This window comes from Corvus cornix, chromosome 1, assembly GCF_000738735.6.
Source record: "Corvus cornix cornix isolate S_Up_H32 chromosome 1, ASM73873v5, whole genome shotgun sequence".
NCBI classification, from domain to species: Eukaryota; Metazoa; Chordata; class Aves; order Passeriformes; family Corvidae; genus Corvus; species Corvus cornix.
In genome coordinates, this window is record NC_046332.1 from 103,686,691 (window position 1) to 103,942,121 (window position 255,431).

At 39.5% G+C, this 255,431-nt stretch overlaps 2 protein-coding genes and 1 long non-coding RNA gene across 12 annotated transcripts; 1 reads left to right on the forward strand and 2 right to left on the reverse strand.

Annotated features, from left to right (window-relative positions):
- Window positions 1-6,041: 6,041 nt before the first annotated feature.
- LOC104686188 lies at window positions 6,042-21,790 on the reverse strand. Its single transcript, XR_005601825.1, has 3 exons — window positions 15,874-21,790; window positions 8,912-12,991; window positions 6,042-6,944 (listed from the first exon to the last, which is right to left on the reverse strand). It is a non-coding gene; the product is annotated as an uncharacterized LOC104686188 (long non-coding RNA).
- A 267-nt stretch (window positions 21,791-22,057) lies between these two features.
- CNKSR2 (connector enhancer of kinase suppressor of Ras 2) lies at window positions 22,058-230,589 on the forward strand. 10 transcript variants are annotated; one of them, XM_039551421.1, is made up of 22 exons: window positions 22,058-22,454; window positions 58,360-58,523; window positions 70,514-70,716; window positions 81,927-82,014; window positions 96,942-96,983; window positions 106,068-106,187; window positions 112,664-112,723; window positions 117,416-117,484; window positions 134,919-135,065; window positions 144,682-144,815; window positions 148,543-148,754; window positions 152,629-152,718; window positions 154,317-154,531; window positions 172,470-172,518; window positions 173,383-173,555; window positions 175,671-175,744; window positions 178,210-178,281; window positions 184,054-184,121; window positions 188,708-188,808; window positions 190,011-190,548; window positions 225,281-225,477; window positions 228,548-230,589. In XM_039551421.1, the coding sequence occupies exons 1-22, from the start codon at window positions 22,391-22,393 to the stop codon at window positions 228,761-228,763; spliced, it is 3,096 nt and encodes a 1,031-aa protein (XP_039407355.1). In that variant the 5' UTR covers window positions 22,058-22,390; the 3' UTR covers window positions 228,764-230,589. The 10 variants fall into 10 exon arrangements, with proteins under 10 accessions (XP_039407355.1, XP_039407359.1, XP_039407357.1 ...); XM_039551425.1 differs by lacking the exon at window positions 152,629-152,718; XM_039551423.1 differs by lacking the exon at window positions 117,416-117,484.
- Window positions 230,590-232,051: 1,462 nt separating this feature from the next.
- KLHL34 (kelch like family member 34) lies at window positions 232,052-234,563 on the reverse strand. The gene has a single exon (XM_010394488.4). The coding sequence runs from the start codon at window positions 234,033-234,035 to the stop codon at window positions 232,248-232,250; it is 1,788 nt and encodes a 595-aa protein (XP_010392790.1). The 5' UTR covers window positions 234,036-234,563; the 3' UTR covers window positions 232,052-232,247.
- Window positions 234,564-255,431: the final 20,868 nt, after the last annotated feature.

Consider the following 255,431-nt stretch of genomic DNA (forward strand, 5'->3'; position numbering starts at 1 on the left):
CCTTCCTCTTCAACAATACTCACTTCAGTGTCCTCCTTAATCATTCAGTTAACCTGTAAAAGATGAAAAGGGCAAACACAGCCTATGTGGTTTGTCTGTATGTAACACGAATAATAACAATTATTTTTAAGAAACCAGGAAGAATAGTGCTCACCACAACAGGTTAGCAAATGCTCACCTAAAAGTTTTATGAGAGCTGATTTCTCTCAAAATACACCAAAGTAAAGTAAATAATGTATGTGGAAAATTAGGCAGTGCCACAAGCAAAAGAACATTAAAGAAAAAAACCCAGACTCTACTACAGACTATGTTTTCCTTCCATAAGCACATAACTAACACCGGTAACCACAAACTTCCAAGACCTGCCATGCATAGATCAGTTTATGTTTTGTCCACATGGGTAAACCTCACCATAAGGTGGATAGCAGGGTGCAGTGTGCCCTGTAGCAACCAGCAGCAACTGAACTTTCCCAGAAAGTATCTGTGAGAGTCTGAAACCTGATGGGTAGGGGCCAGGGGATGGTGGGAACAGAATGAAAAGGAGACAGGTAAAGAGAAAATATACAGCTGTGGGACATATGGCAAACCTCTAAACCTAGTGAAGCTTGATATATACACAAGTTTCCTCTTGTAATGTCAACCCAAGAAAATATTTCCCACATTTTAAAATTTAGGGCCATTCCTACAGTAACATTATTTATTTGCTAAAAGGGTGTTCTACTTTCTAACAGAACACAACAAAAATGTGTTATGTGCTTTGCCCTCATGAGATGTGCTCAGATAGTCACGCTCTTATTGAAATGCTTGCTCTCATGTTTAGTCAATATGACATTAAAAATACATTCAAATGTTGCTGGTGTTTAGTTTAAGATACTTTTCCAAAAGGTCAGTATTCAAAAAGTGGCAACAATATGCATTGTTTCATCTGGAAATACTGAAAAATGTGGGTACTCTAAAATCTGGCCATCTCTTGAAGAGTAAATTTTCTGACCTGAACACTTAAATACAAAAACTTTAAGAAGTTTGTTTTGCAGGAGTTATAACAACTGAAGAGTTCAAAGAAATAAAATATTTTAATTACTATATATCATACTTAAGCAAAATTTCAAAATTAACAAAAATGCACAGTCAGTGTTTCAGTCTACAAATCTCTTTCTTATTTTTTTCTTTTTCTCACACTTCTTGTTCTCTGCCTCACTGCAGTAAGTGAAAAGATCAAAATTAAAAGGAGGAGGAGGAAGACTTTTCCTTACTTCCCACTGGAAAGGAAGTTAACTCCTCACCCGAAAAGAAGTTAGCTGCTATTTTAGGTTTTTAGTATATTCTTTTTAGTGATAGAAAAATAATATATTTGAAGATTTAAAATGTTGTTTTTATTTATTCAAGGAGTTCTACTTTTCAGGCCAATTTTCATGTGGGGTGGGTGAGGTGGGGAGAATAAGGGAACATAAGGATTTGCCATTATTTCAACATAAAATGTCAAGCATTATAAAAATATCCTCCTGATTTTTTTAGAAGTAGTATTTCCCCACAGCACGCTGATACTGCAATCTTTTTGAAATATTCTTATTTAAGAGGTCAGACCTTTCAGCTTACACTTTAAACAGTTTTAGCTTTCCCACATACATAACACTCACTCAATTGCCACGCTTCATGATTGCATCCACCGAAGGCTCCGGGGCCCTGAGATGAGATGAAGACACAAGTTAAACACTTCAGAGCAGCACTGTGGTCCTGCAGCTCCTGGGCAGCCACTGCCCAGCCAGGGGGTTCCCACCCCTGGGCTTTTCCTGAGCAGCCCCTGGGGGAGGCGGGGGGATCGTGTCACCCTGTGTGCACCTGCAGAGCAGCTCCACAGCGAGGGCTCAGAGCTGGGGCACCCACCCAGACTCAGACCTGCTCAGATTCATCAAGCACACGGCTCCTGCCTGAAGGGAGATCCATGCCACCCTGTGCTTCTGGTCAAACCCAAAGCCCCGAAGTCAGACATACCTGGGGGGGGCCTGGGTCTGAAGTGATTTATGGTGGAGATTTAATCTGGCCCCTAGCAGGGTCTTGTCCCCAAGCGAATGCTGGAGCATTTATGCTGGAAAGCCCTTCCTCTTCTCCTGCTTCAGTTTCAGAGGAAGCAAAAGGCCCAAACCCAATCAATTAATATGTTGATTCATAACCCAATGAACTCTGCATGTCCTGGGTGAGCATTCTCAGCAGAGAAATAAATGGATTGTGCCCCCACTCCTTAAGTAAGATTTTTAATAATATAAAAGGCCTCTTTTAGACATACACTAAAAACCATGAAGAACTGCTTCCACCACAAACACGAATCAGTGTGAAGTATTTTATGAGCTCAGTCAATTTTAGATCAGTGTAAAAATAAAGCTTTATTCTTGGTGAACAAAACAGCATAAATAACCAAAGTAATTCTTCAGGGAGAAGTCGGAAGATGCAAGCAAAAGAACCCTGAGAAAAGAAAAACCACACGAAAACAGAGTTGGTCTTTTTAACATCACCTGTATCTGCACTATTTAGAATACAGAAATAAATACAGCTATGGTGCACCAGGCAAAAAGATACTTTGAAGAAGCTTTCTGCATGAGAATTTTCAAAGAGTAGTGAACAGGTATTGGAGGGGATAGTTCGGTCAACTCCTATCCTTAAAGAAATTGAATCTTTCCAACGAATATCCTCAACATTTTTATATAAATTTTATATAAATGTCACACCCCCCCTGAGATTTATGAAGGTATTGGAGAACTTTCTCCTTGCCTCTGTAGTGCTAAAACCTTTTCTTTCCAAGATGTGCTAGAAATTAATTTCTTCCATAGATTTTGTTTTCATGCACTTCATTCAATATAGGGAGTTAGCAACCTGCTTCCACAACAGGACTCAAACTCTGTGCCCACACAGACCTGCAACACAGCATCACTGTGGCCAGGGTCTGACCATGAGTTTTGTGTTGGTTTTGCCAAGCCTCAGCACTGAAGCCTGTCCAGCTTGCTCTGTCTGACCTGCCGTCAGCTTCATTTTAACTTGCTTTAGCTGTAACTGCAGTTTTCCTTCTGACCAGGTGCCTGTGGCTATTTTGGTTTGTTTTGCTTATTGCTGTATGGTACTGCTGTGGTTTTGTGACTGCACAGGAGTGATGCAGCGGGAGAAACTCCACCTTGGTGAGACAGCAGTGGCTCTGGGACGTGCAGATCCTGGGTGTGGTGTAGGGGAGTACCAGCACTGGGCGACAGGAGATTGGCTCTGGAGACCCTGGAGCTATAAACTACTTACCAGTGTCAGATAAAGACATGCAGACCTGAGGCTGGACAAAACTGGTTCTAGGGCAGCAAGTAGAATAAAGAAACAGTATCTAGCATATGTATAACACTCTGTCCTTAGCAAATTCAGATCTGATGTAGAGTTCAGACCATTTTAGAAAGGGCAAAGACGTAAAAGCATGTTAGCTGACATGAAAAATGCACCCAAATAGATCATAGAGTGAGGAAAAAGAAACTATCAGCATGAGCATCAAATTCCTCCTGATGAAGGACTACAGATGCCAACAACAATCCATAATCTTGCCAAGTCCAACACCTGAGCAAAAGCAGCTGCCCGCGGACTGGGAAGAGATGGAGAAGAGGGAGCATTTCACCAGGAGAAGGGGTAGAAACTAAGGAGCCGCAGTTTTAGCTGGATTATTATTACTACTACAGTTGCAACTTTTTCTGAATAGACATAGTCTTTTTTTCTGTAATAGTTGTATGTGGAGTAGTAATGACTTTTGGATTAGAGTCCTAAGGTTTCAATTATACTAACAATAAATTCCTGTCTTTATAAGTAAGTTGTTGCCACTTTGCTCATAAAACAAGATACTGAGCATAACAAGTAGCTTCACTAGATCGAAGTCATAAAAATACTACTTGTTAGCAGTACTGAAACAGAATCTCTTCTTCAGTGGTTTAATATGACAGACTCAAACACACTCAAAACTTTTGACTTAACACAGCATCAACTGAAGATTTACTGGCATTTGCCAAAATGAAAGGATATCAAGAGCTCAGATTTTCAGGTAGCATAAACTGGTTTTGTTTTTTGGTTGTGTGGGAAAAGCAGACCCCTCATTTCAGGCTCTGTTTCTGAGGCACATGTCTTCCTTGAAAACCTGAGGTCTGGCACCATAGTAACAGTTACTCTGAGGGTAAAATCTTGCTCCATCTGAAGTCAGTGGGAATTTTACGACTCACTCATTCATACTTGAGGTTTCACCCAAAGGAATTTCACCCAAAGGCAAATTCTTCACCCCAAGAAGTCCAGAAGGAAGGAGATCAGAATGGATCACAGCCATCTTCTTAAGCTTGAGTCCACTGCTGAGACATCACTACCTTGCCTTGTGCACTGCTAGAACTGCATGGACACATCCCATGAAAATATTATAGTAACACACAGTAATCTGGAGCTTTTGTCTGTGGGATTATCTAGCTGTGGTTCACAGACACATAAGGGTGCATTATATGATACTAGATCATTAGCTGATGCTAGTTATAAAAGAAAAAAACCCCAACCAAACAAAAACTTTTTGCAAACAACAAAACCCCCAACCAACAAAAACAAACAAACAAAAAACCAACAAGAGGAACATATCATCACATGCACCTGTTATTAAGAAAAATGCAACATTATTAGAGTTATGACTAACTGGAGTGCATGGAAGAGATTTACCACAACAGAAAAAAATCAATTAGGTATGGATGTATACCTATACACCTTATTAATTTCCTTTAGATTGCATGAGTAACTTTTAATTAAGCTTCAGGTTAAAATGTGTATATTGAGTACACATATATGAGGACACTTTATAATGTTGACCATAAACATAATATTTTAGTTCCCATATGAAATATATCAGGAAGGTTGCTGGCCTATTTCAATCAAGTTACATCATGTAAAGACGTAAGTCTGTAAACAAAGACTGAAGGGAGTATGGATGACCTCTTCAAACTGGGTACACTTCATACACCCAAGGAAAGTTCTCCTGTTGTCCTTGAGATAACCAGTGGTTTTAGATGCCCAAAGTATGTGGCTTCATGCAGTGCTCCTCTGACTTCTGCTCAAGCACACACATGCCCAGCACTGCTTTTGTTGCTTTCTCATATTAGCCCCTGGGTTTGTGCACATAGAGTATGGGCTTCATTTACTCAAGCTTAGATTTTCTGAGAAATTAAATGTCTGGGTCTGAATTATTCACTATTGGATCATTTTACAGTCTGTTGAGAGACACAGCTATTTCCAGAGGGCAATTTCACTTCCTCTAAGATAGATCTTTAAGACAAATCATCCTCTAGAAATGCCTGCTTCTCTTAACTGGGCTTTGAAGGTGATCAGCTCAGACTGAGATGCCTAAAGTTTGCTTACTTAAGGTTAAGCAAGATGCATCCCCCCAGAGTCTATAGTGGAGGCACACAGTGTTTATCAGTTCTGGCCTGTACCTAATTGGGGGGCCATAAAACAATATCATGTGCTATGTGTGACTCAAGATTGATAATTGCTGTCAATTGGAACATTCTGTATTTTGTATCTATTAAGTTTTAAATTTTATAGACCGATTGCTGAAGTCAGATAATGACCTCAGAATTTAAAATTTTTTTTTTTTTTTGCATAGGACCCATGGTCTGAATGATTTTTCATTACAAACTTCCAATTCTCTATGAAATTTTTAAATTTTTAAAAACATTTTCGTGTGATAATTTTAAGGAATTTAATTCTAAACAAGGTATATATTATGTTAGAACCATTTCACACATAATACAAAAAGCACTCAAGCATCTGAGCCATTCAATGGAAAACAGATCCCTATGACCAATTAGAATTTTAAAATACTAATTATTTTTTAAATTGCCTTTTTGTTTTTAAATGAACATAAGAATGCTCTAACAACCCCCTCCCCCCATTAACTGTACTAAAGTAAGCATAGAGGAGACTCAAACCTTCACAAAGAGTTGTTCTAATAACATTTTATTAGCAGAACATTAATTTTTGACAAATTTACTATGAAGTCTGTTACATCAGACACAGGATTATGTCCATCACTAAGCTAAATGCTACAAAATCATCTTTAAATGCAACAGTAAGCTTAATAGTGGGAAAACATGATCTCTGATTGGGAAGCTCATTTTATGAAGTAATTCAGGACAGGGGAGCCGAGCTCTGGAGGACTATTGCTTCCCTGCCAGATGGAAAATCTCAGGGATGACACATTTGTTCCTGAGGGGAAGGATGCTGGCCCCTTTGACAGCCTACCCACTCCACACCAACTGCCTCAGCCATGAAGAAGATTATGGCTCCCATCCTCCCTCCAGAGGAAAGGCTGGTGCAGCAGTCAATGGAGGGAAAAATCTCCAGGCTGTGTTTGTGCACAAGGGGCAGGCAGAAGACTGACAGGGGCTGGGCTGCTGCTCCCCAGGTGGAGCAGGTGATTCCAGCAGGCACATGCACACAGATATATCACAGAATTAGGGAATGGTTGGGTTGGAAAGGACCTTGAAGATCATCTCATTCCAATGAGAAATGTGACTGTAAATGTACCTTCAATCAGAAGAAATGAAACCAGAAGTTGGTCTCTAATTTTAAAAAGAAAAGAGCGAGAGAGAGTTATAGAGAGCATGGCATTTGGCATATAGGAGCACATTTAATGCATTCCTGATGTTAGATTTAGTCCAAAGAAAATACAAAAATGTGTATAGCGTGTTGGACCTACCCCCACCGACGCCCCACACTGCCTGCTGACAGATGCTGTATGGGGCAGAGGCAGCCAAATCTGTCCCTCAGTGCTGTCCAGCAGGATGCCCTGGATCCAAGCATCCTCAGAAGTATGCATGCTTATTGTTTTGGTGAACCGTAGAAAGTTCATGCCAAATGAGACTGGAACTGGACTAGTGTGGATGATTAGAGGACAGAACCTGGAAATGAAGTAGGGAATTGTTATTTGAGAGGATAGATGTACCTGATGGAGCCACTACTCTTTGGAAAAAAAAAGTTACTTATTCACTAACAAAAAAAAGCTCATTTCTGTTGGAGAGCTAGTCCTAGTACAGTGGGTCTTGGTTTTTTTTTTTACTTTTAAGGTAGAAGTACTTCATCTTGTGTATTTATTAAGCAACTATTACAGCAATTTTAGTGCAATTGCAGTTAGCAATGGGTTCCATATTAGTTCATAAACAAGGAATGGTATTTGTAAAGTAGCATAGTTTAGGCTTCCTGAACTAGCTGATAAATCGTAGACCAAGCCTATTATGAAGGCATGCAGGAAAGTTAATCAAATAAAGGTGGAATGTAAGTATGCCTAACCTGCAGGCTGATAAACGCCATATGGGTGCTCTTACAGAGGAATAAAATTGCTTTCATTTTCTGTAGCTTAATTCTGTTTAAATTGCTGCAAACTCCAGCCTCTTTATTCTGAGTGAAAACACATGTCCCAGGAGTTTAACATGCTTGAACTTATGCCTGTTAGCTTCACCACTTGATTATCCATAACTTTCCCAAGTGTCCACACCCAAACTTGCTGTTAAAACAAGTTATTGTTCCTACTCATATACAAAGTGTGTAAGCAGGCATAGCAAAATGCTCCACACCAGCTGCATGTCAGCCATGTGGGGCCCTTCTAATTGGCACTTTCCCCACGTTTGCAAGTGTTTTAAGAAGTTAAACTCCCAAAGAGAGACAGAAAGGAAACTAACTGAAAATCCTCAAAGAAATCTGGCCCCTTTCTATGTACTTTTTTTGGAATTTGTCCCAGGGGCACTGGACCTCCTTCTTTCTCTTATAAGAAAAAGATACAAGAATGGCAAGGCATATCCAAGAAGACCATGGCAGACTAAAGTTGCTGTCAAGCCTAAGTAAGAACACTTCTTTCCAGTCCTCACCTCTACCAAATTCCTCAGCAAGACAAGCTACAAGTTGATCTTTTGCACCTTACCTGCAAAATGTCCTTCACCATACAAAGGAGAAGTACTTCTTGATATACTGTTTCTGATTTAACTTTAATGTTTAGCATTGCATCATATTTCTTACCATTTAAAAATACGGGAAGTAGTAAAAAGAAAAAACAAAGAAAGAAAACCAGAACAGCAATAAACACAAACTGATTCATGGCTGAGGTACCAGCATATTGCCCAAACTGTCTGGCATGTGTTTGATGTATAGGATGATGAGAAATTTCTCATAACAATTTCATTTTTGCTTCTAAATAGGGCAAGAATATTCAGAGGATGTGCATGACCACTAAATAATTCACTCATTGCAGGTCTTATTCTATGGAGCATGAACACAATACTGCCTTGATCTATTTTGGTGCAGACTGACATCAGGTGTGGCTCCCCGCCTGTGGCAGGAGTGCCCCAGCATCACACAAACCACATCCAAGGCCACAGCCAGGCCACCTCCCTCTTCCTACATGGGTGCTAATTTGAATTGCCCAGAAACTGCCTGTTCACAGGCAATTACTAGCAGCTGTTTATGCAGGCATCCATCCTGTGGCTCAGCTCAGCCCATCACTGCCTGCCTGCCCTGACTGACCCTATTTGCAGAGACCTGGGCTTTGAGAGATGAAGGCAGTGGGAAAGGTGGGCTGTGAAGCTGTTGCCCCAGTGTGAGAGTATGTGGTTGGAGAAGAGGTGAACAGCAGTGGTAGGGACAATATTCAGTGTCACCACCAGAGATGCCAGTCTGTTTTGGATGTGAGCAGCCCAATCGTACAGCAATGATTTCAGCATGTCTATGAGTGACTGCTTAGAAAATAATTTAGAAGTGAGCAATAAAATCTATAGCTCTATATGACTCTGGTTGAAAGACAGCTCCTTACTTTCATGGTTTTTAAGGAAGTTTTACATTTTTTGTGTAAGATAGAGGGGAAAAAATCCAAACCTACCTCCTTAGGATGAAAAACTCTAAGCTCCATGGATACTGTTGCTATATACATCTTCATAACTCTGTAACTGGACTCTAGGTTCCCTATGAAAATAGATATTGGATGAGAAAATCTGATTTTTTTGGAAGCTCTAGAATTATATTGAGAAAATTTTAGAATATTAGAATTACATCAAGAATTATAGAATACAAGAGTTATGTCAACAAAATCCCAGAGTGACTTACCTTTTGCTAACTAATTCCCTAAATTTTAGTACTAAACCTTTCATCTCATAGTGAGTTTAGATTATTTAATATGAACATATAAAACATTTTAAACTAAGCCAAGATTTTGTGAGTGACCTCAAATTCAGCTTCTAAGGAGAAGTAAATATACAGGGAACTTATGCAAGAAAGCTAGCACACACTTTTGGAACACTCTATAACCAAGAGCCTATGAGAAAAGGTAAAAATGTAAAAAGGAGGAGGCAGCTGAGACAAAGCATCAAGAGTTAAAAATATTTAGCGTGATACTAAATATTTTGAAAAAGAGAGTTCAGAAGTGGTGTCTATCTTACTCTGGTATTTTTAGATTTCTTTACACTTCTGGTGGTCTGGAAAACCTAAAAAACTTAAGATTATTTGAAAACATACTTATTAGCTACTTCATGTATACTTGTTGCTTACTGTAACTGATATTTTGGGCATGCCAGAGGCAGCAGCCTCTTCCCCTCCCTCTCCATCCGCCACTGCGTCAGAGCATCCTCCTGTGGACGCCAGCATTTTGTTGAGTTTCTCACTGTACCAAACCTTAGAAGATAAAAATCTCAGGAGTGCTGTGGGACAGTGTTTTGGGAACATCTCTGGGAGTTATGGGCATTATTTCGGAAACATCCAAAAGGGGAGAAGAGACTTGAGGTTATAAGGCTGGGAGCTAGGACTCTTGAACTGCCAGCTGTGCAAACCCTATAGGTTGCTTAGCCTTTGTGTGCCATATTTTTGACCTCCACAAGAAAAGGAATGTAAATATTTCAGACAAATATTACACATTTCCTTGTTTTAATACTCATACTGCTTGAGACCCCTGAGTGAGAGATGCCATATAAATATGAAAGCAGTGACAAGTGGTTTTGTCAAGCACCAGGACAAATAGAGTGGAAAAGCTTTTTAAAGGCCAATCCCAAGTATGTGCATGTGAGTGTGTGCAGGAAAATAAAATCTCAGCTTGCTCAAAACATCCATGCACTTCCTGAGAACTGGTGTGAATAAATGGAATTGTCCATGTGAATACCATGAAGCAATATAGGCTGGAAACAGGTAAATGAGTCTGCCTACTCTATTCTGTGGCAGAAACATAAACTATATGGTGTTTGCATTCAAATGTCACGTTAAAAGATTAGGTGCATAAATTTGGGTATGTAGTTGTGGAAAAATGCTTCTGGAGTACAGGACTATTAATTTACTGGTCAATCCTTCCCCAACATAGCATTCTAAAAGATTAACTTTCCTTTAGTACCAAATTCCTATTGAATATATGATTGGCGAAAGCTAATTTTACGCAATTTTTAACTCTTGTGTACTATGAGTGAGTTGAATTGAGTGCAAAAGTACACAATCCTGTTTTACAGTCTGACATAGTTTTCTGTGATGCTTTGAGCTCCTCTAAGTAGTCACTTGATTACAAATTGTAACACACTTGACTTTTCATATTTAAAGGACAGCTTGAGATATTTTTAAGCTTTATTCAAACTGTGAGCAGTGCACACACTGGATTAATATCAGTGGAAAACTAACTTTCAAAAAATTCCACTGTTTTCTCACCATAAGTGTTCTCTTTCCTTTCTTTTCTCTGGTAACAAAATAAGAGAATAACATTCAGTCTTGTGGTTATATGACTGTGTTTCCACAGGTTTTGATATGTGTTTTTCAGTTACTTTAGAAAGAACTAATGTGACTGACAGAGTAGAACAATATATCCTAGAACAGTGTATCTTTTTGTGGGCAGAAAGGCCATGATGACAAAGTAACAAAATTGAAATATGATACAACTTTTCAAAACATGAAAAAAACCCATTGCTTTTCTCTTTGACAAGCTTGTCACAAAGGTGAGACTAAAACAAACCTCCAGATACTCGATATTAATAGGCAGTGATGAACAACAAGGTTCCTGCTCTCTCCTCACATGCCAGTGTTCAGGGGAAAGCAGTGCTACTGAATTCTCTTCCATTCACTTAATACTCACTTGCTTGGTGCTTTGAAGTTAATGGAGTTATTCTGGAGTTAATTGAGTTTAACTCAGAGGAAAATTGGACCCACTAGAATGAGCACTGATACAAAAGGCTTTGGAAGCCAGCCTGCATTGCTGGTCAGAGATTAACAGTGTAGCAGAAAAGGACCTCTCAGAAAACAAGAAAGCCAGGAGGGTGATGCAGAGGAAACTTGCCCACTCTTTTGAACTGGCAGCTGTATCACAAACAGTGTGGGGAGGCACTCAGCAGCACTCTCCACTGGTTCCAATCAATTTTCTCCTCGGTTCTTCACCACAAAAGTGATGTGTATGATGTAGGATGAATAAAAGAGAACTAAGTGGTTAGCACAGGACTCAGCAGATGTGGGATAACTGTTACAGAGATAATTAGTTAATCATATCCAATGCCTTGAAATTATACATGCAACCGTGTTGAAAAAAAAATAGATCCAGAAAATACATTTTATCGCCTGTTGTTTAAAACCTGTCCCCAAGTTGAAAGGCACCATCAGTTCTAGCTTCTCACAGTAACATCGGATCAGGTGGTCAAAATAGTTTCTATGATCTCAAACCAAGAGTGATGCCACCAGATATACCCTAAATTTCTTCCATGGTTACTGTGTGCATTTGCATAGTAATTGCATTTACAGTACAGGATGCAAGCCCACATAAAGTGCCCCAAATAAAATTCATTCCTAAGACTTTTATATCCTTCAAATAAATGCATATTAACCAGCAAGGTTTTATCTTTCTCATACTGACTCATTTCCTCCTTCAGTAAATGATCACTGTGTAACCCATTGACTTTCTCCATGACTATTGGCAGCTATAAGAAAGATTTCTTGCACTAACAATAAGACAGGTGCCATGGAAATTGGGATACATTCATGTTGCTTTATATATTTGTGAAGAATTTAATCTGTAATTACTGGAGATGGTGCTGGCAATTTTCCGTAGAGCGCAGGAGGATGTGTCAGATGTAAAACCTGCTCAGCATTTTCCCCTGTTGGGCTGCTACTTTCTCTCTCCTGGACCGAAAGGAAAAAATGGCCAGTTGGTATTTTTTCAAATACACCACCATGCGTTCATGTTAGATTCATTGCTGGCATTGCCAGCAGGGAGTACCTTTCCTTTTAATATGAACTATGAATAAAGGACCTACTTTTGGTTGTGCATGCTCTTGCTTGGCAAATAACTTATGCTGGCTGCCAAAATTCTGTCCTGAAAACAAAGACACATCATGGTCATTCAGGCCATAATGGCCGTTGGAGCTATCCTAAAATTATCTCTGAAGGCTGGAGAAGCAGTTGCACTTCCTTCTGTATAGACCTTGCCTGTGAAATCACACAAGCAGCTTTTCTCTTCTGTTTGACACCTGAGTGTAACTGCTACCCTGCTACAGCTGCAGGCTGGGTCCAAGTACCTGCAAATATAAACCAAGAGGGTTTAATGGGCAAGCAAGGACTACAAAGGCTTTTGTCCCTCCTAGAGTCACCAGCTGGCATAGCATGCCACCCATGCCAAATGATCCAATCTGGTCAGGTGGCCATGGAGGTAGACTGAACATGGTCCCAAAATGCTGACTTCACATAAGGTCTTCAGGGAGGGTTTTTAGCTGTGGAATCACTGTGAGCTTTTCTATTTCTGTTGGTTTTCCATTAGTCAAGGTTGATAGAATGATATTTTTCATCTGGTAGTGGCAGGAGACCCAGCCCACGGCTGCCATATGCTGACTTGGTTCTGAACATTGTTGACTTCCAGAGTGGACAGATGTAATCCACTTGACTGAGAAATAACCTCAGCTCTGGAGAGGAAAATGTAAAACTCAGGCCGGTTCAAGAGACAGCAGCTGACCTGCAAAGAGAATGAAAGAGGGCAAATAAATCATTGTGATGTCTTCAGACTCTGACCTGGCCTTCATCAGTCCCAACAGACTCATTCCAGATTATTTGCAAGATGACTTGTTTCTAAAAAGCCATATGGCCACATTTGCACAGTAGGAATTCACATCAGCACAATGCATTATGCAAACTTGGATAGGAACCCTGGGCACAGATGCAGGGCAGGTCTTAAACTGGATGCAGTTCCATTTTGGATACCCAACCATATATGCTGCAGCAGTGCAAATGTTAATATGCACCTCTGCTACGTATCTGCTTCTGAAAGGCTACTTGAACAAATCTGGATATGCTAGTGCAATGTTCTCTGTGTTGTTCAACATCACAAGAAGAGAGTTTTCTCTGGGACTCACTCCTTTGAGACACTGGAAGTCTCACAGATATCAATGCTCTCTGGCTAAAATGCAGAAATACTCTCTGTCATTGCTTTCCCACTGTTATAACTTTAATAATAGTAATTAAACTAGATGAATTATGTGCCTTTTCCTCCTGCCCATGTTGAACAAGAAGAGAATAAAAATCGATATTAATTAGGTAATATGGTAGGCTCATTTAATTCTCTAAAGCACTTAGACTACTATGGAGAGGAGCACAATGGAAATGCCTTGGAAGATGAGAATAGATAGGTGTGATACCTGGGTGTCACTGGGATTAATATAGTTTTTAAAATTGGGATGGTTAGAGGAATCTGAAATGAGACCATGGTGTGCATTCTCTCTGAGCAATTATTCAAACTGCAGTTAAGAGCTCTGACAAAGTTTTCCATCTGTGACTCCTATGTCCTGACTTCCCACTGCTCATCCTTTGACAGTTACAGAAACAAAAGCTTCAGGAGATCTCAGGACTGGGGCAGCACCATGATTAACATCAGACTGTCTAGGTAGGAGAATGGCCAACTTTCTGTTGGGACTTTGAGGCTGTGATGATAGAGGGAGCTAAGAAATGAGAGAAAATGGTTTCATTTGTAGTGTGCTATTGACTATTTCTCCTCATCCTACTGCTTTTTCAAGCACAGGTATGGAGGGGTTGGTTGTAGAAAGTAAGCTGTTGTGATTCTTCCAGTTGATTCTAAACTGTTTTGAGACAGATGTTAGACTACCTCCCAGGGTCACCTCCAGAGCACCCCAGGGTTCTCCTCTGGGATTTATGACACCTCCAGGACATCCTTGATCTTTGGTTGGCAAAGTACAGGGATTGGGAGACCAGCTGGAGACTGTTCAGCCCAGGCTTCTCCTACTGGATGCTGCTTTCAAGACAGAGTAGAGCAGAGCATGAACCTAGACATGGAAAGCAATGCCAGAGCCTGTGGTATGAATGTAGGCTCCATCCTTAATTCCCTAGGAGGAAACCTATCAAGGTCTTGGAATATTTCCAGGCATGAGAATGCTTGTGCTACCAACTTGCTCAAATGTTGCCCAGCACAGCTAACACCTCCCAGCCAAGTCCCAAGCTCTCTTGGGGTGTTAACATGGCCAGGAACCACTCAAAATATGCAGGCTACGTGCAGCCACTTGGCTTTGGAGGTAAAGGCTATTTAATGCTATGGACATAAGCCACTCTGTAGTAGCTGAGACCAGTGCTAGAGAATGAATCAGGCACTATTAATTCAGCAGAGCTCAATTCATTAGCTCTAGTACAACAAGGAACAAGAAAAATAACGACAAAAAGCTTTTGTTGAGCACTTAGGCATTTTTTGGGAGGAGCTTGCTTTCTTCTCTGAGTAATCAGTGTTATTTTAACTACTATCCTTGTCTGAATTCCTACTGAGTTACTTTAGGTATTTCAAATCCATCCTGTCCAATCTACCTGCCTTTTAAAAATACCTTTCTTCTAAAATCTGTCTATGTTTTGCACTTCTTAGCATTGATGACAATATATTCACATTTTCTCATTTATTTCCTCCCAGTTTTATACTCTGCCATATCTTCTGACTTCACTTTCTCACTCTTTTTAACCCTCTCTACCCTTAATTCCAACTGTACCTACAGATTGATCCATACTTATACATGCTTTCATTTCCTCTTATGCTTCTTGGTTTTCCCAATTTCTTGTAATATTTTCTTCTGATTATTGTACTGCTTCCTGTAGTGTGTTCCCTGTCACTCCTTTCATAACGCCACCTTCTCATCTTGACCCATCATTCCTTTCTATACTGATACTTTTCCTTCATTATTACAGCTCTTTAATACTAGAAAAGTTTGCAAAATATTCCATCATCCTTCCCATTGATAATAACAATAGTCCTTTACCTTATCATTGTTTCTTATGTTTTAATCAGGTCTGGCTGCAAACAGCAGTACAAAAAGAACAATAAGAAGATGATGGAAATAGAAAAGTCCAAACCATGGTAATGACATGATATATGAATACTTTGTGTATTTAAGTAAGTCTAACATGCACTCTGGTAAACATTGATCCGCAGGCATTCTCTTGATTTGGCCATTGGACTCCCAAAATTCCCTTTGATTTCAATGTGACACCATATGGACGAACCTTTAGGTCTATGTACAGTCCAAACACACCTCCAGGAAGAATATGGAGTCTGGGAAGGACAACTCACAGTAGACGACCTTAGGTCATAAATTTCTCTAGCTGTAAACATGAAGCTGCATATATTAAATCTCAAGTAACTTCTAATCATAGCCTTATCAACGCACATCAGGGCATACTTAATTGTAACATCAATAAGCTGCTGTACACCAGGAATATTTGAAAACATGTCTTTTTTCCTTTTCCTGTAAAATACTTTTGAAAGCAATAAATGCTTCTTGAAATTCAGGACTATTTCAATATAAATAGTTTTTAGAGAAACTTGTTAGGTATGAGAAAAAAGCAGACCTGTTGAGTATTCCTGGTCAGTAGGAGCCAAATTATTGCTGTCCAGTTCATCCATAAAAGCTGGCTGATACGAAGTCTTCTGGCACTGGAAGATTTATATTGTCTTTAACTTTTTCAGAATAAATACTGTCCAAGCAGGACGAAGCCCGCACAGCACGAACAAAGAACATGCTATATTTAAGAGGTCATGTCTGACTTTGAACATATGGTAACGATTCTTGAAGCCAGAAATAAAATGTAATACTTGTAATATGGCATGTAATACTGTCTGTACTCCACCAAATTACCAGGGAGACAGATTGTGCTTTTCTGAGTATACTGAAAAATGTCCCTCCTCATTATGATTTTGCCCTTTTTGTATTACCATATCATTATTCTTTTTCTTTTGTACTCCAGTGTGCAATTTAGATGACTGAATTCTTTGGCAACATTAAATATTTTCAGGATTGCTTAGAAAATTATCAGATATTTATTATTCTTCAGACAATATGAATTCATCAGTAGAAATATACACCTCAAAGGGAGCCACCCATTGCATTTAGCCAAACCAGCCGACCATTCCAAAGGCAATAAAATAGCATTTATCACCAGGAATAAACCGTGACATTTCCTTCTAATGAGATTTCCAAGCTGAATCTTGTTGGCAGCCATTTTACATTTGTGATACTAATAATGAGTGGAACCTGATGTTAATAATTAGTTGCTGTTTTCTTTTATAATATTTTCCTCTATAATTTTAGCACAGAAGCACAGTTCCCTTGGGTTTCTTATTGTTCGGGGCAGGGCATTTGTGTGGCAGTAGTAGAGGTGCAGCCTTAGCTGAGCTGATGAACGAACAGCCTCCATGAGCTCATGCCTGAAAAACACAAAATGAGAAGGCCCTCATAGCACAGCCTATGAGTATTTATTTTCAAAAAGGAACAGAAAACTGTTCTTTTGAGATGGCAGCTCCCCACACACCTACAACTCAGTGGCCAATGCTCCTGAAAAACCCTCTGGATCTGCAAGGACATATCCATTGCCCCTCTGCCACTGGCTTGAACTTTCCTCATACCCATCTTTCCCATTGTTGTGAAGCTGCACCAGCTGGGAGAAACCATGAGATGCAGAAAGACAAGAGCCTTCCACATTTCTAGGGATTCCCCTTTTCAGTGGCAAAAGGAGCCAGCAACTTGACTCCAAATAGAAGGAAATGAGAAATGGATACAGTTTAGGCCAGAGAAAACATGATCAGAGGAAAAATAATTCCCACCACCACAGGAAAGGTTGGGAGAATTTCTTTGGCAGGCATCAATGCAGGAGAACATGTCAGATGGTTGGGGTGGTCCCTCCTGGTAGCCAAAACCTGTTAAACCTTTGCACATCCCTCCAAACCTGGCAAAGGAGGAGGTCTCAGCAGGCAATTTCTTGAGTCCGCTGCTTGAGAGAGGAAGTGGGACTCAAATTGTGTGGTTTCTTTTTATTTTAAATGAAGAAACCTAATTAAAATGATAGGAATTTCCTGGGGAAATTCTCAGTCTTTTCATTTTTAAGGGTCTTTGTATTACAAAAGGTGTTTGAAGTCCTTGAATTTTTACCCTTTAGCCACCTTTGATCTAATTTCTAATCTCTTAATAGCCTTAATTGAGTTCTGAACACTTCAAATTATTAAACATCTTTAGGGGATTATGATTTATATTTCTGATTATACAAAATAATATTAATTGCACAACAACATTCCCCCCCTTTATGTCAAATTAAACTATCAGGGATGTAAGGCATATACTTTAAGGGCAGGATATTTGCATTTGAAACACTTTAAAAGACTTGCACTTTCAAGCAGGTGAAGATGAGTGGTAAGAAATGAGGGAACAGCAAGATCCCAATGTAGGCCCTAAGTCACTAGAGGCTCATTGTTTTTTGTCACCCTTGTTGTACAGGTAGAGGCTGCCCATGGCCATGGAGCAAGCAGTGGTCAGTTGCCAGGGGGGTGGTGGGCCATGCAGACCCCTGAGGCACAGGCAAGAGAGCCACCTGCTTTCCTCAGCTGCGATGGGCCTCCTTCCCATGCTCCACTGCCAGGGACAAGTGCTCAGATTTAGACCCCAGTCTAAATCAGCTTGGGTCTTCAACTGCATCTAAGCGCCTTTGGTCCTCTAAACTTTCTTTTCTGCCCCGCATCTATCCTTCTCAGAGGCTTACTGTCTTACTGTGCCTCTGATCATGAGCCTTCCTCTGCCTCCTTCACTTGTCCCTAGGCCCCTGGCACCAAGACTATTTGTTATTTCCCTCCCCCTAATCGTCTTTCCCCATTCCCCTTGGAAGATGCCAGCCCTCGCAGGGGCAGCAATCCTTGCCCTGCTGGGGAACCAGTTCAGGCACCACTCTGAAGGCAAAAAGGCTCTGGGGAACACAGGACAGGCAGCAGTCCTCCCCTTAAGGAGAGGAGCAACTTGCTTCACACATTGCTGCAAGCTGTGGAATAAAATACTCTCTAGTAGTATATCCAAAGCAGGTATTTGCAGCACGAGCTAATACAGTGGAAAAGCTTGATTCTTATAAAATAAAGCCTCCTTTGTAAAAATCAGGAATTTATTTGCTGTCAAAAGACAAACAAACTTTATTAATGTGAGAAGAGTATTAGCTTTTTTCACTTTGCTTGCTTTTGCTTTTTTTGTTGTTTTATTTTACTCCAACTGTTTTTATTAGACCTCAGCTTTAGTTACTGTTAATTTGCCTCCACTTGTTTTCATCTCCCGCCTAAGAAACAGCTTTCATATCCACCACCAGAAACATCTTTTGAGAGCTAAATTTGTTTCCCTAACTTCAGGGCAAGATTTCAAATTGTCATTTCTGAGAATCTTTCATGTTTTCTATACACCCTAGCAAAACGTCCATGAAGTTTCTGAGGAGCCCACAGTTGAGCTTGTAACTCATCACTGATACCCACTGTAGAGTCTGGCTTTATTTATATAAAACAAATGCCTATTCAGTGTACTATTGTTAGAACCAGGATCTAGCTGCCACCATTGTTCAGGATAAGCAGTGCTCTACTTCAGTTGTCCTATTGATTAAATATGCACAAAAAGTACATTATTAGACAGACTTGAACTATTTACTGGTATTATTTTCACTCTGTATTGCTGTAGCAGCTATGATTGCCAGTTCAGCTCTAGGGAGGTTTTTTTTTAATAATGTACCCTGACAAAAAAGCAGTATCTTCTGTGAGCTTGCAGTCTGAGATGCTGATCCAGGAGGTGTGTGTGCTCAAACTTATCTGCTGAATCTGTCCATCCATAACCATGGCTGCTCAGAGAATAGATACCTAAGCATATTTGTAGTCTTACACTTCTGAGTTCAGACTTGTAGTTCAATTTTAAACTTATTCCTGTTCTTTTGATTTTTCTTTCAATATTGAATTTTACTGTGCACTTACTTTCACATTTACTACCTAATATAGTTTTTCCTAATAAGAACATGTATATTTAGACATATTTTTAAACACAGTAATTTTTTATGCATTATATGGATCAGAGTAATTCTAAAAGATGAGTTAAGACATAATTCTGTAGTTCAGTGTCTCTGCAGGAGACTGTCCCATATGCTTTACATAAAAGACCTGACTCATACAAGTGTGATGGCAAGATGAAGGCCACTAAACTGAAAGATGAAAACAGCCAGAAGACATTGGTTAAGGCATTTTGGCTGAAACACTTTAGTTTTAGAAGGTCAGCATAAAAAGTCATTCAGCTCTCCTTCTTACCCTAGAAAGAGAGAACAATAATAAAATCAGGCAGCAATAAATTTAGAGCAAATTAAAAAAATACTTCTATGTAGCACATGTCCTGACTATAGAATTCATTGCTGTAATAGGTCACCAAGTTAAATACCATGGATGGGTAACTCTATCATCACTCCCGAGCCAAGTCCTCCCCATATTAGCCAAGCCAACAATCTTCAGTGAAACTGAAACAAGGTCTCAGTAAAACAGTGGGATTTACCCCAGTATTTACGATATGGCTATGCTCTGTGAGAAGAACAATAAAGGTAATTGGATTCCATGTTCAGCACTTTATCTATTTACTGAAGTGGAAGAGTAAACTCCCTTTTACCACTCCATAATTTGATAAAACCTCCATAAAGGTGCTTTAAAAGTAATAGATACTGACCATGGGGACAGTACTGGGTCACAGATGCTTTACTGAAAAACTTGCTTTAGCTACAAATTATGCTGGCAAGCTATAGGAATCCCAGGGCATGCATAATTATGAACTATAGAACTCCATACATATGTACTGAGAACCTACTTCCCCTGTCCTCACCTATGAAGAACTTTTCAGCCCAATGAGAATTACACACTGGTGTTATAAATTACATGCCAGACTTCAGTCTGATCTTGCATATTTATACTTCCAAACCTTTCAAACTACTGCTTTCTAATTAAAATTATGACATGCTCTTTCAACAACAGTAACTTAGTATATAAGGAACCTGCATACCTTTCAAACCTTTCACAAGGAAAAAAAGTCAGCCTTAGTTTGCAACTGTATTTATTGTTTCTGTGGCTTTAAGTAACACAACCTCTTTAGAAGCAGACGGCCTCGTCAGTGCGCTGGCAGGAATGTGACACAGGAGACACAAGTCCAGAGCCAAATTCAAGGAAAATTACAGTGTGCAAGCCCCAGTTTTCAGTAAAAAAGAAGATTCTTCTCAAAGATAAATAAGTACAACCTTTAAAGTGAGAGTCAAGTCTACCTAACACTGGTGGGGACACTCTTCCTGGGTCTCCAGGGAGAGGCGTTACCAACCTTATGGCTGCTTTACTGCCCCTCATCGCTACTACTTCAGCCTCACATATTGAAGTGGGAAAGCTTCTGGCACTGCCCATACCATGCAAAGGAATTGATTCCTTTGCTGTTACCACTTCAGGGCTGAGGGAATCCTCTTTTTTTCCTCACATACAGATCTTAAATGTCAGTATCAGCAGCTGGCATTCAGCAGCCAACACTGTCAAAAGGAACATCTCGATGGTCGTTGCCTCAGCCTTGGCAGGAGAAGCAGGGTGAATGCAAATGCAGGCAAAGCTGTATATTGGCCAACTTACCAGCAGGAAAATAACCTTTAGCACTATCGTCTGCCTGGAGCTCCAGAGGGAGGTGCCACCTCCCCAGAGCAGAGGCTTCTAGGAAGGGTGCCTGAAAAGGGTGCCACCGCCATCCTAGGAGGAATCGTTCTGCACTTGGGAGGAGTTCCTACCAAAAGACACTCTGGTACAGGGCCCATGGGAATTGCCTTTTTTGGGGTAACTTCCAGGATGACACAGCCTAGGGAGCCTAGGGAGAATGCGGAGAAAACGAACAGCTCCAGCAATGATGACCCGCTGCAGGGACGGTGGATTTTCACACCTGCAGCCTCCATACGCTCGTGGTGCAACCCTCGGGACAGGGAGGGCAGAGGAGCACCTGCGGTGCTCTCTCCATGCTGCGGTCGCCAAAGTCCTACCCCCATTCTGCTGGTTGACTTCGCTCTAGTTTGCCCCATTACCGCACCCTCGGCGTGAAGCAGGCAAACAAAAAGGTGCAGCTCCTCTCCTCTCCCTCCCCGGGCCACCCGCAGACCCCGGGCAAATGCTGCCACCCCATCGGTGGTGCTGGCACGGCTCCCTCGCGGTGCCCGGCGACACCGTCCATCACTGCCGTATTGCAGCCGCGCCTCACTCTCTCAAAAGAAAAAAAACCAAAAAAACCCCCAAAACAAAAACAAACAAACAAACAAAAAAAAAACCCAGAAAAAAAAAAAGAAAAGAAAAGAAAAAAGAAATTACTTTTCCCGCCCCCGCAGCGATGCTTAATTCAGGGAAAATCCAACAAACCCACACCCCAGCCGCTGCTTGCGCTCCCCCGCAGGCTCCCCCGCTGCCCGACCCGCCGGGAGCAGGTGCTCGGCGCTGCCGCCGCCCCAGACCCCCCTCCCGCCGGCGGCAGCACCTTGCGAGTCATCCCGGCTCCCCCCCTCTCCCCCCCGCTCCCCCCGCTCCGGGAGGCCGTCGGGTGTCGCTTCCCATTTCACTTGGAGATATTTTCGGGTGGCAGGAGCCGCCTCGTCATTTCCGCCAGGAGAAAAAGACACCGGCGCGGCAGCGGCGGAGAGCCGCGCGAGCCGCCGGGCACCGGAGCGGGCAGAGCCGAGCCCGTGCCCCGCTCGCCGCCGCCCGGCACCGACCTCTCGGCGGGGCCGGGAGCCGCCGCCGCTGCCCGCGGGTTCGCGGGGGCGGGAGGCGTCGGAGCGTGCCGCCCCCTTCTCCCCCTTCCTCCTCCTCCTCCTCCTCCCCCTCCGCGCCGAGCCGGCAACATGAACTGAAATCCCCAGAGAGGCACAGAGGCGGCGAGCGAGGGAGCGGAGCGGAGGCAAGCGGGGATATAGCGGCTCTCTCCTCCCGCCGCCGGGATTCCGGGCAGCGCGGTCCCTCCGCCCCGCACAGCCTCGCCCTTCGCCCGGAGAGCGGCGGCCACCCGAGCCCCGCGCCCCCGAGCCGCCCATGGCCCTCATCATGGAGCCCGTCAGTAAGTGGTCGCCGAGCCAGGTCGTCGACTGGATGAAAGGTGAGGAGCGGCTGCCGGGGCTGCGCGGTGCCCTCTCCCATCACCCCCACCCCCGCCCCGCAGGTGCGGGGAGCTCCGCGGCTTCCCCCGCGCCGGGATCCCGCCTACCGGCAGTGCCGGCTGCCCGCACGCTTTGGCTGGGTTGGGAAGGGAGGCGGGAGGCCGTTGGGGCCGCGTCGCTGGGGCCGGGGACCACGCTGCCCTCCTGCCCCGGGCTCAGAGCGGGGGCGGCGGCTGGGGATCCCCGGCTGCCCGTAGAGCCGGGGAGGGGGCCGGGGGCGGAGGTGAGGCTGTGCCCGCGGGAACCCGGGGTGCTCCCGGGCGGCGACCGCGGGGTGGCGAAGGAGCCGCCCCCAGCAGCGGAGGGGCGCGGGGAGCGTGTCCGGCTGCTCCCGGCGGATGCGGCGCCAAACGAGTCGCGAATAAAAGTTCAGCCGAACGTGCTACGCTCGCTGGGGGACGGGGGCACAGGGTTGCGACCTCCCCCGCGAGGAGGGGGCCAGGGGGGGCTTGGCGGGCGGCGAGGCCGGGGGTCGGTCCTCGCCCTCGGAGGTGCCGGGGCTCCCCCCCGCTGCTGGGAAGCCGCCGTGCCGGGCGAGGGGCTCCTCCGGCCGGGCCCCCTTCACCGGGGCTGACACTTGAAGATCCGTGATTGAAGGGAGCACGAACTCAGCTCTAGGCTGAGTGTGGTTGTTGCGCTGCTCCGCTCCTCTCGCTCCCTCACCTGTCTTCCCCTGAAATAAAACTCTGATGAGAATAAAATTTGGACTTTTTGGAAACGCTTTTCTTTTATTCTCTGTGCATACCATTCTGACATGGCTTTAATGCTGTAATGTGAAAAGGTATTTTGTGGTTTTTTTGTGTGGGGGGGTATTTTTCTTATTACCTTTAAGTCAGGCTGCAGCTGTGTTTTGAATAAATGACCATCTAGTATTATAAATCTTTTTATAAAGATAGAATGACCGGATGGGTACAAGTTTTGAACAACTGCTGCATTGTGGGAGTTCTCTATAACATGCTGTGTGCTACTAATGTGACAGTTTCATCATCCTTAAAATTTCAGGCATATAGCGTATGTTTTCAGTTATTCAATCGTGGCATTTATAGCTGGCGAGTTATAATTGTATTTAGTAACATACACAGGTTTGCAGTTTCGGAAGCATTCTCACTCTGTAGAATAATAATCAAAAAGAATGATGTAATACTTCCTATCCTGAGAAATTAGTAAATATTAATAAAAAACTTGAAGGAGCTACAGATGATCAGTATTAAAAGCAAGCCCTTTTCAACTTCAGAATGTTTTTTACAGCTATTTAGCTTCCAACATTTTTACCTCTAAAAAAAAAGATTGTGTAGGACTTTTTTCTAATCAATGCCTGAGATACCTTCACCATAATTTGGGGAATGCATAAAAAATAATGAATTTGCAGATAATGCATTTTTAAAACACTTAAACGTAATGCATCCAGTACTTTTCATAAATGACAGGTGAAGTGCATTGCATACTCTGCTTTTGTAATACATTATTATAAAATCAGTAATTTTAAAAGAACAGGCTAAATGGTAGCATTAAAAATTGTGCAGCTGGATAAGGATTTGTAGTTAGAAACCTGTGCCTGACACTCAGAGCTGTAGATCTTTTAAAAATAATGATGTAAACTTTACCAAAAAAAAGCAGATATTGCAGTTGTGCCTACTTTCTGGAATATGAAGCTTGCTTTTTAGTGTTTAATCTGGTTTTCTTTGGCATGAATGCTTGATTCTTTCTCTGGAGGACTTTCATTTTTACTGAGCAAACGCATGTGTGTTGCTTCATGCTTCCATTTCGTCATTTTGTATTCTGTGTAGCACATGAACTTTCACTTAGGTGGTGCAAGGAGATAAAGCACCTGCCTGTGACTAGCACTCTTGGCGGAAAACCACCTAGGTAGCCACGCTAGTTTCAGAAGTTGAGCCTGGAAACGAAAGTGACCAGTAGCTGTGGGCAGGTTTGCTCCTGCCTGATGGGTCACACCTTGCTGAGTTTGGAGGAAGGATGGTAGTGATGAGGGCAAGTAGTCTTTGCTGCAACAACTTTGTTTTCCTTATAATGTGTAGTGTTGCAAACATCGTTAGTGAAATCCATATGAAAAAATATTCTTCTACTGCTTTAAGTGCATTGTCTCCAGCAAATTACAGAGCTGGAGACAATGCACTTAAAGCAGTAGAAGCAGTAGAATTCCCCAGAATTGCTTATTTGTGTTTTAAGGGGTACTCAAGGCAGTTTGATGAGTAAAACATGAATGTGTCTGTCATGAGGAGTTTGGGAGGAGTGCAGTCGTGGTCTTTGCATTAGAGGCAGTCAAGTCTGGTTTGCGTAAATTACGATAAACTTCAAGATGTGAGAATATTTTGCTGACTTACTGGGGGTTATTTTATAGAATTATAAATGTTGAACTTGGTTTAAACCTCTTCCTTGAAGTAAGTGCCCTGCTATGTCATATGCCTGCTCAGAGCAGCTATGTAAAGAGCATTCTTCCAAATAGATTTTGATGTTCAAAGCAAAATCTTTCCTGAAAAAGGCAAATCCTACCATTCGACATTGTTTACAGTTATCTGAAAGTAAGGGGAAATGAAACACTTTAGATTTTATTGCTCTCAGTGTTTTTGTGATGGTCTTGTTGGTATGACCTGAACACTTGCAGTAAAAGGCCTCATCTGGAATTCTTTATTTAGGCAAAAGAACCATTACCTCAGTGGCATTTTGTTTAGGGTAGTGATAAAGCATTGGGCCTGAAATTATAAGATGTGAGAAATGAACATGGGGGAAGTATTTCCACTCAAAGGGGTTAGATAAAAGTACCACACTCTGGGCTGGATGTCTGTATAGGGAACAGGCTCAAGACTGGGTATTTGTGGAATAAATGCAGTTCCTCCAGTATATTGTCAGTTTTTAATTTCTTGCCATACACACTGTGGATCCTTTTAATGGCCTAATGCCAACGCTGATGAGCTACAGAGTTGTACCTGGAATTGGTTATACAGATAAGTAACTATCTACATTTTGACTGTGAAAGTGTGTACAATAAGAAGTTGTGGACCAAAGTACCAGTTAAAACTATGCAAATGAAAGAAACAAAGCGAGGGGAACCTATGTCAGCATATGAGTTTTCTATGGTGTAAAGTGAACCCACAGAGAGAAGATTAACTGTCATAGAGCTGGAAAAAGAGTAGATGGATTAGCTCATCTCTCCCACAGGATGGCATATTGTACATGGAAGATAAAATGAGTATTTAAATTGATTCAAACCATGTATTATTGTGCTTTTCATATATTTAGTACTAATTTTAAAGGTCCTGTATGGATCAGTGAGCTGAAAGTGTGTCAGTCACCTCCTCTGCCTCCCCTCTGGAGGACCTGTGTGGATTTCACTGCCATGTCTCAAGACGTTGACACGTCACATAGGCAAGCATCCTCGAATGTCATGGCTTTCACTCACTCAGGAGGAGAACATGCCAGATGTGTTTTAGATTTCTGAGGCTCTGAGAGCACTCAAAGACACTCAGTTACTTACCAAACAATAGGATGTTTTTAACTGAGTCTTCTAATTTAACTTCTTTGGTCTGAGGTTATTGATAATTGCTGTATTTTGATAAGGACTTGCTATTTTTAACAGTATTTTAATTCAGTACCATTCTCTCAATGGCAGAATCTATTCCAAAAGGCAGTCCACCTGAAAAAAAATATCAATATTACTTTATCTAACAAAGCTTAAATATTTATTTTTTGCTTTCTGAATGACAGCTTATAGGACTTATACAGAGTTCATACAGCTTAAACTGTTGTAATGGTAGTTGTACTCAAGAAGCTGGCGTGGGGTTGCCTTTAAAGGCTTCTAATGCTACGAACTGGGGGCTTTTTAGCTCTATAAAGTCTACTCTGCCAGGGTTTAGAAGGATGGAAATATTTAGAAGGTCTGGGGGGAGAGAAGCAGAAATATGGATGTGCTAGAAAAGTGGAAGCAGAGTGCAAAAGTTCCCCATCTGGATGATTGAATATTGCATGGCTTTGAGAACTGAGTTTCTGTCTGCTCTTTGTGTGCTGAAGTTCATGTCCCTTTTCAGTTGCATGTGTGTTTGCAGAGTCATCATGGGCTGCCAACAACTGTGCTCCACTTCGTGTAGTGGGAATTACGTGTTCTTCATCAAGAAAATGCGAGAGTTTGTGAGAATGCTCTGAAACTAAATATTCCAATACTTAATGATGATTTAAAAATAATATTGCCATGGGGATCCTCCTGTTCCTGTTAGTGCATGTGCAGAGCCCTAGGACTGCTGTGGCAGCACCCAGGTCCTGCTGCAGTTCCTGAACCATTAGTTAGCAACAGGGAAGCTCATCAGTGAAGTCACAAATTTTCTCACAGCGCCGGGATCTAGCAAATGGGTTTAGGCCTTAAAAACAGAAGTGTAAATCCTGTGTTCAGGGTCACTTCAGACCTACCTCATTTTTGGCCATGGCTTTCTCTGAAGACTGACGTGGACTGAGTTTAGGGGGGAGCTTTTTCTGGAGTGCAGGATGGACTACAGTGCTACAAAGGCATGTGAGCACCTACTTTGTGGTAAAGAGGTATGCTTCTACAAATGTACGTGCCTCATTTAGGGCTTTCAATTTCATCCAGATTTTTTAGTTTTTCTTCTAGTGGTCTATTAAGTTAAAGGTTCTTTCATATGCTACTTCCCTTCACATTGATTTTGGCAGGGCCCTTAAAAATTGTGACTATTAGAAATAATATGGAGAAGGCTGAGTTGTCTCAGGGAAACAAAATCTGGATGAGAGTATAAAAAACACTTGGATTCTGAAACTTCGATTCCTTGTCAAGTGTGTGTAGGTGACTGATGAGCTTCACAATAGTCATCTACTTAATAGTCATTGCTAAGTGCCATATGTGGAATAGATCAGGCATTTTGCAATTTGTCAGCATTAAACCACTATTTTCTTTCTCCAAAGGAAAGCAAACTGAAATTTTGCAGTATCGGAGGGTACATGTAGTACTCCATTAGCTTTGAAGTGATACTAGTAAATGGATTTATGACTTTTACTGTAATGCCTAGCAAAAAAGCTGTAGAAAAATATGAAATAGTGCTATAGCTGGTGTTTAATTTTGATGAACTCACAACTCTTTAATTTATTGATACTCTGTTTAAAAAAAAGTAACAACAATTTTTAGTCAAAGTGGGGGACTTTTTAGAGAGGGGAGTTTATACAGTTGTGGGTAGTTAGGAGTCAAACTGCACTATTCCAAACTTTAGTTTTAAGGACTCCAGCTTTAAAACCATATTGAAAGCAGTGCTGGAAGATCTCTCTCTCTAGTTTGTTTATTTTTCCTGTGGATCTCTCCCTTTTTGCTTGCCCTTCTGACATTAGGAGTTTTAGCAGTATCAATGGCTGCCACATCAATCACAGTGATGTGTTCTAGAGCATCTTTGTTTGTGATTAGAAAACCTCTCCTGCCATTGTTTATCAGCAGAAAATGAAACTGCAATTGCAACTGGGATGTGTCAAAGCCTAACAGCCGAGTGTTGCCATAGCAAAGGCAGTTACATAAGCAGCCACTCTGCAAATAATTCATGCAGCCAAATTTTAAGCATAACATGAGAATTTATTTCTAAATTTATTATCTTTTTAGGAGGGAGCTTTCCTAGATGAGGTCATCTCAGTCGCTACTGAAATTGATGTACTTAGTTGTGAAACTCTTCTAGCACTGCCCATTTACACCTTTATTTTGTTTGAACATATTGTTCTGTTTCTGAAACATCTGTTAGTTTAAATATGGCTTCACAATATGTTTTCTCAAGTGGTTTTTTGCAACAGTTTGGTAAAGCTCTGTATTTTGATCTTATTCAAATTTATTTGCATAATGCAGTATTAAACCAAGCAATTTAAAAATGCCTTTTCTGGTTAATGGTGTCAAGAATTTTGCAAACCAGATCACTTTTCAGATGAGAAGATTGAAATATACATACAGTATTTTTAGAATCTTTGCAAGTAGTTGCCTTTAAGCACTCCAGCAATAATAACCCAGGCAGTTTTATCTTCTAAACCCCAAATTGGCAAATGGTCGAGCCTTTCTGTCTGATCCACAGAAGTGTAGATAACCATTTAATCTCAGTTAAATTGCTGTAGCTTTTGATTGTACTGTATTTCCCAGAGTCAAATAGTAATATTTGTTACCATTTTCCAGAAGAATAAGGAGCAGCTTCTCTCTGTTTCCTGAGAAATTTCTCCCTGTATATGCTTGTATTCAGAGGTATGCAACAAGGAGAAAGAGCTCATTCTTCAAGGCTTCCATTCTGTGTAACTGCTGGTTTTTTCAAAGAAGTTACAAAATCCTCGTTAAATCATACCTGCACTGAGGATCACCTGTAGCAAGCACTTACCTTCAGCAGGAAAACAACTTTAGAATTTTAGCTCCAAATAAAACAAAAGAAAACTGTGCTGCAAAACTTTCACACTTATTGCTTAAATAATTTACTTAATGAATACTTTAAACCTTCAGTTTAGAAGCTGAATAGTTACCAAGACAAATGCTGAAGGATAAGAGTTTCCAAATACTTTGTTAAAAAAATCCAGTCTGGAAACACCGTGTTGGGAAATTCTGAAATGCCACATTTTCTTCATTGATGTCTTCCAGCTTTTCAAATGCATTTGCTTTCTCTAAAAAGATGAAGTAAGGAGATGAAGATGAGTTGTATTTTTTCAGAAGAAAAATTTTGGGAGCCCAATATTAGGCTCACATTATAAGAAATCTACTTCCACATGAACCTGCTCAGAGCACTGTCAATTTTTTGTTGTGAGACAGGCCTAGCAGGGCAGTTCCTCTTAAATTTAAAATAGCTGACTGTCCAAGAGCAAGCATCTGCTGCTTTTTGTAGTGTTCCTTTCCTGCAGTTGAAGGATGAAGGGCTGGAAGACACAGATCCATGGGTCTGGGGACCCCAAGAGCTGAAATGCTTAACACAAATCTACTCATGTGCACATTTTTGCCCTCCCTGTGTATGGGGTTTAGCAGGTACCTGGGTGACAAAATAAATTTTTCCTTGAGGTTTTCAATGCAGGCATTTTTCTTATGCAAAGGGAGTCCAGCACTGTCTATAGCAAGTCATTTTATAGTACTGGAGGCTTTAAAATCTACCCCATTTCGTGCTATTTATCTGCCAAATAATATTATCTTGAAGAAAGTAGCTGTGGATGTTATCTTGTAGGATGTTTGGCATTTCCAGTTTATCCTTTAAGTAGAAATTTAGGGCACTTGGTACCTCAGATGAAGTGGCTAGAACAGTAATTTCAAAGTGTTTGGCCTTACATGATTAACATCTGCTACAGTACCATATGGTGGGAATTTCCAAGTAAACTATTAATTAATATAGGAGTGCACCAGAGTAAGCCTTAATTAAGCTATATTCAGCTGAAGTGTATTATTTTAATATAGTCAGATGCAGAGTGCTGTACTTTTGTATTGATACCTTTTTCTTTTGTGTGAAGAAGAGGGAAAAATGTTGATGAGAATTAATTAAGCCTTTAAATTGAAGGTTCGAGTAGCTTTTGAAATAAATGGTTTAGGACTGACATCAGCATCAAGCATCCATTGATTTAAGTGGAACAGGGTGTATATTTGGTAGTGTTGAGTTGTGCTTTGTGAATGCTGTGGTGACTCCTCTGCTAGGATTTTACTGGTGTGGGATGTGGGTGGTCAGGCGGTGTCCAGCAGAGCTGCACCAGCCATTTTCACAGAGCTTCAGCTATTGCTGGTGGGGCCCTGACTGTGCCACTTGGGCTAGTACCACTGGTGGAATGGAACCTTCCTGTGTGAGCTGGCCAAAATAGTCTGGAGGAGTGTTGGGGTGGCAGCTAAGGTTGTCCTTGAGTGTGGGTAATGCTGGGACCTCTCCTTGGCCTCTCATATTTGGAAGGATGAGCATACCCATGTATAGAGCTGAGCAGCTGGCAGGTTCACCTCTAAAGGGCTCTTTCCTCCCACGGGGAATGATTGTCAGCTGTAAAGAAGTTGATAACATTACTGGTTTTGTTAAAGTGCAGAATTTATTTTTAGTTTGGCCAGATCCACCAGTTGCTAGTAGCTACAGCTATAAATGACCTATTTTGAAATAGGTATTTTTTTCCTTGGCTTCCCCTCCTTCTTTCTCTCCTGATAATCTTGACATCAATAAGAAGGTGAAGAAAGCTTTCCTCTGCATATTGAGGCTAGGTAAATATAGGTGGGACATGCCAGTGTTGTCTGAGTAATTCACTAGATGGCATTCTTACCTCTGAGTCAACACTGAAACCTTTCATGGGAATGACAAGAGAACTTAGTCATTTTAGTGACATGCCAACCTGAAATCTTGACCAGGTGTGGTTGCTGAAGGCTTGCTGGCATCCTTCATAGTAGTGGGAGAGTTAGCTCTAGCACGCTAATTAAATTCCATGTTAATAATTAAAATCTTTGTAACTGGATTCCCCTTGTCAATATCCATTACTGACATGCTCCTGTCTTAATTTCTTTAATTGCTTTGTAGTTTTGTTGGTTGCTTTCATATAGTGGATAGTTTGATTCACAAGCTGCAGTGCTGTTCTTGTCCTTGTTTTGTTTCAGATTTTTCTGTTTCAAGAAATATCAGTAGAGGGATTTGTTGAACACGAAGTAGAAGTTGCTCTCTAAAAAAAACAATTTACATTGTGTACAGTGAACTTCTGTGAACCTGCACTTGTCCTGCTTTGTGTACACTTTTTTAAAACTAAACAAGTAACAATTTTCTTCTTGCTTAGTCTTAGTGAAGTGTGACTGGAGACTTTTGTGAGATATCCAAAACATACCTTCTTGAGTGTTCAGCATTGGCTGTCTTGTTTATTGTTTCTTTATCATCATGAATTGAACCACGTGCCCTTTGTCTCCATTTCTCTTCATAGGTCAAGAATGGCTCTTTTTGGTAGACTTTATTTTATTAGTGCTAATAGGAAAAGAACCCAAGCCAAATGTCTTAGTGTGTTTTTATTTTCATAGTCCACTTCTATTTTTTTCCAAAATTTTCTGCAAATGCGGGATGACAAAGTGTTCCTTACTGCTTTTCAAGAGACGTTAATTATTTCAAATGTTGCAGTCTTCAAATATTTTCAAATAAAAGTATATGCTAGTTTAACCTAGAATGTGGAGGCTTAGTGTTTCTTAAATTTCTTCTAATGTTTTTTGATGTAGTGTTGAGTATTGTGCCCCACAAGTCCTCTTGAAAATACCAGCAGTCTGTAATTTCACTGCTGGATACTGGACTTCAAAAGCAGATGTAATTTTTTTTACTTCAGTCCTTATTTCATTGTATGTTTTAAACTGCGTGGATCTTAGCTGTTTAATGCAGTCTGGGGTCAAAAGCATATTCCTGGAGTCCTGATAACTGAGTCCAAGAGCACAGTGTAGTGCGAATAATTTGTCATGCTCTGCATGTGGATTTGACAGAGGTTCAGCCTGGAAAGGTAATCACTGCACATAAAAAAATTCCATGTAAGTGTCAGTCTGAATATTTGAAGGACATAGGACAGATTGTCATTAGAAAAATAAGACAGGTTTATAACAGGACTCCTCGAGAGCAAGTAAACTCATTTTTGAAGAGGACTGGATAGTTCATAGCCTTCAAATGACTGTTTTAATTATGAGTGCTTTAGCAAACTTCATTACTGAGAGAGCATTTGAATGCCTAATGAGTTATGATGAAGCTACTGTTTGCAACTATAGAAAGTATGATGATGTATATTTAATCATGAAGCTTCTGTATTTCCTATGATTACCATGTTTTCTTGTTGGTGTGTTAGGATTTTTTGGATGTGTTTTTAGTTGTTGTTTTTGTGTTGGTTTTTTTTTTTTTTTTAATAAATGGGTTTTGGTGTTCCTGATAACTACCTTGCTTGAATAAGAGAGCTGAAGAATTGTGGCAATGAAGTAGTGGTAGTCATAGAATTGTGGTGGAATCACAGAACTGTTGGGGTTGGAAGGGACCTCTGGAGATCATCCAGTCCAACCCCCCTGCCGAGGCAGGGTCACCTGGAGCAGGTGACACAGGAATGTGTCCAGGTGGGTTGTGAATGTCTCCAAAGAGGGAGATTCCACAGCCTCCCTGGACAGCCTGTTCTGCCACCCTCAATGTAAAGAAGCTCTTCCTCGTGTTAAGGTGGAACTTCCTGTGTTTTAGTTTATGGACGTTGCTTCTTGTCCTGTTGCTGGGCACCATTGAAAATGGTCTGGCACCATTTCGTTGGCCCCCATCTCCGTCACGGAAATGTCACTATTTGAAAGTGGTCTTAACAGTTTACCAATCCAAGGTCTTGGGAAAAACCAAAACAAGACAAAAATCACTTTTCTGTGAAAATACGCCCTATGTACTAGATAGTATTTGCTAGATGAACAACAGATTAAATTTGTTGCAGAGATCTAAAGGTAGTTTCTTTTCAGTTACTTAAATCTTTCAAAGTTAGTTTACAAGGAGCTCACCAATAGTTTGGTTGATCTGTTCTGGACAATAAAACCCTTTCCTGTTACTTATTTGGGTATCTAGTTTCTCTCTTGCATCCTATCTGTTGTTGCCCAGCTCACTGTAAGCTGTGGTGAACTATCCAATTACGAACTGGAGGTAACTAATGCTAATGAGCTATGCATGAGTAGACCTGAACAGACTGGGCAATTAATGCTTACCTCTGGTGGCTGCCTCTCTTACCAGATTGTAGGGTTCCATGGGTCTTCCTGACATGGTTGCCTTCCAAAGTGGGGTGCAGTGTGTGCTGTAGGTGGCTGCCTGAGTATCCAAGTGCTGTGACTGTGGGACAGAGGCTTCAGTCTGCAGAACAGCATGTCCTGAATGTTCATCACCTCTGCAGGTCTGAGCAAACTCCTCTTCAGAGAAATGAGTGCTCTGTGTAATAGAAAACTGAAAATACAACTTCAATATGTGACAGGTCCCTTCAAAAACCCAAAATTAATTAAATTTTGTTTTCTACTTCAAAAGAAGGTAAAGCTGAATACGAACTTTTGTCCCTGGTCCATTATTAAAAAAAACGTTGGCAATATATTGTAGGCTGTGGTGGGAATGGTGATATTTTAGATTCGAAGGGAAAATGACCACGCTCTTCATCTGTGCAAGTACAAAAGTCAGGCAGGATTAAATAAGATCTAGAAATTGTAATATTGTCATTTCATTAGATTTTCTCGCTTTGTGTTCAGTAATGTGGTGTAGGTAATTGACTTGTATTTATCGTAAGAGTTACAACTGTAAATCGTAAGCCTTTACTCTCTTGTTCATGCTCTCAAATACTATGAAGAGTTTCCTGCAGAATACTGTTTTGATAAATCTTACTAAATCAAACCTCAAGAAAGAATTACAGTGGGACCTCTGAAGGCAAAGATTGATGTATGTTGGGGTTTAGTCTCAATCAATGGTAAAATTTCTTACAAAATTATAAATGTATCTAATTTTCTTTTGATAGAATCTTTGAACGCATTATAGCAGGTCACAAAGTTGTAACACAAAGTTTTTTCGTTCAAAGTATCTCAGTAATGTCAAATATTAGGAGTGTACTCACTAGAAGGAAAGAGGCTTCCAGATAACAGTAATTCAGAAATGGGCAAATAGATAGAAGTAGCTTTTTGGTGGCCTGATTTGGTATTTAAATCTCAAGAGGTAATTTTGAAAATTTTTGTTTGTTTATTCTTGGGGTCCCTGTATTATGATTTTTTTGTCACTGTGGAACCACTCAAAATAATAAATAGTTTAATGTTAAAATTATGCCATCAGTGTTGAGAAGAATAAATCCTTGTAGCTTCTGTAGAACACACCCTTCTTGAGTGGAATCAAGCACATTAAGAACAATTGACTTGAACTTTTGATGCGTTCTTAAATGTGCTTCTTTTAAAGTTATTATCATATGACAGATGGGGAGTAAGCTAGCTAGGAGTTCAGAGAGGTCAGATATGGTCAGCTATAAAGAATTGTCTGCCTGATTGTTTTTTTGGGGTTTTTTTTACCCTTTTTTTCCCCTTCCCTTAATGACTTTTTGCTGTAACATATGTGACTTAATATTCAAGTTTGCTCTGTGCACTCTAATCCAATTGCTTTGTTTAGTCGAATGAATGTTTTTTGTTTTGTTCTGAATTTTAGCTATTGGTTTTTGCATTATATATGCATATTTAATTAGGATATGTTATTAAAGATTAGGTTCTCACAATGGGATGTGTGCCAGCTCATGAAATGAAGTCATGCTTGTCAGGAGATAGTAAATAATAAGCTTAGGAAGGTTTAAAAGATGTGTCTTGAAAAACATTAGCCCCTGTAATGAGTGCAAAGTGGCAACAGCACATAAATTGTTTTTCTCCAGTGGATCAGTTTGAATATGAGTTTTCTTAATTTGAATTAAATTTTCTTTTACCAGTTTAATGAAACAAACAAGAAGGGATGTTTGTCTTTCCAGAAACCAGTTTCCCATCCCTAGAACAATGGCTTGTTTTGAATTGAAGAGGAGCAATCCAGCATTCATGCAATATCTTGTAATCTCTGTTCACAAAACTACTTTAAGAAATAAGAAACTGCTATCCCCATTTAGCTGCAAGGAGGAGTCTTGGATTCCCAGCTTTGCTTCCAGGACTGTCTATATTTTGTTTTTCATTTTATCCAGAATCTTTTAATAATCTTGTGTGCAAGGGCTGGGAGCTTAAGGTTCCCAGTGCTCTTAAATGCCTTGAGCATCCTGGCTGGTGTGCCCAGGGTGGCATTGGCAACAACAGGATTTGGAGGCAAGGATGTGTCTGTCTCCATCCTAATTTGATCAGACAAAACTGCCTGCAATCATGCCCTGTGATCTTAAATTCAGGCATCTAATTTCTGTATTTAAATGCCTGAGTCTCTCTCCTTAGGCCTGGCCAGACCGAGTCTTCTGCTAATAATATGTGCAGTGGGCATTCTGCTGATGTTTTTGATGTTGCCTCTGGCTCTTTTGGGAAAAGGAGCAGCTGGCATAGCCCTTCTTTGGGGTGCACCTCCAGCCCAAAGCAGGGGGGAAAATGGGAACCGTATGTTGGAATGCAGTTGTATGATGTGGAAAGCAGAATCCCGTAAGTGGAGAGGAGAAAAAAGATGTGCTATGCATACATGCATGTTCTTAGTCACCTTTTTTTTTTACATTATAAAATAATGTATACCCAATATGCTGCAGGTACCATGCTACCATTTCTGGCTAACACACAAGACATTGGTACTCAATACTGGAGGGACTTAAATATCCTACATTTAATTTTGCAAGAAACTCTTATCCCAAGTGCCTGAACAAAGTTACAGAAAATGGTTCTTTTTACTGCTGCCTTTTTTTCCTCTGTGCTGCTGGACCCCCTTTATTGCTGGCATTTCTGGGCAGTTACCAGTATTGCAGGAGAAGGGGCTGCTCATCACCTGCTACTTGGATGATGCTACTCTGGCTCCTCCTTTTACTGGAGAGGGAGAAGCTTTAGTGTCTTATGTCATCTTTAGGTTCGGTGCACTGAACCATTTCTAACTGACTGTCTGCTTTTTTTAATGAAAGAAATTTGTCTTGTAACAGCTTTATATGCCCAGCTAATTAAAACTACTGCTATATTACTCGCCATGTATCCTGTTTGTTAGGCAGAAATTGTTTGCACTTTGACAGATTCATTTCTTCTTGATATTAGTTCTGTAGGATGCTGCTGTCTTAGACTTGTATAACTTAGAAATAATAAGGCATTTTAAATACTGGCAAATACAAAGTTTTGTTAATCATTAACACAGCAAACATTTTAAGTTTTGTTTCGCTTCATAAGATACAGTTTGTTCTGCCAGTGTGAATGCCTTTGCCTTATGTGGAGACTAAGTTGAGTGACCTTTAGTTTGATACATGAAGCTTGGGAATGTATTTTAAATAAAGAAATTGTTACAATGCCATAATCCTTTTCTAGTAACCCTTTTAAAAGGAAAAATGCTCTTTTTTAGTTAAGAGGCAGGATTGTCTATTCTTTGTTAGGTACTCAATGGTGGCTGACATCTTTCAAATTACTTGAGGCCTTGTATGTTTGTTCAGTGGTATCCTCTTTGCAGAGCTCTGATTTCTTCCACACAAATCTGAGCTTGCACAGGGGGACTCGAAGACTGCTGTACTACCTGTCACTCCTGATTTGAGACCAGGAGGTCTGAGGAGCTTCACCCACCTGGGAAGCTGCATCAGCTCTGAAGACCGAGCCACCTCCTAAACAAACCATGCTTTTCCTCCTATCTTCTGCCAAAAGCTGTGGGGTGGATTGAGGATTAACAACCTCGTTAACTTTTGTCCCTGCTGTCAAGCAGTCCCTTGATAAAGTCTTTGGTGGTCATGATGATGCAGATTCTGTAGCACACTGAAAAGTAAAAAAGTCATTATTAGTAGTTTAAAATTTCACAAATGAGTTTTGTATTCAGTATATTGTTGACGGAGTAAGTTGGATTCTTCTTGTAAGTACAGGAGTCTTAAAAATCAAGATCGACCGCCCCCACCTACCCAAAGTAAGGGATGGGGAAGGCTTAAGTAGGCACCTCTCTTCATCCCTGAGTAAAGAGGGTGTTGCAGCCTGAATGGCACCAGACAAGGTGAAGTAAATAATTGTGTAGATTATTTGGAGGAAGAGATCTGGTCACCCAGTGTAATTGCTCACACTTCTGGCTGAGCAGTAGAAGCCAAAACATTTTGCCATCTGTTTCACCATTATTCTGACTGAATGCAGGAAAGAAGAGACTATTTGTAATTCATAACCCAGTATGTTGGAAGAGGCCTGGTGCCAGAAACCAACTGAATGGGTGCCTCTTGTCTTAGACTCTGTAAAATGTAGGCCCTGTATAACTTAGTTTGTCATATGTAAAAAGAGAGAGGCAATGTATGAACAAACAGAAAAAAAGATACTGCAGATTTTTTGTTTTATATAGATTATCTGATTAAATTATTTTGAGCAACAGGAAACCCTTCAGTATAAAATTCCTGCCTGGCATAATTTATAGGTCTGCTTTGATCTTGCATAGCGCATTCTACTGTTACATTGATAAGCGCGACACTAGAGAACAGATTTGTATTGATGGAAAATAAACAAATACACCACCAAAACCTGTTTCAGAAGTTCCTTGAAGCTTTATGAGAAATATCAGAGCTGTGACAAAATACTGGTACATGGTGATGCAATGGCTGTGGGCTGAATCTGCATCCTGTTCATTCCAGGGGCAAGTGGGGCCCTGTAAGTCACCCATTATGAGTTGGGCCATAATAGGAATTTAAGGATTTTTAAAAGTGCTCTAAAGAGAATTGTACCACATCATCTGGTGAGTCTGTACAGTAAGTTCATGTGTTAAAAGAAGCTCAAAATATCAGTTTTGATATTCAGGTCCTCAAGAGTGCTCATTATTAATAATGTTAGTAAATGGTGATATTCTGGTAAGCTCTAGCTGTTTTTTGCACCAGTATTTGGGATGTTTTCTCAAGGAACATTTTAATGGGTATTTATGGACTTTCTCAAGAAAAATTTGAAATGACATTATCTTACAGTTTGAAACTAAACTGTTTCTGTTTCTGAGTTTGCGTAAAAGAAATTATGATATCAAGACTGGTAGGAAAAGCATCATGACATAGAAATTGCAGAAAACCAAAAGTAACTAATGCCTTGTATAAACTATACACCAATTTTCTTGTTTTATTTCCCAGTGGTAAAATATGATGACAAATGCTTTTGGCATTTACCGTAGGCCAAAGGTGGATTACTGGAAGAGCAGGTGGAGACGCTTTCATACTCTTGGTAGAGGGACTAAGAGAAGGTCCTTCTGGGTCTCTCTTTGGCATTATTGGTGTGGGCACCGAGCTGCTGATGTGGGAGCAAGGTGAGTGTAGCAGGGTCACTGTGGGAGGTGGATCTGGTGCTGAGTCACCAGTGGGACAAGGGGACATCTCTTGCCGTAGCCCTGAGCTTCCCTGCAGCGTTCCTGGATTATTGATGTGCTCACCAGGGGGCAAAGTGCCTGGCACGTGAAGCAGGCCTGCATCCAAAGAAAGGGAGTGATAAAGTCTCACAGGTAACAGAGAATTTTTTCAGGTTGGTTAATCTGTAGAAGGAAGGGGGAGGGTGGTGGTGGTAATATTTTGGTTTTAATTAGAGTTAGGTTCTGGAATTGGTGACTGCCCTTGGACTGTGCGGAGCAGGGGGAAGTGAGAGCCTTCTCAGTGGAGGCGTGAGCTGAGACACCTGGTAAGACAGGTGGAAGGCAGTCCTATAGTGAGTCCCTCTGTGTCACCAGTGCTTAAGCCATCAGGTCTGCAATGTTCTGAATCTGACTCAAGCAAAGCAAAAGAGTCAAGTTTATTCATCACTCCACTGTGTAGTGAGAAGCTCTGTAACAATTGACAGTTCTGTTTTGAACACTCATTAGCGCTTCAGATTAGCTATTAAAGGACATGAAACATTTAATCACCATGTCTTTTCTTGTTAACAGTAGTCACTAGTGGAATGCTTTAAAAAAATTGTAATTAAGTGAAAAAAATTGTACTTTAGCAATTTTACTTGGGATGCAGCAATTTCGATCATTGCAATTACTACCCTGAGGAAACTACAGTTTCTTCTCCCTTAAATAATGTTTTTAACTCCTGAAATAGTAGCATAATAATTCTACATGTCATGTAGAAGCCTGGAAGATCCCCTCTTACTGCCTCTGTATGTTTGGGCATTTCTAGTGTGTGGTGCAAAGGTGGAACTTTTAGTCATGACTGGAACTGCTGATTTCTCATCTTCTAAAGGTCTGCTATTTAATGAAATAAAAGTGTGATACGGCAGTTTTCTGTAGCGGTGACACATTCATTGAATTGCTTTTCTATTCCCTAGTACTAGTTAGCTCTTAAAAAAGCTATTTGGAATAGACTTCTGACTAAGTTTAAAATGGAGCTCTCTTAATTATAGATTAAAGGAACATTTATAAGCCTCAGAAATCCTCAAAATACTGAAGCACAGACTTTTATAAGGTTTTCAGCTTGATATTCAAAAGGTTCCAGTAAAATAAAACAGCTAATTCTTTCAGGGGTCCATAATTATAGGACCTGTTTCTTAAAATGAGATCTATTCCTTTGCACAAAATCAGCAGTTAATCAAAATACTTTTCATGTAACTACTTGTGTTCTAGAAGTACAGAATATGTGAAAGATAAAAACAAGCATCCATTTTTAATAGTATGTTCCAGGGATCTCTGAAGGGAATGCCGTGGAAAATACCAGTGAAACTTTACTAATCAACCCATCCTTCCCTTTATGCTTCTAAATAGCCAAGACCTGTCCCAAGCTGTGTCAGGAGATGTCTTCACAATGAATTCATGCTGCTGTGATGACTTCTGCCAGCTGTGCTTTCTAGGAGCATGCAGCTGGCTCTGTACCTAGCGGTGCGTGTCAAGACATCCCATGGCATCCCATCCCAAGGGCAGTGGAGGAGGCAGGCTGAAACGCTGAGTGAAAGTGAGAAGATGGGGCTGTGGCTTCCTACAGTTTCTCCTCTGCTTCTGAAGGGAGTGGGTGGCTGTTCAGCATAGGGGAGCTATGGGCAGAGGTCAGGCGGGGTTTGGGTAGGGACAGGCTGTGGTCACACCAAAGTCTTCCCCAGATGGAGTGGATGCAGTGGGAGACTCAAGGTATCCACACTGCAAGGCATGAACAAGGGAGGAAGAGCAGTGGCTTTGTGCAGGGAATTTGGAGATGAGAGAGACGTGACTCTCGTGGGTGTTCTGCTTGCACTGATGAGTTGGGACTGGGCTGAGACATTCTTTTTTCTCTTTTCCTTAGCCACCCATGGAGAAAGACAGTGGACTGCAGGTGACTGCTGCAGTCAGAGGTCTTGGGAAGAACTGAGATGCAGGAAAAACAGACACTTTTTCCTATAAATGCTGAATGGTAACGTTTCCTGTGAAACCTGACCATGAAAAATAACCCCTTGTTATGTTTTTCCTGCATGCCAATGGGGTATATTTTTCTGTTGGCATTTAGAGGATGCTGAGTCATGAGGACTGGTTTTGCAGAAGAAAATAATCTCCTTCTCTCTGGAGCTTAACTTCCTCGATACAGTGATAGGAAATACAACCTCTTTGCAGGTCTGGCTAAGGTGCAACCTTGGTGGTAAGAAGTGGGGATAGTGACATTGGAGAGTAAGATGCAAGCAAAAAAAGGCCAGTTATTAGTAGAACTAAATATACTTTTGTGGGCTTGACAATAGAGAAAACATTTCTTTGCAAAAGGGAAGAAGGATCATATATACTGCACAGCTTGTAGAATCCTAAAAATACATTTATCCTTGGCAAAGCATCTGAAGGTGTCAGAAACCATAAGATGTTACAAGCACCTCACAAGGAGACATCTGGGACCCTGATTCTTGAGATTTCAGTACAGCTTTGGGCAGGAGAGCTTCTTCCTGTAGACAGTATGGTAAGATTTGAGATTCTCTGAAGAGATTAAATCTTTGAAATTTGATTATCAGCTGCTAATGTTCAAAACACTTGCAGATTTTGTTTTCTAATACATACTATATGTATTCTATTCTAGCATCTATTCTAATGCATTCTATTTTTCCATTTTATAGCATGGAAAATTCTCGAAGACCAAATTCATTAAAAGTTAGAATTATTTTGCCAGTATTAAAGCTAAAATGAAGGAAGAAGTCAATAGGCCTTGTGGTTATATAAAAATGTATCAGAATTAATTTTGGAATGTATTCTAAAAATTAACACTGTCTAGTAATATGTATTTAATGGGAAACCTTTTAAAAAATATCTCCAAATGGAGACGCTTTTGATATTTTCAAAGTATTTCAAGGTAATGACATAATTTTCTGAGACTGTAAAGGACATACTTAGTCTGATATATATATTACTTCAGTAATATCAATTCAATTATTAGGACATGATTAGCTCCACAGCTTTCTGCTAGAATTAAAGCTGCACCACCTAAGAAGATATGCAAGCTCACACTTATGTAAAACGTTAGTGCGATCTGCTTTAGTTTCAGTAGGAGTATTCGCAGTCTTGAAGTTAAAATCATGGATGGTCTCAGAAATGAGGCCTATATTTGAGAACTGCAATGTAGCTGTGGTACATACACTTTGAAAAGCTTACTCTGGGGATTTTCTGATTTTGACTTTTTTATTTCTGCAGCTTTAATACTGTATTTGTGCTAGCATCTAGCATTCAATTTGCACTTAGTTGTTCCTTTACTTTAAAGTAGTTACCTTATTGAGGGTGGTATGTTTCTGGGTTGCCAGTAGCTGTGAAAATAATGTAATAATGAATAGTCCTGTAAAACTACTTGTGTACTGGCAGAGGACCTCTGTTTTATCTGGGATGAAAGGTTTACTTTCTGGGAAGCTAAAAAAGCATTTGTTGTTTTTTATGCTTGTACCTTTGTAAACTCTATTTGTTCTCATCCAAGGCATTTTAAAAACATTGCTTTTGTTTAATTGCTTTTAATTGTTTTAAAATGTTTAGGTATTCACAGAGTGTTTTTTTTCCTCAAGATGGAAATAGACTTTGAGACAATTTAGAAAGTACAATTGCTACCAGCTGTCTTAGATATATGTTTAAGCTTGCTAATTTACTTGGTAAAATTATTTCAAAACTGAAAAATTGTAGGATCTAATGATTTAAGTTGGGCTGTGAAAGCCTCTAATCCTCCGTGTCCAAACTAGCCTTCCTCATCCTGTGCACAGAAAGAAGAGGAGAGACATTTTGGGATGGAATCCAATAGCATCAGGCCAAACACTGAAATATTGTTTGCACAGCTGTGCCTAAGCGGTGACCAAACTGTTAAACAACCTAGTGGGGAGAAAATGAATAGAAACTCCTGTTGGCCAGAGGAATGAGTTTCCTGGACAGTGCTCAGGACGTTATGAAGTCATTGCACATGCTGGGTGAAGGCTTTTACCCGTATTTTCCTCTTGTGCTTGGGAATGCTTCATGCTTCGCTTGTTCATAATCATATAATTGGCTTAAAGCTTGTGAACAGAGTTCTATACTGACAAATGATGCACTATAGTGTACTTACCTTTAACTTCAATTAGGGAACCTTTCCCTGCCAGTAAACTGCTTCACTGATGTGAGAGGAGACAGTGCCTGCATATCTGTCTTACTTCCTTGCAAATTGTAGATTATGAAACTGGACTACTGAGCAATAATTTAATCAGTGGCATCAGAAGAGCATTAAGCTCCATTAAATGTTGGGTCACCATCAATGTCAGATGAGTATTAAATTATGGCTTGCAACTTAGTAATACTCATCCAAAAACACAGTGCTTAGGTTCTTGGCAAGCATATAACAGTTTATTATGGAACAGATGCTTCAGAGCTTAACATATGAGTGAAGTGTCAACTTGTGTCAGAGAAGATGGTCCCAGCAGTAATGTGATGCTCAGACTTTGTCAGACATGTTAGTGAATTGCCCCCTACCTGAACAATGTGGGTTAAAATTATTTCATTAACAGCATCTCCTGTTGAATGCTTGGAGGTCAAAGCACTGCTCTGCTTGCCAAAGACTGGCTTATATAATTCTGTCTGCAAATGGTGGAGGTGCAGTTCTCCTGACAAGGAGGGAGGGTCCCTACAGGCTGCTCGCAGTTTGAATTTTTATGTAGAACATACACCATTTTCTTTCTGGTTCTAGCGCACCACAGCATTGCCGTCTTGGAATTCAGAAGATGTCTTTGATACCTCTATTGCTAGTCACAGATTTTCCAAGTAACATCAGTGAGGTGAAATTGGTAACTGGCTCCTTCTGGGTGGCTTTGCTAGTGTCAGCAGCAGCTCTCATGCAGCAACTAAATCTTTGAGGCTCTTGTCAGTCTGGTGTACAGCTCCTGCCACTTAAGAAAGTTGCATGCTGCAGGAGATGCTGACCTTGGAGCTATGCAGGGAGAGAGAAGGAAGAAAAATGGATGCTTGGATAAAATGTTTTTCCCATTCCTATTTAGGTGCAGAGATTACAGGGAGGAGATAAAGAGGAGAGGTTGGGCTGGGAGAGTAACAGATGTGCTGAGAATTTTTGCTGGTGATGGTGCTGGGAAAGGAATAAATGAGAGTGATGCTGATATAGGTAGAGCTTACCTGGTCTTTATGCAGCCTCTAGCTTGGTGGTAAGATGGGTTCTCCAAACAAGAATCCTAACAGGATCTCTGTACCTATCTGCTGAAGATGGCGCCTAGGATTCTTGCAAAAATCTTGTGTGTGGTTAAGATTTTCTTCTCTGATGGCAACTGCGAGTGCGCCACAGTCTTATGGGCACAATATAGTGGCAGGATGTTTAAAGGAGTGTTATATTTTTTTATTTATTAAGGATTGCGTCACTGGTGCTCTGGTGTTGCCAACTAGTTTCTTGTTGCTGTGCAGAAGCCATAGTACTTGTTTTGTGGCAGTGGGCTGCAGATGAAAATGCTGTAGTTTCCGCTGAAAACAGGACAACTGGCTAGAAGGCAGGGGTGAGTCCTATTAAGCGGCCACAGGAGAGGCTGCCTGAGGTGATGGAGCAGTGCATTACAAAACCTCTCCAGTCAAAAGTCTCCAGAGTCTCCTTCTGCCCATAGTTTTCACCCTAAAATTAGGGGGTCATTTACTTGTTAAAAAGGACTGTCCCAAAAATCTGCATGTTTTTCTTTTCAGAGCTATATTTTCTTTTCAGAACTATACTAATGATTTGTTGAAAGTTTGATAGTAAGCTATTAATATAAAACTTCAGATATTCTTTCAATTTTCTACTTGTCTATCTATTACCGTTTTGAAACTGGCTGTTAGGCAGAGAACCAGCTCTGAAGGGAACTTCATCAGAGCAGAATCTCTCATGAGAATTGCACCATATCTATATAGGCATTAGAATTGTCATTTCCTCTCTGCCAGAGCTTAACTTCATGCATGCTGTATTATAAAGGCCCTGTTATTTCTGAAATAGTTCAGGTTAGGAAAGACATTCTAAAAGAACGAAAAGTTTTAAGGTATTACTGTTTCTTAATGGGGGGATGAAGTAAAACACAATCACTGGGATGCATTTGATGCAGTGCAAGATCAGAATACAGCTGATAGATACATGGTTGGGATTTGGAAATCGTGGTGAAATTTTGTGTCTCATACCTTAGAGAAACACAAACTATGTGCTTCATACTTGGAAATAAAGATACCCTCTGTTTTTTAAAAAAAACCCATTCTTAAGTCTTACTCAGAATGTTATTTTTTAGTGAGCCCAAAGGAATTTGTGGTAGGTAACAGGGACAGTCATTTCTTTCAGTCATTAGCAACAAGGAGGAAGGCATGCGAAGTCAGCCAGAACTAGTATCAGAATAGTAATTATTAATTCATTCAGGTTTTACAAGTACTTGAAATTATCCAATTATGTCTGTCCAACCTTTTGTTTCAGGTATGTTTTAAAGAATAAAAATGGAAAAAGGAATGTCTCATAGAGTAGAAAAATTAATACATATAACAAGTCCTGTTAAACTCAGCAGAGTGAAAATTAAGGTATTTTCTTTCACCTTTTTTGGTTTTGTCTTTTTTTTGATTTTTTTATTTTTGTGGCTTTTGATAAGGTATGGATGAGCTGCTAATGAAATACCCAGGATTTTTATTCTGATCTCTTCTTGCTTTTCAATACAAATAATGCTTAAATGTGTAGGAGATAATGGAGCAAGACTAGGAATTATACTACAGTTGGCTATATCCACCTAGCATGGGAAATGCTAAACAGCACTTAAAATAAATCTCCTGCTGATGTCTTGTGGAAATGGGCAGGAATATCCATAATCGGTGCACTTTATCCCATGCTGACTGATACAAGTATTTTGTTCTACCAGCCAGGGTTGTTGTAGAATAAAGGATGAAGATCACAGAAAGAAAGCCCAACCTCAAAATTATGTCAGTGGTAAAATTTCACCTTTTTTTTTTTTTTTCCCTTTTATCTGATAAGCTGTGGCATCAATAAACTAGAGCTGCAGTTGAACCCTAGCTTTGGTTGTTTGCCATGCCTTCCACATGCCTTGGGGCAAGGCTGTTTGTCAGTACAGCTAAGGGAAATGCAGGAGAACATCGCTGTACCTTGTGCTGCCTTCTGGAGGGCTCTGTACAAGTAGAGCTCTCAGTGGTAGAATGTTTCCTGTGATGTTCCTGACCTCTTTCTACATGAATTACTTGGGAGGCTGTGTGGCGTGCATCTTGCACCTCCCCACAGACTATTGTTGGTGTTGGCTGCAAGAGTGAAAAGTGTGGGGATTTCAGGTTATTCTTTGGATTTTCCAGCATTAGGCCTCTGAATTGGTGAAGTAAATGCCTGTGTATATATGTGCATTATGAAATGTTAGTAACACTAAATGGCAGCATTTTGCACAAGTGTATTTAGTGTGTAATATTAATATTCAATGAAGTACCTAATCTTGTCTTCGGGAAAGAAGTTTAGGGATGGGTTTCATACCATTCATTTAGTGCTATGCAGTTAATAGTTAAAAATAAATTGTTATTATTTTTGTGTGCACACACATTACTTTCTATGTGAATGTTCATTTCTCTTTCCTGGGGATATAACATTGACAAGACTTGAAAGAGACTCATATGTCGCTGTAAATTAATTCAGTCTTTGAAGGGTCTAATTCCTAGTTACTGCTTTTTGCTCATATGGATAAATTGTACAAGCAAGTGATTATGCAAAATGAGACTAACTAAAGTTTAGCTTGTCACTGCAACAGATTTTTTTTTTAAATTTATTTTTATGTATTTACAACTTAGGCAAAACATTATTTTGAAAAGTATATTGCTAAAGAAAATAAAAACCCAACAGATATATTTTGCCATGATCCAGTTGTTTGCACTTCCACTTTACAAGCTTGCAGACCATGTTGTAGATTTTACGTGATGGAATGTATTCTTCACTTTTAGTGAGTGAGAGGAAGAGTGGGGAAGAGCAGGCATGTAAAGTTATCCTTGCATGTTCTCTTATGTAAAGCTCTCTGCTTTGGATATTGTTTGAAGCAGATTGCGTTAGCCAAGAAGCTTAAACACAAAATGTTTTTACTTCTTAACATAGTCTGGATCTGTGCATATGAGAATGTAATAAAGCTGTATTTACAGGACTGTTTGTAAAGTAATTTGAATATATTCTGTCCAATTATGGTTGGTGTCATTAGGGTTCTCTCCTAGGTCTGAAATCCTTCCTTAGAGGAGGCAGATAGAGCCAAGAACGCTGGATAGTTTTGCTGGTTGTAGAAGGAAAATCAAATGTAAGGAGAGGAAGAGTAATTTGAAGCATGGATGAAGTCATTGTATAAGCACTCCCAACCAAGCCTAGCATCTTGGTCCCCTGTTGCTCCAGAGAGAGGTTCAATGTAAGTGTAGCAAAACTACAGAATTGCTCCCGTTGCAAAATGAATTGCCTTGCTTTTAACTATGCTGCTGGGCTTTATCAAAACCACAGACCCTCAGTGAGGACATCACCAATTAAATCTTGAAGCCTTATTTGAACCATTAGCAGATTTCTCCAGTGGGTGGGAGACAGTGTAAAGTACAGAGGTAAAGCAAAGCTTTAACAACCGTTGTATTATTTTTTCGGGGACACAGTGTTCCAGCTTGTGCCAAAAGGATGCCTTCTGGCATAATAAATTCTTGGCAGCAAAGCTGGTTTTCATCATGAAAAACTCTAATAAAGAGTGTGGAGGGGTTATTTGACAATTTTGCATAATAGCATATATTAGTCCATGTGAGGGAGGAAGAAGAGGAGGGCCCTTCGTGTAACAACAGTGTGTTTAATGTGGCTGCTCCAGAACATGCTGTAAAAATGCAAACATGGGAAGGCATTTGAAAGGACGACCAGTACTTATTTACTTACTTGGCTGGTGTCAGGGGTGTGCTTGGCTTACATAAACATCTTCTGACAGTCTAACATTATAGGGTTTTTTTCCCTTTAATATATGATTCATTTATATTTTGCAAAGGTGTGGGATGGTTACTTAGGCATCATATGTGAAGTGATGAATATTAGAAGTATAGTTTTCCCTTTCTTCTTCAAGACACTCCTACGCATATTGAAGTATTTGACCAGTGGTTTTAAGTTACAGATGTTTCTTTGTCATGTGCAGGGGGATGCACAGCTTTTTCTGCCCACAACTCTAAAACTATCCCAAGTCTCACACTGGGCTGAGTTGTGCGAACTCATTCTAAAGAGCTTCAAGCCTGGGAATTGCATGGGCGTTGCAAGAGGGAAAATGAATGGGAGGGAGTTCACTCAGAGTTTGAAGAAACTTCCCCTCCTGTCCTGCCTGCTGTGTGCTTGCACATGTGATGGCTTTGCACTTTCTGTAGTTTTATGGTGTGAAGCACAGCTGCAAGTCATCATGGGAGACACTGAAAAGCTATGGAAAATTAAGACTTTCATATCTTAAGTCCTGAGGGAATGTTTCAGACTTAGCCCCTTCTAAACTGTTGACAAAGCCAATACCACACCTATTTAGACAAAGCCTTCCATCCCTAGGGAATATGGTGGTTGCATTTCAATGCTTACAGTAATATTGGGGAATTTGATAGTTTGTTGTTACGTGGTGCAAAATTGTTTGGGGGCAGGTGCTGCACATTAGTGCAGTTGTGCTCAGAGATGTGCAGCTGTAGCCCAGGGCTGGGACAGATGGAGGGCTGGTTTGCTTTTGTCCTTTCCAGTTCTGACACTGTTATCATGGTGGTGTGCTTGAGCCTTAGTGGTACTCACTTCATTAATATCATTAGTGCTCAGTGCTTGCTAGAGAGATGTGTTGGAGAAGTGATAAAGCCACATGCTGTTTGTTACGAGATGGGCAGTTGTTTCTCCTGTGTAAACCAGTGGTGTAGCCTCTTTGTGTGCTGGTACCAGAATATTGTATGTTTGGGGATAAGCTGCGTTGTAATCTTGTAAAGTTGCCTTGGTCCAGTACAAAGGTAAACCTCCCGAAACTTTGAAGTCAGAAGGACACTGCTGAGAAAAGCTTTTTGTTGTGCTCATTCATATGTTGCTTTGTATTGTATGGGGATCCAATTAGTAATAAAGTTACTCCTTATAGTTCGATGCATAGTAGCAAATTTTTAGGAAGCATCACATCCCTACAGTGGTAGTGATACAGACAGCTCTTTTACAAAGAATCATTTTAGAGGAGAAAAATGGTAGCATTTGAAATTTTAACATTTAATGAAACACAAATCAAATAGATGTTCATTAATGGTATTTGGATCCCTAATTTTATAATGGTGGTTGAAAAATGCCTATATGCTAAGGTAGTTGCAATGTATTCTAGTTTACTTGTGATAATTGGAGCAGGAACATGGTACTTTGAGAAAGAAGTTAAACATTGTTTGGACCCAAGGAGATTTCCCTTTCCTGAGGTACTTTGCAAACTACAGTACATGTGAAGAATGAGGGGAATGATTGTGAGAGTATGAAAACTGCAAAGTGAAACAGAGTAGAAGTAAAAGTAGCTGTTGAGGGATTTGCCTTTATTAGCTAGCCTGCGTGAATTTCTTGGGAAAAGAGAAGTTTATTGAGCTTCTTGGGTCAGGGCCATGTCTCCTTGTGTGTTACTTTGTTCAGTCTCTAGTATTATGGGACCCTGAATGAGACTAGACTGGCTGGATTCTTAAAAATCATAAGCCTGGATCATAAAAATATATTATTACACATAAAGTGTCAATGTCACTTTTGCCTCTTGCTTTTTGCAAAGCTTTGGTTGTACATTCCTGTCGTCAAAGCTGTTTCAAAAATCATAAGGGAATAGACTTAAGTAGGAAAAAAATCAAGGCAATAATGGCATTTCCTCTTTGAAATTTTAGGGGAGTATTTAATTCAGTGTTTATAGTCTTACAATCTTTATAATGCTTGCACAACTTTTTGGAGAACTTCTGGGTTTGGTTCAGATATTTCCAGTTTGTCTCAAGATGCCTCTCCTATTGGGCTGAACTTCTAACCCTGAATTTAAAAATCTGTCATTTTATACATTTTACTATGAAAGTGAATGCAGACTTTCTCATCCCATCCCCACTGGGGCTGTCCTAGGCCCCTAAAGCTGGATGTTGTGTTTATCAGGAGTAAGTGAATGTGTTACTTTAATTTTGCTCCACTTGAGGGATTCCTGATATTTAATGATGCTGTGGATTGTTTGGCTCCTCTCCCTTCCACTGTCAAAGAGATTTCTGCTGCCATTATCAGCTGCACAAACTTTTCAGCACACTTCAGCATTTCTCATGTGCAGAGGCCACAGCTGTAGTTGAACAATGTGTTCGTTGTAATCCAATAATGAAAGTCCTAAATATAACAATAATTATAACCCCTTACATTGAGAACAATATTGATAATCAGGGATACTAATCCTTGAATTTCATAGAAATAAAGCTCAACACTGGCTGTTGCAGAGCACTGCATAACACTGTTATCCATGTTTTAAGATTTTAAATACTTTGCGAAACTAGTATGTGCTTGTGTAAAGATTTGGCTTTGCTATACAGATGGGCATAATGGAAGCAAAAAGTACGCAGAGAAATACGAATGATTACATTTATCAACAGCTAAACAGAACACTGGATATTATTCTTGTAATTAACATGTCTATCTTGTCATAATAAGCTCTGATTATAAGTAGTCTAACTTATTTTATTAAAATAAGCCCTATTGAACACAGCACCCAGTTTGTTCTTGTGTATTTTTAAGTCATGCTTGTAATTAGTCTACATGTATGTTTTTGGTTTCTCTGTCTCCTTCTTTAATTTTCTTTTTTCAATAAAACACTTTTAATACTTGGTCAGTGTGAAATTCTTTGTAAAGTAGAGCTCTTGATGAGCCATGTATGATCCACAGAGTCTTGATGTTTCTGCAATTTTCTGATGAACAGAATTGCCGTGTATTGCCAGCATGGCCATACAATTAATATATCCAGGTCTCATAAAAGTTTGCAATCTCAAAAAGACAGTGTATCTGTAGGTACAGAAATAGCAAATCCTTCAGAGTTGGATTCCTTGAGCAGGATTTAATTGCAGAATTCATAGTGACTTGAGGCAGTACGTCTTTGATCTCAGACTTCTGTTTTGATCCATTGCTATCACAAATACCACTCTTTGACTCCCAGGTTCTTGCCTAGTGCGATGCTATCTCCTTGTTTGCTTGTGGCTTTTCCTTTGACCAATCACAGGTCCTTCTCCTGGGAAGGACCTTAAAAAGAATAAGTCGAGGTCCAAAATATACTTCTATTTCAATTCCTTATTTTGTGTATCTCTTCATGAGCCTGGTGCTTCCTTATTTACCTCACGGCTGTACACAGGACCTCTGATCTCATTGCCAGGGTCTTGATATTTGTAGGACCTTTGAGAGAGGCTGAATTTGGATTATGTTGCTGCTTCTCATGTTCACATCTTCTCTCTTTTGAGTTTTTCATTTTACAAACTTAACACTTATGGATGTAGTAGTATATACCCAGTGGATATAAAGTGGGTTTTTTAATTGTGTTTCTCTTTCAGTATCTAAAATAATAGTTTTTAGTTAGCAGTAGCTTTCAGCTAATGTTTTGACTGAACATTTGAAGGTTCCTAGTAAAAAATACATCTAAACTAAACTGCACATAGAAAACATGTAATCTTCTACTATATTCTATGAATATGCATGTTATGCTTGAAGGAATAATTATTTGGATATTCTTGGTAATTTTTAATGTTTTTCTTTAATGCTTTTGGAATTTTCTTTTACTCTGCTATAGTCAGAGAGAGGGGGAGAAGGGAGTGAGAGACAGAATAATTCTATAGAGTAAAGGACAGATATGTTTTGCAGTTAGAGGGCTCTCACCTGAAATTAAGGTAAGCAGTGCACAGAGTGATTGTCCAGCTCTTTTGCAAATACTGCTGTAATCCAGACATTCTTTTTTTCATTAATCCAATACCTATTCCTTAATCTGCCTGCAATTAATGTGTTGGGGTTTTTTTTCCAGTTTCAAATATGTCATAATGTTTTTTCAATTTGCACTGAAAGCTGCTTCTGGTGGTTCATTGAACATTCTTCCTACTGTGCTCCTCTGGGATGGGGCATTACTTTTTTGCAGCCATCCTGTTCACAGTAGGCATTTGCCATCCACTGCACTTAAAACGTTCTGTTCTTTGCACCGTCTTCTGGCACTAATAACTGTGACATCTGTTTGTCACATATGAAGCCCAGGAGGTGCTGAAGTCCCTGAAGCAGTGAGCATCCCTTACGTGAGCATCACTTCCATGGGCAGAAGAAAATTGTCTTTGCCTCTCAGGTGGGGAAGCAGCTGGCTTGGCTAACCCCTGGTTTCTATGGTGACATTAAGATTGAGGGACATGGAGAGTTTCCAAATGCCCATCTCCCATGTGCAGATTGTGGGGGAAACTGGCCTTTCCTAGTCTTGCCTCTCATGCTGTGGTTCTGAGGAGAAAACGTGAGTGGGGATAATTGCCTGCTGTGACCTGCCAGCAGTGTCTGTGCCCAGGAGCAGCTCTCTGGTGGAGGTGGAAAAGAGGGGGTAGTTTACTGCTTGGTTGCCTTGCTCTTTGCCATAACTAAAGCTTGTATTTTTGTACAATTAAAATGAATAGACTAGTAGCCTATCAGCTCTGGATTAGTAAAGCCCAGGTGCAAATGCATATGTCATAGCAAAATGTTTTAACTTACCAGGAACTCAGCTGAATATTCACGTTTGAAACATATGTAGACTGATGAACAGTTTCAAAGGTGGTCAGTCCTTAGGAATAGTTGGCTTAAATTTAATGCATATTTAATGGTGAGCAGGGATAAAACAGCTGTAACTTTTGAGAGGTCATTTCCATCATGCTAGTTTAGGTAAAAATTTTGCAAATAGTATTTTGCAATATGAAAAGGCATTGGATAGTGCTGCATATATGCACACCCAGTTTATATTACATTCTAGCTTACTTTTCTTTTTCATGGCTTGGTAAATTCTGTGCTATAGTCCATTGCTTGAATTTGTATTTGTTAAGGTATAAAATCTGATGGAGTTCAGGTACTCTTTCTGTTCAGATTTAAAGATAAATTTGCTTGCCTTATATTTAAAGAAAAACCAAAAGCCTGTCATTTTGATTTTTTGTTGTTGTTGTTTTGTTTTGGTTTTTTTTTTTTAGTTAAGCTGTGTGCCTTTCCCTCCCATGCAAAACTATTCCGTGTATTGTTTGTATGTTACCACTTTTCAGTAAGTGCTGTGTTTACAGAACAAGGACTTGCTCAAGGAAGTTGTCAGTTTGCATCCTCACTCTGATATACCAGGGGAGTAGAAATATATACTTCATTGTCAAAGTTTCAGGTATGATAGTTAAACCTGTAATGTTCATCATCTTTTCCTTAACCCTAACTGAAAAGGTGGCTGATAAGGACTGAAAGTCTGTTATTTCCACTGTTGTTTTCCAACCTTGAAGAAAAGTTCTTTTACTGCTGATTTGGGGAAGAATATTCTATCTAGTTGCCTCTGTTTTTAGAACTGTATCTTTAGAACTGTGTCTGAGCAGCTGATTTTTAATTCAGATCTAGCCATAGAAAAAGCCTACTTAATGTTTTTTAGTCTCTTAGAGGTGGGAGAAGAGACTGAACTGCTTGCAGAGGAGGAGCAGACTGAGATCAGAACCTCCAAATATATTTAATGGAGAGGCTCATTTGAGTTTGAATTACCACAGATGTGCATAACGTGTTGTGGCACTGTATTACAGGGCAGTTTGTTAGTTAGCTTGTTTCAAAAGATGACCTGTTAACACACATCAAAATAAGACAATACTTCAGAATGATCATGAAGTTATTAGTTAGGAGACTGTGAGCATGGAAGATTTCTCTGGAGGGTCCTGCTTATTCCAGAAAATCTTGTGAATAAAAAAAGGAAATTAAACATTTCTTGATCAGTTTCTGTGATGCTCTTGTAATAAAAGGAATTTTGTAGAAATCTATCTGATTTGCATCTGTGAACCAGTAAAAATTGTTAATGATTTGATGAACTCTGAGTAGGCCCATACAAGGTAGAACTCAATGACAGAGTAAGGGAAAAAAACCCAGCTCCGGTATGTTCTACTTGCAAGATAAACTTTTCTAGAGAAGTTTTGGGGTTTTTTTAATGCTTAAAGCATTAAAACATGCACAGTTTGTTTCGGAGGAGCTTTTTTACTTTTTTGCTGGTTTTATGTGTTTAATCCCACAGGTGAGGTAGAGCTTGCTTTAGACTTAACAGAGTTGTTCCTTTTCTGTCAATGCACAGAATGGTCCTTTTGTGTACATAACGTCTCAGGTATACACACCAGCTAACAAAGATGGGCAGTGTATTAACATCTTAAATGCTCTTGTAGGTGAGAATCAAATGAGCCAGGTAATGAGTATATAGTAGGATCTGGACAGCATTGCCAGACTCCATGGTTGATAGCATGTGGGGCAGGGGAGTCCTTCTTGACTAGTTAGCATCATTGGAGGTCTGTGTTTTTTCTGGAACTCAAGACCAGCAATCTTTCAAGGGGAAAAAAAAAAGGTTATAGTATATAGTTTCCTTTAAAAAGTAGGTTTAAAAGGAAGAGGACTATCATCATACAGTTTAAGAGGACTAGTGTCATACTTAGCCTCTCTTACTACTAGAACACCTGTGCCTTTACATGTACGCAAAAAATCTTGCAGTTACTTTGGGTATGGAGCAGAGTAGTTGAATATAAGACTATTACTTGTGTACTGACATCACAGAACCTGATTTGGATATACTCTGGGGCCTTACGCATCCAGAACATAATCATGAACCTGGCTTTTGGACTGAGGCCAATTCTTAAAGCACCCAGGAGTGCTGGATACATGAGAACCTTAATCTCACCCATGGCCAGGAACAGGGAGTAGTGCATCAAGCCGAGTTATTTGCTGGAATTCCTGTGGTATGTGGGTTGGGTGACATCCTCTCATATGACGGCATCTGGGGGAAGAGGCAGAGCAGACCTTGACAGCTAGAAAAATTGCTAACTATGTTGAGGTTGGGTGGATGTTGGACTTGCAAGAAATTAGGAAAAGACAGTGCTCTTAAGAAGTTATTTTCGTTTAGCTTCCTCTCCAGGCACCTGATGTTTTTTGGTACATCTTGTCCTGTCCCAAGTTAATGGCATCATCAGCTGGGAACCCTTGTTCCCTGAAGCTCCCCTCCTGATGATTTGAAGGCAGCAGCAGCTGTCTGGCTGTGTTGTGGCTCTGGGGCTAAAAGGTGTGGGAGAGGAATGCTGGCCTGTTTTGTTGGCCTTATTATTATCATCATCATCATCATCTGTGCACAGTTTTGTTTCCAAAAAGAAGAGCTCTTCTTTAATTTAGAAATAAAATGACAGAAATAAATTACTTTAAAAGGATGTTTAGGGAATAAGGAGAAGTATTTGTGGCAAGCTATTCTGAAGATGTCATCCAGTATATGGTCAAATTATTTTGTTTTTTCCTGGCTGTAGTTTCTATGAAATTGGTGAGTCAAACAATTGTCAGTAATATTCTTGTTGTCTTAAACTTTTTTCTTACCCTGTAGGAACTAAATTCATCCATCTAGATTACATCTGAATGACAAAAATATTTAGGTAGCAGGAGGAGGAAGAGTAATGCCTTTATGTAGAATTATCTGTCAGTAACTGTTTGTTAAGTGCATCTGTCATGTCTTATTCTGGATTTGTGTTGATAGTGCCTTAACTGGTGATTCATTTTTTGATACCTGATGATGTTGATTATTTTAATGTTACTCTCATTCAGCAGTCTATGTAACCAATGTGGGTATTAAGTTTAGGTAAAGCACAAGTACACTGAGCCCCTCACCCAGATCATCAATAAAGATTTTAAAAAGGCCTCAACACTGAGCCGTGGGGAACATCACTTGTGACCAGCCACCAGCTGGATGAACTCCATTCACCACCGCTCCCAGTGCCCAGTCATCCAGCCAGTTTTATACCCAGCCAAGAGTACACCCATCCAAGCCATGAACAGCCAGTTTACCCAGGAAAATGCTGTTGGGAAGCAGTGTCAGAGGCTCTGCTGAAGTCTATGTAGACAATACCACAGCTTTTCCCTGATTAACTAAGGGGGTCACCCTGTCACAGAAGGATTGGTAAAGCAGAACCTGCCTTTTCTAAATCCATGAGGGCTGGGCCTGATCCCCTAGTTGTCCTGTATCTGCCATGTGATTGCACTCAAGAGGAGCTGCTTGATGAACTTTCCTGGCATCGAGTTCAGACTGACAGGTCTGTGGTTACCCAGCTCCTCTTTGCAGCACTTCTTGGAGATGGACATCACATTTGCTGACCTCCAGTCAGCTGGGATCTCTCCAGTTAGCCAGGGCTTCTGGTATATGATGGAAAGTGGCTCAGTGAGCACTTCCACCATCTCCCTCAGTACCCTTGGATGGATCCCATCCGGCCCCACAGACTCGTGTGTGTCTAGGTAGTGTAATAGGTCACTGACCATTTCCCCTTGGATTATGGACACTTCATTCTTCTCCCCATCCCTGTCTTCTAGCTCAGGGGGCTGGGTCCCTGGAGAACAACTGGTCTTGTTACTCAAGGCTGAGGCAAAGAAGTCATGAAGTACTTCAGTCGTTTCTTCATCCTTTGCCACTGTGTTTCCCTCCACATCCAATAAGGGCTGAAGATTCCCTATGGCTCTCCGTTGGTTGCTAATATATTTATAGAAACACTTTCTTTTTTCTTTTATGGCACTGGCCAAATTAATTTTTAGTTGGGCTTTGGCCTTTCCGATTTTCTCCCTGCATAACCTCATGACATCCTTGTAGTCCTCCTGAGTTTCCTGCCCCTTCTGCAAAAGGTCGTAAACTCTTTTTTCCTGAGTTCCAGTGAATGCTCTCTGTTCAGCCAGGCTGGTCTTCTTCCCCAACAGCTCAATTTTCACCCAATCACAGAATGACAAAATATTCTGAGTTGGAAGGGACCCACAAAGATCATTAAGTCCAACTTTTAAGAGAATGGTCTGTACAGGGATCAACCCCCCAACTTTGGTGTATATTAGCACTATGCTCTTACCAGCTGAGCTGATCTGAGCAGCTGCTCAGAAGGGAGAGGGCCTCTCCTGCCCTTTTAAGATTTCTTTCCTGAAGAATGGCTTGAGCAACTATCGGATTAGAAAGAGCAATGAAATGAAGGCATAGCTTCAAGTGCTTGATTAACCTAGACGTTTAAGTGGCTTTGTTTTGGAGGCAGAAAAACAGGCAACAGGCTCTGGAAGGACATGGTTGAAGTCTGCTGGAACTGGGGACTTTCTCCTGTATCTTGAGGCTGGAGTGTTTCTTTTACAGCATGTTTGTGTATGGTTTAGTTTCAGTGTGTGAGTTCTAGAGGTTAAAGCCCTATGAATATTGTGTTGGTGTAGCAGGGACAGAGTGTGGGTGACTCTTGTCCAAGGGCTGAACCAGGAACGACAGGCTGGCCTGGTACTGGGGCATCCCTGCCTGCAGCATGTTCCTCATGCGAGTCTCTTTTGACGTGTGGCTACACTCTAAAAGGCAAGAATGAGAACCAAAAATGCAACAAAACCAGTTTCAGAGAAGCTTTATGTTGTATACCAGGGCTCTTACGGGATAACTGGGGCTGAGCAGTCAGATCAGTCTTCTATCTTCCACTTATCTTCAGATTTTTCAGACATTTTGATTAGCAAGTAAGAATGTTCTTGCTTCCTTCCAGTCTAATGAGCAGATGTCTTTTCACTATTAGGGGTTTTTGAAGACATTTGTCAGAAAGGTTATATCTCTCAGGAATCAGCAAAATTAATGCATTCAGAGTTTTGTCAGTTCCTGTTGCTTGGTAGAAGTCATGTTGATCCATTGGAAAGTATTCAGACAGAAATGTTAAATGGACCACCAACTACCCGAGTCTTACTTATCCCTTTGGTACATGAGTGTACATGCTGCAGAGCTTCCCTGTACTGTCTGGCTCTCTTGGGCAAAGATTGATGGGCAAGAGATGTGTGATGGATTCTCTCACGTTCTGCAGTGCTCTTTGCTCCAGGTGAAAACATGTGGTCAGCTGCATGTCGTTGACTCATAATTGAACTGAAAAGGTAGAATATGGATGCCCCCCAAAGCAGGACCTCTACAGCCCTGCATTCAGCCGTGTCCTGAGCAAATGTGCTGCATGACCTTCTAGGATATTATTTGGTACAATGGGCCTGTGTCTGCTTCCTGATCACTTTGTTCTGAGAAGTGCGCCCAGGTCTTGAGTGGCTTTTCATGCTCGTTTGCATACTGTGACTCCTTACAGGCTCTCTTTGTGGTATGTTGAGCCGGATCTGCTGCTGCACTTGGGCCCCTGGTTTTGCATTTGTAGTGTTACTGCCTTTCCTATTCTTTAGTGCTCTTTACAGCTTGTTTTAGCGGCTGGCATGATCTGTGAACTTCCAGTTGACTCAGCAATATGTGAGTGACCTTGGAGTAGGAGAGACACTGTGGTGTGGTGCCACTTTCTGTTTGACTGCGTGTTCCATTGTTCTCCCCTCTCCCCTCACCCCTCTCCCCTCTCCTGTCTCCTTCCAGATGTGATGGAGGCATCCCTAACATACCTGTTATTAGGGGCTGCCAGATTGACATTCATAGCACAGTAAACTACAAGAATTCAGGGCTTTGGTCGGGGTTCAGGAGCAGTTGGTATCATCCACAAGTGAAAAAAACATGGCTGCCATAGCTCTCCAAATCTTAAGGTTTCTGGGTAACATAAGGTTTTTTTAATGTTAATATACTTCTCTTAAAGATAGGACAAGAATCCTCTGCTGGCTTAATTTTTGGCCAGTTTCAGTTCCTATGGCAGTACAATGTTGCTAACTTTTTTCTTCCCTTCTTCTGTCCTTTCGTTTCAGGTCTTGATGATTGCCTGCAGCAATATATAAAGAACTTTGAGAGAGAGAAGATTAGTGGTGACCAGCTACTGCGAATTACTCACCAGGAACTGGAAGATCTTGGGGTCACACGGATTGGCCATCAGGAGCTTATCTTGGAAGCAGTAGACTTGCTCTGTGCACTGGTAAGCTTCTTGGGGCAAAGTGGGGAGGGGTGAACAGTGTTTGCATATTCACACTTTCTGTGCTCAAATTGCTAGTCCTAAAGGCTATCTAAGCAGCTCAAGAAACTCCTGATTTATAATGTATGAACCGTTTAGCATTTTAAACCAGGGGCAAGATAAAGGGAAAAGTCTATTGATAGAATGATGCTTGTTAAATAAACTGGTATCAGAGATTTAGGGCTTGCATATCTGTCTTTATAGAATAAAAGTTTGTCTGAAATCACAATGAAGCTAGACTGGGTTTGGTATGGAATGTAAAATAGTTATATATGTGAATGGAGTGATGGAGTATTGGTTGCTCTTTATGAACAAAATGTTCTGATGTTAACCATGGCATTCTTCACTGATCCTTTCATGCAAATTATGTTTTAGATGATTTCTTGAGCCTGATGAACCATAGCTGCTCGTATTTCACAGTAGAAAGGATTAAATACTGAAATCATGATCTTATATGTAAATAATATATACATTTTTGATGGAGCATACGGAAGGATTTTGGTAATGGTCTTTTCAGTCAGGTCATGTCGTGCATAACTAGGATTATCTGCTCAGTGAGGGGTGTGGTGCTGACTTCACCCGTCTTAGGAACTTCTAGTGTAAAGATTAGTGATAGATTGGGCACACTGCATTCTCCACTGTAGAGAGGATTGTGAATAGCTCTGTTAAGATGTACTTCACTGCCTAAGGTGGTGTTTTGTGGGTTTTTAGTACATATTATTTTTCAAGCCTCAGAAGGAGCTTTTAAGAAAGCTGAATCCTGGGAGAGGCAATCAAAGATGGTAGGCTGAAAGGCTCTTCAGAAGGGCTTGTCAGTTCTCTATATGCAGCAGCTTTTCTGAATACCCTCTTGTTGCATTTTTGGGGTGATGTGAAGTGTAATGAAAATGAGAGAGTGAAAAAAATAAAACATACCCCCAAAAAAAGTTAAAAAAGGGAGAGAAGGGCTTTTTCATACAGGAAAACATTTGATTTTAAACACAGATTATCTTCTGTAGAATACTGTTTCTGATAACATTGCGATGTGACTCAGTGCAATAAGTTAACTCATCAATTAGTTTTTTAAATAAGGAAGTTGCAGGCTTAAAAGAATGCTACTGATATAGAAAGGAACATAAAGAGAGTTATTCACAAAGTACTTTTTTTATCAGACAGTGCAAAAGAAAACAAGAAAGTAAATACTTCAGTTAACTGGGAAAGATAAAGTATAAGTTAGGGTGAACACCAAATGACCATTTTTCCCAATCACACAGAGAAACAGATTGTGGCTCTTTGAAAAATAAAGTACTTTTACAGAAAAAAACCCCTTGTTTATTAGCTGAAATTTCTTTTTTCCTTGGTATGTAATTACAGATATTATCTTCAGACAAACAAACACAACTTGTCATTGTAGCTTCTTTATCTTAGGCAAAAGTATATGGAACTAAGTTAAATATAAAATAAGGAATTTGTAGCAAAGGCTAACACTGCATCTTGAATGCATGCAGTAAATCTCTCCCTTCCTGGTCTTTGTTGCACATACAGTGTTGTGTGCTTTTCTGAATTTGTCTTAAAGAAAATTGCTAAAACACATAGCTAAAACACAATAGCATGAGTTCAGATTGCAGCTTCTAATTTAAGATGAGGTTTTTGCAGTCTCACAATTGGCTCCTGATGGCTCCTCGGGGATATGAAATGTTATTGTTGTATTGATTTTAGTGGACTTAATTTGAATTTATTGTTCACCAATCAGATAAACCTCTTAGAAAATTTAATTCAGAGGCAATCCTTTTGGCTGTATTGGTCCTTTACTTACAGGCTTTTCTTTTTTTATTGCATCAGTGAATGTCTATCCTGGGTAGGGCTTGCCTTTTCTTCTGATTTGACTCTAATATTAGCTGTATTGTTTAGGAGAGCATTAGGCCTATGACTCTCCAATGTAGGATAACTGCTAATTCAGATAGTCACTATGCAAGGTTTTCTTTTTTTAATGATCTGATTTTTTTTTTTTCTGTTTCACTGGAGTTTGACGGAGGTTCCATGATAGAACTTAGCATGAGTTACAAAATATATGATCCAAATGAGTTAACATCTGTTTGGATGCTGGAGATGATGGGTAGCAAGATGAGCTATGAATAGTAAAGTTAATTATGCCTTGCAAGCTTAACCCCTGATTGATTTAAAAGTAATTATTAAAAAACCAAAAGGATTGTTGCTTCTGCTTCTCCCCCCTTTCTCTCTGAGTTAGCGAGTGACCACCTAAACAGTTTTTGGCATTGAGGAGAAATGAGGGGACAGAACCCTTTCCACTGTTCTTCTCTGTTCCTGCTCTACAGAGGAGAGTTTTCCAACACAAAGTTGCTGTCACTTAGGAAAGCTTCTGCAATATTGATTGCTGATATGCTTTATTCCTGCCCCTTTCCCCCTCTCTCCCCCTGTATTTTTTGGGGGTAAACTTCTCCTTGCAGTTTCTGCCCTGGCAGCTGTTGATATGGCAAATGGCAAACCAGCTGCTTATGTTGCATGCCTATAGTTCATGGGGCTACATTTTCGTACTGGGCGAAAGTGGAGAGCCTGAGCAAGGATATCTGGCGGGTGTGAAGAGAGCAAGGCACCCCAAGTGGGGGCTCTTTGAACTGTGCTAAACACCCAAACTGCCACAGTAATAGCTGGAAGCCAGTTATGATTGGTAACACTGTTTAAAGGATGTTCTTTATGGGTTTTTGACAGAAGGTGGGTGGGTGGCTGGCTATGGTCTCTCACATTATTCGCCTCCTGTCATAAGGGCTTGCAACAAATGGATCCTCCAGTGTTCGTGAGCTGATCAGAGGACGAATGGTGGCCTGTGCTATCCATCTTCAGTACAGTCTCTCTTGGCTGCCAGCCTGCCATCCTCTTGACAGCAAAGCAAGCATTCTGGTGGGAGATTCACAGGTTTTCTTTTCCTGTGGTGCTTCAGAGAAGGAGGAACAAAATTTTTGCCCAGCTGCTACTGCTGTTACAGGTCACAGTTGCTGATAGTGGTGGGGGTGTACATCCTGCATACCATCATTGGAGCTGAATGTGCTCTGGGAGAGGGCAGGCAACCTAACTTACATGGTTTGTCTCTTCCCTCTCTCCTTCAGACTGTGAAGGTGGGAGCATGTTCAATAGATTATCATGCCTCGGTGCAGCTTTGTGTTTTATAAAATCCATATGTCAGAAAGGGCAAGATAAATGAAATGTTCTCTGTGCTTAAAAGAAAGGAGTAGTGAGGTCTGTGGTGGTGTTTTGTTGCTGCTAAGAGTTTGTTGCATGTTTTTCAAGGTCAGAAACCTTGATGAAAAAACTATGATGGATATATGCTGGCAGACTTACTTTATTTCCAGCAAGACAAGTCTCTTGTTCTTCTCTTTCTGTTTAAATTGGGACATGCAATCACACTGGTGGTGTCAACAGGTAGATTTTTGCTTGATGTGGAAGGGCATTTTTATTTACACTAACAAAATCACCCAAAGTAATTGACATCTCAAAACTGGTTGAAAATGGTAAACTAAGGAACAACATGTCCAGCTCTAGAGATACAGAAGAAACTACTGAGTTTAGTGCCATATTTCTCCACTATTCCCAGGTAATAAAACATACAGTTGTTCATCAGTTCTAACTATCGCCATTCAGAGCTTAGCCTCAACATGATCCTTTTCAGTATGTGTGTGAGGGTGAAGCTAGTCTAACACTGCTTCACATTCAATCATTAAACAAACAACAGTGTAGCAGACCTTCATCCACACATGAAACGTGACAAGCCTTGTTTCTTTGGTGGTTGCTTTAAAAACTGAATGTGAATGAACAATGCCAACAGAAAGTAAAATGAGAAGAAAAGGAGATGATGCTTACAAGAAGAGAAATGCATAATAAAGAAAAAATTGCTTAGATAATGCCATCAGATCACTGTATCAGTCACCAGGTTTGGAGTGCATCTGGAGGTCTTGTAGCTCCTGCTATGCATAACTGGCGTGAAGAAAGCAAATAAATGCACATAGTTCTTTTTCCATCATCTGTTTGTCAGGGGATGGTATTTCATTTACCAAAACTGGGTATGACCATATTTTGCTGAATGTCCACAGACTGTAAATTTTATGTCTACTTGGTGTCATTTTTTTCCTAGAAAACACTATATACTGCCTGGAGAATACAAAGACTGAAGACTGCACAGCCAAACATGGCTTCTTCCATCTTTAAGAAAATAATCTAGTTTACCACAATGCCTTGATAAATGCAATGCCACATGGAGATTCTATTTTTTTTAGTTTTGCTTTACTTCTCCTAAGTATTATGTTCATTTTGTTTACATGAAGATTAAATTAGTTTAATTTGATCTTGCAAATATTTTTTACATAGAGATCTTAAAGTAGGAGATATGTTGTTATAAGAATATTTGAAAAGCTTCACAAATAATTTTTGAATGCTCTAAAGTTTTTCTTTAACAAAGAACTTTATAATGTCCCTGTGAATTTGCAAAATAATTTGTCAGGGAATCTTCATTTGTGTTGAATAGAATTTGGTTAAAAAAGAAAACAAAACAGTTTTTGCTTTATAGAGCATACTGTTCTCAGTACGAGTTTTCATGCTAGTTAGTTAAATCTGCTATGGCTGCACAGGAATTTATTGCACACTATATTTGAATTTGTAAAGATAGAAGATTGCAGCCAATGAAATAGCATTATTATTTGGCAGAGAAAACATTGGTGTGCACTAACAGCATGAAATTACTTATCATTTACCACTAACACAAAACATTTATATGCAAATGAATGTAAAAAATAGACCTACTTTACCCATGAATGATTTGATGCCTCTTAAGAATTATGCCTTTTATCTTAATTTCATCTTCCTGCCATTTCTCACACAGACATACTTTCCTTTGCACTTATCACTAGTCAGATCTTAAAACTGTTTTGTCAGTAACAGTGAATATTAGACTTAATCATCATAGTGCTAAATAAGGAAGGCTTCATTTCTGAATGGAGATTTGTATGTACTGAAGGTGGAATTTACTGTTAATATTCTGAATGCTCATAGCAGAAAAATTACTTACCCTTTTCACTGTTGCCCTTTGCAAGTTAAAGTTCTGCTTATATATCATACATCAAGTGTCTTCCTGTGCTCAGCCTGAGCTAACCTGACTGCAGTGTAGGAAATCCTGAAGTTCATCACCAGATCAATAAAGCTAAGGAGCTAAAGAGTTTCTGGTAGCTCATACAGATCACATTGAAAACGCGTTAGCAAATCTTTTACACAGAACTGCGGTAAACCCCGTGGTGTGCCAAAGGCAGTAAATATGTCTGTATGCAAAAGGTGAACATCCTTCTTCCCACCAGCCTCAAGAATCAGTTTTGGATCCCAGATACGTTTTTAATTCTGGGGTGGTTTTCTTTTTCTTTTCTTTCTTTTGTTGTTTTTTTTTTTTTTTTTTTTCCTTTGGACTACTTAGAGGTCTGGGCAAGTATGAAATACATACACTGGTTCATAGAGCCATAGCATGGTTCAGGTTGGGAGGGACATTTATAGAGATGTAAACCCCTAGTTAAAAGCAGACTGGATAAAAAGAGCTGTTACAGTTTAAAACGTTTTTAAAAGGTAGTGTGTTCACAACAATACTTCCTTCCTTTTTCAGAAAATTATTTTAAACTGCTAATTAGCTTTTTAAGACTTTCGGAAATGCATGTAACTGAATATGGAACTGGTAGTTTGAATTACAAAGAAATAAGAGCACTTGGCTGGCTGGGGATAAAATTACATGAGAAAGTAGAAAAAGAAAAAAGTAATGAGCACTTGGTCTTGCAGAGTCTGTTGGTTGAACAAGAATAGTTTATTGTTGATTGAAAGAAGAACAGTTTATATAATTGCTCTATTAGTGCTGCAAAGCATGGCCAGGGCTCAGCTTTTGCTTGATTGTGGTGTAGAAAAAGAAGGGCATTTTTCAAGAAAGGAGATAATGATGGTGACTATGAATCTTTCCTGGGTTCTGCAAGGCTATAAATATCATGCACCTGAGTTTTTTCTGACTGTAAACATTTAGGACAAATATTTATACTCTTTGAAACCATTTGCCTTTTAATCAGTGTTTGTTTAATAATTGCAGTAAATGTTAAGTGTCATTTGAGCTATCTGGGGTTTCTGTCCTTATCTGCTTATTCTGTGTTTATGAAACAGATGTGTTAGGATCATGTGTTGTGCACTTCTAAATTACCCCATATGTCAGTGCTATTTGAAGGAGAGATAACCTTAGTGCTGGCATTTTGAGATGCTGGAGGAAGGGCCGTTAGAAATATATGTTGTAGGCAGATCTGATGAGGTATAACGTTACATAAGGCACCTTCCGTATGACAAGCTGTGATATCAGTTGCTCGCAGCTTTGGGCTGGTAAGCTATCTGCCTCATACTTTGTGGGATGTGTTCAGCCAAATGTTTTGGAGAATGAGGTTCAGATGCATTTTGTTCATTTTCAAAATCAACTTCGCAAGCGAAGGTTAGAACTTTTCTTGGTGAATTTTTGTCCACCACAAATTTTCAGGTGTGGTTTTGAAATTGCTGCCATGTGCTGTGGTATTCATGTGATGCTGTTTGGATTATCCATTTAAAATCTTCCTCAAGCTTCTCAAGAAATGAGGACCCTGTGAACTTTACTGTTTCCAGGTTGCTTGTTTAAAAGCAAATAAATAACACATACAGAAAGGATACTCAAGAATTAAGTGTGGAAGATGAAAGCACTGAAAGATAGTGAAGAGAAGAATTAAACTCACTTGAGGTGATTTTAAGTCCATTTCTTAGCAGCCATATGCTATTCTTGCCTAAAACTCCTGTGTTCATCCTGTGAATAAGTGGAAAATGACTTTTTATTGCATTAGAGAGAGCTTACTATTTAATCCCTGTGATAGTTATCTTTATTACTGGAAGATACCAGATATAATCAAGCAGTTTCACTTCTTTACAGATAATTTATTACTCAGTACAGCTATCTAGACTATAAAATTTGTCGTTTTGAAAGGTTGCCATTTTCTTCTTTCTTTAAATTGCATTGCTTGTGTGTGTTACAAAAAATATTTACCAAATTAAAAAAAAACCTTTACCTTCTTCAGTTTATACAATCCTGGTTGCCTTCTGCAGAGGAGCAGCAGAAATTAATCGATGTAAGCACTGCTATCTGCTCTGCTGTCTGGTGAAAATACTGCTTTTATTTTCTTCTTGCCCTCAAGCACCAGTGTTACAGTAGCATCTTCATTTCCCATCTTGTGTCTCTTCAGTAGATGTTAGCACTGGTCACTGCATGCCTTTTGCTCCACATGGTTTCCAGCAGTATGGTTTTCATGCCTTTTGTTCCACAAGGTTTTCAGCTTTCTGGGCTGAAGAGAAGACACAGTGATTTAGAAAGGTGGGCAGAGAGGCCATATGCTCATTTCCCTGTTGTGGAGTGTTTGTAGGAGTCAAACAGTGTCACTGAACTTGATGTAGCATTTCTGCTTGGAGGCATAGAGGTATTTGTGGTTCCATAAAAGTTGTGATTGAGACAGCTGTTTTAAGGGATTTCTGGATTTGTTAATGGGACTGTGGTTATGTCTGTATTGCATGTTGCACTGTGTTTATATCTGAGCTTGGCTTATTTAGGTAGCTGAGATGTCCTTGCACTTGCAGTGGGCAGTATAAAAATACCCTAAACTGAGGTCCTGGCATCTTCTAGACTGTCTGAGCCAGCAGAGATAGTTAGCACTGTATGTGTTAGGAACCCTTTACTTTTCAACCTGTGCTAACAGTGTCAGATGCACTTCCCTGCCAGCAAGAGTCAAGTGAATTTAACACAGGAAAGAGGTGAAGTCTAATTTTTTTTTATCATTATTATTACCATTTTTTTTAATTGAGGGAATCAGGGAACACAACTACTGAACATTGATCAAGCTGTAATTTTGCTTTACTTCCACATTTGGTTAGTGAACTCTCTTCCTGCTCATGGGGTGCTGGTGAAGGGATAGGCTGGCAGAAGGACCAGGCTGGCTCTTCTCACAAAAATACCCAGCAAAACTCATCAGTGGTGATTAGAGCTGTTCCTTGTCAGCATATGAAGAAAAGAGCTACAATTCCTCACTCACACTGTCATGTGAAGCCACAGAAAAGTAATTAGCAGGTAAGATGTCTTTTAATAGCTCCCACCACCTTTAGTTCAAACACCTGCTGACAAGCTATTACTCTGTGTAGCTTAGCTTCATCAAGTTCTTGTTTTATGATTGCCAGAAGAGACTCCATTAGAGCCATTTCTGTTGGAGCGGGGTATCTCTGAAGTGGCCTCTTGTGGAGGAAGCGGATGCCCAGACTGTGTCACTTCTCGTAATCTCTACAAGCATGCAGAGATTTCTTTGTGCTTCTTTCAGTGACTGTGAATATATTTTGGCTAATGAAAGCACAACTCGTGTTAGTGCTGTCTAAATGCAGACTAGGGGAAAACAAAGAACTGTCTGCTTTGCCTGCAATTATCTTCTTACAGTGCTTGAAAATAAACGCAGTGCATTTCTAAGAAAACCATATTGTTAATAGTATATTATCAAATATAATGTATGATTAAACTTGGCAGTTTTTATTTAAGCAAGCTTTTTTCCAGTATTAGAACACACAGCTCTGGTCGCTTTTAGTGTGGGCCAGAAATATTAGTGATAAACAAAGTGGGGATTTTGTTAGCTTGGCTGCTGTTTTAGCATCCTTCTACTTAAATGCTTCGATAAACACAGCTGCCCAAAAATAGATTTTGCCTGAAATTTATCTCTGTATATTCCATCTCTGGCTTTATCTGTATCATATTGCAGGTGGAGGCTTTACCAAAGTCAGTGCCATCCTCATGTGAGACTGAATTTACATGTGGTTTAGGCTCAGTGTTTTATGTTAAAACACACACACACAGACACACATTTAATGAAAATGTGTGAAAATAGGCTTTGAATCTGTTAACACTGCCTCTTCCTTCTCTCATATCTGGTGGTGAAAAAAGGCATCTGAAAAAGAATGTGGCTGTAGGTGGCCATCACTTAGATATTAAGAGGAAGCCACTAAGCTTTTATAGCTGATTTTCTAAAGAAGCGTATACATAAATGCAGCCTTTTTTTTGAGTGTTGTTTTGCTTGGTCTGCAGTGTTAAATATTGCAGATTTTGTTTTCTTCTGATGCTTTACTTTCTGGTGCTACTTCAGGTTTGTATGCTGCCTGCCAGGGCTTCCTCTGGGGTGGGCATGGAATGCCTGCACAGGCTGGGGACCAGCGCCTGCCTGTCCAAGCAGGTGACAAGGTGACAAAGAGGAGACAGCAAAAGAGGGGGAGCTGAAAAGATGTGGGGTTGTTGAGGACTGTTGGGATCCAGCCTGGTCCTCAATGTGGTCTCCCCTGGCCGCGAGCCCTGTGTGGGGCATGGCTTGTGTGGCAAGAAGGTGCCTAGGCTTGTAGGGCACCTTGCCCACTGCCCCCCCTCCCCTGCCTTAGTTTTATATTTGGATAATCAGACTCGGCTCCTTAGGAACAGCTTGCTGAATTGTGAAATTCAGTGTTTCAGTGCATGGGAAAGAAGGCAGCCCTGTGAGAAGGCCGTTGGTCAGCCTGCGGTCACGCCCCCCACGTTTGGGGGTGTGAGTGCCATGCTGTTGTGCCTTGCTTGTGGTGGGGCTTTGCTTTGGCTGATCTTTAAGACCTTTTCAGTGATTTATCATTCATCCAGAATATCTTTCATTTGTTTCTTCCCCCATTAATTTTGCCAAAATGAGCTAGATGCTCAAGAAGCAGGATGAAGTAAGAACAAACCTGCTAATCTTTTTCAAACTTACTCCTACCTACTCCTCAATCCCCATCGTGCTCCCTCAGCCAGACCAACCACAGAAAACTGCAGGGAAAAACCAGATATATTTTTATCTGATGTTTATCTCTTTACTTTGGACTGATTTAATAACTTATTAGTTATGAGCCATTTAGCTGCATAATAAAGTACATTTTACTTTTCAATCCCAAGTAATTGTTTTCATCTTGTAATTTTTTATTTATAACCTAATACTATCTGTTGTGTAATTGCTCTTGAATATTTACATGATGGAAAAGTCACTGCCCAAACATACATTTTATCTAATTGGGGACTGAATGGGGTGGCAGAATACAGCATCTGTGTAGTTGAGAATCATGCCTGCAAAGCCTTCCTTGCCCAAGGTAGGGATGTTCACAGAAGTTCCAGTAATGGTTTGTAAAGCACAACCTTAGTGTATGGTTAGTGTCCCCTTAAGCTGAGCTCCAAAGTGCATTCTCTGCTGTGGAAGGATGGTTGTTGTCTTAGTGGCTCCCTCACAAAGTGTGCTCAGTTTACAAGCACACAGAGCTGGCTGGGAGATGGCAGACGAGCCGTGTGTTGTAGTTTCTCCTTTCCATCATGAGCCCCCATTGGCGTGGGAGTGGATGTTGTGGGAGGGCTGGGGGCTCACCGGGACTGGCTTCAGTATAATGTTCCTGCAGTCCCTGTGTAGTTAAAGAGGATTAAATTCATTAGGAGATGGTTTAGATTAGGAGCATGACAACTGCTGTAAATAATCACCACCTCACACCCTGCCCCCGCAATTCCTATAGAAAAACAGCTAAGGTAAATAAGCTTCAGCAGTCTTAGGTTAGCATTGGCAAGTGTATCTCTTCCCCCATCTCTCCTTGTGGACAAATCAGCATGGGAAGCAAACCAGGGGCATGGGAGGAAAGCTGGGGAGGACATGGAGTGTCATTAGGAATTAGATTTTTCTATGTGCATCTGGGGGGCTTTGTGTGTTCTACTTCATCGTTTTTGGTAGGAAATGGTTCACATTCTGTAATGAGTAGCCCCTTCCATTGTTGACTGAACAAGCTGTCAGCAGCCCATGCTATCACCCTTTGATGTGGCTGAAGTGAGAACTTCCAAAATTCCGTAATTCTCTTAGAGGAGTACTAAGCTCAAGTCTGCAATTGATCAGTCCTTTGGAAAGGCAAAATAAGTCCTTTTTGTATCTATCACTCTTTGTGTGTGTCAGGAAAACAAATCTATTATAGAAATAACAAATTGCTGATGGTACTATATTATATTGTAATTGAGAAATAAATCAGAACATTTTCTAGAGGTGTTTTGGTAACATTTTTACCTTTGAAGGATTTCCAAGTACTATTTGTTAATATTTCTGCATAATTATTTCTGTCTCTGCTGCACAGCTAAGGACCTTAATTTAAGAGATTGACTCTTAAATGGAAACAAAGTTTAAAACTTGACTTTAAATTAGCAACATAGAGGTTGAGCAGTGCAGCGCTGTGTTCTCTGGTCTGTGATTGTGGTGGTCCTTCACTGCTAAAAAGAATAGAAGTATGCTAATTAACTTACTTAGATCTCTGAAGCCAACAAAACCAATTTAGTATCACACCATGTCCGTGCTGCATACTTGCAAGCCCTCATGCTGGCAATGTGTCTTAGGAATTATTGTGAGTATGGCCATGGGGTACTGGTCACTAACCTTCAGGGTTACAGAGAGAACCCTCTGATCAAGGCCAGGTTGGATGGGGCTCTGAGCTCTGAAAGTGTCTCTGCACGTAGCAGGGCTGTTGGAATTAGAGAATCTTGAAGGTCCCTTCCAGTCCACACCGTTCTATGATTCTGGTGATTTGCTGATGGTTTGAAACACAGTTTTCCAGACTAGGTTTTTTCTTCATTTTGAGATGTTTTTTCTCAGTACACTTAGAACAAGCTAAAGGATCACTCATAATTTTGCTCTTTTTCTGTTCTGTTTCTATGTGCTTCAGAAACAGAACATGCTGTACATTTAAAAACTGAGTGGGTGTATTTCTACCTTAATTATTAGGAATGGTTAAGTTTTGAAGTAGAAGAGCAGTCTTGCTGTTCTTAGTTCTTCCTGTTCATCTGTAAAGCTAATTTTATTTTGTTTTCTTTTTTTTTTTTTTCAATGTAGAACTATGGTTTGGAAACAGAAAATCTAAAAACTCTTTCTCACAAACTGAATGCATCTGCCAAAAATCTGCAGAACTTCATTACTGGGAGGAGGAGGAGTGGTCACTATGATGGAAGGACCAGTCGCAAATTACCGAATGATTTTCTGACATCAGTAGTGGATCTGATTGGAGCAGCCAAAAGTCTTCTGGCTTGGTTGGACAGGTAAAATCTCCCAAATGTCTCACAGATAACCAGATCATGCACATGCACAAAGCCCCAGCTTGTTTACAAAATGTATTGTAGACACTGAATGGAAGCAGAATTCATTCACATGTTCTGAGGGGATGTTTGTACCAATTCTTCTTTTTTTATGTCAGCCTGCAATTCAGATTAGCTTTTCAGTACAATACCTCCAAATGCACTGTGACCCTGCACTATACAGTAAAGCAACAGGATGACATCATTAGGTTATATATGTATTTTTTATTAATGTATAGCAGCACTTTAACCTGCATAAATCAGGTTCATTGCTTTGATACTATCAAATTCACAAAACTGATCATACTTTTCATTACATGGGTAATGAAAATATAACTCCAATATAATTCCAGAGTGTGTGTGTATACAAACATGCATGTTGTGGTTCGGGTTTTTTAAATAGCAGTGAAATACTTCTGATACTCTAGAGGTAATAGGAACTGTTCTACACTCTGTTACCTAGGAAGTATGTGGGACCAGGACTGAAGTGCTCCCCTTTGCTACATTTGTAATGACTTTTTTTCTAATTATAACAAGATTAATGTGAACGTATTTAAGATGATCGTTGAAATTCCTAAAGTGGTTAAAATTAGTCTATCTGTATGTCTTTATATAATGCATCACAATGAATTTTCACCAGAGAAAATAAAATGCTTATCTTGATTTAAAGGTATATCTTATTTTGTGTCCAGCAGCTGAAGTTTTGTTCAGAGTATGATCTTCGTGTAACTTTTAAAATCCAGCAGAATTATTTGGTTTTACTGCTGTGTGCTTTGTGTTTCATTTTTCTGAGGAAAGCTGGCTTCTCTCCCATAAATGACTTCCATATGAATGGTTTAGGTGAGGCCTGAATCTTTTCTGTTTCTTAAGCTGGACTGCAAGCTCTTTGTTTTGTTCAGGAGATTGCAGCTACCATTGCTTCTTCTTTTCTACTCCCTTTCTAGCCTTTCCTCAAGTTTCAAACCCAGAGTACCTAAAGTTGACTCCTAAATTTCTCTTTAGATATTTAACATTAGTTGTGTAGAGAAGTAGTGCAATCTCATGGAAAGAGTTTAGTACTGAGACTTGAAAAATTTGAAGTTTATTTTTAGTTCTGTCTCTAGCCTGTTATTACTTGGAATACCTGTAGGCTTCACTTTTTCTCCCTGCAAAATCACTTTTGGCAGAGAGCAGCATATCATACTGTGCTTTAAAACTGAAAGAACAGTAGAAAAACATGTTCTTTTGCATAGGTGGATTAGTTTTTGCCACTTCTTTCTATTTAGAAATAATCTTGTTCGGTTTCTCATTGGAACTGTGGTCATGATTAAAGACTGTTAGTTACTAAGTCAAAGTTCTTTTTGGGTTTTGATTGTTCGTTTGATGGGTTTTTGAGTTTGCTTTTTTTTTTTTTTTAATAGTCTGATATTCAAAAGTAAATTTCATATATATACACACACATTTTTAACACACTGAAGAACAATGGGTGTTTTTCAACTTAATATGAATTTATTAATTGAAGTTCAGGAAGAAGGTAGTTTTTAATGCTAGAAAACATCTGCATTTGAGGACTGATGTGTCACCGTAGTACTGTGCACTGAATGTACTTTTGCGTTTAGCTGAAATGAAATGACACCTGATCAGACCCAGGAATTCCAAGAAGTTAAAAATGAGGGCAATTAGGGTGGTATCATGCTTTCAGCAGTGCTGTCTTGAGTGTCCAAAGAAGGCTTCAGATTTCTAGGAAAGTCCTTTTGAAGATCTAAACACCTGGTTCTAAGAAATCTTTTCTGAAACATTTTAAGACTTTTTTGATTTATGAGCTCTGGATATTTTGGTAAAGTTTGTTCTTCCTTGTTTGTGAAGACCCCAAATGAGGATGAAGGTAGGCCGATAACTGCATTTTTCTCAGGAAGTGGGAACATCTGGAGATCCCTATGATTCTGCTTATTGTGTACCTTCTAAGAAGGTATTGGGGCCACTAGGGAGAGATAGAAAGATTTTAAAAATTGATTACTAAAGGTAAGGAACTTGGATTTAATTTTATTCTGCACACCTGTTGCTATTAAATCTGGACTCCAAATCTTAGTTTTTTGGTTGTTTTCTAGTACCAGTTCTATCTCTGGGTTGTGAGAGGGGAGAGCAAACCATTAGGACAAATGAAGTGGCTATTAGGGTTGTCCTAATAACAATTAGGACATCCCCATTTTAACACCCCTGCTGGGCTGCCCCTGTGCAGTGGTTTTTGAGGTCATGTCTGGTAAAAGCAGCTAGCAGCAGCTCCAGCTTGCAGACATGCAGTGATGTGGGTTTTATACGTAGGGGATGGTGACGACTCCATACAGGTTGTGCTTCACTTGTTGCTGTAGTGAGTGCTCTGTTTATGATGTTTCTGTCGGACACTTAAAATCTTAAAGGACTTTGTTAGACCTGGCACAATTATCTAAAGGAGTGTGAGCGTTGTGATTTGCTGAGTTACTTTCACTGTAGCTGTTGCAGTGATCCAAGGACATTCTTTTTTCCAGATCTTTCCCTGGAGCAGTCCTACTTCCAGATGTATGTCAGAAATTGAATTTTACTGAAAATTAGGGTAGCTTTTATTACCAGGCTTTAAAAGTCTTTTGGTTTAGTTTCATTTACGAGCTAGAAGACTTAGTAGAGAATTCTATTTTCAAAAGAAGTTGGCTGGCGATTTTGAGGAGCATGAAATAACTCTCCAATAAAATCCTATAAGGAAACTGTCATCACACTGATACGTTCTAGTCTAATTTTAACTTCCTGTTACTTTCTTAGCCCACAAAATGTATCTTCTCTTTCAGAAGACTTCATAACTTAATAACCTTTTGTTTTATTCTGTCTCCATAATCTTAAAATTCTTCCAAGTGAATTTCCTTACAAGATTGGTACTTGAAAAACCATGAGTCTTTTGTGAAACGGTGATGTGTTTCTACTTGACACTTAACGTAGTTCAGACTGATGGAAAACCACACTTTAGGCTATAGCAACAAACTACTTACCTGATGTTCAAAGAAACTTGGCATTGAAATATGTTGTGTGATACTTCTCAGGAATTACAGTCAATCAGGTCTTCTAGACTTCCAGATAAATCACTGGTGTTCTGCTCAGTCTTTACTCCTGTAATTCATGACAGTTGTATTCTTTGGAATAGTAATATATGCCAGCTTTCCTTCTCCTCCTTCTTCTTTGATGTGTCAGGTTCCTGGAAATTCTTCTGCCTTTTATAGGGCTGATACACTCCATCCTGGTGAAGAATTATTAAAAATGTGAAATTAAATTAGAATTACTGTTTTAAATTCACTACTGTGGGTTTGCAATATGAATGTGTTGCAGTTTTGTGGCATAAAGCTATTCCTAACTTCATAAAAGTACTTTTTTTCTGTGCACTAGTATGTCCAGTAGTATCTGCACATTTAATTGGATTGAAATTAGACATATTTATTTCTGTTAATCCTGGGTAAGGTTTTGTTCTCGGACCACACATTTACAGTCCACCTTAAAAACACTTCGTAAAACGTTGCTTTGTGTGTGGATGTGTTGGTTTTCACTGCCTTTGCAATTTCTGAATTATGTATACATTATCTATCCATGGCTTTTTGATGTAAAAGAAACATGAACACTCCAAGGATTTTGAGAGTCAAGTTACATGTTTTCATTTTTAACAAAATTTTGTTAGGATTTTCCCAGGTTACTTGCATCTTCAGTGACACCAGTGAAAACTTCTCACTTGTTATCCAGAGGCAAGCATAAACTGAAAAGCAATGATATCATAGGGATCCCAGAAAATTCTTATGAGCCCCAAGTTGGGAGTATTTAGCAGTGCTTATAAGTAGCTTTCTCTCTGGTTAGGACACAGCCAGGTCTTGTACTGTACTCACAGCTCATTCCTTTTCTACTAATTTGCTGATACCTATTGGTTGCAGTACTGAAATTGAGATGAATGAAGGGTGCTCAGATTCATCCAATCCATTTTCTCCCAGATCTCAGCAGACCACCTGAAAGGCAGACAGTAGGCAGAAGCTTCTGATCATCTTCAGAAGGTGGCCCAACTTTGAGTGTTGGAGTTTGTCTCCTAATGAGTCAGAAGCTGCTGCAAAGTGAAGACAGCCTTGGGAGCAAAAGGATTTTCCAAATCCTTTGAGCACCCTATTGTTCCCCTTCAAGTCCCACTGTAGTCATATGTTTTTCTTTCATGGGACATCTGGATTTAACAGGTACAGCTCATTACTATTGTCTTGACTGGGAAGAACTGTAATGCTATTTGTGGAAGAGGAAGGATCCTGAGCAAACTTGAACTGAGGTGACTTTTGGTGGCAGCTTCATGAGCTCTGTCTCTTCCCATTTCTACTTCTCTCCTTGCTCTGCCAGCACAAACTTCTGGTGATGTCATCTTCCACATTGTTCCTGGTTTGATATGTTCTCTTCATTCACCTCCACCACACTTTGGTTGTCTTTGCCAACCAAAATCCCTGGAAATCTGTATTTCCAGCAGATTGCATTAATCAAGAAAAGAACTCTTAGTTGTGCTTCTGGGCTTCTTCTTGCTGTCTACTCTACTGTTTGGGCCATGTTATCTGAAGCAAGGACTCCTTATAGCATATATCTTATGCAGCATCAAGAGAATATTTTGGATCTTGGCAATAGGACTAATATCTGTATAAACTATAAACGCAGACTTAGAGAATAGGAGTGAGGAAAGATTGATTATTTTTAGGGCTTTACGTGAGTCCTCATTAAAGAGACATTAAGATAATGTGGTAGTTTCTTCTTCTCTTAAGAATTTAAGAAAATAGTCAACTTCCCGTGAGATAACGACTACAACATTGTGCGTCTGTTGTTGTGTCACAGATTTTAATGGTTGTGAATTAGGATTTGTCAAGCACCACTGGATTTTTTTGGTGTACTGTTTGACTCAGCCATCTGTGTGGGCAGAGATTCAATATGTCTTTCACAGCAACTCTTCTGTAGCTCTTGTTTTTCACACTAGCACTATCCCCTTTTTGGAAATAAAAAACTTAAACTGCTGCTGCAGATTACACTGCAGTCTAAGTAGGAGGAACAAAGAGATTTTGTGGAGATAGATTTCTGTATTCAAGACTTTCAGTGCTGTGGCCAGAGAAAAGCTAGCAGGCTGAAAAATGTGCACCAGTCTGATTAATTTACCACTGCTGTCTGGATACGTGAACAAAATGGAACAAGAAGGTGAACAAAAAGCCTAACTGTAAATAGAAATTGTTGGTTATATAAAATATATGGGTATGACAGAAGTAACAAAATGTAAAATTTCAGAGTAAAAGGCCTTTTTGGCAAGTCTAGGTCTGCTTCTAGGGTCATTCACAGCTTGGTGGGGTGTAATCCTGTACCTTCTAAACCCCAGGTGGGCAAATTATTTTGGTATGGGCATAAATTGATACAATTTTGCGAAGCACTTATATCTGTACATAAATCCTATTAAATAAGTGTAAAATCTGTGCCTGAAGTTAAGGGCATTTGAATGCTTCAGTGGTTGACAGCAGAACAGGATCTCCAAGCCTTACACCATGGGCTTTTTTTGGTGATGCTTTGATGTGTCAGAGAAGTGCAGCCTGCAATGGTGTGAATGCTCTTTGTTTATGACTGAACAATTCTAGGTGTTCAGATTTAGCACACCCTTTAAGTCTGCATTGTATGAAAGCACTGTAGTAGGAGAACATGTTCCCCACTCCAAAATGGATGGCCCTCTTTTCACCATGGTGACATACTCAATACATAGATTTTCTTCTGCTGTAGGTGGAATGTGTTCAGCTGGATTTCTTTGCCTCATTGTTTTTGGTGAATGAGCCCTGCTGGGAGTACTTTGGAGTTTTAAGTAAAGAAGTGCATTGTTTGTAAGCCCATAACTTCTTTCTTACCAAGTAAGTGTTACTGGTTTAGAGTCTCCTTAAGAGACTTCATGCAGTCCTGTTAGCTTGTCCTGACAGGGTAAATCTGCTTTACAAACAAGATGGTGGGAGTAAACAAATGAAAACCCAAGCAAAAAGAAACAAAAGACTTCAGCAATTCTTTACTCATCACACAAATATTGCACTATCTGTTAATTGGGTTTTAGTCTTAAACCTTTGAATCTTGTTCCCTTTATGCATTTCCTTTTTTGCTGGTTTGAATGGTATGCCAAACCTGTGAGTAAGTGCTGCCTCAGAATACTGTGGTACTTAACTGGATTGTGCTCCTGGAACAACTGTAAATGTTTAATAGAGCACTCATTTAAAGAATTCCTTTGTCCAGTGTGAATTTTGCTGCATTCCTCCCTGATTTTACATAAAACAGTTCCATTAGAAATACAAATGAAATGTTTGTTTCATGAAAGCCTAAACCCATGAACCTTAGATGGCTCAGGAGCAGTGTATATACAACAGTATTGTGCATTCAGATTTTTATTCAAGATTAATATGTTGCCTTTGAAGACTGAGTTATATTACTGCTTTGTTTGCCTCTCTCTTTGAAAGATTTTGGACTATTGCATTTAATCAAAAGGCTCTGAGGATGTTTTCCCTTGTTAGGATGCTCAAATAAGTATGATATTGGTTTTAAAGCCCTCACAATGTCTATTGTTATAAAATATCTCAGTATTACAACTAGTGGTGAAATATGATTCATTTTTATTTTGTGTGATGTTTTTACTAACAGCAGTCTGTATTTGTCCAAATTGCAACTTTTTAAAGTGAAATTGTTATTTCTATGCATCATTTTCCCTTAACTCAATGTTATGTGAAGAAGACGGATGAGGAGACTAAAGTGTATGAGGACAAAAAAGTTGATAATGTAGAAATACTGAGGGTATACACCTCCTTCACAAATTTGTAATTGTTTTTGAAGGATTTTTCTTCATGTGCAATCAGCAGTTGTGAGTATTAATAGCTATTGAATTTGTATTATTTCTTCATTCTGTGAGGGAATTAGCTGTGCTATATTAATGTGGCTGGTTTTTCTACCAGTCCTTCAGGGTGTTTTAATTAACGAATGGTTGATAATATAATTTTTTTTTCATTCTGAAAGATGGTGATACTACTAAAAATGCTTATTCAGGTCTCAATTCATTAAAGTGTACACACATGCACGAGTGTTGCAGCCTACATTACACAAACAAATTCACGTATCGGAGTTAGATTATTTATGTCAAACACTGGTTCATAAAAGTGTGAAAAGAACCAGTAGCTCTGTCATGCCTTGTCTTAGGAATACTTTGTCCTATAGATAAGGGTATTGAAGTTGATTGACTTTAATGTTTAAAAAAAAAAGTAAGCACCAATGTTTTTTTCCCTGTGGATGAGGTGTTTTGAAGCTCTTCATCTTGCCCTGGTGTCTCCTAAGGTAAAGGTTCACAATGTGGATTTGCACAGTGGAAAACTTTAGAGGTTCCCACTTTTCCAGCTGTAGTCATGATCACAGATATGTATGGACTTAATTATCCTTGAAACGTGTTACCCACTCATTTGTGAAAGTTTGAAAGTGACTAATGGCTTCAAGTGTTGGAAAGGAGAACCATGGGGAAAATGTGGGACTAAAGGCAAAACCACCCTGCATTTGCTCGTGGAAGCATTCATGTGATTGTGTAAGTTTATTTTCTTTAAGATATCAGGTGTAGAAGGGATAGACAGTGAAAAGAGGAAACCAGCAGAGGTTTGGAAGGGGAAATGAGTGGAAAGGGCATGTGGTCAGGTAGACATGCTGTGGAGCTACAAAGGTGTTTTCATGTGGGTGTTGCAAAGAAAATCACAATTTTGAAGGAAGAACAAATGAATTACAAGAGAAACAGTAAAAAAGGTTCCACAAAGAGGGAAATGTGTATTGGAAATATCTTGGAAATGACTGGGAGAGGTGAGACGATGAGACGCTGAGATCAATGTCACAGCAGGAAGTGGGGCAACATGTGGCCCCAGTCCAAGCCAGTTCTTTAGTTTTTGCTTAACTTCAAAAGCACCGAATTGGACAGTACACATGTTGAAAATTACAATTTTTTTCTCAGGGAATTTTCTTCTCTGGAGCTGTGTGAGGTACCTCAGACCTGAAGGTCCAAGGGACTGTGAAAAATGTGGCTTTGAAAGAAAAGTGTAGAAATTGAAAGGTGATAGAAATGGCTCTGCCAAGCCAAGGAAGTTTTTTTTTTTTTGAAGTAGAGGGAAGTGGTCTGATTAAACAGGGAGTTTCTTATACTTGGTGTGTGCCTTGAGGAGGAAAATATTTTAGCAGCCAACTGAAGTTATAGTATATGTAGGCTTTGTTTGCATTTATGCAAGTTGATTCGTCTATTCACAGTCAATAATATAGTGCTGTATTAAAATTATAAACAATTGGGTATATTACCAATGAAGAGATTTTTGTCATATTGGTATTTTACACTGTGTCTCATATGAAATCCAGTCAGTGATCCTACAGTGAAGTTTCTGTTGATATTTTGATTGAAACTGCTGTCATGTTGTTACACTAAGTCTTGCTGGACTTTGACTACTGAAGTTGAGGCTTGGGATGGAGTACCAAAATACGTTTCCTTTGGAGGCCCTTACCATTTCTCCAGCTGCTTATATGGTAGTGGCTGCGTAATTGTGTGTTCAGATTGCCTCCAGGGATGTGGTCTGAACTGGGAAGGGGGAGAAAAGGGAATTGCAATTTTGCTGGTCCAGTTTGCAGCAATACCCCAGAGATGCTGCTGCAGAAACTGATGCGAGGGAGTTGTTTTATAAGCTACAGAGACCTACAGAGGAGGCAATTGGAGGATCCCTTAGGTTTTCTGCAGGAGCAAAGTTTATATAAAACATGGACCTGTCTCCCTGTCTTTCTAAGTTGTCAAGCCCTTCTCAAAATCTTACATCTTAGTTGCTGAATTTTGGTAGTCTTCTCCCTCCTGCCGACACCCTTGCTGCCTGCTTGACATGCTGTTGCCAGTAAGTCTTCACTGTGATAACTTAAATGTAACTAAGATGAGTAATGTCTCAGTCCCTTTGCCTGTTCTTTAATGTCAACAAAGTTTATTTGGGGCATTTCTAATGATCTTCACTAAGAGTAATGATGATAAAAATAACATTATTTTCCTCATGAACCATGAAACCAAACTCAATTACAAAAGTATGAGGGAAGATGATGCTATATTAGAAGCCTAAGCCTACTGTGTGATTTTGTTTAGAGAAATGCTGGAGGCTTTGAAATGTCAAATAGATTGCAATTGTGTAATTTCAGGATCAAATTGTATTAACACCCATACTTAAAGTAAAATAATACCATTTGCTGGTTTGATTCCATTCATCTTCAATAAAAATAAGTTCCTAAATGAACATGACCTTTTTAAATCAAGGTTTCGGGTAGATTTCAGAACCCCAAGAGTTACAATTATGGAAGGAAAAATCACTGGTTTTGTACATCTTGACTAATGTACTTCTTTAAACACAATTATGATAGAATCACAAAATACGCTGAGTTGGAAGGGACCTATCAGGATCATTGAGTCCAACTTCCAGCCCTGCACAGGACAGCCCAGGAATGATGCCATGTGCCTGAAAGCATTGTCCATGTGCTTCTTGAATGCAGCTATGGTTCATAACCAAGCGGTTCAGTTACCTTTCATCCTTTAATATGCTCATATATCTCCTAAACTTCAGAAATAATCTGTGGGTGTGTCTGTGGGTTGGCCTGCTGTAGTGTGTACCTACTGTAGAGTTGTTGTATGCTGCAGAAAACTTGGGCTCTGAATTGTCAGTGTATATCTGTGTCCAGTAAGTCCAGTCCTTTCATAAGGCACCTTTTGGAACTTACCTTAGCTTCCAGTGTCTGTACTTCCATTTTAAAAGAATGTACTGGTTTTCTCTCTAGAAAATACAGGCAGAAAGTGTATGTCATTGTGTGATGTATTATATAAAATCAAAGCTGCTAGACTTGATTATGCACCTCAGAGTTAATTCTGTCTTATGAACCATCAGGGCTGGATTGCCTGGAGAAGAAAGAGAGCATGTGACGAAACCAGAAGAGATAGGGGAGTTCACATGGGGTTATTAGTGGACAATTCCAAATCTGCCTGCACTAAAATTTCAGTAATTCTGTGTTTAGAATTACTGTAATTTAGAAACCTGTTAGTACCAGTAGAACTGTATTTACAGCTATCTCTTGGACTTGCTTATAGCAAAGTTCTTTGTACTTGTCTTCAGGCTTAAATAAGTAAGGCATGGTACCAAGCAGTGCTGTAAAACTCTTCAAGGTATATACAATTACGTGTGAAGTGATGAAAGAAGGCAGTTGGGGAAGGGATTAGTCACCCATCCTAATTTAAGGACAACCACACTACCACTTTTTTGTTGTTGTTGTTGTTTTAAATGTTTGAAGCAGGCATACTAGGGACAAATGCCATCTTTGTGATGCTAATAATGCCCATAAAAACCTCATTTGCAATACTGATAAAGTCAAGCTCTTGACTCCTCTTAGAGAAAATACCAGCCCTGCCTAGTGTTTGACTACTTCTTGAATAAAGAATATAGGTCATATATATGAGTTTATAGATGAGAGGCTTGCAGTACAGAAATAAATCAGATGACTGCCAGCTTCACTAACCAAATACATTTTAGCAGTGCCTCTAGAAAGCAAGCAAGCTTCCACGTAGGCAAGCTTTTCAACATCCTAATGTGAAGTTTTAAGGTACAGGATACATGCAGATAAAGTCTGTAAATAAGTGTTGGATTACATTGTTCATTTCACTAAGCAGTTCTGACTGTAGCATAGTGTGTGGGCTGTGCTGCCAGTTTAGGCTTTGCAGATGCTTCTCAGCCTTGGTGCATCTCTGGTTTTAAATGCTGTTTCCCCCTCTAGATAAAGATTTTACTTATTCTGAATCCATCTGCTACTTCCACCAGATACTAGATCAAATCCCAAAAATCCCAGTGAATCAGCCAAAATCTTCTCTGATCTGATTCACATCTGGACACCATTCATATCACAGGAGGAAGCAGTACCTCTGGTTTCCTTCATAAGGGTATTCCCAAACCGATGCAGAAGGTCAGCTGGGCTGCTTCTGGGGGAGTAAAGGCAGTCCTGAAGTAAACAGTTAGAAATAAAGCTTTTGTAAGTGGAATTTCTTTAAGAGGAACTTAAAAACTGCAAGTGGATATATGCTAGTGCTATTCAACTTTTTACTTTTTTTTTCTTTTTTTTTTTAGATCACCTTTTGCTGCTGTCACAGATTACTCAGTAACAAGAAATAATGTCATACAGCTCTGTCTGGAACTAACAACAATAGTACAACAGGTATGAGAGAGTCTGCTTAGCAATTTATTTTTTCTTGAACTGTAAATGGCTATTACCTTCTTCCCACAATTTTGTTTTACACTGGCTATATCATTGTCCAACCAAAATAAGGGAATACTAGTACTTAGTAAATGCTTTTTTTAAATTCTGTTTTCTGGTTTTATAATACTAGTTTGTGTTGTGCTGTGTATATGGCTCTGCATATCTCAGCAGTAATATTCATCTTGTATAATATCATCACTATAAAATTGAGATATCTACTTGATAATTTGCACATTTAATTTCTTGTATTTTGTCTTTAACCTGTCTGGTTCAAAACATCTGTGTATATTGGACTTTAGTAATCTGTTGTTTCATACAGTTCATATCATCTAGACACCTGTTAAGATGACACATGTTCCCATGGGGGGATTAGAGTATTTTGAATACATTTTTGTACATCCTACCTTCAAGAAATCCAGAAGTAGTAACTGAGAAACACTTGCTTAATGAGCTTCATTTGGGAGTGCAAACCTGAGCACCTTCCCCACCCTTCCGTGTGTAGGTTAGGTCTGTCTCTGTGTTTGCCTGTTGTTCTCCTGAAATGTAAAGTCTCTTTGCTGCCAAGCAGAAGTTTGAGGGATTGTTTGCACTTGAGAAGGTAGAGTGGAGAAAAAGGGAGAGAGTGGGCTAGGTAGGAGCACTGAGGAGACTTTTTCTGGTTTTCACAAGCATCACTCCAAACTAAGAAAAACTAAACTTCTGACCCAGCTGTCCAGACTGGTAGTTTTCCACAATAGCTGTGCATCACTATCTTTAGATAGTTTTTAGATGAGGGAAAGAGCCACCTGGTCTATTTTCATGTGTCCCCTATTAGTGAGAAAGTGGGTAAAATAGCAACCACTGCAGTATTTCCCAGGAATTAGCTCAATATCAATTCATCTTACAAATTCATCCCTATCCATGATACTGCTAATTCACTATGGTGTAGGTTGATATTTCCCTATGTATATTTTTCAGTGTGAATGAGAGTAATTGCTACTATTTAATACCTTTGGAGCACATCATTTTTACCTTCTCCAAAAATGACATAATTCTGCAATCAGGAAGCAGTTCATGAATCTGTACTTTGAAGTCAAAAGGAGCATTTATGTGCCCAAATTTAAGCATGTACTGAAATTGAATTGGGCTGTAGTCAGAAGAATGATCAAGAAAAGTTCCATTGGTAGTCTTGAACGCATGTGGTTTGAGCTCTACTTAAATGTATTCCAATGTAGCATTTCAAAATGTCTTAGCTGATATTTTTTTATATGATCACTGAACACACTGAGAATCCTCATTGTGCTTTCTTAAGTATCTTTCAGTATCACCTCATCAGGTGTTTTTTCTGTCTCAGAATTTTGTTTTCTGTTGTATGCAAAGTATTTTATAGTACTTTACTAGCTTAATATTTTTGGTGAAAGATCTACAGAAGGCAATGTTGCAGTTTTTCTTTTTAACAGTAGTGAAAAACTTTATAATGCTTAAAGGTTTAGAAAAGGTATATAATCTGTACATTTTTTAATACCTTTGAATTTTTTAATACTTCTGTGAAATTTAAAAATAGAACTTCACTAGCTGAGTTCCATTAGGATTTTTTTGCATTGTTTAAATTACAGTCAATGTTCAGATTTTTTAACCAAAGCCAAAAAACCGATTCTTTGGTCAAGATGAAGAATAAAAAGCTCTAAACTTAAGATGGCTTGCTTGAATTATTTTGCACATTTTGGAGCTAACTGTAATATTGTGTTTCTTCATAGAATTAAATAATATTGGGTTGTGTTCCCCTCATTATCAGAGCTAAATGGATAATGAAGCAAAATGACAGTATTGCATCAGTCTTATAAGTATGAAGTCTTAAGAAAACCTATTGAGTGTCTATGTTTTAACCTATAAATAATTAGAAAAGTTGGAGTTAGAAACAGACTTTGGAATAAAATGTGGGAAGAAACATGCTTTGTTTTAACCATTAAATTTTCTATGTGTGTTGCACGCTGCCCAAGGCCTGACCAGGCCGGTGTGCAGTGGACATTTGCCAGTGAGAGCAGGTCCCTCAGAGCACTGCAAGTTATTACTGTAGCCTGCACTAATCATCTGCTTCTATGCAGCTGCTTTATTTTGGCCTAGGCATTTTTTTCTCCCCCTTAGGATTTTAGGATATTGTTTCACAGCCTCTTCCTGCAGGTTTTGACTCTTAATACTGTCCTTCTTGCTGATGCCTTCTTTAATCCAGGGCTTGCATTCTTGTTCATTTTTATAATAAACTCTTTCCTTGCAGCAGAACACTGGAGGGGAAAAAACCCAATTTAAATAACAAACAAATCCATGAGACTATTATGATTTTTTGCTACCATTTCCTTGCACACTCTCTCCTACACATACCTGCCTCTCTGTAGGAATCGAAGGCTGAGCATCGGAGGCTGTACTTTCTGTTTCCTCTGTAATGCATAAAAAAGGCCTGTTCTTTTTTGATGGTACAAGATAGATGTTAAAGGGCTATGGGTGAACAGGTTGGGGGTGTATTATTGTTTTGGGTTGTGCTTTGTTCTCATTTGGATAATTTATGAATTTAGATTTGTGTTGACTGAATTGTTCCAGTCACAAATGTGTATCAGGAAGAACATGAGAGACTGTCTTGATGGTGTTCATGAAAGTCTTGCTGTTGACTTAGTTGGGTTATTCAGCTTCAGAGGATGCCAGGAACTGGTCCTTTTAAATGTGCTCATTTTGGTTTAGAAAGGTAGCAGTAGCTACACGGAAAACTTTAAGGAACAGAAGATTTCTTGCTTTCTTAGGCAATCTGTAGGTAGCTTTTATTATCATTCTCAATGCTCTTATTCCTCAGGAATTCATTAAGGTTTCACTAAAGAAACTTTCTTCTTTAGAATTAAAACCCTAGAAATATCTGAAAAGTCTGATTTTATATTGACTTTGTAAGTTACCAAAGCGTTAAAGAAAACTTTGCTGCTGAGCTGCTGAACACATTATTTCTTTTACTGCTCTTTAATAGTGAGCATTAGTAGCCCTCATCACATGTTTTTTACTTTTCTTAATCAGCTTTCACAATGATTTGCGGTGTTTATTTAGTTTTAAAACCACTGGTGTTTATCTTGCAGCTTTAGTATCTTGTGGGATTTACTCAGGAATATGTTCCAGTAGAAGCATAGCTGTAGGCCTGTAAATAAGAAAAGCTTCACTGCATTTACTTCTCTGCCTAAACACCTCTTTGAAGAGCTGTGGTGGAAGCAATGCTGTGTAACCGGGCTGGAGATGGAGAGCAGTCACTTGGCTGACATGGATCTGTCTTGCACTGTTGTCACAGAGTACACTTCTGACATCAGTTGTCTCACAGCAACTTTTGGAGGTAACCTCGGATTTTGGATGACATGGGATGAGAACCTGAGTGATGCAATTTGTGAGGTGGCAGCCAGGATGGAAGATAGCAGAGAGAAACCAAGATAATCCTACACAAATGCACTGTCTGGACGTTATGGGCACCTGTGATTTTGAGCACAGAAGTGCTCCGTGCACTGCTTCAGCTGAGGGGTTTGGAACTTTTTTTCTATTTAAAGGCTTTTGAGATACAATGAAGAAAGCGTCTGTATATCCCTTGATCAATGGACGCACTTCCCATGCCAGGGGATATTTTTTTTTGGCTTTTAGCCATGGCTGTTTTTCAGATAAAAGATACTGAGAAGGATCACAAATTATTTCTTGAGCAATACACTATTTTTTATATCATTGTGGGTTTTGTAATTGCATGGATGTAACTCAAAAGGGGAATGTTTCAAATAGGAAGTTTCACTGAGAAATGTTAAGTTCAGACTTGTTTTCTAGTTAAAAGGATAAAATGGAAATTTACCTTCATAGCTCCCCTGCTCTGACTCAGAACCCAAATGCAGTAATATAAAATAGTTCTATTCATTTTTTAAGGACAATATCAAATACATGAATGAAGAATAATTAATATCCTGAGTACCATTCTTACAAGTTCTCTCAAATAATCTTCTCTATCACAATTCCTCACTTTTGTTTTTAAGTCCTAGTTATTAAGGACTTTAAGGACTCACTAAATATAGCTTAAAATTTTTAAATTTCAGGTCATACCAAGTTGCTAATTACCTCAGGAATCTTTAGCTAATAAAATGGTTTTAATAGTTTAGTGGTGTGAATCTTTGATTAGATCATCATTAAAGCTGCTTTGCGCCTCTAGATTGTAGAGCTTTTCAAGGCAACATGTGTTTGCTGGAAACAGTTGCATATTAAATTTTAAAGTTTTTAATTTAAATTTTTAGCATTATTCCTTTCACCCCAACTTTATGACCAAATGCTTGCAGAAAAAACTTTGTTAGCCTACAGAGGTAATAATCCCTTCCTTCCTCCCATTTTGAGATAAAAATACTTCATGACATGGAAGCCACATTCTTGAAGTTTTAAAAATATATTCATAGTACAGTGTTTATACAAAACACCCCATTTTTGATAAATGTTCAAGTAAGGGGTAAGTGTACAAGTAGGTAGCTTAGATAGATGTGGGGGTAAGTTAGAACCAAATAACTCCCCTTGAAAACAATTCCCAGGCAATATCTGCCTATATATATATATATATATATATACACACACACATATATACATAGAGAGAGATATGAAATCAAATGGGTCTTCCTATGAGAGCATTAGAACTCATTGTAAGTAATGCTGACAAGAATTCAGACTCACCTTGTATCCTTCAAGTGCTGCTCCTATGCAAGATTTTCTGTTGTATGGGTTTCAAAGCAGCTCTCAGTAGTGGTGTGTCAGGATCCATATTGTTCTGTGCAGTTGTTTTCTTCACTTTTAAAAGTCAATATGTGATGCAGATAATGTATATATAGTCAAAAATAGAAACTAAAGGATTGTGGGAAGCATGAAACTGTTGTTTGTTTACAAGAAGCTATATCAAAGTAGTTTCAGTTTATGCTCTTTAGCAATGTTTTTCCCTTTTTCATAGTAGAATAGCTTATTTCTCTTAAAGCACACTTTTAAGGAAAATTTCAGATGTAATTTAATGTAATGTAAAAAGTACCTAAGGTACATAGCATTGATGCCCTTTTCTGATTCTGGTAGTTTGTTTCTGCTATTTGATTATACCTTTTTTCCCCTTTGAAATAGCTTACTTGCATGTATATTCTCTTGATTTAAGTTTTGAAGTGCTTTTTGAAATGGAATTAGACATGGAATAGCTCAAAGATTAAAATGTCAGTAATAGTCAATTGGGAGGAACCAGTACTAGAACTAATTTGATGACTCATTAGTTGTCATTGAGATAGCTGCTGTAAAGAGGTATGGGGTTTTCTTCCTAAAGTTGTGTAGTGCTGTGTATGTCTTTGATGTGACATTTTCAAAGTAGCTACCACCCTGTAAAGCCTTGTGAATTTGTTTTCTTTTCCATTCTCAGAGAAAATAATTTCTTTTCCTAGTGGATGAAAGGAAAAAAAAAAACAAAACCAAAGAACCGCCAAAATACTCAAGGTTGCTTAGTACGTAAAATACTTAGTGACCAGAAAGCAAAAATGAGTCGATGTTGGCTTGTTTGTTTATTTTTAGGCTTTTTTTCGTTTGCTTGCTTTTCTTCCAGTTTAATGATTGACAGTCTCTGAACATGGGGGGAAAATGAAACACAAAGCAGAGTAATTTGTGAAAAAATTGTGAAATATGCTGGTAAACCAATGCAGCTGTTCAATTTTTCCAAGAAAAGGAGCCTGAGTGGGTCAAGGTGACAGTGAAGGAGTTCAGGGACTATTAATTCACCCACTCATGGAGCCACGTGCAGAAAGTGGCAGAAGGTTGTTAGAAACTGAGATAAAGTGTAGACAGGAGAGAAAATGTGGTTTTATATCTCACGTTTCCTTTAAACAAAAGCTTTTTTTATTAGATTGATGTGGGCACTGTGTCCATGCATGCTGAATGGCATCACAGTCTCCATCTTAACTGTGTAATTCTTTATAAATGGTAAATTTAATGATTAATGATTATGTATTAAGATTGCGTTGGTCATATCAGTAGATGGGAAGACCGAGACTCAGCATTTCTTTTACTTTCTGCTCCCCTTTCCCAGAGGCAGCCCAGTCTCTTTAACCAGGTACAGTGAAGCAAAATTCCAGTTCAGTACAGTGAGTTACAGAAACCATGTGTTGCTAATTAGCTAGTAAAAGCCTTAAGCATTAGTAAGTGTAGTGTCTATCTTTATTTCAGGGATTTGTGTATGTTTGTTTGCCTAAATCCATTACAAATACATACATCTCAGATGATCCAATATGAAACATTCAAGTTGTAGCTGAGCCTGGAATGCCATCTACCTAAACATTATTACTTTTTTTCAGTTCAATTAATTTCATTTCTTCTGTTGGCAAAATAACCACTGAGAAAAAGATAAAACATGAAATATTTTGCTGCAGTTATATTTTTTCAACCATAATTATTTCTCATGACAGTACTAGAGGAAAAGCAGAACTGAAAAATTAAGAAGTTATTTACCTCTAAATGGCCTTGGAAGTGACATTGAAAAGTTAAGAACGGCATAACACATTGTGCTACAAGCTCTATTTTGCATGCCAATAATAAAACACATAGTTTTGAATGCATGAGGCTTATTTAGAGGTGAGGGAGGAAAAAAGTGGTTTGACTTTGGTTTTTTTTCCTTGGATGGATGATTTTTTCCTCAATTCCAATCTCTCGTGTTGATAGTTTCAGTGGATTTTTTTTTTTTTACCTGCTGAGATGTCATCAAGTAGAGAAATCATCTGAGGAGCTGAAATTTGCCTTAGACCATGTAAGCACTTAGATTTTGCAGGATATATGAGCACGTATCAGCAATTTTAGTTGGTCCTGAAATACTGGCTGTGGTTTCTGACTGAAACTGGCTCATTTTAGAAACAAGGAAGAGGTGTAGCTCTTTACGTGCAAAGTAAGAATTAATATGTGACCAGATCCGTAGGGAAAGCAACATGATGTCTTCTACAGAAGGGAGAAATAATTGGAAATGGGAAATTACTTCGGAAAGATAGAATAAAGGAGCTTAGTGTACACATTGCATCGCTCTTAATCCAGCAAGCAATTTTTCCCAGTAGTTGCTTGATCTGTGGGTGATTTATGTAAGTTGTATTAAATTTCTACATGAAGTATTCTGTTACTATGGTGATAGGTGCCACTCCACACAGATTGTTTAAATAAAATTAAAGCAATTCTTTGTACTCAGTAAGCTGGGTAATTGCTATTAGTTTGTACATGAGGGTTATGAACTTAGAGTACTGAAGGTCTATTGCATTTTCAGGGAAAGGCTCTAGACTTTTAGAAGTATGTGTGTAGGTTGCATAAGAAATGTCCTTTTTTGTAGCATTTATTTAGTAGCTTGCATCGTATTTTCCCAATAGAGATTTTTTTCCTTCTCCTCTTACTGTAATGCCTCCTCACCATTCTGCTTTCTCCCATCTCTCTCAGTTCTTATGCATGTTTCCACTGGGGGAGGACAGAGGGGGTTCCGCAGGTTCAGATGAGTTCTGGCTTCAGTGTGGAGGGGAAGGGAATTATAATGGAATGAGGATGCCGTAGACCCAGTGGCAGGAAACTGCAGGGTAAGTGTAGCATAAGTGAGAAAGAAAGCAAATATTTCTGAACGGCAGTGGGAATAAAATCGACAGGATTTGTGTGGGAAGCGAAGAGGAGTTGAAAATGGCACCCAGGTTGTGAGCTTGTGGGACATAAGGTGGTGGAGCTGTTGACAGAGATAGGGAAAGAAAGGGGGAACAGGGAGCGTTTGGGAAGAAACGTGATTTCAGCTTTTCAGCATACTGCGTTAGGGCTGGTGGCAAATATCCAGAAGGAGTTTCTGAACTGCAAATGTGAACAGAAGGGATGAGAGATCTGTGACTCATCTGCACAGAGATGATAATTAAAGCAGCATGATTTTAGGAGGCTGCTGAGCAATAGGGAAGAGGTTGCAGAAAAGGGGAGAGTTGAGGATAGAGCTCCCTGGGACTGTCGCAGTTGAAACAGCTGTAATGGGAGACTTTTCTGAGCAGCCCAGTGGAAAGAAAGTCATGGGAAGAGCATATTTTGGGATGGCTGCTTAGAAGTACAGTGTAGATTTTAGCAACATCTATGTAATTTTAAAAATTAATTTTGTGTGGCAGCAGCCAGGGGTTGTGCAAGCACTGGGTGTTGTATAGCTTAGAGGAGCTTGCTATTTCATTTTAGGTAAGAGACAGAAGAAAGGTATTTCCTTTCCCCCTCTCTCTCTTCCAAACATTTGTAATTTTCAGTGTCTCCAGGGCCCACACCTTTTGTATTCAAAGACCTGCTAGACCTCTTAAAATACAAGATGTGATCAAGTACCTCAGGAAACCTCTGACTCTGTCATGCTCTTATTTCTTTGCATGTTGCCAGAGAAGAATGTTACCTGCTTACCAGCTTCTGTAGCTTTTGGGGCATTTAAGTTTTTTTGTTCCTTGTTTTTGTAAAGAGGGGTTGGAGGAGGGGGTTGAACAGAGCTGTGTATCTGCCAGTTTGTATTCTGTTATTCCAGTAAGTACCCAGACATTCCTGTAAATCACAGTCTAAGCAGGGTTCCATAATATCCATCAGTTTTCTAATCATCATGCTCTATAGAACACAGCATTTTGTCATAGCCAACCATATCCTGGGCTGCATCAAAAGCAGGTGGAGGGAGTTGATTTCCCCCCTCTACTGTGGTCTTGTGAGACCCCACCTGCAGTGCTGCATCCAGCTCTGAGGCCCGCATGTAAGAAGGATGTGGATCTGTTGGAAGGAGTCCAGAGGAGATCACAAAGATGATCAGAGGGCTGGAGCACCTCTGCTATGAAGACAGGCCAAGTGAGTTGGGGTTGTTCAACCTGGAGAAGAGAAGGCTTCAGGGAGACTTTATAAGCAGCCTTCCAGGGCCTAAAGGGGGCTACAAGAGAGCTGGAGAGGGACTTTTCACAAGAGCATGTGGTGATAGGTTAAGGGGGAATGGCTTTAAACTGAAAGAGGGCAGGTTTAGATTCGATATTGAGAAGAAATGTGAGGGTGGTGAGGCACTGGCACAGAGTGCCCAGAGAAGCTGTGGATGCCACATCCCTGGAAGTGTTCAAGGCCAGGCTGAATGGGGCCTTGAGCAACCTGGTCTAGTGAGTGTTGTTGTCATCCCTGCTCATGGCAGTGGTATAGGAACTACATGATCTTTAAGATCTCTTCCAACCCAAACCATTCTATCATTCAAGTCTACTGTTTCAAAGCTGTCATTGTTTATTCCTGCCATCAGCAGTATTAAATATCTTTTCCATATATTTTCTAATTAGTGAAAGGCTAAATGAGCTGAACCCGTCTTATCCTTGTACCTGTTTGGAAACTATGTACCAGTGTCTTTGTCCAAGAAAAATGATAAAGGATAATAATAAATGAAGGTTCACTAGAAATTATAAAACTTTTGCCACCTTCATGTGTTGGCAAAGCTTTAGACTTTGTTGTCATTGTTGTTGAGAACTTCTGTGAGAACCTTCAGTGACGACTCCAGCAAACCTCAGTCTTGTGGCTCTTTTGCTATAGCTGAATTGGGCAGAATTCAAACCAAATGAGCTCTTCTAGAGCCAATGGCGTAAATTCCCTAGAGCTAGTGACACTAGAACAGGCTCCTTGAAGCAAGAACAACTTATTTTGCAGTACTGAGACTGAAGGGCCTGGAAGTTATGATCTGGGCATTCACAAGTTAATTATTTTTTATTGTTGCTAAGTAGCAAGACCAACAGATCATCCATTTGACTTAGACTGCTATTAAAGGATTCAGTTACACTTCTAATCCATTTGAGATGCAAAGGGATTTAAAGGATGGCTTGGCTTAATTCCAACCAATGGCTACATTGCTCAAGAGAGTTTTATGCCAAAGGTTTGGCAATCCATGAGAGTCTGAACCCTATTTTAAGCAATCATGTAATTCATTACTTTTGTTACAAATAGAAAACTGGAGTTTCATAGCTTAGAATATTTTGCATGACTTTAAAAACAGTGGTGACAATTCTATCAGACATCTGTTTTTAAGCAATATGTAAAATCTAGCTGGTGCCCTCTTAAAACTAGACATGGAAGATGAGTGGGATTGCTCATGCATTTTCCAGGTAATTTTACTACCTCTTTTAAATGGTATTCCTAACACAATTATCTACATTTTTATCTGGAGCACATTGGAAAAAACAGCGCAGCATTCACAAACACACACATGTAGATTGCCTTCCTGTAAATTCAGTTGGACTGCAGAGAAAAATAAATGAAGAAATAAGTGAAGAAGCTCCACCAGAAACATCATAAAAGCTGCCTAGAGAATTAATGATTTCGTGGCAAGGTCTTGCTCTTCACATAGCCTGCTTTTAGGCAATATTATTATCATATGAATTTACAAAGGACATTTTTGTGCTAATATGTTACCTGAGAATTGGGACATTTGGGATTTGTTCCTGAAAATCATGTAGTCTGCTTCTCTATCAGTTCTGCCTAGGAATTTGCCTTGCCTTGTAGAAAAAATAAAATTAGGATGACTACATATACATGAGCAACTAAGGCATTCTGCTGAACAAGAAAATACAGTGAAAGGAGTCCATGCCATCTCTTGGGCACTCTGATCTAAGGATTACTAGAAATGCTGAAACATTGCTGAAAGATCTAATGCATATATTTCTGCATTTCTCCCTTTTTTGTATCCATTCATTATTTCTGTGTATATATTTCATTTTCTGAACTATCATAATTTTATTCTGAAGTAAAGTTATGGAGTTGACAGGAACTTAAGACTGCCATGAAGAGTGCAGTGCATCAGCTGCCTGGAATACATGGCAAAACCATGAATAATAGTAGTAGTAGAAGTAGTGGTAATAGTGATGGAAAGTTTTAAGATTATAGCCTGCAAGTATCCTGAGAGAAGTGTTTGACAAGTAATTGCAATAGGTAATTTGACAGGTTGCCAACTTGGACTTGTAAACCAGATCATACAGATGCAAAAATAGAAATGCTTTCTGCAGGATATTTATTCCACAGTTACAGTACTGGAGAACTGCGTGAACGTTTTTTTTTTTTTTTAACTGTGGGAGATGGGAGCAGTAGGGTGAGTTGGCAGGTAGTATCTCAGTAGTTTACATTTTGAGTTGATTTGAGATTCAATCAACGTGGGTCCAAAAAAACAAAGAATAAGAAAAGTGGTAATATAATTAGCTGACCCCATTCCCCACTTCTGTGAGATACTAAGACAAATGTTTAAAAAGAAGGTGGTAATAGATAGGAGAAAAAAAAAAGGAAAAATATAGCATCATAAACACTGCTTTTGAAAAAAAGTCTACAGATATTTGTATTTTATATATGTTGTCTCATGTCTGATTTGTTCCAGCAATGTCTCGGGTGGGATGAGTGAGATGTGTACATTTTGCAGCATTGTCACCAGTCAGTTCTGTCTAATTCAGAGGATCTAATTTAAATGTCCTTAGCAATTATTCCTTGTGACATTATGCTAGCATCTGTGCAGATACAATTTTTTCTGTAGAGACAATGCAAAATTGTGGTTATGAAGGTCAGAGCTTCTGGAAGAACTAAGTAATGCCTCTCAGTTACAGTGTCGTGTAGGTCTTGCTAGTCTTAAAATTAGGTTTTGAAATTATACTGGGATTGAAAACACAGAAGAACGCTCTCCTTGATTTGTGTGGTTTGTTCTTGCTGCTCTTATCTTCCTCCCTTACTGCTTTTTTTTTCCCTTACAGTTTTGGACCACTTGTTTCTCTTTTTTTAGGATTTTAGCCTGGTTCCAGCTAGGTGGCAAAGGTCACTTTTTCCATTTTTATGCCTGAGGCAGAGCTGGAAAGAGTGACCATGGAGGTCTGATAGTAGTCATAAAGTTGTTTCATCATATTTCCCTTTTATTTCTCTCTTTTCTCTTGTGGGTGATACTCTCCCATTTTCTTCCCTTAAATTACTAATGGCCAATATTCGACTATGTCTTCAGGAAAAGTAAATTAACACTGCTTCTTTTGTTGCTTTATTAACAACCTGTGTCATTAATGTTTTAGAAAATAATCCACAATTAGAAGATAACCTTATAGCATTTCAGCTGAAGTTTTGGTTGGTTGGTTAGAATATCACATAACCTAGCTTCAGGTATAGGATGGCAGTGAACATATGTGCAAAGTTCAGAGAATAAACAGGTAGAAGTAATATATCTCCTCCTCACTCTAGCTGTGTGTTTCAGTTCAGGGGTAATCACAGTATTGGTTTAACTAAGTGAATAGCAAATTTTTAGCTTGCGTAGGAGTAAAGCTTGGTTGCAGATTTTTGTGTGTGTTCTTGCTGTTCTAAAGTAGAAAAAAAGTTGATGTTAAACTTGCATATGATCTGTTTCTTGCCTTAATTGCAATGTTTTGAAACCCTAGTTAAACAGATACTAAAGAAAATCTTTCAGGAGTAAGATACAGGCTTGTATGGAAGAAAGAGACATTCTCCAGGTGTGGGTGGTATGCTGCTGAGAATAAAAATTTATTTCTAATTGCATAGTTAGAGACTTTTTATAGTTCTCAAGTGCTTTAAGCTCTTTTAGTTGAAATGAAATGGGTGTGAAAAAGCAGTAACTGTAAATGGTAAAGGCCCCCAGTAATAAGCAGTCAGCCTACCATTCCACCCAAGGGGTGTTTGTGCAGGGTGGGCACAGTTGTCTTCAGTCCCTGCTTAAAGATAAAGCACAAGGCAGCAAGAGGGGAATAAACTCTTGCCTATGACAGAAAGTGGCATGTGGCTGTTCCACCTGGGGTTGTTCAGAAGCAGTCTCAGCCCTCATCTCTAGGGATGGCTGCAGGAAGTGGAAACGAGCTGCAGGGATCAGCTCGGTGACCTTTTCCTAGGTTTCTTTGAATCCTAGACTTCAGGGCTGCTCTGGGCTATGCCAGCATGGTTCTTGACATTCCTGCACATTTCCCAGAGTTAATGCTTGAGATATGTTTAGTTGGATGTCATTCGTGTATGGAAAAAGTGTATTTTGGAATTGGTTTTTTTACCTAAGCATTGCATTTGCTGTCCTCCAGTCTTTCTGTCTTTTATGGTTTACTGAACTGTTAATATTTCTCTTGCCTGAATATGAAGATGTAGTATCAACAATCTTCTGTTGCTATGTGATGAACTCATTTAGCAATTCCTCTGCCCAGACCCTGGATTTGTAGGGAATTGTGTGTTGAGGAGGGAAGTTCAGGGTGAATCTATTCATAGACTGGATGCCTGAGAAGTTTTCCACTTGTTTTACTATCTTTTGTGGATTAAGAAATATTTTAATTTTTTTATATATATAGTCTTGGTTTGTCAGAAAGAAGCATATTTCTTTAGCTTCTTTCATGATCGTGGGGGAGTTTCAATTCAAGGATTTAGCAGTATTTCTCTGTTGTTCACTGCTTTCTTGTTTGTCATAAACCACTACAGCATTTGAGAACCCAGAATCCTTCTTCCCTTAATAGTGAGACTACTCAAACAGTACCTTCTTTAAACTGAGTGTTTAAACTTACAGTAAACTCTTCCTATTAGCAATGAAATTATTATGTCTGCTTGAAAACACATTTTTGCTTTAATATAAATGTTGCAATCTCTTCCTGCTATTTTTGCAAAATGATTCATAAGTAACCATGCAGAAAATAGATGTATCCAGATTGAAAATGTTACATGCCCTCCCACATATAACAATGAAATATGTGTTTTGCTACTAAGATTGCAAATACTTCATTGATGTCTGCATATAATTAAATGTGTTAGATTTTCTTTCCGGCCGTACTTACTGGCAAATGTTTCCTGAATGCCAACAGCTGTTATTAGGAAAATGCTCCCTGATCAACCTGCTACTTCTGCTTAGGTGGCTTTATGCAAAGCTTAAGAACACATTGGCTTTTCTTGCCTGAGTAACACTTGAAGTTTCATGGATTGAAAGTTCATTTTTTTTGGAAATGGTTGCATATAACAAAGTTGGTTTTCTAGCAGGATAAATTGATTTTAAAAAGAGACTGTAAACATGAAACTTAGTCACATTTTTCACGTGGTTTGTTAGATAGGATATAAAGCATCTGTTCTAAACAGAGCTTGCACTAATTAACATAAAGTTACAGTGTCTGAATGAACTTAAGAGTGGTTCTTTCACCAATATTGGTTGTATATCATGTGCTCCCTGCCTTGGTAATTCCATTTCCTTGTATCCACTGAGATTCTGGACTGTCAGAAAAACTTTTGCAGTCCCAGCCTCCCATCTGTTAGTCTTGCTTGTGGAAGCTGCCTCACATGCTGTGTGAGGTAGCAAGAATGTACACGCAGTCCCAGCAGGTTGTGTGTGCCTCAAGTTTCCTTTGTGCTTTGTGTGCGGTGTTTCTCCTCCCTCCTGTTGCACGTTGTGTTACAAACAATTAACTCTTCTTCCCCCTGCACCAAGGTTTTCCTTCCCTTCTTCAGCAGTGTGCAAAAATTCCTGTTCAGCTGAGCATGAATTGTTCATCTCAGTCCCGTAAGACTGTTGCTGGTGCCTTGTTTTCCAGTGTTATCAGTAGGAGCAGGTCATTTTTGTCCATGCTCAGGGATGGCTGGTGGAAGGCACTTGTCTGGTGTACACGTGACTAACTGGTATGTGCCAAAAGCACGTAAAGTGGAGAGAGTGTTGTCTGTCTCAGGGAAGGAAACAAGAAGAACTAGTGAATAGGTATAAACTTTTACCAGTATTTCCTTTCATTTCAGTGCTTTCTTTCCATTCTAAGTCTTTGAAATATTTTGTTTCATCCTAAAGACTTTGCAATTCGGTTCAATTCTTTTAAGGATAACTCAAGGGAGGGAGAATGATTGGACTGATTTAACCTGCTTTTTCTGCTTTACTTTTTCAGGATTGCACAGTATATGAAACAGAGAATAAAATTCTTCATGTGGTGAGTACTATTTGGATTTCTGATAACAAATTTTGTACAGACCACATAGAACTTTAGAGCTGTGTATTTTGTGCTTTTTGTATGCAGTGCCAGTGTGATAACCAACTAGACTGGGTATGACTGAGTGACTGTATGGAACTATTTGTCAGTAGGTCAGGAGCTATGAAAGGGTTTGTATTTGTCTGGCTCAGGCCCATCTGTTATTTGTAAACCATGATTAGAAGAGTGATTTTTAAAAAAGGCATTTTTTTGAAAGAGATGGTTGCTAGGCTTCTATGAAATCATTATATGTTTCTGTTAGTTATGTAGCTTTATTTATACAGCTTTATTCCCCATAGGAGCCTGGAAATAACATAACGGTAGGAAAATTAATGCAATGCTTCCTTTTAAATTCTCAGCATAAATACATGGTCTCTTCTCAGAATCTGTAGTGCTACTGATAGTAAATAAAGCAGATGGAAGTTATCAGGGCATCAGAAAACATGATGAGTTTGAAAGGCTGGTGCATAGAGAGTCAAAAGCTTGAGTAAACCTTGTCTGAGAGCTGCACCCACGTTTTAGGTATTAAATTGTGTTTCATATTGTGGCTGAGCTGTAGTGAGTATTAAGTTAACCCACAGCTTGTTTCTAAAAGTTAGAAGTGAAGATAAACTCTTTAAGGGTGAGTAATGAATTAGTTTAGCTTATTTCATATTCACGTAGGTTTTGATATCTTACTGTTCTTATTACCGGAGTTCAAGCAAGAAAATACTGCATTTCTTTAGGTAAATTTTTAAATACTTTTTTTTGTAATTTATTTTATTCATAGTGTACCCATATGAAATGGTTGGCAGGCTGAATTCTGTAAGATTTTGATGCTGTGGTTTCACAGTGATGTGGAATAAAAAATCTCCTTGTATTTTTAAGTTTTGCTGACATTTTTTCAGGTGTGAGACATAAACAATTAGCAAAATTAGTGAGGCTGACATGGTCATCTATGCTAGGTCAATGTCTGCAAGTATTTAAGTAATAAAGTCTTTTATTATGTAATCTTGGCAAAAGTTGAAGTGCTGTAAGTTTGAAGTCTGTATATATAGTCTGGTTTTCAAAGCATGCTTGTTGTCTGCTGTAAGAGCTGAGAGTTCTGACATGTTCTTTATACACTATATACCATGTACAAATTAGCAGAAAGGATTGTAAAGGGAGCTGCCAGGTTTAGAGCATATGAAGCATCACTTTGTGCAGTCATCAATAGACAATTTTGAAGAAACTGAGAGGGATTAATTTGAGATACATGAATGCACAGAATTGAGACAGGTTTCAAAAGTTATCTTACATTATTCAGACTCTTGTAGGTTTATTTCTTCAGCCTGCAGTAACTTCACTGTGGTCACAGGTGGACATAGGTGTAAGTGTACGCTCTGTGATTACTACTGAAGCTTGAAAGAAAACATGAACACAAACAGAGCGTTGAATGTTGCAGTGAAGCCATGGATTAAAAATGACCCTGCATGGATTAAACATGACTATATGAGGATTAAACATGAATATATGTATTACATGTAACTTGGATAATTTCTGACCATGTTGCATATCAGCTGATCAGTGGGATTTGATGGGGGAAAGACTGACCAAAAGCAAGTGGTGAAAGATGTAAATCTTTGACTAAATAATTAAACAAATGGCATTTGAGATCATATTTTTAGTTTGCAAGTTAATTTTTTACATGTGCAGGGGAAAAGGTTGATGATAGAATTGGAATTGAAAGCAGTCACAATTCCCTCTAAGCCTTCTCCTTGAAGAGAGAAAAAGGTGTTGTGGGTTTAGCCCATTAGACAATCTGGGGGGAGCAATCCAACAGTAAAAATAAGGTTCTCTGATACAAAAAGAATAGTAGTAAATTTTGGGAAAGATGTAGAAGGAAAGATTGAGAGGACACGTGCACAGATATTGTAGGACAGAAAATAAATTCTTTTTTAAATCCCAAGATCATGATATTCCAAGTCCATTTTCAGAGTGGATTTCCCATCTGAAGTGGTGTTTGACCAGCATCCCATCCAGCTGCCTTTAAATAATCAGATATAAAACATAGGGCTGTGTTTGCTGAGGTGACTTAGACAAGAAGTTGCATTCAAACCTGCTCATCCCGTGTCATTTCATGTACCACTTTCTCTTTATGACACAAGGAAAGAAGTTTTCAAAAAAGTGAAAGGAAATGACTTACAGTCAATTAGCATTTCATGCAATTACCTTGAGGAAATGATTATTGCAAGGTATTGTTCTTACTAAAGATTAAAGTCAAATTTTAAGAGTTCTTCTCACATAAGTAAAAAAGAACTAGAGCTACAGATCTGAAAAAAATATATAACTTAAAGAAAAGTTGTGTACTCTTACTTGTTAGGACACCAGGATATTTACTGCCTTAGGAGCACACTGTTGGATCAGAGTAGGAGATTTTTTGCAGTGCACATTGTTGGTGGTCCAGTGACTATGTTGAACACCTCCATTGTACACAGAGTGAACAGGGGGGTTTTTTGATTCCTGCTGTGGTTCAAGGGCTGGAGCTCTGTAAACACACATCTCTTGTGGGGATGCTGCCCTGTTTCCCCTGGAGTGAGCCTGCTTTGTGCCAAGTCAGGGAGCAAGAGGATGGATGGGCACAGTGGGGATGTGAGACCATCCTTCCACTCTCGAAGTGCAAACAAGGAAACCTCCAAAGGTAACCCATCACTGAGTCTTCATGTCTTCCTCGACAGCATGGTGAAGAAGGCAGGATCCTCAAATAAATGACTGATTGGTTTGATTTAAGTAGGTAGGGCCAAAAAATAGTTCATGTGCTTATATTCTAACAGCACAAATTTTTTTTGAAAAGCAAATGAATGCCCTCTTTTTTTCAGAAGTGATGGTGTGGGTGTGCATGTGGAGATTGCTGAATCACCTTGTCCACAGATAGTGTGTGTCAACGTGAATTAATGTATTCACATGCTAGCTTTTCAGGTATTTTCATTTTAAGACGTTATTTTGCGGAGACAGAACTCTGTAGCTTCAGCTTATATTCAAGACAGAAATAATTTTGTTTGCTCCAAGCAAGTTGAGTTTCAAATGCTTTAAAAAAGCATTTTGATTGTCACTTACGGTATTAGGTAGTAAACTAATCTGTGTTATTCGACTAAACACATAAAATGTATCTAAAAGGAAAAGGTCTGATTGAAAGATTATGAAGTTTTAAGAAGAAATTACCTACTTAAACTTGTTTATTTCTTCTAAATGGAGTTTCAAAGTGTATCTGGGGAAAAAATGTCTGTTGTATAATTTTTTGTCCTAGAATTGTAGGAGTGTTGAAAAAATTAATTTAAAGACAACTACATTTCTTGAAGTTTGGGGTTTTTTTCCTGTGACTTTGTTCACAGAAACACTTGGTTTCTGTGGAATAAGAAGCATAAACCCACACAGGAATAATGTGTTGGGTTTTGCTTATTAAAATGTTGATATTTCTGAAATATTCATGAATAATGAGAAATGCTTCATATTTCTGCTGCTTCATTTTTCAGTATGTTTTTTCCAGGGTGGCTTTTATTAAGTAAGCAATGTAATAAATAAATAGTTTAATAATAATAATAATTTCTTGATATAAACAAAAAATAAATAGCACTAGAAAATAATACCAACAGAAGTAGATGGCAATAGAAAATACTAATTTCAGAAGAATAGGTTTTAAAATACACTGGGCCTAAATAGGAAAGGATAAGCCATAGGTGTGGTGCTGGCTTCAAAATTGAAAATTAGTATGCTCTTGCTAGTTCATATTTAAAATCTTTATATTGATTTAACTTGAGATGATAAAATATTTGGAAAACTGCTCAATTTAAAAGGCTATCATTTTATATCTGCTTATTTGGGGGATTATAAGTTAATCGTTGCAAATGTCTGAGTGGAGCTTTAAAACATTTGAAGAATAATTCATTGATTCCATCCAGCTGTTCAAGGCTGTATGTGATGGAAATATCCAGTTCAGATTAATGCATGTGAAGCAGTAGAGTATTGAAGGGAGAGCAAAGCTAGAAGAACTAATTACAGAAAGTAGAAGCCAGGCTTCAGTCAGATTAATAATAAGTGTTAACTGGAAAATTTTGGTATTTTTTCTTTTAACTGTTTTGGTTTAATTCCATAAGAAAAAAGACTATTTTCTTAAGGAGTTTCACTTTTTAAAAATTAGGCTGCATTTCCTGCAAAAAAGAAAATACAATTTTATTGAGTTGGAAAACAGTAGAAAGTGAATCTGCAGAGAGAAGCTAATTGTCAAAAGTTTTTTGAAAAACAAATGAGCTATGTAAATTTAAAAAGAGTTACTAAGTTGAAAAAGAGAAGAACAAGCAATGGATCAGAATGTTCTCTTTTTCCAAAAGCCTTGTTGAAACCACAGTGATGATAATTTGCTTCTGCCCACTATATTCGAATATTTGTTATAGAAATATAATGGACTAAAAATACATTGTCAAAGGTATCACTTTTACAGTCTTAGAAAAAAAAGATAAAGTAACCACCTTCTGCCTTTCAGGAGTCTATACCTTGTAAGTTGAATTGAACAAGCTTCATTCTAATAGAAGCTTCTCTTTTTGCATCCAAAAGAAGATATAGTTCACTGTTTAAACTTCGTATATTTACCAGTGCATGTTCAGGCCTGCTTGGTTTTAAGACTGCTGGAGTTACTGATATGTTCTGTACAATATAACAGTTGTTTTGAACTAAAGTTAATTGGTTAATAATTATTTGGTTTGGCTTAAGTTAATTAAACTTCATTCATCTTGGACAGCTGTAACTAACTAAAACAACGGACTAAGCTTAACATTACCTGGACATTTTTTCTTACTTTTAGTCTTGAAAGTCCATATGTCTTACTGGTATCCTATCCCTCACTCAAATGCCATAGGTGAGGGTGCTGATGAGGGAGGCTGGTGCTTTTCTTGCCCTCAGTCCTGCCAACATGTTTAAGCCAGGATGCTTCAGTATTGCAAATACTTGGCAAGATAGATTTTAAACTTGGTCACTAGCCTGCGAGGGTAAAATGAAGGGCAAAATGAAGGACAGGGACAAACCTAAGTCTGTTTGCTTGACCAGAAATTCTTGGTGACCCTAGAGCTGCCCGAGTTGAACAGACTGCGGATGGACGGGTTGAGGGAAGGCCCCTGAAGCTGTGTCCATGGGCGCTTCACTCTGCTGCAGAACACAGACATTTTCCCAGCACAAATTGGAGTAGCTACAGAGTATTGGAACAGATGCAAATCTAATTTAGTCACCTTTGAGTCCCTATCCCCCTGGCTGAAAGAAGGAGCAATTGTGGAAAAGCTGTTAGAAATTGGTACCTTACAGTCCAAAAATTCAGGTAGAAACTAAGTATTATCTGTCATTCTTCATGCTCTGAGGCATAAAGTAGTTGCCTACTGAGGGAAACATAATGTTTCCCTTTGAATTTCTACCAAACAAGGTGCTGTGTGGTGATATTTTTTGTTCTCCTTTGAATCATTTAGCTTTGCACATAAAGACTGTGGTGTAGCTTCAATCTGCAATTATAAGTGTGTCACTTGAATAGAGAGGAGAATTTATTACTGAAGTGCAGTGAAGAGTTACTGCAAAAGAGAACTGAAATCATTGCTTCAAGGCTTATAGTGAGAACAGGGATGATGTGACAAAAGGAGAAAATGTAATTATCTGTTGGTTTCGCTCAGTTAATCTTTTGTAACTTGCTTTTTTTTTTTTTTTTTTTTTTTTTTTTTGCCTGGACAAATCCTTTCCCTGTGCACAGATACCTTGCACACTGGGAGCTGAGTGCAGCTTGAAAAAGGCTGGGAATTTTTAGTGCCTGCTGATGTTTGTGGGAGCAGTTGGATGCTCAGCTTCCTGCATATCTTACTGTAACTAATACTGCACTGCAGCAGGCAGTCAACACCTACAAAGGGTAAAGGATCCTGATCTCATTAACAATGTTTTCATAATCAGAAGTGTAGTTTTACAAAGCCTCCAAAGGTAACTACCATTTGAGGGAAAAGGTGACTACCGTCTTATTTTAGTGGAACTAAAATACATGCCTGCAATACAGATTGTCCTGAGTAATTATGCTGAGAAATAACGTGTTCATAAATTGCTAGGAACAAAATGAGTAGAAAAAGTGCAGTGTTTGAGTGCTTTGAGTGCCACATGGCAACATCTTTGCCTTGGAAGGCCCTGATCCACTGAATAGGTCCAAGGTCTTTTCCCATACAGTTGCCTAAGGGGGAGGAAGCATGCACCTGGTGAACTGACTGTCTTGTTTGTATGCCGATTTATGCTGATTAGCATATTATCAACATGAGCTGTGAATGAGATTTTCCTGAGAGTAAAGGCAAGGAAAAATGCATTAGTTTGGCTGTGTCAGCCTTTGGACATGTTTCCAGTGAGGGCCCACATACCCTGCCTTTGCAGTGGGGAGAGAATATCTGCTGTGTAAGTGTGTGCTCCTTGCTGTCCTGGCTCCCTCTGGACAAGCTCAGAGTACATGAAAATTTGCCTTTAACATAAGACAGAGAGGTACTTGATGCTACTTACAGTTCAACTCTTTAACCAAGGGATATTTAATGAAAATATTTAAATGTGTAATAGTTTATAGGGATGATGTGCTGTTGGACTGCAGTGGGAATATCTAAGAAAGCTGAGAGACCCGAAAGACAATAGTGTTTTAGAAATGCATTGAAGCATATGGCAGATTTTTTATCCTAGCAACTTTGTGATTTTGGAACCCAATACTCCCAGAGCTCCTCTTGGGGAATATTCATACCACCTTGTTTTAGGATTGCAACCAGTATAACTGTACTGGAATGCTGATCACCATAGGCATTACTGTATAGACTGTCTGTACCCCTGTCATGGGGAGGCAGAGGGAGAGCAGCTGCTCCAGGGAGCTATTTAATGCATCTCAGCTTAGGCTGCTGCTCCATGCCACATCCTGGACTTGCCCGACTCCTCTCCTTTCCTCATCATCTGTCAAGGCAGCTGAGAACGTGGTTTTTAATGAGGAGCCACATCTGTGAAATGTCATACCTTGTGTTAGGTGGTAGGAACACTCTTTTTCTGTGTGCTTTGGCATCTCTCTGCAATGCAACAGTTGAAAATTGGAGAGAAAAAAAAGTAATTCACTATAAACACAAGTTTCTCTGAAACTGCTGAGAGCCCCATAAATTTAGTGGGTTTAGAGGAGATTAATAGGAAGAATAGGTGGGTGAATATGACTAAAGAGATACGAAAAATTCCATTTTCATCTGCAGAGAATAATTTGTAATTCGGATCTCTTCACTTTGCACGAATAGCTGAGTGCTATGTAATTTTTTAAAGCAATTTTTCAATAATTGTCAGTGCAGTTACAAGATGGAAATAGAAATAACATGCCAAAACTGTATTTAAAACCCCAAATAAGCAGGAAACTAAGCTTTCGTTTTTATTATGTAATTTTATATAATTTTACCTTTTAAAAAATGTTATCTCAAAGCAGTTTTCATGGGCCAAAAGCCATCAAAGAAGCCCAAATTTCAATAAAGTTTTCTTTTTCACTTTTTTGTAGTTCAGGTAAAGCGCAAACAATTCTTAAGCTCATTTTATGTATTTCTTGACTTTCTGTGTTCAGTAATGATTCTGCATCATGAAAAAGTAGAAGGGTGGTGTGTTTGGCTGTGCCTGAAAGTAGTATTTTTTTCTGGAAGAAGGTCATGTCGGTAATATAAATTTTGTCTTCTTTACATTTGATTCTGATTTGCTTATTCATCCTGAAACATTATTGTTTAATAAAATAAGTGATCTGTATACAAACCTAAACTTTCAACTGTTTGTAAATACATTTAAGAGAAGAAAAATCTCAGTTACTGGTCTGTAACAGGATTAAGATGTCACTGTCACTGGATTTTTTTTTTTCTTTTATCACTTTTTAAAAATTTTCCTTTTTACATAAGATATTTGTAGTTTGCCATTTGGAATTAAAATGGTGATTTGGCAGGAGGTTATATCCAGTTTTACATTATTTTTCCATAGCATTGTTGCAGATAGTTTTTACTGTAAGAACTATACTTTGGAATCTTAGAAGATTAATTGGTGCAACAGTTGTGTGCAGTTGTGTTTCAGTCATTTGAGGAGACTGGTTAGCTTTCCTCTTTTGAATTTCAGAGCAGTTAATCTGATTCTTAATTGATTTTGGAGATGCCCACAGTTTTGGGACCAGAAGAATGTCCTAATCCCTGAATTTGCTGACAAAAGATGCGTTTGGAAACCTGAACAGAGAAATAGTTTAAAATTGCTGAAAGGGGACTTCCTGGAAAACATTGAAACTCTCAAGAATCACTGTCTTACAGAGAATGATAGGAAAACCTCACAGCTTTCCTGCTTCTGAGAAGAGGGTGCTCAGGGAGTGAGAGATCAGGAGATAAAACAGTACCAATTTCACAATCTCATCCTTTTTAGAAACTTTTTCTGTCTTGCTGCAGAGGCTGCCAACAATAACTGGTTTAAGAGTTATCCCCTTGTGAAATGGTGATTTATTATATATAATCTTCATGTCTGCAAGAGTAAATCAGGTTTGGCAGCTGTAGAACATGAGAAACGCAGTCCAAAGACAATTAGCGTGTTTTATTAGTATAGAATAAACTTCAGAGTTAATGGGAGTTACCTGTCATCATTAAGATCCTGGTTTTCATCTGTGCTGAACAGCTGCACATTCAGTGGAAGTTAGGGGGCTTTGAGGCACTTACTGTCTTTGCAAAAGGTGTGGGTAGGGTGGGGGTTGGAGGTCACCACACATTCCCTGTGTGCCTGAGCAGGGCACCTTTCCCTCAGAGTGCATGGGAATCCCTCTTTGTCACTGCTCAGATACAAAAGCATTTGCCTCCTGTTCTTCCCTGGTCTGGTGCTGTTAGTTCAGGGTCATCACAGATAATGTATTTTGTATTGTATTGCTGCCTGAGGCCTTTCCCCCTCTGCCTTGTATGTACTTGAAGTAAGTGATGGTTTAATCTGTATATTGACATTCAAATAATTAGCAATGGTATGCTTATTGTGACATTTTCTTTTTTCTTTTTTCTTTTCTAGTGTAAAACTCTCTCTGGTGTCTGTGATCACATTATCTCGCTCTCTTCTGATCCACTGGTTTCCCAGTCTGCCCATCTTGAAGTGATCCAGCTTACAAACATCAAGCCAAGTGAAGGGCTGGTAAGAAGTACGCAGTTAATCAAACCCATCATCTGGGATGAGAAAGTGATTTTTTAAAAATAAGCTGTATATATGAAAATGAATAGGACATGTTAGCCTTTTCTGTTTTAAAGTTTGAAAACAGTTTGATTGCTTATGCTAGTTTGGTTTCTCATGCAGCTGGGCCAGCAGGGAAGTATTCTGTAAAGCTGACTGAAGTATGCAGGGAGAAATTAGTAAGAAGTTCTTGCCATTTATACCAGCTTCTGAAAAATGGCTCAGATTGTTCTAGGATCTTGAAGTCTGAAGGGACTTAAATTGCTAAGATCAACTCAACCAAGAAGTTTGCGTGGGCTTATGCACAAAACCTGTCAGATTCTGGAAAATGTTTCATAGTATCTCTGGGTTATAAAGCTATTTTATAAGTTATTCCAACCTCTACAGCACTGCTGATAAGTAACTCATTGAATTTTATTGCAAGAATTCTGCATTCTTAATCAGGTGCTTGTAAAGGCTCTTAATGCAGCCATCCTGTGTTTGTTGTTCAAGAGCTGACCATTGATCTCTTGTTTACTCAAGTATCCAACACCGGCTGCATGGAAAAAACCAACACTGGTAACAATTCCAGATGTATGACTTTACATCATTAATAATATCTGTTCCCATAATTTTTGGAGGTGGAAAAGAAGGTAATCAGAATACAGTTAAACATTTTTTGTCTAAAGAAATAGCTTTTGCAACTTCTGCCCAATCTTATTCCATTTTCTTGGATATTCTTGGAGGAGGACTGCTGTACTCTTTGCAGCAGGTTTTTGAAGTTGTCTGGATGTTGTAGTTTTGGAGAATATTTTGGTTTGTGGGTTGGTTGTTACTGGGTTTTAGGTTGATTTGTTTTTCTTCGCTGAGTTGGTATGCCAAGTTATTTAGAGCACTTGTACACTAAATTCATTTTCCATTCTTTTGGAAAATCGCAATTAAAATACGAGAAAAACCCAGACACTTGGATGAGTAAATACGCCCCATCCTTTGTTTTAGTCTGCAATTTGTTTTCCCTTCCTCTACTGGCTTTCTTCTTTATCTCTGAATCCATTTTGAACTTGTCCTTCAGGATTTCAGCTTCTCATGGATTCTCTCCTCCCTCTCTTTCCCTCCCTTTCTCCTGTAGTTGTAACTCTTGCACCACCTAACTGCAGTCAACCTTTTGAAACCCTTTCTTCTACTGTAATGAGGAAATCTTCTTCCCCTTTCTCTTGATCACCTTTTATGAGTTCTGTCATTTTATCTGAACTTGAATTTTATTTTTCTTTCTGTCTTGTGGCTGGGTTTTTTTTGTTTCTTTCCCCCCTCATTTAAATTTTTGTGTATGTTGGTATGAACTCCCAGGGACTGAGAAATGTTGCACGGTATTTTTGTAAATAAGGATATGTTTCATGGGTCTGTGCCCCCTGCATAGCTGATGAAAGAATCTCTTTCCCTCTCTGTGTCTCTGTTTTACACCCTCTGTCTGTCTTGTCTGTTTAAACTGGAAACTCTTCAAGGCAGGGCTTTTTCTTTTTATGTATTTGTGAACCAATTTAGCAGGGTCTTGATGTCATTGTCATAAAAATAATTCTTATTCAAAAAAAAAAGAAAATAGCAACCATGCAGTATACAAGCCTTAGAAGGATACAATGCCATTTTGACACAGTAATGTTTTTTTCCCTGATCCTTGCCTGCGTGCCACTGTTGTGTTGCCTCGGCATTGTGCCGCCTCCTTTAGATTGTGAGCTCTCCAGAGCAGGCACCAAGGATGGTGGATTCGCGCCAGGAGAGTCAAAATCATCCCCTTCCCTTTGTAACAGCACCCATCTTGCCAACAGATCACCTTTGTCATGTGGTTCTTGGTGCTTTTTATGCTTTTGGGTTGTTGGGCCTTTGTTTGCTTTTTAATGTAATACCTTTGAATTAAGACACAGTGAATGTACATCAGTACTGCCCCACTGGGTGCTGAGAGTGTCGGTTTAAGAATTGATGGTGGAGCTTGGAGTTGTGAATATTCTTGGCACATCAGAAGCGCTGGGATAAATGTGAAGCTCAATAATTTCTGGACCTTCTTCCAGGATTTGTGCAATGATGGAGGTGGAAAAATGGTTTATTGTCAACTTTCCTGTAGATTTTTGACCCACATGACAGTTCTGTGCTGGCTTTACCAATCACTAAATAAAATGTTCTATAAAGATGGAAGGACTTCAGGCAGAAGAAAAAAGACAAGGATGGCCGCTAACTGGGAAGATTTTTTGTCACCTATCCTAAACAGAATTTCTGACATCTCAAATTGAATAGCTAAGAAGCTAAAGTAAATCTGGGAGAGAAAAAGGAAAGGAAAAGAGAAGTCAACTAAAAGTTTGGAAAATAATGCTATTTCCGTAAACTCGTGGTAAATATATGATGGAATTAAGAAAATGCTTGAAGATTTTACAACTCAGAAAAGATTGGAACATGATCAGGATGTTTTCATCAGCAGCAGTAGTTCCTTCACTGTGTTTGGTCTTTTCTTGTGGAAACGTAAGTATTTGTCAGAGGTAAATGTAAATTGTCAGACTAATACCTGAATGCAGAAGAAATGAGTAAATGTGTTACCATGTCTTATAGATATTAAAACTAGCTAACACCGATGACTAAATAACCTTTCAAGCAACTAAAGCAACCTGTCAAGCAGAAAATGTTGTTAGGGTGTAATGTGGAGAACCTCTTGTGTACTGGGTAAAGCTGTGTTTTGGGTGGGGTTTGGTATTGGTTTTGTTTGGTTTTTTCCCTTTTTTTTGTTCCCTCTATCCTTGTCTCTTGTGACTGGCTGCATTCATGTGTTCTTCAGTGAGTGCTGCTGGGGGAAGAGATATAGCCTGCAAGTGGCTGTGTGCAGTAAGGGTGAAAAGAATTGTCATGGTAGAAAGTTATTTTAAAAGCCTTAAAATGGATTAATGTGGTCAGCTTTGCAATCACCAACATGGTTCCATGTGTAATCCTTTCTTTTTTTCCTTTTTTTGAGGACTTGCAAGTTGTTTCATCTGTATCACTAAGCAGAATTTAATTTTGTATGTTTTTCCATTACTGATATACAAAGAGACAAAACTGACTAGCTTAGGTAGTATGTTTTACCATGAAACAAACTTAAAAATATTGCTACTTGACTGAAAACATTGAGTGTATTTAGACAAAAATCAGGAAACCAAGTTTTTCTTGGGTAGTTTTTCTGCGACAATCACTTTCTACTTTATTTTTAATGCAGAACAGAATATCAAAGAACTGTAGCAAAGGTTAATCTTGAATTTCAGTTGGTTTTTGTTCATATAATCATTTTAATCCCAGTCAGGTAAGTGACTGTGATATGATTTCAACCTTGCTGGGTTCAGAAATGCAAAGGTAAATTCATCAGAACATGAAAGTGATTGTTCCTTTTTGCCTGCGGAAGCAAACACAAAAGAAGCTTGTCATGTAAAAATCACTCATAAAATACAAGTCCTAGATACAGCAGGGTGTGGCAGCTGATTAAAGTGCACTGCTGATTCTCTTTCCAGGATTCCAGTGTACTACTATTCCTGATATTTCTGAATTTTTTTAGTTTGAAATACTGGAAGAGCTGGAAAAGGGTTATGAACAGCATTCTGAGAGCTGTTTGGGGTTAAAGAGGCACATGCAACTTCGGAGGGCTTCATGAAAATTGAGTGGAAAAAAAATTTAATTATATGTGTGATAAAATGGAATTAGTATCTTTTTTCCTTTTCCTTCTAGCATTGCATAAAATATGTTAGAAATAGATCACATTCTGTTTTCATTCTTAAAAAAAAAAAAAACAACAAAAATAAATAAAGGGGAAAAAAAAGCACAAAAGGTCTCTTTTCTAACCCTTAACTTAATCACCAAGATAAATTGTAATGATTGATTTGAAATTAGAGCTCTACCCATAACTGATAAGGACAATCTCTCATACAATTAAGCATGAGTTACTCGTATTTTAATCTAGGCATACGTTTATTCCTTATTACTAGGTTGGTTAGTTTATGGTTTTTTTATTCATATAAGCTGAATTAGCTTTCCTTTTTTCTGGTGTAACCGATTCTTATAATTTCTTAAGGACTTACCTTTGAATACCTAAGATTTGTATCTACCAATTTCTTTCAGTGCAAATGGACAGAGCACACACTGATCTCCCCTGTATTCTTAATTGCTAAAAGTACTATTGATATTGTGCAGCCACAAGGAGGCAGAGAGAGGAAAACTTGTAAATGTCTGTGATATTCTTATTTCCATTCCAGATCAAGCAATTGGAAGCCAGAAACACTCTCTTCTCTGTACCATTTCCCATATATTGCTCACTTAAAATGAGGAGTTGAGAAACATGGGTGAAAGGGGCTCATTTTTGTATTGTAAAATGTTGCCTGTCCTGATTTAAAAGCTGCTTTATAACAAGAATTATGTTGGCTCTTGCAAAATTAATGTGACATGGTACTAATGTAACATTTACTAATTTTGCACATGTGGAATAAATACAGTCTAGGGTGGATATTTTTCAGCTTCCTTCTTCTCTCTCTTAATGTATGCAAAACCTTGATCCTGGCCTTTAAAGAACATTTGCAAAAGTTCTTTCTCCTCTTTTGCATTTTCAAAGTCTTTTAAATTTGTCAAAAAGACTAGATTGGATGCAAATTGTACTCTGGAATGGTAGCACATGTGGATGAGTTTACTATCCTTTGGAATAATGCTTTGCACAAAACTAAACACCGTGTAACCATTAAGTGTGAGACTTTTTGGCTTTCACCCTGATGCTTAAGGTTGAAAGCAGTAGCTCATTGTCAGTAAAAGCAAAGATGTGGCTTTCTTCAGAAATTGCTCTGTGTGGGGACCTGACTCAAAGTTCCTGTCACCATGGTCACTGTGATTTTAGCTCTTGCCATATTGCAGGGGGTATGGCCCAGTCACTTAGATGGGGACCCTGAGAGGGACTGAAGCCCTGATTTGGTGGTGGTTTGAGGGTAGGTGTGTGTACCAAGGAACAGATACCAACATGTCTCAGCCTCTTGTGAGGCTCATTATGCTTCCTGTAAGATATCTGTGTATTAGTGTTAAGATGTATGGTATATTAGTGTTTCCCTACCTCACAGGGGTGTTGTGAGGATAAACGTGTGAAAAAGCCATTCTGTATTTGAGTTAAGCAAAAGCTGTGTGATGGAGCCAATCAATGGACAAATCACTGAAGGTACATAGAGGAGCTGGAAGTTGAAGGATGATGTCAGGGGTTTCTGACTGTGTAGTAATAAGTAGATTCTGGATTTGTTACCTTCTAGCTGTGGCAGCTGAGCATGACAACTGGGTTTGATGTGATTAACGCTATGTAATTATGCAGAACAAAATAGGAGTTCACTTTTGAGCCCCTGTCCTGAGAAATTCAGGAAGTCCCTGGTTTTTTTTACTGGGAATATTATCCACTTTGTTATTTGAGGTGTACTTCCTCATTTCTGCTACCAAAATGTCTGTCAGTTCTGGTCCCAGCGCAGATCAGTCCAACTCAATATGTCTTCTTTGCCTCTTTACCATACTTACTCACCAGTGAGTGCACTGGGCTCCTCAAATAAGAACAGATTTCTCATTGGCACTCTGATTAAAAAGAGAAAAGTAGGTTATGGAGAGGATATTTACTCAGGCTCTCAGTGTTTACCTGCTTTCTGTAAAGTGGTTGAGGGAAAGGAGATTCCTCAAAAATTGTCGAATGCTCAGTATATGCCAATTATCTCTGCTTTTTCCTTCTCTCGGTGTCATAATGGATGCTGTTTAAATGTTTGAATTAAGGCTTGGTGAAAAGGCATATTTAAGACACTGTCTTGGACTACGCATGCAGGAACTTCTGTCTGTTCATAAGCTATCCCTCCTTTTTCATATTTTTTGAAAGAAGTGACATAGCTAACAAAGTTGATGTTGAAGTTTTCATCACTGAGTTTTATAGCTGAAGTGTTCACTGGGATGAGTGGGGCTATGAGAAGGTCTTGCAGCCATTTAGCAGGCACAATTCCAAGCACTGGTTAGCAGTTTGAAAGTTGTGTTTGCAGCGTTGCCTCCTGAAGACTCCAGATCTTTTAAAACTCAATGTAGTTTTCAAAGCAAAATGGTCACACTGATCATACTAAGGCAGTTTGTAATTCTGGGGCTTTTTGTAAGGCATTGTTATATTTGTAGTTGAAGAATTGTATTAGAAAAAGTGGGGAGTATTTATGGACATAACTGTGGTAAATGTTTTAGTTTGCTATTGTTAGTTAGGGCCAAAATGATTTGGGCTGTTCTTGAAGTATATCAAAAAGCACTTTCTTATTCAGAGACAAATACCTCATGGCATGCATTAAAGTCCACAAATCTTAAAGAAAGCAAAAAGAAAAAGATTCTTTAAGAGATATGCAAGTTTTGTTTGGATGGTTATGGTTTGTGAAACACTTTAAAAATTCTTTCCCATGATGTCTTTTTCTTAGGGTATGTACATTAAGTCAACATATGATGGTCTTCATGTAATTACTGGAACAACAGAAAATGTAAGTATTGTTAATACTGTATGTTCAGGCCTGGAAGCCTTTCTGACCTTACCTGTGGTTAATGCTTTCCCTTTGCTGTAAACTACATTTTGCTTGCAAACTTGTGCTAGTTGGCTGTTAAGGACCAATGGCATGTTGGACAGCAGAGATGCTTGTGCTTGTTTACCTCAAACTGAAAGAGTTGTTCCCAGTTAAGAACCAAGAGAATCAGTCTTGATTTGTTCTTGCAAGACACCTAAAATACTCTGATCAAGACAGGAAGCAGCTGTCTTGGAGTTACTTTGCTCTGTGAATAAAAGATAAATGTCTATATTATGTTTAGGCTGTTACGCTGGAGTTTGCTGCAGTATTAGACAAACAGCTTTTATATTTTCCATCTATCAAGCTTCATTTTGTAATAAATGAGTGCATGGAAATGGACATCCCTTCACATTGACAAATAACCATGTATTTCTGCATGAACTTCTGAGTAATGCCTATGGAAAGGAACACTTATTACCAGTGTACTAATTCTCACTGAAGGCATTAAAAAACAAGTGAAACATAATAGACTACTTTTCAAAACCCTTTGAAATACAACCTCCTTTCCTTGTACACCATGTTTAGGGAACCGTCTGTCTGTTAGGAGTTGAGTGAAATTATAATTTTGGGGGAAAAGGCTTCTATCCATGATCTTCAATTAATGTGGAACAATCATTAAATGACATTGAACTGTTCCATAATGGTTTAGGCAATTCCTTTCAAAGATCTTAATGGCATTTTCTTAAAATGAAGCTGTCAGAAATATTTGTTTTGTCATGCTATTGTGTCATCCTGTGGGAAGTGCAAACTACCTACATGGCACTTAACAGCTGCTGCACCTGACCTGCAGTGAGGTTCTGTTAGCATTTCTATAAAATAGGAATACTATTTTCATCCTTTCATAGGAGCTGCAATCTGATAGCCTTTTTCCTTTCTGCTTTTCTGCTGTGGGCAGGATATCCATGGGTTATAACCAATAGATAATACCTGTTGTAGAATTTGTGTGAATGCCACCTGTCTTGGAATAAGAAAATGTAAGGAATTTCAAGGAAAATGAAAATTCTAGATAGTCAGGCCTACAGCTACAGACATCATTAGTGAAATTAGCAAAACTAAACAAACCAAACAGAACTACAGTTGAGCTTAATCTAGAAAATGTATGAAATAAAGAGAACAATTTTTACAGTTGAATCTCTCAAATTAAAGAAGGAACAATTTCTTTCCATAACTTACTAATGGATTTAATTTCCCAGGGGCAAAGATAAAAATAAAATCTTAATGCATTCCCTCAAAACTCTTATCTTTTGTGATTCATGAATATAATTTAAAGCTATGTCAGGAAGCTTCAGTCATGATGACTCTTCTGCTGTTATTACTGACTCTTTCACTCACTGTGACACCCTGGAGGTGCTCACAGCAGACCAAGAAACTGCACTCTGTTGTCAAGGGAAAAAGCTGTTTTGTGTTAAAGCATTTGTGAAAATGAGTAGTGCTTTAGAGAGAGAAGGGTGTGTCCTGCTTTTAAGAACATAATTTCTAGCTGCTTTCTTTAACACACACATACATGCACATGTGCATGCACAGACACACACACAGAGTTTTGATTTTGGTATGGGAAGAGAAACATCTAAGCAGCATAGCCAGAACAAGATCACAATGGTGCACATGTGATCTGACCTGCTGGTCTTGACGTGTTTACTCTTTGCCATACAGTTTTAACTTCTAGGAAAGAAGAATCCAAATTCTTTCATTTGAACGAAATTTTGTGTCCTTTCAATTTCCAAATCTGCTCTTCCAAGTGAGACAATTATAGACTTTTTTGTCTGAAAGATCCTGGAGAAGAACATGTGTCTGTATTAAACACAGTATCATGGTAGTGCTCTCCACATCAGTGTAAGAGAGTAGTTTTGTAAAGGCAGTTCTGCTTTTTCTGTCTGGCATTTGAGGTGTTTGATGTCCAGCTGCAAAGCCCGTTAGAGTTTGGATCTTGCTGTTTGGCGTTAGGAGTCATCTCCCCCAACACATCAGCCCTGCAGATCAAAGCAGCTGAGCTCTGAAGCTTGGACTGAGACAGAGCAGTGTTCCTCACAGGTCACTGCCCTGTAAGGGCTTCTCTCCAGTGGCCCTGTAGCATTAGAGCAAGCTGAGCTTTCCAGTTCCTGTCATCTGTCTTTCATTTGGCAGTAACAATCTAAATGGTGTATTGGTCCAGCAAAAGATTTTAGGTTTCTTGTTGAATAGCCCTTCTAGACCGTGTTGGAGAGATTCTTTTAATTCACAAACCAAATGTGTCCTTAAATAAGACAATTTTGTCCTTTGGTTTTCCAATAAAAAAGAGCATTTTTCTAAAGTAATAGCATGCAGCGCCTCTCCAGCAGGAATGTGGCTTTGAAGGGGGGGGTGCTCCCAGAGTCACCAGTTACTGCGATCTGGTTGGCTTTGCAGGGTCAGGGTACCCTTAGATCGCAGGGAAAAGAGACTTTTCAGAAGAAATAACACCAAAATCTCCACTGTGGGCATGCAGCAGTTGTCCTGCGGGGGCTCTTAACTGGACTTTCAGACAGTGTGGGTATACCAGGGGAAAAAGACAACAATTAGCCTAAAGGACAAAAATAAATTTTTTCTAAAGAATAAATCCTAAGCAGATTCTGAATAGCTTTTAATTATTGATGTGTGAGCTTCAGTGACAGGTGCTTGCATCTCTTCAACTCCCTGTTGAACCGAATTACCAGCTGATGAAGATACAGTTGTGGTGTGGCACACTTTGTTACTCCTAGTAGGACTTCATGAGTGGATTCTGTGCTTAATGATCAGCATATACATCTAAAAAAGGAAGACCTTATCAATTCTCCTCTGTTTTCCTTAAATAGGCATGATAAAAGGTACTATTTTACAGCAAGGTCTGTTTTTTACTGGAGAGGAAAAGACAATAAGGAACAGGAGTTATAACCCCTTCATAAGACCACAGCCTTGACATTTCTTTATAAAGGATTTTTACCTCACCTTGTGTTTGATTGCAGTGAGGCTTTTTTAATATAGGCTTTTCCAGTTTGAAGATTCTCAGACCCTATTTTAATAGCTTGGCAAACTGCTACACAGAATGCCTGTTTTGTCAAGACTTAAGCTATGAATGCTGAAGACACTGTAAAGCAAAGGGTGTATAATAATAAAATCCTAAAGAGTTCAAGGGTAATGACACAGGATTCACTTACATCTGAGCTAAAAGAGCTGTATTTCGTAGGAGGATTATAAAGATTTTAGAGGTATGAATGAGGAGTGAAATGGCAGACAGAAGACAGATTATTAGGACAATCACCAGTGTTAAAGTTTTTCCCCAAGTCACTCAACCAATACCTTTATTACTTAAATAGTCAAGGCTGCTGTTCTTTATTAAGTAAAATGAAATTCTTATTAGCCCAGTTTGATTTGGGATGTTCTGTGCAATGTCTGCTAGGACTGAGTCATGAGTGACCTTTCTTTCAGTCTCTCACGTCTCTTGGATATCTTTAATTTGAACACTATCCTTAACTAAGGCCAAGAATTATGTGAATTGAACTAGAAAGTCATGGCCTAGCTATGGGGGGATGTGTTTTGAATAGGGATGTAGTGCATAGGTTATTACAAAAGGTCCACATTTCAGGCCTGGAGCACTTTCTTTAGATGACCTGTTATCTCACCTGGAAATTGATTTCATTTCACTCCTTTACATAAAATTTGTAGCAGTTTTTTTTATGAAACCTGCTCCTGAGCAACATACTTCATTTGCGTTTTTTTTGAAACTGTCAGTCTCACCTTCTACTGTGGAGTCAATTAAGTGCCTCCTGGCAGCCACAGTATTGCGAGAAAAATTAAAGTGTGACTCTCTGAAAAACGGAAAGAATTTGTTTTCCTTTAAACTTACAGATACTCCCCTCAGCAAACAGTTGGTCTACTGTAAAGGGAGAAGAAGGGCAAATTTTGGGGGCTTTCACTTTATGGAAGAGGGTTTTTTTGTTGCGGGTTTTATTTTATTTGGTTTTTTTGTTGTTACTGAGGATTTTTTTTGAGGCAAAAGCAAAGTACCAAACTACTTTGCTTTTCTGAAAGTGTGATCACTGTAGGATTTTGATGATGGTTGCATTTCTTTCACCCTAATAATGTTCCAAAACAAAAGTTACCATTAAAGTACTCACTCTTCCTAGGTTGTACCTAACCTAATCTACTCTCCTTGTGTACTCTTTGCAGAACAGTAATTTATTGAAGCTCTCTGCAACATATTGAAATGTTGTAGAATAAAAAGACAATTTTACGAAGTTTGTTTATATGGAATTGCCAGTTAGATTTGGTAGGTTCAAAAGTCAGCCAAAGATTGACTTTTGAGGCTTAAGAGGTGTCAGGCAGATTAAAGCATCCTTCTGTCAGAATGAAATTCAAAAGAAATCCTTAGGACTCGGTTATCGTATAAATTCACACCTTTCTTAACATGTGATTTTATTGTGTAGAATAGTGCATATCATTTTTCTCCAACAAGAACAAACTGATTTATTAAATATTTCTTTAATTCTTTATTTCACAGTAGAATGTCATTATCAATCTAACCTGAATTACACAGCTTAGCAATCATACTGCTGAAAGAGAGATGATGACCGGTAAGACCTGTATTCTTGATCATCTCTTTTATTTTAAATTCAGTCACCTGCAGATCGGTGCAAGAAAATCCATGCTGGGGATGAAGTGATTCAAGTTAACCACCAAACTGTGGTATGTATAACTATGTTCTGTGTCAATTGGAGATAGAGGTGTCGTGGCACATTAGCATGTGTAGAGAAGAAATGTGTAGAAAAATGTGTATTTATAAATCATTATTTCTTCTAACATCTACATTTTCCTTTTCTCTTTTGATACCACACAGTTCTGAAGTTTTAAGCTAAACCCTGATCATCTGAGTATTACAGGAGATACCAAGTTAGGCTAAATAGCTGTGGCTTGGGAGATCTGTTAGGCTGTTTTCTACTTACCCATGCTCTGTTAATAAACAGTTGGTTTAAGTGTAATGGAAATTTTGGGTCGAAGGGATGCAGGAAGTTGATAATACTGTGCCCTGGTGGGTTTAAGATCAAGAATACTTCCTGGAATCTGGAAAACTTAGTACTTTCCAAACGTACCGGACAGTGTTAGAGTGTGTTTTTTAAGAAGACAAGCATGTGAAATTCCCATAGGGATACCTACGGTGATTGACTTAATTTAAAGACAGGTTTTTAAACTTGGAAACTTAAAATGTAACAAAACTTTCAGATAGTTTTCTTGACTATCATAACACCTTGCAAATTGCCCTTTGTGGGAACAGATACTTGTTAGTTTCTGGTGATTTTATTTAGGATTAGGGAACTGTTAAAATGAATTTACCTTTTCTAAGGTAGGGCTTTGTAAGACAAAAGAGCAGACTGTCAGTATAGAAAGCAACTATTCTTTTTCCAGAGTATGAAGTTTCTTGAGAGTAGTGAAAGTCAATATATGGTATTAGTTACATGTGTTCTTGCAAGCATTTTAACAGACAAGAAAATACCATGTTCCATTGTTATTAGTGTGGCAGTCGTTTGTAAAGGTTGTGTTTTGTCATTCCACACGGGGCTCCACTTCCAGCTTTAGGCCACTGTACATCATGTCAGCTCCTCTGCACAGATTAGGGTAATATTTCACTATTATTTCACTCCAGTTGAGTTTGAAATCAAATATACTGTACATATGTGGACCTTAATGGATGAGAAGCTATCATTTGAGCTATGCAATGTAATTTGGTAAATCTGAGCAGGTCAGGGTGAATTTCAATATTGTGTTGGCCATATAGCTTCTTTATCCCATGTTGTATTCCATGATTACTTTTCACATACAGTTGATGACTAATTTCTCTGTTTTTCTGCACTAAGAGAGCTTATGACATCAATTTAATTTGAAAAACATTTTAGAACATTATTATTTTGGCTATTAAAATATATACACATATGAAGAAGCACATCATTAAACATTCAGTACTTACACTAGCTAGTTTCTCCAACAATTTCTGATGGTGCTGTAAAGTTGCCTTGTCAACTTGAAAATTTCCAGTTGGCTAGGTATTTATTCTAGTTTTCTTAGCACATATGCACTGCTTTTATTTGGTGGAAAGTTCAGATTCTTACCCCTAACACTAACAGTAATGTTTTGACTAGCCTTAAGATGAGCTTTCTTACCTAGGTGGATGGAATTTTTAATGTAGGAGTTGAATGTCCTGGCTTTTGCATAAGTGAAGTATTTTCAGAGGCACAGAAAAAAGTACTGATTGTATTTCTAGGGAAAAGGACCATAGGGAGCTAAGACAAACTGAGTTTAATATGGTGCAGTGAATATGTATAGTAATAGACTAAATCACACATTTACCTATGCTTTACTTTGTTGTATCAACAATATAATTGAAATAGTTGTCATCATTGATACTGTATCCAATGTATACAAGTAATTTTCTTGTGTTCTAGTGTTGATTTTCCAAGTGAAAGTCAACTAGGATTTTCTTAGAAATGTGGCAGTACCTCCCATGTTACCTTTGCAAAAGTACATTTCATTCACTCTTCAATTTATAAAGCCCCAATATTTCATTTTTTGTATATATTCTGCAGAATTTGACAAGAGTCTAAGTAAATCCTTTTGTATTCCAGCCCCTATCATGAGGAATTTACTGTCCAGTTCTAGGAATTTGTTTTTCTGGGAAGACATATTATTCCTTACAGTGACTCTTGCTTAGGAGATAAATAATTCTGAAGATACTACATTTTGTTTATACTGTTTATTGGGGTTTTTTTCACACTTGATATACTACTCACCAGCTGCAAATACAGGACAGCTTGCTCCCTATTGCTTATCATACATATCATATGTAACTCATCAGACTTATATCACTAGTATTGACCATAGAAATAACTGACTAAATTTTTTAGATATCTAATTCTAAAGCTGTAGGGAAGTATTATTCACATGTAGCTGTTATTAAGGTGATGTCTTGTAAATGGAGACTCAAAATATAAAAAAATATAAAAATCTTTAATTTCTTTTAGAATTAAACCTCTTTTTAAAAATTTTCTTCAGTTATTTCTGTGTATTTTTTCTGTCAAATTGAAGTTAATGTCTGTCTTTTGTACTTTATATTTCAAAGAATAAATACGAATACAAGGAGGAGAAGTTCCATACAATTGGTTTAAAAATCCAACTTGTTAGATAATACTTTTTACATGAATCACATTTTAATAACTACGAAAAAGCTGCTTTTTCAGAAAGCCCACTGGCTTTCAAATAAGCAGCATGACAAGGTAGGAGAATAGTTAAGTGATTTATACTGATTTTCATTATGCGTGTCCTAATACTGGGTGTCGAATAGTTTTAAATTGTCTATTGACATCCTTTGCTTGTAGTGATGCTTAATCTTCATAGTATTTCATTTGGCAGTGAAATCAAAGAATTTCAAGTGATTATTTTGATTGTTTGCTATTTGATAGAAAACATGCATAACAGGATTATTCCACTTGTTGCTGGCAGGATGCTTGGAATGTAAATATCTTCTAAATTTTTTAAATAAAAAAATATTGATTAGGCCTAAAATCATGAAAAGTTAATGTTCAGAAAATGGTTCTTTAAATAGTGGTTCATTAAGGTTAAACAGCTATGTGAATCTTCTGTGTCAGTTTTGCCTTACAGGACAGATCTATTCTTAAATAACTTCGCTCTGTAAGTAAGGGTCATAACTCCCTCCATCATGAGTAGGTCATGGACCTGTTGGACCAAGTCCAGAGGAGATCACAAAGATGATCCTAGGGCTGGAACACCTCTCCTTAAGAAGAGGCTGAGAGAACTGGGGTTGTTCAGACTGGAGAAGAGGCTTTGAGGAGACTTTGTAGCACCTCCCAGTACCTAAAGGGGCTACAAGAGAGCTGGAGAGGGACTTTTTACAAGGGTCTTTATTGATAGACCAGCTTTAAACTGAAAGAGGGCAAGTTTAGATTAGATGTTAGAATAAATTCTTTGCTGGGAGGCTTGTAAGGGACTGGAAAAAGTTGCCCAGAGAAGCTGCAGATGCCCCATCCCTGGAAGTGTTCAAGGCCAGGTTGGAGAGGGCTTTGTGGGGATGTTGGACACTAGGTGATCTTTAAGGTCTCTTCCAACCCAAATGATTCTGTGACTCCTCTATTAAGATTCAAAGGATTTAGACAATGTCTTCTCCTAAACGTCCCTGAAAATTCCATTGTTAATCTTCTCTAAAAGCCTGTGTGTCTAAAATATTTCCAGTGTAAACGAACAGGTAAAAACACCTTCCTCACTTGGGTATTTCAGAATTTGCACTGTACCACAGCTCTCATGTTAGTGCCCATATATAATTCAGGAGCCTATTTTGGCTCAAGATAGTCCTTTTTTTAACCAACTGAAACAGCAGGAGACTATATTATTGCTTAAATGAATTAGTCCTCTCCACAGTACTCTTTCTGGTTGCATCAGTGATAAAACAGTAGAGAAAATAGTCCAAGCAGAAAACAGGGATGTACAGACTCAGGATGATACAGTATTCTTGATTAACAGTCGGTTCTTGTGTAATAGTTTCTTTATTTTGGAGGCATATTTGGCACATTCCATATACTTGGAATACAAGTATGATGACATACAGATTGAATACACATTTGATATGAGGTGAGAGACTTGTGGATTCCCAAAATTTGTGTTTGTTGGCTAAAATTCATCAGAGTTTTTGTAAATATTGATGATGGAAAAAAATAGTTGGTTGTGATCAACTATCAATCTGTTGCATGTAGAAGCTGGTAGGTTTAATGTATTTAACACCTATAAGTTGGAATGGTTTTTTTGGAATCTTGTAGTAGGTAACACTTAGCTTTTATACAGCAAGTTTCTTACTGTGGAGACTCCAGTGTGCCAAACCGAGTCCACATAATTGACTTGCAGGAACTCTTTTTATATTTACAGTACAAAAACTTAGAGGGGATTTTGCTAAAATTCCTCTGAAGCATGTTATACATTTACAAGATCATACCTTGCTTTGTTGGAAGGGTATACACTTAAGAGTGTGATGCCTTTCTAGATACTCATCCTAACTTAAGTCTTTGTTTAGAAAAATAAGAGAACAGATTTTTAAGTTTCACTGTACAATTAGTGAGGAGAGTTCAACTTCCACAGAATGTCTTAGGATTTGCTGGGAGATGGTAAATTCCAGCTCATGGGAAATACTGAACTTGGGGTGCATATGAATCTCTGGAGTGTATGTATCCAAAATGGAGTTTGCAGTAGATGGCCTCTTATTTTGAGGGAAAACCAAACAAAACAAAACACCTCTAAGTAGAAAAATGATGTTGCAAATATTTTTGTTTATTTGTTTTTTTCTGCACTGTTTCAGATCCAGCTAGGCTTTTGTGAGCACAGGTATTTGATTTAAGGCCTTGTTAACCTGGCTTTTAATGAGGCAGTATTTCTAAAAAGGCTTAGTGAGGAAGTGGGCTGGAATAGTATAAGGCAGAGGGCAGCAGGGTCAGTCCAAGCTTTAAATATTAGATGTTTGACACCTTACACAACTCCCATTAACAACATCCTTATTTAAAACAGTATTTTTATTTTTCTTATGATGCTTGACTTGAACAAAAAAACAGTGCAGCAAGCTCATAAAAGTTCAAGGGAAATAAGCTTTATGTTCAGTTTCTTTCTGTTGCTGTCATGCATGTGCTTTTATGGAAGAGGATATAGAGGAACAGCTCCCAAATCATGCTTTTAGTAATTTCCTAATCCTTGGGTTTTCTCTGTTTATAAAAGTTTGGTAAATGTTAACACAAATATTTTAATTTTAAATGTGGGTGGGATTTACATCTGAAAGCTTTTTAGGGCTATTCAGAAATGTTCATGGAAGTCTTTGCGGAAGTGACCCAGTTCTGTAGGGCTCTGTCCTAAACTCTTTGTAGTTTGCAAGGGGAAGGGGGTCCATACTTCTTGGCAATTGTAGTCTGTCCTCCAACCACACTCTCAAAATTCCAGTATAATTCCCTATCCTGTTTTTACAATCTCCGTAAGTATTGTGTAGTACTGAGAAAAGAACTGAGTTGTCATGATCCCTTTGAAAGAAAAAATATTTTTATAAATTTCCCTTTACCATGGAATTTGGGTTGAGATTATATGGTGTTATTTATGTTATCTTTTTTAAATAGATTTGCAGATACACACAGAAATATTTTGTATTGCGTATGTCAGGGAAGTGTCATATTGCAGAAATGAAATGTGTGAGGGAGCATGATCTTTCATTTCCCCATGGGAACAAGTGCTGGATGCTTTCGTCCATGGAATCGATTTTCTGTTGATCCCTGGGGCTTGATGTATGGAGCACACACCACTTTGATGAGCACAGGCTCATTCTTATGTAAATAGTGTGGTGTGTCAGTGTGGGCATTCAGTTGCACTTCTCTCTCTGGCAGGACAGAACAGCTAACAAACAAGTCATCACATCTGTGTTAAACCGGCGTAAGCTTTGGCCAACCCGTGCTGCTTCATGTTTCTGCCAAACTTTAAATAATTTTCCTTATTAAATGTTCACACTTAAGCACACCTGTGTCATGCTCCAGTGGAATTCCAGTTGTAGCAGAAAGCCACTGGTGTCTTTCAGCAGCTACCTGCCTCCTAGATGATAACAGAACTAAACTACGTCAGTTTTTCTACTTTAATTTAAAGTCAACCTGCTTGTCATGGCTGAAAGCATTAAATCTGGTTGACTGTGCCCAAGAATGGAAAGGGAACACTGTCAGTGTCACTTGTAAGTCACAAATGGTTGTGGAAACTACTCCTTACTGCCTCTGGTTTTGTGAATGGCACATTTTGTCCTGTGACCTGGGCACTGGCATCCCACATCCTGTGTGCTCTTGGATCTGTGTTCCAGAGCACCTGATCCCAACCCTCTGCTGCAGTTCGGTGCACTAGAATATGTGCTGGGCATGGTAAACCTATCTGTGGGATTGGTAGGGCAGGGATGGAGCTGTGAACAGTCAAGCACTGGAAGGTTGATGTTGCTGTATGAGTCCTTTCAGGAAGTCCTTTCAAGAAGAGGCTGGTGCAACAAGAGAGGCTCATTGTCTCGTATGACTGGGACATGGCTTCAGTAGCCATACACTGTATTTCTAGAAGTATTCCTTGCCAGCTGATTGTGGTCCTGGTCACCTAATGCCATTTACTGCATACTACAGCTCACTCAAAACCAGATTATTTTTTCTGTCCTGGTTGTACCCCAGAATGGACAACTCTACTGTTACTGAGCCCTGGTACTTTACTTGTGTGATTATATAAACAAACAGGAACAACATTCAGGAGACTGTTGAGCTCTTATATTCTTTTTCTTTGGGGAAAATAAGTTCTTTTGTAGTTGATGACACAGACTGCTTTGTACAAATACGGTTTGGGAATACACACCTGGGCTGACTTTAAGGCAGCAAAGTATCTTTTGAAAGCAGTGTAATTGTAGTTAGAAATCCTCTGCAGACACCAGTTGACTTTTTCTGAGTGTCACGGGTGGGCCTTCATAGTGTCACTGCTGGCAGTAGCCACATTTCTGAGTCCATATCCAAGTCTGGTATTTTTACACAAGCTATACTTAGGACTAAACTCCTGAGGATGGATTTGCTAAAAACTGCTGCAGTATTCTGTGGAGCATTTTTGTGACCTAATGGTTAAATTTGTCTTTCTGCACAGAAAACACTGGAAGATGATGCATTTTAATGGTTTGATTTTTTAGAGGGTTTTTTCTGTTTTGCTGTTTTTCCCCCACATGGTAGCATTTCCATAGAAAAAAAATCCTCTAATTGGTGCTGTAAATGGTATTAATATTTTCAACATAAATATTGAAAGACAATATGCTGCCAAAATGTTTTTGCATATATTCCTGATAAAAATTATTTTCATATTCTCAGTAGTTGCTACTGGCTGCAAATCTTGGTACAATTTGTATTTGCAGGCAGTTTAAATTAAAATTTTAACAGTATGCTCTCACTAGTGAGAATACTGTGAATTCTGCAGTTAAAATGATTATTCCAGAATATATAATGAGATTATATTTTTTATGCCAGGTAGCAGATATTAAGTAGAATTAGAGTTTTGTGTTGTTAAATTGTTTGATGCCTGTAGAACAGAATACAGATTATATTACTCTTTTTGTCTCATAAGAACAGGTTAAAAAGGCTTATTGTTAGTGTAAGTTCAGGTATGTGTATTTGGGAAGGAAGGCAGGTATTATTCTGCTGCTAATAATTTCCTTTTAACTGAGGTTGCTGAAAATTGAAGTACACTGTAGAAAAGATGATGAAAGCTTAAGGAGGGATGTCTTCAAAGTTGTGCATATTAACACAACTGACATTACTGCTGTGCACAGCCTGGACTACATATGAGTTAGGATGGAATAATTTTGAATACTTCTGTGCTTTATGCAGGTAGTAGCTGTGTACATGACACAGCTGATCTTCAGGTTCTAGCCCAATCTTCTGGTGCATAATCTGTTGTCTTATTCTGGTGAAATTATGAGGTAACTCGTGAGGAAGTATGGAACAGTGATAGCTGTTGTAAAAATAGATCAAAACAGTAAGAAAAGCAAATTAATGCTGTGTCACATGCGAGGAAAAATTAAAGCAAGGGAAATTCTATGGTTTGAATAGATGTACTCTGAATGTGTAAATTTTTATTTAAAACAACTCAATATATTGGATTAAAACAACTCAATGGCCTGAACAGAGTACATAGTGTATGGCTGATTATTTCAATAGCAGTAAAATGAAAAAAAAAAACCCCCAGCATCTCTCATGACTAAATAATTACTGCTTTTTTAATGACAGTTTCTTTTAATTCCATATCCCTGTCCTTCCTTTCCCTAAGTGATGCTGCATAAGTTTGTGGCTCACTTAAAGGCTTATTTTGGATTTAGATTTTTCTTTCAGTTTGCTTGGTCATTAGTAATCTTAAGGATTTTCTTTTTTTTACAATTTCTTTGTACACATGCTAATTTATTTTCACTATATGAATTCAGTCTCAAGAAACATCTGTTTCAAGGGTAGCAGCACTGTTTAGCTGCAGGACATCTGGGGATCTCAAGAAGTTTATTTATATGCTGAAAAGCTGGGGGGAGGTCAAAGACTGTTGGAATTACTGACTCACTGGAATCATTCTAAAATATTAAGTTGTGAGAATGTAAACCTAATCTGAAAAAAAATTATATATGTGTATGCATGTATGTGTACATGTATTGATTGTTTTAATTCCAGGACAAGCATTTGGGGAGTTTAAATACGAGACTGTGCAATGCACACAAACAGAGCTCAAATTCCCATTGTGAGATGAAGCATAGGGCCACAAAAATGAGTTCCTGTAAGGCAGTTGTGGCTGGGGGTTAATACTGCAGGGTCACTCCTGAGGAGCAAATTCCTTATGCCGTATGAAATGTGGAGAATTTGGCTATTCCTCTCCCCTGAGGAAGGGGGAAGCTGTCCACGTCCATACTGCTGCTTAATCTGTGAGAAACCAGGGTGTGACCCAGTCTGCCTATATCCTGCCTGAACCTCCAGCTTGTGCCACCACCTCTCTGTGCCTGCTTAGATTTTTATCAGCACTTGAGTTTTCTTAGCACTCACCTGAGGCCACCCAAGGATGCTGAAATGTCTCTTCTTAGGCGGGGGAGATAATGTCCTTCACCCGGAGCCCTGCTGAAATGGATAGACCCCTACGCTCTCCTTATATTCCCTGGAATGTCTTGAAAATGAGGCCAAGCAAGGACTCTGGTGGCAGCACCTTTGTTCATAAGAGGTTAATGTCTGTGCCCTTGCTGAAGAAGGGGTAGGGCCTGCTCATCACAATGTGGCTCTCAGACCCTATTCTCTGCAGTACGTGTTAGTTTGTATTGCATTTATATTACACAAAAGAAAAGTGGTCGCCGGGAATTGGGACCAGACCCCTCAGTTCCTGTATCCTGCTGCAAGGACCTAATGGTTTCTTGTCTGTTGTATGCTTGGGGTTTGTATTGGCATAGTCCCATCAGCACAGTGCTTTGCCCCCATGGAAGGCCTTTGACCTGAAATTATGCACATCTTGGTGCTTGAGGCACCTTCCTAGCATTTGGAAGATTGAGTTTAGTCCCTCTGAGGATAAATAACGCTGAGATCCATGTTTCTGAAAACCTTCCAAATTGCCATGACCTGTCTTTTCTGGTTATCTGTACTCCTGCTTGAAGAGACAGATACATTATAATTACCACACTGGAGACAGCCAGTCACTGCAGGTACCCAAGTGAAGGAAAATGCTTCGAATTTCAGAGGCACACCAAATCTGAGTGAACTGGAATCAGCCCTGTTTTTTCAGCGCCATACTCTGAAATGGGGAAATGAGACCCATTTTCCTCAGAAAATTGTACCTAGTAACTGACATTTATGTCTGTAAAATATATCATCAAACGCATGATGTTGGAGTCTTTGCTCTTCCAACAAATATGCTCATTTATTTGTTCTAGGATGTTGTGCTAGCAGTGACTCAAAAGCAAAACAATGGGGTAGCTCTGAGGTGAAGGTTGATTGTATCAGTACAAAATGAAAGGTAAGCATTGCTATTAAACAGTATCCAAGCTTCAATACAGAACTGATTCTGTGTTCCTGGATAAAGCAAATTTTAGTTCCCCCATGAAAAATACAAATAGTTGCCTCCTATACCAAGGTGCTCTGTGGTCGTATTACTAATACTGTCAAGTTTGTTGAATTATGGTGGTGCTTCGCTGTGCAAATACTTAAAAGGAGCAAGGTAGTAAAATCAGTCAGAAGTTAAGCTCTGGGTCAGATACATTTTCTGGCAAGGAAATATGTTTAGGGCAGCTTAATGAGAGGCAGTGATTTCTGCACTCAACTCTCAGTTTGGATCCTAACTTAGTTTATTCTTGGGAGAGTCTCTTAATTGTGATCTTTAGTGTACATAGCCAAAAATTAATGTAAAAATCACTTGTTTCATGATTTTCTGGTAGTAAGCAAAGGTTTTAGTGAAGTACCAGGAATTATTCAAGTAAAAGGTGTGATTTTCTTCAATGTACTTCAAATACAAACTGTGTTGTTGTGACTTTGGTCTATGGTACAGTGCAGTGTGATCAGTGACATTCTAAGTATGCACAGAACTGACTTTTAACATTGAATTAAAATTGCATTGATTTAAATAATACAGCCAAGATACTCTTTAATTAGAATTGCAGCCTATGCAATCACAATATTATTAACCTCTCCTCCTTGGGAGAAAACCATTATGCAAGTGTGGATGCTATTACCATGCTAGCTTAAGAACCTGGATAAATCCCTGAAGAGGTGTCTACTGTTCTCCTGACACTGCTTCACCTACCGCATACAGATACAGCTTTCATCTCTGTGGTAGTCCATGCTGTAAACATCCTTTTGTGGTTTCCTCACCAGTCATATTTTCTGGAGACAGAAGACCTATGTCTTTCCATTAATTTTTGGCCTTTTCAGGCATCTGCAGCTGGGGGAAGGGAAGAAGATACTCGCTACTAACATTTGTTTCATGGGGCTACCAGCTGACCATCCTCATTTCTGGCCAGTGTTCATGGAAATCAGTCTGTTAATTTAGCAGCATGATGCTGTTGATTTTCTTGTCAGATTCTGAGTTGCTTAACAGCATGCTATGTTTGATAGTTATTTGAAGTGCAACGTTGGTGTTTTTTTCTTACACACTTATGCACTATTCTTTTTTCATGATATGGAAGATGGTGTTCAATATGGAAGTTCTTATAAAAACACCCATTTCTTAAGGTGAACCCATTTTCCCTCCTAGAAATTGTTCAGGTTTTTTTAGCTGAAAAATGAGTAAAAGCTTGAAGCCTGAAATGTTGATAAGTCAAAGCACTCTGGGTGCATGCAACTAATTACAGGCAACATTGGAAGAAAAAGAATTTTGGTTATCTTCCTAGTCCACTAACTTTTTAAAATTAGACACTAGAGTGGATTTTACAAATTCGATTAGTTAGAAAATAGGAAATGGCTTAGCAGGTTATATTTAGCAGTGAGGTGTTATTTTTCCTTCAAAAGTGTAAAGATATTTGTAGTGGTTTGGTTCAAAATATCCATTATTTACTTATTTTCCGTCTGTGTGATAAGAATTAGAAAACAAAGCAGGCACAAAACTTAAAGGAATATAAAGAAGTTTATTAACAGACCTAAAAGAAAGAAAAAAAAGTCAGACTAAACCTGCAGAACACTTTTCCTCCCCCCACCTTCCTCCCTTCTCCCACTGACCATGTAAAAAGACAACCCTTGAGATTTTTTCCAGTCAGTTTACCACCTCTATAATAATCTTTTCCAGTTCACTTAGGGAGAGGAGTCTCTCTTGCTCATGCTACAGAGACATCTCCACAAGACACAGTTCTCTCATGGCTTCAGTGTCACAGCAAGACAGCCGGCTGGGTTGGTTCTCTGCTCGCATATGAAAGTCCCTTCCCTCGACTTACAGCTTTCCCCACAACTGCTTTCGAGGGTCCAATCTTGAGCTAATGGGGTACCATTTTAAGGTTGAGCTGTTCAGAAGCAAAGGTTCTCTTCACCTATCTCTGGAAGCATCTTCATCTCCAGGAATAGAGGCCCTCCTCCTCCCCTGGGAGCAAAGGTCTTCATCACTTTCATCTCTCTCTGTTCAAGCTTCTCATCAAATCACAGCTACTTCAACAGTTGCTTGTTTCAGCACAGGTACTTTTGCTCACAATTACAGTCATTTGCTTGTTTCAGCACAGGTACCTTTGCTCACAATCGCAGTTTGAATGCTCCACCCCCCATGCTTCATGAAATTACAACAGGTACTCTGATGTATCACAGTCCATCACCATAGCTTTACAACAGAATTTCAGCTTCTATGTTTGAAGCATCTCCTCTTTCTCCTCTCTCGGGGTTTCAGCTCTTCCTTCATCACTGACTTTGGTGTCTTTATGGTGTTTTCTTCACGTGCCTTCACCTTTCCCTTTCCTTTAACTCAGGCGAGGATTGATGTCTGCAGGTTTCATCTCTTCTGGAGAATCTTACAGCATTAAAAGGGTTAATCTCACCCAGACCCCACAGCTGAATTCGCCTCTCACTGTTGGTCACATGAGCTTTGCCAGTCGGCCGCCTCAGATGAATTTTGGCTGCACTGGAGGGGGGGAGCCTGGCCTGGCCATGCCACAGGCGGCCTGCATGGAGCAGGGCTGTGGGTGGAACAGGGCCGCACGGCTCCAGGATGGCTGTGTCCCGGCCGGCTCGGGCCGAGCAGGGCCCGGCCCAGTCCCACTGGGCCACCTACAGCCCCCCCCCCCCAAGATTCCTGTCCAAAAGCCAGAAGCAAGGGAGAGCTTTCCTGGGGTTTGTCCATTCTTAAATGTGGATCACAGAGGCGTGTCAAGCTTTCTAAGTGGCTTTAAAAAGTTGCCAGTATTCAAACTAGCCAGTTGATTGGTTCTATTGCGTCTAGACGAAGCTGTAAGCACCTCCTTGCAAAAAATCACTTCTGTGGCTGGAGCCCTCTTTAACTATGCTAAACCATGACAATGTTACTACTTTTACAAATCTGCGGGTCAGGAAATAATTAAAGTAATGCAAAAAAACCCCACATTTTTCTTTTCATGGATGCAGAAAGCTTTCATTAACTTTCAGGGGGCTCTGGTCACCCTTTGAATAGAATTAGGCCTGTAAAAATATGGACTCTGTTCTGTTTACCATTTGACTGTTATTCCATCCTCTTGATGATGTAGTGTCACTGTGTATTGGGTTTGCACACTGCTTTTAAATGATGTAGCTGTTCTCTGGGGATACAAGTCCTAGATTTTTCAGAGTGAAAGTTATTTCATAGCATCCTAAAAATAATTGGCGTAAGTCCATCCAATTGTATTTGTGCTGCCTGCATGTTAATACTTTACAGATCTCCTTTCTGGATCATAACATACAGCAGTACTCATGAATGAGCACAGGAGCATGGGAATACTGTCTTGAGTGCAGCTGTGTAAAAAAAGAGTCAGTGAATGGTCATGCTTACTTTAAGGAAAAAGGAAGATTATTGCCAATCTTCTAGCCTTGTCATAAGGGCAGCAGTAGATTCATCTGGGGAAAAAAGTAACTATATAAGAGCAACTTTTAAATATATGAAAGTTGAATTCTTGACAATTTAGAATAGGAATTCAAAATAAAAGTTTAATTTCAGGCTGTTGTAATATTGTCATCCAGATGCACTTGCTGAAAGCCAAGGAAACAGAGAGATCTTTTAAAATAGATCTCAGCTTGCTCGGAGGCATGTTCTTTTTCCAGGTGGTAGATGGGGACCTCTAACAGCATCCTTTGCTAAAGCTTCCTGCAATTTGGGCTAGTGGGTGCTTGGCAAGGAGAGGAGGAGGATGTGTTAGGGCTGTGCAGGGCTCCCGTGTGCCAGTCTTACCCTGCTGAAGCAACCTGGGTGTCCCTGAGTGACTCTGGAGCACTCCGGTGAGGCTTCCCAGCCTGGCCACAGTCTCTGGGCATGTAGTGGTGGAATGAATGAGAAACGTGGAGGTGGCCTGATGCTGATGCTGTAGGCACCTGTGTGCAGGCCTGTGTCTCTGCACACTGTTGCCCTCCCCTTTGGGAGCGTGGTGCCTCTGCCCATGCCACCCCAGCAGCAAGGTTGATCTGGCCTTGGGCCATCGCTCCTTAGATGTGGGTTACCCCTTCTGTACCTCCTTTACCTGGTAGACTCCTGCAGCAGAGGTGCTGTCATCTTGGCAAAACCAGCTTATCACAGCCCCTAAGGGCGCCAGTGGCTGCCCTGGTCCCTACCTGCATGTGGCCACGAGCTGCACAGGCAGCCAGCAGGGATTCAGGCATGGGCAGTGAAAGCCAGCACTGGGCTTAGGCTGCCATCAAAGACTCTTCTCCTGGCTGCTGTTTCTAGATGTCACTAGTTCAACAATGTAAATTTATTTTAAAGCAGGCAATAGTAACTTCCTTGGCTCTTAAAAATGGGCACCTGGTCAGCATGGTGCTCTGTTTTCAAAATAAATTGCTCAGGTTATTTTACTGTAAGTAAAGTTGTCTGCTAATACAGTTCTCTTACATATATATTGAATTTTCAAACCAGTGTCGAAACTTTCTTATTATTGTCCTTGTTTTGCAGTACATGGGCAGGATTAAGGATATGATAGGAATTTTGAAAATTTTGCCCAAAAAACTTGATGATTAGAAATTGCAAATTGCTAACTGTGGTAATGAAAAAGGAGATGTTAGAGAGAATAAAATCAAATCATATTTAAAGGGTAGGTTACATGTCACTGAAGTGGATTTCTGAAAAAGAGTTTCCAGTTCCAGATACAGTCACTGCTTTTTCCTCCTTCCAGCCTGACCTCCTCAAATAAATTTTTCTGTGCCACAGTGAATTTTGAGAGGATCTGAACTATGTTGGAACTGAAAAACAGGCCTCCTACGTGGACATCGATTTCCTTCAATTGGTTGTTGACTGCCTCTTATGTGACTTGTTCCTCTTAGGCCAGTTTAGTACTTCTTTTTCATATTATGAGAAGCCATCAAGGCCCGTCTCAACAGCCAGAAAACTTTTGTTAGGGAACTAGATAAAAGCAGAGGATGAACCTCATTTGAAATTTATAGTAAACTCAGAATTTCACTGTGAAAAATTAAGTTAAACTGTTTTTATTCATGAGCTTCTAAATTAAATACATCAGATTTTGTGCTTTGAAGTGATTTTTTTCTTTAATCCCCCTAACTCTCATAAAGAGACTAGATAATCTCCCATTTATTGCAATGTAAGGCATATTTCAAATACATGAGACAGTTTATCTCTGCAAAGTATGAAAGTGCATTCAAAATAATTTTTTAAATGCTAGCATAACCTAGAAGCCCCAGTTTTATTTATATTCCTCTGGCTATTTCAGTGAGAAACAGATGGCTTTAAAGCACATTTTTCACATGCAGCGTCCTACCAACTTAAATGGGAAGAACTTTACATCCTGACTCCATAACTGAGGTCAAATCATATTCTCATCAAGGTTCTCTGTGCTGCTTTATTCAGCAGAAGGATTCTGCTCCAGGAATCCCTCTTCAGTCATTGCATTAGGGAATTACAGTGTACAGTAGCTTAGGTACAGAGATAGCTTACATGAACTGTAGGCCATTAATTCCTTCTTTTGGACAGCAAATGAAACCTCGCATATGCCCACAGTGACACTATGTAACCATGGGGAACTTACTGCTCCTAAGCAGTGGTGGAAGGCTCTAAAAGTAAGAAAACGGTATTGTAAGTAGCAAGGTAGTTTTTTATAAAATCATAATGTCCTTACACACAAAGCTTGGACTTGAAGATCTTTTGTTTAAATGCTGTTGAAACGCAATGGAGACTTCAGTGGGATGTGGGAATTGGGCTGGAGTTGGTTGAGTTAATGTTTCATTTTATTCGAAGTATAGTAGCCATATGCCTAGTACATGGGGCTGAAAATAAGGATTTCAGCATGCTTGATAGTCTTCTGTGAAAGCTGAAAAATATTCTGTAAAGATGCATGTTATCAATACCCTTTTTCTTTGCATACAATAATCTTACTGTGGAATTGCATCCTGGATATAATGGGCTTTGCCGTGGTGGAAACAGGACGGGTGGGTTCACTGGAGCTGAAGAAAGGGTGATGAGATATGAGCCATGTTTGTGATTCAGGGTTGTTGGTAAGATTAGTGTTGGCTTAAGTGGCATGCTTGTATAGGAGAAGCAGTTCTTAAAATAAGTGATACTAAACAAAGTGAGGTTTGGTGTAATAGGGAATAAGGTACAAAGTAAGTAGCAACAACTTACATGTGATTATCTTGCTTCAGCATAGGTAAAAAATATGTTTGTGTCGTATTGCACTGTACCAATGATAAGGAACATCTGTGCTCTTTTTTCACACTGCCAATTTGATTTTTCAAATGTATTGATATGACATAAAGTAACCTTATCACTTCAGAGTTCTAGATTTTTATTTTTCCACTTCTCAGCTGGGTAATTTTCTTCTTGACAATGTTTTTGTAGAAGTTGTGGAAGAAGGAAAATATTCATAACTGTGATCCTTTGTACATCAGGAAAAATTTACTTGTTTGTTTTGTGGGGGGCAGGTGGAAGACAGAGTAAAAAGAGGTAGAAAAGCTGTGAAACTTACAGAAATAATCACTTTCTGAGTCTACAGGCCAAGATTTTGAAGGGATGTATGATTCTGTGTACTACCAGTCTAGGTGCCAAATTTGAAAAAGCATACTTTTAATATCCTGAAGCTTTTCACAATAGGTACCTTGTAATCAGGCATTATATATAAGTAATCAGGCCTTAAAACCATTGTCATGACTTACAATGTTTTCATATTTGAAGTACTTTTTCCAAAAATGCAAAATAAATTACTCGGAAAGTTTAATCTTGTATTTATTTAATTAATTTAATTAATTTATTTAATTGCTTTCCATTTTAATCAAGGTTTTAATTTTAGAATAGTTGAAAATGCTGTAATTAAATTAGGAAAATTTTATTTTGGGCTAAGACGTAGTGACTGGACTACATTTCTGTCATTGATTTACTGTATTTGTTTCTGAAATCATCATGAAAGAAGCACTATTTTAAAAAAGGCCTTGTGATTCTGACTTCATTTTTATAGCAATGTGAAGAGTAGAAGATTTTCCTGAACTGGTTTATGCTTGCATAAGCTGCTAGGAGTAGTAGTGTAATACTACATGTGGTTAGTGGACTTTAAATAGTAACCACAAAGTACAAAATGCTCAGTTTTGAAATGAACTGTGAATGCAGAAGCCAGGGCTTTTTAACTTTCTAGTCTCTAAAGTCTGTGTACCAGAGATAAGTTTGAAAACCCTTTGAGATTAAATTGTGCATTTGCAGTGAAGTAACAGTAGTTTATTAATTCTAAAACCTGAAATTATGCATATACATCTTAATGCATTACAAGAATTATTTTAGTTTATGTGATTTTTATGCAATAATTAAGTTTTGACATTTCTAGAGTTAATCTCCTTTATGATATATATATACACTCCTTTATGTTATTTACTAGTCTTATTTAAAAAGGGAACATTACATATTGAATACTGTACCTCAATTTTATTGTAATGATTTTACTGGTTACCAGGTGGGGTGGCAGTTGAAAAATTTGGTGAATGCACTACGAGAGGATCCGAGTGGTGTTATCTTAACTTTGAAAAAGCGACCTCAGAGCATGCTTACCTCAGCACCAGCTTTACTGAAAAATATGAGATGGAAGCCCCTTGCTCTGCAGGTAATGAAGCTTAATCATAAGTCATACACCATCATTTTAACTATAGATTATCTCAATGATGCTTTATTGTGCTTCATCCTCAGCAGCATATAGATTTACTCTTGTATACTTGGAAAAATTGTTTCTGAAATTATTTCTCTGCGATTTGTTCTCATAGGCTTAATTGAAATTAAACCTGTTAGAACTTTTCAAAGTTAAGAAGTAATCATCCCAGTGTTCTACAGTGCAGAAAAGTGACCTCAGATAATTTGTTCTAGCTAAGGAGAAACAAACATACTTCACAAACTGATAAATTTTAGTTTGATTTCTTGTGAAGATCTCAGTACAGTATAACCTCAAAAAAGAGGGGGCAAAAATGTTTGAGTTCTCAGTTTGATCACTCGTGGAGTTACTGGAAAATCTATAAGGTGATTGTATTCAATAAACCAGTTAACCATCAAAATTTCCTCATGTAAATAAAGTTGTACTTGTGTCACAGTTGTCCTTGAGACTGAAGGCTTGCACATAAGGAGCCATAGCACAAGATGTCTGGCTGGGCACTTAATTTTAGTAAGCCTGCAACGTGCTGAAAGCCGTGGAATGGTTTCATTAAAGCTTTCATGTTTAACTCTAGGATAAAATGTCACTGTGATGGATTACTGTAGGAAATAAAAGTTATGTTCAGACTGATGAAGGTATGTAACCAGCTGATGGAACCAACAAATAATCCATTTTTCCATTCAGTTCAGACATAATATTGTTTAGAAATTTATTTTGTTTGCATAAAGAGTGCATTCTTTGGGACATTTTTATTACCACACTAAAAATTCTAATTAGAAATTAAGTACATTTGAAAGAAAAAAGATGTCTGCAAAGTTTGGACAAAAGGAAAAAGGGATATGGAAATGCCGCTGCCTTTATCTGTGGTCTATGCCATTTGAAATGTTAAGAGATACATAAAAAGAACTAATGCCATGAAGAACTTCTTTCATATGTGTGTGTGTGTATATATATGTGTGTGTGTGTAAAAATATATATTATAATAGTGAAATGCATTATATCTTTGAAACTAAGTTTTTAAATGATGGAGATATTTTAGCCTTTCAGATATAAAGAACTGACTACACATGTGACCAAAACTTCCAACCAGAAATTAGTGTCTGAAGATAAAATTGCAAATCTGGATGCATGATATGAGTGTATGAATGTCTGTACTTGAAGGCTGCACTTTTTCCATAGCTTTAGTGAGAATATATATGCAAATGTAAAATACACATCATTGCTTTAAAAGGGGTCAAATGCTTTCAGTCTAAATCCTGAATTCGGGTGAGTTTGGTATTTCTTTGGGTGAATTGGGCCATGCTCCTAAATACTGGATTTTGCTTCACTTTATCATTTATTACCAGAATAATTGCACTGCAGACCCCACATCAAAAGTTTCTGACAAGTACTTGGGTCTTACTCAACTGATCTAACTTTAGATCTGCTGTGTAAATATCTACATGTCATTCAGGTTTCTCATTTAAACTCCTTTTGGGTGGCAGACATGGCATTAGCAGTTACTGGCTCATTCATCTTGGCCTGTTCTGACTGATCTACCTTAGGATATGGTGAATTTGCCCCTGCACATGCCTCTTTCTCAGCATTTGATGATAAAGGGAATCTGGACAGCTAGCTTGAATGTAGATTATCTGTACTGGGTGACATTGACCCTAGACAGTGATTTTCTGTAATCTTACTGATTTGGGGAATGGGGGGCAATGGGAGTATTGGGGGTAGGGGGGGTTGGTTCTTGCTGTTAGCATGAAAAATACGAATATTTTCAAGGCTAATATGAACACAAATAGAGATACTGTTAAACATTGCAGATACAATTCTGGTATCACAATGATATTATTCTGATTGTATCAAACATGACACCGGGTAAAGGCCAGAACCTCGTTCATTGCTTATGTGTGCAGTGGGCATATGTGTGTTTGTTGTAATTTATAATTCTTGTGTGAGAAACAACAGTTTTCTTAAGTAGGCAGAGTGTGGACAAAGCTCCAGGGTGAAGTGCAGACAAACTTCAGAAGATGCATAATGTGGAAATTTCTGTTGTTGATTTATACAGATCAGAGTTGAACAGATGTTACAGTCAGCTGATGTTAAAGTTTAAATGTAGCCTAAGTGTGAAATCAGTACTGTATATTTTATCAGTAACAAGCATCAAAAGAAGTCAGAGTGCAGTTTAATTTTGTAGCTGTAAAAATAGGAAGAAATTATGTTTATTTAAAAATTTTTCTGGAAAAAAAATCACTGTAAGCGTAGCAATTGCAATTTGATGCTACGGCTTTTATTTTTTAATAAATCTTGGTAGGTAATGTGAGAGGAGAGGGACGAAAGTGACTGCAAATACCAAAAAACCATAAGGTAACGTCACCTTTGCAAGCAGGGGAGGTTATGGTAACTTGTTTTCCCATATCAGGATGTCTTTAAATAATTGAGAACATTACAACTGTGCTGTCATCCCAGAGCTGAGTTAATTGAACTATATGTATTATTCAGCAGACACAGGCTGTAAGGAAATTATGATTCAGTAATAATTCTGTTAAAGTGCAAAATATTCAAAAGATGATAGAGTGAGATACGGGGATGAAATTCTAATAAAACAGAAAACAGGATCAGCAAAAAGACTGCTGTGGTCTTTTTGTGTCTGCAAATAAAGTGAACCCAGGAAAAGTGTGGTGTCACAACCTAATCATACTGTGATGAGTGAGGTAAGAAGGTGAAGGTCTGCCCTAATGTAAGCAGGATGACACAAAATCAGACTTGAGTTTTTTTGTATGCATCCCACCAATCAATATGTTTAACAGCTGATGCCATAGGTGTAGAAGGTAAATATTTCAGTGTATTAAATTAGGAGACTCATTTACATTAAAATTTACATTGTGACGTTTAAATTGAAAACCTTTGAAACTTAATTTTAAAGTGAATAATGTGGAGGCATTATTGGTAAATTACATTCTGCTTGTTCAGTCAGTAACTGTGTATAGGAACATGAGGTTTGCCATTTGCAGCTGCATGACAAACTAGGCTTAATGGAGAGATACTAAATATGCCTGTGAGCTGGGAAAGTGCTCGATGAGTCTTCCAGCTCAGGCAGTGTGCAGGTACTACCAGTATCGAGCTAGTTTGTGTGTGAGTGACAGGGCATCCCAGGAGTTAAATTATACCCTGATAGTGAAGTGCTTAAGAACTTTCTGTCCACTGTTAGTATCCAGATTAGCCATATGCCAGCCAAACATTCATGGTCTCAGAGTGTGGAAAATGCTTTTAGATCATTCAGATATTAACTGGTTTATAATTGGCATAAATGCTTCTTAGAATTTTCATCTGTTTATTTTGAACAGTTCTGCCTTTGCATTGCAGTCTTGCCATGAATTAGCAGTTAAATGCAGGCTACATAATTTTTAATTCTTTGTGAGTTGGGGTTTTTTTCTCTTTTAGCAGAATATTTATTCTTTTCATAAATATTTTTATCCTTAGAATAAATATGAAAGGTTAGGGGAGAGAAAGAAAGAAGAAGAATTATGCGTCTGGTGTAGCAGTCCTGAAACTGAAATTGAATGCTTGATGTACAGTAAAATAATACAATTAGCCTATGGCTATACTATGCACCATTACATAATGAGTTTGTATTTACAAGCACTTTAATTCCAGCTCTAAGGTCAATCAGTACAGAAACAAAAAACTCCTTTTTTTCCCCCTTGTGTCCTGATTAAAGAAAGTGCAGTTTGGATGGTTGTTTTGAGTTTGGTTTTTTTTCCAGTCAGTTGATTGTCTGTTTTAATACCCATCAGTATCCAAGTAATCAAGGTTCTCCCATGATGCACTTTAGAATCATGTCCAAATTTGTGAAGTCAAGGGATTTTTCAGCCTCTGTTATTTCTTTTATAACAGTTGAATTAGGCAGCTGTGGCCTTGGGGAATTTAGTGGTTGCCTTTTGCAATTGAAAGTATTCATTAATATGGTATTGTACCATAAATATTAAGATGTTATGCCTGCAAGACAAACCTTACTAAATTTGCCTTTCAGTTATTTTTTTGATAGTCTGATCCATTGTGTGAGAACCTAGAATGATATTGCAGTTTGCAATATTTGTATTTCTGACTGCTACTGGATATGGTGAACAAACCAATTAACTTTAACCTTTATTTTTTAAAATTTTTCTTGCTTGACATAGAGGTGACTTTATCTTTGAACTCTCCAAATTTTTGTCTGGTTCAAAACCTAACTTAAATAAATGTCCTCTACTCTAGATTGTCTGTTTTATTTCTCCTTTCCACTTTGTGTTATTTTGGGGAGGTTTCAAAGGAAAGCCCCTTGAAGTGCTGTTTGAATAAGGGTGGAAGGTTCAATAGAGAAGATTCTCAGTGCATATGAAATTTTGTGTAAGTCACTGTCATCACACTAACAAGAACCTAGCTGCAAAGTCCTCCTTTGCCTTCTGGAAAATGCTTTGTTCATTACTCAAAAAGAAAAAAGACTCTTCATCCAGTTTTTTTTAATACAGAAAAGGAGAGCCAGAGCAACATGTGCCATGCCTCACATGGTTAATTTGGGATGCACCGGCCGGTGTCAGTGAGAAGGCTCCTCCTCATGGCAGTGAGGCGGGGGCAGGTCCAGCTGCCAGCCACATCTGATGTGTTGACTTGGAAAAAAACCTTCTGACCCCTCCTTCACCAAGCCTTTTATATGTCATCTTTTGTATATCTTAATAGTTTCCTGTACTGTTTTGTATTTGATTAAAATGTACTGTTAAAAATCTCCAGCAGCTCAGTATCTGTAATTTTCTTAACAGTTTGTTTTGGATTAGTTAGATGTGCATCGTATTTCTACTATTAAATATTCAGCTTTTCATTTTCCTAAGAAGCAGCAGCAACAATAACAAGTCCTTTGTTTGAAATAAAATGCTACTTTTATTATTTTTATTCAATGTATTTTCTTACTTGATTATATTGCCTCCTTCATTCATCTAGACACAATGCTATATACTGTTTTCATCGTTCATGACTAGAACTAATGATCCTACACTTTTTAATTATTAAACTTGAATAAAATACCAACTTGTTTGCTTTTAAATTACTTAGTTGTCTTTTAACTGCATGGGAGCTGGGCATTCTTTGTAGCACTATTAAAATGAACTCTGACTGGATTAGTTACAGAATCTCATTACTTCATGTCATGGTTGTTCTTCTAAAAGGTTTATTTTATGGGAAACATTTTGTTCAATGTATTGTTGTAACCTTGATCCAATATGAAAAATATATTGGTAGTATAATCTGCTTACTGATGCAAATACTGTGTAAAGATAATGTAATTTAAATTTCTGTTTTAGTTTTGCTTGTATTTTGAAAAATTGTGTGTCTTTTTCTGGAGCAATGTTTCTCAAACTTATATTGCAGCTTCCAAGTGAGTTAATGAAAGGTTCAAAGAGTTTTAAAAACATTAAAAATAATTTTAGGTAGTATATATTAAATATTCATTAAATTCATTGTTTAGATAGAAAAAATCAAAAATAATATGCTGACTCACTGGGACACCCTCTCAGTTCCTTCAGGACCAGGGGTACAAAAAGTGGCAGTAGATCCTGTTAGCAAGAAGGGAAATGGGGACCACAGCGTAGAGCCAACCAGGGACAGAACAGCTTCTGAAGGAGAGGGGACTTGCGTGCTGTCAGTCAATACTTACAGGGATTTCCTTTTTCCCCATGTTAGAGAAACTGAGCTGCTGTGAGTAAAGACAGTCCCCTGTTCTCCAGCCAAGTGACAGTTTAGGGAAGGCTCTGTGAAGACTAATGGACCTGAAGGAGGATGGTGCATTCAAAATGTTTGAGAAATAGTACTCCAAAATATACTGAATTACAGATTTTGTGTCTGTCATTGTGGATTAAGATTGATGCAGGGTCATCTGTGGGACGTTTTTTATGTAGTTCCAATTTTAATATAACTTTAATGTAACTTCTTAATTTTCTCCTGTCAGGCTTTTCCCATGGGCCAGGTATTCAACTCTTTAGACCTGTTAATGTTTTAGTTTTATTGCTGTTTCAGCAATCCCACTTGCCCTGGCCAAAGGCACTGCAGCAGGAGAATCTCTGCTCCTTGGAAGAGAATTAACTCAGTGACATTACTGATCTCCAAGGCATCCAATTGAGAAATACTTGATTGGAGTTGCATGTGTTTTTGTGTCCAATGTGCCTGCGTGTGGCCCACTGAGTGGCTGCCATTGAAATTGAAAGCTACATGCGCTGGTTACTTGCAGGCGACCAGATTGTCTTGAAGTGAACAGCTGAGGTCTCTAAATTTCAATGCAAAATGCCTTGTAGATGTACCATACCTCTAGACCATGTTCTGAAGGCTTTCTTCTCAACCAGAGGGGTCTGAAGAATTTTTAATTCTGTATATAGAAATGAAAGCTGAACTTCCACAGCACAAAGTGTTAGCTACAACAGTGCTCTCAGTGTTGAGCCACTGTCAGGAAAGACCATTTGAATGTTTTTACCATGTAAAAATTCTTACTGATTTACTGGTGTAGTCATGATAAATACCTTTTTTTTTAAAAAAAAAGGGGGTGGTGACCTATTTTTAAGTTTGGATTTCCCTTTTTTACCTAGTTAGACAGTTTTTCTGTTTCTGGAGAAATAAGAAGAGAGTTGAATTTGGCAATGCTAAAGAACTACGAAAGATATATGAGACATCCTAGTATGTTTTGAGACAATCCTACAGGATTGTACCTCCACTTGGATTGGATTGTATTACAATTTCTATGCCCCTGAGAGGTCCAGGTGCCCTGGGAAGGTAAATGCACTTTGCAGTCCTGTGGGGTACCACAGTCATTCAGGGTGTCCCCAGTTACACTGTATCTTCACCTCTGAAAGTGTCTGGCAGGGGAACACTTGCCTTCAGTAAGTTGGATAGCATGTGGCTTTCTGTGTTAGACTGAACCATTTCTTCCTACTGCACTCGCTGTTTTAACCACCTTCCTGTGCTGAAATATAAACTGAAATATGCATTTGTCAAAGATGTACAAACCCAAACTGATTTCCAGGATCAACCAGCAAATTGCCTGGAGGACAAACTGACTTGTATGTCAGGACCGTGTGTAATACCAAAATTAGGGCAATATCATTAGAATTTAAATAGTTGCAGCCAGGTATTCTAGGCTGTAACACAAGGGAAATTCTTTACCTGTGTCCTCTAGCCCTCCAGCAGCTTGTCAGGACCACCAGGGGCACGTCAAACCCTTCTAAGTCCAGATAATTTTATGCTTGGGCATGATTTTCCCTACATAATATAAACTATAAGCTCCTATTGACTGCCACCATTCCAGTCTCTAAGGCCCCCTTTCCTCTTACTTGCCTTTTCATGGAGGTAAATAAAGGGTTGTCTTCTTCCTCTAAATAGAGAAGAGCAAACCCATCTACACAGTTTGTCTTTCTTTCAGTGCTTCTGCTGGTATGAGCCATGAGCAAACAGCTTGGGCTTAACAGTGTAAACAGGATCTAGGTGACAGAATCCTCGTGGTTTACAATGAAAATTAATTGAACAGGCTACCCAGCAAGCCACAAAGTGTTCTTGTTGTAGAAGTGCAAGGTATCAGAAAGGTAACAAACAGTGTTGTATTAGTGAGTGGTTCAAAAACATCTATGGCTACAGTGTCACAGATGAAAATTTAAGGGATAAGATTTTTGTTTCTCTGAAAGAGGGAGGGGTGACGTTCAGGGCGTTTTTTATCGTTTTGGGTTTTTTTGACCTGTTTTTACCACCAACTTTATTCTTATTTTTGCAGACTTGTCTTGTTTTTAGTGGTTGTAAAGTCTTTTACCTGTCTGGTTTTTTGTGTGTGTCTTTCTCCCTCTCTTCCTGTAAATACTGGCAGTCTTTCCTTGGCCTGGCTGTAGAATACTCACATTAACTCTAATGAACAAGGAAAGAATTAAGCAGTATCACTGTTTATAGGAGACAGATTTTGAACATTCAAAACCAAAAAACTTCTGTCAGTTTATAGTTGCTCTAAAGGTGGACTTGCAAAGTTTTAACAAGCAAATTTTGAGCATGCATTTTATTGTGTTAGAGATAAATAACATCTAACGCAGCTCTGTTCCTAAAACAAGGCAGTAACTGGCCAAAGGATGAGGTTTTCTAGGTGATATTCATTGTTCCTGCATACAGATGGTAAAAACATAACGTGGTGGGGCCTTGGCTTGATAGGCATAGATTCGAATGGCTTATCATGAGCTGACAAAGGCCAATATTCTGACAATGTTCCTGCTTTAAACTTTTGGGGTTGTCTGCTACAGTGTCAAGATTAATATCTAGAAAATGAGAACTGATTATTCTGCACAAGAATGCCCTTTTGGTCTGTCAAAAAGTATTGTTAATAGTGCTGGGAGAAGGATCTTTCTATGCACCCATTCAGTCCACATTTAGAGCTTCTCTGCCATCAATACAATGTGGAATGTTTGTGTCTTCAAGTAGTTACTATGGCCAGAAATTACAGGTATAGTGAACTCTCACTTTATCATCCCAGCACTTCTTTCTTCAAGGAGTAAACTTACAAAAAGGTGGAGGAGAAAAAAAACTCTAAGCAAAGCTTAGTATATTTTAATATTAGATTCTTTTTAGGATGTATGAAGCTACTCTTTTGCTTGCTGTTCTGCTCTTTTTCTTCTGTCTGAGTTTAGCTATCACACAAACCAAGCCACACAAGGCTTTTGTTTTTAGACAGACATGTTATTAAGTGGACTAAAACAATCAAACTTTTCTTCTCATTTGATTTTTCTGCATCTGTGTGGAGAGTTAGAAAATCTTGCTATGATTTTCAGCCCTACAGTGATTTAATAAAGATAGTTAAATTAAGGAAGAAAAAGGTGTGCTTAATTCATGAGATAGAGAGCGAGATGTGATTAAGAGGAAGGATCCTATCTGGACTGGAGTGATAGCTAGAATACATGATTATTTTGCAAGGAGGGTACAGTTTATTTACCTGTGAGTAAATGTTATTTTGTGAGGAGTGTGCCCAGGGGAATGAAGAATAATAATAATCTCCAGTTGATTCTCTCATAGCGCGTGTGCTCTGAGGATGCAGTACCTGATTTAACAGCATCTGCAGGCATAAATGGAAGCTTTTACACTTAATTCTTAAGCTGTAGAGCAGATGGGAGGACTTGACATTCAATTTAATGCCTACTTATGCACCTTTTGCAGTAAACACTAGACTTTTTCTTTGCAGTGTTAGTTTAATTAAGGAATTAACTGGATTCTGTATGTTATTTACTCATTAAGATTTCACCAGTAGCTCTAGTGATCACTAATTTTATGGGCATTGGCAATAAACTTGCTGTGCTAAAGGGAAAAAGATGTAATCAAAGGAGTCAATTTTATAAGCACAATACATGTCCATTCGTAGATCTGTCTTCTTAGCATGAGTGGCTTTTTAGTTTAAAAGCACACAAAACATTAGACCTGCTTACTATTTCTTTAGCTTTCTGAACTATAGTCTGGTTTTGGCTTTTACAAATAAAAATGTATAATGTATAAGGATAATCTTGATTAAAATGTAATCTTGATTATTTCTCTCTCTCTTTTGAACCAGCCTCTTATTCCTAGAAGCCCTACAAGCAGTGTTGCTACTCCATCCAGCACTATCAGCACACCTACAAAAAGAGACAGCTCTGCTCTTCAGGATCTCTACATACCCCCTCCTCCAACAGAACCTTATGTTCCAAGGTAAAAAAGATCATTTCACAATACAATTTGATATAAAATGTATTTTTGAAGTAACTGACCATTCTGTTCATACTATTTATTATCTGCCCTGCAGATAGTACTGTATTAATACTGTATTTTGCAGGTAAACTGGTTATTAAGGGTAGATGTGTTGAATCAGACCCACAGTGTTCTGAATCAGTATCTTGTCTACAAAATGGACAGTAGCCTTTAGAAAACAAGGTTCGGTACCCTATTTTCTCAAATATGGGGTAATCAATTGACTATAACAGTCTCATCCTCTTTCAGAAGAGCAAAAGTTACCTGAAACCTTGAATCTGTAACTAGGAAAGGAGCTCATATCTGTCCCTTTGCCCAATAATAATGATGATTAGGGAGTCTGAGTTAAATGCAAGAAACTTTACGTTTAACAACAGCACTGTTCAGTCCTGCCATAGCGTTTTCTTTCTTAGATAGGTTTGATTAGATAGTATTAGAGCAAATTTCAGGCTTGTGTTTTAGTGGCCACTCTGCTAGACTGTGCAGTGACCATGCTGTTCCCTGTCAATATACCTGCTGCTCTGACCTGCCACCTGGAACAGGCATTTTTGTCTCTCCCAGGCCTCTGGGCTTGCTGAGCCAGAAGAGCAGCAGATCCTCCTTGCAGATTCATTAACCTACCTTGACACGGCCACAAATGATTCAGTATAATTCTGTAATGTACACAGATGTTGCTTTCCTAAAATTCTGAGAGAATTTGTATTATTTGTAATACAGAAGTGGCTACGTAGAGGTCTAGGAATGTATTTAAGAGGAATCAGAATTCCTAAAGCTTCCATATTCTTAGACACAGGCTATCATATGTCCAGTTACTGTATTTCTAAATTACTTCTTGTTTTCTTTTAGTTACCTTTCTTGGAAAAGGGCAGCATGTTCTTTCTTGTACCTGAGCTTCTTGAGGCTGAGTTTTTCTTACACTTTCTTATCAGCAACTCCTCTAGCCATTTAATAAGATGTATAACCTGATACTGACAGGACTTTCCAGGGGGTTGTCCAAGAGTGAGGTATATGGCAAATTAAATTGCCTAGTGGGGAGGAGAAGTTGTGATTCTATGATAATTTCTTACTCTTTAGAGATATGAAAAACCTTCCAGGGTAAAAGTGTGATTTTGACTTCATGAGGATTCACAAGCCTTTTGTAAAGCCTTAAGCTGTGTCCCATGTTCCTTCCTTATCCCTGCCTCATCTGTACCTGGCTTGGCTTCTATTTCTCATAGAAAAAAAAAATTCTTTCAAATGTGACATGTATAACTCAGTTGAACTTACACATACTCTAGTTTACTGTAACTGTTATTTTTTCTTTTAATTAAATAAAGACATTCTCAGTCATGACACTTGAATTGTGCACAGGAATTGAACATTTATTTTATCTCCCTGATAACAGTTCTTTGTTATGCTCACATAAATGTTTTAAGGACATGGTTTTAAGAAAATTGACAGAAAAGAACCAAGTATTTAATTCTAATCCATTAACATAAAAAAAAGCTGTGGGGAAGAAAAACCCAACCAAAACATAGTCTTAGGTGTGTTTCTCTTTGAATGCAGTAGTCATATGGTAAAGACCTAGTGCTCCTGAAACTATATTATCTTAAAAGGACCAGTATCTTTGTACTGCTTCAGATTCTGTTTACCGTCACAAAAACACTTTCATTTGAAAAGAAGTGCATCCTCATTTTTGAAGTATTTTTGGTGAACATTCACTGCTCTTCAGTTTTTGAGTTCTGCTCTAAAAATTGAGATCTTCCAAATGGATTTTGATTATTTATTAATACCATCTCTTAAATCATTATGATAATGCAGTAGTTTGGACCAATTCTGATTAAATCTTATAATACATATTAGTAGAAGCGGTAGTCTTGTAGAGAGATAAAGCTGTGTACATTTGAATTTTTTTATCAGCTTAATCCAAATGGACTATTCTTGATTTCACCTGTCACACAGGGTGCAGTGTTTCTGAATAATTTGTTTGGGCATTTCATCAGGTTTTTTGTCCATGATTAACTATATTAAATCATGTGTATATTTTGGGTATTATCAAACTGCTCAACATCTGTTTCTCAGTTTGTTGTTGCCATTCCAAAAGAAAAATAGCAAACAAACAAGCCCTCTTTTTTTTTCCTGGAACAGAGGAAAGGACTTGATATTTTTATGTAAATTGTAAAGCCCAAAGCCTTGGTGATCATGCCCAGAGACAGTACAGCTGCTGACATAGCCTCACATGGATGGCATGGATAAAAGGGAGCAACACTTCCCATGTGCTGTTTACTTAGGATTGCTGTTGTATCTTAGTGCCTGTTCATATTTACCAAGTACCTTTGGGGATGAGAACTGGAGCCCTCATCTCCAGAGGGCTGTGGCAAAGGGTGTTTGCCTGGCTCTGTACTTAATTCCATGCTTGCACTAAAGATCCCTCTAGGTCAGGCTGCCCTGCCTTCCTTGTGCCAGCCCCTGATGGTGGTTGTACCTGGCTCGTTTATGTCAGTCTCCATCATGTTACCTGCTGGGGTCCCCAGCTCTGTCACCACACAAAGTCTCTCTTTGACTGGAGGAGAGCCCACAGCCCTCTTGGGGCTGCACCAGCCCTCCTCACTAAGCCAACACCATCCCTGCTTTGAGAAAGCAGCTTGCCAAAGTGAGTGTAGTGATCAGTGGGGGTTTGTGATGGTGCCTTTTCTCATCCCTCGTGGCTGCCTGGGTCCCATGAGGAGACTTTGCTTGGTCCTCAGATGGAGTCTCAAGGTGCCAAGGGAAGTAAGGGTCAGCTGGCCAGCTTGGAACTCAGCTGGGAGTCCAGAGGGGCTGAAGGACTCCAACAGGAGCATATGGCACAGCTTCTCTCTTGATTACCTCTTGGGCATTTTGCTACCCAGAAATAACTGTCTGGTCAGGTCTTTTGCAGCCATCTTCAGGCACAGCTCTACCAGCATGTTTAGTAGATGAGCCCTGGTTCATGTAGTACGAGAAAGGACTCCTTACCCAGCACAGCTTGCTCTCTTGTTTGATGCCTTTGAGTAATTTCCATTTTCAAAGAATGGGGCAGGGGTGCAGGAAAGCAAAATGATCTTGAGGACCTGACACAAACTGCAAAGTGAGCACTGTCCTGGGGTAGCAGCTGATAAGGAGGTGCTGCACACTGTATTTGAAACTGCATGGATGTATGTATACAACTTCTAGACCTGAAATGATTGTGTAAAACTATGTCAGGTGTCTGTATATCTTCTGTACCTGGTTCTTCTTGATCTGGGGTTAAAGTGTAAGGAACCAGATTGGGTTTGCTCATGCTTGCCATGTAGCCATGGTGTAAAACTATCTGATGTATTTAAAAACGCAAGTATAAAAATGTAAGGCCAACATTATTCCTCTGCCCTAAATCACAAAATGCTAGGTATATTCCAGAAAAACCAAGAAAAATAAAAAGAGTTACTGCACATCAGTTTTATTTCTATAATTCTTTTCAAGAGAAACCAATGAGATGGATAAATCTGTAAAGAATTGAACAAACAGACGTGTGAGGTAACTGGCATATAAATGCATACATATGCATATATGCCGTGTGATCCTGATGTGGGGTGGATTTCATCTGAGTGTATGAAATATTGACATAGGCCCATGTTTATTGAAATATTCACAGTTAAAAAAAATCAGTGTCTTATCTCAATATATTAAAAACTTCTCTTTTTAACTAAAGGGATGAAAAGGGAAATCTCCCCTGTGACGATGTTGGCAGACATATAGTGGGCAAACCGGTTCATACAGGATCTGAATCTCCAAACTCATTTCTGGACCAGGAGTATCGGAAACGCTTTAATGTGGTTGAAGAAGACGCAGTTTTGTACTGCTATGAATATGAGAAAGGAAGAACAAGTGGTCCTGGAAGGAGAGAGAGCACACCGACATATGGTACAGCATTGATCTTGTAAAGATAATCACCATTTGTTGATTTTAAGATTTTCATGCATCTGCTTTTGTTTTTAACCATGAAAATATTTCTGGTGGCCATTGATTTTGCTAAGAATTCAATACTACTTTAGTCCAATTTCAACCTAAGAGCTTACTCTTATTATAGGAAAGAAAAAATAAACTTACTATGATAGGTAAGACCAGTTTAAAATTGATGGGTTTTCTGAATATAAATTCTATTTTTCTATCAGCTTAGTTTTCCAGAATCTGTTTCAGTATCATTTTGTTGAAAAAAGCATATACCAGAAGCTCGTATTTTTTTACTAAAAATACAGAATGGAAATGTTCTCTCATTTTAAGGGCAAGACTTGCGTAAGTTTTGGAATTCAGCTTTGGAAAAAATTTCCTAGGTATAATAATGATCTCTTCAGATTTACCAAGAAATGACATGGTGCTTTCATGCTGCAGTGCTCTCTAAAACTCTTTAGTTTTTCGTTAGTCCCAGAATTGAAGTATGACTAATGACAGTGTGCTTTTTTTTTTGGTAATACTATATTAACCTCCTGTAACTTCCTGTATTGCAAGTGGTGGCTTTTTATGTATAGCAGTTCCTCTTTATTTTAGATCATAGGTTGTTTAAGAAGGAATTTTGCATGTTAACACTCATGTATTTGTGCTACGTCCACATCTTGGATTTTGGCTTATTTAGGATGAGAATTCAGAAACAATTTCTGGTGAGAATTTTGATGCTCAAACCCTTGTACTCCAGCTTATTTTGCCCTTGAAACTGTTGGAACTCTTCCTTTAGCTAGTATGGTAACTTGTTTCAGCTTAGACAGGGAGAAATGATTTTCTGTTGCCAAGTATAAAATTGTACATACATAGAGTTGTTAGGCTATAGAAGAAAATGGAGAGGAAATCTTATGTTTAAAAAAGGTATTTTGACTGCTGTAGCATTAGCTGAGCACACACTTGAATATTTTTTCTACCTACCTGTTATGTTACTTCAGTTTTTAAAGTGAGCACAAGCTATATGTTAGAGTTGTTATAACAATCCTGTCATCATATCCCTTTATGAAGAAAATAGATGTAATTTATGAGGAAGCATAGATTTAGCACATCATGCGGCCAAGCACCAAAATCACCTGGGAACCTTGATATAAATTGAAATTCTGCTGTGTAAAGTATCCTCAGGACCTGGAGCAATGTGTTTGCACAACATTAAAGGTTGCATTTTCAAAAAATGCACCCTTTCTGCAAAAGTACACCATCCTGCTGAAAATTCTTCAGTATCCTTTTGATTTCAAAATGTTTTCAAGTGTTTTCTAACCATGCCCATTCTGTGCAAAATAACTGCTAAGTTTTCAAAATTGATATACCAGTTTTATTACTGCAGTATTTCAGGTATTACCATTGGTGTCTGCAGTCAGTTCCATTAACAGAGATGTACTCACTGTTACAGACATTAAATTTTAATACAGGTGGTCCAGAGTGAAGAAGAACACATTTCTTCTTCAAGGACTGCTGAATCCATTATTTTGTTATAGGATAGCTTTTTTAGCTTTTTTGTTCTGTTAGCAGAAAGGGTCATAAAGACATCGGTCAAAGACTCCACTGGAAATCAGTCATTATTTAACACATTTGTTTTACAGCCTTTTGCTTTTGATCTCACTTCCTTTTTAATGAATTCACATCATCAAGTCCGTTTTCATTTAAGTGTATTTTCTAAAAATATTACCATTTCAACATTACATTCTGAAGTTTCCCACATGGCATTTGTTAACATAAGGTTTGTGGGTAGGCATGACCTTAGGGTTTCACAGAAATCTGGAAAATGACAATTACACTCTTCTGCCTTATGGTGACCCATTAAAGAAGGTCAAAGAGAGTTCCCAGGTCTAGAGAAATAATTGTTTTTAACATATACTTATCTTTAATTTTGTGATGGTGTCAATTTTTTTAGAAAAATTTTCTCAGTCCTCCTTCATGAGAGGTTAATAGGGCCCTCTGTAATTTCTTTATTGGAATCTTCTGACATTTTTTGACAATGTTAACAAAGATATTTCTCTTTCATGCTCTTACTGGCTTCTAGCTGTTATATAGTTGCTGTTAATTGGCCTTGGAAAGCTCCTGTTCACATATAGATAAAAATTTTCCTGAGTGTCCTCCACATGGAAAAGAGATTAGGGAATCCATATGGGTTAAAAACAGAGTTGTTAGGAGAGGTAACAAGCAAATGAAACTTGAGTTTAAGGAAAGAAACAAATTTGATCACTGCAGTTTTAATGTCGGATACAAAAGCAGGTCATTTGAACAGCTGAAGGTTTTGCAGAAAATTTGTTGTTACTTTTGATAACAATCAGATTTTACACAATTTTTGTAGCTTTTCTGTTTTATTAAGTGTGCAGTTCCTATTAATAAGATATTGTTCAGCCTCACAAAGAAAAGAAAGTTTTATTTCTAGAAAAAGAAACTGTTGAGAACTGCTTCTGATCAAGTAAACATGAGCCAAATACATCCCCACTCAGGAAATGACTTTGTGCACTAAATCTCACCAGCTTCAATCAGACTTAAATATGTGTCCCTAAATAGTAAAATGAATGATTAGTGAAAAGTTTAAAATACATGTGATTTTCCTGAGTAGTGATGTTTTTGTGAGCTTATCCTATGGTCTGTACAGAACATACAGCTTTTTTGTCAATTTCTTTTTAAAAAGATAATAAAAACTTTTACCATTATGCTGCCTGCATGGTATTGGTGTGTTTTCCATGGACACAGTACTTCAGCAGGGAGATAGACATGTTTGAATATTTGTTTTCATTATAAACATGTCTCTTTTTTTCAGTGTATCATGGATTTAACCTCAAAAATGTGGAGTAAGACTTTTATGTAGGAATTTTCTGCTAAAATAATTTACAAAACTTTTGAAGTTTTTACTTCTAGCTTTGCTACTTTTAAAATCAAATTATTTACTCACTTTTTGGGTTTGTGACTGGTAGATTGATTTTAAAAAGAGCAAGGGCTGATCTTGTTGGGAAAACATTTTGTGTTCAGTCTGTCAGATAATATGCCATGTGCTATGCTACTGTTTTGTTTCAATACACTATTTAACTTGCTAAAGGATTCAGAACACTCTTAGTGGCCCCACTAAGTTCCATAGCACACTGATTTCACTGATTTCCAACTATATATGTCTAATCCTTAAAGAGAAATCATAGTTTACAGCATTTTTTAAAATCAGTTCAGCAGCTTCCAATCAAAATTTAAAAGATAGGATAGTCTTCATCTATTCTGTCTTTTGCTGTCTGAAGTCCAGGTGAATTTAGCAAAGATAACATACTTTGCTATCTGTGGATGAAATGCTACAAAAGAAATTACACATAGAGGTTTTGTGCTTCCTTTCTTACTTGGTCACTGATGGATCTTGTAAGCCCACAAGCAGATATGCTGTTTGTGAAGGTGCTTCAATGATATGCACAAGTTTCTGTTACCAACAATTCACATATGCTTTAAAACAGTTCTCCTGTGTGGGTGCCAGGGGCTTCCAGAATAAAAAGTAGATATTGCTCAGTGAAAACTAAAGTAATTTAAATGTGTTTGTCAGTGTCAGACGTCACTCCAATGTGATTTTGTAGGGCGCTGGATTTATTTTCTAAACTTAAAAAGAAAATCCATTAAATACTTAGCTGCTTCTTTTCTGTTAAAGAGAGCAGAACTCCTGTCTTAACCTCTTGTTCAGAGGCAATGCTGGATCCTCTTTCGTAAGCAACCCTGTAGCATGGCAGCTTAGCATGTAATTTGTTCTTTCTTCTAAAGAATGTTAGCTTAATGCTGCCTTATGGTGCATGATCTCGATTTCTTCCTCTGTTTACAGGGAAGTTGAGGCCTATTTCTATGCCAGTAGAATATAACTGGGTGGGAGATTATGAAGACCCCAATAAAATAAAAAGGGATACTAGGAGAGGTAAGTGATCTGAACACACATCTTATACAAGGCATTAAGGGTTTTGTCTTGCTTTTAGCTATATATTTCAACATCATTTTGCAGCTTACTTAGCTATATATGTTTGTAAACCTGTTTCGGTATTTTCTTTATTATGTATTTTTTGCAGAGTCTATTTTAGGATTGAGGAAGTTGATTAACCAGGCAAAAGAAAGTTGTGACTGCAAAGCCATGCAGTTTGTCTTAAATTCATGTTGGCATTTCAATGATACAGCTGTATTATCCCATCCATTTTGAAACTGGTCTTAATTTTATAATACTAGAGAGCAAAATGTATGATTACTACTGATAAATAATTTTTATGCTTAAATGAGAATTACATACCACATTTCTTTGTCTTTAAGGGTTCTTTTTGTATGAAAAACATTCTAGAGCAGCATGGGACTTACCTCAAAATCAAAGAGGATAAGTTCTTCAAAATTTTGGTTTCTGAGGCTTGGATACATAACTCCACATACAAAATTGTGACCTCTGTGATTGCTCTTATCAGCCAGGAACAAGATGTTACAGTAATGATAGCTATTTCTGTAAAAATATTAACTAAATATTCAGTAGGGATCAAAAAAGGAAACACTTAGGAATTATTAGGAAAAGAATACAAAACAAATTTAGAAGTATTCTTATGCTGCTGTGTCAGTTGTTGCTCATGCTTTGTGTGTGCAATTCCAGTCTCTTAATCTCTTAAGAAAAACACAGTTGAATTCAAGAAGGTTTAGGAGACAACAAAAATTAATCAGATGCATGAATTGACTTCCAAACTGGGGCTAATTAAGCAGGCTGGCCATTATCAGTTTGGGGAACTTAAGCAGGTCATAATAAAAGGTTAATAAAACCTTGTGTGGAATGAAGTAAGGAAATAGGTTTGTCAGTGTTTAATCTGAAATAAGAGCAAAGAGATCAAATATCTGTGTCGGATGCTGGTTAAAAGGAAAATGAGCTGGTGCAGTTCATGTTGAAGTTAAAGAATCTCTTTCCACAGCAGATTGTGGATACTAGAAGTTCACATTAATGCAAGGAAAAGCCAGACAATTTGTGAAAGAGAAATCTGCTGAGGTTTCCTAAATTGACAGACACTGCTTCTGGGTCAGGAAGTCTCAGCTACAAATTGGTACATGCTGGAAGAGTATTCAGGGAAAGTATGTATGATATGGTGAATGATCTCCAAAGAATGTTCTAGCAAATTACTTTAAAATGTGTGGCCTTTGTATTCATTGGAACTCCTGGTAAAAAAGTAGCAAACCTCCAAAAGTTATCCTAAGTCCATCATTGCTCATTTTTTTTAAACTCCAAGGAAAAATTTATTGATGTGCAACTTTTATATTTTGTTCCCTTTATTTAAAATATAACAGAAAACTGTAAGAATCCTGAATTTTCCCTACCAGAAGTTTGCTTTCTTATTATATCTGAACCAAAGAAGCAAATGGGTTTTGTTAGTGCAATAGTCCTGAAGAGTTAAAATTGACAGCAGATCTTAGCAAGAATATTGTGTATTTTGGAAGCAGGATTTACATGCAGGCAACAATTCACAATGATGTTTTGCATTACTTTTCTTTCAACAGAAAATTCATTGCTTCGCTATATGAGCAATGAGAAAATAGGTCAAGAAGACTACATGTTTCAAAGGAATAGCAAAAAGGATACTGGGAAAAAGTCCAAAAAGAAGGGAGACAAGAGTAGTAGTCCAAGTCATTACTCGCTGTTGCCTAGTTTACAAATGGAGTCATTGAGACAAGAAGTCATGGGCACACCTGGACCAGAAACTGCTTTGTACCATGTGAGTAAAAATAACATTAACAAAAGTCATTGCTCTGTGCTTGTAATAAGAGACAGTCTTGGATTTATAGTGGTGTTCAAACCTCTTTTGGACTGCTGCTGTTGTACTGATTTCTATTGTTCAGACAATAACTAGGTCTCAAAGAAATACTTCAGAATTCTTGATTTTGCTGTTAAGATGCGGGATGGACAGCAGCCTTTTACTTCCTTTATCTAGAATGTAGCAGTCTGGTATCTTTTGAAATGCAGTGTGGTATCTCTGCATTGACTTACTTGCTGCTGATGGAAAGGGAAGTACAGCAGTTTCCTGCGTGGCTAGAAACCTTCTTCCCAAGGTGTCTGTCACTGCAATATGCTAAGCGTTGTCAGACAACCCCTTTACTGCAGGTACTTTGAAAGGCCTGCTAATGGCAGGAAAGCTTGTGGGAAGCGTTTGTTTTTCTTTTGAGGTAAGGCGAGCTCTAATGCACGTGACTGTTTTTAACATTCAGACCTCAGGAATGCAAGTATAAATATAAAGGAAGGGGTTCTACTGTATAGGATGCAAAAAGAAAATTGCAGTAACTTGCTCATTTTTAAGTGTGTCCAAAAAATGGAGTTAGAAGATCACAACATATTTTAGATGTGATAAGACATTCGCCCAATAGCACTTTCCATATATCAAGGGAATACTCATCTCTCAGTGACATTTCTTTCTCAGTATATGTTAAGTTCCTGACATTGTGCAGTGACAAAAGCTTTTATTTTAAGGTATCATCTTTTTTTTTCCTTTGGTTCCCTCTATCACATAATCCAAATTCTGTACAAAAATAAATGATGCACACAGGAACTGGAAGATTCTCAAAACTGGTATGGAAGTTAATGAGCAACAGGAAGTGTAGAATTGACAACAAGCATTTTTCATTTACTTTGGATATCCATCCACAAAACATTTGAACCGTTAACACCCCAAATTCCACCAGTATCAGCTAATCCTTCTTGTGCATCATTACCATTAAAGGATCTCTCTCTATAATGCCATTAAATTTTCAGCATCTGTTTGAAAGTTTAGTAGGAGCTTTTCCCTTTATAAAAATAAATAAAGGTTATTAATTCTTTAGAATACAAATCAGTATTGATCTGCTGACTGGCTATGGAGCAAAATGCGTGAAGTAAACAGAAAAAGGAAGCTTGGACTATTGATTTGTCCCCGGGGAAATGGAAAGGAGCCCTTCACAAAGCATTTACAGCCCTTTGCAGCTGAGTATTGCTGATGCTGTCTCTGGAAGCTGGCTGCTATCATGCAGGACCAGAGTTTCTTTTTTGTAGTGATGACACCCAAGTATTTTGGTACATACATCTTTGCCACATAGCAGAGCCAAAGGTTTTGAAATAAATTGGGCAGAACTTTTCTTAAAATCTCAAATAAATAGTGCAGTGAGCAGATAAAGAATGGGGGAGTACAGATAACACACAAGGAACTTGTATCTGTCCACAGTAAAATTTTATTAATCTACAGATAACAAATAAGACAATGAAAACACATACTTTATGCTCAAATTGTGTCGTAAAGATCACTAAAAGAGTGGCTTTCCTATTACAAAATATTTTTTTACCATCAGCAGCTATAGTTTTTCACAAAGATTTCAGCTTATTTGTAAATGGAAGCCTCTGGATGCACATGAGTTGAGTGCAAAGGTTCTGCTCTGATAGTAGTGAAAGAGCTGGAGGGTTTTTTTGGGTTTGGTTTGTGGTTTTTTTAGAAGTCAATGTTTTCATTATGCTAGAATAGCAGGGAAAGAGAGAATACTGTGACTCTGTGCTGTGTATACCGCAAGCCAGTCGATTTTCCTAAAGTAAAGAGCAGCTTCTACCAGGTGGCTTTAGCTGAATTTGAACCTGTAGTGCCTCAATTGTTTGTATAAGGTCCCAGTGCTAAAGAACACTCCACCAGGCTTGTTAAGTAGCTCCAATCCCTGATTGCTCTTGTTGTTAGAAGTATTCACCTATTAGCCTGTGTTTACCTGGCTTCTGTGTCCAACCATAGTTATAAATATACCATTATCCTCTGGATTTAAACATCTTTTGTTACCAAATTTATCCCCCAATATAGGATTTTACAGGTTATAATCAAATAATTTTGTAGACTTCTCTTGCTTTAAAGAGTTAGAATGAGCATCTTACGTTTTTCTTCAAAGATTGTTTTCACATCCTTTCCTCATTCTCGTAATTCTTTCAAATCTTCAAATCTTCAATCCTAAAGTATCTTAAGCATCCTTCCTAAAGTATATATGCCAGCGCAGCACATAAATTTCTAGTAGCTGCATGGAAAGGTTGCATAACCTTTCCTGTTCTCTACTTCACTATTTAAATGTTTAAAGGACTGGTTACTGCTTTTAAGCATAGCTTGGAATGAAAGTATGTTTGTTACTTGGTTTTAGTTTTATTTTTTCTGTAATGATAGTGTTTCAAATCACTTACTTGCAAGATATTCCCAAGACTGATATACCCAATCTAAAAGCTTCTATCTTGCATTCTTTGTTATTAAATACAATAACATTGTACATGGTTGGTCATGTTGTGACTTCTTGGGTATGCTTGCTAAATAATCCATGTCTCTGAAGCAACCCTAAGTGTGAAATATGTGAGGGTCAGGGTTCTGGACCCTCAAACTTGGCCCCCATGATTCCCAAGTCCATAACAAGGAGTACTGAAGCTCCAGGAATCTGGGATCTGCTGTGGCATTTCCTTGTTCTGAAATTATATTTTTTAATGTGCATATTCTGTGAAATAGAAAGCATGCACATTTAATTTCTTCTCTTTTTTTCCTCTATTTTCTTTTCACTTTTACTGAATTCCCTGGAGTAGAAGCCATGCTGCTCACTCAGCATTCAGGTTTTGTGTCATTCACTGGTCTTTGATTCTGTGTTACCTTTATTCAGTTATGTTTTCATTCTTTTTTGACTCCATTGATAGAAATGTTAAATAAGTTTGGACTAAAAATGCATCCCACTAGTTAATGATGAATTCCCCTTACAATTCCAGGCCTCTTTCCTTTTGAATTTTTGCAGCCACTGATGTGAGCAGGTTGATTACCTTTTTACTGTGAAGGTTTTCTGCAGAAAAGCGGCTTTTACAATTGTGCTGACTTCAACTGCTTCTGCTGCTTTTATACATGGCTCTACAGAAAATCTTTGATCAAGAAACTAAACTGCTGAATTAAATTACCACTGCAGAAATGGTATTATTTTTTGTGCTGTAAACAAAGTGGATGATGTTAAAAAAATTACTATGGTAATGTAGAACTGCCTGGTTGTTGTTTATCTGCTAAAAGCCATTCTGTAAAATGCCAGCAGGTTCAAATTGTTGTATTTTAAAGTGATTGCAAGAATGTGGCAGTCTAGCATTTTTCTGACTGTCAGGATACTAAACTTGCATAAAATCACTGGTTTTCACAGTTTTATTTATATTGTTGACCTGCCATTGCAATCAAAAACTGTCTGGTCAAGGGTGCCTTTCAGTTGCAGCCTTGGAAAGTGAACAGGGTTTGCTTGTGTCCACTGGACATAACCAATGTGATAGCTGATACCATAGCAAAACAAAAACTAATTTGTGTTGTGTCTGTGAATTAAACATCTCTTGTACCCTCTTCTGGTGTTTCTGAATCCTCACATACAAATTTTCCTCACTACTTTGGTTTTTTTCCCATTCTAGAAATTCTTTCCAGCATTATGTTGATTTCTAGCCAAGTTGTTCTTGCATTCTATTTTTCATCCTCACTATTGTAAAAGAAAGCAACACAGAGTGTTAATGTTTTTATTAAACTGAGGCAAACTGTTTGAGCTGTTGCTAATCTGATGTGCAAGCAGGTGTTCAATGTGATCTATTTCTGTAGGTAGAAAACAGCACAGTTAAAATTGTCTTGAACTTTTGGGGCGCAAGAGATGAAAGCTCTGGTATATCATGTTTCTCGAGTTCATTATGGTTTCTGTGTAGGAATTTTCTTGGTGTGCTGTGCTTTGTTTCTGTTGAAGGAAAATAATGTGGTTATTTAGGAGGGAGATAGAGTCATGGGTCAAAAGAAGTTCAATAGCAGGTTAATAATAATTTGCTCCTTACTGGATCAATACAACTTTCCCTTAGCCTAGAAGCAGCATTGCAATGTGAAGAAAAGGCTGTTGTATGTATTAGAAAGCAAGATTACTTTTTCTTGCATAACTCCCTACTATATACAACAGGCTGCAACCTACACAAATAAACTTACATTATTGACCTTGTTTCTTCTCCCTTTCTGTCTCCCATTATCCCTTTGCCTTTTCCAGTGTATGCTCACTTGTTCATGTGTTCTTAGCAATACATAGTGACTTGCTTGTTTTAGGAAAAGTGACAGAAAAATAACAGCTTCTCACTTTGATGTGATATCCAGTCTATTTAAAATTGTTTAATTAATTAGAGGAGTTTCCTTAGTTATTTTATTTGCATTTGAAAATAAGATAAGTTTAGTAGTAAAATGTGCCACTTCAAGTTCATACCTCTGAAACAGGTCGCTGAGTAATGGGTGGAGGAGATAAATCAAGGTTTTGTACCATTGGGATTTTGCTGAATTTACACGTGTAGATATGTACCCATGCACTATCTTTAATGTTCCAGTTTTACTTTTAATAAGGGAAAAATCAAATAAAAGCTATCAGCTGGAGTCCTTGTGCTGCAAATTGTATTAAGTTGGCACAACTTCGGCAGACGTCTTTTTTTCCTCTTCAGCATTGTATAACCATCCATGTGGTTGAAGTGCAGCCTCGTGACTCTCAATCACATAATTAACAGCAATTCCTGCTGTAGTGAGCACCCATGGCGAGCCAGGGACTCTCCTTTCTACTCTGCCAGTGAGGCAGCAAGGACAAGGGCTTTGAGCAGGGTTACAATTGCAGCTGTCCCTCTCTCCAGCCCTCCCACGGTGTCTGTACCAGTTCAGCTCATTGGGTTTTCTCAGCAGAGCTGGTGGGGATGCCTCAGTCTGGCCAGGCAAGGGTCAGTTGGCTGCAACAGTGATCTTATTGAGAATACTTTAAGTGAAGAAGATTTGTTTATGGATATATTGCAAAAACCTGTGTTTTGGCTAATAGTAAGCTAATAATATAAAATTGGAGAGGAGACAGTAAATTGTAGCCAAAATAACTTATACTTCAATTGTGCTTATTTTGAGGTGTTTCTTGCCTCCTACAAGCCCCTCCAGAAAAAAGACAGAAAGATGCTGTTTAAAAGTTGAATTCAAAATGTATGTATTTGGGTGTTGTCAACAGAGAGAAGAATTTACCAAAACCTCATTATTTTGAAAACTTTAAAGTCCAACTCTACTTAAGTGGTTGATTTTCCCTTACTTCTGTTCCTCTGTGCAGAAAGGCTGAAAGGAAGTAAAAGTGAAAATACTTAAACTGCATAGTTTTGGGATGAAAATTCAGGAATCAAATATGCATGTTTTTATAAAACCCTTTAATCGTAGTACCCAATAACTAGCATTTTAAAAAGTGCAGAACATGTGCATATTAGTTTCCTAACAATTTATTGCAAAAATCTTATTTTTAAAATGACATCTAAAATACATTACATACTGCAAAGTGATTTACCAAAAAAATCCAACCCTACCAAAACTACCCCACTGAAAAACTAGCAGTTTCCTATAATTGTAAATATCACAGTATTTAAAGAATTTCTGTTTGGTGAATTTTTTTGTTATCAATATTTGTAAATTAACAAAAAATTTTGTAGAGAAAAAATTAAAAATCAGTTGCACAGATTTTAAGTAGGTGTCTGAATTCTAGAATGTCATTGTACCATTACAGCAGATGGAGTTGGTACATTTTCTTCTTAAAAATGTTTGGAGTCCAGCTATGGCAGTGTTTAAATAACAAGGCTCCCTTTTTCTTTTTCTCCTCCCTGTTTTCACAGTAGTCTATAGTTAGACATGTAATTGTTATTAGAATAAAAATATAGCAGTTGGTATCAAAGTCCAGTTTAACCTATGTGCATAGTGAAAAATATTTTCCAATAGTTTTTCCATAATTTTTGTTAATATTTGAATTACTGTTACTTCTTTGCTGTGGTCTTTCATCTCCATTTAAATATATATATATAAATAATACTGAAACTTGCAGATAGATTACAGACTTATATGCTTTAATCATCAGCAAAGGAAATTTTAAACTCTTTTTAAAAAATGTAATAATTATTTAATGTAGAAAAATTATAGTTGTGTTCCAGTTAAAAACCATTGGATTTTTATATTCCCAGGTAAGAAACTGCACTGGATTTAAAGTAACTATCCAGAAATTAAATAAACATAATGGACAGTTTTGGAAATAATTGGAAAAAAATTCAGTCTCTAATTACCACAGTAAGAAATTATTTTAAAAATCATTTCTTCACTGCTTTGTTGCAAGTTAGCCCTTTACAGTCTAAATATAATTGTGCACATTCTAGCTTCTACTGCAAAGGTAGGAAAACACAAACCTTAACTAAAAGTAGCACATATGCTGTTGAAATTTCACAAGGGAAAAACCTGTAATTTTTCATGATGTCTAGACTTCTCAAAAATAGCTGTCTCAGACTGGTCTCCAAGTAGGCTCCTGGGTGCCTCAGTAGAAAAGTCCAACACTGAGCTGCTGTGGTGCCTGAGTTTCTTCTCAAGTACTTGTATGTTTATGAAGGTCCCACAGAGCTTGGCTGGTAAAAGCTGAGCACCCAGATATCCCTCTCTGGAGGTGGCTGGAGCATTTAAGACACATCTTTCTCCTGTAGGTTATACTGGTCACATCTCACCTTAGTTTTTGTAGCCTTAGGGAGTTGTTTGGCCTCTTCTACAACTTCAACTCCTTGCTCCCTTTTCTATCAGTGAGCATGTAATAAGGAAATAAGGCTGTGATGGTAACTAGGTCCACATGTGTGAAATGGAAGAAACTCACTGCATTGCAGTGGAAATTGAGCTGGAGAGGCTTATGAAGTTATAGAATAATCTGATTTGGAGTTATTTTAAAAGTCTCAAAGTCTATTCAGAGGCAAAAGTGCTAGTAAAATGTTTCATATAACGCAATGCAGAGAAGAAAATGCAATTGTGCTGTGAAGGCATCACGAGCTTGTATTCATTTCTCATCAGCCTAATCTAGTATAGTTCAGGTATAGACAGCCCTTTGCTCTGGGAGACATTTAGAAAGAACAACACTTAAAAAATTAACTAAGGGAAAGTAGGACAAGGAAAAGAAACATAATGGGAAATTTTTACCTTTTGCTTTCATGAGTCTGAAACGCCATCGTGTCCCACAGCCTCAATCATCCCACTGGCCGCAGGCAGCTTTGAATGCCTACACATTGGCGTGGGGTTTTTTTCAGTGGGATATTTGTGGGTTTATATATCAGATTCAGACAGGAGAGCAGCACGTCTCACATTCTCAAGTTGGAATAGTGGTTCCAGGATTTGGCCAGCTTATAAACGCCCAGTAGAAACCATCTAAACAATACTGTATGTATCCTTTCATTTGAATGCAGCACTTCACAAATGAAACAGACAAAAAATAAGTAATTAAAATAGTATTCATATTGTTAAAATCTGAGTAGGAATTTATATCTAAGTCATAAGTGAACTGTGTATCGTATAAAACAAACAAAACAGTAAAACAGTTAACCAATAAGCAAAATATTCCTTTCTTGTGACAATTGGAAAATGATTGGCATATCCATAAAATTGTTGTGCTCAAAGGCAATATTTGCTATTCCATCTGAGTTTGGTAAAAAATTACTTTCAAAATAAATCTTCTACATTTCTGAGAGAAAAAGATAGAGAGAAACAGCATATAAATTCCTTGCTAATGGAAGATGGCTTTGTATTATTTTTAGACTAGTGCAATCAGCATAGAGGAATAGAGGGGCCTCCTGGGTCTAGTCCTCTGCTATTACAGTTAATCTCTTTCACTTAATCCTATTCAGATCTGTATTAAACTCCACATTCAGACATGGCATGAATTGCTCTTACTAATGATGGGACCAGAAAAAGGTGATAAACTGGGTGAATGGATAGCCAGTTGTCATAATTCCAAGTAAAACGTTGGACAGCGGGGAAGGAAAGATGCCAGCAAGAGAAAGGCGTCTAATGAATTTGCTACAGAAAAAAAACCCCAGATGCCTCAGATACCAGCATAAACTGCATAGGATAGTAGGATAATTCAGTGTGGGAGCAGCTTCAGGAGGTTCTCTACTCTGGTCTTTGGCTCAAAGCAGGGCCAGCTCTGAGGTCAGACAAGGCTTCTCAGGGCTTTGCCCAGCTGGGTGTTGAAAACCTCGTGAGATGGAGGCTGAATGAACTCTCGGCCAACCTTTGGCACTACTCATCTGTCCTCATGGCAGAAAAGTTGGAGATGATATTTTGGCAATAGCTGAGAGGATAGCAACTTGCTCAGATTTAAGGCATAGTTTCTGTTGTTTCATTGCTGCTTAGCTAAAATCGTCTCGGGAATGTGCGTCAGTAATCTCACATCTGCTTTGCCAGTTCTAGACTCTCATTTCTTTGAACTCAAGACTGAAGACAGTAGATGTGCATGTGCAGCTTTTATATTTGATTTCTGTTTAAGCATATATTTTGTGAAACAGTAATACTTAGATTCCTCAGAGGGAGTGCTAAATTCTTTTAATTATATGGAATAATATCTGCATCGTTCTTGAGGTATATTATTCCTGCCACAAATTAGAGAATATTTTCACATCTGCATTGTTTCTCTTTGAAAGAAATAGTTAATACCATTAATTTGCTCTTATTGGGGAAATGGTTGCCCCAATGAAATTTATAGGTATTGAATATGGGAGAGTTTACATTTATTTCTATATACTCTCTGATCTTTACTAAAATACAGAGTTAATTATTGCAGGAAAGCAAAATCCTCTAGAGATGAGGTAAGATTGGTTTATGGTCCATCATGAAGCACAATTGGAGTCTTTTGTGGAAAATTTTTGTTTTAAACTTTCTCTATTACCTTCTTTTGCATTGTGACCATGAGGGGAAAAAAATGGCCTGCCATAATTTCTTTCCATGACAAAGCTGGGAAATTCTTTAAAAATGAGAGAGTAACTGTAAAGGTCATCTAGTCCAGCTCTGCCAGTCTAGATTTATTCCTCACTGCATAGAATATAATGGTCTGAAAGTGTAATTTAATATGGTCTAGAGCTGTAGATCTATACACTAATAAATCTCTCAGAAATTTCCTAATTTCCTTTCATATCCCCATTCTATATTTTTTTTTCTGTTATCTATTTCAAAGAATCATTCCTGATTGTATCCTGCTTTTATTACCTGATAGAGGACCATTGCCTTTGTAGGTATTACCATTGTTTGTACATCAGTAAGCTATATTTCCTGTAGCTGGTACAGTCACAGTAGCACAGTTGAGATTTTATTTTTTATTAATGTAGAACAAGTGATTTCATCCCACAGTTATTCCCCTTTGATAAAGACGAGATTAAGTGCAGCACATTGTAGCAGAGTAGTTTGTGTCAGGAATCGCACAGAAAGGGCTCGGCATGAGTTACCACTGCGATATGGTGGGGAGTGTCACATCCAGGAGAACTTTGATCTAGGGCCTGACTTCTCTGTTGGGTCCTCTCTGCTCTCCTTTCTGCACGAGGGAAAGGGAGGTACCAGGACTATGAAAGCATTTAACCGAGGACACCGGCTGGCATGTGTCATGAAATTCGGCATTCTAAAAAACTGGTACTGAGTGGTGGAAATGTTGTTTGAATTAATGGAGCACATATGCCTGTTTCAGAGTGCCATTTTATCAAAATGCTTTGACAAACAGCTCCATTGTTTCTGAGCAAGGGATTTTTTCCAAGTAGTGGTTTTGACTCCACAGGAGTCTCTGCCCCATTACTCTACCCGACTTACACAGTGGTGGCCCCTCAAGCCTGTTGCTAACACACAATATGAGAGATTGTATGGTTCCACCTGGGAGGAAAATGGCTCTTTGCAGCACTGCAGCTCCTGAACTGAAGCTGTTTTATTAGGTGTTTCTGTTTTACTGGAGAGAAGTGCTTGTTGCTTAGCGCCTGATCCCTGAGTCAGCCAATCCATCTCTGCTACTGTGCTGTGTAGGAAAAAGCAACCTGGTATTTTTCATAAAGCAATAACTTCTTTTTGTCCACTTCTCAAGTATATCCCTTTGCTTTCAGATTAACCCAAGTAGATAGCATTTCCAACACTACGGAATTCTGACTTTAAAATGATGTGTAAAACTTCTTGTAAGCTGGTTTGTACCCATAAGGTCACCATAGCCAGCTCAGAATTAAAAAGACCTCTTGTTATCTTTCCCCACCTTCTGCAAAGGGCTGTTTCATCTTATGCTTAGAGGAAATTTTACTGAATTCCAGCAAGTAATGGGACTTTTATCCTGGAATGAACAGTTCTTTTTCTGCCTTAATTCATAAGGCCAGTGGAAGTGTTTGGTATGAATTTTAACAGAACGTACAATTCCTGATGTACAGAAGCTCTTGCCTTCTTTTCCCCATGAAAACTTCCCCTCTGTTGAAAGCCAGAAGGAGTTTTCTGTTTCTTTCACTAAGCATATGATGTCCAAGTGCTAACAGAGAATAACCTGCTAACAGAGAATAGTGTATCTTTCTTGAAGTAGAAATCTGTTTTCTCAGAGTGCCTACATCCTCTGCACTTTTCTTTGTCACATAATCAGACATAGCAATTTGAAAGAGATCATGCTGAAGGGCACAATCAGAAGTGTTGCTAACTCCTCCTGCAGAAGGAGGTGTATGTGCTCTTCACCATGAGCAAGCACCAAGGTGCTGTAAGGCGGCATGGGACCTTTATTTTTGTCTAATGATTTTTTCTCTACAAAGACCATGGGCTTGGTGCAAGGTGTTGTTAATGCCCTGGGAGGCATTACTGTTTTACAGCAGTTTGTTTTCTTCTGAGAAAATCCGGGATTGGCTCCATGCTGTGCCACAGACCACCTCTCTAATCCAATAATAGATGAAGAATAAGTTTCTTAAATCTGCTTGGATATTCTTATTGTTTTAATGTTTAGATAAGCATAAGAGGAAGATCTACCTTCCCTATGAAAACCACATAAATTTTCTAAGAAAACCAAGATTTTTCCTGGAAGAAATTGCGAAGTTTGATATCTGCTGGAGGGGCATAGAAACAGGGCACAAGTATCCACGAAGCTTCTCAAATGCTTTTGGGGTGACTTGTCTCAGACACACTCTGAAAGGACAAAAGGCAATGGACAAAAATGGAAATACAGGAAATTCCATATAAAAATAAGAAAAAAATACTTTTACTGTGAAGATTGTTCAGTGTTGCCCATGGAGTTAGTGGAGTTTCCATCTTGGAGATACTAAAAACCCAACTGGACACAGCCCTGAACAACCTTCTCTACTTGAGTCTGCTTTGAGCAACAAGGCTGGATAAGATGATCTCCAGGGGTGCCTTTCTGCCTCAGTTGTTTTGTGTTTTTTCTGACTGGTCCGTTCTCCTCAGTAAGTGGTTAAACTGGGAACTGCTGCAGGTTAAATACTGTTCTGTAACAGGTGGTAGTTTAGTTTCTTTTTTCCTTCTTAAATATGTGCACTTGAAACATACACAGTGATGGAGCAACTGATGCATCTAGAACTTCTGCCATTAAAGGATACATACAGTTTTTTAATCCTCCCTTTCTCTCCTAGATTACTTACTGTCAATAAAAAGTAGTGTGGGAGGTACCAAAATTACATGTTTTAAAGAGGATGTAGAGCAGAAGAATGATCTCAGAATAAATTATTCTAATGAACAGCACTTGTCTAGCTTAACTTTTTATCCTCATTTGCTTCAGGCAGCTATGACACTTCTGTAGTTCTTGTTATGGCAGTCGAAAAGACTGGGGGAATATGAAAACTCTCATTTAATGTTGTCCAGGAGTTTTACTGCTTTGGTATTTCAATTAAAGAGTCCTGTGGCTTAATGGCTTTCCCTAGTGGTGGAAAGCAGCACCACTGTATATTATTTTTCCAAATAGCCTGAAGATTTAAAAAATTATTTTATTTCTTCATTCATTATGCTAACAACTTTGCACAAAATATTTGCACTAGATTGCGCAACTGCTAAGTTGTATCCAGCTAATGTAACATTTGCCACAGAGCCCGCCCCAAATGACAAGAAAACATTTAGAAATGGGAGGATGAATAAGAATCCCTGAGCAGAAAAGCTGTTCTTGCTATCACATTTCAGACAACCATAGTTCTGCCCTTAGCTAGCCTATTCTTCTTGGATAAGCAGACATAGCAGCAGTTGTATGAAAGAACAGACATCTGATATTATCAGCCCTTGTAGACTATGTAATAAGGAGACCATCCTGCACAGCTCATACAGCCATTGCTTACCTCAGAGGCAGATAGGAAGTTGGCAGCTTCAAGATCTCAGGCTACCTATTTTTACAGTAAAAAACTCTTAAGGCACATACTGTTTCTTTTTCCTTGTGGTCATTAACAAAGCGCATGAATGAAATTCTGCTGCTGATTGGCAGGTTTCAAACTTTCTGATCTGACAGAGGTGTTCCCTCATCACATCTTTGTAACACAGTCATTGAAAACTTTATTTTCCACAAACATCCATGAAAATAATTAGTCCTGTCTGTTATTAGCTCTTAATGGAGACTAAACAAGATGGTAAACAAAAAAAGATATTGGCAAAGACCTCTGTTGCGAGTACCCTTAAGCTTGAGATGTTAATACTGACGTCGAGTGTGACATTTTGTATAAATAGGTTTGCATTTTCCCCCTTTTTACTCCTCATTTAGCTCTGAAACTTTGGATCTCAACACACCAAATGCAGAGAAATGTGTATGTGATATATCAAAACTGTGAAAATAGAACATTGCCAGTGTTCTCAAAGCATTGAGAACTATCTCTCAAAGTGAGAGATCAATCATATAATTGGCAGAACCAGCTTTCATTTTTTTCCCAGATACTGGCTTTTCCATCTGTAGCAGAAAGTTCCAGTAATCAGATGTGTTACAAGCTACCCTGCTGAAACTAGAGAAAGCTATCTTACAGTGACAGGGGGGAACTGCCTTACTGTAAATAGTTCCTTAGTATCATAACTTGCAGCTTGAGAAAAATTGGATTTGACCTGAGCTCTAAATAAAACTATAAAAATATACCTGCATTTTCCCTTCCAATTAGACTGAGCTCAAATTTGGGTAGAAGAATTGGGTATTACTTTTTCCATAACCTGGTTCTCTCTTTCAGCTTTTTTTTAAATGAGTGAGTGAAAAATCTCTGAAGAAAAGTGGAGAAACAAAAAAGCCCTTTAATGAGAATTTTAGGAGCTGTCCAATTTAGTACTAATTGCCATGGCCAATCTAGACCTTCAGAGAATCTTCAGTTTTTGGTAGACCTACAAATTCTGTAACCATGAAGGAGTTTCTGTAACTATTAGAATATATCTATTTTTTGGACATGGATGTAATGTTCTGTTGGTCACACCTGGAATTTATATTAGATCTTAGAGAAGCGCTAAGGAACAGCCTGACATCAAATCTTTAGACATCTTCCTCAGCCGCTTGGCTGGGTTGTCAAAATAAGCAGTTTTCTCAAATTTATCGTTTCCTTAACCAGTCTATTTGTTTTCTACTTTTATGTGAGCTATCAACTGGAATAGAAGTTTTCTAACTTTCATCGTAACAGTTTTATCAAACATTCTTCTCTTCTGATACCAGTTTAACTCCAATTCAATATTAGTATTGAAAGATCAATTTATTAAGTTTCTTATCTGGCATGAAACAAATAAAATAATTGGAAACTTAAATAATTTCATACTTTCATTTAAATACATTTTTCCAAATAGAGAGCTATGAAATCACTACTAAACAAGTTAAATACATTTTCAGGCTTCTGAACATTAACGACTAACTTTCAATCTCATTTCCCTTCTGAGCAGATACAGAGCAGGTGTAGTACTAACCAATAATACTTTATCCCAGGAAAGAAAGCTGGATAACTCTAAGAATGAGATAAAAACATGATAGTCTCATTTCTTGAAAATGTTGTGTTATACATACAAAGATGCTGACGTGCAATTGTGTGCATGCAGATAGTATTGATTATACCACCTATATGGAATTAGTTTCGTGCTAAAGAGTAAATATGATTACAGGCCAGAGGTGATCTCTCTGGTTGGTGTGAGCCTTCACCTGTAAGTTTTTTACAGTGTAGCTGCGTTGCTGTGCTGTAATTCTAAAAGGCTTACTGTGGGGCAGGTTACCCTTTACAGCTGTGCAGTCTTCTGCTGGCCTTTCAGAACTCTGTGAATCATTTTGAAGACTGTAAAATAAATACAACCCGCATAGCAAGTCTGGTAATGAGCAGTTGCATAAAGAGAGGAACTGTTATGGCTCTTCCCTTCACAATGAAATCTCCATTGGCTCATGGAATGTGCAGCTAAGACCTCAGAGAGGTAGGGCTAGAGGTACACTAGTTCCTCTGCAAGAAAAACCCAGCGGACAAAAAACCACAGACAAAAAAACCCTACAAAACCAAAACACCAAACCAGAAACATGGCAAAAATCCCTTTAATAAATGGTGTTTTATTCCTTTTAAAATACATGTCCTTTGAGGCTGCTAATAGGAAAGGCAGACCTTTACATACATGAAATGTTTCTTTGATATTCTACTTAGACATGCATTTGTCAAAGGTCTTAGTCTAGGTATATTATTAAATGGAACAATTTCAAAGATCACTTATTACAGGAGAAAAGCATTGTGTCTAAAAAGCTCACTGAGTCTTAGTGTATTCAAAGGGGTTTTGATACATGTTAAACATCAAGTGACACCTTGCTTTTGGGTAATGGGAAGTTTTTCTAGTTGTGTTTCGAGTAACTGGAAAGCATGTAATTCAGAATACGATTAAACAGTTTCAAATATTGTTCTGGAGTGACAATTTCCACTTGTCTTCAGGTACTCATCTATTTAATATTTCAGTGTCAGTCTTGTTTCCATTTTACTCATTATTTTGAGTTACTAACAACTTTCTTTAATCTGGAATGCTGCTTTCTATTTTATTTCTTGCCTGCTCTCAGAATTAGTTGGAGATGGATTCTTAGAAACTGGGACAAGGTGTTTAGGAAAGCAATTGCTCAAAGCTCAAGATGTATCAGAATCAAAATGCAGGGAACATACATTGAATCTGGCTGTGTGGGTGAGTGCTAAACAGTATCTTACAGCAAGTTTGCATTAGCACAAATAAATTTCTTGCTTTGGTGTAAATCCATGTTTTTAGGGTTCATGGCATTAAGAAGTAGTATTTATATTATTTCCATATTTGCCACATCACAGAAATAAGCTGTAAAAGGGGAAACATGATGGTGGCCAGCATTAGGACAGGTCGTTTAAAGAAGCTGTGGAATCTACCTCTTTGGAGATAGTTGGATCTCGGTTAGAGATGACCCTGAAGAACAGGATCCAGTGTTGGCTTCAAAGCAAGCCTTGCTGTGATCAGGAGGAAGGACATGACCTCCTGACACCACTGAGAAAACAGCACTTAGCATTACCTTACAACTGGTAAGAGGCTGTGTTCAAGTCACTAAAACTAAAAAGCAACAGAAGAAGCATTTTTAGATTTCCTCCTCACTTGTTTGTTGTTGTTGTTGTTTTCTAATTACATATTTTATATTACATATACATTTTCTGCGTTAAGAAAAAAGCTGGTGCTGGATTTTAGCAAACGGTCAACTTGAAGCCTGAAGTCCATGTAAAATAATCTAAAGTGTTAGTTAAAATCACTGCAGTTGAAATAGTTCCCAGGAACTTCACTCAGTTGTTGAATTTGCCCTTAATTGTGATTTAATTCAATGAGCTAATTCAGAATAATAACTGAATTCAATAAAAATTTTCTATTTTACAGTATAACATAATGTATGGGAAAATGGTTAGACATCTAAATTATATGCTTTCTTCCTATTAAAAACTGATACCCCTTCATTACCCTTTCTTCCCAAAAACTGACTCAGAAGTCAAGAGGTGTGAACTCAGGTTTGCAGGTTCAATTTACAGACAAAACATCTAAAGAGAAGGCTTTTCATATTGTTCTCACCTGCTCTCAGAATCACTTGTGAGAAAATGGAGCAGAGATTTTCCTTTTCTGCTTTGACACTGTGAAAATAATAGTGCAGAAAAGTCAACCAGCAGAATGAAATTGTCTGAGTTGTGACATGAGAAGTGCTAAAGTTTTGGATTTGTAGGTGTCTATTTTTTCAGCCAGTTTGAATTAGGTAAAATTTTCAGAGGAATTTATTTACACTTCTGCTCAGCCACTCTGTTATTCCTGGGCCATTAAGGTCTCTTCTAGTCCTTTGCAGGTTGAAATATTTCATGTGATGTAAGTTGGGATGGTGTTGCTGTCTTGGTTTGTTGAGAGCTGGTGCTGATTTGATTGGTACCAGTAGGGGAAGAAAATGACGAGAGACAGGGAATGAAAATGAGTAGGATCCTTTTTTCTTCCCAGTGGAGGCCTATTTTGACCCACTGAGGTGGCAATATAGTGGAGTAGCTTTAGTCAGATACAGTCTCCAAGGGATCAGCACATCTAGCAAGTCAGTTAAATTTTTTAATTACACCTAGTTATTGTCTTGCTGGTAATTTTTCCCCATGGCATGTTAGTTTTTTCTGCTTGAGAATCTCTGAGCTGTGAGGCAGAAGATCCCTTCAAAGCTGAGTCTGCTGCACATGAGCTCACAGGTCTGGGAAGCAGGGAGGAGAAAATTAGAACAGAGTCATTAAGGTTGGAAAAGAGCTCCAAGGTCGCAGAGTCCAACATTTGACCAAACAACATTGTGTCAACTAAGCCATAGCACTAAATGCCACGTGCAAAACCACAGCTGCTCTTTGAATTGAACCTGGTCTTGTAAACTAGGGTGAGGGATTGTCTCACCTATTAGGAACAGGATTTGGGATTGCAGAGCTGTCAGTTCTTTTGCTTAGATTTATTTTTACCAAGTGGCACAAAAGTATTGATTTCTGTATTGATTCATGGTAAGCTGAAATAGGAAGTTTTAATACTCAGACACTAATGTAGCCTTTTCTTAGTTTTAACACTAATACGTTTGTCTGCCTTTATAAAAAACTAAAATTCAAAACTAGTGAAATAATGTCTTTAAATTTTGTCTGATAAATAACAGAATAATTTTTTTAGTTCAATGGGGATTGTGCTTATCTGAGTCAAAGTTAGTTTTTCAACAGAAATGGCTATAAAATGTGTTAATATTTATTGCTATTATTAATAAGCTAAGATCTTAAATAAAGGAGTAACTTCCATCATGTCTCATTGCCGAGGCAATGGGTTAGTTTGTGGGAGTGGATCAACTGGAGGGAAATACTTCCACTTACAACATGGTGAAAAATAAAGTCAGAAAAATAAAGTTCAGACTTTTTATTTGGGAGACTTTTTCTCTGTTGCGATTTAGCAGAATTTACTGGTATGTTTCAAAATACTAGGCCTGGTTCTGAGAAAATTGTCTGATGGTCTAATGACCATTGTATATTTCACACCTGCATTAGGCAGTGTGTTATTTTGCATATTTACGTGTCTATGTCAAGAATACTTAGTGTATACGTTAGAAATACATGGGCTGTATCACAGTAACCAAAGCAAGACATTCCTTCTTTATTAACAGAACAAGAGGAGAGCGACCATTTTGGACAGAAACTACAGTTGCTTTGGCAAACTCATTGGTGGTCTGTTTTAAGATGTTTCACAGTGTAGTTTTGCTTTACAACCTTATGAACAGGTGAACTAAAATCACCTTTTTTCTTAGGCCTAGAAGTCTCTTGGCTGGTGTTACCTGACGATGACTTCACAGTAACATTTTTTTAATTATAAAGATGTGGTTAAATATAAACATTGCGTTTTCACTTCTTCCATTTTGATTTTCTTGTAGACATTTCAGCAGTCTTCTCTACAGCAGAAAAGTAAAAAGAAGAACAAAGGTAAAAAATAAATTTGTTCCCATGTATTGGTTGGAAAAGAACTGTTGAGATTAATTTTATGGTATTGCAGTATGTGAGGAACTATAACTTGTTAGCTCCAATAATATGTTCTGCTCAGTTGATGATGTTGAGAATGTATTAGTCCATTACTGATGTCTCATAGTTTCCTAATGCTCCTCTACCTTCATGTATCTGCTTTTATCTTTTTTTTTGAATACTTAGACTCTAGCCTCTTTGGGGCCAGGGTTGGTTTTTCCAGCTGTGTTCAGGTAATGCCTCACTGCAGCACTTGCTCATTACCTACGCTCTCAGGTAATTTATATCATAGTAAATTTTCCTCCTTTGATTCAGAAGTACAAAGGCCTTAGGAACTGTTTAGTTTCAAAAGGAGCTGCAAAGAGAAGTTTGTAAATACCTGTGAAGTACTTAAATAGTTGTGTTTGGCAACCAAGTGGGATGTACATGAGTTTATATGTTGTGTGCTTTATTCTGATGTGAAATATTAATCTGTTGAAAATTACAAATAACCATTTTTCTTATTTTTAAATATCTTGCCTTTCTTTTCTCTGTAGTGTCTTCTCTTTCTGTGTAGCTTTTTTTTTTTTTCTTGTGGTCTTATCCATAGAATATGAGCTCTGAGGTGCTGAACACGGTTTGGTTTGATTTGCTTTGGCTTTTAACTTACGGTGGCGTGCATAAGCTTTGTGGTCAAAATAGAATGCTTGTAATAACTTTTTCATGACAATTTGAGTCTGAAATTTTTAATTAATTTCCTTAAACAAATATATAGTGCTTTCTGATTAGGTATCTTGTTGATTTACTGGAATATCAAATTCTTTCACATCACCTCATTGTCATTTTCAGCTCCTATTCCTGGTAAAAGCAAAAGACGGATCTCATGTAAAGATCTTGGTCGAGGGGACTGTGAAGGCTGGCTTTGGAAAAAGAAAGATGCCAAGAGTTATTTCTCCCAAAAATGGAAAAAGTACTGGTTTGTCCTGAAGGACACATCTCTATATTGGTATATCAATGAAGAGGTAAACATCTGTACTCATGGTCTCAGCGAATGCTTTGTGTAGTGCTGTTGTCATGATTTAGTGGGAAAACAATGCTTTCAGTGCTTATATATGTTAATAACTTTATTCACACAAATAATCACACTGAAATTAATATTAACTGCCTGACAAAATTACCATTAAGGTTTGAAGATATTTGTTCCTTCCAATTCACCTTTTACTACACGGAGAAATAACACAGTTTTCTGTGTCCTCATGACACCAGTTCAGAATAAATTTATCCTCGAACCCTTGAAAGCAAAAAGGTAGTTATTTAATCCTGTCATTCAAGCTTAGTCATGGGAGTGTAAACTTTAATGTTGTGCTGCCTGGTGTTCCTTGTTTATCTGTGCTAGGCAATTAAGGAAGATAGTTCTGTTTTCTCAGTTGTGTTCTCCTGTTGTTCCTTCTTTGTAGCTTTTGATACTATTTCAGTGCTCATATATGCTGAACTTAAAAGCATGGGAGCATCCCAGCTGAATTGTGTACAGCTTTGATTATGCAACACTTTCTGCATTGGTACACATTCGTTATATCAGCTTTAGCACCAAAGCTTTTTGCCAGTGTTAGGATACCTTAATTTTAAATCTTACTAGACTCATTAGTAAATATGCTGAGATAAAACCATTGTTAACATCTGCATGCACTCTGTCCTGGACTTGTTCTTTTAATCACAGCAAGCATTTGTACATAACCTTTCCAAAGCAATCCCCAACTTTTCCCTGTGTAAACAGAAAGCAAGTTGTTCCATGACAAGAGTTTTCAGAGCCTGTTTTCTCAGACTCATTCCATTTGTGCCTTGATCCCAGCTTCAGATCAGTAACCCTAACTCCCTCCTCTCCATTCCCCCTCCCTTGGCTACTACAATGTCTTCATCGGGGCAGTAATTGATGCCTCCAAGCGTAGTGAGTGGTCAACAGCTGGGTCCAAGGAACAGATGGAACTTCTGACTTGTGCCATACTTCCCCATGTGGAGGGCAGTGCTCTCAGCACCTCCATCTCCCTCCCTGTCCCAAGTTTCCCTGAGATTTTCTGAGTTTGGTTATTTCTGAGACCTCAGCTCCCTCAGCACAGTGTCTGTCATCGCCAGTAGACTGAAAGGCTGGTAAGGGGTGCCTCAGTGGCAGGTGGACAGACAAGCCAACATTGTTCTTGCCAAACTCTTGTTTCTCTAGGCAACCATTCAAAGAAGAAATAGCAAGATTATTCTAAAAAGTGTATTTTTGATTTTAAAATACCTGCTAATGCAGAACCTGTTACAACCCTGTACCTTCCACATAATGATTCCATCTCCAGTTTTATATGCTGATTTGTGCCTTTTATTTATTTTTAAGAAGGCATATAATCATATGGACTACATATGTGGTATAAATAACCATTTGAATTCTTACAAAAAGATGTATTTTTGTGGAATTCCTTCACATACGTTTGTGTTTTTTGCAGCTTCATTTCTATGATCCGGTATTAATTTTGCATGCAAAGTTATGAGCAGTTAAATAACAAAGTCGGTGTTATTGATGTAATAGTAGCTTAATATAAATAATGCTTTCAAACTGTGAAAAGTCAAGGGAGATTGAGTAGCTGATAAAATAGACTGTGTAAGTCTTTAGAGGAGAGGGGAGGAAGGTCCGAGTTACTCTGAGTGTTGTAGAGAGATGAAAGTAGATGAAGAGATATGCCTCTTAGCTGTGATACATAAAATGATAAACAACACACACTGAAATTGCTTTTTTCTCTATTTCTTACAATAGGCTGCATTTCTCCTTACTAATTAGTCCATTTTCCCCAAAAATTAACTAATTATGGTAACTAATTGACAGAATACATTTGGCCATTTTGTATATTTTCAAATGTTGGTTCAGCTGTGAAATTGTTTCAGAAAACTGGGTATTTAAAATTGTATTTTATACCAAGGGATCTGTCTTGCTACTTTGGCAAAAGTCCCAGTGACTTCTGTGGGAGGTTTGCCAGAGCAGAGCAGACATTAGTATTCCTTACGTAAGAAGTAGGCAATGAAAATATTTGTAAGTTTTCAGCATGGTGGGGGTTTTTTTTCTGACACTTTAGCTACAGTAATATCTGGAACTATCTTTGCAGGATGAAAAAGCAGAAGGATTCATCAGTCTACCTGAATTTAAAATTGACAGAGCCAGTGAATGCCGCAAGAAATAGTAAGCATGCTCAAAAGTAATGCAATGATACAATAAAAAAAGTGGAAAAAAGGGCAAGGTTTTCCCTTAAAACAGGGACATAATGGTCATTGTTACTATTGTCATGAGGTTTTATCACAGAATAAGCTCATACAGAAAAAGAAAATTCATTTTTTGTCTTGTATGTGCCATCTTGCCCAAAGGAGGCTATTTTTTCATTTCATCATGAATCACAGTGCTTGACTAAACCAAAATGAATTATGAGCAAGAAGACTGCTTGGCTGCTTCTGTCTCTTTATTTTCCTAGTTTTCCTTTCTTCTTTTTTTTCCTTTCTGTTTGGGGTTGTAATTTTTTTTATTTGTTTGTTGGGGTTGGAGAGTGTTTGTGTGCTTTATGCTCAATAGAGAGCTTTAAGCATAATACAGAGACCATCCAAATAAGAAAGTCCCCAAGTTCATGGCCAGGCATCAGTGTTTAACATAACTCCAGATTAGTTAGCATCACCTCGAAGTTTGCTGAGACATTATTTCAGTCCTGAGTCAGAGTAAAAAAAAAAAAAAAGAATGGCAGTGATTTGTTGTATTTTTGTTACATGACCTAAAGGTCTCAAAGAACATTTCTTCTCACCTGTTTATGCTGCAATCCAGATTTGTGCCATTGCACAAATCCTTTTATTATTTAGATAAATTCAGGCATATGTAGCAATGTGACAGGTGTAGACTCCCACAGAGATACTTTTAGAGTCATTATTGTTAAAAAATTTTTTGCCTTGCCTTCTAATGATTTGTATGGTTTTTTTAACAAGTCTGGAGTTGCTGAAATTTGTGCAAAACATAATTTGCAAATGTAAAGTGGTATGATTTGTAGTACTTACAGTTCTACAGAAAGCACCGACCTTGTATCAGTTGATCTGACTCTCTCTTTAGGATGAACTCCACCCTTCAAGCTGGTCTCAAAGGGCAGACAATAGAAACTGCATTTTAAAAAATAAAGCATACGTTAGCTTGGGCCTATTGTCCTGTGTCCTTGGGCCACATGGTTAAAGTGCTTCATTTTTTCTTTTCTGTTGGGGCAGCAGCATAAAGTCAACTAATTTCTCAGAATTGCACCCTGCTTAAATTGTTTTGGTTTGATTTTACTTGATTTAGTGTCAACTGAATAGCTGCACATAAAATGTTGTTATTAAGATTCTTTGCTTGGGTGGCAGATAAAGGGAAAAAACCCTCTTAAGAATCCAGATGACAGATGCTGTAACAGTTTTAAGAAGTCCAGTTTTAGGTCTCAGTAACCTGGTGATGTCTTTCTAAACTGAGCAGATGTCACTGTACATCTGCTTTGACTTGCATAACGTTGTGTCATGCTGTCATGTATTAGAGGAATTGTTTTAGTCTCAATGTTATGTTACCTTCTCTAGCAGTAACTTTGCTGTTAGCAATTTCATTTGCCTGATTTCTAAAACATAGATGTGTGTAAATCTGTGTGCACACACAGACATATATATTGAAAATTGCAAGCATGATACACATGGAGAACGTCATTACCATTTTTCTGAGACACAATGGATTAGAGAGAGAATTATTATATAATATAAATATGTGTGTGTGTATATATAAAATCCATTGTGTCTCAGAAAAATGGTGATGATGCTCGTCATGTATCATGTTTGCAGTTTTCCTTATTTTCTTTGGGACCGTTACATTTTTTGTTCTTATTTTAAGAGACACCTTCAGATTATTCTCAAAATGATTCTTCTCTACTGTAAATTATTAATTATTTCAAATGCATTTCCTCTTCAGGTACTTCACCATAAATCTTTATTCAACATAGTTAAAAGATTCTTTCTAGTAATTTATTTCATATTATGTATGAAATGCAGTCATTCTCTCAGCCCAGTCATGTTGATTACTTTGGTGGAAAGAAAAGATGCAATGTAATTGCCCATTGCTTAAGATGACCTCATGAACACAGTGTTGATTTATGACAGCTTTTCAGAAGTCAGTCAGCACATCACATTTTCCTGCTTGAAATGCAGTCATTATTGCTAAAGGTAATGTCAAAGTCATTGGGATGTGAGAAATCACAAGGACTGAGAATTTTTCTGTTGTATTGAATTCATTGTTTAGTCAGTTTTCTGTTCAGAAAAAAATGACAGCTATATGTATATCAGCAAAATTACCTGATACGTAAAATTATATCCTTACCTGATTAACTTTATCCACATACAGTACACTGCAGGTGATGGTTGAACAATTATTTATGCACATATGAATCAAGAATTATTTAGAAAGGGGTAGTTGAAGAGCACTTTACTTGGTGAAATCTGGCACAATCCTAAAAGTTGTACGTTCATATACTGTTTGGGGGCATGCAGCAACTCAAATATGAACTCATCTCATTCCTTGGTGACCATGTGATCTTACATTTCAGAAAAAAAACAAAACAGAGTTGTGCCATTACATTTTTTAATTATGTTTTTCCTCTACAGTGCATTCAAAGCCTGCCATCCTAAGATCAAAAGTTTTTATTTTGCTGCTGAACATCTAGATGATATGAACAGGTAAGGAGATCTAGCAAAGTTCAAGGACCCATTCCTTAAATGTGACACTTCTTGAAGCTACTAATACTAAAATGATAATAAATTACATCATATCTAAAAAGCTAAGTTTAATTGCTTGGAAAATAGGTGCAAAGTGACATTGTTTCTGACTGGCTTCATGTTAATTATTCGATTCATGCAAAAATTACCTTTTTGATGCAAAGGTTTGAAATCTTTAGAAACATGATTCCCCATTTCTAAAAAGAAATAAATACAGTGTGTGAAACAGCATCCAAACACAATTTCAGAATTCCAGGTTTCTGGTTTTGGCTGTGTGGCACCTGCAAGGGTGAGGTATCTCCAACTCTGCTTCCTTACATACTCCCAAATACGTGATGCCTTCTCTGGGCATCCTTCTGTTTCTTGCCCTGGAGGAAATAAGAAGTTGGAGAAAGATTTAAAGCAGTCAGGTTTTTTATGCCAGTCTTGAAAAACGAGTGGGGTTTACAAGTAATGAATTTTGCAGATTCTCTCTACTTCCATGAATTTTGAAGTGAAATTTTGGTTGTATTGAATTTGAAAGGGAAATTTCAGCACTTCAAAAAAGAACAAGGACTAAAGTCTTAGTTCTTTGAGTATTAAATTTTACTGTATCTATTCTAGGCCACTTGTGCAATTTTTCACAAAGAAGATTAAGACTTCAGCACAAAATAAACACAATTCCTCTTAATTCATTTGAATGGTAAATTAGAACATGAATCCCATGTTTATTCAAATGTTAGGGGGTTTATTTCATTTATTTTCACAATATAAACTGAAACTAATTCAGTTCAAAATAATATGCCATTTTCATCAAATGACAGAGAACACAAACAAAAATCTCCTATTGCAACCTGAGAATTGTTCTGTCTTAGATAATGTCTGTTGATATCCTCGCTGACCAGAGTTGTTTTTAAAAACAGAGGAAAAGGAGGTCAAACTGAATCAATAAAACTTAGTAAGTCCTATAATCATGGTTTAATCTCTCCTGTGGGTACTAGATTCAACTTACCTGGCAGAGCACCTTCAGGGTACTGCCAGTGCACTACTGGTAATATTTGGCTGGAAAAGCATGCTGATACCACACTGTGCTTGCTTTCATATAGAAATAGCTGTCTGTTAACATTTTTTCAGAAGTTTGTGCAGGACTGAGGCTCACTTCAAAAGTCTCTTCTCAGTTAGAAAACTTAAAACCTTTGTATTTGTTTGTGAGATTTTAGGCTTGCCTTTTCTTGATAATTCTGTCAAGCCAATCACTCAAAATGCAGTTTGCTGCACGGCAAACAGAATAATGGCATGGTCTGTATATGACATCTCCTGAACAACAGCAGTAGCTAAATCATTTCTGTCAGCAGGTGCCCAGTCAGTATGACAAGACACTTTCTCTTTAAGGATATAAATTTATATAATTGTTCAGTAATCAGAAAGCAGCAGCAAATATGGAACAATATTTTAAAAATCAATTGCATAGTGCAAATCCCAGGAGTTAAAAGATTTTTATCTTCCCACCACAAATAGTCTTTTAATCATATTTTGAAATAAGTGCTTATTAATTCCTTTAGAATGAGCTTGACAAAATTTTGCTCTGAGTTATATACACGTAAATTTAAACTCTGTCAAGGTCTATGGAATTACTTGAAATTCTTACATTTGAGTTGCCATCATAGTCTCACCAAAGAATTTTATTTTTCTCTTTCATTAATATTTAGAAAAATTAGTTCACTTTTACAAACACTGAATTAACTCAATAGATTGGAAAAAAGTGACTGAAAAATAGTCTTTCAAATGCAGGGATAATAAAATAATTCCTGTCTAAAAGCATTTTGAAGCCTAGATGAAGTAAAACACAGAATGAAGTTAGGAAGTTGAATTAATACTCTTTTGATCATTTTATGTTCTATTTTTTTTTCAAGTTTCTGACACAGATTCTAGTTATGTATCAGGCAGTCATTTCAGTTTTGTTCATACATGAAGCAGAAGAAACAACAGCAGAAAACTGCTAATACATAGCCTGACTGAAAGTTCAAAATTGTTCAATTCCTTCATCCCTTGTATAAAATAATTCCATTTTTTATATTAAAAAAAAATGTTTGCAGGCTATGAAGTTTTTGTTTGTGTGTATCTCCTTGCATAAAATGGGTATTTTAATCTCAAATAACTCTGTCACTATTCAAATTTTCTTACTACTTTTATGACTGTGCCACACCATTGTGCTGGTAAGGAGTCTGGAGAGCTCACTGAACTTTGTTGCTGTGGCATCTGAATTCCCTTTGGTCTATATGGTCACACTAGAAAAATGTTCTTTTTACCCATTAACATGCTTAGTCTGGGTGAGAAGAAGGACAGAATACCCCTTATAGATGCAAAGTACTGTTTTGCTAGTTGTAAGTGTATGGTCATGGAAACATGTTGCTTGGAAATTCATTGTTATTCTCTTCATTCTGGTTAAACTGCATTCAGGTACTCACAGGCAGGCTGAGGTATCCGTATTCCCATACAGCAAGTTCATCCCATAGCCTTGAGTTTTATGATTAAGGACAATTGGACACCCTGCTTTGACTAACTGTATTGCATCTACCTGAATGTAAGATAAGACAGTTTCCTACTAGTCTTTGAGAATGAGAGTACTGTGCATCCTTCCTTACAGAAATTGCAGGTCTGCAGAAAATCAGGGTTTTTTAATCCTGTTCTGTATGTCATAAAACAGTTTTAATTAAATATTGACAAGAAATGAATGTACTGTTCTTAAAAAGAAAAAAAAAAAGGAAATCTGAATGACTACTGCAGTTACCAGTATTTATTGTCATACCTAGGAAACAGATCTTATAATTCTCACAAGAAAATTAAGGCTGCATTTGCTGTAAAGAAGCAATATTTTCTTGGCCTCTTGCCCTCCAAAGGTCAGTGGCTACCAGGACGCACACACTGAAGGGAAGAAAGATATAAATCTTCCCATGTCCCAGGGCTTTGTATCTTTTAATATGCATATTGAGAAACATTTGTGTAGCTGTATGATTGGAACTTTTGTCCCCAGTGCATTGTAATCCAGGCATGTATTACTCCTCTTCCATTCTTCAGGAGATCTTTACATTTCCCTTCCGATGCAAGTCCGGTGTGTTGGATTTCTCATACAATTTTACCTTCAACAAACCAGAACTCTGGCCATGCTTTATTAAAATAATATTAATTCTCTAACCATATCTGAAGAAGCTTTAGCAGCCACTTACCAGAAAACATGCAGAAGTCAATACCATTCCTTTACCTTCCAGACTGGCAAACAACTCAAAAGCTCTCGTTGTTCACAGTTTACAGCCACATCAGTGCCATCGTTCACCCCACAGGCACTGCAGGTCGTAGTCCAAACCTCGGCACAGATCATGACCTGCAGAAATTCATTAAAGGTGAAGTCATTCTGCTCTCTCTCAGAGTGAGAGAATGGTACACATTTCCTGGGCTCTGCTTAGATTGTACTTTTCAGGAAATACTGCTTTTCTGGAAGCAGTCATCTGTCATCTCTGTAAGCAGCATCAATTGACTGTCAGTTAAGTGTTTGTTAATTTAATTGGTTACCTCACTAACAAGCACACTTACTAGGAAATGCTGTCTCATGTTGAGGACAGAATGAAGGACAGGAGAACCTTTATAGCCATATTGTCTAATACTTTGTGGTCAGCAGCCCTGCCTGGTGGAGTTCATAGGTGGCTGTTCCCTGCTGGCAGTGCAGGTGAGGGTGGTAAACCGGGGAGCTGAACTGGGAACGTGAAATCCTGAATAGGCGAGAGGCAAGCAAAGCACCATCCCCATTGTCTGCCATTTGACAGAGCAGATGCTTGTCATCTTGTGCTGCTTTACCCTTTGGACACAGACAAGTCTGTGGCCTTTGCTGGTCCCTCTGCAGCACAAGGCTGGAGTGCTTTGGGTGAGGTTCCTGCCTCAGTGCCTTTGATTTGAACTGGCAGAGCTGGTTCAGCTGGCAGCTGAGCTTTATTCCCCAAAGGAGTCTTCACATATCAGGTTTGTGAACCTAAAAGATAGCTTTGTAGTGGGTCATCTTTCGCCTGCGAAGATGTGAAGTCATTGTCTGAGACATGGTTTGTTGGATTTCTGTTCCTGTGTGCTTCTGGTTTTTATAACTGTATGGCACTTCCTAACAATTACAAGTCAAAGTTTAGGTATCCTCTTCAGCTTCCCTATTCTTCTGGCAGAAATTTTGATTGTGTGGTAACATGAAGTATTCTGCAATCATTTTAGGAGTAAATCCCTAGCTTTCTTACCAGTGTACAACAATTTATGGACCATTAACATGGTTTACAGGTCAAAAATGCGGTCACTATTTGTGGAAGGACAGTGACAGTCGGTGGAAAGTGTCCCTGCCCATGCCAGGGGCATTTGTACCTAGAAGATTGTTAAGATCCTTCCAGCCTAAAGCACTCTATAGTTCTCTGACTCCATGATGACAGGAGTTAATTTCTGGAAATTTCAGGAAAGCAACTGTATTTTATGATCTGGTGCCTGCTTGCCCTGCACTGCAATGTCCTGAAGACAGGCATGCAGGAATCATTGCAAAGGTGTGTCCTCTGCTGAGACAAACATCCTGATCCTGCGCATGCAGTACATAAACAAAATCCATCAGGCACAGTTTTCTGAAACAGGGGTTTCCCATTCCTGAAGAAGACGCAAACCTGACTGGAGTTGTCTTTCTGTATACCCTAGCAGTTAAATTGCAAGCCAGTAGGTTGGCAAACCAGGCCTGTCAAATCCTGACTATGGGATGACTGGAGCAAGTAATTCCAGGTTTACCATGGAATGGACAACCACGGGAGATTGCCATGGTGGTTTAAAGCCTCGTTGATGAAGGACCTGATTCAGTGTAAGCATTTGGCTAATGAATACACTGAGAGCCCCATGGGGGAAGAGTACAGGTGAAACTGCCCTGCTACAGACAGTTCAGTGTATGCTTGGCCATGATGGCCCTGCTAGAAGAGAGCAGCAATAGCTCATTTGTTTTTTGGTTTGGGTTTTTGGGGTTTTTTTTGTGTTTGGATGTTGGGGTTTTGTATGGTTTTGTTTGGGTTGTTTTTTTTTTTTTTTTTTAATTTGTGCAGTTTACGGAAGCACTTTTTCAAGTCTATGTTGAGATTAAAGCCTTAGATGTGAATTGCATTGAAGCATCTTTCTCCCCCCACTTATCCGACACAAACACAAAAGTGAATTCTGATATGCCTCCTTCTCTTTGTACACGGCACTGTAGGTAAGCTCTAAAACACATAATGGCATAATTAAACCACACTGTCTGTTTGGGAGTGAACCTGTTCTTTTTACTGCTGTTTTCTGCTCTGTTCCTCTGCTAAGTTGCCAATTCAGGCCTTAAAATATTGCTTAAATCTCTGAAAAGTGGTATTTATTCTTAAGAAATCAGAACAGCAGGAGTATTTGTGTGAAGGCATATCTGTGAGCAGCAGACTTAACAGCTCTTTGATTATCTCTAAATCCTTTATTTTACAGATGTTTGACATCATACATGGTTTTCCATTTGAAATAAAATTCTTGCTGTGAAAACAGTTTGTTCAACAGCAAAATCATAGATCTTTGGAGACTCCCTGAACAAGAGTATCAAAGAGAACAGCTGTCTGATATGAAAAATAACATTGTCCTTAATCTCCTTCAGATGCTTCTAGCTTTGTTTTTGCTAGAAATGCACCCAAAAATTAAGAGGCTGGGTCAGTATCACTGCTTTTTTTAATATTATTTCAGATGGCTCAACAGAATTAACATGCTTGCTGCTGGCTATGCAGAAAGAGAGAGGATCAAACAAGAGCAAGGTAATGTGTTGTTATTTTGGTTTTTTCTGTCAGCTCTTATCAAAAGTTCATCTGTTCTCTTTTCTCTGCTGTGTATCAGGCTTCATTCTTGTCATCTGAAAGCAAATCACATATGGGTACCACTGTTATTGCTTTAGAGGATTCCTTCTCTGTCAGGAATTTTGATTAACTCCTTCAGACTCTGATCTGCAGACACTGGATTATTTGTGAGAAGGCTGCAGAAGATAGCTAAAAGCAGCAGATATACTGCCAGTAAGCTCCACTATGTTGTACCAAGGAATCTGCATCCCTTATCAGAAGAAACTTAAGAATCTGCAAGCTAAAAAAAGATTCCAAGCATTGCATTTGGTGTTTGAATTCACAGAGGGCAGGAGTGCATGAAATTGGTCTTGGGAGCAAAACCATCCTTCTAAAGCCTGTTGACATAATTGGATTTACCCGAAGGACTTTAATTTTAAGGCCACTTTAATTTTGTGATTTCTACTGGTTTTACTATATTGCAGTGTGTGCTACAGCCCTGTTGGCATTTCACTTGGAGTTGCAGGGTTACAGCATTTTACGTGTTTATTTTTTATGCCTAATATTTCATGGGTTAAAAAAGCAGCATGTATAAAATAATGAGTTGCTTTGCTTTGAACTGTTGCAGTGGAAATCCTGTTTGCAGACAGAAGAAAGAAAGGGTCAGTCCAGTTGTATTGTGGAGGCTGTTTCTTAGAATTGCCAGTGACATGGATGCACAGAAGTGTTCCTATCCAAGTATCTGCTTTGGCAAGCAGATAGTTTTGGAATTCATGCTCTTTTTAATATAGGCACGATGCAGCAGGCACCAGAAAATTGCAGTGGTTGTGATGATCCAGAGCTTATCCAGATACCTGTCTGCCTGCTTCCCACCCAGTCAAAACCTTGGTTTTTAATTCTGTGGCTCTGAAGTCTTGATCAGAAAGGTTCTGGATTTTGGCCCAAAAAACTCATGTCATTTTTGACACCAGGCCCTCTGCATTCACAGAGCCCATGGTAGCAGCACCATGCTCACTGTTCTTCAGTCATGTTCTTCAGTGCCTCACCCGAACTGGAAATCAGTTTGGGAATCTGTATTTCCTAAGCAGCACTACAGTAACCTGTTTGAAAGAACCTGTGTACCATTTGTTGTCACTGCTTGAAGAGGCTGTGAACAAACTCTGAGTATCAGAGTCTTATAGGAAATCCTCTGTTTTGGCATTCAAAGCCAAATTAATATTTTTGTTGGTAGTAGATTGGCACTACTATTACAATGCCATGTGGGACAGTAAGTGAAAAGGTGTATGTTATGCTAATGCTGTCCAAGTGCACAATTACACACATGATACACCTTTCAAAATCCAGATGGATTTTGGAGAAATATTTTTCCTACTAAGAAATGACTGAGTAATAAAATAGCAGATGATCCAGCTAGACATGCGATGATGTGCATTCAGGCCTCAGATAGCTTATTATTAAAATGTCTCCCTATTGAAGATAATCAGTGAAACCCCACTGACTATGCAAATTATATCCCAGGCACTGACAGAGTTCTTTATTATCACTCCAACACCATTCACTCATGTTGATTTGTTCCATGCAGGTAGGTAGAACTATAGCCTCTTTGTGTTGCTTAGTTGTGTTTAGTGTGGGAGGTAGAATCGCATTCCCCCGTCGCTGCCGTACACTGTTTTAATGCCACTGGTGATTTTCCTTGGCTCCCAGCACAAGGGCTGTTACACAGCTCAGTAGTGTCCCTAATTAGCAGAGGCATCAAGTTAGCAAAGTAAAACCTCTCTATCATGTCAATTTTTTTTGCAGTTATAGAAACTGTGAAGCTGGAATTTTCTATATTCAGTGACTGTACCAATTGTCATCTGCATATTTGATTTGACAAAAGGTCTTTTATTTCTGTGCGATTCAGCCCTTTGCAGCAAAGCTTTATAATACCTCTGAAACAATTCAACAGGAGTTGTCAAATCTGTCTCAATTAAGGGTTGAATGGTTCTGAATCTAAAGTGCATAAATGTATTTCAAGAGCTTCAGAGATGCACGAATCACTGAATTGTGGGTGTACTGCTGAATAAAATGTTACATTCTGTACAGAACAGTTTTATAAAAATACCATCAAGTTTTCATATGAAATACAATGAATGTTAGCAATACAGCAAAGGACTTCCTTGGATGGAGAAGTTATATGCTTTCCAGTCATCTAAATCAGAGGAAAAAAACCCCTGGTTTATATAAATAGAATATATTTATTTGGGAAATGGCAGGTCAGTGTTAGTTTATATATAATATATTCAGTCTATTAGTCATTGAGAAAACTTTCAAGATTTGCCTGATGCATAGAGCTTGTCCATCACTGAATTGGAAAAGATCTACAGAGAGAAATACAGCAAGTGTTTCATAGCATCATACATGTTTTAGATAAACTCTAATGAGCCAGTTGCCAAAAGCAGAGCATTTTTAAAAATTGGTGGGAGGCCATTTTCATACACTTTATCTGAAAATTGACCCCTGTTACTGCAGAAGTTTTCAAGAAGAGCTGTGGGTTGCCAACAGAATTCCCTGACTGAGATAAGGTGTGTAAAAGCGTCATCATACAGTGTTTTCTTGTATGGGGATTTGACAGCAAGAACACCTTCGTATTTTTAGCCAAAACTGGAACCTGCACTGAGACTGCTAAATTTTGCTTTCAGAATAAACAGTTGAGCTCCAAGTCTGCAGAAATGTCATTGAACAATGCAGTTCTGACAGGTCTTTCACCACACTTTGCACCATTAGGCTTTACTGCAATAGGAGCAAACATTGCCTACATGCCAGTATTTTCAAGTGGTTTAAGTTTCTGGAAACAAGTTTTCTTAAAACTAGGATTTATTTAGAAAAAGAGTTTTCACTGATTTAGCCTTTCATTCACCAAAAATTAATTATTTTCAGATGTCTAGAGTCATAATTGTGAGGACTTTTTTTTATTATTTTGTAGTCATAAAAACTTTATTTATGCAACTTATTTATTATACTGTTTAAAGAGAATCTCTCAGCTATAAGCTCGCAGGAAGTAAATCAAGAGGCTTGGAGTAAAAACAGAATTGCTACTGCGTGGAAAAAATAAGTAGATAAATAAGGCTGTCCCCACCATTACTAAAATCTAAAAAACCACAAAACTATAGGGACACCTGTTTCAAGATGGTGTCATTTAAAGGTAAGTTTATGTTTTAACTCTTTAAGTATGGTAGATCATTGATCATACAAGACAATAATTGTAATAAAAAATCATTAAAGTCAAAATTATATGTTGTGCCAACTCAAATTTTTAGTTTAGGTCATTTATGAAGCAGCAATCAATCCTTTTCTCCTTATCTATCAAAGAGAGAGTAGTCAATCATGCACTTCGTTGAACACTTACTAGGTGAAGTGAAAATTGCTTGTGATTAATCTGTGAGTAGTCTGAGCTATAGTGTCCTCTTGTGCAATGATTTATCCCAACACTGGAAGGTAATGCAGTCAGAAACAAAGTGGCAACAGAAATGTTTGCAAAAGCCTTACAGTGTACAAAAATGTTAAGAGTTGTCTGTCTTGAACTGAGTCAGTAGTTAAACAGGGTTTTTTTGTAAGGAATATTAAGGTTCAGTCCTTGTAGTTAGATGCTGTTCTGATTAAAAAAATATTTGTAACAGAATAAATATAAATTCCCATGTGGTATATTCTTCCATTTGTTTTCCCCTTTGAAATAAGCTTGGCCAAGACTTGATTTCCTGAAAAAATGAAATGATGTAGCCCATTAAATTTAGCCTACAAAATCTACGTCTTTTGTACTTTCTCATCCTTCTTTTTGAACTCTGTTCTTAAATGTCATTGTCATATTTTTTCCTTACCATATCACTTTTATGTTCTTGCATGGATAACAGGGCAGCAGCAGTTTTATGAAGCACATATACGATATAAAGTTTTTCTGTCTTACCTTAAATACAGCTGTTTGTTATTAGATATTGAATTGAAAAACTTGTGTAACTGGTAGAACAGAATGGAGACAATGGGTAGAAAAATAGCACTGATTATTCATGTGTGCAAAAACCCCTACCTGTTTGATTTGCCAGCTGGCTAAATATACTTGTTGATGTTATTTGCAGTCAACAAGACTTTAGCAAAGCTATATTTTTAATCTTTTCCATTCAAAAAATATTTTCAGTATTTTTCAGCCAATACATGTCCAATCATCATTATTTTTATGGCTGTATAAATATTTAAAAGTCTGATATTTGTATTAAGAGTATTCTATGTGTCTGTTGTATTTATAAGGTGTGTACAAGAGTTAAATTTGTGTCTTATTTTCAGGTTGTGGTTTAATATCTCTGTAATGGGACAGTAGATCTAGTATACACCACAGTGTTTAGAATTTTCCTTCTTTAGATTAAGACAATTCCAAATTGCAGCAGCTACCATTGATGGCATCGACATTGTGGTGTTTCACTGCCAATAATACCAAAGGAGGAATTTCCAGTTGCTTTTGTGGAAGCAAGTCTCTGATACAAAAATGCATCAAAATGTGTTGGCAGTTTTTGACCTGATCCTTATGTAACTTGTAGATTACTGGAGTGAGAGTGACAAGGAGGAAGCTGACACTCCATCGACACCGAAGCAGGACAGCCCCCCGCCCCCGTACGACACTTACCCACGGCCACCTTCAGTAAGTCACCTGCAGCTGTCCTAGGAATGTGTACCCAAAGTGCCACTTCTTTCTACCTGTTCTGCCCAGGAGCACATGCATGCACCCAGGATGGCACTCGACTGTGCTTTTTGAGTCAGTGCTTGACTTAAGGCATTTGCTAAGTAACACACATCACAGGCTTCAATGGCCATCAGTGCTGTTTCCACTGGTTTGTAGAGTACAGGGATTTATAATCCCACTTGCTGTACGAAATAGATTAAGTTACGGAATTCATTTTTTTTGTTCTTCATTCATGATGGACAGCTACTCATCCATGCAATTCCTCACCACCCCCTTATCAGCTTCCTGAGAAAATGTTATTACCTAAGGAACAACACAGACTCTTCTTTAAGGCTCCAGCAGTTGTGCTGTGAAGCTTTACAGTAACAAGTTACACTTGAATTTCCAGAGAAATGCGAACATAAAAATGTTCTGTCCTGTATTGCAAACCACTATAGCGGGTGTTCTGTTATTGTGAAAAAATAGGTTTCTCTTATAGAGAAATACAAATTAGAAAAAAGGGGGATTTCAGGGTTTTACTTTTTCTTGAAGCAGTTGTTGATATAAAACTATATTATAGACCTCTAACTTACTCTCCACTGGCAATTTTAACTTTCATGTCTGCATACTCAGTGTTAACTAATGCGTCTACTTGGATATGGTTTCTGGAATGCACAATCGGGAAATTCAGGGGAAAGAGAGCATTCATGATGTTTAATTTGAAGGCAATACTTCATCTTACAAAATTATAGATCTTTGAATGACAGTACTGAAGCACTGCAAGAATGATTCCAAAGAAAAGCAAGATAGGATAACAACAGGCATTTGGATAGCATTTTTAAGATTTTGAATGAACCAGGTACGTCTCTTCTAAGTCTTCCATAGTGCCGTATTTTGCACTATTTTGCAAAGTTTTCTGCACATTTTGTTGGCTTATTTTATGGATTAAGTGACATAGTAAAGATACTTATTATGAATAAGTATCAGTATTTGACCTACAGGGGTGACATATACAGACAGGGGTATGCATTAAAATTAGGAACAGGGCAGGTTAATTAGGTACATTTGCGCCTTCATTAATGAACCAGGTGCCATTGGTGACAATGAAAAGTGAGAGGCTGTTACTGGCAGTAGGTCTCGGTGTGCATTGATCTGAAGATTGCTCATTGTTGGCGTTGCAGATGAGCTGCACAAGCCCTTACGTGGAGCCCAAGCACAGCCGCCTCTCCTCCACGGAGACATCCCAGTCGCAGTCGTCGCACGAGGAGTTCCGCCCGGAGGTGGCGGGGAGCACCACCGAGTCCCCGGTGCGCAAGACCGCGAGCCAGCGGCGCTCCTGGCAGGACCTCATTGAGACGCCGCTCACGAGCTCGGGACTGCACTACCTGCAGACGCTGCCGCTGGAGGACTCCGTGTTCTCCGAGGTGGCCGTGGTGTCCCCCGAGCACCGGCGGCAGTCAACCTTGCCCACCCAGAAGTGCCACCTGCAAGACCACTACGGCCCCTTCCCCCTCGTGGAGGGTGAGCGGATGCAAGTGCTGAACGGGAATGGGGGAAAGCCACGAAGTTTCACTCTGCCTCGGGATAGCGGCTTCAACCACTGCTGCCAGAGCCTTTCAGTCGGTGCTGCCGACCACCATGAAGAAGCACAGCAGAAGGAGGTTGAGGAGGAGGAGGAAGAGGAAGGCAAAGCAGCGGAAGAAAACCAGGAAGATAAAAGTAAGTATGGGATATTTCTGTGGCTTTTCAAGTGTCCTGTTTGTGTAATGTAGAGGTTGTTTTTCCTTTTTCCTATCCAATAGTCTTTCAACATCCCCCATGTTTTACCAGGTCCCCCTTGTCACACACCTCTTTGGACTGCCTTATATATAAGGCTTAATAACCAGAGTGCTGCATGACCTCTCATGATCACCAGACACTTCCCTGTAGGCTGGTCACCAATCCCCTCCTACTAGTAATTCTTAGTTTAAATGGATTTTGCTTCCATGTCTTCTTCATGCTTACACTTGCACAGTATCCTCCCCCACTGACAGGAGTGTTTCAGGATATACTTAGTGAGATTTCCAGCCAGCCCCATCCGAGCTGTAAAAACCTCTTGGTAAATCCTAGAGTGCAGAGTTAGGCTGTGATTGTGTAGTATCCAGCCAGGCAGGTCACAAGCCATCCCAAAATCTGTAAGAAGTTGAAAAAGAGAGGGTATTTTCCTCAGTTCCTCTCACTGTGATTTATAAAGAAAGAAATTCAAAAAGCATTTCAAACAAACAGAAAAATTATAGAGAACAACTATGTGACCAGCAAGGCTTAAAAAAAATTATAATGTTGAGTAACTCTCAGTGACATGGCACATAAACTACATAGAGATTAGTGCTACTTATCAAACATAATCCAAATAAGTAGGGATTAGAGAAGGTCCCTGTCCCTCCTGAACATGTAAACACATTTTTGTGTCTGTTTCATGCTCTGTCCTTCACTGTCGTTTGTGGAGCTTCTCAGCATGTGCTGCTAGCAAAGTTGAGTCCACACCCAGGTTGTAGAGTCAGTCAGTGAAGCCTGCACTCGTGATTTGTGGGGTTACACTGCAATTAAATTACCTGAAGTGGCAAAGAAGGTAGGATGACTCTTGAAGCTCTCCAAGGTTTTCTGCTATCTATTTCTTCAAATTCAGCTTTTTCACTGCAGTAAAGAAATATAAAAATGGTTAAGAGATAGGAAAGGGTAATGAAAGCTTTAATGAATTAGCTACCTACTTAAGTTGATTCACTAAAGTTAGCACCTTTGTTGAGCATTAAAATTGATGTGGATGTTGTTTAGTCTGCTTGGGAGAGACCCACAGTTTTCCATTGGCCTTATGCTTTTAGGCATTACTTTCTAAACATTTCCAATTCTTGACTTTCTTTTGCTGCTTTGAGGAAGCAGTGGTTTCTTTTGCAGATATTAAATTTGATGGCATTAAAAGTTTAAAAAGGCACTATTTCAGTTGTGTTCATGCATGACTCTGCAAAAAACTGATACATTTATTAGGTAATATTAGACTCTTACTGACTGTGAAATGAAGCTGTCTAATTAACAGGGTTAAATTTCATCAACCATGCAGAACATTTTGTCCTATTTTTAGCCTTCAGTTTTGGTTTTCAAATGGGTTTTTACTGATAGCAATACAAAAGTATTTTTTTTAAAAGTCCTTACTGAAAATGGAAATAGTCAGAGACTTTCCACTGGCTTTACTGTGCTGTTTGGGCACTATTTACAGATACCATTGCAAGGTCTTAAGTTTTTAGGTGTTTTGAATCTCAATTTCAATGTTTTTGTGTACCTGGTTGAAGCATTTTATAGCATGCTGATTACTAGTAAAAGGCTAGTGCTTGATTTATTGGGCCAGAACCTCGGCTTTTCTCCATCTTTCTATACTAGTTTCCAGAAAAGGAGAAAAAAGGTTTAATTTTTGAAGTGGTCTCCCTGTATACACATACTTTTATTTTTTGTTTGAGGGACGAGGTTTCCTTGGTTGAAGCTTTAACAGGAGATTATTTTTGAGACACTGACGACCAGCTAGAGAAGTCAAGTGCTCATGATGAGTTATTGACCTTGAAATTACAAAACCAGAAGTGAAGTATTGTCTTGTCTGTTGAAAAGTTTAAGTGTTGAATTGCTTGTTGCTATGACTGCAATGTTCTGTTTGTAATGCTGGCTTTTTCCGGTGCCCTTACCAGTAAAAGGCAGGAGGATTTCCGGCAAATGGTGTTCTTAAGTGCAAAATCCAGTTTCTGAGTTGAGAGATTTCCTTACATCTGCTAAGTCACTAACAGGATGGGTGACTTTGTGTGGGCTATCTCACTGCCCCCTTCACTTGCATTGCTCTGGGAAAATGAAACATTGCAACTGGCTGGAGAAAGGAAATCCTCTCTCTTTCAGAAATGTTTTAACATCACCGTGAATGTTCCCTCATGTGATATCAGAATCTTTTAAATATATTTATTTGCCTTACACGTTTGTGATCCTGACATAGTTCTGGGCTCTTGGATGATTATGTGTGTTCTTGTGTGTACATGTGTGTGTTCTAAAGCTTTATCATTCCTATTGCTTTTTTTGCGGGACAAGAACGCAGCTCCTTTGCAGTTGTTGCTGTACAAGTCAGATGTCATTGCCAAAAGTTTGTTTTCTCAGCTTTCTGTTTTTACATTCTCACTTTTAGAACAACATGAATTTAAATTAAATAGTAAAATGCAATCCTGTTTCTTCCAACTTCTTTTGCAGAATTGTTTTCAAATAACTGCACCACAAACTAGGAGCTCCACACTTTTCTCAGATGCTGTCCCCACCTGCTATAATTTAACATAGTTCTGTTGACTTTGTACTAAAGCTATACTGATTTGCAACAATTAAACATCTTCTCTTGGTCAGTCACCACTTTATGTCTTAAATAGATATTGCAAGACTTTACTGACCCTGCAAATAGTTCTGTGTATCAACTCTGCTACAATGCCTAGATATATATGGTAAACTAAAAATATGGGTTGTCCTTTCCTATGTTTATCTGTCAGAACCTAACTTTGTTGTGTGTTCAGTTGCTTTTTTGTCTTGTTATATCACAATAACATTGCACTGCTAATCCTTAATGGATTGTTGTATTTCCCAAATGACTTTTGTGTAAATCATTCAGATGTTCCATATTGACACCATCTTGTAATGGTCTCTTGCTTTGTAATCAAAGAGGATTCTCTTGTGGGATATTTGAGCTTGTCCATGTGTTTTGCTCCTGACTATGCAAATGGCAAACCACTTTCAGACCTGTGGCACCAAACATGCCCCTTGCTGTGCTGTTCAGGGGCAGCCTGTGCACGGAGGGCAGGTTGGAAGCTGTGGCACAGTGTTTGCATTTCTGTGATTCAGTTGTGAAGGACAAATTTGGCCTTTGCAGGTTTGTTTTCTGCTAGTGGGAGGTATTAGGAGACAGCAGTGTATCATGACACCATCATCTCCTTCCCTTCTGGCCCTACCACTGTCTGCACTCTGTGTTTGATAGATCTTCATGCAAAGAGCACTTCTAGAGAGACTACTTCCAGGTTTTTTTCCCAGGAAAGCTTATTTCATTTTTTGCTTTGTTTTTTGAAATTATCATTGGAGATGGTTCCTTCATTTTCAAAGACTTCTTTGGTTTGTGCATTACTAGGGTTTCAGCATCTAAAAGAAGTACATAACTAGCTCTCTGCAGAGTGTAACTGGCTGTTGATCCCATCAATTTAGCTGCAGAAAAGCCTGCACCTTTTTTGCATACTCCCTGAAAAAGTCTTTGGAGAACAGCGGTGTCTGTAGGAGTCTCAGGTGCTGTTCATCTGCCCAAAGACTGCTGGGACAGGGGCTCTGTGGTGGCTCCATGTACTGCAGGATTGGCTGGGGCAATATTGGCACACTTTCCAGGGAACTCTCACCTGGGACCTGCAACAGTGTGCAAGGGAGCTTTCCACTGTGCTGGCTCCATAAAATTTATTCAGGAACACGAGCAGACATTGATGTCTATGTTTGAGTTTGAAAAGGTATTTGCAGCAGGAGGAAATTACTTAGACTGTCTTCCCACTGTTAAACCCCATTTCCTTCTGTGTTGTTTCTTGCCTCTTTGTTCTGCAAGTTTTCGGCCCTTTTTCTCCACTCTTAAGTACTGTAGTTCTTCCTGACTTGTTTAAGGATTTTTTTGTTGCTACCCCATCATCATTTTGGAGTGTCTTCTATATAGGATGGACAACTGGAACAAAGTCTTATATGAATTTTAATAAATCAATGGCTGCCATTCTGGGGCAATTAAAGGCTGGGAGCCACTTGTTCGCTGCATTGATTTCACCCTCCAGAGTGTTTACAAGATGCAACAGTCTTCCTCATGTGACTTCTGTCACCTTTAAAAGATTTCACAGTGCTTCTGAAGGCTGGGCACACTCACACGTATTCCCTGGCATTTTGGTCCATCACCACAAGCTCTTGTTCAGGTTTGCAACATCTCCTGGCATCCCATGCTTAGTCCCATAGTCTTGTGAATGCTGCCTCAGAGGAACACAATAGCCTCATGCTCTGGTCTCTGAAACTTGGCTTTTAACCTTAAACCTCTGAAAACACTTGTCAAAAGCCAGAACAGAAGCTAATGTTGGCATTTTGCAGCTCAGAGAGTTGTCCAGTCCCTGTGAAGGGTTTCAGGAAAGCTCACCTTGATGTCAGGGAGGGCTGATCACTGAAAGAGATATCAAATGACTGTGCTGAGTTACCAAGCCTGAGAGGTTTCCTTCCCTTTTTTCCCCAGTAAACTACAAATCAGCAAGAGAATAAGAGAAACTGAGAACAGTTTCTCAAAACTGAGACAGAGGAGTTTAAGGACTCCCATGACTAGCAACAAGCATCATGCACTGTGCCCAAGAAGTTGTATCCATGGGACATCCTAGGTGGCATTTGCCTTCAAGAAGGAGTTAGTGCTAGTAAAAGATATACTCCAAATAAGGTCAGGTATTTCAAATTCCAAAATACAGGTCTAGGGAGGCTTCCCTCTTTTTAATGAGAGGGCTGTAATGCACAGTCCAAATGGTGTGTCTCAGAAGCATCAGTGTTGGCTAATTAAACACTATGTTAGGAAGTGGTAGCCTGTGTACACTTTTAGGTTTTGCTTCTCTGCATTTTAGGTAGCATGTCTTCACTTTGGCAGGTTTTAGGCAACAGTGAAACTTGGGAGTCAGGATGAATAATGCATAAAGCCTGGATTGTGTGCTCTGGAGTTGATGAGGATATGTGGCTGAAATTAGTAGGGCAGTTTGCTTTTCTGACAGCCTCTTTCCATTTTAGAGAGGACATCATTAGTGATGTCCTGTCCTCTGACCACCTAGTTTTATCCTCACTGAGAGGCAAGGGAGAACCATTAAGATACTGTATCTTCCCCTCTGGAATTAATGGCCAGGGGTGCCTTGAATAAGCAGAGCTATGAGAAATTGAGGTAATGTTTCACATTAGAAGTATTCCACATGAAGCTGGTGAATGGCACAAAGTGCAGCACCTTCTGGTACATCAAGGAGGGTGTTATTCTAACTTACTGCATCCACTATCAGTTCTGTACAACCAAGAGCAGGTTGGGAGGGGTGGTTTTTGCCTGACACCCTTCTGAGCGACACAGCCCGTGCATGCTCAGACACTGGAGTAGGTTACTGACATGTCTGCTTTTTCTGAGCATTGTTTTTGGGGATCTTATTTTTCGGTCCTAATTCCCGTTTGAGCCTTCCTGTGTCACCTGACTGGGCATTTGCACTCCTATGGGCTGAAGACCATCAGCATTTTATGCCTTGTCTACTTGTCCCATTGCCTCCAAGGCACTGTTTTTACTGTTAACTCAGATTGATTTTACCTAAAAATGCTGCCTAATTATGTTCAAAAGTATGACTATCGTAGATAAACAAGTACTGGGAGTAGATATGTTTATTTCTGAGCATGTTCTTTAATTAAAATTTAAAATTTATTAAATAAAGCTTTTTCAGTTCTCATATGCAAAAGCAACTCCACTGCAGAAGTGAGTTTGTATTCTAAATAAAAATTATGGGATATAAAACTTCCATATCCTGATTTAAAAATTCAGTTCAAGGGGAAAAAATTGCCTGCAGTGTTTGAAAGCCAAATATTGAATCATTTACTGAGTAGCAATTCAGGAAGCAATATGGGCTGTCAACAAAAATAAGAATAGTTTAATTTTATGCTTGTTAGTGTTTATACATATAGATGCATTTTGCCCACAAATATATTGTTGCCACATTTAAAATTTTATTTGATTTCCATTGCCCATGCTGCTAAAAATGCAAAGGAGAGATGAATTCCTACTTTTCTTTTGGTTTTAATAGCTTTGGGTTTCATTGCCAACAAAGGTCATCTGCTTTTGCCTGAAATACGTGGATTAAATTGTCTTTTTATAAGCAAAAGTAATGCACAAGAGAATTTCATACATGGCCATTCTTCTAAATTGCTTTTCTTGCTAAGTTTCCTCAATTCAGTTACTAAGTTGGGAACTTTCAATGGAGCTGGGCTACTCCCTACCAGAGACCCCTTCGGGTTGGGTGGTGAAACAGGGAATCTGTACATGTGACGGTGTATTTCTGGTGGGGCATTTTATGTTCTGCATTAATTCTCTCGCCAGGTGTTGTGTAACCAGTCTGGTTTATGTATAATTTTTCCACTTGGTGTCAGCAAGCTCTGTCTCTGCTGCTGCCCTGTCTGAGTCTGGCTGCAGAGATGCTCTCCTTGGGAAAAGGCCACTCATAAGTGCTAGAACACTTCACAAGCAATAGAGGGAAGACAGTCCAAGTCCTCTAGGGCTCTCTGTCTACCCCACTGAAGGATATGCTGTTTCTTCCCAGTTTGTTGGCCTGAAAAGATTCAGTATAAAAAAGCCTTTTTTTGTGCTTGCTGTTTCCACTTCCTCCATTCCAAATGTGCTTTCAATTCTGAAGTGATAGTCAAATTTCCTAAATGAGGATCTGTAGCTTTTTTGATACTACTTTATGGATGAAAAGGAAAACCCAACTTGTTGGGTTTTTTTAATTAACACATAATTTTCCATTGAAAAGAGGGTTTTCCTGTCCTAAAATGGAAACTCACATTCATTTTGATTTCAAACATGAAAAACAGGCATTTTTTAAATCGTTTATATAAACCTTCTCACTGAAACTCACTGAAAATTGTTTTAAAGACACTCTTAGATTTGACTACTGCAATTTAATTGGAATTTTTCCATGACAAAGCCCTTTCTCACTGGGATTTTTGCAGAACTGGGATAGTTCCTCTTTGAGATATGGTGGGGATTTGACCTGATCTGAAGGTTTCCAAATCCAAAGGAAACAGAAATCTACAATAAAAAATTTAGCTACGTGTCATGTACATGAGAATGTTCTTTTGAAATGTATAATTTTAAATTTTCAAAGCTAAAAAAAAAGATTAAATCCTTTCTATAATCAATGGTAATTAAATCAGAAGATGATGGCACAGTACCAGTAGGACTAGGAGAACAGAGGAGAACTAAAATCTTTTCAGAATGTATTCATTACATCTCCAGGTGGTACCATCTGTTGTGTGTGGCTCTCATGTTCTTTCAAGGCAGCCATTAAAACAAGGATGAACGTGAGTCAGTAGTGCATGGAAGGACATGCGAGGGATGTAGTTTTATTAAACTACAACTATGCTGAATGTCTGGAGGGTCACCATGTAAACATGCATTCCTGTTTAATTAATGTTCATCATGGGAAACAGGATGGGATATTAAGGACTTCAGTGCAAACAGTAGGCATCCTACCGATTTTTTGTTTAGCTGCACAGAAGACTCAGAAAAGCCACATTTGCTACAAAGCAGTTTAGTTTGATCTATTTTTTAAAAAAGAAGTCCTCAGAATTTTTGCATTTAAGATGAGTATTTTCATGGAGGCCTGTGCAATCAGTGTTGTAGGACAATTTTTTGTGAGTTGTCCTAGCATGCTAGCCTGGCTTTCTGACTGACTTTCCTTGCAGACACTAGCTACTGCTGCGGAGGGTCACAGATTTTGTGGAGGTGAAGTGTCTAACCTGCCAGCGCTATGCAACTTCCTTGGATACCCCTAGACAGCTAAAACGGCACTACATTATTATCTTTTGGCATCATAATGTCCTTACTGGTTTCCTAAACCTTTCCAGTGCAGGAGGGCAGTGTGTATAGGTTAAAATCTTGGTCTCTGCAAGGACCCTGGTGAAGATGTAACTGTGGTGTGCATGTCTCAGAACCAGGGAACTGGAAGTAATTTGGAAGATTATCCATTAGCCATCTAAATCTGGAGCTGCCATACCTTCCAAATCTTAAACACCCCAATGGTGGGCATTCTTCATTCCCTCCAGACAGTGCTTTTCCTCTTTGCTGTTTTGGGAAGGAATAATTTATTTTTTTTTTTTTTTCTGCTAATGGATATTGAATTGTTCCCTCTGCAATTTAAGCCCAGCATTTCCATTTCCTTATGGCACAGAAAACAGACTGCTCCATTATAGTAGCCCTTCTTTTGAGCTGAAAGGTTGTTGTGAAGGTTGGTTTAGTGTTTCCTACAGACAGTGTTTGCTAGGCCTCTGATGCCTCTTGCTGAGCTTCCCTGGCTTTTCCAGGCTGACTCCCATCTCTTCTGCCATGGCAGTGTCCAAACTGGGTGCAGCACATCTGGTTGAAACCAGGAAGGTTGCTCTGCCCTGGCTGTTCTATGCTCTAACTGTGATAAGCATCTGTTTGGCAACCATACTGTACTTCATATTTCACTTTGGGCTGTACAGTATCCCAGATGCTTTTCTGCTTAATGGTTGTTTTTCTAATTGTAGTTGTTATGATTTTTTCTGGGCCTCTTATCTATCCACATTAAGTAGCTCATGTTAATAAAAGCCTCAGCTGAATTAAAATGTCAAATTAATTGGGCTAAAACCAGCCAACAAATAAATATGACATTCTGTAAAACTAACAGCCTAACTAGGTAAAAAAAAAAAAAAGCCTTGCAGACTAACCTGGTGTTTGCCAGGTTCTATGTCTGTTAGCACAGCATTTACCATATCATTATATAAAATTATAAAATTTGGCAAGGGATTTCATCCCTCCATATCATTCTAGCTTCTGAGACTGTCTTCCAGCAGTCTAGGAGATGTTTCCTCACACTTTGGTGCCAGTGGATTTTAATAATTTTATTCTTTTGCACTGTTCAGGCTATTGGTACCATCTGGGACTGTTTCTGGATGCAGAGCAGCCTCAGGGGAACCCCACAGTGCAGCCCTCCCTTTAACAGTGAGCCTCTGGTGTCTCCTCCATCTGGGCTTGGCTTTTGCTGTCAGAGGACACCTTGCATAGGGAAGGTGGCTAATACTGCTCACTTCTGAGAGCTGAACTTCTAGAAGGAAAAGATTGTTCCCTGTGTCCCAGACCTTCTGCATCTAAATAGCCAAGGAAGATGTTACCTGGAGATAGGTGGGGAGCAGAAGGCTCATTAATGCTCAGAGTTTATAGTAGCCATGTGTGTTTTATTTGTAAGATCTTCTGTTGTTTTTTAACATTAAGAATTTCCAGTTCTCTTGAAACAAATGAGATAATACAGTATTAACAAACAAAAAAAAGTGCCCTGTAATCAGGTAATTTTGCAGTTCTCATTCATTATTAATAAAATAGGTTTCTAGCTTTTTTTAAAAAAAGCATGGTTTAAAACCAAGAAGATAAGTATTTTTTGTCTCCTTTTGTGCCCCAAATTTGTGGATTTTGGAATCTGTTGACGATGGTCAGCAGTCCAGCATCTTTTTACTAGTGTGGTGCTATGAAATAGCATGATTTTATGAACAAAGCATGAAACAAGTTCTCTGTGGGATCTTACTGTATTTACATTAAGAAAATGGCTGCATTTTAAGTAGGATTTTTGCTTTCTGGCTCCACATTTTGAGTACTGCTGGCACAAAATAATACCAGCTATTTCTTCTCTTCTGAATTCCAGAGGGGTAAACTTCAGGCTTTTGGAATATAGACTATCACTGCTGATTTGTTTAAAAGTATTAGAGTTGTTATCACCATCAGAGAGTGGGGAGGGAGGCTGCCAAAAAACTTCAATTTAAACCACATTTCAGCCAGTTTTTGAAACGTTCATTCATTTTATCGTGAGATGATTTACAGGCCTCAAGGAGGAAGCAAAACTAAGGAAGCCTCACTTAGGAGATTTCTCCTGGATGTAAATTCAGGGATGGACAGAGATCAGGCAGTGGCAAGGACAGGAAGTTTACCCTCATCATTTTACCCAGCACCACTGATGAGAGTAAGTAAGAAAACCTAACTGGGGATCCTTGTGCTTTTAGTTCCAGCTTAAAGGAGCTCAGATTTTGAGTGAGTAGGGATGGCTTGGGGAGGCTCCAGGAACGGTTCCTGGCACAGCACCCAGAGGCTTGGCAATGCCAGAATCCCCTGTCAGTGGGGTTTCCTACATGTGCAGAGTGGTCTTCATGGAATACTTGAGAGATGGTGAATATGAGACATGGGGAATTAGAGAGTATCTTCCTGTAGTAAAAATAGCAAAATCTGGTTTAGAATTCACATAGAAATATTTCAATAGCTTCTACAGTTGGCATTGAAGTGAGATTTTTTTGCTGTAGCAATGTGCACACTTGAAATCCAATATAAAAATCATACTAAATCTAAAAAAGCTTGAAGCTGATTATTGCAAGAGTTCCTGTTTCTTTCCTCCCTGCAAGAATGTGTCCTGCCATTTATTTTAAACTTTTAATTAAAAAAAAAAGTTATTTTCAAGACATTTGCTTTTTTTTTTTAAATTAAGCTAAGTACATGTACATAATTTTACAGCAAAACATTTGTATTTTTATCTTTATTGTAATGGCTTTAAAGACAACGGGAGTTGCTTGCTTCTGTCTCTTTAGAAGACAGAAGAGAGTATTTTTATTTATTTATTTCTGACTATGTGAAGAGCCTGGGCAAAATTCCATTTAAATTTTACACTCCAAACTAAAACTATACAAGACTAAATTATTAATTTTTTTACATGTTCTACTTACCTTCTACAGTGTCACTGTATGATCTAGGTATTTAATGTCCTGTTTCTTAATGTATCCTCAAAAGTTTCATGTGATTCTTCCAAGGGCTATAAGTACTTATTAATCAACTAGACTAATTTAACCATAACATAAATTTTTTATACCGACACATTGAAAATTGAACATTGTTTATGAAATGGTGACACTGTGGAATAAAAATAAAATGTAAAAAAAAGACCCAACAAACACAAATGCACTTTAGACATTGGTGCATTATGGATTAATAAATCAATAGTTTCCAAGTTCTCTGCTCACTTTATGTTTTAACCTTGAATTCTGCCAGCAGATAAGGACACCTTATAGTGGCTATCATGAATCTTACAGAATAAAAAGGTTATCCTTGTATCTATGCAAACTCTAAGGAAAATTCATTTTATGAAAGTCTTGCACAATCTGTAAAATATCTGTAAAATGTCTCCATAGTAAAAGGAGAGGGAAAAAAGATGTGTGTTAGCTTTCCTGGGAATACTTGTTTAAAGAATGGCTGAAATTTTTGGTACAATTACTTCTGAACGATTGGTAGAAGGTGGAAGGAAGTGTCAGTGTGTTCATAAAGTTAAAATATTATTGCCTTGAAGACTCACAGTTTGGAAATGACTTTTACAGTTAATACAACTCAGAACTGTGTCAGCTACCTTCTTCTTGGCCTGTCCCATCCCAAAAGACCTATTTCCTAAGCTTGTGTATGTTGTGGCTAAACAAGATTATGGGATTTATAGGAGAGTATAAAAGTCACTTGCAGTAAACATTAGACTCTTCAGTTTTGAAAATAGCACTTGGGTCTTTATGGATTTCATTATTCCTGAAATTTAGTGGAGGTCGAATATGGGAGGATGAGGGCATGGGTGGATGGCCCTGAGCAGCCAGCACCTGTGACACCTGTAGTTTCTACTTGGAGGAAGGCAGGTGTGGAGGGGTGAGATTTTATATTCTACATAGATTTGGCTTTGTTGCCAAGGCTGTCAGAAGACCGTGTACATTTCTGAGCGTCACTGTGCCTTGGAATGATGAGGAGTAGGAGGTTGCTGAGAGTAACCCAGTGAACAAAGAAAGCACACCCCCAAGGTGGTGGAGGCTTAATTTACCCCTTTTCTTGAAAAAGAAAAGAAACAGTTTGTGCAGTCTGATCTGTAGTACGTGGGAATTGGAAACATCAGGGTGGCTGGGAGGAGATTGCAAAACTGAGTGGGGTGAGATGGAAGCAAAAGGTAGAAGATTAGAAATAGGGCATAAATCTGTAATGGTGAGGATAAGCTATGGAACGAGTTTAATTGAGTTGTGATTGGTTTTTGAAATGAAAATCCCATCAGCCTCTAATTCTCTGTGCCACAAATGAGGATGATGCTGGTATAAATCTTTCCCCAGTTAGAAAAACTGTTTTAAAAGTATTTTGTTTCTACAGTGTCACATTTGTCTTACAGCATAACCTACTGTATGTTGCTTTAGCCTTTCTTTCAAATATTTATGCAGTTTAGCATTTTGCACAGGTGAGCCAAGTGGATGGATTTTATGCTGGGGCCATGTTTTGTGCATTGACCATGCCAGTGCACTGAAATATTGCTCAGCCCAAGTTGTCTTCCAAGGAGGAGAATCTGGCATAACCTTGTGATTAAGTTGAAAACCCTGTAACATCAATGTCCATAATTAGTTGGGGTGACAGTTATTTTTGGCAAATAAAACCTTTTCATAGTGGCCCCTTAGCTCTTGTCTTCTGAAGGTGCTAGCAGAGGCCATGCTGAGACTTTCTCTTCCGATGACTTACTCAGTTGTACTGTTTGGAAATAGAGTAGGATTTTAAAAGACAAATTCATGAGGCTGTTTCTTTATTTTGTCCTCGTATGTTTTGCATTTCTCTAGACTGGTATTGCTCATCTTTAGCACTGTTATTAATGACCAAAAGTATATAGCCAGATCTTCATCTCTGGTCCTTCTGGATTTTACTAACACCTGTTCTCTCCTTCCAAGGCAAATACAATGGTTGTGGTAGTTCCAGGCTGAGCAGGCAAGATTGTTCTCTGCACATAGACTTGTTACTGTGGAGTTCCAGTTCTGAAATCCCCCCAAGGTTTCTGCACACACCTGCTAAGGGGTTGCTTTAAACACCTTCAGCTTAAGCTGACTGTGCTCTTGCTGTTTTATAGTTCACAAAGAAGTGTATCAATCATGGTCATCAACATTTTTTTCATCACCAGCTGTTGTGTTGATATGTAACCAGAACAGGTAAATTCTTGCTTGATCCTACCTTCTCATGTACTTTTTCATAGAAAACTTAAATTGAGAAAATTCTTACTTTTTCACAGAAGTGTTGAATAGATATATCATATAATATACACTGAACATTTTGGTTACTCTGTAACTCTTTGGAATAGCCAGTTGTGCTGATGGCAAGTCCTGGCATTATATGGGAAAATTAATGCACTTACTGACACTAGATACACAACTTCTTTAACAGGGGTGTCTACATTCTTCTGAAAAAAACCAAATCCTTGCAAAATTAAAAATTCACTGAGCCTGTTAGTTTTACTATTTAATCTTGCAATCTAACCTTTCCATTCTGCACAGAAGATGTGGGCTTAGCAAAAATTGTCCAAAACATTGATTTGTCTAGTTCTATATTAGATCTCAGACTCAGAGTTATTTGGGTTTTAAAAAGTCACCTGCAAGCACAAGTGATTGTACTAAAGAGAGGTGAGCCCCATATCCCAGCTAGCCCAGTTAGCCTGCCTTGAACCATGCCTAAAAACGTATTTCTAGGGAGAGTTAAAGGTGTCTTGCTTGTAACCCTTGATGGATCATTCTTCCACAAAATAGTTTTATTGATTTTGAACTCAGGTGTACTTTGAGCTCTGTCATGTGGCAATAAGGAGTTACACATTTTAACTCCAGGCTAGAAAGACAAGCATCCCTTCTGGTTAGTTTTAAACCTAGCACACAAACTCTCAGATGTTTCTGTTACTTGAAGAGGCAATTATCAACCTTTTCTCTGCATGTAGGTCCTCATAATTATACAGGTTTCTGTTCCATCCCCCTTGTTTATAGGGAAGAAGTCTTGATTAGCCCTAGACCATGCATTCCTTGCAGGAAAATCCTTTTGCATGACAATAAACCTATCAGCCCTCCTCTGCCTTTTTCAGTACTGCTTTTTGAGGTGAGATGTCACAACCGAGTCTCATTTTATTGTGTTTCTGCTTTATCTACGCTACTTCCTGTGTTTATTCAAATGTAGAAGCCAAACCTCCCTAGTTCTCTGTTTTTGTAGAAGCTGATTTGACATTTTTCGTAAGTGCAATCCAAGAAGAGAACTAAAGGGAACTGTTTGGTATGAGATGTTTCTGTGATAGGGAAAAAAGAAAAAGGTTTGGTTTGATGCATGAAAAGAGAAGTGTAATGCTTATTCATGTACAAGACTGCAGAGGAGAGGAAAGTAAAAAAGACAATGTAACTTCTGAAGGAAATAGAAGAGGACAACAGCTAACTAAGCAGCTTGAGAAATCCATAGGAGGGAGGTTGCTGTTATGGGATGAGAACAGAGCTCAGCTACATTATAGTGTTTTTCAGGCTGTAGAGATGCTAATATTTTTCTTTGTTTAGTGGTGATATTTTGGTGAAAAGCACTTAAACAAACCAAAGCAGGAGTGAGTAGCAATTTGCTGGGAAGATATCCCCTGTGTAACAGCTCTGGGTCATGCTACAGCTTGCCCAGGGGAGCCTTGCCCATGCATGTGACTGGTCTGGAGGCCAGAAACCCCTCATTACAAGCATCCTTTGGCTTACCATCCCCTGAGGGAAGGGCACTCTTACCCAGCATTTTCAAAGGGTGGCTGTTTTTACAGGTAACCCCTTCCCCCAGCATCTCAGGGTGTTTTGGTCCATTTGGATTCCTTTGCAGACAACAGTCACCAGTTGTGGTGACAGTAAGGGATTTTGTCTTCAAGCCTCCTGATGCCCTTTCTGTCGCTGTTGGCAGGACCAAGGGCTGAGTGCTCAGCAGCTCTGAGGACCAGCACTACTGGAGGCTTACAGGGGAGCGGGCTGAGCCCTCCACGTCATTACCCAGATTGAGAGGTTTCTTGTAAAACTAATTATGTCTGAAATGTGTCTCCACCTCCCAGCAGATAGCTACAGCAAATCCAGGGTCAGGTGTCAGTGGTGGAGCTGCAATGGGTGCTCCCTCCCACACAGTGCCTGCCTTTCTCCAACTCCTTTTCCTTGCCCCTGCCTGCTCAGCCATCATCTCACACTAGCAGATCCCTTGCTGCCCAACTGCTCCCAGAGCTGGAGCAGTCCTTCGGGGAAGAGCTGTCCTCATTTTAATAAGGCTTCTCTTTTCCTGGATATTGTTACCTTTGAGTAAACTAAAGATATTTTTCCCTGGTTGTGATCTAAAGACCTGGTTGAGATAGCAGGAGCAAGTAGTTGTGCATGTTCTAAGATGATGGCACTCTCATTTCCAGTTGAAAGCTTCAGAGATCCTGTTCTCATTCTCCTGAAAAAGAACACCACTTTTAACAACTCAAAAGGCTTTGAGAAGTGCCCATCTCCAACGCAGCTCTGGTGGTTTGTGCCAGTAGAGGAGCTTGAGCTACTGTGGGAACAGGGGAATAGGTACCTGGTGGGCCCTGTGCACTGGTCCCTCACTCCAGAGGACAGCAGGTCTCTCCCTGGCTCTGCCCTTCCACACTGGGAAGGGGTCAGATGTAGGAGAAGAGAACCAGGGCCTGAATCACATATTGGTGCTGTAATATGTTCAGTGCAGGATTATTTTTTTCTGTGAAACAATGCCATCATACGGAAGTATGGCAGCTACGCCGCACCAAACTGTGTGTGACAGGGCAGTTTGTGTGTTTTGGAGATGCCTGGGGATGATTTAGCAAGGAAGAGGCTAATGAGAAGCAATTTTCACACTGATGTCTTTGTACTTTTGTGCTAAGGTCATTGAGGGTAAAAACCTTCTGAACTGGTGGAGGAATTAGTGGAAGAGTAGGAGTTGATGGAAGTGTAAATGTGACTACTTACTGGTTATCACCACTTCACCAAGAACTCAGGATCTTTCCTTAAAAACCACTGGGTGCAGTGTGTCCTCTCACCAAGAGGGCCTTTGGTGGGTCAGAAAAGGCTGGGAAGGAGGGCTAAGGACTCCTGCATGGCTGGGCATCTTGGGCCGTGAAACCCTGGCATGGCATTCTTCAGCTTTGTCTGGGTTCCTAGCCAGTCTGACAAATTTTTTTGCTATCCATGCATGAATGGCAGCCTTATGGTTTTCTGAAGGAGTATATAGCCAGGAGCTTGAACACATAAGGTGATACGACAAAATACTCCCTTGATTAGTTTGCTGTTTTTTCCCCTCCTAAAGTGCATATAGAAGTACTGTCTTAGCAGGCTTGAAGAGATACTATCCATGCTAGATCTCATTCAGTCCAGCATGTTCAGGGATTTGAAATAATTTAAAATTTGCTGTTTGTTGCTATCTTTAAAGTTTAAAAACAGTCAAGAGCTTCTGATGTTTTCAGCATTTGACTCCTGTAACAGGAATCTTTAGTCTAATGAAATCCCTGTGCAACCCTGGATTTCTCTTATTACACCAGTGATGGCATTGTTTGGAATATGATCGGCTTAAGATATATATTTTTATGGAAAAATTGGATCCCCTCTGAAAACAGCTCTTGCATGTTAAAAATATGCAAGCAATTCTTAACAAACAACAGAGGAATGTTTTGCTTGTCAGAAGAGTACCTTACATAAAACCTTTCAATGCAAGCTTTTTATATAGAGATAATTATTCTCATAAAAAATAAGTTAAATTTACCAGATGAAAGTATCCAACAGGTGTGAAACATTGAATCAATAATTCTTCATTTTATACTCCCAAATAGGTAAGGAATTCACTCCAGGAAGACAAGGAGCTCATTTCTTTGTTGCTCTGATGGGCTTTCAGGATGCTATAGATACCCGAGAAAGCAGCTGAATCATTGGTTTAGAACAGGAAAGGTGATTCCTGTCATATTTTTATGGGAATCAAACTAATTAAAAGCAAGGCTTCTAAAAGCAGGGTTTTTATACGCTAATTTTGTGCAGTATATTTCAGGTTGTTGATGTGAGGTCTGATAGCATTTTTGTTGCTAAATATGGTCCTCCTCGACCCTGAAAGAGACCTGATTGAATCAAAAATAGAGTTGGAGCAGATCAACAATACTTGTCTGGGAACAGTCAAGGCAAGTGGATTGACAGGTCAGCGTGCTAGAACGAGGAGAAGAGAAGGGAATACCTTTGTTAAACACAGCACAACCAACCAGGAGTGGTGTCAACATTTCACTTGTTGGCCTTGCCAGAAGAGTAATAGTAGAGTCCATGTTTTGTGTGTGGGCCCCTCCAGTGAGCTCCAAATTAAATTAGAATATCTCAACACAATCAATATTAATATAATAATAACAATAATAATAATAATCTGCCTCCCCAATTTTCCCCAGCTGGGCAGGTTTTGACACCATTCCTGTTGGAGGTTTTAGCAAAAGCTGATGAAAAGTCTCAGCCAAATGGGGCACAAAGAAGGTAACAGTTTTTTCTCAGCATTCATTTTACCTTAACCACACGGTATGATGATATTAATATGCAGTGCTCAGATGATCTGTGGCTCTTTTATTGACCCAGTCAGAGAAGGGATCCCAGGCCAGGATGGCAGGTTGCTTTAGCTGTCAGCATTTGTGGCAGGGGCAGCATCTCCATCCACTGCCCTTGGATGTAGCCTGGCAGTGGGAACATGGATGGGTGTTATTTAGCCACACCAGGGATTTTGTCGGTGTAGTGGTATTTTTGTTGTCAGTATGAAAAGCACCACCAGAAAAAGCAATTGTGTTACTTGATGATCGGCTGCTAAAGCCTTTACTAACCAAAGGGGCTTCTACTGGTTGAAGTTAAAAATTTGTTTGTGTACATTTAACTTTTTCATGCTATAATTAATTCCATACGTTTCTGTCTGCTTTTAAAGCTGTAAAGTAAGTTAATGTAAAAAAATTCCCAGAAATACAGCTTTAAAAAGTAGTTGAAAAAGTAATACAGAGAATAGTTTGTTACAATAATAAGACCAATTCTCCTTAAATACTCATTATTAAAAGATGTGTTGATAACAATGCAAAAAATTAGTACATTGCTTTTTTTTCAGGGTTGATGTCCAAAGCATTAGTTGGGAAACACAGCTCCCACTTTTGTGTTGTACATTAACTCTTTCATGGGGTGACAGACTGGAACTACAATTCCTGCTTTATGGTCAGGAAACAAAGACATGGCTTTTCAAGCCGTTCTCAGAATAAACCATGCAGGAGGTTTGGTAGATTACATTGAGCTTTATATGCCATTACAGTCATAGCCTGGCTGGTTTTAGCTTACAATAGTACTAACAATTGTATTGAAAGGAATCTCACCATTAGATGCATGCCTCATGTGCTTGTCTTTTGGATGTAACATAGACTTCTCCTGGGTGAGGCTTGTCGCGTAGGCTTATGTAACTTAAGTCTCCGTGTAATCCAGCAATTAGAGTGCCAATATCCAGGAATTTTGATATCATTATCAGAATTCAAAAACTGCCCAGTGGGATGGTAAAGTTGTGATTACATCCTGTGCCTTTTGAATGTGTATAGAACTATGAGAAGTTCAGCCAGCTCTCTTTTTTCTTTTTCCTGAGCATGGTTATTCAACTGTGTCTCACTGTTTATGTCCCAAATTAGAGGGCAACCTTTGTCTGGAAGCAGCTCTTTGTATTACTTTGCAGTGGTTACAAAATCAACTACCCTGGAAAAATAACCTTATTTTCTGACACAACTGTTCCATCTTGGAGCTGTGAACTGTCACTCCAGTAAGACCCTGGTAAAGAGCTGAAGGAGAGAGTTTTGCAGGTATTAGGTATCTTAACAGCATAAGAATAACCATGAGATATATCTAATATGGAGGGATAAAATAGGGGCAGAATTAGGAATAATATAATATAATGCACTGTAATAATACAGTAAGAGTTAGTAATTTAGCAATTTAATGTGCTAGATTTTAGTTTATTTAGTTCTTTAGTACTGGATAGATAGAGGGTTATTTAGCAATAGCTATAGTACATGAAGTGCATAGGAGAGATGGGTTACATTTGCAATTTAGAAAGCCTGTGGTAAGTGGGAGGAAAAATGCCTGCTGATCAGAGCCCTGTAATTTCCACTGCCTTGTTCTCATGGGACTGAGTGCAGCCCTTGCAGAGGAGCAGGCACTGGAGGTTGGACGTGGGCTGTCACCACCATCTGTCCTGCTGTCCCTGTTCTGCACCATGGTGCTTTCCCGTAGAACATTTGTGCTCTTGGTGTTCCTCAGTGAGGACATGGAGGACACTAAAGCATTTATGGTGATGTTGGAAAAGCTGAAACTTGCAGATAGCATACTCCTGTATTATCATTGTTTGATTTAGTGCCCTTTTCTGCAGTCTCCAGAGGAGTATTGAGTGTCTCCTGCTGTTGCTTCCATACCTAACTGGCTTCCTACAGGATAATGTGCAGAGGCCATGGCTCTCTACCAGCTCCTTTTCATTTCTGCATCTGTCTGAGACCTGGAGATGGTGGGAACTTCCCACCATTGAGCAATAGACAGTTGGCAGATCTGCCAGCAGTCCTCCCCAGGACTCTGTGTCAAAGCCATTTCCCTAGTAAGGAGGACCACGTATCTGCCAATGGACTTCTAAGAGAAGCAGCCAGGTAGCAGTTTGTGGCACATGGGGAAGGTTTTCTCTTCCCCGTTGTTCTTCACATTCATTCTTGTTCAGAGCCTGATCACTCATGCAAAGTATTTACCTTTAGGGGAATATGCATAACTAGATATGCTTCATTATTGGACTAGATAGTAGGTAAGGACTTCCAGTCAAAGTTCTTCTCTCTTGAGTATGCAGACAGATGTAGAAATATGTACACAAAATAGGATACAAACTAAGGAAAGGGTAGATCTTCAAAAGGCAGGTACAGGTTTACTGATTGTCACTATGGAAGGGAAGTCTGAAATTTCTATTTCTAAAGTTTCAGTATGTATTTAAAAAGTAAGTTTATTAACCTGCTGTTATTCAACCTAACCCTTTTTTGAAAAGAACATTTATCATAAACATACCATTTAATAACCAGGTATCTTGTAGTCTGTTTAGGCAAAATATATAATGTGAAGATTCATAAGAAAGTGGGGTTTTTTACTCTTAAGTGGCAGTGGTAAAATCTTGTGCTTTTTATTTAAAAAAACACATCAAAGGGAAAACCCTAACTTTCTACCTTCTCATTAGTGACTGCTGCTGTGCCTTAAAAATTTATTTATAAATCAGTCTCAAAGAGAAAGACCTGTATCACCTTCTGTGCTCCTTTCCTTAAATAGGACTTCTTGTGTGAGAGCCGTTTTGAGACCTTATTGATTGTGACTCTCAAACATTTCTCCAGAGAACTTTCTCTTCCCCTTTGCTTACATTTTTATTGGCTTTTGACACTTGGCCTGGAAAGGTGTGCAGAGCATCCTTTTGCTCCTGCTTGGTGGGTTGGTCCCAGCCTAGGTGCATTCTGTCTCCGCCACTTTAGGTGGGTAAAGTACCTCCTACTGCTGCAGGTTTGCTCAGACGTAAGATTCCTCACATCCCACATGACCACATCAACTGAAGGAATAGGCAGGGATTTGCAGCAGGCAGTTTTGTGTCTGTAACCACTCTGGGGAAGTCATTTGCCATAAAATTCTTTTCATAATGCAAACATAATTTGGTTGATAAATGCAGTAAGTTCACTTCACTGTATTCACAGGGTCACATTCATTTTTGTATGTGAATGGCAGTTGGTTTACTTTTCAAAATGTTTGCAAGTCTCATGAGTTTCATAAGTTGTAGTGTCGATAAGTATCCATCCGAAAGCACGTTATTCGTTCTTTGTTATTTGTATTTGTTCTCCTTTAAAACAAATCTTAAAACCCTTACCTAGAAAGAAAACCATATGCTGGAGATTTTTTACATAAATAATTTTGCTAATGTTATTGATACAGAAAGGAAAATGTGGGGTTTGTAAGGATAAGGAAAAATAATTTTACAACTAAAAAGCAGATTTTCTAAATGCTTAGTTACTATCAGTAAGTGATATTGAAAATCTATTTAGAAAAGCCCCCCTAATGCTTGATAATTATATTCACATTAAGATAAATAGGACAGTATATGCTACAACTTACCACAAGAGGTTAATGAAAGGATGTTCATGCACAGTGACTAATCCAAACTGGGACAGTGAAAAATGACCAGTGTTTGATAATTTATATAATCAAACCTTAGCAATATTACTGAACAGTCTTTACGAAAGTGTGTCTTACTTGCAGGGTTTTTTCAGAAATAGTCTTCTAGTGCAAAATTTAGTTGAATTTTATGTACATAACACAAGTCCTGTCCCACCATGTGTTGAGGGTAGCACAGTTCTTCCACAGACACAGAGGACGTGTCCCAGCCGGACTCAGCTGGGTGTGAAGAAGAGCTGGGTATAGACACCTGCTAGACAATGCCCTTACCTTAACTCCAGTAACCCTCCTTTATTTCACAGCCACCTTGTTTCACAAAAAGGGAAGTTTCTTTTGCCAAAGCCTGACCTTTGAAACCAAACTTTCTGAATTCTTAGTGATTAAGCTGTATGAACAAAAGCCATAAGATGACAGGATCTCCTGAAGCTGCAGGAGTGATACCTATGAGGCAGCAGTATCCTCTTTCACTTAGTGTTTTTTTCCAAATAAACCCAAGACTCTTATTTTCAATGCTACCACTGTTTGTAGTATAAAACAGGATAAAATGTGAAAAACATCCCCTTATGTACTGTACAAAGTCTCCCTTTCCTCAACCCCATGAGTCCTGAAATGTGCTAGTTTGGCCTTTTGTTTGTCAGGGGTTTGGGGTTTGGTTTGGGGGGTTGGGTTTGGGTTTTTTTCATTTTGGTTGTGGGATCAAATGGTTTTTCTTTTAAACAACAGGTTATGTAAAATATTCTCTTGACTGCTATACTTAGAATTTAGTTATATATATAAACTGTTTTCCTCACACTTCTTCTTCCTCCTTGCCTTGTTGACGCACAGAGTCCCAGGAAATCTCAGCAATAGAGAAGAGGCTGAACTGGGTTTGAGTTCTGTATAGCATTGCTCACCCTCTGGCTCTCTGAAACTCATTTTCCAATTGCTGCCATGTGTGGAGTAAATGGCACCAATGTTTCCAATCTGGGATTCTTTCTACCTTGTGTTTTCTGTCACTGGGACAACATTTCTTTTCTGCTTCCCAGACCATTTGTGATATGCTCAAGAATAAAAATGGCAATACTTGATATTTTCCTTCCTTTCCATCCTGTCTTTTGGAAAAAAAAATCTCTTTAACAGGAGTTAAACAAATCTCACCAGTTAAATTGGAATGAGTTTGTTGTACACCTTTACATTATGCACAGTTGAACTCTTTCCCAAAGTGGTTTTTTTTTAACAACAAAACATCCCCCAGCTATTTCATATCTGGGATTCAAAATGACAATGGATGTTAAGATCCATGGAGTTCAGTTTTTTATTACAATTTAGTGTAGTAGACAATAGAATAAGGAATGCACTGAGAGCAGCCAGGCTTTTGAAACTGCCTGTGCAGAGACTGCATTTCCACACAGAAACTCTAAGTAAACAATTTAGCTGTATGCTGTTTATTCCACCTCTCTCTTTCTCTTTTCTTTGCTAACACAGGTCCACAAAGATTCTCGAGTTCTCAAGCCCTAGCTTATGGAAGTGTGTAATGTCAGTGTGGTTGCAAAATCACATGATCTCCTAGCTCTGTATCTTATCCTTCACCCAACATTGCACAACGCTGGACTGTCAGCTAGGAGAACGAAAGGAGCCAGATTGTGTTGTGCCACCTCTTTTTCTAGTTCATGCATAAGTTGCCACCAGGATATTTTTCTGTGTTTGTAGCACGTTTGGTGGATTTGGGGCACATTCTTTGCTTCCATTCTCCTCATTCATGTGACCCTTTCCCAGTGCTTCCAAATGAGCTAATGTGTCTTCAACATGGAGAAAACCTACCAAGTTGGTTAGGATGTGTATTGTTCTCTTGTTTTATTTGTGGGTTGTTTGGGGTTTTTTTAATTGGTCTTTGTTCTGTTCTTTTTTCTTTTTGAAAACATATCTACAAAAAGAGAATATATAACTTTCTGCCCTAAATACCTCTTTTGCATCAGGGATGGATATTTTAATGGAGTGAGGTGTAATAGCAGAACAGTGCCATGTCTCTGTCCTCACGAGCATAGCTGCATGCAGATTAGAAAGGCTCTGTAGTGCTGCTACTGTATGCCAGACTTGCTATTTGCTCTTGTTTGCATGATAATATTTCTAATTTACTAATATGATATGGAAATAATGGCACATCACCGATCTTTCAACATATTGTATCACTGCTTTATCATATTAGGCTAATACACTGCGAGAGTTGATAGCACCTCTCCATGTCAAATGGGATCCACATCTCTTGGCACTGAACCGATTGGACTCAAAGGTTGATAAACTTATCATTAGAGAATTGGCACGACGGAGACTCAACTTCAGCCTCTTGCAAGCAACCTAATGGCCTCCGTTCAGAAAGTCAGTTCTTCTTGAATAACTTTGATGTTTATAACAGAGAACAGACCTGTTAAAGCATAGACAACCACATGCCTGAATATGAGGCCTCCAGGAAGGTGTCAAAGGGCATGGCCAGTCTTTTGAAGAATGCACCCTTTCCACAATGGGACTAGGCACAAAGTCAGATCCAGTCTACATGGAGCACATTTGCAGAAAATACTGCCCCCCGCACAGGAGAACGGAAGGGGAAGAGGGTCTTGGCAGGGGAAGGGCTTTGATGTCACTCAGTTTTGTTCTGCACACCTCGAGGAATTAAAGAGGGATTCAGCCATGGTAACTGTAATTTCCCATTGCTTGTACTGAACTCCAGTGAACCCATTCAGGCCAACCAGACAGAGTCGTGTCATTTAAGCGTGCTTCACATTAGTGAAGGAAGTTTCCTTACTGTGTCATGCTAAACTAAGTGTATTCTGTCAAGTGGAGGTATGTACAGACCTTTCAGAGACTTCCATTTATCTAATGGTTTGTAATGAATTCCCAGAGGGTACACTGGCACTCGTTTGGATGACGGAGAAGATACCTCACGCTGAGATTTATTAGACTCTGCAGTTAAACTCTTCAGTTCCTCTTTATCTTCTAGGACTAAAACATGTGAGTGATGCTGCCTGGCCAAGCAGGCACAAAGTATTCTCTGTATAACACCCAGACTCCAGAGGGCTGTTTTGGGGCCAGTATTTGTCTGGATGTCACTCAGAGTAGATTCAGATATTGTATTTATCATTATGTTCTGAGTCCCCTATGGGTTGATGTTTGCCTCTATCTCTGTGATTAGAATGTGGATTTTCCTTAATATATTTGGCTAAGGGTGTATTGTAATAATGTTAATGCTAATTACTTGATATTTCTTACTATCTTACAGGGAGATACTTTTAAAAAATGTATTTTGAAATGTTTTCTTTCTGTTTGCTCAATGTATGGTATTGCATTATGTTAATACCAATAAAATTATATATATATAGTTATATATATATTTCCCTTTTATAAAGAAGTAAATTATGCTTTTTTGCCTCACAAACAGGAAATGTGCAGTGAATAAAATTACATCATTCTGCCTTACAGCAGGTGACAAAGCTTATAATAGTTTTAATATTCTTTTTTGAAAAATAAAAAGTACAGTATGACATAAACTAGTTGGAAATTCATCAAAATGCATGTTTTATGTTTCTGCTTAATGGGACTGTCACAAAACAGCCTAAATATTTAACAATGTTGGTTTTGGCATCTTTAGTTTTTTCTAATCAGAAACATGCACTGTATTGCTATTATTGATTACAAAACTGTACTGTCATAAATTTTTGCCTGTTGGCCAGATAGACAAACCCACTGAGTTTGTCTGTCGGAATTGATTTTAAAATTTAATTTAGTGCTCTTTCCAATGCTTGGCAAAGGCAGAATTTATTTTTTATATAAGGTTGCCTTTGAAGTACCTGCCTCTGCCAGGGATGATAAATCACTGCTAAGTACATAAAGATTCTGCAACCTGAAGGATATGTCATTAAAGCCTTGTTGGAATGGCCTGCAACCCCAGCCAGTCCTTTACATTCTGTCATTAAATTCCATAATTAGTTAGAGGTGAAATGTTTTGGAAATGAATTAGAGAAGCGGAAGCAAGGATGTGACTCTGAATTGTCCTTTGGCTGCCATTTGGGGTTACACTGATGGCTTATTTGCTGCTCGTAGCCAAAGGCCAGCATTTATCTGCACTAATGTGTATTAGATTGTCTTCAGCTTCCTCTCTTTCTTTTCCCCACCCTTTCTAACATATTGTATTGAGTATCTTTGTTTTGCAGAGGCATTCAGAAGGGCTGTAATTAGCAGTCCCTGGCATTTAATTGCATACACATTTGTTAAATATTTTTCTGTATGCCTTAAAATAAAGTATAGAAAATGGCAGTAAATGTTTCTTTAATGAAGGCATTTGATTTATTCATGAAGTCAGGATTTTTTAAAGGTGTTACTTTGGGCTTAATAAAGGAAATAAGCCAGCAAATTTTCGGTCTTGCTTTTGCATAACCATTGTCTGTCAGGGCTGACGTTCAATTCCTTTCTCTTCTTTCTTTTGTGGCAAACACATTGTGCCCAACAGATGGGAAATGGACCTTTCTGCTGTGACCACTCTCATGCCAGTTTTGAGAGCACTTTATGCTGAGGTTCATACGTGTTCACAAGTTCATTCTGACATCTGATGACATGAATGATGTCTAGAAAAGCCACATGGTATCACTGCATTTCTGTCATTGCAGCAAGAGCTGTTGTTCTGAAAGGTACTTTGAACTCTGTGCAGTGCTTACAGACCATGGGGGTGTGATGGGAATTCAGCAGCTGACAGGGGGTGCCTAATACTTGGCAGTGTTGTGGCCTGCATAAATAAGATGTAAATCAGGGTGCAGCTTAATTAGGTTGGAATCTAATCAGTGCAGCTATCATAACGTGGAATTATAAATCCAATAATAAATCTGAATATCTGAATAAAGACATCTTCTGGGGTAACGTTTTGGGAAGTATTTCAGGCCCCTTTCAGAAAAACCTCAGGAGGTGCTTCCCCAGCAGACCACAGTGTCTTACATAGGTAACTGAGGCAGAGATTCAATTAACCAGGCCCCTGCCCACTAATTTTCCATGTTTCTCCCATATTGAAAGTAAGATTGCAATTCCTCAGTGATGCAAGTGTTTTGGAAAACTTCACTCTCAGTGCTACATTTTCATACAAATAAACAACTTGGGATGTAGCCTGAAGTAGAGTTCATTTTCCGGGTGGGTGTTGCTCGCCAGGAACATGACCCCCATCTGCTGGGGCTTGCTTTCAGATATCAACCCCATAAACCCTGACAGGCGCTGCAGTTGTGCGAGTGTGACTGTGGCTTGATTCTGACTGGTGAGTAATGTCGCTGGGTCCATATCATTTATCACTTAACCTTTTACAACTTTGAGTGCTGCAACAGCTTAGGTTTGTAAAAACAATATTTTCTTCAAGGAGTAATTGCTTCTATGTATTACTTGGGAATTATTTTTTGTAGGGAACTCCTCATCCTGATAAAAAGTTACAGAATCCCCACATGTCTAGCAATTTTTCCCAGTTTGCTCCAGCACCTAGCTTTCCTCATAAATACAAGTTTTCCATTGTTTTTGAACTGCAGGGCCCAAGGGAAAGTGTACCATCAAAATGTGATTGGTCTGCTTATTTCACTTCAGCATTGGTAGCTTGTGGTAAAATTAAACAGCACTTATATCAGTGTGTGGCACAGAAAAATGTCAGGATATCCTATTTCATTGTGTAAAATTCTCCCAAAGAGTCACTAAAATCAGCAGATTAAGGTTAAACTGGTGTCTTCATAGGCAGCTTAATGAGTAGAATACCACATCCAAAACCAAGGAAGGCTGCAACTACAACCCTACTGTGGAAAACTTCTGCCACTGATCAGAATTCCTTTACTTTGGGAAGCTTCAGAGTGACTTCATTCTTACGGCTTCTCCGAAATCACAGCCCACCAATATAACCTCATGAAACAGCAGGACTGTGAGCAAAGGGGGAGCTACAGATGCTTATTTGAGGTGTGCAAGAGCTGTCAAGAGGCAGCACGAACAGAACGAGCTGGTTGGTCCCTCTGTGTGTCCCTTCTCACTCACACAGTAACTGTTAGCTGGCACCTGTCCCTCACTGCTGAGTGGATGTCAAAAATGGCTGAATGTTACTGTCAGCTCAACAATGCAGATCTGCAGGGAGAGGCATCGAGGGTTTTTCCTTATGCTGAGTTTAGTGTCAGCTGGTTTTAGTAAGCAATTCCAGTTGTGTGGGAAGCTGAAGAGAGGTGCCTGAGGTGGGTGTGAGACTCAGAGCAAGACCAGCTCAGGTGTCCCATGAAGGCTGGAGGTTGAACATGTAAACATGCTCCTGCCTGCCAGCTCACACTGCAGCCAGCAGGGCACTGGGGGCTCACAGGGCCATGGCAGGGTGCAGGCAGCTTGTCCTTCAGACATCCCCAGAAAGGTGACCAGTGGAAAAGAGATTCACAGGGATCTACTGACCCAAAAGCAAAACTGCTAGTGCCATAAATAGTTCACAAAACAATTAAACCTTTGGTGTCACAGCAAAGGCTTGGCATCTGTCAGGCCTTACAAAGGCTAGGGCTAGATCTTTTAAAAGATGGGACCTACCTCCTTGTGATATTGAACTTGGTTGTAGTGCAAAATGCCTGAAATACCTTCAGAAATCTATCATGTGGGAGTTGAGTTTTCCACTTGCCTGCACAGTTCACTTTATTTCAAGATGTTCCTGCATGTGAGAGGAGCAGCAGCCTTGGTACCATTGGGGGGAAAATTCCAGCAAGTGCAGGACTCTGTTGTGTTGGTGCGTTCAGTGAGCAGCCTCTCTAGGGACTACCTTTTTTTGTCTGCAGGTTTGCGTAATAGGAGAGAATAGAAACTGTGTACAACCATCCTGGTAACCCAAAAATACTTCCACTTTAGAGGAAATGATAGTATAAAATCCAGATTTAATACCTGCATTGAATAAATACAAAAAAATAAATACAATAAATTTAAAATTTAATGATCCTCCAGCTACCATTATTTCACCAAACACAATGATCAAAGCTTGTTTTTAAACAATGTTCCTCCCTTCCTTGATTCAAGACTTTTGGGAAAATTCTGCACTTTCACATACACAGGGACAGGAAGGACAGAGGATTAAGTGAATCAGTAAAAGGCAGGGAAAGGGAAGCAGTACCAGAGGGAAGGGTTGCGGAGACCAGGTGCTGCACAAGAAGCCCCTGTTTAGTTTTAATTTAGTTTTAAATCAGCTTGCTTAAACTTTTCTTCACTTGTAGAAAACATTAGTATGCTCGTGTGTGTGTGTTTTTACAGGTGTATTCACATATCCAGTCAGGCCTTGATTTTAAAGTGGCATAGGACATATCATAGGTTTCTACTTGTACTTTAAAAGGGAAATCTGTTCTATCTTACCCAGAGCAGATGATTAGCAGCTGTTTCCACGTAGACCTGCATTTTATTGCACCTCCTGCCTGCTGTACCCTGCCAGGCTTAAATACTGTGTTGCTTCTTCCTTTTCTCAGTAATTAGGGATGTGGCTTGTAACATTTTCCTACCAGGAGCTGACTTTCCATGTTATTGTAGCTCCCCCCATACCTGTGCAGGAGTGACCTCATGCACAGCCACAGCTGTGTGGGCAGCATCTCCCTGGAAGCCTTACATCGATTTCACCGTTTTGTTTCTTTTAGTTTGTAGTTGGTGGGGGAAAAGAAATGCATACCTTAGTCTGCCAGCCAGTCATCTAAACAGTGTAAAAAATTATTAATTCCTGTATCTCTGTGTTACAAGCATTTGGGTATGTCTCTCTTGGGCAGTTTGGACTCTTAATGATGAACCTGAACAGCAGCAAAGATGGATTTAAGCCTTGCACTGCGAAAACAACTGCTTCTTTGGAGGATTTCTTTTCTCCTCTCCCCTACAACACTGCTAAAATCCACATCCACTCTCCTTTCATCCTTCTACTTTTCCCCCTTGTATCTAGGGGATTCCTTCAGTCCCTCTCCTAACTGTTCCCTGGGGTTTACAAGCTCGGTCAGGCTGTTGCACGCTGTGGCCACAGCCCTTGCCTGCCTGTTGGCACAGCCTGAGCCGGGGCTGGAGAGTTTGCTGCAGGAGGCTCCCACCTTCCCAAGAGGTCAGCAGGCATCTGTGTGCTGCTCTACCATCCTATCAGTGAAACTACTGCAGGACCAGGCAAGGTTTGATAGTCCCTGTTGTTAGACATGGCAGAGAGAACATGCTGTGGCACAGGAAGATCACAAATGCTTTGTTGCTACTGGGATTATATCAGTTATTAGTTGGCTTGTGGCAGACCAGTGTGTCTTTTGCCAACATAGACACATCAGGGTCAAGAAGGCAAAGAAAAAAAAACACCCAGAGGTTTGTGCATCCAAGGCTGCTTTATCTAACTTGAGACCATTTCCCAGAGGCCTGGGATGCTTCTTGTTTTGGGGGAGTATTCACTGCCACTCGCAGAAAGTCTCTGGGATACTTGAGGTAGGTGCCTCCCCTGCACAAAACGGGAAGCAAAAAGGTGTAGCTCTCAAACTGGAAGCAGATCTTTGGGATTTGTAGGGGGGAAATAACATGGCAGCTGTTTAATAATGTAATTAGTGATGTATTCTAACAAAATTGCCTCTTTAAGATCCTGAGAAAGCTGAGCTTAGCTGGTCCCTCTGCCAGAGGGAGTGAGCTCACCAAAAGGAGTGAAAATGGGAGTTTAAATTTCAGTGGAGCCTGGGGATTTCAGTCTGACTTTGCCTTGTTTGTTTCTGTCACAGACTTTGCAGCAGCTTGGCTTTCTGGGGATTTGCAGAGGGTGGTACTTCTGTTCCAATGTAGGCCTGATTGCAAGGAGAGGAGTGGGCGTGTGTGAGAGGAGTTGCACAGCAAAGGAAAGTGCGTCACTAAGCAGTAAAGGTAGCCAACAGAAAAGAGGATAATAGGAAAATGGAGAATTCCATCAGGGTGGTAGTGGTGTCCATCAGTCAGGATGAGAAGTCTAAAGGCAACGGGATTGAGCCTGGGTGGTGTCTGGAGGCACTGGCAAAGACCAAAGGGGCCCCAATGAAGAGCTTTGATCCTTGAAAAATATGACCTTGTCAGCAGGGTAGGTGACAAAATTTATTAACTATCCTTACATAGGCAGTTCTGTTCACTCATAGCCCCAGGTGAAACCACGGGCTCCTTTGGTACCTCAGTGGAAGATGCAAACCATGCAAGATTTTGGCAGCTTGAGCTTTAACAGAAAAGTGAATCACAGAAGTGCAGGCACCTCCACTTAAAACTGCTGGAGGTTATTCCATATATTTAGAGCAGATTTATGAGAAGTGTGTGCCTAGAGATTCTCTGTGTCCAGAGAGCAGTGTGTTAGCCAGCTGGGTTGCAGTGGTGACCTTCTACAGGGTTCTAATTCAGTACCGTCTTCCTGAATCATCAGTTTCCGTGGACTAATCATCTCTTGATCCATGTAAATACCAATGGTAACTTTCTCTCTGGTCACTTTTCACATCAGTACCTTATGCTCTTATGATCTTGGTTTATAAGAGGGAAATAATGGAAAGATGAATTGCCTAACAGAGGCAGGAGGTGGTTACACTTAGTACATCACAGAGCTCGGTGCATGCTCTTTTCAACAACAAATGACAACACAATATGAGAAATCCCACCAGTTTTTCCTGAATGCCAAGAACCCAAACGGTTCCTGACCTCTTGGAGTTTCACCTACCCAGCCATAATCTTCATCTCTCTCTCCTGAGAAAATGTAAAAGTAGTTACAAATATTTACTGCATTGTAAGAAGAGAGGGCAAAGTACAAAACGTTCAGAAACTTTTCCTGTGGAAAGCAGAATAGTGCAAAATAATAGCACAACATTTACTAGACTGATGTATTCTTTATCTCCAGAATTGAATGCAAATGGCTTTGCATTTACTTGAAGACAGCAGGAGCTGCTTTGTTACAAAATTCAGTGCCTGTGTATTCTTGCTTTTGGAAGATCGGGTTCCCACCAGATTTAGATCCCATGTGTTGCAGTTTCTGCAGCTTTATTTCTGCTCCTGAGTTACAGAGTTGTTCAGGCTTGTGTGGGGCAGGGGACAAAATCACCGCTTCAGAGAAGAGACCCTGCTTTTCAGCAGTATGTGTAAACAGTGACCTGGCAGTGCATTCAGAGAAACACGAAAGATGCAACCCATGACTCAGCAGCCAAATGAGTGTGAAAAACAACTGTTGTGTTGGCTGCTGCTCTGAGGTCACCTGCAAATTCTATTAAACCACATTTTCTACTTAAACACATTACCAGAGGTCTTATTCTTCCTTAACAAGACAGCCATGCTGTAATAGCATGACTTGCATACAAGTCCATCAATTTAAAAAAAGAAAATATGTTTTAAGCTCTGCTCTATATCTAACAGAATACCTCAGATGCTTTATGGTGCCAAGGGTTTCACCAACACCTACAGGAAATCAATCAAAGGCTCTAGCAGAAGGCTGAGGGAGGGGAGATGTGTGTGTAATCTCATTCCCGCCTACTGACAGCCATTGAGAGCAGCAGCACCACCTTCAGCATTTCTCCGGAAAATATTAAGGGCTTGGGATGTGTTTGCGTGACGCCCACTGCCCTCTCTCCCACCATGGGTGGACCAAGGCATCTTGCCCTCTTTAGAGCTTCCCCAGCCTCAGCAGCAGCAAGGCATTTAAGGGACCTGTTTTTCTTCTCTCCTCTTTCCTTTTTAGGAAATCCTGTCCCATTTTTGATGAGCTGCTGGTAGTGACATCACCAAGTCAGTGACAGAGTCTGGGGGAGGCAGCCCCAGCCGTGTGGAGGTGATGTGCTGATGTGTTCCAGAAACCTTCTGTCAGGGTTCTGCTGCCTAACCCAGCCTGTGTCCTGCCCCCACAGTCCTGTGCCTTTCCTGTGTGGTCTCAGAGCTGTTCCCATCTGGGCGAGGGTAGAAGTCCGGTGTCCGCAGTCACTCTGAAGCCCATGTTTAGTGGTGGCTGCTTGTCCCAGAGGATGAGCCCTGAGGAGCACCAGCCATGCAGATCCCAGGCCAGAGTGCAGGGAGGGAGGGAAGGACAAGCCCCCTGGCACAGGGTTTATACTCACAGGGGCCATCCAGGTTCATTAAAGGCACTTGTCATTCAGTATTGAACCTTAGGGTTGAACTCAAATGCTGTCCTTTGTCTTGATGGGAGCTTTTGTGTTTTAGGAAGCCATGGATTTTTGATGGCAAGCCCGGATGTGGTGGCTGGTTACCAGTCCAGGCTCTAGGTCACTCCAGCAACGTAAATTCAGGTGGTGCAGAGTCAAAGGGCTGGCCTGCTTCTTCAGCAAGCCATGCCTGTACTAATCCCCTCAGGGTACAACCTTGGCAGTCCTGCTGGGGAAGAGACACCTGAGGAAAGATCTTTTTTGCCTTGAATAGCAAGAGATGAGAAGGAGAGAGAGAGAGAAACATATGTCAAATACTCCTGTGTCAGACCAGAAGGTTTTTTTTCCCTTTTCCCTTTAGCAAATCACTCCCCTTCCACAGCTGTCAGACTGATGGACATCAGCATTCAGCAATAGGAACTGATAGAGAGATCCCAAACTTCTGACCTCATTGCTGCATGGACTTCTTAAGAAAGCATAAAAATCAAGACCACAGGAGATTTTAACCACTCTCTAAGTATCCAGCTACTGAATCTTTTGCCCTTTAGCCTATTAAATGTTTTAATAAGAAAATTCCAAGAAAGAGAAAAGCATCTCATTTCTATTTTATTTCAGTCTTGGCCACCATTGACAGTGATGAACCCAGCTCACCAAGCAGGGTAGCACAGGATGGGATGATTTAGGGAGCTCTGTGCAGACTCAAAATACTTCCATCAATAAAAGGTCTCCAACCCTTCTTCACTTCCATATCTCTTAAAAAAAGAAAATTAAAATGTGTGCTTTAAACACAGTTGCCCTCTAAAAGGGCAAAGGAATAAACTGATGAGAGATGAAGCTAGATTAGTTACTGATTGCAAAATTCTTGGATTGTATAAAGATCTGTACAAACACAAACACTTTTTGTGATGGGGTGAGGAGATTTACGTTTCTGGAGTTCTTGCCTGAGCCTGAGAAGACTCGCTGCCCTACTGCATAGTATGAGCTCGAATGGGATGCATACAATACCTGGTCTCAGGTAGCTCTTGATGGGCTAAAAATGTCACTTCTAAACACAAACTGTCTTCTTCTTGGTGATTGATAAAAAACCCTCTAATCACCTGAGGATACTGCCACTCAAGGGTACTTCAGTATTGTGGTAAAGTTTCAGCCAGTAGAAATTACTGTCTTGGAGCAGGGTCAGTCTCAGGGTAAAGCTAATGCCTGAAACCAAGCAGCCTTCCTAAAGAGCTTCTAGGAAAGCCTCCTGAGGACACAGGCACCTTCAACCAGGAAAACAAGCACCACTTGGAAAGCCAAGACTGTCTGGGAGGATCCCGAGGGCTCTAGAAGCAACCAGGAGGCCATGCACAGGTGGTGTCTGGCTGTTGCATGAACATGTGTGTCAGTGTGCAAGGGGCAGCAGGGACAGAGCTAAGGGACACAGCTAACACTGTCCCAAGGGCTGCCCTGGCTCATCCTGATCACCACTCCTGATCACGCTAATCCTGACACTGCACTGATGCTTGCAAAGCTTGTACGGAGTCACCAAACAGTTTCCTCTGGGGGAAACGTTGTGTGAAAGGTTGAAGTGGTTTGATGTTTTCTAAATGAAGCATTTGAAATGCTCATATCAGAGTAATACTTCATCCCCAGCTTTTGCTTGCTTTAGTTTTAGAGAAGCAAAACCTTTCTTTTATATTTTTTCCTTTTAAATGCTTTCAGTACTAGTTAGAACAAATATTTTAAACCTATAATAAATAAATACTTTTTATATTTATATATTTTGGTATATTATATAATAAATTTTAATTTTTAAAAACCAAACTATAATGCAGACAGCTCTTTTTTGGTTTGCTGTGCTGCCAAGTCATGGTTGTGCTCTTATGTTTAGTCTCTAGTCTGCTGCTGAACCTTCAGGTAATAGTAAAGTAACAGACCACCATAAGTGACAGCTTTATTGAGGATTGAACAACACTACTGAGTATCAAAAATAAGAGGCAAAAATAAGTGGAATTTTCTAGGAAGGAAAAGGTCATGTCATTCCAGGGCCACCATCACATATTCTTGAGTGCTGTTACCATCACTTTCAGTCCGAGAGCTGATCCCTGATGGGTTCCTCAGCAGGATCCTTCCAGGGCTTCCTCTCCTTGTAATAAGGAAGTCACCAGAATTATACAATTGCAGTACCAGACATCTGATTTCTGGTAGTAAGTCACTCTAATATTACTGCATCTTGTACTATTTCTGTTTTTTCCCTCTTTCTCTGTGTGTCAATATTTTACATTCTTGAAAGTTTTTCTCCCTTTCTTCTGAAGGCAATAGCAAGAAGGAGCCATCGCAGCACTTTTTTCTGGAACTTAGGAGGTGTGAAATATTCTCTTTATGGTCTAGTTAAACCTGTTAGACATTTTGCAAAGGTTTTTGATAGGTCTTCATATAATCACATTAATGATACATTGTTCCTTTCTCTATTTCTTCCTCCTTTTTTTGTTTTCCCCTTTGTCTCATTACAGTTGAAACTATAGAGGAAAAAACAGCAGACTCCCTGCAAGATTTGTACAGAGCCTTGGAGCAGGCCAGCCTGTCTCCTTTAGGAGAGCACCGGATTACCACTAAGCTGGAGTATAAGAAATTTTTTATAAAGAGATGTAGTGATCCAGTAGTCAATGAAAAACTGCACCAGCTGCGAATTCTGAAAAGCACTTTAAAGGTGAGATAAAACAGGGAGGAAAAATCCTGCCCCAGGGTTGGATTGGGCTGTACTGTAATCAGAGATTATTGTGTGCAGCTGGAATCCAGGCTGAGCCCAGTGTGCAAACAAGGGCGACATGGGGAAGCACTGCTTGAAAAGCAGAGAAAAACATGCCTGGGAGAGCAGTCAAAGTGAGGATCAGTTTTTATTTCTTTATTTTCTTGTATTTAATCTCAGTCAGCTGCTCCTCCTCTAGATAGTTTAACAGAATTTGCCACCAAATTATTGGAGGAAACCTTAATCCCTTTTTTGTCCCTGAACGTTTTCATTTACCGAAACACATCCACTTTGTAATTGCCAAAGTCTAAAGTTAAGCAAAGCCAGCCTTCAGAAGGGCACAGTATCTCTTGCAACACTTGACTGTTTTCTAATGGATGAGCTTGTCCAGGAGGAAACTGTGTGCTTGGTTTCTGTGTAAGCTGATAGGGTCATTGTATTTAGTCAGTAAGATTGATTAAATAAATAGATAGAGGCAATGATAGATTTGAAGATTTTTATGGTTATTTTAAATGTACCACAGCTCATTTAGCCTCCTTGTCAGCTTCCTTTGTTTGTTACAGCAGTTTCAGTTCTGTCCTGATAGAGATTTCAGCAAGCAATATGCTGGATTTCCTCAGGGACCCTGTTAACTATATTAAATTACCACATTTTAAGTCGCCAGATAATTTTACAGTGCATTTTGTAACAGCTTTCATCAACGAGGGCTTTATCAACATTAATTAATTTAGTTTTCTGTCACCTAGAGAAGCATTTAAACAATATAATTTTCATGCTGCGGGGCTCCCATCCTGAAAAAAAAATCCTACACATGCTTAACTTCCTGTACTGTATCATCTCATTGAAGGCAGCTTGCATTATTATCTTTATATGTGAGTCTTTGCAGGATTGCAGGCTGGCAAAAAAAGGCAACATTCACAAGCTGTCCACATGGCTTCTACAAGCATGAGAAATGGAAACAAAATCATAGGGCTCTCACACACATCAGGGTGGCAGGAGGTTCACACTGTAGCTGTGCTTTTGTACCACGGCAGGGTCACTCCCACCAGAGCTGTGGTTCAGCATCAGCAGCCTGCTACCATGCTGAATTGTCTCTTTTGTTGGTGTTTATTGGTACCTGAGGTACATTATACCAATGGCTTCCTGCAAATGAAATTGCTTTCCTTCAGGGAAGTCCGAAACCAGTGCAGCCTCTTGACCCAGCAGGTGCCTGGTTTTGTACTTCTCTGGAACTTCTTTCCTTTGGACCAAGGAAACACAATTTGTTCATTCTCTGTCCATAAGCCATATTTTCTAAGCCTGTCAGCACTCTTGTTTGGACTGTGATTGGTGCAAATCATTCTTAAGTACATGACACCAGTAATGGAAAACACAATGGCAGCAAGGAGCAAAGACAGATAATTGTTGTTTCCTGCACAGAACAGCAGTGTGGGGTGACACGTGCTTGGTTTGTAGTGACATCATGGTAACTTGTGACTAGCTGCATTAAAGCCCAGAGCTCCACCTCTGCCATCCTACTGGTAATCGTATCAACCAGTAGCTACTGCTATTACCTAATCAATTATTCTTCCTTTTTATCAGTGCCTTTGATTTCTCCTTCCTGAATGCAGCCAGTTGTGCTGGCCTGTTGGCATTGATGTTCTGAACTCTCCTTGAATTTTATCCTACATAGTAATATCCAGAGACAGTCCTCCAAACTGCTTCTAGCTCTTGATGTCACATCTTCTAAGTCATTAATGAAAGACCCTTGTGCTCTCTTTCCTGGGATAACACAAAATCATTCTCCTGTCATTGAGTATGAGCTGCCTGGCTGGTAGTGCAGATGTGTGGGACCAGCCACAACCTATGAGAAATAAATTGCTGTAGTTCAAGCAGAGATATGGTGATCAGGAGTTCCCATGGTTTCTTTTCCACTGCTTGTTCTCAGCTTGCCCTCTTCTTCAGGAATTGAGTATTCTAGCAAGTAGTGTTAATTTGCTGTTGTTTGCAAAGCATGAAAGTACTGCTTATGGAAGATATCTTTGACCCTTCTGATCTGTCCCATCACATACAGCTTGGTACTTCCCCTTGCCATGCTATCCAGAAAGATTTAACATACTCATAGTATGGACATGGAAAATGTCAGTTAGCCATGAGGAGTGTGAAACCCCTCTGGCAGGGAGGTTGGAGGGGAGATTGCTGGTGGCCACGCCATTCCTGTGCTGAGGAGTAGTGCTGGAAACCTCTGTGTTAGCTGTTTCCAAGGATTATGGCTGTGGCATCCAGCTTCCACCACTTGCAACAGCTGTGAGTGGCTATGGGTACATCTGAGGCTTACTGTGACCCTCAGCTCCCTGTGAACCAGTGACCAGAGAGGGATTGATACATTCCTTCCGCTGCCCCAATGGTGCATAAGGAGGTACCAGCAGCTATGCTGTATTTCCCCTTTCTCTGCCTTCTCATTGTCACGTCAGTGGTGGGAAGAGGTTGCAGCCAGCCAGCCCATCACATGCAGTAGATCTTTAGTGAAGATGAGTTGTCCTTCACATGGGACTCCTTGCACAAGCCTTTGCAGTGCAGAGCTCAGATGCCCCCATGACAAGCCTGGTAAAGAGGCATAGGTGTGCTGGCAGGTGGGAGGCTGTGTGTGTATCTCACCCACACACCCACGCAGTATTTCTGATGCTGATCAAGAGCAAAGAGATGGCACTTTGTTGTGTGAAACCCATCCTGAAAAATGCGAGCAGCTAATAGTAAACAGTACAGGGCTTGCTTTTTCTGGGGCTGAGCAAGGGGGCAGGTGGGGGAATAGGGACTCTTACCGAGGGTTGTGGACAAGGCAAGGGAAGCCCAAGTCCCACAGAGGGAAGCGTGACACCCTGCAGGAAGGGCTCCTGTTTGTAAGTGCTCATAGAGCAGATTAGTCCCTGTACTTTCAGAGGCTCTGAGGCTTGAGTTTGCACCCCCCATTCTCTCCTTCCACCCATGTGATTGATTTTGCCAGTGACTCATCACTTGCATTAACTCTTTGCTTGTTCCTTTTCTCTCACAGGCCAGGGAAGGAGAAGTAGCCATTATAGATAAAGTTCTGGATAATCCAGCTTTGACGTCTAGAGACTTTCAAGAATGGAAGCAAATGTACCTTGATCTCTTCATGAACGTCTACGAAAGCAGCCCCCCGAGAGACTCTGTTAATGGCTCGTCTGAGGTTGAAGCACTTCTAGGCTCGTTAGCACACACTCACTCGTACATAGAAACACATGTATAAAGGTCTCTCTTTTTGTCCATTTGCTACACTCCAGCCCTTTACTTAAGTGCATAAAGTAGTTTTTATATCAATATGTGAGAGCTCTAGTAAATGATATTTTAATGTTACTCAGCTGTGTGAAGTAAGCCTTCAATGGTCAATGATACCACTTATTTAATGAGGATTTGTATATTTTATATGCTACCAATGCTCTGCTCGTGTTTACCTTCTGTGAATTAAAAAACATGATCTTTAGCTATTGAAGAGAAGGATTTAAAAGCATTTTTGGAAGACTGTGGCCTTCATGCAGGAAGTTCCACATGCTAAAGCTTTTGTTATCAAAGGTCAGTTTTACAATGATATTTTGTATTATATAATTCCAGTATTGCATTGCATTTTTGGAGTGCAGGTACTATTTTGGTGGTGGGAGAAAACCAATTTTTATATTTCATGAGAAACTCTAGGAGTTTTCTTAAATAACAGGGAAAAAGTGTAATGCAGTGGTTATATTTCAGTTTTGTCAAACACATAGAAGGGTGAAAGTCGGCAGATGGAAAAATGACTAATGTGAATTTAAGTGTCAAAAGGTTAGGTCTTATTTCCTTGTGCTTTTTTAAAGCCTGTTGCTAAGGTTTACCACCAGTACAAAGGGATGCTGGTTTGTATTATAATTAAGACCAAATTGTGTGTTGTCTCTTAATCACATTAGGTTGATTGAAAAAAAAATTAGTCATGGTACTGTGATTAATGATGCTTTTGCACTGAAGGTATCAGTATAATGTGCATATTTTGCAAAAGAGAAAATGTAGACTTTCAACATCCTTGGTAGCAGCATTTCTTCAGCCCAGAAAAGCAGCAGTGGAAAAGGTTCCCAGTGAAATGCTTCAAATCTGAGATGCTTTGAAGATTCCCACAATAGAAAAGGAGTGAATAGGATTTTTCAAGTAGTTTCCTATGTGTTTTTTGAGCTGCAAAATTTGGCTGTATTGTATGCACGGATAATGTGTGATGAGAGCAGAGCTGAGCACAGAACCTGAAAAATAACTGAGGAGTAAAAAATCCTCCAGTTGGCTTTTGAAGGAGAAGGGATGTGTCTGAGTTCTGCTGAGTTCACAAGCCAATTAAAATGTTTTAAACTTCCATGAGATTTGCTATCTGCTGAAGACAACCCAGTGAATATGAGGGGAAAAAGATCCTTAGAGCTAGGCACATGCCTGAAATAAAAGTGGGAGGGAACTCTTAAATCATATATTTACTTTTTATGGGCTTGTTTTTGAAAAATGTTAAGAGAATGACAAAATATTTCTGCTGCTCTTCATATTTTGCTGCGTAAGTTAGGACTCATGACATGATTTAATAGTGCTCATGTGGAAAGGAAAAGCCTCCTTTATACTTTAGTGAGTTGTACTCTTAACCAACTTGAGACTATTGCCTGTACAGCTCAGTGAATGTACTTCAATCTTTATGAGCTCTGATATTTCCTGGCAGTTATATCCGTGAAGGGATGAAGGAAAGAATGGACAGATTTGTTTTCTCTCTCCTTCTTTCTTTACTTTATTCCTCTCTCTTTCTCCCCTTTTTCTCTCTTGCTCCCCTTTCTCTTTTTCTTTCTTCTTCTCTTTCTACCCCTCATTTTCTATCTTGTTATTGCATTTGGATTGCAAATGTTCTGCAGATTTTGCACAACTGTACAGTGGCCTTTCTGTAGCCCATTTTCAGTAATCCTATATTCAAGTTGTATGGATGACAAATCATGTATTAACATTTGTATAGAATTCTGGATCCAGTGTAAGATTTGTACTATTAGAAGAATATTGTTTGTATAAACTGGACATTTATTTACTGCATGGGTACTGACTTGTATATTAAATTTGTGAGGTTTTTGTAAATTTCTCTTAAGAAATGCTTGACTTGAAATGGATTGTGCTATTGTTCCAAGCATTTAGATTCTCTTGCTATTGTTTTACTGGACCAAAAGTAAATATATTCATAAGAAAAACTCTTTATATCTGATGGATGTATATGCACATTGTGTAGTTGATTCCTTGTCAAAACCAAGGCAGTTCAGAAGACTTAGATCTGTTGCTATGCAACAGCCATTCTGCCTGCACTTTACATTAGTAAAGTTAGCTCGATTGCTTTAAAGGTGAAAATTAAACATTACAGTTTTTTAAGCTAGTCTAGTGACAAAGAACATGTGTCCTCTCCATTGTGCTGCCTTCTTTTAAGACTATTAAATGTTCTTCTATATATATTTTTATTGTATTAATTCTCAGCCTAGAAAGGGAACACTGTAAAATGAAGTACAATAAATTTAGCTTTTAAATGAACATTTATGGCTCAAGATTCAATTTACTCCATACCAGAGTGATTCTATGGTATCTGACCATTTTATCTGCATTTCACATATCCCTGTATCATAAAGTACCCCTGTGTGACTTCAAACACTGCCAGTGTGGCCAAAAGGGAGTGACACTATTGCTGATTCATATGTAGGCAGACACTGAGTAAAGACTTTTGAAAACCTTCAGTTACCTCCCTCCCCTTTGTACTCTTTGATGAAAGTAAACCTTTTTTGACTGCATGGTTCTCTCATGTAGCAGTTCAACGGCAATGAAGAATTTTGCCCTTATGCACAGGTGTGATAAAGCAGTGTATGGTACCAAGGTAAATGCCAAGGCATTAGTAACAGCTTGTTCCTCCTGTAACACGCTTCTTGGAGGCTGATGATAAGGATTCCCATTCAGCTCTGGCCATCTAAGCTAACACAGGGTTTGGATACAAAAGAAATGTACATCACCAGTAGCGTGAATCTTTAAAATAACACAAAATAAACATCTGGAAGATGTTCTACAACAAAGGCCACTGAGAGAGAAATGAGCTTTTATCAAATAAACAGTGTTTTAACTTTCAGCTGTAGCTGAGTCTACACAGTGAAAAATCCCTGCTTTCTGTCCAGTAATTTCATGCTGGCTAGCTAAGACATTCTTGCCTAGAATGTAGTATATCAAATAATACCTTTTCCTTGGCAATACTTGCTACTAATTCTTGTAGGTATCAATTTTCTAGTCTTTATACAGCTCTCTTTCCTTTTGCTTAGCCATAGCATAAAAATTAATAGCATTTACCAGCTGGAAAAATTACCTGTGATTAAGAAAACAGAAAAGATGGATTATATTTTTTAATACTTGAAAAATCTGACTTGCAACATCTACTAATTGCTATCTAGGTATTACTCTCCAAAAGTCAAGGATTATGATTCTCACGTATTGCCTCTAAATGTGCTATTGGTTACATCCTTGCTCAGTGAGATCAGCTTCCAGCTTTATAAATCCTAGATGTGTTTCCTGTGCTGGAGCCAGATTTTCTTGCCTGTTTCCACCAAGCATTTGGCTTATCCAAGCATAACTTCCACTCTCACATTCAGTGCAGCTGCAGTTTTCTTCTTCTCCAGGACCGCCCTGCTCGCTCATCTCTTGGGATGGATATTGCTCAGCATGGGAGCTCAGCAGTTGGGCAGCTTCTTCTGCTGGCTGTCAGTGTCCTGCTCTTCGGGCACCTCAGAGAGCTGGAGCACGGCGCACTGCAGCCCACACCACGGCAGAGGGGCCTTGCAGATCTCTTCCCAGCCATCGTTGTCGATGTCGTAGCCAACCACGTCTTGCGTGCAGACCTCCAGTGAGTTTTGCCATTTCTTTCCCCCAATAAGAAGAGCTGTTTCCTCTACCACTGCCAGGCCATAGGAGAATCGATCGTAGACTAGTGGTCTTAACCGGGTCCATTGGTTTTGATCGGGGTCGTACCTTTCTATTTCAGAGAAAGGTTCATATAACCCCAGAAAGGTGAATATGGCTTCCCTGATTGTTGCCATCTGGTGCCCAAACCGAGCAATGCTCATTGGGGCTCGTTTCACCCACTGCACTTCAAGTGAGCTCAGAGAGTAAACGTCATTGCTTGTGCTGGCTGGGGCCGAGTACTTGCCCCCAGAGATGTATATGGTGTTCTTGCAAACAGCACTGGCATGGCCATGTATCCTGCATGGCAATTCCTTGGCCTTCGTCCATCTATCCCTGCTGATGTCATAGACTTCCACAGATGAATGCAGCGACCCATCCTCACCCCTTCCACCAATGGCAAAGATATCCTTGCCTAGGACACAGCAAGAAAACTGGCATCTCTTTTCCAGCATGCCTGTGATTTGGGTCCATGTGTTAAACCTTGGATCATACCGTTGGACCTTGTTTGTAACTGATAAGGTCTTCTCAATTTTAGCATCACCTGGGGTACCACTTTGTATTTCCCCACCCAAGACATAAAGGAAGTTCCCCACCACGCACACACTGTGGTTCTGCACCCTGTCCTGCAGCTGCGTAAGGGTTCGCCACTTGTGATTGTAAACATCGAAGGCCACCACATCGGTGATGAGCCCCTCACTTGCTGTCCCTCCCCCTAGCAGAAGGATCCGAGTTTTCTCGTTCCTCAGTGTGGTGAACTTATCCTGCATGACAGGCTGTTTGAATACAGATGTGTGATAATTTATTGCTTTTATGATCAAGCACTTAATACCTGCTGAGAGGGGCACTTCAGACTGTGTGTAGGTTTTTCTCAGCTCTTCCACTGGGATGAGACCATATCTTATGTGCTCTAAAAGGCTGCTTGCATGATCCAGCCTGGATTTATCCTGCTTCAACCACCGCAGGACAAGATTCAACAGGCGACATTCTTCCACCATGGGGAGATCTGGTGATTGAATCACTGCTACCAAAGACCTGAAGTTCAGCTCGAGAAGTCCTGACAAATCCACATCCAGCAGCTTCCAGACGTTTTTGATAATGTATTTTTCTGTGGCTGCTAGGGCATCTGGCAGGTAGAACTTCCTTGCCACGTTGGCAGAGAAGCAGCAGTTTTCCAAGGCAAGATTGTTAACTAAGTACTGATTGCACAAACCAATAGCATCAGTCACTTGTAAGTAGCTTGCAGCTTCCAAGGTATCCTCCAGGCTTTCAAAGGAAAGGGGCAGCAGGGATGTGTAAATGAAATCCAGAATGTGCTGGAGCCCAGTGGGTGAGACAACTTGTAGGTGAATAACACTGGCTTTAGACTCTTGGGTATAACTTTTGAACATGGCTCGGAAGTAGTCACTGGAGCATGCCAACAAGGACTTGTGTGCAGGAAACTCATTTTCTTTCACTTTCAGCAAAATATCACAGAGAAAGCCCTCTGACCTCAGGCTCTGGTACTGGGCGAGCACGGCGGTGCAGTGTGCTTTGCAGTAGGAAAGGAAGTAGCTCATGGCAGACAATGCAATGCTTTCCCCTTGAGCTATTAGAGCTAAAATGCAATTAGATATTGAAACAGCTGCCTTACTCAACAGCCATTGCTTGAATGCCCAGCAGACCTCCAGCTGTTAGAGAAAAGCCCAACCCAAAACAAAAAACGCAAGTCAGTCTCTTGCCTGGCATAGGGGGACAGTTAGTAGATTTGTAGTGAATTCAATTCATTCCTTTGTAGAAAAAAAAGCTGAATGTCATATCAGCTGCAGGGTGCTTACTTTTCTTGCCTCCACGAGTTGTGCAAGGATGAAGGGTCCACTGTTGTGCCGAGCACTTGCTTGGCTGGCCATCAGGTGACAGATGAGGGAGCTAGATGACAATCCCAATAAGTGGCCCTTCGTGTCTCAGCCGTCTCCCCCGACCATTCTTGCTCCACAGGCAGATCAAAGGGATCCTCTCTGGCTGCCAGCGCATGGCTCTGAGCAGACACAGATGAGAAGAGAGCGCTGACTTTTCTCCTCTTGTTTGTATTTTGAACTCCGATCAGTTTAGACGTCACCGCCCCTGGGACAGCAGCCCCCTTTCCGTCCTCTTTCCACACAGTCTTGGGAAGCCTCAGCCGAAGATCAAATCAGCTCCCAGGGATTATTACGGGAAGATTTTCTGAGCCCATAAATCTTTCCCCGGCAGCCACTAAGACAACCAAAATACCGTGATTAGTCACTGGTTCGATTTGACATGCATTTCTGGCTCTTTGCTTCACGTGACACCTCCATAGCTCACAGCTACCAGAATAGCCACAGGCTCATGCCCTTGTCCCCCTTGCCTGGGAGCCAGCCCCGGGTGGGTGAGAAATGGGTCCAGGGACTGGATGGATGGAGGAGCTTCCACTGACAGCCACAGCCAAAGCAGCTGACTTGGAATGACCTGGCTGGAAATCGCAAGGGTAATACATTCGCACAAAGTGGCGACAAAAATAGATTCCCCCAGTTCGGTCATAATAAACCAAATTCTGTTTATAGAGGAGGTTTGCATAATTGTGCTCTCAGTTACCAGCTGGGAGCAAACCAGGAGCCCCCAGGAATGGGCCAGAGCTGTCTTGCTCAACATTCTCACTTTCAGTTTGTCCTAATTAGAAGCACTTACACAGGGATTATCCCTGATTTTCACCTGGGCACTTCAGGGTCTAATTTCTACCAGGAACAGCAGCTCTGGGCAGGCTACACATTCAGACCTCTTAAAGCTTGCTTTTGTTTCTTCTTTTTTTTCCCTGCATTATTCTGGGTGGAGGTGTTCAGGAATCTCCTCCCTACACCTTTCTTTCCAAATCAAACACCCTCAGGACTTGCAGACTTTGCCGGGGTCAATAAATGCCAGATCATTTTACTGCACTGTAAGCCAGCAGACTTGGGGACAGAGAAGGATCCCACAGGACTGGGAAATAGCGCCTTTTGCTTAAGCCCAAGGTAAAGCCTTTTTACTGTATTTCTTTATATTTATTTATGTGATGTCATGAAATTCTGGCTTACCCCTGTAGCTGAGCGGTGTTTGGAGCTGACTGGATCCTAATATGGATCGTGTATGCTGTGTGACTGTTAAGTGGGCTTAAACTGTCTTGCTAAACAGACTGATACCTACACATGCTCTGCTCTGTTTGTAGGGAAGGACTCCAAAAATATCATTCTTCATTGCTGTATAGCTCTGAAAATTGATTTCCTGCTTGAGTCCACTTTCTATCATGAAATTATAGACCATAAATCAGGATCTTGCTAAAAGATCTTACCCTTTGCTAGCAACACAACATGTATGGGCAGTAGGGATGAAGGAGAAAAGGAATGCTTGTTTCTTTTTCCCAGTGGTTTTGCCTGTGTCCAAGGTGGGACAACTCTTAAGGTACTTCAGGCGTTAGTGAAGCTGTGCAGTCAATTCCAAGCTTCAGTTTTGATACTTCTCCTGTTTTGGAAGTAGAGACCAAAGACCAGGTACCTCTGTCAACCCTCAGCAGTCATGAGTCCTGGTGATGAGGGACTGGGCCTTAAATGCTCCTGCTCCAAGAGCCACTGCTTTCCCCAGTTTAACCCCCATGAGGTACCAGATTTCTGTAACACGAGGTGCAGATGAACCTCCACTGTTTTGAAATAGCAGGTGGGCACTGTCCATCACAATTTCCCTGGGCGCCAGAGGGGCCAGGCAGGTGAGCACAGGAGCTGTGACTGTAGCACAGGGCTGAGTTTGAGGAGAGTTCCTGCAGCAGTTCTGGCATGCAAACCTCCTGGCATCACCTCCTCCTCACCAACAGTCCTTGTCCTCCACCAGCCCTTAGCCTGTGCTGCCACAGCTGCTCTGAGGTGCGGGGTTGGTGGGTGACACAGCCAGGAAGTGATGCACAGGGAGCAAAGGGGACAACCCAAAAACAGAACAGCAGAGAGGCCTCTGTGGCCCAGGTCCTCAGACTCCCTCCCTGTGTGACCTCCCAAGCAGATGTAGCACGTGAGCCACTGTCTGGGTGGGTGGTTGGGGATGCACTGCCAGGAGAGCCCCCGTGCACAGAACTGGGCTGCTCTGCTGTTGAGCCGTGGCCAGCAGCCCCAGGGCACTGCTGAAGTGCCATGTGCTGGTACCACAGAGTAGCTGGGACCAAGGACCATCAATAAATCCTGCTTCCCCCAGATGCAGATGTACCAGAAAGATGTCAAATATACAGCTTGGTCAACTGAGGGTATTGCCAGCCAGCAGCAGCCAAGGAATATTTCTGACCCCCATATGACACTCCTGCCTCCCAAGTGATGCACTCCCAGTCAAAGGCAACATGCTTTTTCCTCATCCATAGCAAGGCCAGGCCAGGCCAGGCACTGCCCAGTCTTGCACCAGTTTTGCTGGCACATGTACCAGCACAGTACCAAGCACAGCTCCAGCCACAAGCTCTGTAATTTCAGAGAGGCCAAACGAGGCTCAGTGTGAATGTCCCTGCCTGTGCCCAGAGGGATTTCATGTTAACCCAGCTGGTTGTGCATCACTTGCTTTCCAAATGAATTCCATCTGTGGGCAGCCATTTATACAGGTCAGTTGCTGGTGTTGATTTAACTGAACTGATTTAACACCAGTTCCAGGTAAGCAGGTCCTATAATTGTATGCAGATTTGCTGTGCTATCCCCTCTGAGACCTACTTCATCTTCATGGCAAGCCAGCTAATAGAAGTCCTAAGAATCATGATCCTTATAAAGCTGTTTATTTGCCTGGAGATTTTTTTTCTTTGGTTTATTATTGAAATGAAGCCACATCCTTTCCAGTCCCTTTCTCTGGAGTGATAAAAAAAAAATTATCATTATCAAAATGAGGTTTCTCCCTGCTCTACTTGCAGGCAGTTAGCCTTGTATAACTCGGGAGCCTGCTCAGCCAGGACCCTCCTTTATCAACAAACAAATTATCTTTATGCAGCATCTCAGGTCTCCAGCACCTTTGGAGGAATATTTAATGTCCATTAGGAAGAGAAGAGATGGTGACTAAACAGCTAACTTAAAAATCTCAGCACGAGACCTAGCACTACGTGGGATGCAGTCAAACCAGGATCTTATTTTCCTTGAGCGTAATTTGGAAGATCAGATCTAATGTTTGATTCACTAGATGGTGCTTAAAATTAGGGAAGTATTAGTGTTTCAATGATGCTGATTTGTTGGGAATAGATAATACATTTTTAATCATGTGCATCATTTAAACTTTAAATTAGATTTAGATTTCAGGCTGTCAGTATATTTTCTGTTAAAGTGATTGCTCTACTACAGTAGGCAGTCTGAAATAAAAAAAAAACCATTCAGATGTGTGCTGTGAAAAACATTGACTTCCACACATGCAGAGGTTTTTTCCTATACAAAATTGAAAAATGACCCAAGTTGCAATGCCATGTCCAGTTTAATATTGCAAGTAGGCCATCAGTTAATAAAAAATTGAATTATTATTTTATATTTTACCAGTTATTTTTAAGAGTAAATATTATAAAAAGGTTTGTATGAGTCATATTAGGCTCACTAATAACATGTGGCTTACTGTAAAATATTTGTTACAAAAATCCACAGCAGAGTATTTCCAGGCTACATTTTGTTCCAAAAGAAATCAGTGCAGTCCAGAGGACAACAGAGTAAATATTTCAGATGCTTGATAATGTACCACATGAACAAGTAACAGCAAAATGAGCCAAGTAATGACTATAGTATGCAGGTTTTCTGGAAGTGCTAATCAGAAAGATCGTATTGATTTAAGTTGTCTTGTAAAAATCTTTGGACTACAGTCTGTTCTTCATCCTTGAATAATCATTCACAGTAGTATTTGGGTCAGCACATCTATTTAAAGCAAAGTATGTTTAGCCCGTGAAAGCAGTCCTTAAGAGCAAAACAGTAAGAGGGAGGAATTTTCTTGCAGCTAAAAGCAATGTTTGCTGAGATCATGTCTGTGTATGAAAGAGAAGGTTCCCAGCTTGGATGAGGTGGGCTTAGGCTGTGAAGTTTCCATTTTGACAGGGGGAGGCTGTGGTTGCCTGTGGCTTTAAGCACTGTCTGAGCAGTGCCCACAGGACACTGTCCCTGTGAGCTGGGGGAGCAGGAAGGCAGCACAAGGCAGTGCCTCCCCCAGCCTGTCAGAGAAGCTCTGCAAACCCTCAGCACCCTGTATCCATCCATGTGCCACTGCAGAGGGGTCTGTGTTTGGGGACAGTGCTGGCACAAAAATCTTTGAGTGCGGGGCTCCATCTGCCTCTGGGGAGAAGAGAGGTTTAGCATGGTCAGTAGTCAGAGAAGGGGTCCCAGCCAAAGCTCGCTGCAAGACCATGGCTGCTAGGCCATGGCTGTGTGGCAGTTTTTTGTGTTCTGTGGAAAAAGAGGAGTAAAGGAGGAAATACCATTGGCACACCTGGGTTGGGAGTGGCCGTGTCCCAGCTGGGTTACTCCAGGAATAACTGCACCTGTGCAAGAAAGCATCCTGTGTCAAATTGTGAAAGGCAGCATGAAATAACAGGCTTTAAATCAGACAGTGCCTCATTTATTTCCTCTCCCTTTTTTTTCAGGATTCCTTTCATTTGCCTCCCATGAAGACAGATGTTGTTCCAGCTTCCACTGCCATCTCAGTGGGCAAGACATGAGCTTCCCTGGTGAATAAAAACAAGTTGGAAAATTTTTAACTTGGGTTCCCATTCCAGAGCAACTGCAGTGAGATGAGTCAGGCACTGCAGCCGTAGGATAATGAAGGAGAATGTGTATTTTAATGAGCCCATTTCAGAGCAGATGCACTAATGGCTTTCACAGCACCTCACAGCTGAGTGTGGAGGGCTGCTTGGGGTTCATCTGCTCCTGTGATGGCCAGGTGTCACCAGAGATGCTCTGCACTGAGCCCTGGCTTTCACCCCTGGGCAAGCAGTGCTGCATGTGCTGTTGGTGGAGCAGAGAGGGACCTGCAACCCTTGCCCAGGAGCATCTTCACTCTGCATCCAGCTCAGGGATGCTCACAGACACCTGTGGCTGCTGATTTTGCACAGCATGGGTATGTACAGCCCTAGCTGAAGCTGCTCTGCTCGTGGGTCCCTTCTGCAAGTGTGGAAGCCCCCTGCTATAAGAAGAATATTTCTGACCTCCATGCGGCATTCCTGCCTCCCAAAGACCTTGGGGCTGGTTGAACTGGGTTCCCAAACTTGATATGCATGGGTATGTGTAGTGGCAACAGCTGCAGCTTTGGGCTGTATGACGACTCATGGCAGGAGAGCTGGGCTTTCCCTTCTGCCTCTGGCTGGAGACACACACCCAGCAGCTCCCAGCACTGCCCCCACTGCACACAGCCCAGTCCACCCTGACCTGATCTCCATGGTGATGCATCTATCCAGTACAAAACCTGAATAACTGGGATACACACCTCAGGTCTGAGAAAAGGATAAGGAAATGGGACTAGCTTCCCATGGTTCAGTGGTCTTTTAATGCATTTACTTGTAATTAGAATGAGGATGAGTTTTTATAGGGATAGAGATGTGAGGAACAGCTGGTGCTCTGAGACCATAGAGGAGAAAACTGAAATGACATTTTCCTCTATTGGGACAGCACAGAGAAGAAGTGAAGCTGCAGATCTCTCTGAAATCAAGGTGCTTTTCATATAAGCTGTTAGGACTCAGCTCTACCATCCTCTTCCATTTCCTAATCCACATTCAAGCAAATGCTCTTCAAGACATGGACTGCTGGTGAGCAAAGTAAAGGTTACAGTGTAATCAGCTCCTGTTACTGCATGAGATAATGAGATCCTGATGTCTACACTCAGCTGATCACTAAAAGTGATCCTAGAGTCTGTACACTATTGTCATCATTGTTGTCATCACTGTCAGCAGCTGCAGCACATTACCTAGGGGCTTGGACTGGGTCCCGCCATGCCATGTAAGTCTCAGGCTTATCCTTGGGACTGAAAGGCTTTCACCTGCACCGGCTGATCCTTTTTCATTTACTCACAAGCTCTCTTGTTTGAGTGGGAGAGCACCCATGGGTGAAGTGCAGCTGGAATGAATGGTGCATGCCAAAGGATGAAGGATCGATGACAAGCAACCAGGTGTGTAGAGGGCTTTTTTCCCTCAGTGACTCCTGACTGAATAAAGCCGTGCTGGAGTGTGACAAAGGCATTGATGGAATGTGTATCATTTACTCCCCTAATCTTCACGAGTTACCGAACAGTGTGTGACTAGCAAGCCTCTCTGATCACTTGTCGGGATGATCTCAGAGCCAGTCCATAATGGCATAAGGTACTGTTGGCCCTGCTCACCAAACAGGGAGAGAGACAATTTCCTCCACACCAGACATAGTCTCTAAATTCCACTCCTGAAAGAAATTTCTGGAGTAGTTACAGAAATTGTGTATGTCAAGTTTTCTTCCCCAGGCCAAAGTCCTAGCAGACCATGGCTTCAGTCATCTCCGCTCTTTCCCTGGTATGATCTGGATGCCAACTGGGCATGCATATAAACTGTGGATAGCAGTGAGCCAAACCCCTCATCCTCAAGGCACTCTCCAAGAACTAATGTACTATGAGCTCACTTTTATTAATTTTTAGTTTAGAGTTCTTATGACAGGAACAATGCAAATACTGGTTTCCTCACGGAAGTGCAAAGGTTGACCTGCACAGGAAAAACACACAGTATGCCCAAAACAGCTTGAAAGGCTGTTCTATATTCAGCAAGTTTATTTTGGTCTCATCTGTCTAGGATAAAGACTGACATAAGTGACTCTCAAAGGGAGTGACCACAGATAGCTCATGCCCTGAGCCCCAGCAGTGTGCACCTGGCATGGCAGTGCAGCAGCATCTTCCTGGTACAATAGAAGAGTTTTCAGGGGACCTTTGCATTTTGCCTGAAGCAGGAAAATCATTGCTCTATGTTAGTTCTTCTGTCACACCCAAGAAATGAAATTGTAGACAAGTGAAGAGAAAAGCAGGTGAAGAGGACAGATGGACCTGAAACATGTGAAACTCTTTGGGGGGAAACACAAACTTGAAGTGTCTAAGAGCAAAACACCTTCCCAATACTGCAAAGACTTACCTGTCCATTGGTCTTCCCATCTCTCCAGGGCACTTGGTGTCTCTCAGCAGAACCATGGGACTTGTCTGACATTAGAAGTCAGCAGCCCTTGGATGCCCCACTCCAGCCTTGCTGAGGCACCCAGCAATGCACCTGGGTCAAGCACACACCCTCCTCAGGAATGCAGCTCAGCCAGAGGTGAGGTTTTGCCAGGTGAGGTCTGGCAGAGCTCCTCCTGCAGTAAAGAGACAGTGGCTTTGGGGGTGAGAGTGGGGAATATGGCTCAGCAGGATGCCATGTTCTTCCAGAAAATCCTTAGTCCTCACACACACAAAACCAGTACATTTGCACCTTTCTCCCCCCTTCAAGGAAGCAGTGCTGGTATCAGGGAACCTCCTCTGATCCCAACAGAGTCATGTCCAAGGGGAGGATGCTAATGAGAGCTGAAGTTCAGTGAGAAACGTGGTTAAATGGAACTACCACGCAATCGTGTCAATTCAATATCCTATCGTTGAAAGGAGGAAGAGAATAAAAACAAATGTATATGCCTCAATTTTGTTTTAAAATTACAAGTAATGACATTGTTAATACCTTCTGGAGGTCATTCAATGACAGCAATACAGTAGTTTAGGCCAACCTGACCATCTTGACAGGGTGCAACCATGGCTTCCCTACCTTTCACCCTCTTCCAGTCTTCCTCTTTGCTGAGCTATGGTCCAACAAGCAAGTTACCACAAAGAAAATTTCCTGAATTTGCACTGTGAAAATGTCAAATCTGGTCAGAAGAAACCTGGTTTCAAAAGGTAAGTAGTTTTATATATAGCAGTAGATAAACTCACTGCCGACACTTTCATTTAGCTCACAGTAACATAAGAATGTGCCTACAGCCCTGGCAAAAAAAAACCCCCAAAACCAAAAGAAAAGTCAAAATATTAACTTCACAAACTAGACTGGAGGCCGACTTTCAGTCCATCACTATGCAGGCACATACTGTGCACTGCTGGTATAGCATTTCATTACACCAGCTAAGTCAAAACTTCTAAAAAGTTGGATTGTATTAAGTAAATTCTCCCATACTTCCCAACATCAGCACCCTGACAGAATTTCCAGGGTTGGAAGATTACATTGTCTGGAAAGACAACACTCAAGTTCAGGACATACCTTGAAATAGCCATATCTGCTCACTTTTGATACACACCAGCTGTACATGTAAAATAAACATCAGTGCAAACAAACTGCACACCCTGACATTTCTGCTACTCCTGACTGTGGCTTAGAGGCTGTAAGCTGAAATTATAAACAGAATATGAAAGCAATCACCATACAAATCACCTGCCTGTTTTTCCCCAAGCAGGTTTATTTGCCTTTGATGATATAAAATAGCTGTTAGAAGTCTAACAGATCTTCTGCAGGGAGCTGTATCTTGCAACTTTCTTTAAATGAGGTTTGTGGTCGAATAAGAATTTTTTGGTCCAAAGTTTACGGAGTTATATGGAAATAGAGACTGGCTTTGATTCCTTCAAATCCAGTAGAAATTTTGCCATCATCTCTGGAACAAGGAGAAACACAACTTTCTTAGCACAGAGAAGCCAGAGAGGCTGTCTTAGCTTAATTTTTCAACCTTATATGCCAGCTTTCTCGCCTGGTATGCAGGGTATAACCAGCTCCCAGTGGTCCAGTTAGAATAAAGGTCATTTTAAAGATCAGACCCTTTACAACTGAGCCCCTTATCTGCTATAGAAGAGAGTCTGGTGAGTTTCTACCTACAGCAGTTTATTTTTAATGGGTTACCTCTTGCTGTGTAGATATTATCAGTGGCTTGTATGGAGTGAGCAGGCTAGGGTGAGCAAGGATGGGGAAGGGCAGCAATAATCTCTTCTAGGATGCTCCCATTCTGCAGCCTTCACTGATGCTTTAGGAAGCACCAGTGTTATGTGGGTGCCCCTGCTGATCTCACTTGGGTTACCTCAGAAGCAATATTGTTTCCTACTGCTTCAACTTCTGGAAATGTTTAATTGAATGATAAAAAAGTTGATTTTTTTTTCCCTGCTAGTCAGATCGGGCATTCTCCTGACCTTCCTCATATTTTCAGAGAACAGTTACTGGAGAAAGTACTCTACAGCATTTCTACAGCTTCTGAAATTACAACACATTGCCATAATGTCCGGGAAAAAAGTACTGCAGAGAACGTCAGTTCCTGTAGGCCATTTGTGGTTTCCCATGTACTGAAATTCTTAACTAAAAAGACAAACAAGAGGATAAATAGGCATAGCTACGACATCAGAAACCAAAGTATTCAGGTCACTTTCAAAGGCAGAGAGAGCAGTTAGAAGCCAAGGCCCTGTCAGGCAGCTAAACAATCCTAATGGCCATTGCTCCTCATGACAATGTCCTTCCTACTTACTAAAATGCAGTGATTCTGTTATCAAGGTGGCATCTAACTGTCCAGTTTGGTTTAGGACAGTACTGTGTGCAATGGACACTTTTGAAACACTCAGAAAGTGCTGGGAAGTGCCGTCCCATGAGGCCACTGCTGTAAGTCACTGCAGTCAATAAATCTTTTTGCTCTTAATTGTTTGGGTTTCTCTTAGAAACAAATATTTACCAGCTTCTGGTTTGCACAGTCTTCTAAAGGTCACAAATGCTAGCTCCAAGGGGAGCCAGGCTATTCAACCTTAAACTATTTAACCTTGGTTTCCTGTGGCAGCCTGCAGTGCCATAAAAGCAGGCATCACTATGGGACGTATGTGCAAGGATGGAGGGGTAAAGTTCTTCTCCCCTTGGCCCATTTCAGCACGTTATTTTTAAAAGCTTATGTGTTCAGTGATGAAAATAGACGCCTTCATTCTGCTTATCCTTTTGGATGGGTTTGATATGTTGGATGCTAATGGTCTGCTGGGAAATTAGAATTTCTTTCTCATTTAAAAAATGTGGATGGAGGGAAGAGAAAAGGATTTTCTTGTGACTGTTATTACTAGTGAAAGCTTGTATTAAGAAGACAAAAGGTTTGGGTTTTCCAAAACAACTACAGTCCTTCTACATCCCCTACACAAATATGTGGGAACCTGTAGCTCCAAAGAAGCTTCAACTCAGCTACAAGCCTCATCTCAACTTCCTAAGACTATTCAGACATGAAATTATCTCTGTCAGTATTTCTTCTACCTACCTTTCATTTCATCATGACCAAAAAATCCAACCAGGAGAATTGCTGGGGAAGCTATAATCCAACTTTGTGCCTTGACTCTTTTCATGCTGACTCTACATTTGAATGGCATAATTTCTAATTGCACCAATCACCTACATACTCATCTGGGCTCGTTGCTTGTGAAGATAATAAAATGTGCTCTGAGCTACACCTTCTGCATGGTGAAGCAGTTTGGGGTTTGACTTTTAAACTTTTAGTCATTTATCCTCTTTGGTTTTTTCCTTGTTTTGGCTTTGGTCTGTTCTCTAGTGGCATTAGAGAAGGTGGAGCTTCCCTGGACTGGGAACCACTAGTTCTTCTGAGTGTGAGCCTTTAGCTCTTGCTTGGGTTAGCAAGAACCAGCTCACTTTCTTTTAAGGCTCATTATTTTTATCATCTTACCTAGAAAAATCACAAGAGACCAAGGTCCCCCCTTGCACGTAGGTCAATCATGTCTTGGGAAATACAGGGTTTGCTTTCTCACCTCTGTGATGGAAATTGATAGGATTGGCATAATTTTCCATTTTGATTGCTCTACTCGGTGTTTTATGTTTCCTGCAGAGGCATAACATGTAACATCACAAATATATGTTACATATATGCAGACCAATAATAACAGCTTTAAATTAGGAAAGAGTTTCTAACAGTAAAGATAAAAGGCTAGGACTGGTTGCCTAGGGAGGTTGTGAGGTTGCCATCATGCATGGCATCATCTTTAAAGTGTGCTGTAAAGAATACATTCCTTACAAATCTGCCTGGATGCAAGGAGATGGATTAGATGGCATTTTGAATCCCTCTGAGGCTCTACTTCAGGATCTTCTGCTTCTAATAGGCATTCAGTCACAAAGTGCTCAGGCCTTGGTGATTCCCACAAGCGATTTTCTAAATAGGGGTGCTTTACTGAAAAACAAAAGCCTTAAATAGGAGAAAGCCTGGGGTGCACTCTGGTCTGTGATGCTTTGGAGACACCATAATTGCTGTTTGCAAAATTTACTAAGCATGTCAGTAGGCTGAAAATGTACAGGACAAAGGGCATGCAAAGTGCCTGCCTGAAAGCACTGCCTCTCTTCATAGGAAGAGCCAGTGGAAAGTCATTGCCCGACATCACTGCTCTTTAAAAAGCTGCTTCCCAGGGATGTCATGACTTGAGAACTTCTGCTGAGATAGACCTGTAACAAATGCATTTTTGACAACTGACTGCAGTAGTATGGAAAAGATCTCTACCACCACTGATGTCAGAGCTGGTTTTTCTTGTTTTTTCCCCTACATGACATAAAGATAAATAAACCAGGTAATTTTCTTTTTTAGATTAAATTGGTAGAGGAGAAATATCTTTTGTTCTGGATATTAGTAATTTGCATTTCTGGATGTCACTTTCTTCTCTCTTTTCTTGAAGAGGAGAAGCAAGGTGTGCAAAATATCAGTAAGCCAAAAAAACCAATAAGCAAGACTAACAACAGCCATATTCTTCTATCTGATTCATGCTGTACCGTACCAAGTTGAAAGAGGTGCAGAAGAGAGACCCCCTTGAAGAACTGGAAGCTGCTCCTGGTAAAGATTTCCCAGATGATGCAACACCAGTGTGACTGCTGGGGCACAACAAGACAAATTCTGAAGGAATAATGCCTCCACCTTGACATACATTGTGTTTCCCGAAATCCTGCCATCCAAAATCACTTCCACAACATGCTGGTTCACTTGCTGCTCCAGCAGGACAGAATGACTTCACAGTGGGAAACACAGTCACACCAAAGAAGCTCATGGAGGGATGAAATAGTCCCAGCTTTGTGGGAAAGGACTAGAAATCCTGGGCACTGGGAATTTTTGCCACAGATGTGAGGAGGTCTCTGAAGGACAGCAGGGCAGGAAGCCTCAACCAAGCAGGCCAGATGGGAGCAATCCCAGGGGAGACCAGGCTAGCAGAGCCTGAGTCCTCTGGAGGGAAGAGAAGGGAAGGAGAGGCCTCCAGTCCTCTCTCCCAGCCCCCCCGGCCTGCCTTCACCCCAGCAGGAAGGAGTTTTGGAGGCTGTGATCCCACCTCATGTTCTTCTGAATCAGGCTCCTCCAGAGCCCATGATCTGCTGGGCTGCTTTTCCAGGTGGGGGCTGGTGATAAATCCAGGGTGCAAACCAGCACAGCTTCACCTACACCTGCAGCTGATCTGGCCTTTGGGTTTAGGTCAGAACACAGCTGCTTTCAGCTGCCTTGCTGGACGTGTGGCACAGGCAGAGCATGTTCCTCTCCTCTCAAGGGCTAGGGAAGAGCCCCCATGTCCCATTTGAGTCATGGCTATATGAATTTGACATTGAATTAATTTTATCAACTATGTGGTGCTGACCAGTGTGATTTTCCCAATCTCCACAGAGCTCTTACCCCTCGCACTGCCCCACTTGATTGCTCTTAGTGCGAGGATGCTCAGTAACATTTATTGGAGAAACAGCCATAGCAGGGAGTTAAGAGGTGGCCTCATTCAGAGGTGTTAGTGGCTGAGTCACTGGGATGTCATTTAGGCATGAGGACAGACTGTGAAGGCGTTTGGATCACATGCGTGCATGACATTTAGAAGAGGTGGGTGACCTCACAGGAGATTATCTGAGAGATCTAAACTGGCCATAGAAAGTGGCACTGGAGGCCTTCATTTACCCTTGATAACCTTCAGCAATAAAAACAGAGGATGAGCATATGGATGTGTATGCAGGGAGTATGCAAGAAGTGCCGAGAACATTGTGAAGACCAGAGACCTGGTAAACCATACCCCAGCTCCAGTGACATGTGTCTGTCATGGAAATAGGGAGGAGGAGGACACTATGTGCTTGACAGGGCAGAGGACTTTATTTGCTTTATCTGGTTTTTTGTGTGTGCGATTTCTAGAAGACATTTTAGAATTTGTGCTTCTTACCTAGTTTCTGTAGGAAAGCACAAATCTGGATATTCTCCTGACCTTTATAATTCTAGGCACCAGGCCAGGACCAGGCTTGTCAGCAACGATGATAGCAGCCAGCAACACTGAGAAGTAGAGCCCTATTTATTCAAAGCCTGCCTCCCTTCCATTGCTCACCAGCGTCTCCAAATCAGCACCTCAGCAGACACCAGGACAGTTGGGGCGAAGCAAGGAGAAAGATGGTTTTCCTAAGTGTAGTAACATTAAGGATCCAAAGGGCCTTAAAATTTTTCCTCAAGTCTTTGGCCTCCTCTAAGCATTTATCTCTCATGGTTCAGTCCAGCACATATCTTTCACCAGCCTGCTGGACCTGCTTGGGTGAACCTGCTGAGCTATCTGTTTGAAAATTTGGCAGGAAAGGAGTGGTATGGCAGCAGGGATTTTAGAATCACAGAATCATAGAATTGTTTAGGTTGGGAAAGACAAGATCATCAAGTCCAACCCAAAACCCAGCACTGCTAAGTCCACCACTAAACGATGTCTGTTGCTCTTCTCTGGACTCGCTCAGCCCCTCAATGTCCTTCTTGTAGTGAGGGGCCCAAAACTGGACACAGGATTTAAGGTGTGGCCTCACCAGTGCCAAGTAGAGGGTGACAGTCACTGCCCTGGTCCTGCTGGCCACACTATTGCTGACACAGATCAGGATGCCATTGGCCTTCTTGGCCACCTGGGCACACCCTGACTCATGTTCAGCAGATGTTGACCAACACCCCCAGGCTGACCCTTTTACACTGCACAGCTTTCCATGCATTTTTCTCCAAGTCTGGAGCATTACCTTGGGTTGTTGTGACCCAAGTGTTGTGACCTGGTGGTTCACCTCATTGAACCTCATACAACTGGCCTTGGCCCATTGATCCAACCTGTCCATATCCCCCTGCAGACCCTTTCCGCCCTCCAGCAGTTAAACACTCCCACCCAGCTTGATGTCATCTGCAAACTGAGTGAGTTGATAAAGATATTAAACAGGACTGGTGCCAAAACTGAGCCCTTGGTTACCACTTGTGACCAGCTGTCCTCTGGAAGTCCAAGGTGGAAGTTCTGCTGACCCCCCTCCTTCTTCAAGAATCAAAAACTTTTTATCATTTCATGATGGCTTTGCCCGAGACACCATCCAACCATCACATCGCCCACAAGTCCTCTGCCCACAAACAACAGGCCCAGCAGGGCACCTCCCTTGGTTGGCTCACTCACCAGCTGTGTCAGGTCATCTTCCACACACTGCAGGCACCCCGTGGACTTTTTCCTCACTGATGTGGTGTATTTCCAGCAGACAACTCGTAAGTTGAAGGCCCCCATGAGAAAAGGGGCCAGTGATCATGAGACTTCTCCCAGCTGCTTATAAGAATATTTCATCTGCCTTATGGGAGACCTGAAATCACTCTTCTCCCTGACCTGTTTCTCAAAGCAGAAACCTACACCTAGGCTGTCTTCAGCCTCTCAGCCCCACCTTCCACATCTTACTTTCTATGAGTTCATCCCAGTTTCACTACCCTCCTACACCTGATGAGTTGATTTACTGTATTGGGTTTGCACAGCCTGGTTTTTGGTAGCAGGGGGGCCACAGAGATGGCTCCTGTGAGAAGCTTCTGGAAGCTTCCACCATGTCCAGCAGGGCCAATCCCTGATGGCTCTGAAGATGGACATGCTGTTGGCAAAGCCTAGGCCAATTAGAGATGGTGGTGTAGCGGGTTCAGTTTGTAAACCGGGCAGAAACACCAACTAAGTGTAGTGGTTTGGTTCAAAATATCCATTTCTTATTTATTTTCCTTCTGTGAGACAAGAATTAGGGAGAAAGCAAAGCAGGCACAAAACTTAAAAGAATATAAAAAAATTTATTAACAGACCTAAAAGTCAGGAAAAAAGTCAGACTAAACCTTCAGAACACTTCTCCTCCCCCCACCGACCATGTAAAAAGACAACCCTTGAGATTTTTTCCAGTCAGTTTACCACCTCTATAATAATCCTTTCCAGTTCACTTAGGGAGAGGAGTCTCTCTTGCTCATGCTATGGAGACATCTCCACAAGACACAGTTCTCTCATGGCTTCAGTGTCACAGCGAGACAGCCGGCTGGGTTGGTTCTCTGCTCGCATGTGAAAGTCCCTTCCCTCGACTTACAGCTTTCCCCACAACTGCTTTCGAGGGTCCAATCTTGAGCTAATGGGGTACCATTTTAAGGTTGAGCTGTTTGGAAACAAAGTTTCTCTTCACCTATCTCTGGAAGCATCTTCATCTCCAGGAACAGAGGCCCTCCTCCTTCCCTGGGAGCAAGGGTCTTCATCACTTTCATCTCTCTCTGTTCAAGCTTATCATAAAATCACAGCTACTTCAACATTTGCTTATTTCAGCACAGGTACTTTTGCTCACAATTACAATCATCTGCTTGTTTCAGCACAGGTACCTTTGCTCACAATCGCAGTTTGAATGCTCCACCCCCCATGCTTCATGAAATTACAACAGGTACTCTGATGTATCATAGTCCATCACCATAGCTTTACAACAGAATTTCAGCTTCTAGGTTTGAAGCATCTCCTCTTTCTCCTCTCTCGGGGTTTCAGCTCTTCCTTCATCACTGACTTTGGTGTCTTTATGGTGTTTTCTTCACGTGCCTTCACCTTTCCTCTGACTTGGGAGAGGATTGGTGTCTGCAGGCTTCATCTGTTCTGGAGAATCTTACAACACTCGAAGGGTTAATCTCACCCGGGCCCCGCAGCTGGAATTCGCCTCTTGCTGTTGGTCACATGAGCTTTGCCGGGCAGTGGCCTCAGATGAGTTTTGGCCGAACTGGGTGAGGCTTGGCCTGGCCTGGCCACACCGCAGGGCTGCCTGCAAGGAGCAGGGCTGCGGGGGCCGGCCCGCACAGAGCAGGGCTGCGGGGGCTCCAGGGTCTCCCGGGTGGTCTGGCCCGCACTGAGGGGGCTGTGCCGGGTGTCCAGCGAGCAGAAGCGGCTGAGATTTCAGCCAAGCCCCACCACGGCTGACCCGGCCGGGCCGCACCGAGCAGGGCCCAGCTCCAGCCCCCAGTTGCCTGTCCAAAAGCCAGAAGCAAGGGAGAGCTTTCCTGGGCTTTGTCCATTCTTAAATGTGGATCATAGAGACGTGTCAAGCTTCTTAAGTGACTTTAAAAAGCTGCCAGTATTCAAACTAGCCAGTTGATTGGTTCTATTGCATCTAGAGGAAGCTGTAAGCACCTCTTTGCAAAGAATCACTTGTGTGACTGATGGAGCCCTCCTTAACTAAAAACCCAAACTATGCTAAACCATGACAGGTAACATATTTTAGAAGAAATCAAAACAAAAGTTGTGGCGCAGTTGTAATTTTCGGCCAGAGAAGAGCAGAGTGAGAACCCGTGACAGGAACAGCTCTGCAACACCAAGGTGAGTGGAGAAGGAGGGGCAGGAGGTGCTCCAGGCACCAGACCTGAGATTCCCCTGCAGCCCATGGTACCGCCCATGGTACAGCCCATGGTGAAGCAGCTGTACTCCTGCAGCCCATGGGGATCCACAGGGATGCAAAGGTCCACCTGCAGCCTGTGGAGGAGCCCCACACTGGAGCAGGTGGATGCCTGAGAGGAGGCAGTGATCCTGTGGGAGACCCATGGAGAGAGGTGCCCTGCTCCCAGGCTGGAGCAGCCTGTCCTTGAAGACCTGCACTCCATGAAAGAGTGAACCACGCTGCAGCGGTTTGATGGGGACCGTGGCCTGTGGGATGGATTCACGTTGCAGCAGTTTGAAGGGAGCTGTTGCTCATGAGATGGACTCACTTTGCAGAAGTTCACGGAGAGCTGTCTCCCATGGGAGGGACCCCACAGCGCAGCAGAGGAACAACTCCTCTCCCTGAGCAGTGCGAGAAGCCACAGGAAATTAACTGATCATAACCCCCATTCTCCATCTCCCTGCACTGCTGGGGTAGGAGCTAGAGCTGAAAGGAGGGAGGGGTAGGGGGAAGGTGCCTTTAAGGGTTTACTTTACTTCTCATTATTATTGTTAGTAATAAATCCAACTCATATCTCTAAGTTAAGCCTGTTTTGCCCTTGATGGTATTTGATGAGTGATTTCTCTCAGTCCTTATCTCAACTCATGAACCCTTCATTATATTTTCTCTCTTCTGTCCAGCTGCAGAGGAGAATGAGTGAGCAGCTTTGGTGGGTGCCTGGCAGCTGGCCAGCATCAACCTATGACATCTGTGGGAGACAGAGGAGTAGAAACTCCTGCAATTAAAGGAGGCTTTGATTTACAGCCCTGGAAGAGACTAGGTCTGGCTTAATTGATAGAGATTTATAGATCTTAAGCAAAAGGATTACAAGCCTGTGTTCCTATAGTTATAAGTAAAAACGTACGCTGGGTGCTCTGGTGGAGGGTTTTAAATATAATAGTGTGATTTTATATAGTTTAAGAATGTAGATGGTATAATAGAGACATCTGTGTGTACGTGACATGAGAAGTTATTGGTCAAAACATAGCTGCATTGCAGTGAGAAGTGCCACAGGTGATAGGTCATAAATCCAAAACAAAGTGTTGTTTTAGGTGCCTATTGGATTGGAAAGTTATAAATTACGATGTAACTCTAAATCTTGTGACTAGTCGCCATTATTCGGAGGTGTTGTAAAATCTCACGCCTCGACTGATGCATTTTGTTATTTTAGACAATAAATTCCTGTAACTGCAAAGTCCCATCCCTGAAAGTTATTACCTCCGACGAGTGAACACGCAGGAAATTCAACAGACATCTACTCATCTGGATCCTCCTCATGCACAAAAAAATGTGTGAATTCTGCCCCTTGTGTCCAAACTTGCCTCACATGGTCGACAGCTACGCGTTAAAGACAGAAGATGCTGTGTACTGTGCCATTACAATGTTCAGTTCAGCTGCATGTTGACTTCTGCATTTCTGCTAGTGCCGGGGCTTGGATTGTCAGTCTTCTGTTGGAAGGGAGATGTGTTATGGACCACTAAGACCCTGAAATTGCTCAACTAGGAACGTATTAGATGGAAAGGAAGAACCACTGTATTGGATGAAGATTACTCTCAACAGAAACTATTGCAGTACCTGTAAAAAACATTTACTATGGATGCAGCATCTGTAAGAAAGACAAATCTAATTCCAGTTTCACTAAAGATACAGCAAAGGATTAAATCACTTTTCACATTATGACATCCAGACAGAATCAAATTTAATTAGTCACCAGACAAGATTTACCATCCACCAGTTCTTAAGAAACCCACAGTTGGTATCAGGGCCAGAGCACTCTCACTTCACTTGCACTTGCAGTCAGTCACCAGTCTTCTGTAGAATGTCTTTGAAAGCATCCACCTCATAGATTACTGCAAAGTAATGCAGTGGGAAGTAAATACAACATATGAATAGGTGTTCTTATTTTACAAACAGCTTTAAATTTCTTCCAAAGACACAGGAAAACTGGATTTTACCAGGTTTGACTGATCTTATATCCAGTCCTCAGGTTTTTTTGTCTCTACAGAATATTTTATCTTGGGGCTGCAGTATTTTTGAGGACTGAAAAACTGGCTTTAGGGGAAGTTTTCTTTGTAATTATTCATGCACCAGTAGTACTAGGCAGTTCATACACCAAAATTAAGGTATTTTTTCCAAGGGCATTATTTAATCTGCAAAAACTTATTCAAATTAAATATGCACACATTAGAGAAACTGGGACATAGTCACAAGGGCAAAAGAAAATTGTTTCAATATTTTGCCCCTAAAGCTAAAGAAAATATACAACTATTTTCCTTGGACCATCTTCTGTGATTCTCTTCTCTCAACACCAATTTTTTATAACAAAAAATGGCCAAGCTGCCAGATTATTTTATGCCTTCTCATAAATAACTTACAGACTGCATAAAACAAGAGATAAATAAAAGGACCTTCTTTATTACCCTTATGAGTACACTGAGCACAGTCCTGGTGAGATGCCATTGAACTCAGTGAACTGCACCTCCAGATGTTGATTGGGGAATTCACATCCATAAACCCAGTTGCATGTAACTACAGATGTTTTACCGATACAGTATGTAAAGCAGTATGGTGAGGCCTTGCTTTTACTACCTTTTTTTATTTTTTAACTACTTGCTTTTACTATTAGCTTACACCATCACAGAAAAGACAAAACTGCCAGTTTAGTTCTATAGTTAAAATTAATGCATAAATCCAAGCCTCCAGAGTTCTAAGACGAATAACACTGTTTGCATCAGAAACGCAGAAGCAATATAATCTTTTAACTGAAAGTGATTGCTTACCAGAGTAAGAAATGGAGATACATTCAAACTCCCCCAAAATTTCAGATAATGGTAATTATTATTTTACCTCTATGTTTATCTTTACCTGTAAACTAAATGTTTTTGGATTTTTCTGTGCAGATGATCAGAAAAATTGTTAGAGTGTGGTTTTGTTCACTGGCCAGTGATTAAAACTCTCTTCCCAAATGTATTGGGGTCTTGCTGTCCCATTAGACTAAACCCTTTGCTGTGGGCACTGCATGATACCTATTTCTGTTTTTTTAACAGAACATGTTGCTACGACATTGTTGAGCAATTTCTCTTAGATTAACAAAATACCTTTTCTGGCATTAGGATTAAAAAAAACAAAATTAGAACACAGAGTACTGGGTAGGGAGTTGACAAAGGAAACTCTTCCCCCACCTTTCATGCCCAGTGCCTGGTGACATGGGGGCAATACTGTCCCTTTGATTTACTGTCACACCAGCACCAAACAGAGACCAGGGCACAGGGATGACATTGAAATCCACATATTTTGCTTTTTATCATGAGTCCCCCACTGAACAGGTTAGGGGTTATGGGGTGGAGTGGAGCTTATCTCTCTGGTTCAGCTGTGTTTGCTTCAGTGCAGCCATTCCTCTGGGGTCGCTCTCTAGGGGTGGTCATTAGTGAGGTGTTAATACACACCTGCCAGTGAGTTTGGCTCATACCCACAAAGACTCCCATGTGACCACAGGAAATCGGCATGATTTTAGCATGATCTGTTATTATGTATTTCTGTGCTCATTCTTCGTTGTAAGACTTCAATTCTTCCCTAAATTTATGCCAAAATCTAACGTCTGGGCATAGAGTTTCCCATGCCAGAAGTACTAGACTGTAGAGTTGCTTGGGGAATGTTTCATTGGTCTGTGTGTGCCTACAGTCAGATCCTTTAATGAGGCTTAGATGAAAAAAAACCTCGCTACCACAAGAAGGTTCAGACCAGTTGTAAACAGTTGGCTAGCAAGACACAGAGAGTCTTCAGAGCCTCCTTTTTTCCTAGTACTTAGTTTCTAATTTCACATTTTGTTAAGGATTTCTTGTAGTCCTAAGACTTAACCCAGGGTTCTCATTGATCCCTGCTCCCCATTAGCTGTCAGCCTCAAGGGAGCTTAAAATTATACATATTTTGAATTTTTGTTTAAAATAAAAACAAAACTCAGAATAACTATTCTTTGCCTCTGACTGGTCCCTCCCACTCTGAGGATGTTTCAGTGGCCCCTGGTGGTACCCCTCCATTCGGAAGCAAGGATTTGAAATCTGGCAAAAGAACCACACTTCTCTGTCAGGGATGGGGTTTTTTCTTTCACTTACACATTCAGGTGTGAAGACTGGGATGTGAAGATGGACAACTCACTCCATCCCCTGGAATTTCCACTGCAAAGTTTCCTAACTACAAAAGGAGGGGGGAATGAGGCTTTATTCCCCAGTTCTCTGAAATTAGTATGTTTTAAGTGAGTGAAGAAAACAAAAGCCAAGGCCCTGACTCA

What these genes read in the sequence shown, in the direction of transcription:
- CNKSR2 (XM_039551421.1), top strand. Translation starts at nt 22,391, where the DNA reads ATGGCCCTCATCATGGAGCCCGTCAGTAAGTGGTCGCCGAGCCAGGTC. An exon ending in ACAGAACCTTATGTTCCAAG is followed by an intron (nt 144,816 to 148,542) that starts GTAAAAAAGATC and finishes TTTTAACTAAAG; the next exon opens with GGATGAAAAGGGAAATCTCC. An exon ending in AAGTAAAAAGAAGAACAAAG is followed by an intron (nt 172,519 to 173,382) that starts GTAAAAAATAAA and finishes TGTCATTTTCAG; the next exon opens with CTCCTATTCCTGGTAAAAGC.
- KLHL34 (XM_010394488.4), bottom strand. Translation starts at nt 234,035, where the DNA reads ATGAGCTACTTCCTTTCCTACTGCAAAGCACACTGCACCGCCGTGCTC.